Here is a 284,050-nt window from a genome sequence, read left to right as displayed (position 1 = left end):
GCGTGTGCATTGTGCATGCATGAGATGGTGCCCCTCGTGGGGGCGCTTTGCTGGCTGTTTCTTGTTTTCAGGTTTCAAATTCCGCTTCTTCTTTGCCTCATTTTTTACTGACACCCTCCGCCCCTGCCCCGCCTTTTCAGGTAAACAACTAGAGGAATCTAAGGTTGCAGATGGGACTACTTGGGGCTTCTCGTGTCTTTTCTCATCTCCATCTCAGCTGCTCAAAATAAAAGAAGTTGAGCTGGTGGCGTGCAGCCGAGCTTCTTGCCAGGGGACACCGGGGAGGAGGGGAGAGAGACTCCGGGCAGGAACGGTCCATCCCAGCTCAGCCACTGCAGGGCAGCAGCGTGGGGCAGGCAGGGCTGGAACCTGGGGGCTGCCTGGTGCCAGGTGTTGCCCGTCCCCAGCATTAACAGGAGGGGACAGGCAGCCAAAAGTGAGTGTGTGACCACTGAGTCGAGTCACAAAGAGGTCAGGAAGTGACCTCAAAGGGTGGAGGGAACTTTCTTTTCCTTTTCCTGTAGAAAGAAAGAGGAGGAGGGTGTGGAGAAAGTATGCCGTGGAAGCAAAGTGCGCCAGCCAGCACGCGCGGACCTCGCTCGCGTCCCTCACCTGTCCCCACGCCTGCACCGGCTTTCCCCTTTGACCCTCTTCCATTTGTTAGGAGCCCATGAACGTCTCTGTGCCTCTGCCCCATTCCCCCTCGGTTAAGATGGGTCTGAGGGCTGAGCCTCCTCCAATGCAAGTGCCCGTGAGGATTAAATGAGACTCACCCCACCTCACCGACCAGGGCTGGCTAGTGTTAGCATTGCCACCTAACAGGACTGCCTTGGAGAACAGGAGACCTGGGTTCAAGTCCTAGAGCTGCCTGTTCCTGGGCTATGCGGCCTGACATTGACCCTCTCTGAATGTCCTGATTGCCACCTTTGGAATAACCTGAATTGGCAAATCTGTCAACTGAGCGTAGCTGAGGTCTTGGGGAGGTGGAGGTACTGGCAGGTGGCAGCGAAGGGGCACAGGGCCTCTCTCTGGGGTGACGCAATAGCTGAACACACTGTAACTGCGGCCACTGAGTTGCGGCCTGTGAATGACAGCTCAATACAGCTGTTTAGAAGAACACCCCCACCCCCAGGTTGTTTAAGGAGTTGAGAACAGGCAGCAGGGAGCTGAGTGTGCCAACACACAGCGGCACGCAGCGCACGTCACCGTGAGACTTCATCGTGAGGCTCCTGAGAACCATTGTTTGAATGCACATGGGTTCTTCCATGCCTGGGTGTCCCAGCTGTCAAGGGCAGCGGCTGGGCTGGGGCCACCACCCTGCCCCAGGGGGCCTTGCCAGCCTGCCCCCTCCCCCACACAGACAGAAACTGCCAGAAAACCCCCAAGAGCCTCTGGGTCTGGTTTCCTTTCCTGACATTGTTCAGAGAAGCGCCCATCCCTGGGGACCAACTGGGGCCTCTCGAGGGCTGCTGGCAGCCTCGGTGAGAGGAAGCCCCGCCCAGAACAGCAGCCGCGCCCAGCTCCTGGTGCTGCCAAGACCAACGGGCATGTGGCAGGGCCTGTGGTTGCCTGTCTTCCTTAGCCTTTCTCAAGCCTGGGATCCTGGAGGACTCGTGTATCCATTCAACAAACACCGGCTGGATGCCCGTGAGGAGCTAGGCACTCCTGGGCTTCAGGGCTGTCCAGCAGCCATCGAAGTGCTAGTATAGGCGCAGTGTCCCCACAGGGGCACATGAAAGGTGCTGTGGTAGGGGCCAGGGCCGTGGCGCAGTAGGTTAATCTTCTGCCTGTGGGTCCGGCATCCCATATGGGCGCTGGTTCTAGTCCGATTGCTCCTCTTCCAATGCAGCTCTCTGCTGCGGCCCAGGAAAGCAGTAGAAGATGGCCCAAGTCCCCGGGCCCCTACACCCACATGGGAGACTGGGAAGAAGCTCCAAGCTCCTGGCTCCTGGCTCCTGGCTCCTGGCTCCTGGCTCCTGGCTTCAGATCAGCGCAGCTCCGACCGTTGCAGCCATTTGGGGAGTGAACCAGTGGATAGAAGACCTTTCTCTCTGTCTCTCCCTCTCACTGTCTGTAACTCTACCTCTCAAATAAATACATAAAATCTTTTTTAAAAAAAGAAAGGTGCGGTGGAGCCAGCCAGGTCAGGTCCATTCCCAGTCTGTGTGGCTCGGTCCAGAACTTGCGACCTCTGTAAACCTCTCTCCCTGCATGCTAAGTGGGTTTGATGTGGAGGAGTCAGCTAAGGCCCCAGTGCTGGTTAACTGGCTCCCTGGAGCTGACCCAGCAGTCACTGCACTGCCAGGGGCATCAACCCACTGACCCAGCTGGCCTGAGGGGAGGGGGCGGGGCAGAGCCGAGAGCGAGTGTGTGCGAGGCTGGAGCACGTATGTGCAGGTGTGGGTTCAGGAAGGTCTGGGATGGCGCCTTTGTCCCCCACAGCACAGTTTGTCTATCTGCGCCTCAGTGTACCCATCAGTACTGCTGATCATGAAGCCCTGGGTTCCGTGGCTGAAGGGTGCATTCAGATGCCCCACCAGTCAATACTCCCACAGTGCTAGAAGCCCGGGGCAGGTGTGGTCAGAAGTGCAAGGGTAGCAGTGGGGGAGGCACGTCTCCCGTGTCTGCCAAGACCCAAAAGAGGAAAAGCCAGGACGCAGAACCCTTTCCCCAAAGCCCCAGCGTCCCCCGCTCCTGTCCCACTGGCCACAGTGTGGTCACAAGCCTGTTCTGCCTCATTGTTCTCCAAGGAAGCAGAGCCCATGTTCAGCCAGACACCTGGGAGGGGGCAGCCTCCCCAAGCTCAGGTGAGGATGCCCGAGGGGGTGTGAGCCAACAGGGGAGCGGCGAGAAATGATGTCCCAAGGGCATCCTGAGGGTACCCGAGGCGGCCAGCACTGGCCACAGACCAGCAAGCCTTTCTAGTTCTCCCATTCACTCAGCAAACGCTGAGCCCTTCCTTACTCCACACCAGACCCCCTGTGTTAGCTTCCAAAGGCTGCCATGACAAAGGACCACACACTGGGGGCTTTAACACCAAACAGTCATCTCGCAGGCCTGGAGGCTTCAAGTCTGGCATCCAGGGGCCACCAGGACCGGCTCCCTCCAAAGACCAGGGAGGCCTCTCTGCTGTGCCTGTCTCCCAGGATCCTGCACATGAGCCAGCCTCACTCCGCTCTGCCTCCATCATCGCATGGCTCCTCCTCCGGTAAGGATGATCTCACCTAGGGGTGCTTATGCACACCTGCAAAGCCCCTCTCTCCGGGGGAGGCCACAGTCACAAACACAGGGCCTGAGACTTACACCTCTGCTGAGGGGTGAGGGCACACCATGCCCCATGTTAGTAAGCACCTCAGGCCAGCAGGAAGAGCACCCGTACCACAGGGGGCAGAGCTGTGACTGAGGAACCAGCCAAGCGGCCGAGCTTCTGCCTCCAGCAGCTGGGAAGACATCTAGAGGAGGGGATTCAGGACCGGTCTCAGAAGAGGAGCAAGAGTTCTCTGAGGGGCTGGTGCTGTGGCACAGAAGGTTAAGCCAGTGCCTGCAATGCTGGCATCCCGTATGGGCGCCAGTTTGAGTTCCGGCTGCTCCTCTTCCAATCCAGCTTCCTGCCAATGCCCCTGGGATAAGCAGCAGAGGGTGACCCAAGTGCTTGGGCTGCTGCACCCATGTGAGAGACGTGGAAGAAGTGCCTGGCTCCTGGCTTTGTCCTGGCACAACCCTAGCCATTGCAGCCATCTGGGGGAGTGAACCAGCAGATGGAAGATCTCCCCGTCTTTCCCTCTCTCTAATTCTTTCAAATAAAAATAAATAAATCATTGAAAAAACAGGATTCAGGACAGAGAAGGAATAGAGTGGAGCTGTTAAACAACAAGGTTGTGGGGGCCGGGGCTGTGGCACAGGTTCAGCCTCCACTTCCGGCACCCATCCCATTGTGGCGCCCCATTCCGGCACCAGCATCCCATATGGGCACCGGTTTGCGTCTTGGCTGCTGCTGTTCTGATCCAGCTCTCTGCTGTGGCCTTGGAAAGCAGTGGAAGATGGCCCAAGTCCCTGGGCCCCTGTACCTACATGGGAGACCTGGAAGAAGCTCCTGGCTCTGGATCAGCTCAGCTCCGGCCATTGACACCATTTGGGGAGTGAACCAGCAGATGAAACACCTTTCTCAATCTCTCCCTCTCTCTGTAACTCTACGTCTCAAATAAATAAGTAGAATCTTAAAATAAGACAAAACAAAAGTTGTGTTTGACAAACCTGACCAATGGCCTTAGAAGCCAGAATCATGGCTGTCCTTGCCGGGAGGTCCCTGGGGGTGGGTCTGGGGGTTGCGTGGTCACTTTAAGAAAATATATAGGTCTGACTTGTGCAACTTTAAGTAGGGTATTCTTCAATTAAAAAAAAAAAATGCCTGTTGAAAAGATTGGTCAATATGCCTGCGTGTTTTGGATTTCTGTCCGCCTTTACCACCTTCGTGTTTTCTAAACATCCTTTACTGAGCATGTCTTAGTTGTCACAGAAAACTAACAATGTTTCAAAAACAAGGCTGCGAGAGAGAAGAGGGGAGAGCGGTAGCCCCGGGGACCGGAGGTGAGCTCCGTGCGCCCTGAGGATCCCCGGCTCTGCTTCCCCCGGCCCGCAGCTGTGCCGGGAGCTCCTGAGAGGATTCCTGGAGCCACCCTTACACCGGTGCAATTCTCCCCACCGTGATGCATCGACACAAAGGAAAACACATAGAGTTAGCTAAAGGGGCGGGAAGGAGCATTTAAAATCTTCTTGGTCGATCAAAATCAGCAACACTTATCAAGTACCTAGCTTGTGCCAGGACCCTTCCTGCCATAAATAAACTCAGTCCTTGCAGTAAAATTGGGCACTCATTTGCTGTTTGTCCATTTTATAGATGAGAAAACTGAGTCCTGGAAGCACTAAATGACTCGTGCAGGTGGCCTGCCATTGGTGGCGGAGCTAGAGCAGGAAGTCCCGCGTCTTCCTTGAGCCTTGGAGTTATTCCCACTGCACAGAGGACTCTTGTCCCTCCTGGGGGTGCTCTCGGGGTGCTGAGGTGCAGCCAGGGCTGCCGGGCCTACGGAATCGGAAGTTCAGGGCGGGGCCTGGGGGCGTGTACTGAGTCTCCCCCACCAGCATGACTCTTTCGTACCCTCCTGAGGGCCACCAGCGCCTTGCACTGAAGACAACCGAGGGGAAGCACAGCTGAGCCTTTTCAGACCCGGAGGTCAGCCTGGGCACTCGCGGCAGATACTGAAAGGTCTTACCTGTAAGGCAGGGAGGCTCCAGAAAGACCACCTCACAGGGAGCTCCCTCTGCGGGGAGCACACCCCGCCCTGGGATCCGGGCAGACTCCCCTTCCACCCCGGCCTAGTAGACAACTCGCTCGTTCAGTGAGGAGCTTTATCCAGTCCACCCGCCATAATTCCCGAGCGCCCACAACACGCAGGTCACCACCGAGGCACTGAGGATGAGGCTAAGGGCTCGTTCTCTGCCAGGAGGCTGCAGGCTGGTGGGAGACACCCAGAGGTGACAAGACGGCCACACGCCTACTAAAACATCTAAAATGAAAACAGCTGACCATACCCAGTGCCGGTGAGGATATGAAGCAACTGATGGGAATGCAAAGTGGAAACATCCAGGCGGGTTCTTAATAAGTGACAGGGTGGCCCAGCAATCCCGCCTGTGTTTACCAAGGAGAAATGAAAGCGAAGGATGAAACAGAATCACTGATGCCCACACCCCCGGGGAAGACTCTCAGATGCGTGAGGCTGAGCTATGAAGGGTGTGAGTCCGGACACGCCACCTTCTGCAAGAGGAAAAAGTATTCGGGCAGGAAACAGCAGTGGCTGCCAAGGGCTGTGGTGGGAAGAAGCGTTGGCTATAGAAGACCGTGGCTGGGGGAGTATGTGTGTGGATGTTTGGCCTGGTGGTTAAGCCTCCAGCTGGGGTGCCCGCATCCCCTGTCAGAGTGCCTGAGTATCCAGGTGGTGACATCTGAGCATGCCTGGGGGAAGAAGAGCCGGCTACGTGAAGGTCGGAAGATGAACTTCCTGGGGAGTGGGGCTGGCAGGTGCACAGCAGGTGCAGGTTGCAAGAGCCCTAAAGCTGGAGGCCAGGTATGGGAGAGCCGTTTCCTCCGGGGTCCCCAGCCCATCAGACGAGGAGCAGAGCCTCCCCTGAAGAGCACCCGTGTCCTCTACCCCATCCTGGGTCCTCCGTGTTCTGGTGAATAACAGGTTATAGCCCAAGTGTGGGGGAACTGCCCAAGTGAAACACGGGTTTCCTCTTGGCGCTAAAGGTTGCAGTTGTTGTTGCTATAAACAGTGTCCGTGTTGACAAAATTATAGCAGCTCCAGGGGACAGGGGACTTGGGACACCTGGAAAGGCCAAGCCTGGTTTTCAAATTTCAAAAACAAAACATTAAAAAAAAGAAGACCCGAGCAAGCAAGCACACATCGGCATCTCATAACTCATCTGCCACCCGGGGCCTCGTTCTCAACACAGCCAGCTCCCGGGGTGGGGGTACAGGACCCTGTCCCTGCCTGTCATCTCCTCCAGCCACACAGCAGGGTCCACTGGGACACTCCTTCAGAGAAGGAGCCTTTACAGCAGGTGACTGAGCTGCCAAGCAGCCAGCCAGCCAGACCTCCATGCACAAGGCGTCCGAAGGCACTGGCGTGGTGCACTGGGTGCCTGGGGCTTTGTGGCAAAGACCGTACTCTCGGTCCTGTCGGCCAGCACTCTGACATCAAGGTGTTGGAGTTGGCATCATGGCACAGTGGGTTAGGTGCTGCCTGTGACACTGGCATCCCGTATGAACGCTAGTTCAACTCCCAGCTGCTCCACTTCCGATCCAGCTCCTTGCTAATGCACCCGGGAAAGTAATGGAAGATGACCCAAGTGCTTGGGTCTCTACCACCCACCTGGGAGACCTGAATGGAGTTCCAGGCTCCTGGCTTCAGCCTTGCCTACCTCCAGTCCCAGTCATGGTCATCTGGGGAGTGAACCAGCAGATGGAAGATCTCTGTGTCTGTCTCTCTCTCTCCCTCTGTAACTCTGCCTTTCAAATAAAATAAATCTTAAAAAAAAAAAAAAGGTCTTGGCACAATCACTTCCTTGTGGCAGTTCTGAAAGGGTCGGTCTCTTCCGCCCCCTCTCCTGTCAGTGGACCTCAGCTTGTAGATGCATCACTCGAGTCTCTGCCTCCATTGCCACACAGCCTCATCCTTGTGTCTCCGTGCCTTCCTGCCATACTCCCTCTGCACGGTCTCTATCCCAGTTTCCCTCTTTTTAAGGGGACACCAGTCACTGCACGTGGGGCCCACTTGACCCCATATTATGACCTCTTGATGGCATCTGCAAAGGCCCTTTTTCTAACAACGGTCACATTCTAAAGTTCTAGGGACACGAATTTCAGGACTCTACTCATCCTAGCAAACCTGGTAACGAACAAGACAGAGAAGGGTAAGGGCTGCCAGTGTGGCACAGCAGGTAACGCTGCCGCTTGCGATGCTGCCACCCCACACTGAGCAGCAGTTTCAGTCCCGGTGCTCTGCTTCCTGTCCCGCTCCATGCTGATACCCCTGGGAAAGCAGAGGAACACGGTCCAAACACTGGGTCCCTGCCACCCACGTGGGAGACCAAGATGCAGTTCTGGCTCCAGGCTTCAGCTGGGCCCAGTCTTGGAAGTTGTGGTCACTTGGGGAGTGAATCAATGGATGGAAGACTTCCCCCTCCTCTCTCTCTCTGCCTTTCAAATAAATTAATAAAGCAATCCTTTTTAGAAATTAGAGAATAGATTGGGACTGCCCAGTTCAGCTCAGACTGCCCCGGTCACCGCAGGGTGGAGAGTGAGACCATAGCCAGGCTGCCTGGGTGGGAAGGGATGCGGCTCACCTGCCTTTGGAGAGAGAGAGTCCACTCAGAAGCCAAGGTGCCTGCCCCGAGACAGGCCCCATGCCACAGGCTCCTCCCCAGTGCAACACTGACTCCCATCCATGGAGGGGGCAGGGCCTCCCCCTGACCCTGGCAGATCTGTCACTCTTTATCACTGCCTCAGTAGAATGTGGCAGAAGGAGCCGAGCCAACAGCATCCAGTTCCAGGGGGCACACACACTGGCCAAGCTGTCCGGTGGTCTTGGAAAGAGCAGCAACCTGGATTCACCGTGTTAGTGTCCACAGGGACAGGGACACTAGGGGGCCCAGCTCCTCCAACCCAACCCTGCCCGTCATCCCAGCCTGGGCTCCAGGCTCCAGACTGACAGAGCCTTTGAGATGGCCCCAGGCCAAGTCAGCTCTGCCTGCACCTGCACCAGAGACCGTGAGCCAGCACTGCCCGCCCCGCCCGAATCCCAGATGCCTAGAATCCCTGAGAGGTAGCGGATGCGAGTGCTGGTCTCAGACCCAGTTCTGGAGGTGTTGTCATGCAGCCTGAGATTACCAACATGAGGGAGCGGAGCGGGGCTTGTGAACCTGGCACAGCAACATGATCCAGGGTGGACCTACCCTCCAGTCCTCTCCTGGACCTCTTCCAAGGCCTCGTCTTCAGCCTTTCCCCTAAACTGAGTCTGAACAGGTGCAGACACGCTTCAGTTTACAATGGCGTTCCATCACCGTACGCCCCTCTAATCTTGACAATGTGATATGTGGAGAGCACAGGCGGACAGCCTTGGAAGCCACACGGAAGAGTGCCGGCTTTCCCCAGGTCGTGGCGCAGCTGACCGGGGCAGGTGACGAGCTGCACCTGTGCGACCCTAAGAGGGGGCATCCCACCACCCAGGAGAAGATCGACATTCAGAATTCCTACTGAATGTTTATCACGTTTACACCACGGCAACACTGAAAAAGTGTAAGATGACCTATCCTAAGCTGGGGTTGAAGTGTCCATTTGAAGGGAGAGTGCATGGTCAGCCAGCCTCGGGGAGCCGACAGTCCAGCAGGTGGGTCCCTTGCCGCATTCCCAATTCCACTCCTGGTTCTGCTGCCACTGCCAGAGGTCCCGGGCCTGCCTCCTTCTACCTGCTGAACTGTTTCATCCTATAGGACCCTATCCCTTGTGTTACAGGAAGGTCCAAGACAAATTTTACACGCATGATATTTAAAGGAATAGTTGAGAGTTGCTTTTAAAAAATAATCGCATTTGCCATTACTTCTCATGCATTAAAACCAAGACACAGGGCCAGAGCTGTGGCGTAGCAGGTAAAGCCGCTGCCTGCAGTGCCGGCAACACATATGGGCATCGGTTGGAGTCTCAGCTGCTCCACTTCTGGTCCAGCTCCCTGTTAACACACCTAGGACAGCAGTGGAAGATGGCCCAAGTCTTTGGGCCCCTGTACCCATGTGGGAGACCTGGAAGAAGCTCCTGGCTCCTGGCTTCAGGTCAGCCTAGCTCTGGCCATTGTGGCCATTTGGGGAGTGAACCAGCAGATGGAAGACCTCTCCTCTCTCTCTCTCTCTGTAATTTTGCCTGTTAAATGAATAAATCTTTAAAAAGAAAAAAAGAGCTAAGACACATCAACAACTGGAACAAGACACAGAGGGGTGGATAGAGACGGGATAAAACAAATACAGCCACGTTTCCAGGCTAGGGAGGCAGCCAAGTTAGAGAGACGCTTGCTGTACAAGTCTCTCAACTTTTCTGTGCATGTTCAGATTTTTAAAATAAAACACAGAGGAAATAATAAAACAACTACATACAACATGTGATAGGCAGGTACAATTCTAAACCTTATGTGTGTTAAGTGGGTCAGTCCTTAGCCCCACTCATGAGGGAGGTCCTATTACTATCCCCACCTAATTATGAGGAACCCGGGGCCTGAGGAAGTCTGAACCGTGCCTAACAGCACAAGGCTGGTGAGGGTCAGAGGTGTCACTGCAAGCCAGGCCCTCATGCCCAGAGAGCACACACTCTGAATCCCTACACATGATGCTTTTATGCTTGGAAAAAATTAAATTTAAATTATCATATATGGGGCCGGTGCTGTGGCGCAGCAGGTTAAAACCCCAGCCTGCAGCGCCGGCATCCCATATGGACGCCGGTTCGAGTCCCAGCTGCTCCACTTCCAATCCAGCTCTCTGCTATGGCCTGGGAAAGCAGTGGAAGATGGCCCAAGTCCTTGGGCCCCTGCATCCATGTGGGAGACCTGGGGGAAGCTCCTGGCTCCTGGCTTTGGATCAGCACAGCTCTGGCCATTGCAGTCATTTGGGGAGTGAACCAGCAGAATGGAAAACTTATCTCTCTCTCTGTCTCTACCTCTCTCTGTAACTCTATTTTTCAAATAAAAATTTAAAAAACTTAAAAAAAATCATATCTGCCATTAGAGCATTATGCACTGGACTCTGTCATTCTGCTGGGCTGCCCAGGGAGCCGTGTGCACCTATGAGTGTGGCAGCCCCACCTTACGAGGACACGCCTTGCCAACATGGAAGCCACATTCTTGCTTTCCCAGAATCCCCCACTGCTAGGTCCCAGGCACTCACCTGTGCCCCAGCACCAGACCTGGGGCAGATGTACAGGTGGTGGGCAGAGATGGAGGGCGTCTAGGGGCAGCAGCACCAGAGCGGGCAGCACCCTGAGCCTGGCTAAACCAGCAGTTCTCCTGGGCCATCTTGCACTTGGCTTTGCCACCTGGTGCCCTTCAACAAACTCCTGCCTTTCGCTAACACTGGAATGGCTTTCCTGCTCTGCCTTCCACAACTCCTGGACACACTGTGTCTTCAACGCAACTTTTTAAAATTAATTAATTTATTTATTTATTTGAGAGACAGAATTACAGAGAGAGGTAGAGACAAAGAGAGAGGTCTTCCATCTGCTGGTTCACTCCCCAGACGGCCACAATGGCCAGAATCGCGCCAATCCGAAGCCAGGAGCCAGGAGCTTCCTCCAGGTCTCCCAGGTGAGTGCAGGAGCCCAAGGACTTGGGCCATCCTCCACTGCTTTCCCAGGCCTTAGCGGAGAGCTGGATCGGAAGAGGAGCAGTCAGGTCTAGTACCAGCGCCTTTATGGGATGCCGGCGCCTTAGGCCAGGGCTTTAACCCATTGCGCCACAGCACCAGCCCTTCAGTGCTACTTTTTTAAAAGATTTACTTATTTTATTTGAAGGGAAGAGTTACAAGGTGTTTGTGTGGGGGGGAGAGAGAGAAAGAGAGAGGGAGAAAGAGAGAGAGGGAGATAGGATGGGAGGGAGAGAGGGAGAGTGGGGGTGGGGAGGGAGAGAGAGAGAGAGATCTTCCATTGGCTGGTTCACTCCCCAAACAGCCACAGTGGCCAGAGCTGGGCCAGGTCGAAGCCAGGAGCCAGGAGCTTCTCTCAGGTCTCCCACCTGGGTACAGGGACCCAAGCACGTGGGCCGTCCTCTGCTGCTTTCCCAGGGGCATTAGCAGGGAGCTGAATCCAAAGCAGAGCAGCTGGGGACTCAAACCAGTGCCCTTACGGGGATGCCGGAGCTGCAGGCAGCGGCTTAACTCGCTGTGCCACAGTGCCGGCCCCCACAGTGATCCTTAACTCAAAGCAGGGAAGGAGCTGAAGACCCATGCTCAGTAGGATGGATAAACTCCCACAGTTTAAGAGAAAACTGATAGGCACACTTCTACACATGCAAGCTATCATGGAAGATCATCAGTAAAGTGGTGACAGGGACTGGCATTGTGGTGTAGCAGGTGAAGGCACCACCTACAACACTGGCACCCCATAAGGGTGCCCATTCGTGTCCTGGCTGCTCCTGTTCCGATCCAGCTCTCTGCTATGGCCTGGGAAAAGCAGCAGAAGATGGCCCAAGTGTTTGGGCTCCTGCCACCCAAATGGGAGACCTGGATGAAGCTCCTGGTTCTTGGCTTCAGCCTGCCCCATCCCTGGCCATTGTAGCTATCTGGGGAGTGAACCAGCAGATAGGAGATTGTGTGTGTGTGTGTGTGTGTGTGTGTGTAATTCTGACTTTCAAATGAATAAATAAATCTTTAGGCTGGAGCCAGTTGCAGGAACTCAACCCAGGTCTCCCACGTAGGTGGCAAGAAGCCAATCACTGGTGCCACCACCTGCTGCCTCCAAGAGTGTGCATTGGCAGGATGCTGGAACCAGCCAGGCACGCAGCCAGGACTCGAACCCAGATCTCCTGCTACATGTAACACCCACACCATAAGATATAAGATTTCTGGGCTGGCACTGTGGTGCAGTGGGTTAAAGCCCTAGCCTGAAGCGCTGGCATCCATAGGGGCACCAGTTCTAGTCCCGGCTGCTTCTCTTTCAATCCAGCTCTCTAAAACTATGGCCTGGGATAGCAGTAGAAGGTGGCCCAAGTCTTTGGGCCCCTGCACCCATGTGGGAGACCCGGAAGAAGCTGTTGGCTCCTGGCTTCGGATTGGCGCGGTTCTGGCCATTGTGGCCATCTGGGGAAAAAAACAGTGGATGAAAGACCTCTCTCTCTCTCTTTCTGTCTCTACCTCTCTCTGTAACTCTGTCTTTCAAATAAACAAAATAAATATTTAAAATAAACAGATCAGATTATTTAAGCCTTTGAAGCTCTGTCACTGTGCAGATGCTGCCTGTCAAAGCCGAAAGCATCGAAAAGGCCACAGAACAAAAGGAACGTGAGTGAACACTAACGACAGTGATCTCAGGGTGGTTGTTCTACCTCTCCACACATTTCTGCATTTCTCAAACACCTTAGCATGAGGTTGTAAACTGAAATAATCATAAAAAGGATCAAGTGAAGGCAGAACTGGAATCCACAGAGTGGGAGAAGATATTTGCCAACCTTGCATCTGCTAAGGTACTTTTATCTAGAATATATTAAGAACTCTTCTTACAAGCCCATAATAAAAAGGCAACTTGGCTAATCCTCAGCCTGCGGCGCCGGCACCCTGGGTTCTAGTCCCGGTTGGGGCACCAGCTTCTGTCCCGGTTGCCCCTCTTCCAGGCCAGCTCTCTGCTGTGGCCCAGGAGTGCAGTGGAGGATGGCCCAAGTGCTTGTGCCCTGCACCCCATGGGAGAGCAGGAGGAAGCACCTAGCTCCGCTTCGGATCGGAGCAGTGCATTTCAGCTTCTTGCTGATGTGCACCCTGGGAGGCAGCAGGCGATGACGGAAGTACCTGGGTCCCTGCTGCCCACATGGGAGACCCAGACTGAGTTCGTGGCCCCTGGCTTCAATGTGGAACAGCTTCGGCTGCTGAGGGCACTGGGGGAGGGCAGTGAATCAACAGATGGGAAACCTCTCTCTTGCCCTCTGCTTTTTAAATCAAATCAAATAAATACCTTTTAAACTGGGTAAAGAATTCTGATAGAAATCTCTCCAAGGAAGATACACAAATGGTTGGCAGTGACATGTCATCTGAGAAGTGCAAATCGAAACCATAGTGCGCTATCACTTCACACCTGCTAGGACGGCTAAATTTAAAAAGACAGACAATGACACGTACGGAGGAGGATGTCGAGAAACAGGAGCCCTCAGCCCCTGCTGGCGGGAATGCACAGCGGCGCAGCTGCTCTGGAAAACCGAAGGGCAGTTCCTCAAACAGGCCGAACCTCGAGTTACAGTATGACTCAGCAATTCCGCTCCTAGGTAAGTACCCCCGAGAGACGTCTACACAAAAACGCGCACATGGACGTAAGGGCAGCAATATGCATGGTAGCCCGAAGTAGAAACAACCCAAACACTCAGAAATGATGAACGAATGGGTAAACAAAATGTGGGCGACCCGCACCATGGAATATTGTTCATCGATAAAAAGGAAGAAAGTGATGATCCAGGCTACAAAATGGGTGCACTCTGGAAACACTGAGTCAAAGACGCCAGTCAAGAAAGACACGCACTGAGTGATCCCATTTACATGAAACACCCAGGATGGGGAAATCTACAGACACAGAAGGTGTATTTCCTACTGAGAAGGACAGGGGGGAAGGTGCAATGGGGAGTGACTGTTTAATGGGAATGGAGGTTTTGTTGGCTATGATAAAAAGGTCCAAAACTGGTTGTAGTGATGGGATCACCACCCTGTAAATAGAGTTAAAAAGCACTGACTTCTACACTTTCAACGTTTGGGTAATATAGTATGTGGATGATATTTCAATAGGCTGCTTTTAAATTTAAATAAAAGAACTGGAGGGAAGTATCAGACAATGGCCTTCTTTGCTCTGAGGATTATTCTTTGGCTTTTGAGTTTTTTTGTTTTGTTTCCAGGACCTGGTAGAGAATTTGAACCCAGTAAATGCTTACAGAATAGATAGATGGACACTGCTGATGCCAAGATGGAAGGACGGATGGACTGGTGGACACATGGAGTGGGGAGGTGGATGGGTGGGTGGGTGTGTGGATGAATGTGTGTGTAGATGGACAGGTGAGTGTGTAGATGATGGGTGGCTATGCAGATGGATGGGTGGGTGTGTGGACTGGATGGGCGGGTGTGTGGACTGGATGGGTGGGTGTGTGGACTGGATGGCAGGTGTGTGGACTGGATGGGCGGGTGTGAAAAGTAAAGAAGATGCAACTACTCCAAAATGATTCTCTTTTCTAAACTCTCCATTTCAGCAGTGTTTGAGCTCAAGCAAGAAGCCATCCTCGAAGATCTGTGGTCACTACACTTCCTACCACATTTCTTCTCTTTTGCCCAAAGCAGCAGCAACTGGCTCCACCGGGATCCCGGACACAGCTTGTGGAACGTGTGTGGTGGCCAGGTGCATGTGGCCTGGGCTGGGCTCTCTGCAGGAGCAGAGACAGTTTCTCAAACAACTAAACACAGCATTGCCGTGTGAAACACCGACCCCACTTGTGGGCATGAACCCAAAAGGATTACAAGCATGGACTCAAACAGGTATTTGGACACCGCACTGCACGGGGCACTATTCACGATTACCCAAAGTGGGGAGCAACTCAAGAGTCCGTCGGCAGACTGGCTGGCTGAACACGTGTGGTTCGGAGTACCAGTACGTCACTGAAAGGAAGGAAGGAGATCCTCACACGCACTGTCACCTGGACCAACCTTGAGGCCGTATGCTAAGTGAAATAAGCCAGTCACAGAAGGACAAATGCTGAGGGGCAGGCAGTGCACGCGCACACACACACACCAACTATGACAATCAGGACAGTGTGGTACTCGGGCTGGGCCTGCTCCTGTAATGCCTAGAGGCCCACACCGTGGCTCACTAGGCTAATCCTCTGCCTGCGGCGCCGGCACACTGGGTTCTAGTCCCGGTCGGGGCGCCAGATTCTGTCCCTGTCACTCCTCTTCCTGTCCAGCTCTGCTGTGGCCCAGGAGTGCAATGGAAGATGGCCCAAGTCTTTGGGCCCTGCACCCACATGGGAGACCAGGAGAAGCACCTGGCTCCTGGCTTCGGATCAGCGCGGTGCGCCAGCCGCAGTGGCCATTGGGGGTGAACCAACAGAAAAGAAAGACCTTTCTCTCTGTCTCTCTCTCTCACTGTCCACTCTGCCTGTCAAAAAATAAAATAAAAAAAAAAAAGCTGGCTAGATGAGGCAGTGGGTCTGAAAAACTGAAGAAAGGAGGCGCTCCTTGTGCACCTGTCGTGGGTAAGCAGCTGGTGGCTACGAGGACAGCTGGAGTGGAGATGCAGACAAGGCCACGGGCCAGGGGGAGGTCTGAGCCGGGACAGAGCTGGGGCTGCCAGGACCCTCTCCCCCCAGCAGGGGCGTGGCGGGGGCATCCCAAGCAGCCTGGCCCAGTCTCAGGCCCTGCTTGGAAACAGAAAGACACTAAGCATGTGTTGCTAACCGGGCTCTGTGCGCCATGGGGTTTCCCTCTAAAAGCCCTCAAGTTTCCACGGTTTGTCTCTACTGAGGAAGCTGAGCACCAAGGAGAGAAGCAGCCTACCCCAGGCCCCAGCTGTGGAGCGTCAGAGCCAGGCCTGGGACCTGTGTTCCCTCCCCCCATGCCCCACCCTCTCCCCACACCTTCAGACATTCACTGTCGAGCACTGGGGCCCTCACCTCCCCGACAGGCATGGGCTAGAGCCATGTCCTCCACGGAAGCTGCTGGAAGCAGAAGCAGTTCAGGCTGCGCCTCACAGAAAGGCAGCGGGCCTCAGAGCTTTGGGTCTGGGTGAGGGAGGGCGCAGGGAGCCCTTCAACATCCTGCTCCTCTTGGGGCGGCAAGAATGGGAGCCAAGGCGGACAGGTGCCCCATGGCCACCCGAGCCATCCCAGCGTGCGCCCAAGGCCTCCCTTGCCACTGGCATAGCAGTTGCACAGCTGCTAACAGCCCAGGAAAAGAGGAAGTGGCCAGAATCCAACCAGAGACAACACTGAAGGCAGTGCCTGGTGTGCAGTAAGAGCTTAATACATGGCACCTGCTACTGTCTCTCAGGGGTGCTCTCAGGACCTGGAGTCCCCCGGTTCCCTCCCCCGCAGGGAGGCTGGCCTAGGCCCGGCAGCTGGTGGAGGTTGCCAGAGAAAAGCAGCCATGCATGGAGACAGAGTCGGGAAAATCCCAAGAACAAAATCGGATGAGCCGTGTTTGTGCAGAGGTCCACACTGAACGCCAGCAGCAGCACAGTCCGATCCCCGGCCACCTCCAGAGAAGCCGAAGCATGGACAGAGGGGGCCTGGGCTCTGCCGCCGGAGCTCACAGGACCCCGTCGCTGGCCCCGGGCACCACCACCGCCTTGAGCCCAGCTCTGCAGAGAGGCCGCCCACGCCCACCTGGCATCACTGTGCAGCAGCAGCCGACAGCTCTTTGCTTCCGTCAAGAAGCCGGCCGCGGGCTGGGACGGGGTGCGGTGAGGGAAGCGCCTAGGGCAGCACCCGGGCAGGGGATGCCGTCTTGGGCTTTGTCTCCCCAGATACGGCACCGCCTCATGTTTTCACTCTCAGGGGTTCACAGAGCGCCTCACTTACACTGCCCTGGTCCCGGCCTCGGCTGTCAATCGCTAGTTCCCACGATTCCTTCCTCTTGCAAGTACCCCAGCCACTCTCACTTCTGAGCCATGCCCCAAGAACCAAACAACGCGCTTTGCAAGAACACGCAGGAATGCAAAGAAGCGAAGAAAAGGGAGGGGCGTGTTCCCTCTCTTCTGAGGGCCTTCATCTCCTGCAGCCTCTGTCCCACAAGGCCGCGGGTGCACAGGCCTCTTGGCTCACACACCCTCCCGAGGCAAGCACTGGGCATCCCGACAGAAACTGTTGTCATGGGAAACTCCACCTTGGTGCACGCACGTGTGTACGTGTGTGTGTATGTGTGTGTGTGTGTGTGGTGTCCACAGCTGAAGGAGCAGCAATATTTTATCAATTTACAGCCAAAGAAACACAATTGGCTGATTAAAACGTAAAGGGGAACTTTACTAACTCAGAGAATATCTGGGGTGCCTTCTGCACCTCTCTGCTGTCCAGGCGGCTGCAGATTTTTTAAAAAGAAAGAAAAAGAAATCCAATTTTTACACCTAGTTGAATAATATCTAATGAGTCGTTTTCTACATTTGCTCAACGCTGAGTGTGTCTCGCTACCTGTGTGCCGACAGCCACTCTTCTCTCGGGAGATCGTATTGTTCTACAACTGACTTTTACCAAACAGTGCGCTGTGAAACCGAGCAGAGCCTGGCAGAATCCAGGGGTCGCTACCGATGGGCCTCAGCGCTCCACTCCATCAGCGTCACGTCTGGTGCGGGAACCTTAACGTGGGTGAGAACACCCGTGGCAACAGTCACTTGCAGGATCAGTGCTCACCCCGTACCAAATGGATGCACATCAATTATGACAGAAAGGCCAACACACCCAAACACATTACAGTCTGAACTGGTGGCAACGCCCATCTATTTCTTTAATTTTTTCTGATTATAAAGACTATTTTGCTAAAACATACAGCTTGATACAACACAATGGAGAAATTTAAAAATCTGCAGCCACCTGGACGGCAAAGATGTGCAGAAGGGACCCCATTCGGGCCCCGAGAAGAGGCTCCTGGCTGAGTTAGCGCCTGGCCCCACCTAAACTGTCAGACCAGCCATCTGCAAACATGTAAATCACAGCCGGGCTGTCCACGCCAGCGTCGGCGTGTTTCCTGCCTGCGGATGCAAAAGCGGGAAGGTGGCCGCGCCAGGCTTCTTTCAACAAGCACCAGAGGCTGGAAGGGAACTCCACACCCTGGGACCTCTCCTGCCACGCCCAGCCCTGGTGCTCCCAGAGGCCACCTGCAGGAGGGAAAGAGACAGGTTCCGTGCCAAGCAGGACTCCATTGCAATCCGAGCTCCCCCGAGCCTCAGTTTTCCTAGCTTGTAAAATGGGCCTAAGCTTCCTCGCTCACAGAGACACCATGAGGACTGGATGCGGGAATGGATGTGGAAGTCATTTTCCTTCCTTCTGCTCTGGGTTTGCTGTCGGCCCGTGGCTGGGGATCAGGGACACCCAGGCCGGGGGTAAGTGCTTCCCAGCGGCAGTCATCTTCTGCAGTTAGCTTTGTTCTCAACCTGAATGGGCTACACTGCACGTGACAAGGAACAAACCTCCCTCCCCCTCCTGATCCTCCTCCCTCCCCTCTCGGAGGCAGCCTTTGTCCCCTCCCCTTTGTGTCTCTTTCCAAGGTTGGTCTTTTATGCATTTACACCAAAATGCAGCCTTCTACACCTGCTGATCTGCATCCTGCTTTTGTAGACACTGACGGATGCAGGGCCAGCACCGTGATGCAGTGCACGAAGCCTCTGCTTGTGGTGCTGGCATCCCATATGGGCGCCAGTTCAAGTCCCACCTGCTCCACTTCCAATCCAGCTCTCTGCTATGGCCTGGGAAAGCAGTGGAAGATGGCCCAAGTCCTTGGGCCCCTGCACCCACGTGGGAGAACTGGAAGAAGCTCCTGGTTCCGGATCAGCCCAGCTCTGGCTGTTGAGGCCAATTGGGAGTGAGCCAGCAAATGGAAGATCTCTCTCTGCCTCTCTGCAACTCTGCCTTTCAAATAAACAAAAAGAAAGAAAGAAAGAAAGAAAGAAAGAAAGAAAGAAAGAAAGAAAGAAAGGAAGGAAGGAAGGAAGGAAGGAAGGAAGGAAGGAAGGAAGGAAGGAAGGAAGGAAGGAAGGAAGGAAGGAAGAAAGAGAGAGAAGGAGGGAGGGAGGGAGGGAGGGGGGGGAGGGAGGGAGGGAAGGAAGAAAGAGAAAGAGAGAACGAGAGAGAGGGAAAGAAAGAAAGAGAGAGAGAGAAAGAGAGAGGGAGGGAGGGAGGAAAGGAAGAGAGAAAGAAAGAAAGGAAGAAAGAGAGAGAAAAGAGAGGGGGGGAGAGAGAGAGGGAAAGAGAGAAATTGACGGGTGCTTCTTGAAGCTCTCTTCCCAACAATCCCTATGGAGCAGGGAACAGGTGTTTAGCCTAAGGTTAAGAGGCCCTCGTTCCACATTACCGTGCCTGGGTTCAGTCCCTGATCTAGCTCCTGACTCCAGCTTCCTGCTAAAGCAGACCTTCGGAGGAAGCGGGTTCTGGTCAAGGAATTGGAGCCCCGCCCAACAAGTGGGTTGCCCAGAGTGGTCCCCCTTAGTCACTGGAAGGATCTGGGAAATGAACCAGCGATGAGAGCACTCTCCACCCCTGCAAGCAAAACGTTTTAAAATACATGCATCTTCCGCAGTCTTTCTTCTCACTCTGAAACTTTTATACTATCAAAAAGTTGCACGACTACAGAAATGAACAGCCATCTATTTTAAAATGAATTTCACCAATTATTCATATACGCCACGCTTGCTCTTTCCTCTCTTGTCCCTAAACCAATCCTAAACACGTCAACTGCTGTCTCCAGAGAAGGGCATTCTGTTGCATAACCACCAGTGCCCAGGATCCCACTCGGGACATCAACATCGATTCAAGGTCATTGCGTAACGTACAGCCCCAAATCAATTCCCCCAGGCGTCGGATTTAAGTTATTTTTAAGAAATTCAGGTTCCAATTAAGAACCATCCACTGCAGTTAGCGGTCACGTCTTCTCTCTCTCACAGTATAGAACAGTGCCTTCATCTGTTTCGTCATCTATGACACGGACACTCGTGTGTACCCTGGCCACTTCTGCAAATTTCCCTCCAATTGATTTCCATGATTTTTCTTCCCCTCACAGTAGATTTGGATTAAGCACATTTTGGCAGGAACACCACCTCAGTGATGTTACATCTCATTATTTTAAACAGCAGTGCAGTGTTCTAGCACGCCACAGTTTATGTAACCTGTCCACGAGCTACGGAGGTCTAGCTGACTTCCATTGACTGCTAAAGGTGCTGCAATGAACAGTCTTACCTCTGTATTTGAAAGTGTCTGAAAGAGAGCTTCCTGGAGATGGATTCACTAGGCCTGTATCCAGCTGTGACACCCCAGTTAGCACTGTGTGGGGATACGCGCCCTGCAGGGCTGGGCTCCCCTCCTCGGACCATCACCTCCCCGCGCCACGACATTGTCCCCTGCAAGTCTTGGCTGGAATTTGAATGAAGTCAAGTGCAAAGCGCTCTCTCTCCGTCTTTGTGACCAAGCCCGCCTGTTTGTGTGGTGAGCTGCTGTGGTCCCAAGGGAAGAAGGACTTGAGCAAGAGCTATGCGAGCACCTGAAGCTATGCCATCCAGTGGGAATTGTTAACGTGCCCGTCTTCCAGGTGAGGAGGCAGAGGCGCAGGGAAGCGAGGCGTCAGTACTCCCAGGTGTGAGAGAGAAATGACCCCTACAGACAGGTGCACCGTCACACAGTGTCTCTAGCTCTTACCTCTGCACCCTGAGGACTGGGGAGTGGAGAGCAGGCAAAAAGTTCTACACATAAACTCCAAACCCTACAATTGTTAGTTCCCCCCTCCTGCTGCAGTGAGATCACCTTGGATCCCAAAACCTGGTTCTCCGACCCAAGGTAACTACCTCAACCAGAATGCATTGCTTTCATGGCTTTTCCGGCCCCTGCCACCACTGTGGACTACATTTCCCAAAAGGCAGTGCTGTAACAGCCGCCATGCCATTTCCGTTTCCGGTCCCTATGTTTTCCTGTATTGTGGGATCTACCCAACTGGTGGTGGAAACGCAAGGCCTGAAGACAGCGTGGTGGTCCGTGCAGGGACTTCACGTGGATAACGTGCCGTGTTTATAAACGGGAGTCCCTGGCGAGGCCTGGAAGCACTTTCTGCTCCCTTTCCCCGGGAGAGTGGTGTTGTGTGTGGGGCCACCAGCCCTCGGGAGCCGTGGGTTGAACCCTACCCTGGCTGTAGCTGCTCCCCCAGGAGCCTGGCATTCGCTTGAGTATTGGGTGTTGTGCTACCCTCTATTCTGTGACATCTCGTTACCCCAGAAGCACACCCTGCCCGGCAGTGAAGAAAAAGGAAGGAAGCGCCGTTGGATGAGCAGGCTGGCCCTCTTCCTGCAGATAGCCGGGGAGTCGTGCTAAGGGCAGGAGGCTCGGCAGTCAGGCCTCGCCACAGAAGCCAGCTTCTGATTGCATGGTGGAGAACAGAGCTTCTCCAGTGGGCCTGTTACCCCCATGTGCACGCCACCCTGGACCCACTGAGCAGAGTCTGTGCAGCCGAGGTCGGAGCCTCCTGGAAAACCTACCTTTCCTTACAGAAGTTACCAGACTGCCTGCCTTGAGAGAGGAGCTGTGCATAACTTGTCTCTATGCCCAGGCTCACCCCATGCCATCCACAATAAGGAGCAGGTTTGGGGTCGGCAGCTAGCTGGTGTTTACCATGTGGTCAGTGGGCTGTGGGCAGTGAGCTGCCCCCTGCACCCACTTGTCAGTGTCAAGCCATCTGAATAGAACCCTGAGTTGTGTTCCTGAAACCTTGACTTTAAACCCATCATGGCAACCATCAACAGCGCCCTGTTTATGTATCAAATTTCTGGCCTGCTCATCCCAGCCAATCCAGAGGCACGAGGTCATGTCCTTGTGGGCTGCCCGGCTATGCCAAAGCTGCCTCGTTATCCTGCCCCTCTTATTCTATAGCCAAGGTGGGTGCAATGTAACGACTTTCATTTTCCTTCCCTAAAATTCCCTTGCAAAAATACTCATAGCTCTAGGTCTACTGGACGTCTTTCCAACTGCCGTCTCACGCTAGGAGCTGATTATATTTCTGGTCAACATCTCTCACAGCTCAGTAAACTTTTATTTCAGAGACCCTCTGTCTCAGAGTTTTGATTGAACAGAGAATACCTTAGGTGGGAATGAGTGAGTATGGGAGACAGGAAGGGTCACTGCTGATCAGAGCAAAGACCCAGGGTGGATGAGAACTGGTGCACTTGAGGAAAACAGGAGCCCATAGGCAAAAACAAGGGGTGGGCGGTGGGTGAAACTCTGAACGTCCGCGCCAGGGCCTGACTGTTGAATGCTTCGTGCCGGTTATCCCTTCAATCCCCACTGATTTGATGAGTAAACTGAGGCCATGGACTTAGAACTCCGATGTTTCTAACTCCAGAGCCAAGTGCATGCAGCCCCCCCCCCCCGCCCCAGCAAGTAGTTTAAAGGCTGTGTTTGCTACTTGAACGTGTCTTTTAGGCCCTTCCACCGTAGGCAGTTTATCAAGGCGTTTCTCATAAACACACTTAGCCCTCTTGTCTAGGGCAGGTCTGTTAGACTGGGGCCTGTGGTTAAAGGGGACCCATGAGCTGGGATGGGGAAACACTCACCCTTATTCTCTATCCTCCAACTGAAATTAGCATTTTCTTCCATTGTGGCCACAGGCAGCAAAGCCCAGGAGTTCTGTGCAGGACCTGAAACTTCCTCACCTGTGGAAATCCCTCGTATTTTCATATCACATGACAATCATTTCACATATCTCAAAATAGCATTCACGAGCATCACTCCTTGGAAACGTCTGGTGTTAGCACACCACCTGCTGAATTTGGTTATTACACGTATGGGTAACCAGCACATGGATTATACATCACACATTTGGGGTTTATATGTTGGTAACCGTATTTCAATAGAACTGGGTTTCTTTACATGCCTTTGGATTTATTTGCTGTACTAAAAAATGTGATTTGGGGACTGGCATTGTGTGTGGCACAGCCCATATCCCCTATCAGAACACCGGTTTGAGCTCTGGCTGTTCTGCTTCCAGTCCAGCTCCTTCATAACGCACTGGGGAAGGTAGTGGAAAGTGGCCCAGGGGGGCCGCCATTGCAGTATAATGGGTTAAGTTTCTGCCTGCAATGCCGGCAACCCGTATGGGCACCAATTCCAGACCAAGGTGCCCCACTCCCCATCCAGCTCCCTGCTAATGTGTCTGGGAAAGCAACAGAGGATGGCCCAACTGCTTGGGCCCCTGCACCCATTCAGGAGGATGGGATGAAGCTCCTGGCTCCTGGCTTTGACCTTGCTCCTGGCTTTGACCTTGCCCAGCCTCGCTGTTGTGGCCATTTGGGGAGTGAACCAGTAGAGGGAAGATATCTCTCTTTGTATCTCCGTCTCTCTCTGTAACTCTTTCAAATAAAAAAATAAATCTTACAAAAAAAATGTGGGATCCCAGATGGAGCTCCAGGCTCCTGGTTTTGGTCTGGCCCAGCTGCAGTCATTGTGGCTATTTGGGGAGTAAACCAACAGATGGAAGATAGTCTGTCATTTCTTTCCCTCCCTCCCTCCCTCCCTCTCTCTCTCTGCCTTTCAAATAAAATAAAATTCTTGAAAAAAAAAATATGATTCAGGGGGCTGGTGCTGTGGCAAAGTAAGCTAAGTCTCCGCCTGCAGTGCTGGCATCCCATATGGGCGCTGGTTCGAGTCCCAGCTGCTCCACTTCCCATCCAGCTCTCTGCTGTGGCCTGGGAAAGCAGTGGAAGATGGCCCAAGTCCTTGGGCCCCTGCACCCACGTGGGAGACCTGGAAGAAGCTCCTGGCTCCTGATCAGCCCAGCTCCAACCACTGCGGCCATTTGGGGAGTGAGCCAGCAGATGGAAGACCTTTCTGTCTATCTGTCTATCTGTCTGTCTCTCTGCCCCTCAAATAAATAAATAAATTACATACATACATACATACATAAGATTCAGAGAGGAATGGCACAGGTTCCCTTGCTCAGGGGGAGCAGACTGGCCTTGTGTGCTGTGCCTTCTACAAAGACTCTGAAGGAAATGGTGAGGACATGAGAGGGAGATTTAAAGTTAAGAGCCAGCACTCCGGTGGGTTTCTCAGTCAGTGGGTCCCCACCGCTTTGTGAGGTTCCCCAGACCACAGTAACCAAGTCACTTGCCCTCCTCAATACCCACTCTTATTTATATATTTGAAAGACAGGGGGCTAGCCTGTGGCATAGTGGGTAAAGCTGCTGCCTGCAGTGCTGGCATCCCATATAGGTGCTGGTTCAAGTCCCAGCTACTCCAGTTATGATCCAGCTCCCTGCTAATGTGCCTGGGAAAGCTGTGGAGGATGGTCCAAGTCTTTGGGCCCCTGAACCCACTTGGGAGACCCAGAAAAAGCTCCTGGCTCCTGGCTTTGATCACTGCAGCCATTTGGGGAGTGAACCAGTGGTTAGAAAATCTTGCATTCTCTATCTCTCTTTGACTCTGCCTTTCAATAAATAAACAAAAATAAAAAAGACAGACAGACACCTCCACCAGTTCATTACCCAAAGGCTGCGTGCTACTGGGCCAGGCCAAATCCAGAGACCAGGAACTAAATCCAGGTCTCCCACTCAGGTGCCAGGGACCCAAGGACTTGACCCATCACCTTGCCTCCCAGGATGCGTGGTAGTGAAAAAGCTGGAATCAGGAACAGAGCTGTGACTTGGACCAGGCACTCTGATGTGGTCACGGGCAGTTTAAGCCAGATGCCCACACCAAGACAGATATTGTACTCGACACACAGTAACTGTACACACTGAGGAGTACACTGGCCTTTCAACACATCTACAAGCATGCACAGATTCCTAACATTTTTTGCCCTACACTAAACTTGTCTCTCATTCTCCAGGAGCTCTTTGAAGTGCTGTCGTACAGTGTGCAGTGAACGGCTCAGGACCCCTGGGGTAGCCACCCCTGCAGACAGGCACCATTTCTTGTTCAGAAATTCAGCTCCTGTCGGTCTCCACCTGTGCTAGGAACCCGGCAGGCTGTCCTTCCCTGCAGTGGCACCCCTGCACCTGTTAGCCATCTCTCTGGGAACCACGATTCCACTCGTGGCTGCTTCGAGATGAACTTTGTGACCTCCACCTATGGGCGAGAACCTGTGGCATCTGTTTCCGCCCCATGCCCACTCCTGCCCGCTTCCCCGAGAGGCAGGGCACTCTGTGACTGGGGCAGGCTATCCGAGTGCAATTCAGCTCCTATCACGCAGCCGGTGGACACCTTCTCCAAGCTCACCAGTGCCCTCGGGTCTCATCAGGACTCTGCCCTGGCTGCAACAGTCTCCCCGTCTGGCCCCTGCCACGCAGCCGGCCTCACTTTATTCCATTTGCCTTGTCACTCATTCCACTCCGGCCCTGCTGGCCCTGGCTGCTGTGAGGTGCTCCGCTTGCTCCAGCCTCCTGGCCCCGGCCTGAGCAGGTCCCTCTGCCTGACTGCAAGTCTGTGTTAATCCAGGGCCTGACAGGGGACATTAACAGAGAATGTGACACAAAGAACTGGGAACAAGGATCTGAGTACCAAAAGGACAAAACGGGGACACGGAGGAATCCTGGCTAACAAGGACGGAGAGAGCCCACAACCCCCAGGACTAGAGGACCAAGGGGAGGGCACAGGTGGGGCAAACTGGGAAGAGGGGAAGAGGAGGAGTTCCGAGGGGCTGGGACACAGACCCCCCGAGAAGCAGCCAGCGCACAGCTGAGGGGCAGCTTAGCCATCACTACCCAGAAAGCACTTCGGCATGCCATCATCCACATCACACCTCCTGCCCCGCAGAGCCCTGGGAGTCCTGGAGGCTCCTCACTGTCCACCCCAGTGCCCAGCACATGCTGAGCGCCCCCAGAACCTTTGGGGGCGGACGCATTTCTCGAGGACAGTGCAAGTGGCTTTCCTGCCCTGCTGGACTGAGACTCCGCCACATCGTCCCAAGGCTCCTGGATCCTGAAGCAAGGCCAGGCCAGTGCGCAGCTGTGAGCTGCACCGTCGGGAGGGGCGGCCTTGAATTCTGCACAGGATGGGACTCCAAACACGGGGGTTAATCTGCCTCCTCCCCATCCCAGCCCTGCCTCAAACCTGCCTGGCACCAGGTCGGTGTTCAAGGAATATGTGTTCAATGAATGAACCACTGGGCCTGAGCCGTAGATCCCGAGTCATCTCTTGCCGGAGGATGCACTATATGAGGGTTCTTCCAAAAGTTCGTGGGAAACAGAATTAAAAGATCAGTTTGGGCACAAAACAGTTGGAAACCCATACTAGGTTTTTCAGAATTTGCACTTTTCTTGAGCTTTTGGAAAGACCACTGATATGCATGGATTTTAAAAAATTTTTTACAACAGAATAAAACTTTTCATTTCTCTTTCTATACATTTTTAAAAAAATATTTATTTATTTGAGATGCAGAATTACATAGACAGGGAGAGGGAGAGGGAGAGGGGGAGAGGGAGAGAGAGAGAGAGAGAGAGAGAGAGAGAGAGAGAGAGAGAAATCTTTTATCTGCTGGCTCACTCCCTAAATGGCCACAGCAGCCAGGGCTGGGCCAGGCCAAAGCCTGGAGCCAGGAGCTCCGTCCTGTCCTCCCACATGGGGGCAGGAGCCCAAGCACTTGGACCATCCTCTGTCACTCTCCCAGGTGTTAGCAGGGAGCTGGACAGGGAGCTGGACTGGAAGTGGAGCAGCTGGGGCTCGAACCTGCACCCATACAGGACACTGGCAGTGACTTAACCCACCACGCCACAGTGCCGGCCCCCCTGGAAGGAATTTTTAAGGCAGTAAGAGTACTTTAAAAAAAAAGTGTGAGGGCCCTGCACTGTAGTGTAGTAGGTTAAGCCTCTGCCTGAGGCGCTGGCATCCCATATGGGCACCAGTTTGAGTCCCAGCTGCTCTGCTTCTGATCCAGCTCTAGCTTTCAAATAAAATCTTAAAAAAATAATTCCCTAGGCTGGTGCTATGGCATAGTAGGCTAAGCCTCTGCCTGCAGTGCTGGCATCCCATATGGGTGCCAGTCTGTATCCCGGCTACTCCACTTCCAATCTAGCTCTCTGCTTATGGCCCGAGAAAGCAGTGGAAATGGCCCAAGTGCTTGGGCCCCTGAAGACATGTGGGAGACCTGGAGGAGGCTCCTGGCTCTTGGCTTCAGATCAGCCCAGCTACAGCCATTGCAGCCTTTTGGAGAGTGAACCAGCAGGTGGAAGACTTCTGTCTCTCCCTCTCTCTGTAACTCTTTCAAATAAATAAGAAAATAAAAACTTAAAAAAGATAAAAAATGAATACAATTTTAAAAACTCCCCCTGGGGCAAGCACTTTGGCTCAGTGCTTTGCGCCCACATCCCATACCAGAGTGCCAGTTTGAGCCTTAGCCACCCTGTACTTCCGATCCACTAAGGCACATGGGAGGCAGCAGATGATGGCCCAAGTGCTTGGGTTCCTGTCACCCATGTGGGAGACCCAGAAGGAGTTCCTGGCTACTGCCCCCTGGCTTCTAACATCGTAACCCCTAGGCCGAGTGCCCACCCTAAACTTCCTCAGTACCCCTCCCACCCTCGAAGGTAATAAGCTCTTGGTGGGACACTCCCGCGCTTTGTACCCAGACTGCCTGTGTTCAGATGGGACTCATTCCACTTCCTGGCTGTGTGTCTTTGACAAATCACTTTACTTCTCTGAGCCAACGCATCTACAACACGACAAATCCCCAGCACGCAGTAGCTGATGCTTAATACAAATGTGTTTGCGTCCCTCCCTGGGGGTGAGCTCTCGTCCCAGGTCACACCCAGAGGACCTTCCTCCCCAAGAGAGGGTCACTGATCTGGCGTGGGTCTGGGCGCTAGGCTGCACACTGGCCAACGCCAAGGCCGAGGGCCCCGGCCCGTGGTTCAAAGAGGCTGCCCTGGGGGAATTCCTTCTGCTCTACAGGGCAAAGAGGCTACATGGGTCAGAACTCCACTCAAAATTGCTTAATGAAAATGAGGGATTCCTGGTCTCATATGAACGGAATCCCGGGGAAGATCTAGCTTCAGGCAAGGCTGGATCCGGGGATGCGGCAGATCCTCTGAGGTTGGTCTCCTTTGCCATCCCCTTGTGCCAAGGAAGTTGGGTACAACTAGGTGCCAGGCCTCTGCAGGTGAAGCAGGAAAAGGAAGCTTTGCTCACTGCTTCTCTGCACCAAGCCCTGCTACGGTCACACACTGCCCTGCCCTCCAGGGACTGGTAAGAGCAACAGGACGCAGCCCACGACAATGCCTGGGGCCAAACCCATTGGAGGAGGGCAGTGTTGGTGGCCATGATTGACAGCTCCACGGAGTCAGCTCCCCAAGGGAGAAGGGTTGAGGCTGCAGAAGGAAGACAGCCTCATTAGCTGCTCACTGCTCTAAGCACTGGCCCTGGTTAACTCGCTTCCTCCTTAGCACGGCCCTACCGAGCCAGTCATGTTCATCACCCCCATTTCACAGATGAAGAAGCTGAGGCATAGCTTGGTTGAATATCTTCCTTGTATCAGAGGGGCTCAAGCACTACCCTACCCGTTAGACAGGGGGTGGCTGAGAAGGGGCAGGATACCCCCCCACACACCCAGAGACATGTCAGGGAGCAGCAGGACCTCTGGCTGCCCGGCCTGAGTGAAGCCAGTCTTCCGGACTCTATGAAAAATGTGGAGACCCCCAAAAGACTTTCCAGAAACTGAGGACTTGGCCAGCTCCGTGCCAGGGGCAGAAATCCTGGCCTGAAGACCCAGATGCGGCTCAGCCCAGTTCACGACCGCACGTCGGCTATGCCAACGGCCAGTCACTCCACTCTGTGCGCCTTGTGTCTCTCTTGCAAATGAGCAACGTAAGGCCGCGTCCCCCATCGCTGAGGGCCCTGGGTGCTCTCTGGGGAAAAGCCACTGCTTTTGTCACGGCCAACCACAAACTGCTCTGGCCCCAGGAGCCCCAGGTGCTGGGGGAAAACATGTCCCTGCCTCCCACCCGGCCCCAGCCGCCCCAAGCACAGCTCTCAAGGGGGAGGGGGCTCCTGGCACCCTCCATCGCTGGGCTGCACGGACCCCCTGCCAGGGCTAACAAAACTCAGCGGCGCACTGGCTCACAACCCTGGTGATTCTGTCCCCCAGGGAGGGTTTCCAGGTTTAGCAAAGACCAGTGCAGTGTTGGAGCCACAGTTACCCCAAACAGATCCGTGTCATTTATCTGGAATGCAAACAGTGGATCTGGCAACCCTACCCACACCCATGGAGGATCTGCTCCTGTCAGGAGACATTTGGTTGTTGTCTCAAGTGGGGGTGCCAGTGGCATCGCCTGAGAAGGGCCCAAGGACACTGCTCAACCCCCTGGTGTTGCCCAGGAGAGGCTCAGCACAGAGAATGCCCCCAAGGTCCACCATGGCCCGAGGATAAGGAGCCCCCGCCCCAGGGCCTCCTTGCTGCTGACACACAGATTCTCATCTGACCTCAGACACCTGCTGCATGGGGCACTTACTGTCCTCAAGGGAAAGGCGGGGAGACCGAAGCGCAGGCAAATTGCCACGTTCAAGGTCAGACACTGCAGTCTTCCGTCTGCCAATGCATTCTCCTCCCTAATAAATCCACACAAAGCCAGCCAGGAAATATATGGGGGGGGGGGGTGCTCAGGCAGAGCCTTTCAGGGTGTCCCACGGGGACTAGGTCTCCTGGGCTCCTCGGTATGGGCAAGCCAGTGTCCCCAGCCTGGCAAGAGAAAGGAACCCAGATGGCAGGTGTCGCCACCAGACTGTTGTGCCACCAGGAGGCAGCAGAGACCGGGAAACAGCTTGGCAAGCTCTGGCTTCCCAGGAAGTCACTGCTAACACGGACTCCCGGGTCCCACCCCAGGGATTCTGGTTTCTTGGTCCAGGGCGAGCACCTGACGTGGGTGAGTCTGCTGTAGAGGCAAGATTATGAACCACGGAGCTGGTGTCTTGGTCGTCACCCTTGATTGCATCCTAGAGCTTCCTGGGGTTTTGAAAACTGATCCTGGGGCCAGTGCTATGGCATAGTGGGTAAAGCCACCATCTACAGCACCAGCAAACCATATAGGTGCCGGTTTCAGTCCCAACCGCTCCACTTCTGATCCAGCTCTCTGCTGTGGCCTGGGAAAGCGTAGAAGATGACCCAAGTGCTTTGGCCCCTGCACCTGCGTGAGAGACCCAGACGAAGCTCCTGGCTCCTGGCTCCTGGCTTTGCCTCGGCCCAGCTCTGGCCATTTCAGTCATCTGGAGAGTGAACCCAGCAAACAGAAGATATTCTCTGTCTGTCTGTCTGTCTCTCTCTCTCTCCCTCTCTCTCTCTCCCTCTGCCTCTCTGTAACTTTGCCTTCCAAATAAATAAATAAAAATCTTTAAAAAAAAAAAAAAGGAAAAGAAAAGAAAACTCACTGAATGGAAACAAGATGTGGCCTGCACAGACAATGGAATAGCACGCAGCCATAAAAGGCAGGTTCTGCCCCGTGCTCCATTATGGAATGGGGCAGGGCTACACAAGAAGCCTCTTACCTTACTCAGTTTTACCCACATGGAAACAGCCCAAAGCCTTTCAATGGATAAACAAAACGTGGCGACGGCTGGCGGCGGCTGGGGCGGGAACATTTGCCCTGGTGGTTGGGACGCTGGTCAGGATGCCTGCACCCCTTCCTGGGAGGCAGCAGGTGATGGCTCAAGGAGTGGGGTCCCCACCACCTATGTGGAAGACCCAGATGGTGTTCTGGCTCCTGGCTTCCTCCCAAGTCTCCCCCAGGTTACAGGCATCTAGGGAGTGAACCAGCGCATGGGAGCTCTGTTTGTCTAATAATTTTTTAAAAAGAACTTTAAACAAAATGTGATATGCAGAAAGAAGGGAATATAATTCAGCCATAAGAGACCTGCAGTTCTGGGGCCGGCGTCGTGGCACAGTGGACTAAGCTGCTGCTTCAATGAAGTCCTGCCTCTGCTTCTGGTCCAGCTTCCTGCTAACCCGCATCTCACCCTGGGAGGCAGAGATGACGGCTCAGGTACTTTGGCCCCTGCCACCCACGTGCAACACCCAGACGGAGCTCCTGGCTTCAGTCTGGCCCAGTACTGGCTGTTGAGGGTCTTTAGGGAGTAAACAGTGGATGGAAGCTCGCCCCCCCCCTTTTCCATCTCTCTCCCTCTCTGCCTTTCAAGGAAATAAAATACACTTTACACAAAAGAAAGAATTGAAATTCCGACACACACTGCAATGAGGATGGATCTTGAAGACATTAAATGAAACCAGGGTGACCCAGAGGACAGCCCATGTGCGACACCCTCACTTGAGTCCCTAGAGGGGTCAGGGGCTGGGCTGGGTTGGGGTCAGAGAGCTTTGGTTGGGGTGATGGCTCCGGGAGTCACAGTCGCACACCACGTGAGTGGTCTTAATGCTCCGACGCAACAGCCCAGAGTGGCAACAATGGGAAGTTCATGCTAAATACATGTTATCACAATAAAAATGCAACAGGAACATACATACTGCATTTCAACAATTCCCACTCAACAGTATCCCACAAAACAAAAGCACCAGTGTGCAAGTCTCTCCAGGCCAGTGAAATAAGTATGTCTAGAATCCCAGAGTCCTGATAGCTCCCGAGCGTCCCTGGGGAATGTGACACACCGTCACAGCGGAGAAGCCCTGGTCCGCAAGTGTTCTCAGACTCCCCACCCTGAAGGGACAGTGAAGGCTCCGGCCATGTGTCCAATCTCGTGCCCAATCTCGTGCCCACGGGGGCAGGTGCTGTGCTGCAGCCAGATAGGTGAGTGCGGGCCTGAGTTCCGGCTGCTACACTACCCAGCTTCCTGCAAGTGCCCCGGGGAGGTGGCACATGATGGCTCAAGAGCTTGGGCCCTCGCCATGCACGCAGAAGACCCAGATGGAGTTCCTGGCTCCTGGCTTCAGCCTGGTCCAGCCCCACCGTCATGCGCATTTGGGGAGTGAACCAGTGGATGGAAGCTCTCTCTCCTCCGCCTTCACTTTGCCTTTCAAACACCGACAATGAATAAATCTTTTAAATATAGGTCCAGAATCTTTGCTGTTCCTCCCTCAAGAGACAGAACCCAGAAGGGGGCCTCATACCGCCTGTGAAGATGTGCTACAGTTTGGTTCAGTTTTTCCGTGAATGTTTGAACTTGTAACTCCTCTCCCCTGGAGCATGGGGCTGGACTTAATGATTGGCTTCTGATGGGAAAATGAGAGCTGAAGTGCTGGTGCTGGACCCAGGGACAAGGGCCTTGGGGCACTGTGGCTTCCCTTGATCTCCTCTCTCTGATCACTCACCCTGGGGGCGCCAGCTGCCATGTCCCGAAGCCACTCAAGTAGCCTCGGGGTGGGGGGGCCCGGGGTGACAAACTGGGGCCTCCTGCCCACAGCCACGAGGGCAGTGGCTCCTGCAGCCGCCATCAAGCCTTCCACTGCGAAGGCAGCTACGTGAGAAACCCAAGCCAGTGCAGCCAGTGGCGCCACCCCCGAATGCCGGGCCCAAAAAGGGTGAGCTAACAAATGCTTGCTGTCTGAAGGCACCACGCTGGGGGATGACTCATGACACAGGAGCAGATAGCTAACAGACATCCATCTGTGAGTCAGCCACCCATCCCTCGACAACCGCCCGTTATCCATCCCTCCATCGGCCCGCCCACCTGCACACCCATTTATGTTACATCAGCTACCCACCCACCCGCCCTCCACGGTCTACACGTAGAAAGAGCCCAGTGCTCGGCAGACCATCCCGGAAGTGGATCCTCCAGCCCCAGGCAAGCCTTCTGATGAGCTCCCAGCTGAGCTAGAGCCACCAGCTGTGCCACTGCTGAATGCCCGGCCCACAGCTGGTGCCATGGGACCTCAGTGAGGGTTTGTCCGATGTGTGAACCAAGCATTTCATAAAATGTCTGCTCTATGTTTCTTCCAAGACAGGACAAGGGAGACTCAGCTGTGGCCCTTTGGGCCAGTGCCTGGTCCTGCCAGAGCAGCCGTGCCTCGCACTGCTGTTTGGTCACCTCTGGGGAGGGGCCTCCACCTGGACCCATTTGGCTTCATTCAGCCCGGCTGAGGACCACTCCCCACCCCCGCTCCCACATGCACACAAGTGCCCTGCACCTGCTGATAGGAAAAACATGGTGCTGTCACTGCATCCATCCACCCATCAGAGCAGGGGGCAGGGAAGGGCTGCCTGCCCCACAGTGGACGCTGCCACACGAAGACACGAGCTCTCTTTGAGGTTCAAGAACCTGTGCCAAACGGGGCAGCCATGTGGGGAGCAATCCGGACTGGACTGAGTTACTGGAATTAAGACTTATTCTATGCATCTGCTCTCCCACAATATGGCGCTGGGAGAGAAGTAAACAGCTTCCGCACAGCTGCCTCCAGTTCAACTAATAAACTGTAGGACCTGCTCCTGATTGGAGGAGAGCAGCGTACTCGGCGTGTGGGTAGCAGAGTTGGGATTGGTGGAAGAGGACTATAAAGGAGGAGAGAGACGGCATGCACCAGGAACATCTAAGGGAACACCTGTGCAGCCCCCAGAGAGCCGGCCGGTGGTGTGCCGCTCCCCTGCGGAAGTGGGGAATGTGGCCAGGGGGAACCGCCCTTCCACGGAGGTGGAAGGGATAGTAGCCAACCCGGGAAGAACCAGCAGCAAACCCGGGGAGGGCCGAGCAGACGAAAGAACAGTGCAGGGTCCTGTGTCGTTCCTCCACGAAGAGGGGGAGCGACATAATGGTGCCGTGACTCGGATATGAAGCCTAGGCAGGGCTTAGTGTCGTTCCTCCATGAAGAGGGGGAGCGACAAGCTGTGGGGAGCCATTGCACGGCGCCCTAAAGATGGCGCCGGCTCCTTTCCCCCGGAAGGACTGGCGAGAAACAAACATCTCCTAATAAGGAGATGTTTGAGCTCCCTTCCGGCTTCCGCGTTGCTGTACCAATCAATGCTTGCCACTTGGCCGCTTTTGATTGGTGCGCGGATGGCTATAAGAGGGAGGGGAGAAAAAAGGGCGCGGGATTCAAAGTTTGAAAGAGGTTCCTGAATAAACTGCTGGAAGAAGAGTTCGGGTCGTGTCTTCCTTGCTGGTCGAGGGACGCGACAACTGGTGGCCCGTACGGGGAACCATCTCAAACGCGAACTCAGAACTTCCTGCAGTCAGGGCAGCGCTGGTAAGTCCCCCAGGAAAATAAGGTGGGGATCCGCGATAAGAGCGGGCAGTCCTGCGACAATAGCGGGAGGATAGCTCTGCGATTAAAGCAGAGGAAGTTCTGTGACAAAAGCAGAAGGAGCTCTGACCCGTGGCCAGGGAAAGAGTAAAATTTTAGACGATGGGTAATTCACAGTCCCATCCAATTTTTCTGGCGCTGAATGCGCTGCTTTGAGAAAACGGTTTGAAACTTAAGCCTAGTACATTGCATAGGTTTTTACGTAACTGCGATACCATTGCACCCTGGTATGGGGTTTCGGGAAGCCTTACTATCCCTTCATGGGACAAACTAGGCAGGGATTTGGATTTTGCATTCAAAAAGGGTAATCTCGAAAGGGGAGTGAGACCAATATGGAAGTTAGTGCGAGCATGCCTCGAGGATGAGCAGTGTAGTGAAACTATTCTGAGCGGTCAAGCTGCCTTGGAGGAGCTTCAGGAAGAGCGCTCCGAGAGAGCTGCCAGTGAAAAAGGGAAAACTTTGAAGGAGAGTCAGAAAAGAACTAGGAAAAAACTGTACCCCGATCTTTCCGAGTTGCGCAGCCCCTCCTCAGTAAGTAGTACTAGTGCAGAAAGTAGCTCAGAAAGCAGCAGTGAGTCTGAAGAGTGTGGCGATAACAAAGAGTCTGGTATAAAGCAAGTACGGGAATTGAATCGGCAAATGAGGATTTCCAAAAATTACAGCCGCTGAGCCATTACCAGTTGTTGTCAGATTCCTTATATGTGGTGAACGCATTAAAGATATTGGAAACCGCAGGACCGATTAAACCTTCTAGCCCAATTGTATCCCTAATGTCAGGTGATTGCTCATTGTCTGGATGCATGGGCCGCCTGGGGGAAACCCCAGGTGCTAAAAACTGATAATGGCCTGGCCTATACATCTCAAACCTTTACCACCTTTTGCCAAAAAATGGAGGTTCAACTTGTCCATGGATTGCCATACAATCCTCAGGGCCAGGGCATAATTGAGCGAGCACACCGCACACTGAAAGAATATCTTTTAAAACAAAAAGGGGGACGTGACAGGCCAGGAGAAAGAGAGAGGAAAAATTCCACAGGTATCTTGACCTAGAGAAAAGTCTTAATTCGATAACCCTTTCCAACTTGATGGGTTTTTCTCTTTACAGTTAATAAAAACTTAAGCAATGGGCTCATACATTGATAATCAATTCTTTTCTGTGCTGCTGTAGCTAACTTATCTAATGAGAGTTTTCATGTGTCTTGAAGGTTTTGCATTTTTCTATTGCCAGTATGAGTCTTGATTGGAAAAACTGCACCATGAAGCTGTTTACGTTATATCTTTAATGTTTGAGTGAGTACCTAACTTTGATCAGATCTAGTCCACAGCCTTGGTTAAACGTACTAATTTTTGACTAAAATGGTTTGACTCTCTGATAGTTTAAATTCTAAACCGAGTCTTTCAACTTTGGGGCTTCCAGTCGGATCCCTGGAACTCTCAAAGGATGGGACTCTAAATTTGTTAAAGTAACAGCTGTTTGAGTCAATTCAAATTATACAAAGTGTATTAAAATGTAGTAAATGATGTCAAATCTATGTTGTATTCATGTTTTTGCTTTCCAGCTAGAGTAGTCTTATAAAAATGAGAGTAAATTCTGTGTATACAAGCCTTTATGTTGTTAACTCAAGTAAGCCAATACAGATTGGTTCAGAAAATTGGGTTAATGCAAACGCCCTTTGGTTCACTTGCTCAGTTTTACATTTACATGTCTTTGATATGCTTTAAACTTGTTTCTCTTAAGGATGAAGATCTTTTCAAAGTTGTAAATATGCACTAGTGACTGTTGCTGCCCAAGTGGTGTCATCCTTATGTTACTTAAAAGCATGGAAATGTAATTTTGACTTTTAATTCAGATAATGGTGTGGTATTCATTAATAGCTCAGTGTTTTAAGTTATCCAGGCATTGGTGCTAAGTAAAATATGGAAAATGTATTATGTGTACTTTTAACATCTTAAATTTGATAAGAGACTTTTAAGTTTGCCAGCATGTATTCTCATAGGTTGTCCATACATGATAATTCAAGACTGTAAAAGTAACTACAGGTATAAAGTTTCAGAAGGTGTGAGCAAGTCATGAAAAGTTGTAAAAAGTTTACGATTTTAAAACATTGTTTACAGAGTTTTCTATAAGTTAAATGTTAATGCCAAAATTACACTAACCTAAAGTTGAAGTCTGATCTTCTGTTATAACAATGGGATTTTTTAAAATGTGTACTAATGTTATTAATTATCTGGAAATGGTCTCAATTGTAAATCTTAAAATCTGTTGTTGCAAAAACTGTAACGTCTCTTTTTAACAGTGTCTGCTTAATCAGTTACTCTGCCATTTCTAAAGTTAGGTCGTGTAAGCTCTTTTTAACTCTGTTAAATAGTTCTGAGTTATGTGATAATTTCATGTGCTAACTCTTATGTTCAAGGTTTTTGTATTTCTGGTTTACCTAAAAATTCATGTTCTGCCAAGTAAATGTGTACTCTACTGTCTGTTAAGTTATGATTGATAAAAAGTATTAAGTCTTAAAAAGTTATGTTAAATATTATTATGATCAGATGTGGTCTAAAAGTGTTAAAATCGCCCTGACTAAATGTTAAGGAATTCTATTTTGACCAGATACTCTAAGTTCTCTTGGCACCTTTAACAGACTTTCTGAAAATCAAAGTTCTAAATTCTCTGGACTTTTGGTATCTCCAGAGGGCCCCTGGAGATGTCAAAAGATATATCTCTCATGTTGCAGAGATAATAACCAATCGGGCTGTTTAGATTAAAAGTGGTGCCAAGATGTGAAATGATGCTAAACTTCAGCTATAAACATGTTTCTTTCTAGCTGCTCCAGTCTCTGGCTCAGAAGCCAGATCCTTTAAAGAAAGACTGACAAAGTCTAAGAAGCATCCCATGGTCATGATTTGCATCACCTCAATGTCCAAACCTTAAGCTTTGGCAGATGGATGTTACCCATTTTTCTGAATTTGGTAAACTAAAATACATACATGTCTCTTTAGATGCATGTTCAGGTTTTGTTTTTGCCACCCCGCAACGCGGCGAGGCTGCCAAACATCTCTCATTGCCGTCAGGCCTTTGCTGTTCTAGGAACCCCTATACAGATAAAAACTAATAATGGCCCAGCGTATACTTCCAACTATTTTAAGCACTTCTGTACTAACTTCCACATCTCTCATCACCAGGATTCCTTATAATCCCCAGGGACAAGGTATTGTGGAACGAGCACATGCCACATTAAAAAAATTATTTACAAAAAATAAAAAAGGGGGAATACGGGACCATGGCATATTCCCCACAAAAATGGCTATCACATGCTCTTTTCATTTTAAATTTTCTAATACTGGATAATCAAGGGAAATCTGCAGCTCATCGTCACTGGCATCCTGAAACCAAAAGACAACAAGTCTATGTGAAGTGGAAAGACCCTCTAACTGCTCAATGGTATGGACCTGACCCTGTTTTAATATGGGGACGTGGACATGTTTCTATATTCTCGATGGTTACCTGAGTGACTGGTGCGGCAAACAGACAATGTCACAAAGCAGCCTCTCTATCTTCATTATAACATTGCTGATTGGGATCGTTGCTGCAGCCGTTATAACCGCCATTTCCATTGCAGCTGTGGGCGCTACAACAGCTGCTATAGCGCTCACAGGGACAGTTCAAACTGCTAATACCCTGAATAATTTGACGGCCTCCGTGGCTGCTGCTTTGGATACTCAGACATCCTTAAATGTACATATAAAGGGAGGCTTGATGATTGTTAATCAGCGTGTGGATTTGGTACAGGAGCAGGTGGATACTCTCTGGCAGCTTGCTCAGCTAGGATGTGAGTGGAAATTTTCAGGGTTGTGTGTGACCTCTGTTCAGTACGATAACATGACTCAGGCAGCAAATTACTCTAAACGTTGTCTCAGATGCTCTTGCAGAATTGGTCCGCAGAATTTGACTACACCTTGAAGCAACTGTGCCTTGCCGTGGTCACCATCAACTCCACATGTGTGGATGTCTCCTTCGCATCTGGACTGTCATCCCAGATCCAACTGTCTCCAGCCTGAAGGAGTGGGTGGGACTTGGAGCTTTGACGGGGTTGCTGTTACTTGTTGTGTTATTTTGCCTGTGGTGTTTGTGCAGGATGAGGACAGCTCATCGGCGGGAATTGGCCATGATAGCTCAAGCCTTTTATGCCCTTGAGGCTGGACAATCGCCGCAAGCATGGCTGGCCTTCCTTGAATGCTAGGCATGGGTGCAGGGTGCGAGGCAAAGCACTGCAGAGAGAACGAGCCATTACGTTCTCTGGAAGGCAAGTCTGTCTGCATGTGGGTTGGCATCCCAGATCCCACCCCCGCGAAAAGGATGCTGTTCCAGGTGGATGCCTGGCAGTGGGGGACAGACCCCTACCTTCTCCTGTAATCCTTAGATGCCTAGTTCTAAAACAAAAAGGGGGAACTGTGGGGAGCCATTGCACGGCGCCCTAAAGATGGCGCCGGCTCCTTTCCCCCGGAAGGACTGGCGAGAAACAAACATCTCCTAATAAGGAGATGTTTGAGCTCCCTTCCGGCTTCCGCGTTGCTGTACCAATCAATGCTTGCCACTTGGCCGCTTTTGATTGGTGCGCGGATGGCTATAAGAGGGAGGGGAGAAAAAAGGGCGCGGGATTCAAAGTTTGAAAGAGGTTCCTGAATAAACTGCTGGAAGAAGAGTTCGGGTCGTGTCTTCCTTGCTGGTCGAGGGACGCGACAACAAGCCACAGGGAGGCCTCCTCTCGTAGAATGTCACACAGGCCTGGAACCTCCCCCACTCCGTGTACCCTGCCCCATCCGTGAGAATCCCTGTTCTCAGCCTTCGGGGCTCACGTGCTAGGTCCTCAGTCTGCCCCTCTATGAAATGGGCAAGATGAGAATTCAGGGGCATAACACAGCGTACAAAAAGGCCCCTCAGCAAAGGACCCAAGGAGCAGCTGGTACAGCACAGGGCAGGGCTACAGCGACTCCCAAGTCCCCTTGCTTTGCGCACACAGCTCTGGCTGCTCCCTTGGCCTCGAATACTCTTCCCCTAAACACCCCCCGGCTCCTCCCTCCCCTCCTCAGGTCTTCGCTCAAATGCCACTTTCACAGGGCGGCTTCCCTGGCCACCCTCCTCCACTCTTCCTACCCCGTTTGGCTTAACATTCGTCCATCTCTTCAGGCTGCTACCTCTTTTCCTTATTTTGTCTCCTTGATTTTCATGTACTGCTTGACTGCTCCCAGAACACAGGTTCTGCAAGGGAGGGGATTGGGTCTTGTTTAGTACCAGGTCCCCAGCACCTACAGAGTGATTGGCGCACAGTAGGTGTTCAGTCAACATGGATGGATGGGTGGCTGGACAGATGGGTGGGTGGGTGGATGGAGACTGGGTGGATGGACAGATGGGTGAATGGATGCATGGACAGATGGAGGCTGGGTGGATGGGTGGATGTGTGGACAGGAGGATGGGAAGTATGAGTGGATGGGTAGATCAGTGGGTGGATGGATGGATGGATGGAGACTGGGTGAATGGGTGTATGGGTGGGTGGATGGATGGAGACTGGGTGGCTGGACAGATGGGTGGGTGGATGGATGCATGGATAGATGGAGGCTGGGTGCTTGGATGGATGGACAGATGGACAGATGGATAGATGGAGACTGGGTGGATGGATGGATGGATGGGTGGATGGATAGATGGTGGATGGATGGAGGGATGGATAGATGGAGGCTGGGTGGATGTGTGGACAGGATGGGAGGTGGGGGTGGATGGACGGATGTGTGGACAGGAGGATGGGAAGTATGAGTGGATGGGTAGATCAATGGGTGGATGGATGGATGGATGGATGGAGACTGGGTGAATGGGTGTATGGGTGGGTGGATGGATGGAGACTGGGTGGCTGGACAGATGGGTGGGTGGAGGGATGCATGGATAGATGGAGGCTGGATGGATGGACAGATGGATGGATGGATAGATGGCGGCTGGGTGGATGGATGGATGGATGGGTGGATGGATAGATGGTGGATGGATGGAGGGATGGATAGATGGAGGCTGGGTGGATGTGTGGACAGGATGGGAGGTGGGGGTGGATGGACGGATGTGTGGGTGGGAGGGTCAAGCTGGAGGAAGCTGAGGGAGACTTCTCCAGCATTCCTGACGGGAGCTCCTAAGAGTGAGCTCCCCATTCTAGAGGATGGCAGAAAATCGGGACCAGGTCCTCCAGGGCTCATTAAAAAGTAGCCACAAACGTTCTGCTCTCCCGCGATGTCATCCTGGTTCCAAGAGACTGAACACTGATGAATGGGGAGATAAAGAGAGGGGACAGCCCCCCGCGCCCCTCCCTCCCACACACAGGTCCTCCGCCCACCCTTAGCCCATCTTCACAGTGCACCTGCCTGACCCAGTGGAAAGAGGGCTGGCGAGAGGCGGCGCACAGGTGAGGAAAACTGACCAGGGCCCCAGGCCCCCCACCCAGCAGGGGTCTGGGAGTCAGGTGGGCCCTGGGGAGGAAGCAGGCCTTGGCACAGGCTCCGAGCATCTCACCCTAAAATGACGGCGAGAGCCCAGGAGGAGGCAGCTGCAGGTGCGAGGTGACCCACAGCTGGGAGATGCAGGGGAGCATGCCCCGGGGACCACCCGGCCACGCAGGGTGCTCCCAAAAGCTCACACCTGGGCCAGCATTGGAAACGAACCCCCACCCCCGGCCCCCAGTCAGCCCCGGGGCAGGAAGGCCGTGGACCCAAGGATGGGGAAGCCCTGCTGGGGTGGCAGCAGCAGCCGCCGCAGCCGAAAGGAGCCGCGTGGGGGCGGTAGGGTGGGGCCTGCAGCGGGCGGCCAGGGTCTGCTCCGCGCTGCGCCCCCAGCCCGCGGGTCTCCATGGCAATGCTGACGTCAGCGTGGGCGCTCGCGTTCGCCACCAGGGGGCTCCAGAGTCACTGCCCACCGGTTCCCGGGTTCCCCGCATCCTCAGGCCCTTTGTCCTCGCAGCTGCCAGCTGGCTCGGCCCCTCCTCCCGTCCCCCTCCCCGGGAGGGCAGCCTGGGAGGGGGGCGCTCCCTGCCTACGCTTGGGCGTCTCTCCTCTTCAAGCCAGCAAGGAACAGCTACCCCAGGCCGCCCCTCACACTCCCGGGCCGCCGACCCTGACGGCTCCGCAGTGCCCGGGACCCAGCTCTCTATGCAGCCCCGGCCCGCGCCCCACTCTTGACTCTGCCCCTCTCTGGGCATCCGCACAGGCCCTTCCCTCTGCCCGCAGGGCTGTGCGCCCTCCCGGAGGCTCCCCGGGGCTGCCTCCCGCCCACCTGCCTGCGTGTGGCCCGTGTGCGTGGAGGGTGACGTGCTCTGTGTCACCGTAAGTGCCACTGTGCTTGGCTCACATGCGTTCTCTAACAGCCTTATTGAGACAAAATCCACCCGCCGCACAAGGCACCCACGAAAAGGTGGGTTTCCTAAGCTCAGGTCCGCGCAGACCTCGCCACGTGGACTCTAGAACATTCTCATCATCCAGACGCGACCCGCACACTTGGCCATCGCCTTCCACTCTGTCTCCCCAGCAGCACTAATCCGGTCTCTGTCTCCGTTCTGACGCAGTGTGGACTTCGTGTGGCTTCCTGCACCTAGCAAAGCGATTCCAGGTTCCACATGGTGCACCGTGCTCGGTGAACAAGTGCACAAACACAGGAGCGACTGAGTGACAGGCTCTGCGAGGCAGAGAGACATCAGGTGCTGGGCACATCGGCAGGTCCACGCCCAACAAGGGGCGGAGCTCTGCCAGGGTCCACAGCCTGGCCAACCCAGCACACACCGGATGATCGATCTCCAGGCCCAGGTCAAAATCCCAAGCCCCCCACCCAGAGTACAGTGGGCTAGGTATTGCAGCGGGGGGGGGTGGGGGTGGTGGCGGGGCTGAGGTGTCCAGGAGCAGGTGCGAAAGTCAGGTTCTAAGTACGGGGCTTGAGCATTTGCAGAGTTTGCTACCCACAGGTGTTCTGGAATCAGTGCCCTTGGCTACCAAGGGCTGGCTGTACTCTTTCCAAAGTCAAAAAGAGTTGAGGGAGGGAGGGAGAAGGAGAGAGGGAGAGAGGGAGAGAGGGAGAGGAAGAGAGGGAGAGAGGGAGAGAGAGAGGGAGGGAGGGAGGGAGGGGGAGAGGGAGAGAGGGAGGGAGAACTGCTTGCTTTTGAAGGGCCTTCTGGCCGGCTCTGGGGGCCGACCTCTGCTCGCCAGTTCTGCAGAAGCTCAGGGCAGGGGCTCTGCCCTGGGCCTTTTCTTCGTGGGGTTTCCAGGCCAGCGCCCCCAGCTGCTTCAGAGCCACACAGGCTCAGTCAAGACGCTTCTGCCAGGGTGCGAGTGCTGTGTCCCGCCTGGCCCTTGGCCACTCTCCACTCCCTACCACCAGGTTCTGCCTGGCTCCTCTGCAGAAATCCTGGAGCCACGCTGCCCACATGGCAGCCGCTGGCCACGGGTGGCCACAGGGAGCACTTGCACTCTGCACTGAGCTACACACTAGCTGCCAAACACACCCCGACTTCCAGGGCTTAGCATGGCGGGTGGGGGGGACGTACACCAGCTCCTGTCGGCCTCTTATATCCATGACATGTTGAAATACTGACCTTCTGGGTCTCTGAGGCTGATGCAAATACATGATTCTACCTGTTGGTTTCTCCTTCCTAAGGTGTGGTTACTGGAAGGTTTCTTATGATGTGTGTGGCTTGTCTTCTCGGGCACAGGGTGGATCTAAGGCAGCCACCCCACAGGGGAGACGGTGCCCCAGCACCACATCTGTGATGGGCAGTGCTGGAACTCAGGCAGGGGGGTGGGGTTTGCCCTACTGCTGATTACAAACACATGCAAGGAAATCATCACACCCCCCTGCCCGCCCCCCCCGCCGCCTCTGCCCAGCAGACCCCCAAAGCCAGTGGGAGGGGGAAAGACAGCAGGCACCCTGGGCAATCCTGTCTCCAGAAAGCGACTGAGATTCCAGTACCTCATTGCCCGAACTTGCTTCCCACTGGGTCCTGCAGCCCCTCCTCCCCCGGCAGATCAGAGGGGAGCTGTGAGCTGGTTTCTGGGGGGCAATCCGTTGTTCTTACCGTCACCTTCAGAGGAGAGACCAGCAGCCAGGGGGTCTGTGGCCAGGAGCTAGGAACAGTCGCTCCCACCCTGTCCTTGTTTGGGGTCCACGGAGATCACCCCCGGTGCTCTGGGCCAGGCTTGATCCCTCAGATGGCGGTGAGGAGCAGGTGTCCATCTCTGGCCGGGCGTCTTCCTAGCAACTCCGAGGGCTGTGAGCCCAAGCCGGGTGGTCCCACACGGTCCTGCCTGGGTGAGTCTCTGCCTAGTTTATGCTCTACTGTGGCTGCCTGCAAAGCCTTGATGGCTTTTGCACAGGGAAGCTGCATTTTCGTTGTACACTGGGCCTTGTGGTTTATGCAGCCAGCTCTGAGCCCAGGGCTTCTTCAGGTTAGAGGTAGACGGGAATCACCTGAGGCTCTTGTTGGCCTAAGAGCGCTTGGGGCTTCTGGGGCCAGCCTTGAGACACAGCATTTCTAGGGAGCTCTTGGGCAAGGTGGAGCTGCCGCCGCCCAGGCTGCCTACTCCGAGCAAGGCTTCCTGACCAGGGTGGTCAAGCCAGGCTGGTATCAGAGTATTCCAGGAGCTGACGAAAGTCACACGGCCAGGCCGCACCCCAGACCACTCAGCCAGGAGCTCCTGGACGGAGCTCAGCCACCAGCAAGGTGCAGAACTCTCCAGGTGTTTGCACTGGGCAGTGAAAGGCCAGAGGGCGGTGCCTCTCCAATTCAGTGTGTAGGCGCACCACCTGGGAACCTGATGGAACACGCAGTCTGATTTGCTACGCCTGGGGTGGGGTGGGGGGCGCAGAGACTCGGCGTTGCTACAGACTCTCCCATGGCGCCAGTGCTCATGGCCTTGGGGATTATACCTGCAGTAGCAGCACCTGACTCAGTCATGGCCCTTTTCTGGTTAATTCCAGCAGCACTAGAGGGGAGCAGAAAGGACAGCCACCGGGCTTTGGGGCTTTAGCCAAACGTGGACAGAGTTCACTGAAACATACAGGCACATATCCCACCACGTGCGCACTGCTCGAGGGAGCCGCATCTGACTCCATTCACAGGATCGGTTTTAGAGTTATCGCGGCAAGTTCCAGCAGAGGGCAGTAGAGTGTTTCAAGGAAGGGACACGTTCGTCAAGAAGCTTCTTAAGGATGGACAAGTCTTCTCTGATAGGTCATGGTGATATCTCACTCCCAGATCCAGACACAGCGGAGAGAAGCGGCAGCCATCTTGGCATTGAACTCTCTCTCTCTCTCTCTCTGTCACGTCTTTTTAGTTGAGGTGAAATTCATGTAACACAGACCATTGTAACGTGTGCATCTCAGTGGCTGAATATTCATCTGGTTCCAAACCATCTCATCACCCCAATAAAGCCCCTCCCCACTAGGGAGTGCCCTACACTCCCCCGCCAGGCAGCTCCTGCAAATGGGTACCTGCTGCAGCATTTTGGATAAGCCCATTCTGCATAGTGCACACACCTGGGATCTGCAGTAGATGGTCTTTTGTTTGTAGCTTCTTTCACCCAGCATGATGTTTTCTTGTGTTTGTAAAAAAAAAAAAATTTATGCTTTTGAAAGATGGAGGGAGGGAGAGAGAGAGAGAGAAAGAGAGAGCCATCTTGATACACTGGTTTACTCCCCAAATGGCTGCAAGAGCCAGGGTTTGGCCAGACCAAAGCCAGGAGCCTGGAACACCATCCAGGTCTCCCATGTGGGTGGCAGGGACCCAGGCACTCGGGCCATCACCTGCTGCCTCCCAGGCACATGAGCAAGGAGCTGGATCCGATGTGGAGCAGCCGGGACTTTAACTAGTGCCTGTATGGGGTGCCGGGATCACAGGCATGGCTTAACCCGCTGTGTCACAGGCCAGCCCGTGGCAGGATGTTGTCGAGGTTCGTGCGTGATGCAGAATGGACCAATACTTCCTTCCTGTTCCTAGCCAAGTACTATTCCAATGCCTCTCCGCCGTGCACTTATGCACCTACTCAGTGGGTGATGGATGTTTGGGCTGTTTCCGATTTTAGAGTCGAAGTGTTAGCCAGTCACGAAGCCCCATGGATGTGGGAATGCCCGTGTGAACACAGATCGAGACGGCCGGCACTGCCTTCGCCTTGGCAAGTCCTTCCTGCCTTCCCCACCAACAGTAAGCGCTGCCGTGACCTTAGCGACCACGGATGACATGTGCCCGCTGGTGAACTTCAACAGACGCAGCCCCACAAGTACTTCCTCATTTGAGTCTGGCGCCTTCCATAAACACAGTAGCCGTCCCACTCATGCCTGACATCGTGTGTGAGGGCAGCTGCTGGCTCTTCTCCGTTCTGGAGAACTCCGTCATACGAATCGTCAATATTTATCCCTTCTGTGGACCGACGCGTGTGTGGTTCCGCCGAACGAGCCGCCCACGGTTTGTTTATTTGCTGTGCATGGACATGTGGGTCGCTTCCACTTCTCGGCCATTATAAACAACGCTGCTGTCAGCGTCCCTGTTTGTGTCTTTTGGCGGACACAGGGGCTCAGTTCTTGGGCGCACACCCAGGAGAGGAGTGGCCGGGTCATAGGGTCGGATGTTTGGAGTTGTGAGATGCGCTTTCCCAAGGGGTTCAACCAATTTATGCTGCCACCAGCTTCCAGCTCTGGCTCTGAACACCCGTGCCTGCTGACTCGCAAGGTCCAGGCAGCACAGCTCTCCCAGCCACTGGGTGTGTGTGTCTGTCTGTCCAGGCAGGTATACCAGATGGCCGTGCCGTGCCTTTGCCGGTTTTTCTTGGAACAGTCTCCCATTCACACTGCTGCCTGCCCCCTGACATGTTCAGTGTCTTAGTTTGGGCTTCCCCAGAAGCCGATACTGAGATAAAAACTTGAGCATGGGTGGCTGACTGGGGCGTGGTCTCAGGACACATCATGGGGCAATGGGAAAAGGGCGGAGGGGCAGAGAAGGGAAGGAGGTGCTCATGGAGCACCGAGGGTGACTAGAGATCCGTGCCAACAGGGATGAAGAGGGACACAGGAGTCATCCCCCGATGGGTGCTCCCCCGTCTCTGGCCTCGGCTGGGCTGCTGCAGCACAAGTGCTCAACCTGGGCCCCGCAGCCTGCCTCCGGGAACGAGCTGGGAAAACAGCAGGCCCCCTCGACTCCCCACTTACCCTCCTACACAGCCATGGCTGCCACATTCCACGATTTCACGTCATGTCGCCCTGTTCGCCAGCCGGCAGTGCACTGGGCCTTGCGCAGGTCCCCCCAGGGCCGGGGATACAGCCTGGGCCCTGTCCCCTGCTCCCCACAGGGCCAGGGATACAGCCTGGGCCCTGCACAGCTCTCCACAGGGCCGGGGGTACAGCCTTGGCCCTGCACAGGTCCCCCTGGGGCCGGGGGTACAGCCTGGGCCCTGCACAGCTCTCCATGGGGCCAGGAAATATAGCCTGGGGCCTAGACAGCTCCTCAAGGGGCCAGGGGTACAGCCTGGGCGCTGTGCCCTGCTCACCACGGGGCCCAGCCTCCCCCACCTCCTTTCCCAGCAGTCAGCAGGGGCCCTGGTGACAGCTGCAGGCTCTCTAAGAGGGCAGGCGTTCAGGTCATGAGTTCAGCAGCAGTAGGGGCTACACCTGCTTTGTTTAAAAATGAGTGAGGTAACTGTGACCTTTTTACCACCGTTCCTGTCCTGGATAAACCCGGCGTGCAGATACGACTGATGACACGGGCTTGTCTCACCTGCAACCCCCCCCCCCATAGCGAGGGGGCCCTGGGAGCCCCAGAACACACCGTGAGTGGGACCTCATGTGCAGAAAGGCCCTTGCCGATGTGGTGAGGGTTCTGGGATGAGATCACCCGCGTGGGCCCTGATCCAATGGGGAGAGGACAGGGGAGGGGCCGGAAGCCAGAGCAGAGCGGGGCGGTGCAGCAGCCAACGCGGGGCCACGAGGAGACGGCAGAGGCAGGAAGTACTCCCTGGGAGCGTGGCCTGCCCTGACTGCGGACCGCCCCAGACCGTTGGACGAAGCCCCCAGTTCACGCTCTGAACACATAGTCCAGTGGTCAACAGTGTGTGAGTCAGGGGGAGACACAAGGCCTGCACTGGAGGAGCACACCGTGGGCTCGGGAGGGGCTGTCCAGGCCCGGCCTGGGCCCGCCCCCCGGGCCCCCCAAGCCACACAGAGAGGCAGACGGTGATGAGTCACTTACAGTTTATTTTTGCCTGAAAGTATTTCACATCTCTTTGTACACAGCTACGCGACAGTAGTATTAACCACCAGGAAAAGCAACAGTGCGGGGGGAAGGTGGCATGTCTCGTTTCTTCTTTTTTTTTTTTCTTTTTTAAAGTTTTTTTTGTTGTTTTTTTTTGTTTTGTTTTTTGTTGGTTTTTTTATTTTTTATTTTTTTTTTTGCTTCTGCTTCTTCCTGCACCAGAGTGCTGTAAAGTATGGGATTGGAGGGGAAGAAAATTAAACCAAACAACGGAAAACGACAACAACGTGGAACAGAACACGGAACAGAACACACTCACACACGCACGAAATAAAATACGTCTTTTCTGGCACGGAAAATGAATTAAGACTGAAGCCCGATTTCTCTTTTTTTTCCTTTTTTAAAAAAATGAGGGCATAGTAGGGGGATAATAAAGTCTACCTAGCAAAGTATAAAACGACAGAAGCATGGTTTCCATCGAATAGGATTAAACAGTTATAAAACAATTACATCGACTGTGGGTGAAGTCTGGAGGTGCGGGGGGTGGAGTGGGGGTACGTATTTGTGCTAAACCAACAGAAAAAAGGGGCTGGGGCGGGGAGGGGGACCCCAAAGAAACCATCGAGGGGCTGTTCTGTACAGTGAGGGTTCATTAAGAAAAAGCCGACTGTTTATAAAAGAAACGGAGGTTGGCTTGTCTTGGAGCGGGCGCGGGGACAGGAGCGTCTTCGCAGCAGTGGTCACATTTATGGGGGGGCTGGGAAGTCAGGCTGGCGAGGGGGACGTTATCTCTCTTCTCCCAAGAGACCATGCAGAGAGGCGGGCATGCATGAGGGGGCCACGGGGCGCACACGATGGCGGGGGTCTTGGTCAGGGACAGGGCACGGCCAAGGCCAACAGAGATGGGCGCTCTCTGGGGGTGGGGACCGTGGAGGACGGGTTAGCACCCCACCTCCAAACCTGTAAAAGGGGCTGAGGCACAGAACCCAGCTTTGAGGAGCAGACCTGCACCGGGGGCCCAGCCTGCCCCACACCAGCGGACGCCGCACACATCCGGAAATCAGAGAAGCATGGAGGGGGCGGACAGACGCACAGACGGAGGAGAGAGCATTAGCGCACGGAATCCATTACAAAAAAGCAATTAATTGTCCAAGGAGGGTCTTTTTTTTTCTCCATTTTTTCCTCTTTTTTTGTGTGTGTCTGTTTCCTTTAAAAAAAAAATAACAGTAACACTACCACTAACCCAACAGCGGAACGGTTTGTACAGTACTACACGGGGTGGGGCGGGGCGGGGCCAAAGACTTCATAAATAAGAGGCAGGTCCCAGACCTGCAATTTGTCAACATGTCTTAAATAGGTGCATTATTTAAATCTTATGTACAACAAGAACCACTTTGCATAGCAATGGTGAGGACACAGGACGGGTGCAGTGGCGTGATGGGTCTTCTCGTCCCACGGCAGCTGGCGCTCCGCTCGGAGCCTCTGGGAAGAAAGCACCCCTGGTCCGGCCCGTGGCGGTGGCTTCGGAGGTGACTTTCCCCGCACGGCGTTCAACACAAAGGCAAAGAAAATCCACAAAGGGCCCCCCACCCCTCCCCGACCCGCTGATGCTCCTCTCGTTGCTACAAAGTCCGCTTTAGATCAGGTCAAAGGTTCCGATGAATGAAGCTAAAAGAATTCGGCGGGGGCTGGGCGTGCTTGTGGCCCCCTCCCCACCCCCACCCCCCTCTGCCCCCAGAAAGACTCCCCCATCTAGCTCGCAGCCGGGGCGCTGGGAGGGAGCCCAGGACCGGCCACGCTACGGCTACGAGTCGAGAGCTGTTTGTCGTGGTGCGAGGTCCTCCAGCCGCCGGGAGCGTCACCAGGCCTCCGTGTAGCGGACGTCCACCTCCTTCAAGTTGGGCAGCTTGGCCTGTGGGCAGCAAGAGGTGGCCTTGTCACGCAGGCTGCACTGACCTGGGCCAAAGGCCCCTGCCTCCGCCTCCACCAGGTGGTGCCCTGGGCTCCCTGGGGCTCTGGGAGGGCTGGGTGCTCAGAGCACAGCTCAGAGCAGGCGGGGTGCGCCCAGGCCCCGGAGAAAACCAGGACCAGGGTTTGAACCCAGCTCTGACACTGGTTTCTCCACGCCTCAGTTTCCCCAGTGTCGAGCGGGTCTGAGTCCAGCCCCTGGCTCCCAGGATGGCGCCATCCGCCAAGTGCACGGAGAGGGGGCCACCTACAGGGCACCTGGGCGGGTCTGGATGCTCCCCACAGGGGCTGCCCCACGGTCGGAGCCAGGGACAGGGCGGGCTTCCTCCTGCCGTCGCAGGGCGGCTCCCTGCTCCCCGAAGCTCCCTCGCCCTTGTCTCACAGACGGCCGTCTCTCTTTAACTGGTCCCATTCCCTCTCCTGCGTCCTGGGCAGGCTAAGGGGCTACTGCACTGTGACGTCCCCACCTCCAGCACGGGCCTGGCACACAGCAGGTGCGCCAGGAGCTCTGGAGGCCACAGCCCAGGCAGAGCCGGCTGCAGGGGGCCTGGCCAGGCAGCAGGTGGAGCTGGAACGGGGTTTCCCAGATTCCCCTGCTAGAGCAGGTCCCGCCAAGGGCTGCTGGAGGATTCCCTCTAAGCGGCTTCCAGGGCGCGGGGGTGCCAGAGTGGCTCACGGCGCCATCTGTGCCTTCTCGCCTTGGGCCCAGCCCTGCCCGGACACGGACTTGGCCAGCTCGCCTGCTCTCCGGGAGCAGCCAGTGCAGGTCGGGAGGGCGGCCTGGCTCGTCCCCTTCCCATACACCAAATGCCCCGTGCCCATCACCCGGACCCTCCTCTCCCAGGTCTCATCTCGCCAGCCAGGCCCGCGGCTGCGGCTGCAGCAGCCCTCCCACGGCTCTCCCTGTTGCCGCTCCTGCCCCCTGCCCCAAAACACCCATCTTCCATGCAGGGCCCAACAGGCTCTTCAAGGCTGCCCGCTCAGAGACACAGAAGGCGCAGCGCTGAGCAGGCGCAACCCCGGGCCTTCAGGGACCCCCGCCCCATGCTGAGCTGCACTTGCTGCAGGGTGGGCTTGCGCGCCACCGCGAGCCTTGTGCCCTCCGCACCCCTGTGACATCCTCTGAGTCTCAGCTGACGCGGCCTGTTTTCAAAGGAACCCTCTCTGAGCGTCCGGCTCACGGGCCCTCCGGGTCTGGGCCCTGTGGATACCCCGCTGCTCTGTGTCCGGGGCTCCCTCCCCAGCGCCAAGAGTGCCTCCCAGGGGGCTCTGGAGAGGTGGGGGGCGTTACCTTCAGGTCCTCGTAGGTGTCCGCCGAGAGCTTGGTGCTGTTCATGTTTAAGCTGCACAGACTCTTCATGGCTGGGCAAAGACAGGCAGGGCCGTTAGACAGGGACACGGTGGTGGTGGGGACGGCCAAGCTCGAGGGCCCAGGTGACAGACGGGGCGGGGGTGGGCGGTAACGCACACAGCCAGGGTGGCCTGGCTTCAGACACTTGCTGGTAGGCGCTGGCTTCCTGTTCTCTCCCAGCCCTCCAAGCCTCCCTCCGTGGTGCCCCAGCCCTGCCTGGGCCCCGTGTCCGCACAGCACGCTGGTGCTCAGACAGCGCAGGCCTGGCCCTGTCCCCGAGGGCAGCTAGAAGCTCCCCCAGTGGCTGTGGCTCCTGCCTGGCCGCTGGAGGACCTCAAGCGTGCGTCTGCACGGAAGCCACACGGGAGCTCGATCAACGCCCCCGCCCACGCCCGGGGACCTCGATGAGGGGCTGCAGCAAGGCCAGGGGATCTACATTCACCCCTCCCTTCTGGGTAGCTCCAAGGAGCAAGGCTACAGGGAGAGGGCTGCTCCATGCTTCCTCCCCTCTGCCCCACGAGCCCCGCCGCCCACCCCCCTCCCAAGCCACCAGGAAGTTGCCGACAACCTCACAGCTCCCTTCACACCTGGAACCTGAACCACCTTGGGTCCTGAGAGCTAAGCCAATGGGCCTGAGGCCACTGGAAGCTGGCCACGGGCAGATTTCCAGGCCCTGTGCCTCCGAGACCAGCATCTCTGGGCTCCCCGAGTGTCCCGGGGCTCCTCCTATCCCAGCATCGGGCACCAAAGACCTGGGCATCTGGCAAAGGCAGGTTCCAAGCCACGAAGTCCCAGGCGGGGCCTGAGAACTTGCGTTCCTGGCCAGGAGCTGCTGCTCAGGGGATGGCTGTCTGGGAGCCTGGTCGCCACACAGGCACCCGCGGGCCTGCGGAAGGCGCGGACACGCCTCAGCCGTCACTCCTAAGCTCCAGGAGGCAGGGCTAGTCCCCGCCCCCACCCCAGCACCGGCCATGGTGCCCGGCACAGGGACCCCCCCCCGCAGCACCCCGGGCACTCACAGCTGAGGGCCAGCAGGCCGGCGTCGGTGACCGGGGTCTCGCACAGGTTGAGCACCTGGAGCATGGTGAGGTGTTCCGACAGGAGCCGCAGGCCGGCGTCTCCAAACTGCGGGACACACGCGCGCTCAGCCCTCGCCAGGCCCCCCGGGAAGTGACCCTGAGGCTGGGGCCAGAGTCCCACACCGAGGCCCACGGCCTCAAGCCTCGGGATCTGAGCCGCTCTCTTCCTCCCTGACCTGGGCTGGGCATGCGAGGCGGGCCCAGTTCTGCTGCTGGGCGGGGCAGTGGCAGACGCGAGGCCCCGCAGAGAGCAGGGCAGCTCAGTGGACCTCCGGCCGGGCTCGGGGCACCGGGCATTTCTTGGGTGCTCGTCATGATGACAGAAAGGCCCTCGGGCCACACTCCCGGGCCGGGGTGGGCGAGGCAGCAGCACCTGCTCCACCGCTCAGCCCCGTGGGACGGCGGGGCCTGTCCTCACCTGGGCCTCGGCATTCCCAACTGTGAAATGGGCGTGGGGGCTTCCTGAGCTCCTCAGTGTCCTTTGGCCTGGGGCAGGGGTGCGGGAACAAGGAGGGGCCCCGGGCCGGCCTCGGCGGTACCTGAGTGGACCACAGGTTGAGCTGCTTGAGAGAAGGCAGTTTGATGAGGTGCTCCGCGCAGGCACTGGTGACGTTGGTGAAGGCCAGACTGAGGTTCTCCAGGTTGCCGAAGGAGCCGGAGCTCAGGAGACGCGCCAGGTCAGCGTCCTGCAGGTGGGCGGGCAGGGCGCTGGGGCGGTGCCGGGGCTGCGGGGGCCACAGCCCTCCCAGCCCGGGCCTCCAGAGACCAGCAGTGACCATGAAGGGCAGCTGGTTGCCTCCACGCCTGTGGACGCAGGGGCCGGCGGGGGGAGGAAGCCTCCAGGGCCGTGACTCACGCCCTGAGTCACCGAGCCGGGTGTCCTCCCACGAGCCCGTGTACCTGACCCACTGCCTTGCTCTCCCAGGCGGCAGCGTGTGCCCATTTCTCACATGAAACACCGAGGCCACCCTCAGCACTGCCGGAGGAGTCAGCGCACGCCTGAGCACTAGGCCTGAGGTCAAGGGCAGTATCTGTTCTCCTTTCCATCCAGAGTTTCAGTGGCCACCTGGCTGCCCAGAATTAAGGCTCATTTCCCATGCTCCCTAGCAGCTAAGTAGGGTCACGTGTTCATCCGTACAATGAGATATAAGCAGACATGCCTAGAGAACGTCTAGTAAAGTTTTTTCTTTTCTTTTCTTTTTTTTGACAGGCAGAGTTAGACAGTGAAAGAGAGAGAGACAGAGAGAAAGGTCTTCCTTCCATTGGTTCACTCTCCAAATGGCCGCTATGGCCAGAGCTGTGCTAATTCGAAGCCAGGAGCCAGGTGCTTCCTTCTGGTCTCCCATGTGGCTGCAGGGCCCAAGCACTTGGGCCATCCTCCACTGCACTCCCGGGCCACAGCAGAGAGCTGGACTGGAAGAGGAGCAACCGGGACTAGAACCCGATGGCCATATGGGATGCTGGCGCCACAGACGGAGGATTAACCAAGTGAGACACAGCACTGGCCCTTGTAAGGTTCTTAAAGGAAGGGGCATGTACTTCTTTGCCTTTTCTTTCTCCCTGCTGGCTGGAATGTAAACAAGATGGCTGGCGCTCGAGCAGCGTTACTGGTTCATGAGGTGGAAGACAGAGGTCAGTGACAGTGTGGCAGCAGGAGAGAAGGAAGTAACACCCCAAAGGCCTGGTAAAATGGGAATGGTGATCACACACTCCCGGGGGTGTAGAGAAGGCACAGTGAACAGTGTAGTGTCCCGCCTGTCATACCAGGCACTAGCACCACCATCACTAACAACTGGCAACTGAGACTCTTGGTCTCATCCACAATCTTCAACATAATGCTTTAATTTTGTTTGTTTTTTACCTCTCCCCAAACCCCACTACCTCCTGGAGGAGCTGCCTGTCAGTGCTGGGGTCCTAGTTCCCCTCCCCGCCAGCAGCAGTCACAATGCTGCCACCCCCCACAGGGAGGACAGACCCACCGCCCTCCACCCGGCCCTAGGGAGAACGAAAGCAACTCACTGTGGACTTGGAGGGCAGTGTTAGCCGGGTGGGCCCACCTTTCCTTTGCTGCAACAGAGATCAGGCTGGTCAAGGCGGCGGTTTGCCATCCCCACCCTGCGCTCCCCGCTCACGCCACTCCTGGGACCACTATCTTGGTGGCAACAAGGTGGCCTTGGCCTCGGGGCAGACCCTCAGACGGGGTGTGAGCTCAGGAGTGCAGCGGAGAGGCGACCACACCCGCCATGGCGGACGCCCTGAGCAGGAAGCCAGCCGTCTCCCGGGGCTGCTGGTGTAGAGCTGCCGGCAGCGAAGTCTCGGAGTTACCCCACCCGAGCGGGGCGCTGGGCTGTTCCAGCGAGGGGCGAGGGTGCCGGGTGCGTCGGTCCTGCTGGGCGTGGCCCCGTGCACGGCCGCTCAGAGCAAGCCCTTTGGCAGAGAAGCGCAGGTGCTGGCACTCAAGGCGGGGGGCCCTGTGCTCGAAGGGACGTAGGGGAGAGAGGCTGGACACAGGCAGTGAGACAGGACCCAGGCCCCCGGGTCAGTGCCTCTCTCTGATGGCCTGCACGGTGCAAGTGACAGTCCCTGGGCCCGGCCCTCCCCGCCCCGGCGCGGCCCGGGCGCGGACGCACCAGCTCCTTCAGCTCCCGCTGCCGGTCGCACAGCTGCTCGTACATGCGCTTGCCCACGTCCGTGCTCTCCAGGGTTGAGATGATCTGCAGCTGCGTGTCGTTGTTGTCAATGATGTTGTACTCCAGCATCAAGCACAGGATCTGCCACAACCACACGGTTACACCGGCCTGCGACCCTCGGCCACGCCGCTGCTCGATCGCAGGCAGCGGCGAATCCTCGGCTCGGTGCGACGGACCCCCCCCCCCGGCCCCCAGCACCGAGGTCACGTGACAAGCGCAGCGCACCGTGCACCCCCGATCAGCGCGCTGCTCCCTCTTTCTGCCCTCCCGGCTGTGTGAGCCTCCCATCTCCACAACGGGAACCCCAGCGTGTGCAGCCAGCGTGGAGCAGGCCCGCGGCAGATGCACACTGGGACTGGGCCTGCCAGGACCCCAAGGTGGGAGACCCGTCTATGTCCCGTTCTCCCCTGCGGCCTGGCCCACAGTGAGACTGGCAGGTGGAGCTGGAGCCCCGAGGCATGGCTGCACACGCCGCTAACACAGTGGGTCATGGGGCTGCACCCGCTGCCCTCCTGCCCCTGGGCAGCCCTGGCCCCCGGCAGGGGCTCGCTCGACAGGACCCAGGCACTGGGACGGGCTCCTTACCTCCACCATGGTCTGGTTCCCCCTCAGCGCCAGGAGCATGCAGGGGCCCAGCTTGTTTTCAGCCAGGGAGAGCAGGAATTTTTTGGTCTTGTAACAGGAGCCCATGAGGATGTGCACCTGTGGGTGAGGAGACCCATGTGAAGGGAGAGACTTCTAGGGCGCCCGGGGCCATGGTGCCGGCCTCCCAGAGGGTGCAGGAGGCCGCCGAGGGACCCGTCCCAAGCTGGTCGGGGGTCACCTGCTTTGCCCTGCCATGCAAGACACCCTCCGCCACGCACTGTCCAGTGTGGACACGAGCTGCTCACGGAAGAACAAACACCACATTCCCCCTCTTAAGCGGGGTGCCAGGGACAGGGACACGCCTGGACAGCACGACAGCGGCTGCCCGGGCCCCAGGGCCAGGGGACGGGAACTCGTGTTTCATCATGGATCTAAGTTAGGCTGGATGGCGACGGGCACATGGTGTGAACGTACCTAATGCCCACTGAAGATGCATGCTTGAAAAAGGCCCAACAGGAACTGCTGCTTCACCACCACTGTGAGACCCGCCCCTCCTCGGCTCCCCCGAGGGCACGGCATGGCCGGAACCAGGTGGAAATGACCAGGCCGCCCGAGGGTGTGGGGTAAGGGACGTGACACAGCCCTGCCCGGGCGCCTGGAAGCTGGGCGTGACACTTCGGGCGATGGCTCCTCCCAGGCTGCTGTGTGCAGCAGCCTTTCTTCCTGGTGTGTGGGGGGGGACCCACGGGCAGGGGTCCCCACACGACAGAGCTGGGGAGCCCCGAAAACCCCTTTGTCTCCTCCCGACCACACACAACAATCAAGGCCCTTCCAAGGCTGGAGATGGCAGCTGAATCCAGGGACCACTGCCCAGCCCCGCCTCCATGGCAACGAGGCATTTGCAGCCCAGGGGTTGCCTGCGTCCTTCCCCACCTGTCTGTCTTCGCTCCATCACTAAGGAGTCTGGTGTGCAAATGGGGTCTCTCCGCCTGGGAGGCTGCCAGCTCCTCCGATTCTCCCTCACACTGGGAGGGGCCAGTGAGCATTGCCATGGTGATGTGGTGACGTCAGAGGAAGCCCGAGAAGTGATGACAAGCAAGAGAGGCAGCACGGCCAGGCAGGGCTGGGCACGTTTCTGGAGTGCACAGAGCACTCCAAAGGGAGCCGTGTGGCAGCAGGCAGGGAGTGGCGAGGGCATGCGTAAGGACGGGGGCCTAAAAATAAGTCCCTTTCAAGTGGGCTCAGAGGCCGCACCTTGTCATCACTGCGCAACTGGCCCTGCCAGGCTCTCGGAGGTGAGCTGCTGCCCCGCTGCCTGACCGTGATGAGAACGGCCACGGCCGCCGGGGCGCCTTGCAGCTACCGTCACCGGCAATCGCCATGGAAACCGCCAGAGGCCAGAACCAGGCCCCGTTCCCAGCACAGGAGGAGGAAGCTCAGAGGGGCAAGGAACCGCGCCAGGCCAATGGCCAGCTCACACGCGGGCTCAGCTCCGAGCCCAGGCTGGGCCGGCATCCACGCTTCCTCGCCGTGTGACACGGGGACTGCAGTGACTGCGGCCGCCGGCTGCTTGGGCACAGCACCCGTCCCTGGGGCAAGAGGCAGCGGGGGCCCTCTGCTCCGGGAGGAAGGCAGCCCCCGGGCAGGAACGGCTTGGGAAGAAGCCCGGGTGACCTCAGGCTGGCCACCAAGCCTCTGTGGGCCTCTGTTTCAACACAGGTCTCAGTGGCATCGGGGCTGCGGGGAAGACGAGGGGGAAGGGCCTGTGACATGACTGACACAGCAGCCAGGGTAAGGAAGCGCCGGCAGTCACGGGGTGCGCTTCTCCGTAGGCAGGGAGGACCCCCGATCTCGACCTCATTGTGAGAATGCATGAGCCAGAGGACGTGCAGCGTGCTGGAGTTCCTGGCGCAGTAATACTGGGCACTCAACGCCCTGTACGTCAGCACTGCCACAGCTCACTCTAGCGAGCCCCTCAGTCTTTAGCTCTCTCATCTGTAAAATGGAGCCACAGCCAGTGTCCCCTCCTCCCAGAGCTGTGTGAGACTGAGCGAGTGGGGAAGGCTGAGCTCCTGGCTCAGAGCCTGAAGTGACAGCTGTGGCCACCGTCACCCTCCCCTTCTTCTGGCCTGCAACCCGCTGGACACACCATGGTGGACGGGGTGGCTGTTTTACCCGCTGGGAAACAAACGGGGGGTCATTGGAGGCTCCCGAGGAGGGCCCACGTGGCGTACCATGCTGGCGAAGAGCTCCCCGTCGTCATCACAGGCCACCCCTCCAGGGCTGTAAAGCTGGAACCAGCCGTCCTTGCCTGCCCGCACGCTCAGCAGGCACGAGTGCACCTGCGGACAGAGGGGCGCGCGCTCAGCTCCACGCGGGTCTGCTGACAACAGAGCCCTGTCCATGTACACACTCACACACACACACACACACACACACACACACACAGGCCCCGCAGAAGCCCTGCAGCTGGACAAACTGGCCCAGCAGCTCCCAGCCTCCTCTCAAACGCCATGGGACAACCTCTGGACAACGCTGGGGTCTCCCTGCACCAGGAACCATCTGCCATCAGCTCCTGGGCTGTGCCACGGCAGGGATGCCCAGAGCACCCCAGATTCAGCCCCTCCTCCCGGGGTCCCCTCCTTCTCTCCTGTCTCTAACTCCCCTCTCTTGCTGGCTGCTGCCCTTTCTCTGTGTCTCGGCCCCTCTCTCTTGGGGGCTCCACCACCCCATATCTGGCACTTTCTCTCTGCCTTCTCTCCCCAAGTTTCCTGTCCCAGCGTGCGTAGGCGCTGTCTCCCTTGCTAGGTCTCTGTCCTGCCAATCTCTGTGACTGTACTTCCTTCTCCGTGTCTGTCCAGGCATGTGTGTGTGCGCGCGCGCGCGTGTGTGCATGCATGTATATGTGTGCCAAGTTCAGGGCCCAAAGCATAGCTCTCCAATTCCCTTCCAGAGCTGTGAGGCTGTTAGTGCGTGTGCGTGCACACGTGTATGTGTGTGTCTGGAACTCCACAGCCATTCCTCAGCCTCCCCCCCACCTCGCCCCGGCACTGACTGCAGAGGGAGGGACAACGAGGGCAAGAGGAGCAGAGGCCTTGGCCTGCCTCCCCCATCCTCGGAAGAGACGAGAGGGGCCATTGCTGGTGGCGGGGGGGGGGGAGGGGAGGGGCCGTTTGCTGCCACGAGTCCCTCGCTCACAGCTACGAAGTGGATCACAACCCACACACAAGGAAAGCAACAACAACGGCGGCAGCTTCTGTTTGTCATTCCCAGCCGCGAGAACATGACGCGGTAACTCCGCCCCTTCAGATAAAACGCTACTCAATGAACACAGCGAAGAACAGAAGAGCAAGCCGCTCCGTGGGGAGAAGAGGGAGGACAGAGAAAAGTGAGCAGGGGAAGAGAAAAGTGAGTGGGAAACCAGCAGAGCAACAGAAAGGGGAGAACGGGAGAACGGGCTGCTGGGGGCGGGGCTTCCCGCCTCCGCACGGGCCACCTCACTTGGAAATCCCCTCCCAGCAGCTGGTTCTGCCTGTCCGGGCCTGCAGCAGCTGGAGCTCCGTGTATTCGCCCAGCTTGCAAGTCTGTTTGGAATCAAGGCTCCCTTTTCCAGGGGAATTCTGAGAATCCTCCTGCACACGGCTCGGAATGACGCGGGTCTGAGGACACGGACACACACGGACCCGGACCATTCAGAAGCTCCTCGCCTGCTTTCCCAGCATGCCCGAGGGTCACTTTTGGAATCAGTGCATAGAATCATGGAATTTTGGACGTCGATCTTTCTAGATCCTTCTAGAACTACATTCACAGTGTGGCCTAGAGAGCACAGAATCACTGGACGTTGGCTCTGAGTGCAGGTTCCAGCTACCCAGAGCCAGCGGAAGCCCTGTAGGGGAGCGGGGGGGGCTGCGTCTTATACAAGCTCCACTGATAATAAAGTTTGAGAACTGCTGTTTGGGACGTCCAGGCTGAGAGTGGGACACGCAGGGCCCTGGGACAGGGAGGCCGGCAGTGGTCGCACATGGTGAGGCCTGGGTGTCGATGTGCCCTAGACTCCACTCTCCTGCTCATACGTGTGCGTGTCTGGGAAACTGTCTTTTCAGGCCCACCGCACAGCTTACAGCTCAGTCCAACCAGTGCAGTGCCACCTCCTCCAGGAAGCCTCCTTGGATGGCTCCATTGAGAATGACTTGCTCGCTCCCTTGCCCATCGTCTTCCTGCTCTGCGAGTGACACAAGTGTCCAGGTCTGTCCCCGGTGGGGAGCCAGGCTTCCTGGCCCTGAATCCTGCCCCGGCACAGGGACGGTAACAGGACCTGCTGATGGGGCTGCCGTGAGCGTCAGATGAGAGCACGTATGGGCCCCACTCAGGCAGAGGCTACACGCATCTGCTGCTGCCACTCTCACTGGTGTCAATGCGAGGAGGGGAAGGTGGCGGGAGGATCCCAGCCCACGTCCTTGCTGGTGCACCCGGGCTCGGGTGAAAGCTGTGCTTCTCTGATGGGCAGTGCAGCCCCTCAGGGAGGGCCCCGGCCACCACGCCCGGGGAAATGAACACCAGCTCAGACCGCGGCTAGGGCTGCTCGCTTAGCCTGCTGACAGTGGCGCATGGCAGCCCAGCTCCAAACCAGGGCCTGGCCCAGCACGTGGAGAGCAGCGTGTGCACGCGGCCATCACAGGCCCGGAGCCTCCGCCGCCTGCTCTGGATGCTCACCTCTTGTCGCGGGTCCTCGGCGAACCTCTGAATGACGTACTTCAGCTCCCTGCAACAGAGCAGCGGGGCCGAGTCACTCTCGGGCCTGCGGGAAGGGACTGGACGGGGCGGGCGGCGCGGGCTGGGAAGGGGAGCGGGCAGAGCCCAGGGGTCAGGGCGCAGCCGGTGTCTCCGCCCTCCGTGCACGTGAGACGGGGCCAGGGCCAGGCTGGCCGTGGAGGGCTGCCCTCCGGCCAGAGCACGTCTGTGCCGGGACAAGGTGACCTGGGCGTCGCCCGAATACTCACTTGGTGAACTTCTCATGCGCGAGGGCTCTGTGACAAAAACAAAGGGAAGGGGGCAGTTAGCCGGGGCTCGGAAGCCGCACAATGTTCCCAAAGTTTCCTCTGGGGACGCCCAGACTCCGCGTCTCAGTCCAAGAATGGAGGGGAAGTTGAGAGGGAAATGCTAACGGTCTGTCCCTGCCCCAGGCTCCAAAACAAAGGCCCCCTGTGCTAGGCCACAGAGGCAGGGACGGGAGTGAGCCAGCCCCAGCCACGCAGGACCACACCGCAACAGGACCGGTGCTGCCCGGTGTGGGAGCCCGCTCGGGCGCCCCCGGGCTCCAGGGACCCAGGTGTGTTCGTTAATTGTTCCACAATTAAGGCGCGGCCGCACTAATTACTGCCACACGGCAGCACAGCCATCAGGGACCAAGCTCCAAGCGAATTGCATCATGGGCCGCTGGCAGATGCGTCCCCAGGCCTGTGGGGACGGGGCTGCGGCCAGTGACGCCACTGCTCTTGGGAGACCAGGGCGGCTCCCAGGAGTCAGACTTCTCCGGTCTCCAATGCTGAGGGCCAGCAAATGGGGCAATTACCAGGTGTAATGCCCGCCCTGGAGAGCTACGGTTCATAAACACAGGCTCCGTAATGGGCTCCTGAGAGAGCCCCCCGCACCCCTCTGACCTGGCTTCTTCAGATCCATCAAAACAGAGCCCTGGAGGCATCTGCGGGCCTGCTTATTTGGACAAAGCTCTCTCTGGGTCATTATCCACCAGACAGCTTTCTCCCCATTTCCCTGGGATAAGCTGGACCCTGGGGGACAGGTCAGCGGGACAGGGACGGAGGGGTCATTTATGGCCAGCTTCATTGTGGAGCTCCAGCTGACGACTGTCCTGGGCCTAACAGGTGCACCCAGCAAACCATGGCATGGGCTGCGAGCGGCCTCCCTCCCTGTATACCCAGAGCTCTCTGCCTCCCATCTGAGGCTAACTGGGCTGTGTACAAGGCACTGTGGGGAGGACTCGGCTCTCTGAGCTCCTGGATCTGGGGAGCTCTGCAATGCAGCCCCTGGATCACCCCAGTTTACATGGGGGGTGGGGGCTGTGCCTCTCCCAGGACTCATGACCGAGGGTGGGGTGGGTCCAGGGCCGGCATCTCCATCTGTTGGCTGTCAGTCCGCGGTGGCTCCATGGCTAGGGTTTTTCTCATAGGGGTAGGCTCAAGGACAGCGCGGGACTTACTCTTTGGGGAACGGAATGGGTTGAAGCAAGCTGGCCAGCGACGGCCTCCAGTCATCGTAGTCCGACCTAGGAGGAGAAGGGGCAGCAGTTAGGTCAGGTGTCCCGGAGGGAATGGCAGGGGCCCACGGTGCCCACTTCCCCTTCTGGGAGGCCTCTGGGGTGCATGAGCATCTGAGGCTGGCATCTCCCGGCCAGGGCCAGCCCACGGGCCTCGCTATGGTGACCGAGGTGGCAGCAGGCTCCCTGCCTGGACTTCAGACCCTCAGGCCTCTGAGCTGCTTCAGGTGGGGCCAGGACAGGATGCACTGTGTCCCCATGGATGTCGCTGCTGAAGGTCTGGCCCAGAACCCAGCATGACTGCACTTGCCTAGACTACAGTGAGGCCGTTAGGTGGGCCCTGACCTCACGGCTCCACCCTCCAGCACCGAGCAGGACACCTGCGTTTCTGGGGTACAGTCGGCAGCCCCGGCCAGCGCACCAGGGAGGTGAGCTTGGGCTGGGCCTGGAAGAGCCGCGGGAAAATAGAAGCGGCAGGATGCTGTGTCCCTGCACATCTGCTTCTCCTTTCCTTCGATTTCCGAAGCTGATGCCAATGACGGCAGTGATACCGATGATCACAGCGAGGGCAGTGAAAGACAACGGCGGCCGTGACTTCACCAGCACTGTCTACGTGAGCTGCACGATGAGAGCCACGGCTTGGTTCCCTCACTCATCTCCAGGGCACAGCGAGGAGGAGGCGATCAGCCCACTGAATGGATGTGGAAACTTGAGGCCCAGCCCCTAAGCTGACACTGCTGCAGCTGGGGAGACATCCAATCTGGGCGTGTCTGGCTCCACAGCCTTGCCTCTCACAGGCCCTGCAGACTGGGGACCTTGGGTGGGGAGAGGGGACCCACCCCAGGCACAGCAGGAGCAGACAGCGCCATACATGCAACCTTGCAGGAGGGGGCGCTCTTCCTGACTATGGGCAGAGCTGGGCTATTCAGTCCCCACACAGCCAGGCATGGGGTGAGCCAGGACTGCTGGTCAGGCCCTTGCAGCTCCGCCATCCCCCAGGTGTGAGAGTGTCACATGCCATCGGGCCCTAGGAAAGGAGCTGTCCCATACAGAAGCGCTACCACTGACGGTGGCCCCGGCTCCAGGATGCCGAGCCCCTGAGCGAGCTCCAGGGATCTGCCCCACAACCCCAGGTGAGCCCCGATCACAGATGAGAAGCCGCTGATTAAAGCCCGAGGGGTGACCTTGGGGCTGCGCCCCGAGAGGTCGCAGAAGGGAAGGACAATGCTTCAGAGGTCTGTGTGGGGTCAGCGGGCTCCATGCTCGCCACCGGCACAGCTCAGAAAGACACAGGACGCGCGGGGCCTGCCAGAGATGATGGATGGCCTGCACCGTGCGCCGAAGCACTCCCAAGCAACCCCCATTTTACAGATGAGGAAAATCAAGGATCTGAGTGCGATCTGTCACAAGATGCCAGTAGGTGGCTGAGGCTGCCCCTCGGGTGTGTCTGTATCGACTGTATTTATAACCAGTTCTCCCACCTGGGCCCCCATCTCTGGCTTTGGGCACTGCTGACAGGTGCCGTTCCAAGCTGCAGTCCCAGCTCTCTGAGGTCCCAGAGGTTAAACCCTCCCCCGGTGTGGTGGCGGCCCCTGCACGCCTTCCTGGGGGGGGGGGGGGGTTCTGGTGCAGTGCTCGTCTGGCACCCTGTCAGTCCAGGGCAGCAGCTGGGCCTCATCTCTGCAGCCCCCACCACTTGCATGGCACCGGGCCCAGCAGGTGCTTGGTGCTCACAAGAGGGCTGCTGAACCCAAGGTGACACAGCTCAGCATCTGCACTGCACTTGCAGGCAGAAAGGGTTGTTGGAGAGTCTCCGTGGGACAGCGAGTGCCCCGAGTGCCACCAGGAGCTAGGCCCCAGTGGAGGTTTCACCGAGATCCTGTCTTGGCATGAGAGTGGCCTGCAGGGGCAGTGCTGCAGTCAGACGCCCCATGGCACCTGGCACCGCCCACAGGAGAGGCTCAAGGGTGCCAGCACCCGGGCTGGGCAAAGGCACGGCCCCAGGACCCCGAGTAAGACTCCTTTCTGCTCAGAATTCAGGGTTCTGCATACTTCGTTTCCTCGTCCCTTCCCCCCAGGGAACCTTCTGGGCATTTTCCCCAACTGCTACCCCGCCCCATACACGCGGAATACCCCTGGCGGACGGCGTATCCCTTCATAAGCTGAGTCACCCCAAGACAAACGTTCCGTCGGTCACCGACAACGCATGGTTTAAGTGATCCCTAGGTGAGGGCTGTTCCGCCCCACAAAGGGGCTCCCCTGGGCCCCAGATCACACCCCAGAAGGTCCTAGGAAAGGCCCGGATGCCGGGCGCGTGGGAGGAATCTGAAAGGCCTGGAGGTCCGAGGGAAGCGGAGTGGTGACGCTGGCTGCCGTTCGCTCAGCACTTGCGGAGCCCTGCCACAGGCGTGCATCTGCCTGCACACGGACCAGGAAACCGGGCTCGGGCAGCGGGGAGACACAGAGCCGGATCTGGAGCCTGAGGCAGGTGGCCCCTGTGCAGCCGCCTGCGGGTCTCGGGGTCCAGGAGGCCCACAGCAGGAGGCAGGGGCTCCTCCACGGCCCCAGCCACTCGCTCCTCACAGGGCATCCTCTGGTGTGCGGCTGGCCCAGCCTCCCCTCTCCTCTCCCTGCCCCTCACTGACTCACTGGTATCCTGCACATCTACCTGCGGTGACAGCCACGTGCCGCCTGCTCTTCTGCACAGGTCTCCCGGCAGCCTGGTCTGTAGGTGCTCCCCATTTTACAGACGGTAAGACAGACGCAGGGAGGGCAGGCTCTGGCCCAGGAGCCCAGTTCCTGCCAAATGGCCCACGTCTCACAGGTAGGCGGCCCCGCTCCCACCCGTGGAGGAAGACTATCTCCCCGATGGAAAGGCCGTCTCTTAGCGCTTTTCTTCTTCCTATATTAAAACCTACATCCAATGTGAATATGTCAATCAACCTAAGCCCTCCAGGGAGTTTAAGTTACCCACGGGCACGGGGGACTCAGGAGGCAGGGCTGGGCTCCCTTGGGTGCCATGGGCCTCACAAGCAGGTGCCCCTGGGCTCCTGGGCAGCCATGCAGCCTGCACCCATGGACCTCTGTGGGTGCTCTGTGCCCTCTTAGCTCCCAGGGTCCAGGCTGGGCCTGGGCTGAGGCTGGGGCACAAGCCTTCTCGCCAGTCTCCTAGCCAGGGGCTCGGCTTCTGGTGGCTCCCTCATGGCAGCTCCCACAGGCCCGAGAGAGGGGTGGCAGGTGCAGAAAGCGGAAGAGGGCAAGCAGCTTCCTTCCTCACCTGGCCCAGTCCTGCCTCAAAGTCTGTGGTCAAGCTGCTGGCCCTTCTCCAGTCTGAGCTGTGTGGGTGGGACACCGTGGTACACTGGCCAGAGGCTGGGGTGGCTGGCCCCTGAGGAAGGGGACAAGGGATCCTTTGGCGGGTGGGTCTCTCCCTGACTGGCCCTGGCTCAGGCTCCGGTGGCCAGAGTACCTGCTGTGAGCATTCGGACAGCAATGCCGGCTCAAGGCAGCCAGCGCAGCTGCCTCTGCCCACCAGGCCACTCTCCCTTTTGGCTAAGGCTGGCCTGGGACAGGAGGGAGGGCAGCAGGCAGGGGTTCTGAGGGGCCTGATTGGCCCCCTGGAAGGAGACGGTGCTCCCTGGCTTGGGGAGGCATGGGCAACGGAAGGCAGGCAGGCCTGGGAGTGCCCGGGGTTCAGCCCTCTGTGTTATGGGGCCCTGCTGGGTTCAGGACCCCAATTCACAGGTGCAAAACAGAGGCCCGCAGAGGTTCAGACACCCCCAGAGGTCGCAGAGCGAATGAGGGAGAAGCTGGGCACGAGTCTCTCTCTCTGGCCAAGATTCTCACCTGGCTCGAAAGACGTGGCCAGATGCTTCCTTCTGGCCCCACCCTGGCCTCCCGACTTCCAGAATCTGCTGCAAAGCTTGGGGGGAACGCAGCTGCCTCGTGGCAGTCCATGCTCACGGAGGCATGGTGCGAGGAGGCCTGAGTTTGGGACGTGTTTCAGACCACTGTGTCCCCGCCACGCAAATCGCAGGCGAGGGATGATCAGGAAAGAGCAGAAGCGCATCCCGTGGCAAGGCGCCCCACGCTGTGCCAGAGGCTCCCTCTCTCCACCCCACGCCACTGCTCTGGGCGCCGGCAACTCTCAGACGCACAGGGACCCCGGCGTTCTGCACAGGACTCGCCCCGATGTGCATTCACTGCTGGATGGAAGAACGAATAAACAGGTGGACGAGACACGGCGCACGCAGGCACCCAGCAGGAGACCTCGGCACACCAGCAGCTCCTGTGGGCTCCAGTCCCCTGGCCTCCCGTCACACGACCCGCTGCGCCACTTGGGTGATGCTTCTCCACCTCAACCACACCCTGTGTTTGGAAGCTTTCCTTCCCCTTCCCCCTTCCCCCTTCCTCCCCTCTCCTCCCCTCTCCTCCCCTCCCCTCCCCTCCCCTCCCCTCTCCTCTCCTCTCCTCCCCTTTCCTCCCCTTTCCTCTCCTCTCCTTTTCTCTCCTCTCCTCCCCTTTCCTCCCCTCCCCTCCCCTCCCCCCTCCTCCTCTACCTCTCCTCCCCTCCCCTCCCCTCCCCTCCCCTCTCCTCTCCTTTCCTAAGGCTCCAGGGAACTTCAGTGGTGTAGACTACTTTCTAAGGCGTCCGATTCTAATGGTGCCAGGGCCTCCCTCTGGGAACACCTGGCCACACTCCAGGAACTGTGCCTTTGAGACACTGCCCTCTGCCCTGCACTGGCCGCAGGGTGGGCTGAGCCGACCTGTGCCCCCTGGCGGCAGCAGCACGCCCTCCAGAGCATGGGATGGACCAAGCTGGGCCAGGCCTCCATGACCTCCCTAGCCCCCCCAGCCCTCTGAGACTCTGCACAACATCATCTGCTTCTCTCGCCTTTATGCACAACCCCTACTTGGAGAGCCCCTCAGTAGTGCAAATGGCAGTTCACTCCGAGCAAGGACCAGCGGCTGAGCCCGCCTGGGACATCTTCCACATCCTCGGGTTCTCACAGTGCTCCTCTGAGGAAGGCAGCCATGATAGAGGCAAGGAAACCGAGGCTCGGCGCAGCCCAGCGCGCCGCCCACAGGGACACAGAGGAGCCACACGGTCACATTCCCCCAGTGTGCAGACGCAGGCTTCTCACACACCAGTGCACCTGAACGCTGCTGTTGCCCTTTTTTTCCTCTCTCAAAGCTCTCTATCAACGATGCACGCCTCTCTCAACACTATCTTTAAAAAGAGCAAACACCGTGCACCTGTAAACGGGGGTGATGCCCTCTCTCCAGGAGTCCACCTCCTGGAGGCGTCTGCTCTGGGCGGGGGGTGGGGGGGCTCACAGCCACGCCCCCTCCACCTCCCAGCATGGGAGCTGAGGCTCCGAGGGGTCATGCAGGCCCGGAACCCGGGGTGGCTGCCTCTGGACCTGGGCTTCCCCCCTGTCACATTTGAGGACTTTAGAGCTCTGGCCTGTTTGGATCCAGCATGTCTGAGGCCCCCAACGAGCCAGTGACCTAAGCAACCATCTGGGTTAGACAAGGAATGTTAGAAAAACAAAGTTATTAGGCCCAGATTGTGTTCTGAGCTCTCCCGGTGCAAAAGAGGCTTCCGGAAGTCTAGCTTGTGGAGAACTCAGCTGGGCGTGAGCTGCTGCTCTGAGCAGGAGGCTGCTGACCCCTGCCCCAGCAGGACCACCTCCCTGGGGGCCCTGGTCCCCCCACCCCCAGCCCCTGGCAGCTGGGCTGTGCGGGCAGGCAGGAGGTCTGGAAGCAGATCAGCGAGAACAGGGCCTTCATTCATGAGTGTGTTTATGAAGAAGGAAAAAACATGTGTGTCAATTGCATGATGAAACTGAAACCCCCAGCGCTTAATGAGAAATATGAGTCAGGACCCAAGACAGCAGAGGCCTGGGAATTCTCGGTGTTTGCAGAAAACAGCTGGAGCCGGGGGCCGAGGAGCAGGGCAGGGCCCGTCCTGGTGGGTCGCTGTCCCTCCCATAGTGGGGAGGCCCTCTCCAAAATCCTGGGGTAGTGTGAGACCTGCGCGCTCCGTCCTCTGTTCCTCTGAGGGCCAGGGAGCGGCCGAATGTGGTGATGCCCTCACCTGGCCTCAGCTGCTGCTGGCAGCATGGGCCGAGGCTGGTGCTATCCCTGGGGCAGCCGTGCCCTTCCCTCTCCAGGGCCCACAAGGAAGCTGGCTGGGATGCTGCCTGCTCCGTGTCCTCCTTTCAACCACAGGGAGCTGCAGTGCAATGGCGGGATGCAGGTGCATGCATGCATGGGCGTGTCCACCTTCCCCGACACCACAGGCTCTGTTGTGAGCATGGGGCACCCCGAGTACTTCCCGGCTGCTGTCACTGGCTCACTTGGCCCCAGAAGCTCCCTTCCACCCCTCGCCACGAGCAAAGCCCAGCAACAAAACGGCCATGAAAGATGGACATTGCTACCCACCGCAGCCGTGTGGTGACCACCACACAGGGACTAAGCAATCCCCCCACCTCCACCCAGCACACCCTGCCACCACTCCAGGGCTGGGCTTCCAAGTCGCCTCCCCCAGACAAAGCCCCTGGTTTTCCACAGGCTCTGGTGGAGTGAAACGTGACGGCGCAGCTCTATCCCAGTCCATCTGAGAAGTCCAGCAACCACCACCGGCCATGTCTGGACACAGAACTTCTGGCACTGGGTCTCCCCAGAGTGGGCTGAGCTCGGCTCAGCAGGGAGGGAAAGGAGGCACTGTGAGGGTCCCTAGACCTCGCTCATCCATGGGAGCTAAAACTCTGCATGGGCATGGGGAGCAGCCTACAAAACCCTCAACTTGGGGCAGTAGAGAGTGAATGATGCAGCCACATAACTGAGACTCAGGGAGGGCCAGGGCCAGGCCTCAGCACCCGGCAGAAGCGGCCTTGCCCAGGGCCCACCCGTGACCTGTCTCCTCGCTCCCTCTCCACAACTTTTCGACCAGTCCAAGTCACACCCCTGGATCCCAGCACACCCCAGAGGGGCAGTTTTCCAATTAGATAATCCCCTTAGGGAATGCTTCCACATGTGTGCACACAGATACCTGTGCATACATGCTCCACCGTCAGTAGACACACACACAATTCCCCACACCAACCCACACGTGCATGTATGGCTCACATAATGCAGAAACACATATGCTGTCTCACAGGCACATGTGCATACATGCAAAAAGAAACACACGCCCCAAATCCTGTGCATACACGGTCACACACACAAATACATGCCCACACTTATGCATGTCTCACACAGACACCAAAACATAAATACAGGTTTCTTCTGAGAGATCCACCCACAGGCCTGTGTCCAGCATCCCTGCGCTCCTGAACACTCTGGAAGTTGTGGGTAGACACCTGTGTATACACATGCTTGTTCCTGCACCTACACACGTGCCCAGGAACCAAAGCATACATGCACACAAATGACCATGCCATGTAGCCACACATGCATGCATGCATGCAACATAGGCTCACAGGGATGCAGGTGCACTCTCGTGTGCCCTTCCACACTCACACATGGGCTCACACCCCTGCATCCTGCACACACACGCTCACCGCCTTAGCTTCTGCACTTCCTCACACCCCAACTCAAGTGTGCACCTCCACACATGATCCTCATCCTGCCCACAAACACAGCTGCAAAGCTAAGCAGAGACGGGCGGTGGGCTCTTGGCGGGGGACACTCACAGCAGCTTGAGGATTTCCACGTAGCAGCCGAGTGTGCGGTCGGCCTGGGGGCCCAGCTCGATGCTCATGGTGCTGCAGGCGGGGCTGACCATGAGGCAGTCGATGAGGTTGGGCTCGCTGTCGTTGCCCGCGCTGGCCGTCAGCGCCGGCTTGGCAGTGCTGGTGCGTTCCACCTCCACGTGGATCTCGCTGGAGGCCACGACCACCGACTTGAGCCGCGCCTCGGACAGCGTGGCTTCCTGAGACACCAGGTCCGGGCTGGGGTGCAGAAGGCGCAGAGGTAAGGTGGGCTTCCGGTCACAGGGCTGCTGGCAGCCGTTCCGGATCTCCTTCAGGCTGGGGGAGTTGTCGCGGCTGCAGGAAGAGTGGGAGAGGGCCCGTGAGCACGGCACCGGCCCGCGACGCTGGCCAAGAGCTGCACCATGCACCGCCATACTGCCTCTCTGGGTTCCCGCCCCCTCCCTAGAGGTGAGGAAACAGAGGCCTGTCCTGGGTCTTGCAGACAGGAAAAGGCTGCCTGTCTGTAGAGCCCATGCTGCTGCCAGCACACTGTAGGAGCTCCGTATTTGGTGACCACGAGTGTCAATCTCTTGGCATCACCCCCACTGACTGTCTTCCGGACACACCCATGAGACCTACTAGGTGACTTCTAGTTGCTTCCTAGGGTCCCTCCACTGTTCTGCCCGGACCTTCATGTCACAGAGTCCCCTAGTGCCCAGGTCCACTTCCCTGGAGGGTGCAACAAGGCGTTAACTAAGAAGACTGGTTTATGTCGCTGGGCCCAAGACAGGATAATGAGGCCCCTTGCTGGCAGCACCTGTGGGGGCCTTGACCTGGCTAAAGCCCTCCCCTAACCAAGGGGCTCCTGGGGTCGTGCAGGCTAAGGGGCAGCAAGGCTGGAACTGGTTGCCCCTGCAGGTTCCCGGGTGCTGACACAGCCCAAGTGCTATCACACGGATTCTCCCAGGGGTTAATGACCTTCCCATGAGAGGAGGGGGCTGGGATGTCTCTTAACTGCAAAGCCTAGGCTCCTTCCCATGAGGGCAACTTCCAAGATGCTTACTCATGGTCTTTCATTTCTTCTTCTGGTCCCTAAATCCTTCTAAACCAGAGCTTCCCGCCCCTGACGGACACCAGGATCCCCTGGGGGCACTTCTAGTCACACTGAAGCCAAATCAGATCAGAATTTCCGGGGTGGGGCTGGACCTGAGCAGTCTTTAGGGCTCTCCCGTGCGAGGTCAAGGTCGAGAGCCACTGCTCTGAGCACAGTCGCATGATTACAAACAGCTGTTGCTCCAGCCCCCGCTGAATGTGCCACAGGCAGGCGCCCTGTGCCTGCAGAGATGCGGACACTCCCAGGGACCGGCCTGACCCTTGTCTCTGGCGCTTTGCAGAGCTCAGATGAGATGCATTCGTGAGGGTCCGCACTGATCTGGCGCAGGTCATGAGCCGAGCAGAGCAGAGCCCACCAAGGGTGCTTAATAAACGTTAAACTTCGCTGGCGTAAAGAAACGACCCACTGGCTACAATCCGAGAAGGCTATGGCTGATGGGAAATTGTGTGTGGTCCGGGGGAGGGGCAGCCTGACTGTCTCCTCTGGTTCAGATCTCATTTGCTCCCCAAGTTCTCAACACTCCACTTGCCTTTGTTTGCCTGTGCTGGGATTTAGGAACGGGCGCTTACAAGGCTGTTTGGCTCCGATGGGTGATTTTCCAGAGAGCCATGCTAACCTGGGTCAAGCTGTCTGTTCTCTGTAGTGTGAGTACATCCTGTGCCCACCGGAGCACCAGGGACAGCCTGGGGGACGTCACGGCCTTTATCCTGCGGGGACTGGGCGGTGGGGGCGTGAGGGACCTGGACCGGGAAACATCTTGGCAGCAGATGACACACTAGAGGAGCTCGTGGCATCAGCCGGGCCGGCTGGAGTCGGGGCCGGGGCTGTGCTGTCCTCGCCAGGCTTCCACCTAGCACCTCACTGCAGCTGCCACCTGGTAGCTGCCCCCCCAGCCACGGCAGGCTTGCCCCCAGCCCATGCTCCACCAAACAGCAACAGGGGGAGCCTGGAACTGAAATCGCATCCTGTCCCTCTTGTACCTAAAACCCACTGCAGACTCTCCTATGTTTACCAAACAAACAAAAATCCACCACTGAAACACAGGTGCAGCCCTGCTCTGCAAAGTGTGGTCCCCAGCAGGTGGCATCGGTGGGGAGCTGTCGGGATCTGTTGAATCCAAACCTGCAGATCAGCACTGCCCCCAGGAATCTCAGGCAGACGGCCCGGCCCTCTCAAGCCCTCTGCTCTGGCCACACTCAGCTTCGTTCAGATCCTCCCCTGGGAGGGCCCTCAGCTTTGGCAAGTAGCAGAATCACCTGTGCAGTCGGCAAAGAATGCAGATTCCTGGGCCCTGGCTCAGAAGCACCGCATCCAGGAATCTGCATTTCTGAGGCCGGTGTTCAGGCACCAGAGACAAAAATCTTGTGACTGGCGGTAACTCCAGCCGTCCCTGCCAGGCCCGTGTGCACCTTCTCTCTGCTTGGAGCGCCGTCTGCTGGTCTCACCTCCCTGAAGGAGCCTTCCCTAACACCCCCCCTCCCGCACCCCGCATCTTTTTCTCGTTTTCTTCTCCACGGAGCTGCAAGCTGCAATGTGCCAATAGACAGCTACCAACCACGTCTCCTGACTTTGAATGTCTGCCTGTGACCGAAGTCGGGCTACCAAGTCGGGGGGAGGTGGGCTTCCAAAGGTACGTAAGTGCTGAGCAGGCCGCGTCTCACTGTGGTGCCACTTGAATACAGTGACGCGCGTGACCCTGGGCTGGGGCATGGCAAGTGTTACAGGAACGCCAGTGCAAGAGCCCCGGGCCAGGGTGCTTCACGTGGGCGCCGTGGACGTTCTGGGTCTGGGAGTTCTCCGTGGTGGGCGGCTGTTCAGAAGCTTCCCTGCCTCCTACCCCACTGGAGGCCAGCAGTGTTGTGTGGCGACCAAAACTGTCTCCGGTCATTGCCAAATCTCCTCTGGGAGGAACGCTGGCCGTGATGGAGACATGCTGATGCACAGCAAGATGACAAACGCTTCCAGGAACCAGGAGGCCTCTCGTGGCCCTCCCCCAAGGTGGCCGCTCTTCCGGCCTCTGTCACCACAGCTGGTTTGTCCAGGCCTGAGCTTCCCTTGTGAGGAAACACAACAGCACGTATCGGCTGGCCCTGTCCGCTCAGCAGCATGGGTGTGAGACGTGCTCGTGGTTTGCTGGTTGTCCTAGCTCACTCATTCCCGCTGCCACACACGGGTGCTGGGGCAGCGTCGTGGGGTCGGCCTATTTGTGTAGGGCTCCATTTGTGCGTCCCTCCCACGGTGCTGGGAGCAACCACAGAGCGAGCAGGAATGCTGGAGCTGGGGCTTCACAGTGTGCTTTTTAAAGCTCCTCCCCAGGGCACCCCAACACGCCACCAGGGCAGACTCCTGTGTCCTACATTCTGGGTCCCTTCTCGTCACCTGGATTAAAGTGCGCAGGAGCCGCTGACTCCACCGTGCCCTCCGCCCTTGGCCCTGGGAGGGCAGGGGCGGCCCGGCGGCTTCCCCTCTGTATCTGCAGCAGCCGGCACAGCCGGGTCTCCAGCTGGGAGCAGGCAGTAAGGCCAGGGCTGCCGCCCAGGCTGTGCCATGGAGTGCGGTTCCTAGCCCTGGTCCCCTCTACCTCTGACTGCTCCGGTCTCTCTGTCCTCTGCTCCCTGCTCCTGGTCCTGGTCCTGGGAAGCTGGCGCCAGGCCCCGGGGAAGGGTCTTGGAGCCTCACAGGAGCTAGATGGCCCCCATCCCAGCTAGGGGTCCACAGAGCAGCCCAGGGAGGCAGAACAGTCACAGGAAAGGAGCCCGGCTGGGTGGGTGCCTGGTGTGTGTCTCTGTGTGTATTTTTGTCTCTGTATGTTTGTGTCTATGTGTGTGACCCAGATGCCACAGCAGAAAATTCTGGACAAACCACTGGCATCTGATCCCAGGAGTGGGCCTCGCCCAGTGAGGGGTGGGAGCTGGGAAGAGCCTATCCCAGTGTCGCAGCCTCAGGGGACAACTCCGAGTCACGGGGTCGGGGGTGGGGTTGTCCTGGGGAGCAGCAACAGCTCACCTGCTTACTAACTCACACCTTACTGCCTGTCTACCCGCCCTGTCTCCTCCGGGGCTTCCTGGGAGCTCTGACTTCCCTGGTAAGCTTCTCCACCCCAATCCTGGGCTAGAGTTTGCTTTGGGGGGACCCAAGCCCAGGCAGTGGCCCCGCCACGACCTCCTCTGGTCACGGCCTACCGACGTGACTGTTTAAACCGCGTTTCTCACCAAGCAGCATCACCTTGCGTGCCCACCTTGTGAGGGACCCCACCCATCCCCACCACGGAATTTAAGCTCCCAGAGGGCAGGAACTTGGGACTGTTCTCGCGGTACCACCAGCAACCGTGCCTGGCCACAGCCAGCTCAAAAGAGAAACACGCAAGCCATGGGCAAGATCCTGAGTTTGCAAAGGGCAAACTGTACCACCTGGCCCCTGTGCCCTACACCTTGGCAAAAGGTACATGTATATGCACGCACACACCCACCCACACGCGTGTGCCCTCACACCTTCCACACACGCACACGTGGTATGCAGAGTCTCAAGTGCAGAACATACTCCCCCAGGAGAGAACCTTCAGCACGCGGCACAGCCTCCACAGCCTTGCAGTGCTGGCGTGGCTTCAGGGTTTGCTGCTCCAGCAACAGCCCTGGGCTCTGAGGCCCACATCACGGGGCCCAGGGCAGGTGGCAAACGCGTCACGAGGCTCGCCCAGCAGAAGCCGCTCCACCGCCCCAGCCCAGCCCTTGTGGCGGCTCGTCCCCACAGTGGGGGTGGTGGCACACCCTTCCCAGGCCCTCCAAGGTAGCTGACCTGTTGATGAACTCTTCGTAGCAGGAGTAGATGGCGGCCAGGCACACAGCCACCAGGTTGGGCAGGACCCGGGGGTGGGGGCAGTGCCCGGTGGGGCCGTGCATGCTGGAAAAGAGCAGAGGCGCCAGTGAGAAGGTCCCACGGGTGGGCGGGGCAGAGGGGCTGCCCCGGGCCTCTCACAGCTCAGAGGGGCCTCAGAGCTAGGGCTGTGCAACTGTGACACCAGGGTCCCAGCTGTGCCACGTGCATGCAGCGGAGAACAAAGCTGCAGACCCAGTGTGCCTGGGCTCGAATCCAGCTGAGGGCTGGCAAGCTCGTGCCTCTCCAGCCTCAGTCGCCCTAGCTATACGGTGAGGGTGACAGCCCCTCCCCCTCCACAGGGCCACTATCCTGGGACAGTCTGGTTTACATCTGGTGGTTCTGGGATAATTATTCACGACACCCCACTGTACTCTCCAACGTTCCTTGCTTTGGAACAAAAATTATGTGGTCGTCGTAGCTCAGCACAGGGTCTGGGAGAGTCACTATGTTCTCACAGTGACCGTCGTGGGGATCCCTGAGCCTGTTTTCCATCTGTAAAATGGGTTGGCTGTGAGTGCGGGGATAAGACCACAGTCCTGGAAAATTATCATTGTGGCTGCTGTTGCCAAGACGTCTCAGCTGACAAGGCTTTGCAGATCACAGTGGGTGCTCTGAACAGACCCGAAGTCCCCAGGGCCCTGGAGCAGGGCACACTGGGTCCACAAATACTTTGTGAGTTCTGGGTGGGGGTGGGAGCTCACTTTGGAAATCTGTAGCTTTGGAACTGGTTTAAACAGGTTAGTTTGATTTTCATAAAAAAACAAGAAGAGTAGGAGTGGCAGGCCACTCTCCCATGGCAGGCTCAGCCACGTTCTCAGCCTGTGGCCTGAGCCAGTCACATCCACACTGCCTGGACGAAGGGGGAACTACAGTTCTCGTTATGCAGATGAGGGAAATGATGCACAGAGCAAGAGGTTAACAGTGAAAGCAAAGCCAAAAAACAGCCCCAAGCCCAAGTGCCGGAAGCCACTCAGAACAAAAACATTTGGCTTCATGGGGTGGGCGCTTCGCACAAAAGTTAAGTTGCCCCTTGGGACACCCACGTCCTGTATCAGAGTGCCAGGTTCAAGCCCTGCTTCCCACCTAGCTCCCTGACAGTTCGCACCCTGGGAGGCAGCAGGTGATGGCTCAAGTACCTGGGCCTCTGCCACCCTCGTGGGAGACCTGGATTGAGTTCCAGGCTCCTGGCTTCGGCCTGGCCCAGCCCCAGCTACTGGGGGGTATTTGATGGGACTTCTCGGCCCTTCATATAGAAATGAAAATACATACTACCTTAAAAAGATCTGGCTTCCTCTTAGCCAAGCTTGGGGCAGCGTTGGCAGGGGCATAGTTGTTCAGAACCCCAGGGATAACTGGGAGCACCAGGGACAGAAGCCATCCCCTAACACCTGGCACCCAAGGGCTGCAGGCACTCATGGAAGTGCTGACATCTCCTATGGCCTTTACAGCATCTCAAGTTCCTACCCTGTAGCATGCTAGAGGCTTCCTCATATAACATCTCATTTAACTGCACAAAGCCCTCCGTGGATGGCTGAGGAACAGGGACCAGGGAGGTGCAGTGACAGGCCCAACGTCACACAGAAATCGAGTGGCTTGGGCCACACTGGGGCATCCAGTGGAGTCCCATAGCAGAGGAGACGCTGGGGCCTCTGGTCAGCCCTGCGGCCCTCGCTGGTGGCTGTGGGATGCAGAGGTAGGCTGGCGCCGGGCCAGGGCAGGGAGGCGTCCGGCAGGAGACTCACCTCTGAATAAACTTCTTCACCACCTCCATCCCCGCGTTGAGCTCGTTCAAGGCAAGGATGTACTCCTGAGTAAACAGCCTCAGTCGCGGGCACTTCCCAAAGTCCTGCAGGGAGAGCACAGGACAGCAGCTGGGCAGGTGCTGGCGGGGCCAGCGCAGTGGGCACGGGGCAGAGCTGCTGGCCACAGAGCACACCGAGCACGTGTCACTGCAATGAGCCGGCACCCTCACACCCTCGCTTCCACGCTGCAGGGGCTGTCCTGGGAGGCCAGCAATGGCCTTGCACAGGAGGTCCATGGACACCCCCAAGTGTCCTCGGGAGGGTCAAGGGCAGCCTCTCTTCTGTGTGACCACGAGGGGCCTGCAGACGTCCAGCCCAGCTCCGATAACCCTTCAGGGAGCTTGAAATTCTCACGAGGCCTCGTAGAGCTGCTGGGCCTCCTGCTTCCTGCAGGCTGCGGGGTGAGGCTGGAGGGGTCCTGGCATGGGGCCACCAACACTGGGGGGCAGGGGTACGCCCGAAGCAAAGGCAGTGCTGGGGGAACAAAGCCCCAGGGCCCGACACCACTGTGCTGAGAGGAGCTGTGGTCCTTTTCCTGAGTAACGCAGGGACAGGCGGGAGGGGCCTGGGGCAGGCTTCCCGGTGCATCCTCCCCTGCCGCCCGCCTGTGAGCTCCACCTGGACACATGAGCGTGTGAGGACTGCGGGCTTTCAAATGGCATGGGAGCTACAAAAAGGCAGAGGAGACAGAAAAGCTGGACAAGGGGTGTGTGCGAGAGGCGTGGCTTGAGAGGTGGGCAAGGCGGTAAGGGCACATGTGTAAGGACTTGGTGTGTGTGTGTGTGTGTGTGTGTGTGATGGAGTGGCTGGGCATGTGAGAGGCGTGGGGGAAGGTGGGTAGAACACACACACAACGGATTCTCTGAGAGCAGGGAGAAGGCAGGAGGTGGCCACAGCTGTGGGCGGGACAACTGGTCCACCCTAAGAAACTGGCAGCCCCCAGCAGCCCAGGGAGCTGCAACTTTGGCTGAGGCTCTTTTAAAGGACATGGGGACCCCCCATGCTACAGCTGAGTGACCGCACTGGAGACCAATATGTTCTCAGACCCGTCAATAGATGAGTGACACGGCTTGGGGAAGACAGGAGAGGTGGGCCCACGACCACCTCTCAGCACAGGTGCTGGGGACTTGCCCAGAGAGCAACAGGTGATGCAGGACACAGAGGCACGGCTGGGAAAGGACCCTTCCCTTGGGGCCAGCGGCACTCACTCGACCATCATGGTTAGGGCGGGGCCAGGGAGGGGCGGGGCCTGCCAGGCCTGGAGCTCAGCCCCCTTCCAAAGCCTGTACCTGTGCCTTCTGAGTACCAGGAGTGGCGAGGTGTGACCTGGTCTTTCCCACCTGTGTCTGGGAAGCTGGTGGGTTGACCAGCAAGACGACTGATCTGTCTCCCTACCCTCCCCTACGGTGGCCACCACGCCCCTGGCCTGGTCACTCAGGAGCTTTCTTTTTTTTTTTTTTTTTTATTTTTTATTTATTTTATTTTATTTTTGACAGGCAGAGTGGACAGTGAGAGAGAGAGACAGAGAGAAAGGTCTTCCTTTGCCGCTGGTTCACCCTCCAATGGCCGCCGCTGCAGCCGGCGCACCGCGCTGATCCGATGGCAGGAGCCAGGATCCAGGTGCTTTTCCTGGTCTCCCATGGGGTGCAGGGCCCAAGCACCTGGGCCATCCTCCACTGCACTCCCTGGCCATAGCAGAGAGCTGGCCTGGAAGAGGGGCAACCAGGACAGAATCCGGCGCCCCGACCGGGACTAGAACCCGGTGTGCCGGCGCCGCAAGGTGGAGGATTAGCCTATTGAGCCACGGCGCCGGCCGACACTCAGGAGCTTTCTGGAGCCACTGCCCCAGGCTCCTTCACCCGCAGTGGAAGGCCTCGTGTTGCTCCCTGTGTGCCCGCGAGGGCTATGCCTTGCTGCAGAGGGCAGCAGAACCGCCACACGCGTGCACATGCCCCCACACACGTGCAGCACTGGGCTGCGACATCAGAAGACTGATAGTCCCGGTCTCCTGGGAAAAGGACGGAAAGCTGGGCGGTGGTCCCGGGAGGCCCCTGCTGCCACAGCTGGGGTTTTAAGAATCTAAGAAAACTGCTTCCACAGGGCTTTGTTAAAGGAAACACTGGTTACCTTTGCTAACATATTTCTGCATATTCAAGGTTGTTTCCTTGGAAATAAATACTACGGAGGAGTCTGGTCTTTGAGAAAGTCACACACGCTCCCCTGAGGACATCGGGGGTCCACGGGAGACCACAGCTGCATCTCCTGGCCTCCTCTGCCACAAAGACGTCCAACGAATGGCAGGTCGCCCCAGGGACACACGGTCACTCCGGAGGACACACCTGGAGGAGGCATCTGGATGGAATCTCCGGGAAACAAACGCCTGTGCCTCCGTGTCTGAAGCTCCACGCTGCTCCAGTGAGGAGCACGCTTGAGACTCTCTAGGCTTGGGATCGCTCCTCCACAAAATGGGGCACACAAGATACTTGCAAGAGATGCATTCAGAACAGGGGATGCCCCTCAAATTCCAGAGCACCACTGCAGGGTTTGATCTCATTTCTCGAATGTTCCTTGGAGCCGTCGCTGTCTACCCCAGCACGCACACGGCTGGCAAGAGGAGAGGCATGCTGGCTAGCCACTGACTCAGCCTGCCTGTATCAACAGAAAGGCCCAGCTCCACCACAGGGCCATCAGCCCACAGCCGGTCTCTACACCCCAGGGGACTTCTGCCAAAGCCAGGGAGTGCCCCTCCCAGCGACTATTAGAGCCCCAAGGAAGGCAGACCCCCCACTCCCCACCCCAGATGTCTTTGCTTTCTTGGAGGAAGAATCACACAGGGCATCCCTATTTCATCTTTAGAAAACAAGAAATGAGTTTACTCCAAGGCTAGGAGGCTTGCAAATCGCTCCTGGGGGAGAATGGGAAATAGAATCCATCATGGCGCCAGTGGTAGTGGCTGCCTGGATCGCTGTGTGGATGGATAGACAGCTCTGTAGGAAGAATGCTGTAGTTGATTATTGATGTCTTCCAAGAGCATGGGATGGGGAGAGAAGGGCAGGTGTCCCAAACTTCCGCTCCTCATGGGGGAAGGGGTGCAGGGTTATAGCATTCTTCAGGGCACAGTATGGAGATGGGGAAGCCACATCACGGGTGACAAGGTTTGCAGGTCATGGTCACTTTGGGGCTTGTCATGTGCCCTGGTGACTTTAAGTCTGTGTTGGGGGCTGGCTCAGGCCCACATGCAGATGGGAATGGGCCCTGGTCTCACATGCCTGTTCCCTGCTCCCCTCATGGGTACTCACAGCCACCTGTCAGACCCCACAGGACCTGCCCAGCCTTTCTGGGTCTAGGCTCCCGCTGTGGCAGGACATTCCGGGCTGGCTCTCGGGAAAATGGCCTCCCACACTCAGCATCACACTGCTCCAGGAAGGTGACAATGAGTACCCGTGAGTACGTGCTGGTTATGCGGAGTCCCAGCTGTGGCCCCTGTGGCCAGTCAGTGGAGCTTGCTCAGCCTCAGTTTCCCCATGGAGAAAACAGTGTTCACAGTTCTCGATGTGAGGAGAAAGCATGGAACTCCACGAACTGCATGTACCCAGCCGACTGGAGCTGCTGTAACTGAATTCTGTCTGCCTGCTCTTGCAAAGCTAGCTTCCCCCAGAGTCCTTCACTGTCCAAGGACACCACCCAGGATCCCACCTGGCATTTGGCCACCAGGCTTCCTCAGGCCCCTTGGGGCTGGGGCATTTTCTCAGACTTCCCTGTTTTTGATGAGCAGGGCTACTTTGAGGTGTACTTTTTTTTTTTTTTAATTTATTTACTTATTTATTTGAAAGGCAGAGTTACAGAGAAACAGAGGCAGAGACGGAGAAAGATCCTCCCACTCCCTAAATGGCCACAATGGCTGGGGCTGAGCCAGGCTGAAATCAGGAGCCCAGAGCTTCCTCCAGGTCTCCCATGTGAGTGCAGGGGCCCAAACACTTAGGTCATCTTCCACTACTTTCCCAGGCCATCAGCAGGGAGCTGAATCAGAAGTAGAGCAGCCAGGACCTGAACCAGTGTCCATGTGGCATGTTGGCACTGCAGGTGGCAGCATAAGACGCCACACCCCAATGCTGGCCGCTGCTTGGGTGTTTTGTAGACCATCCCTCTGCTGGGATATGTCCACTGGCTTTCTCAGGATTAAACTGGAGTTGTGGGTTACCAGGAGGAAGACCCTGAGTGCCACGTTTATCACGTGGCTCATCACGGTGAGGTGGCTGTGGCCACCCGGCTGGGGTGTGTCTGTCAGGTCACTCCCCGGGCAGCTCATCTCGGCTGCTCCTCTGCACTGTGCTCCTTGGGCAGCAGCTGCAGTACACAGCCCACACTGCAGGAACCACAAGTCCCACTCCATGCCCAGAGGCCGAGGATCCAGACAGGCTGGGACTCTGCACGAGACCCAGCTGCCCTCCCCCAGCCACCGGACTTTGCCATGCTGACCTACTGCGGGTGTGGCTGCATCAAACTCCCCAGACCCCAACTCACTCCACGCAGGAGGGTGAGGCGCAGTGGCCGGGCGCCGGCACTCACCATGTTGTGCTTGAGGATTCTCTGGACCACGGGGGTGAACACCTCGATGACCACCATGGACCGGGGCCGCTCCCTGCAGTGCTGGAGAGAGAGGGGAGGTCAGGGTGGGTCAGTGGCTTCCAGCAGGGCTGGGGACAACGCTGAGCTTGCTGGCAGCTGGGGCAGGGGGCTGGGCTCCTTGACGAACATAGTTACAAAGCTTTTAAAAAACAGACCGATTTATAGAGCAGTTGCAAGTCCACAGCAAGGGAGAGGGGAAGGGAGAGATTTTCTGTGTGCGCCCTGCCCCACCTCCCCAACACAGCAACAGGACGTCTGCCACACTCAGCGACTGCCACCCAGAGTCCACGGGGGATGTCAGCATTCCCTCGTGGTACTGGACAGACTTGTAACGGCATGTGTCTGCCCCTGCAGTGTCACAGGGAGTGGCTTCAGCTCCGCCTGCCACCCCTCTTCCCTCAACCCTTGGCAGCCACTGACCCTTGTTCAATTTATTTCTTCATTTAACCCTCAACAAAAGTATTTATTATCATTTTATTTGCAGAGACAGAGAGAGAAAGAGGCACGGAGATGGTATATCCACTAGTTTACTCCTCAAATGCTTACAACAGCCAGGTCTGGACCAGGCCAAAGTGAGGAGCTGAGAACCCCATCTGAGTCTCTCAAGTGGGTGGCAGTGACCCAAGAACTTGAGCCATCACCTTCTACTGCCCAGGATGCACATCGGCAGGAAGCTGGATTGGGAGCAGAGCTGGGATTTGCAGCAGGCACTCTGATGTGGGATGTTTGTGTCCCAAGGAGAGCTCAAACCACTGTGCCAAAAACATGCACCCATATTTTACTTACTTGAAAGGTAGTGAGACAAAGAAAGAGACAGACAGAATGATCTCCCATCTGCTGGTTCACACCACAAATTCTAGCCAAAGCTGAGGCTGGGCCAGGCCAAAGCAGGAGCCGTGGGCTCCAGGGGGGTCTCCCATGTGAGTGGCAGGGATCCAGGTACTCGGGCCGTCACATGCTGCCTCCCAGGGTGTGCATCAGCAGGCAGTGCAGTCAGAAGCAGCGCTGGCCATGGAACCAGTCACTTCGACAGGGAATGCAGACACCCCACCCACGCGGCCTCCTGCCCGCTGTGCCGAATGCCTGTCCCAACCACTGATCCTGTTCTGTCTCCACAGCTTTGTCTTTTCCCAGAGGTCCCGCCGTGGGAACCACACGGAAGGCAGCCTTCTCAGTCTAGCTTTTTTTCAGCAACAGGCGATGAAGGCGCCTCCTTGTCTTGAAAGATTGTTTCTTTTGAATGTGGAATCGCGTTTCATTACCCATTCACCTAAGGACAGAGATCTGGGCTGTGAATAAGGTGCTACAAACATCTGTGTGGGCTGGCGCTGTGGCACAGCGGCTTAGGCCGCCACCTGCAACACTGGAATCTTGTGCAAACGCCAGTTTGCTGGCTGCTCTACTTCCCATCCAGCTCCCTGCTACTGTGCCTGGGAAACCAGCAAGAAGATGGCCCAACTACCTGGATCCCTGCCACCCATGTGGGAGACCTGGATAGAATTCCAGGCTCCTGGCTTTGGTATGGCCCAGCCCTGGTTGTTGTGCCTATCTGCGGAGTGAATCAATGGATGGCAGATCTCTCTCTCTCGCTCGCTAACTGCCTTTCAAATAAATAAACCTAAAAAAGAAATCCGTGTGCAGGTTTCTGGGTAGATATAAGTTTGTAACTCAATTGGGTAAATACACAAAAGTACCACATTGTGGAGGGAACAGGGGGAAAGGGAGGAATAAAACAGTGGACAGGGTGGGCTATTTCACTCGCTTTTGTTAGGATCTGAAAGTTGAAGACAGTTTGCAATGGTTCACATGGGTGTCCGGTCTGACAATCCCTATCTGATTTACGATGATACATGCAGAATCGAAACGCAGCAGGCCTGGTCTGGCCGGCCTCCGATACCCAGCCTGAAAGTCCCCCGCGGCTGACAATGCCGTCTCTGACTGTCTGCGGCAGCCTGCAGGCTGAATTCAGCCTGGGTGTGCAAGGACCCACACCCTGCACCATCACACACACATTTATTACTTGCACGGCCCCTGCAGTGGGCCTGGGATGTCAGGGGTCAGGACTTTCCCAGGGAGACCCAGGTAAATAAGTGTTGTTCACATCTTGAGATTCCAGGCCCCCACAGGGAAGGCTGCCCGGTGTGCCCAGACAGCTGTCCCCAGGTGGGTCCAGAGGGAAAACGGGCTGCACACTCACAGCCCTTGACACCCATGGAGAGCCCAGCACGGACAGTTCCTTCACCTCACCCTTTCTGAAACTGCTGCCAGGACCCCTGGCCCACTGTTCCAGAACACAAGTCTGAAAATCACAAGGCGGAACCCTAAGCTGAGAGGAGGGCCCGGGCAGGTCTGGGCTACGCTGGATGGAACCCTGATGTCCTGCCCTCAGGAGCCCCAAGTCCGGGATTATCTGACTCTGGCTGCCGGGGTGGGACTTTCCTCAACGCTGGGACACAGAGGCTCCTGGTGTGTGTACACTGCACACACCACTAGGAAGGGGTCGGGGCTCCTGGCACTGAAATGTACCCCAGGTGCTCAAGCCAGTGGGTGTATGGGCTGCTGAAAGAGTCTCTTGATGCAGACAGGACCAGAGAAGCCAACAGGATCCTGTGTCTCCTTCAGAGCTCCTGTCTCCTGACCTGCACACGGCTGCGGCTGGGGTGCGGAGGGCCAGGCATCCAGTCTGTACCGTCCAAGTGAGCTCTGCCGCCCACGAGCTCGAGTCGCTGGTGGACATGGCCTGCACCTTCCACAGGACACTGAGCTACCAAGAAGCTGGGGTCTCACGTTCTCTTGCCCACGGGAGCCAGGTGGGAACAAGGCCAGGGAAGGGAATTAGGGGAAGAGGAATGGGGGGAGGGGCAGATGTAGGCTATGTGTCTTTCCAAGAATGTCAAATTAGGACAGGTAAAAACCCACACAACAAAGAACTAAACAGATTTGCTGCCTTAGGCCTCGGTCTGCTGAGATGCACCAGGGAATGGGGGCTCCTGGGGTGCCCTGGGTGTGCATGGGGTGCAGCCTGCTGTGCGGTCAGTGCTGGGTCCCTGGCAGCTAACGTTCAACTCTGCGCTCCCCCATGCTAACCTGGCCCGGCTTCCCAGCCTCCCCTGGTCAGGGAAAGCCCCATGGCTGGGCCCCAGCTGGGCCCCCACTGGGCCAGCCGGTGCTGGAGCAGCCTGGGCTAATAATAACCTAGCCTGACGTCAGAAACCCAGGAACCTGCTGCAAATGGCCTCGAAGAACAGCCACAAAGTCATTCCACAATCAAGTGGGGACCCTGGCACCCTGGATCTTTCTTAGCCTATATCTGCTAACGGGTGGCAGAGGGGGCCTGTGGTCCAGGGAGCGGATGCCCATTGTGCCCCCAGCCTGTGCCTGGGACCCTGATCTAGGGTGGTGGGGGCTGGGTTTCCCGCTGTGTGTGCACAGAGAGGCCACTGAGAACGGCCCCACTGCAGCAGTGCGTACCTTGCAGAAGAATTCACAGAGATCCGGCGGTGGATGGTTGTTCTCCAGCAACGGGGCGATCGCCTAAGACACAAGGAGCAAGTGTCAGAAGAAGCACGCGGCAGGGCCAGGGAAGGGAGCTGGGGCTGTGTCAGGGAGGGCTGGCCCTCGGGAAAACCCGGCCTTGCTGCAGGCCAAGGAGTCCACGGTGGAGCTGATCAAAGCTCCGGGCTGCCCACAAGGCAGACACCCACAAGAATGCATTTAACTCCGGGGGTCTCTGGACGTGGGGACATCCCTCCAGCTGCCCTCAGATCAGCAGCGCTGACAGGGAGCGTCCCAGGGGGCAAGGGCACAGCTGGCCCTGAAGACCTGGGAGTTCTGTATCGTGGGAGTCAAGTGCCCGCAGAGCGAAAACAACAAGCACCCCTGCCTGCAGCTGTCCTACACCTTTCCCCTTGCTGTGCCCCCCAGCCACGCCGTCAGCAGCCGTTCACCCAGGATGTGCGCGGCAGTCCGCATTCTGAGCAACCTAGAGACGCTTGAAAGGGCGGCCATGTGCGAACGCGACAGCGTTTTCTATCAAGGACCTGAGCGACTGCAAGTTCTGGTATCTGCAGGGAGGGGACACACCCCCCACGGTAACAAGGGACATGTGCACAGGTAGACGGGCAGAGGCCTGGCGCAAATCCTGATCTCGTCATCTACGAGTGGGCTGGCCAGGGTAGCGAGTCACCTCATCTCTCCTAACCCTGCCCCCACCACACACACACCTGGGCTGGCCAGGGTAGCGAGTCACCTCATCTCTCCTAACCCTGCCCCCACCACACACACACCTGGGCTGGCCAGGGTAGCGAGTCACCTCATCTCTCCTAACCCTGCCTCACACACACACACCTGGCAAAGGGTCTGCAGGGTCACAGTGAGGGGGATGTGATGGGCCTTTGTGATGGAGGCCGTCCCAGGCCCTGCAGGACATGGAGCAGTAGCTCTGGCCTCTGCTGGCCAGGTGCCAGGAGCGCCCTTGCCCTCTGTGACCGTCCACAATGTCTCCTGCCCTTCCCAGCAGGCTAAGGGAGAGCAGGACCAGTGCTCCTTGGATCCTTCCTCTCCGGGCCTTTCTAGGCCAGCCGGGTGAAGGCATGGTGGACACCATGAAGAGGGGATGCCAGTGCAGCGGTGCATGGGGCACAGCTCCAGGCAAAGTGAAGCCTTGTACACTGAGCACTGCTCCCCAGCGCCGCACCCAGGCTGCCTGCAGAGCTGCACTGTGCAACGGGGCAGCCTCAGGTGCCAGCTACAATTTTAACCTACACGAAACAGATTTTACATCAAAGAAAATGAAGCCCGCAGTTGCTCAGTCGCCCCAATCCCCCTTGCTCCCCACGTGCATGGGGGGTGCACCTACTGGGCTGCCGGGCACAGACCGGACACGGCCAACCTGGGAAGTGGGCAGCATGGGGGAGGAGCTGGGGGTGGTCCTCTAACGTCACACTTGGCCATTCTCTGTTCAAACACAAGCCATGCCAGTCACAGGGCTCCTGGCTCCCGCAAGGGGTGAGCCTGCCATCCTCACATCCCATGGCCACACGGACCAACAACCCAACAGCCACGCAGGAAACGGGACTCAGCAACAGCGTGCACACACAGTCGCACTCTGCGCAGGGCTGACGGCTCCATGTGGTGTCATCCTCACCATGTGTGGGGAGTGGGCATCGATGCCCACCTCCCCTCCAAAGGGGAAACTGAGGCCCCAGAGAGGGGCTCAGCTACTCAAGGTCGCAGTCAGAGTGTGGCAGAGCCAGGACTGGGACTCGTGCGTGGCTCCAGAGCTCTGGCTGTCCGCACGGCCAGGACACTGAGTGGCTGTGCAGTGCCACAACTACAGCTGAGGAGAAACAGGGCGATGGAAGAAGCAAAACCCCCAGGAAGCAGCCGGGCCCGGGCTGCTGTGCGGCTCTGCCGGAGCCTCACCCCGGCCCACGTGGGCCTTCTGCTTCCCTTTCCCCCGCCTGTGCAGTGAAGCGGCTCATGCCCGCCTCCCCGAGCTACCAGGCAACCTGGCGTGGACACGGTAAACACAGGAAGAGGGCAGGCCACAGGAGTGACAGGGGGATGGGGTAGCCCCTCCCTGGCTACTGGGCGCTACCTGGGTGGGCTGGCTCCGCCACCCAGACTGGACTCTGGGACCAGGTGTGGGGGAGGGGGGATCTAAGGCAAGCATAGAGCCCAGGGTGCAGCCCTTTTAATCCCTGCATGGCAGGACCCCCTTTGAAAGGGGAATGAGTCTCCAGACAGAGGGGTGGGATGAAATGGGCACCCACGGTGGGTGTCAAGGTTGTCCCGGGGACTTCATGGCTCTCGCCTCATTTCAGCTCCTGGGGAGGTGAAGAGGCAACTACTCGTGTGTACAGATGAAATCACCAAGCCCGCCTTGCTCACAGAGTGAGGACAATTTTTAATGGTAAGTAATAAAAAGAGCTCACTTGTTTTGGTGGAATCTCTCACAGACAGGCATGCTGGGGGCACGAGCTCACGTCAAACCCCACCCCGCAAGAGGCAGACTGCTACATTCATTTCACACATGAGGGCGCTGAGGCTTGACCTGCTCAAGTCAGCCGAAACACGGGCACCTGGAGCCACGTGGAAAGAACGGACGGAACAGTGCTGCTCAGGCCTGGGAGACTTTGCCTGCAGGGACTATGTGGCCTGGAGACTGCTCGGCCCCAGAGGGGTGCTGCTGGCCCCCAGCGAGCCAAGGACACACATACCGCAACACCTCAGAGAAAGCACAGGACAGCCTCACCAGCGCCTAGGGTGAGAAGCCTGCACCAGACACACCCAAGGAGATGGGAAGAATCTTCTACACCCATGGTCAACTGAAAAAGCCGACGCAGAACCATGAGTGTGAAAACCAAAATCGCAAACCACAGCCATGTCCCAGAGGCTCTGCCACCACCTGGAAACCGGAAGGGGCTGGGCAGGGAGCTGGGCCGGGCGAAATCTCCCTGCACGGGATCTGACCTAGGTCCCGGCCAACTTCAGGCTGTTTCAAACAAAATGACGAGTCCTCCTGTCACTCGCCAAGATCAAGGCTAACAGGAGTGATGTCAGCCCAGAACCTGAACCCACGAGCAGCTTTAAGTCCCAGTGCTTCCCCATCACGCTGAGACCCTGCAGTGAGTGGGACCTAGGCTGAGGTGTAGACGGGGTCTCCCCGGGATGCCTGCTCCCCATTCTGCCACCTGGCAAACACCTACTGGCCCTTCCGAGCCCAGCTCGGCCGGCACTGCCCCTGCCGAGCGCTGAGGCTCATCACCTTATCTCGGAGGGGATCACGTCTGCCTGCCGACAAACAGAGGGAAGACCCAGAGCTGTTGGGGTCACCTGCCGGGTCCAACACGCTGCCCAGGGCCTGGCGCCCCAGCGAGGCGCGTTCCAGTTGTCAAATCACCCCGAAAGGTGCTTTGCCCAGAAGATGCTGACGTCACAGCCGACTCTCAGCAAACATCAGCTCACGTTCTGCATCATGGGGAAGTAAACCCAGGTTCTATCTGTGCATTAATTAGCAGACAAGTCCTGGAGCAAAAGGGAGACCGTTTGCCTGTGCCTCTGTGCACGCAACATGGTCTCGACCGTCCCCTGCCTCCAGCTTCCTGTGGCAGACCCAGGAAGGGAAGATGATGAAGACCCACTTGCCACAGACCTCAGACACGGGCAACTGCAGCCTGCCACCCACCCCCACCCCCACCCCCACCCCCGGGGTCAGTTCGGGCTCTGAAACATGCAAAAGCAGAGAGCAAACAGTGGCCGGATGGAAAAGACAGAACTGAGCGAGCACCAGTGCCCATAGGTTACACCTGTGCTTCCTCAAGGGCCTCCCGTTGGGGAAGGGTGTGGCCCCAGGGAGGGGCAGGGAGGGGCCCCAGGGAGGGGCAGGGAGGGGCGGGGGAGCACCAGGCACTTACCACAATGATGTTTTCATGCTCCTGGGTGGTCAGATTTGTGTTCTAAAGGGGGCAAGGGAGAAGGAGGAGGAAACCAAAGAAAACACAATTCAGAAGGGCAGCACTTTGCTTCCAAGGTTCCCATGATCCAGTCGTCTCCAGCCCACGGTACCCAGTGTGGTCAGCACAGCCCTTGTCCCTGTTCCACCACCTGGGAGCGAGGAGACCTGGGATGAGGCGGCTGGGACAGGGTTGGGCCCTGGTCACAGCAAAGCTGCCTCGACTCCACACCAGGTGAGCCTTTTAGGAGCGGTGTGCACATGATGTCAGAGGCTCCCAAACTAGGTTCCCCAGGGAACACTGGTATTCCATGAGCCGGTGCAAAGCGTTTCCGCTAAATTTAAATTCTACTACTTGGCTCACAAATCCAAAACCAGGCCGAGAAGTCAATGCTTCCTTCTCCCTCCAGTCTGGGATTTTCTGAAACAACTGGCCCTTGCTACCCACCATCCTGTGGCTATGTGAATGAGGAAATGGATAAACAAGGGATGGTGGGAAAACTCAAAACGGCACTGTTTTCTTTTCTGCTGGTTTCTGGTATTTTGATGTCTGTTTTGATAGACACAGGCTTTCACTGGTGGCAACTTGCACTTCCTAACAGAGCCACACTTGCTGCTTGTGCAGCGACAGCTCACTGTAACAGCACTGGCAAGATTGACTCTTCTAGAAAGAGCCTTGGCTGCCACCACTGCAACAGGTTCACGGAAGGCACAGGTGGCTAACGTGGTCACATCAGCTAAGGCCAAAGAAAAGCTTGTGAGAAGCCAGCATTGTGGCGCAGTGGGTTAAGCCACTGTCTGCAGAGACAGCATCCCATGTGAGTGCTAGTTTGAGTCCTGGCTGCTCCACTTCTGATCCAGCTCCCTGCTAATGCACCTTGGAAAGCAGCGGAAGACGGCCCAAGTGCTTGGGTCCCTGCCACCCATGCAGAAAACCTGGACAGAGTTCCAGGCTCCTGCTTCAGCCTGGACTAGCCCTGGCTGTTGTGGCCATTTGGGGAGTGAAGTAGTAGATGGAAGATCTATCTCTCTTTCTGTCTCTCTGTAACTCTTTCAAATAAATAAAAGAGAGAGAGAGAGAACAGCTCGTGAGCCACAAGTGGCTCCCCGAAGGGTATGGGTGGGGTCAGCCCCAGGGCCAGTGTCTGGACAATTTAAGATCTGAATGAGGACTGACCCACGCCACCAAGGGTCACGTGCAAAATGCTTCTTGGACTCTAACACCCGCCCCTTTCGCGGACACTGGTGGAATGTGAACACCTGGACCAGGGACGAGGAAAGCTGACTTCGGCTTTTCCTTGTGACTCTGGCACCGACTAAGGTTCTGTTGTCTCACACCCGAGCCCTACCGCCCCACTGGCTGACAGGTGACCCGAGACACACAGGACTCAGTCGCTCACCTGGTACATGGGTAAGAGTGACACAATGGAGTCTGAACACCTGTCCATCCTGAGTCCAAAGCCTTTGTCTCCGCCCACCCAGCTGTGCACTTGCACCTGGGAGCAGCGCCGTACCTCAGGCTGCCATGTGCAGCTCTGCAGGGACCAGCCCATGCTCGCCCCACCCACGTGTTCTCCCAGGAAGTCTCCGGCGCCCAGCCACAGGGCAGCCTTCTGCAGGGAAAACCCTTCCCCCACCGGGGTGCAGCATGCTCCCCACAGCTCCTGCACTGGAGAGGAGGCTCAGAACTCGCTCTAAGACCCACGCTGTACTCTCAGCTCTGCAAAGGCCTGGAGGTCAGGCACGGCCAGCCTTGCCCTGCCAGAGGACACAGTGTGCTTTCTCAGGACCGGTCCTCCCCTGCTTCCAGAACCTGCCACCTGCCCGGTGCTTGTCATGTCTGGAGCCCCTCTGGAGATGGCCCTGGAAACCAGCTGAGGCAAGACATGGGGAGGGGCTCCAGCTCTGGGCATTCCAAACAAACACAGGCAGCACACTGGGAGGCCGTCTCGCTTTTCCAGCCTCTGGAGGCCTGGCTGAGTATGAGGAAGGCGGGGTGGGGGCCCAGATCACAACCCTTTCCTGTGACAAGGAGGAACATGGCGTCTATCAAAGGCTCTCACAAAGGCCACACAACTCCTACGTTTTTGAGCATCTGATTCCCAAGCCTGTAAAACAGGCAGTGGTAGCTCAGCCCTGATTTGCAAATGAAAACCGGGTTCAGCCAAGGCCAAGGAGCGCAGAGGGCGGGGCCAGGTGTCTGATCCCTCGGAATCTCTCTCTTAGACAGTTTCCTCTCTCCACCTGCCAGACATCTGGCCTGATCCAGGTTTAGGTCACATCTATGTCACATCTGTGTGCACCTCACAACAGGGCAGGCCTGGGTGTGCGGCCCAGCCCACCACATATCTGAATGGTCCTGGACAAGCTATTAAACTACATACATTATTACACTTGCCTGTGAGGCTCCTGGGAGGACTTTTTGCAGGTCTGGGGGCTCATCCAAGTGATTGCTGCTTGGAAAGGCAAAAAGCTGAGGCAGCCACATGCCAGCTCTCAGCAGCAGAAGGGGGCAGTAACACTGAGCCCTGGCCTGCACACAGTAGGTGCACAGCACAGGGGAGCTTCTTCCATTTGCTTCCTTTTAATGTCTTTAGCTCCACGTCCTTGAGTTTGGCGTCAGCTGACTTTAAGATCCTCGAGATCCATCTACTGCCCTGGCCACTGTCCTGATTAGTGATGGTTTAGTGGTGGCCCAGCCTGGCGGGTGGACAACATGGTCTCCAAACGAAAGAGGTAGGAGCCCCAGGGTGGAGTTCCCAGCCCACTGCAGCCCGCTCACAGGAGCCAGACAGGTCCCTGGGCATCTCTGGCCCCTGCTTCCTCAGGCGTGAAGATGGCCGTGCGTGGATCCTGGCACCTCCGGTCTCCCTCTTCTCTGGATGAGAATCTGAGGCCTGAGGCTGGACGCCAGGCACTTGGCTCTGCAACTCCCAGGTTTTGACCATGGTGCATCTCACAGCCTCCGTTTCTCCTCTTTGGAAAACGCAGCCTGTGCACCTCTGCCTGTGACTACTACTGCCAATCACTCTCCACCTCTGGCCACAGCTCCTCCTAGGAGCTGTAGGACCCTGTCCATTCAGCAGCCTTGGAGGGTCTAGGCCAAGTTCCTGGCTAACCTGGGCCTGGAGAGAGAGGACAGTGCTCTGAGTAACAGGTGCTTATGTGGAGCTGCAAGGGGGCATGCAGAAGCCACCCAGGAACTGGGGGCTTCTCTCAGGGGAGCAGGAAGAAGCACCCTCTAGCAGCTACGCCCAGTTTAAAGCAGGAGTCATCGATGCCCGTGGCTCCAGAGGCCGGGCCTGGGAATATGTGGGGGAAGCATTAATATTTGCAAAGCGCTCAGAATAGCGTCTGGAACAGAATAAACAGAAATATGCATGTTTCCGAGGCGCCTCTGGCCTTGGAACCCACCACGGGCTGGCTCACCGATGGAGCTTCCTGTTTACTGCCCGTCTCCCTGCTGGAGGGCAGGGGGCAATCTTTCTGCCAGTGCCCAGGCTGGTGCCTGGCACGCAGCACACACTCCTGCGTGGGGCGGCCCAGCAAAGCCGACGGCGCAGGCCCACCAGGGTAGTGCTCAGTGGCACTGGCTGCACATGGTGGCTCTCTTTTCTGATTATTTTTTGGTTAACTTGGATGTTCCCACTGTATTGTGGAATCTCCTGTGAGACTGAGAGGAGGTCATCTGTTGGTGGCTTAGGATGGCAGGCACCTGGACCCCCAGGGCTCAAGTGGACCAGTGCTGGGCTTGTCTGGGCGGGGGGGAGTTGGGAGGAGTCCAGATGGGGCACCTGCCCCAACCACCACAGGGCAGGAAGGAGAGGCCACCTGGGGCGTGACCCTGCGTGCTGCTCTCGGGAACGAACTGGACAGTTCCAAAGGCAGTGCTGGGATCCACAGGCACAAGACCAGTGCCTGCCATCCCCCATCCCTGCTAAGATACTGGGCAGCTCCGTGGGCAGCCTCAGGCGAGCCTCCCTCTCTGCTGGGCGGGGAACTACTCTCTTCCTCCAGCGGCAGCGAGAGCACCCCTGGTGACGGCTCCTGGGCGGGGGTCCGCACTTCGCGCACGGAGGACAGCGCAGGTATGGGGGGGCGGGGCGCGCCTCACCTCTGAGAGCAGTTTGGAGACGATTTCCAGCGGCGCCTGGTTGATGGAGTCATCCTGCAGCGGGGACGTGAGGGCCATGTCCACCAGGGTCCGGATCTCTTTCAAGACAACCTCCCAGCGGCTGGGGTTGCTGAGGACTTTCTTGTACTTGTAAATCTTTTTCTGGGAGAGACAAAGAAGACAGGCTCGATCACACCACGGAGAACACAGGAGCAGGAGCCCCGATGATCAGAGCCAGACGAGGTAGGGTGCACAGGGGCCCGAGGAACTGGCCACACGGACCCCTCCCCCGGCTGGGGAACCGACGCCGAGGCGAGCCGGAGCACTGTCCAGAGCCACCAGGCGCCGGTATGACAGCCAGGCCGGCGCACACAGGCAGAGGAACTTGGCACAGCTTCCAGGGACTTGAAAGAACTGAGACTTCTCTTCCCAAAGTGTCTTCTGTCAAGCGCCCTCCCCGAGAGGAAAGCGTCACCTGCTCACGGCCCATAAGAGGCTGTGTGTCTGCACAGGCTGAGCCCAGCAGGTCCCTGGGACTGTGGTGTTCAGCTGAGCAACGCAACAGGCAGGAGTGGGCTGGGAACCCAGCCTGCGATGGCCCCTGGGAAAGCCACGGCGGTCTCAGCATCTACCTGGCGGGGAAGACAGGCGCCTCCTCCCCTTCGCTGGGTGCCGCACTGAAAGCCAGACAGCGGACAGGCAGGGGCTGCTGCCTCCCTCCACTGAGGTCCGCCTCTCTGACATCATGGAAACCACGCTCCCTCCCGGCTCCCGCTCGGCAGCTGCTCTCTCTAGCTGGATGCACTCCTTCATTAACCGCTCTGCTCCTTAGGGAAAGCCTGATTTTGGTGACACAGTGCCAGCCTTCAGCTGGAGTGACATCTTACAATCGCTGAGCTGAAGTCTGGATGAGGGAGGAGGCAGGAGGGGGGCAGGGTGCCCTGCTGGGTGCCGAGAGGCACTGGGGTGGCACCGCTGGTGGGCGCCGGGGTCAGAGTTGGCTCGTCCTACCAAGTATCCCACCCATTGGGCCCCACCCTCCCTTTCTGTACCTGGGGCACCATGAGGCCTCACTGCCGATTTCTGTGTGAAACAGTTCCCACCCTGCACCACATGGCCAAGCTCTGAACAGAGAGCCCAGACAGAGCGGCCCCCACCAACAGACAGAGAACCCTGGCACTTTACTGGTCTCTTTAGAAAAACTCAGCACAGGATGAAATGCACAACCCACAGCATTGCAACTGGTCCCCCGTCTCCCTTCCCTCCACCTCTAACTCCCCATGCTTTTCTGGGGCTTCTTATGGCTACTTCCGCAGCTGTCACCCCTGCCTGCCCACGTGAACTCGCACTGCAGGCAGTCTCCAATGTCCCCTCTCGCCTCTCCAGGTCTTCCCCATGGTCTCGCCCTCTCGCTGGTTCATCTCCCTCCCTGCCTGTGTGGCCCTGTGAGGGCTGGCCGTGTTTTGCCCACTCCCCCGCGTTCTACATCAGGGACTAAGAAGCTAGCTGGGAAGTGCAGGCAGCAGTTTGTATCCAGCAGGAGGAAGGGGAAAACCGGACACAGTCACTGCTCGGTCATCTTAGATCCTTAAGGACCAGCAGGTCCCGTCCAGGTGGGTGTGCAGGAAATGAGGACATGTACCACGCACGATGTTGACAATGAGCACGGGTTCAACTCCTGGTTACTTTAGCGGCACAAAGCACACAGGGCACTGAAGCTACTCTGAAATTCGAACCAGCCCCTAGCCTGGTCCTCATAACTGAAGCCCCTCTCTGCCCAGTGCTGGGAGCAGGCGGCCAGTGCTGCCCGGACTGCACGCCCGTGTCCCCGCACAACACCGAGGCCCTGCCGGGACACTTCCTGCTGTGAGCACTCAGCCCTCCAGGAGGGAAAGGCTCCTTTGAGCCCTGGCGTCTGTGGTTTCAGTCTGGACCCAGGGAATTGCTTACTTTTTCAACGACCATGAAATGATCACAAAAAAGCTCATCGCATCCGACGGTCCAAAGCAAACCGCAGCGCTGCACACCCCGTCTGCGCTCAGCACACGCTAGCCTGGAGCATGCACCGAGCTGTCTGTGCCCTCTCGCATCAGCTGCGAGTTATTTACCTCCAAAAAGATAATGGCTTTGTTCTTTTGCTGGAGATGATGCACTTTCATTGTACGAAGTTTAGACCACACCGAGAAGCACAAAGAAGAGGAGAGGTTTTAAAAGGGCCTCAAGAATCCCACAACCAGAAATAGCTACCATTAATACGTGGTGAACACCATTCTGGCCAAGCCCCACTTACACTTTGCAAAATGCAACCAGCCCGTCTCCTGCTGTCCAGAGACATGATGGAGACACAGAGGTGAAGAGTCCCTATCACCCTTGTGCACCCAGTCCTGATGGTGCCCAGGGGCCCTCCGCACTGCCACTTTCCACTGGGTGCCCAAGTCCTGGCTTCAGAGGTATGCACGAGAACAGGCTCGCAGACACCACGTTCAAAGTCAGAAGGTGCCACTGGCTGTAACCAGGGTAACGTTTAATGAGCACACCCCACGCCAGGCCCTGTGCTAAGCTCGGATGAACAGGGTCTCATCCAATCCTCACAATAACTCTACGAGCTGGGGCCCTGTCACTGCTTCAACAGCCTTGACTGCAGACTCCAAGACAAAGAACAGAGCTGAGACCTGACTGTAGGAGACAACGATGGAGAGCAGGGCAGTGAGACGGGGAAGGGGAGGAGCATGATGGCGAGGCCAAGCGGTAGCTTTACCCCCTGCCAGCAATGTGGGCATGGCCCTGCGGGCACCCTCGGAGACAGTGCAGGCCCTGTCTTAGAGGACACACCCAAGGAACAAGGGAACTGGGCACCTGCCACCAATTCCCTTGAGTCTCCGAAACTTCCTGCTGCCTGTGTCCATGGTAAGAAATCCCAGAGCCAGCAACCCATGTGCTTGGGCAGTCTCGGGTGTCCACAGCCAGCAGCCCGTGGCCTCGGGTGAGGCCGCTGGGTGACTGTTAGGACTCTCTCTACCCCGGCAACTTCCACGACCCACACAGCGACATGACTTGCCCCAAGTTGGGGTCGAGGGTGGCTCTAAGCTGACTCCGAGGCTCCCCTTCTTCCCATCACACTGGTCAGGGCCAATGCAGCAGGTGGAGGGGAGGGAGAGATCTGTCAGGAGACACTGAAGAAGGCGGGGGGAGGGTCAAGAATGAACCCGTGAGGCTCTGAGAGGTCATGGATGTGGGCTGCGGAGCGGGCCACGTCGAGCCCCGGCACAGGGCACTCAGCATGGGGCCGGGGAGGCCTGCTCAGGCACACAAGGCCTGGCTGCTCCTCCTCAGGGGACAAGTTAGGGAGTCTCACGCAGGAACTCCGCCGGGCTCATCTGTGATGAATCGGGTGGGGCTGGGACTAGGACACCTCCGGAACCCCGACTCCAGGCTCGCTGGAGCCAGCCTCCAGCTGCAGTAGGATCCTCCCACTGGGTCCTCTCTGCCAGAGGGGTGGGTGGCCTAGTGGTTTGCTCCATGTGGACTCCATGGGCCACTGGATTCCTTTGAGGGGGGGTAGACAAGCTCTGGGAACTGTCTTGTGGCTGGACATGTGACTGGTGTTACTAAGAAAGGTCTTGAGACCATGAAACCAGGAACGGCCTCACATGTTTTAAGAGCTAGGATGCCTGCAAGGGTATGGAGTCACTGGCAGCCACCAGCCTGGATTCTGGGATGGCGAGCAGCTGCAGGTACTTTGGAAGATGGGTGCACAGTTTCTTGCAACGTCAGGTGTGCACTCCTCACATGACCCAGCTGTCCCGTTCCTAGAAATCTTCCACAGAAAGCAAAGCGTACTCCACACGAAGCCACGCACATGAACGCACAGAGCAGCAGCATCTGTAAGAGCCGCCAACTGGAAACAGCCCTGATGCCCACCCAGGGAGGGACGGATAAACAAGACCACATACAGTCAGACAGGCACAGTATCTGACAGCCCAGAGAACTGAGCCACACACACACAGCAGCTGGACGGACCGTTCCAGCACGCGCCCAGCAAAGAAGCCAGGCACAAGAGATGTATGGCACCGTCCAGCACAGGCAAGGCTGGGGCTGGCACTGTGGCGTAGCGGATAAAGCCGCCGCCTACAGCACTGGCTTCCCATATGGGCACTGGTTTGAGTCCTGGCTGCTCCATTTCTGATCCATCTTCCTGATAATGTGCCTGGGAAAGCAGTGGAAGATGAACTGAGTGGGAGATGTGGAAGCTGTTCTTGGCTTTCAGCTAGCCAGCTCTGGCCATTGACCATCTGGGGACTGAACCAGAGGATGTTAGATCTCTCTGTCTCTCTCCGTAACTCTGCCTTTCAAATAAAATAAATAAATCCAAGGAAAAAAAAAGAAAAAGAAAAAAAGAAAAAGCAAGGTTGCAGGGACAGGCAGTCCAAGAGTCACCGCTTGGGGCTGGGGACTGGCGACAGGAATCCGACTGCCACCAAGCACAGGCACATCTCTGGCATCAGTGACGGCTGCACAACTCAACACGCACACTTACAACAACTGAATCTTGGGGTATAAAAAGCATACTTCAGTCAAGCTGTACTTACACAATGTCATCCTAGGCAAGTGGATAGCAACAGCCATGACAAAGAGCACAGCCCAGGGGGAAGGACCCCGGATTCACATCTGCAGACTGCAGCTCAGATGGAACCGCCCCCCACACCCACCATCTCATCCATCCACCCACCCACCCCCTCCGTCTGTCCATCCGTCCCTCCCCCCAGTGACCCCACAAAGCTGACTGAGAACCATCTATGACACCGTACCACACGTGGCACTAAGTACCAGGGACCCACACGCAGTGAGCAAGGCAGACAGGCCCTGGGGCTGCTGAACTCAGAGTCTGTTCCCCGTGCCTCAGTTTCCCCACCTGCAAAGCAAGGAAGGAACCAGCACTGTCGAGGGCTGCCCGTGCCTGTTCCACGCGACAATGTGCAGAGCTGCCAGCTATACAGCAACTGGAACCATCACCTACTGAGTCCTGGGAGGCAGCGGCCGGGGCAGGCAGGCCTTGGGCGGGCTCCCGGCACCCGTGACTAAGCCCCACTGGCTACCAACCGATGGAGCCAGCAGATCTCTGCTTGCCGTCTGGCAGAACTGCCACTCCATCGCCACCCTCGCTCTCTGCTTGTCGGGGAAGGACGTTACCTGGGCAACACCCGCCATCTCTCTGGTAACCGCTCTCTCGGCAGAGGCAGGCACTGACGCCAGGCTTCTCAGGCCTCTGGGCTCCGCCATGGGAGACGAGCTGTCACCGGGAACGCGCCCCTGCGAGGAGGGGCTTGGCTCGAGAGGCTGGGCTGCCGCCTTGCTGCCCACTGCAGCCGCCGAGGCTCTCACAGCCACAGCACGCATGCTCCCCACCACCTGTCACGGAGAGCGGAGCCGCAGAGGCTGGGAGGACCCCACAGAGACAAATGGGCCCTGCAGGACGCGGAATGGCCTGGACAAGCGTGCAGCAGCAGCTCCCGGGGTGGAGCCTCCTGCTCACGCTGAACTGAATTAAAACCCAGAGCCTCGGTCATGCTCTCACGGCACCTGCCAGCGGCTGTCATACTGGTGGAACGTCTTCGTCATCGCAGAAAGTTCAAACAGCACTGCTGTCCCCTCTGTCACCTACCTCAGAGGCCCCGCAACACACTTGGCCCCTCTCCCCCAGTCACCACTTAGCACAAGGAGCTGGCTCCCACCTGCCTCTCCCACAGGAGCCCCCACCTCCCCGGGACCCCATCTCCGGCTTTGCCCCTGTGTTGGCAAAGCTGCTCACAGTGGCCGCCTGCTGACCTCGCTGGGGCCTCCCTGACCCAGGACTCGCCACGGCTGCAGGGCCCAGGACACTCGGACAGGGCGGGGACTGAGGCAGGGGTGGGGGAGGCATGGTCTCTCTAATCCTGCAGAATGGCTTCCTTATTAAACCTCTGATCACCAACCGTAGCCGTTTTGCCATCACACACGACACGGGCCTGGTGATTGTCTCGTGTCTTGCCCCTTCCCCAAACCACCTCTCCAGCCCCCAAGTCTTCATCGCCAGCCCAAGGCCAGCTCCTGAACTCCCAGGCCTTCTTTGTGACTGCACGGGAAGAGTGAAATGCAACTCCCTGCCCTGCACCTGTTGCCTCTGACCTGCACCAACTCCGCCACCAAGTCAACCTGGGGTCTTTGTCGCAGCTTCCACAGAGAAGGGGACGGCACCCCCACAGGCTGAACAATCCCAGGACCCACACGACCGGAGGGCATGCACAAGCCTACTTACGGGCTTTAAGCTCACCAAAAGATACTCAGCTTAAATAGAAACTGCACTGCGTTTAATCTTTTTTAAAGATTCAATTAATTTTTTTGAAAGGCAGAGTGAGAGGAACAGAGACAGAGAGGGAGGGAGGCAGAAAGCTCTGCCATCGCTGGTTTACTCCCTAAATGCCAGGAGCCTGGAACTCTATCCAGGTCTCCCACATGGGTGGGGCCCGGATACCTGGGCCATCGTCTGCTGCCTTTTCCAGATGCGTTAGCAGGGAGCTGGATCAGAAGTGGAGCAGCCAGGACGCAAACTGGCCCTGGGACCTGGGATGCCACAGTCACAGGCAGCGGCTTAACCTGCTGTACCACAACAGTCCCCAGCACCTGACTGTGAAAGAAATACTGTAAATGCACGTTTGCTTCTGTTACAGATCAGGACGGTGGGGCCACGAGCTTCTGGGATGGGACTGACTACTGCTTGATCCTCTTCCCAACTGGAATTCTTCCCTTGCCTCAGGCTTGCTGGGGGCAGCTCCTGAGTGCTGCTGGGAGCCACAGGGGTATCAGGGGCAACTGCCCATCACCCAGGTCTGCTCAGGGACTCCAGGCTCGACAAGCAAGCACTGCAAGGGACCAGGCTGCTGTCATTGATAAGACTCACATCCCATGGTCATTTGAAATTTGAGGCCATTTAGAAGCATTCGCAATGTGGTGCAGCAAACCCCTCTATCAAGTTCCAGAAGGCTCCTGTCACCCCAGAGGAAACCCTGGCCCGCCAAGCAGCCTCTTCCTCCCTCCCCCTCCTCAAGCCCCCAGACGCACCCATCAGCTTCCTGCCTGGCTCTGTTTTGGACATTTCATCCAAACAGAATCACACACAGAATGGGGCTTTGCGTGTCTGGCTCTCCCAGCAGGCAGCACGTTCCCAGGTCCCTCCATGTCAGTGCCACACCCTTCTGGTGACTGCACAATGATGTCGTGCATGGATGTGCCACCACCGGTCCATCTGCACACACACTGCGGGCGCCAGGGTGGGCAGCGCCGCCCTGCCTGCGCATTGCTGCTGCTTTCTGCCGACAGCAGGATGCACGCGGCCTGCACTGCATTGCCTCGGGACAACGCTGGGTTCAGTGGGTCTTTCAGGAGATCCCAGCATAGGCAAGATCAGCCCTGCGCCCTGTGACGGACAGGCGAACGCATCAGGGAAGACCCTTCGAGGGCGCCTGATTTCAGATGGGTGTAGGGATGTCCAGTAGGAAGCTAGAAACCAGCCTACGTGCGAGAGAGGGGCCCGAGGACAACAGCGCATCTGCAGGAGCTCACCGTGGACGCAGCCCGGGACTTCACACCACAGAGTCCTGCCCAGACCCTGGTCACTTTACAGGGCTCTCAGCCTGCCCCCAGGACAACCTCTCCTCAGCCCCAGATGGGTTACCCGGCCTGCTAACCCAGGGAATAAAACCTTTCCATCGTTTCTCTAGGGCAGGCACCTAGGGGAGGCGCCTCTGCCCGGGGCCAGGTGGGCTCCCCAGTCTGACAGCACCGAGCAGAGAACCTGGGGAGGAAGTTCACTACTCACACCAGCAAACGCCGCCCCGGAGGGGGAGGAGGAGATGAAGGAGAAAGGGCGGGGAGAACCAGACCTCTCTCCCCTATAAGCCCCAGTCTGTCCCCTGAGGCACCCACCAGGTGTACTCCCTCCACTACACCATGTAACCTTGCTTTCCCCAGACTGAGGGGGCACTCTCTCTCTCAGATGCTGTCCCATCCGTTTGACCTTGCTAATTTGCTTTCCACCGCTCTCTGTCTCACATCTGAATTCTTCCTTGCGCGAAGACAGGTACCTATCCCACCCATCTCCGCTAACAGGGCCGCTCATTCTGCATGGTGCATTGGCTCTACAGAGGAGCAGGGAGTAGAAGAGACAGCCCGTCTCTCTCAGGAGCCAGGCACGCCACAAATCACTCTAGAACAAAGCAGCTGGGGACGGCGACAATGCCCCCACCTGACTCCACAGCAACCACTGTGCACGATGGGTTATGACTGGTGACCTGGCAGCAGGGTAGGGACCAGTTCTGGAGGGCTCTCCATGGGCTGGGCCCTACACCACATGCTTCATATAAGATAATCTTTGTAATCCCAACAGCCATTCAGTGAGGTGAATGGTACAATCAGTCCCATTTGACAGATAAGAAAAATCAAGGCTGGAAAAGGTGAAATCACATAATTGGGGAGAGGCAGACAGAATTGGGACGCAGGTATTCTGGGTCCAGAGCCAGAACCATCACACCACTCGGAGACGAGAGTGCCTTCTGCGCCTGGCTGAGGCTGTGGCTTCCTGCCCACGGGGAGCACAGTGGTGGTCACAGACCAGTGGATGCTTAGAGGAGGAACAGGCACTCGGTCCCCTAAGTGCCCACTGCAGCCAGCCCCCCTGCACTCATCACCCGCTGTCAAGGAGACAGCGGGACTCGGGTGGGTATCCTGCTCTGGCACTCTGGGGGCATGGGCTCGTTGCCAGGGTAACTGCAGGTCTGGCTGGCGAGATGAGCTGGCCGCGGTGCCAGGCGCCCATCTGGGTGCCACACTCCCCACACCGTAGCGCTGGCTGCGCCTTGGGCTCGAGCGCATTCACGATTTGTGTGTGTGGCATTGTCTTCACTGAGCTGTGAGCTCCCTGGGGGCGGAGACCTGGCTCAGCTGTTTATCTAGTGTTTCCTGCAGTGACTGGAGCCTTGCAGGGTGTGTGGGTGGTGCTCTCGGTTTTTGTAAAAGGTGGGGGCAGGAAGACAGGAGGACAGCGGTCAGGAACAGCAGCAGCTGTGCATTAGTGCTTGGCCTGGCCCTGTACCCTCAGCCCACCCAACGCTACGGGCACTTGCCTGGGGGATTCTGATTCCCTGGAGCTGGGCAGGGCCTGGGAATATGCATAAAGCAGCCTCCAGGTAGGACTGGTGTTCCTGAGCCCTCTACACAGCAAAGCTCCGACCTGCGGGCCTGGGGACTCTGCTCTGAGGTGGCCTTGCCTGTCCTGTCTTGTTCTGGTAATGGAGAGAAGATGGTGGCAGTGAGGGATACTGCCTTGCCCAGGGTCACACAGCTGCTTTGTCAGTTGAATCTTGTCTCCCCAAAATGCCTGATCCAGTCTGAATCTCTGGCATCTGACCACGATCTCACTTGGAGACAAGGTCTCTGCAGATGTAACCGAGTCAAGATGACATCACACTGCTTTGGATGGGCCCTCATCCCACAGCAGAGTCCTGATGAGAAGGCCACGTGGACAGCCAGCATAGGGAAGCAGTGGGTTAAAAGCTGATCTGTGACACTGGCATCCCATGTCAGAGTGCTCCACTTTCAACCCAGCTCCCTGCTAGCAGGCCAGGGGACATGGCAGAAGATGGCCCAAGCCTTTGGGACCCTGCCACCCACATGGGAGACCTGGATGGAGACCTGGGCTCCTGGCTCCATGCACGCATAGTCCCAGCTCTTGCAATCATTTGGGGGAGTGAACCAGAGGATGGAAGACCTCTCTCTCTCTCTCTCTCTCTCTGTAACTCTGCTTTAAAATAAATAAAACTTCTGTTTAAAAGGGCCATGTGGAGACACACACACACATACAACACACACACATGCAGGAAAGCAAAGTGAACACAGGGACAGATGGGAGGGTGGTGTTGCCTGCAGGGAGTGAGCCAAGGAGCCCTCCCCGGCATCGCGGAGGGGACGCAGCCCTGGACACACCTGCCTGTGGGCTTCTGGCCTCCAAACTGTGAGAGAACAAACTTGTGTTGTCTGTTACTTTCTGACAGCAGCCACTGGAAACACACACAGCTGGGAAGCAGTGACAAGGACCAGGCGAGGGCCAGGCTGCTCACTGCTCTGCTGCCCGTGTCCAGACCGCTTATTTCAGGAACATGATGGGGACGGTGGGTCGGCCCTTCTGGGCTGCGGGACAGGAGCCATCAGCTCTCAGTGTAACCTGGATTTGGAATCTGTTGTGCTTTCTTCCCCTGGGGAGGAGCTAATGTCCGGTCCCTTTCTGCTCGCAGGAGACAGAAATGCCGACATTTTCCCTAACAACGCCTGCCCCAGCCTGCGCACGGATTGCATAAGCCCCTGCGCTGATTGGGAAGAGCTGGGCGAGCACGCCCGCACTCCTGCGCACCTGCATCACCCGTGATGTCAGAAGGGGCCACCTGGGGACCCAGGAGGCTGCAGAGGAACTTCCAGGAGAATTCAGGCAGGGAGGTACCCGCAGGGCTGACGTAGGGGCCTTGGCAAAGAGAAGTCGTGGGGTGGCTCTGGCCCAGAGCTTTCTCTCCAAGAGGGCCGCACAGCAGCCAACCCCGCGGCTGCCACCACCTGGGTGGCAGCCTGGGCCTCCCTCGGCTGGGCACTGTGTTCACACTCACCACAGACAACCCTGTCAGGTTCTCAGTCCTGGACATATACTCGGGCCAGCACAGGGGCTTCACAGAACCCCATGCTGGAGTCCAGTCTCGGGTTCCGTTGCACTGGCACGGGGGAGCAGGACGAAAAGAGGCACCAACACTTTAGAGAGGGGCACATTCGTACACCCATGTCCACAGTCCCATCATTCACGATGGCCAAAAGGCGGAAGCAAACCACGTCTGGTGATGGACAAAGCGTGGTGCACAGACACCACAGGGAACGTGGTCCAGCCTCCGACGGGAGGCAAATCCGACACCTGCTACAGCAAACCTGACCCTTGTGGACATCACAGTGAGCGCAATGCACTGCCATAGAGGACAAGGCCAGTACTAGTCCAGAGTAGGCCAAGTCACAGAGAGACGCGGCTGTGCGAGGGGGCACAGGAGCTGGTGTTTAATGGGGATGGAGTTTTAGTTGGGGAACGTGCAAAGGTTCTGGAGACAGACGGTGATGATGGCTAATTAGAATGTACTAAATGCCATTGCACCACCTCTCAAAGGCGGCAAACACAAGCATATTTAAATCCCCAGGGGTCTGACCGTGCGGCCAGGGATCCACAGAGGTGCCCCCTTCAATGACATAAGAACGACCATGCAGGGGGCAAAGGTGACCTGCGGGGTCAGTGCCCTTACAAAAGGGACCCAGAGAGCTACCCTGCCCCTTCTTCTACAACGGGTCTCGGTGAGAAAATGGCCATCTACGGCCCAGGAAGCAGGCCCTGGCAGAGAGCCAACCTGTCTTGGTCTTGGACTTCAGCTTCCAGATGTGTGAGAAAGACATTTATTTCTTTAGTATAAGCCCCCAGTTGAGAGCCTGAACAGACTAAGACACAGAGGAACAGCTGGAGTCACAGGAGCTGGGAGAGGCAGGGAGTGGAAGGATCTTCTCCAAGAACCCCTGGAAGAACGGGGCGGGGGTGAGTGTGTGTGCCTGGGGGTCTGCTGCACCGTCCCAGGACACTAACTCAGCGCGGACACGCCTGGCTTCCTCTGGGCCCAGGCCGCAGGCCCCACCCAGCCCTCACACCCTCCTTACTCCTCGCTCACTCGGAGCTCCGTGGGCCACCTCGCCCCAGCCTCGCAAGTCCTGGGAGCTGCTCTCCCCTTCGGCGTGTGCATTCTGACAAACTCGAGAGGGGCAGATCCAGGCGGGGATTGCTTGTCTGCTGCTTTTTTTTTTTTTTTTGCCTGCGTTGCACAGCCCCAGGCAAATTATACTCCTGCTCCCTCTCTGGTCTCAAGTTTCCTTGTCTGTAACCTCATATGAATTTCACACACAGGCTGGGGCTCTGGGAGGCACGCACCAGGGCATGGAGCTCAGCTGCATCTGAAACATGTCCAGCTGTGAAGCAACATCCATGTGCTGCACATTCAATAAGGGGGGGAACTGCCCCGAATTTCAGAAACTGAGGAGCCGGCGACGGTAAACACCTCCCACAGAATTCCCAGAGTGGCCGGAATCCCACGAGATCCTGTCATTCTGACGTTTTAGAGATCTGGCTTATCTAATGTTTGAAATAGCATGTGTTCTTTGAAAAATGACGATTGGACGGCACAGCATTCGGGGAGCGATTGAAGTGCACAAGAGCTGTGTCCTGCGGGACTGACTCTTGCCCACCACGTCCTGCTGGCCACCAGCGTGGGCACACACACCCACCCCAACGTAAAACTGACACACAAAATGAGGCCACACCACAGGTGTTGGTCTCCCCACCCTCACTCCAAATCCACCGTGAAACCAGGCTGTAGGTCAGGGCGCCAAGAACACGTTCCCAAGGAGCAGAGAACAAATACTACCCCATGCTCTGCAGGCCGCTCCACGGCCACGCTCCAAGACTTGGCTGTTGTAGCACCAACAGGCAGGGCTGAGTTCCCCATGGACAGGAAAAGGTGGCGGCCAGGTACTGTGCAGACCCCTGGTGCCTGCCATTTCATCTGTCTCCAGGGCCTGACGTACTCAAATATAAACAGACAGAGGTTGCTTTTGGTCCCCCTTTTGTCTGACAGAAGAGGCATCCCATTTTGCATACAACTGTACACCTGCCCTTTCTCCCTTAAGGTCCGGTGGGAGTCATTCCAAATCCTCTACTGTCAATTCTCCAGTGGGGGTGCAGGGCAAGGCACCCCCAAAACCACCGGGCACAGCCATGAGACGTTTCTAAACAATGGAAACAGCATTCACAGAAGCCTGCCCATCTGACTCGGCGCCGAGCACCTGTCCTCTCTGGGGTCTTCCTGGCACAGCCCCCAGTCCCGCTCAGTGACTGACTGCGGCAGCCCAAGAGCTCTCTGCACCCCACAAAGACTGTACTGCGGACCGCATTCACACGAGATGGTATTTTCTGCAAAAATACTCCTGATTAACAGCAACCCATGAAATAAATAAAAAATTGCAAATACCATACTGGAGGCTGTTCTTCCTCCGCAGCGCAGCGTGCAAGGACCCGGCCCGGCCCAGCCAGCTTCCCTGCCCGAAATCACAGGGAGCCGCCCAGGGCTGTTTCCTTTCAGCCCGATAAAGGGAGCCCTCCCTGTCCCAAATAAGGAGGTCCCTAGCTCGGCCTCCAGACAGTAGCATCTCCGCTGTGGCCCCGGCTGTTTGTTTTACTAAGAACTTTATCTAGCGCTCAGCACTTCAAAGGGCGCCTGATGTGCTCAGCCCTCTGCCTGGAGTCTCCGTTCCTGGCGTTCCTGGCTGCTGCTCCAGCTGCAGGCAGCGCTCCCACAACGCAGGGCCTGGGTTTACGAGAACCCTGGCAAAGGACCTGGTCCCCTGATGAGTTCACCCACAGTGGGTTCCCTTAGTGCCTCAAGATGAGTCAAGATGTCACACTTGCACACGGCACGCTCTATCTTCCCCAGCTGGAGGCCACAGCCTCTTCCGGGAGGAGTTGCTCAAACGGTCACACTGATAGCGCAATAGGGGTGGCTCGAGAGGAATCCTGGGAGAATGAGTTCAGTGGTGCTCATCAGAGTGAATTCCGTGTCACCTGCGCAGATGGTGGGGCCCCCCAGCAGAGCAATCCCAAAGCTGCGAGCGTATTTCGTTGCTCATGCTTGACCTCAGGCTGCAAGGGACCCAGTCCCAAGGAGGCTTCAGACCCAGAGTTTGAACTCTGGCTTGGACACGAGGGAAAATTCTCTAGTCTGAGAGTAAGTTTTCCTGTCTGTAAAATGAGGATGTAGGGGCTGGCACTGTGGCGCAGTGGGTTAAAGCCACAGCCTGCAGCACTGGCATCCCACATGGGTGTCAGAATGAGTCCTGGCTGCTCCACTTTTGATTCAGCTCCCTGCTAATGCACCTGGGGAGGCACTGAAGGATGGCCCAAGTCCCTGAGCCTCTGCACCCACGTGGGAGATCTGGAAGAAGCTCCTGGCTTTGGATCAGCCCAGCTCCATCCTTTGCAGCCATTTGGGAAGTGAACCAGCGGATGGAACTCCTCTCTCTCTCTGTCTTTACCTCTCTTTATAAATGTCTTTCAAATAAATGAAATAAACCTTTTAAAAACAAAATGAGGACGTAATACTCTCTTCTTAGGGAACCCGAGAACCAGAGCTGGATAACATGAAGAGGGTAATAAACAGTAGGTGCTCAATAAATGCTTACTGCACTCTCCTCTCTCCTCAGGCTGCTGCAGTGCTTCAGGATCACCCAGAGGCTGTGAACAGCTTGCCAGGTTTATGAGATGGGAGACCCGCATATCTGGAAAGTTCTCATATCTGGCACAAGTGCAGCTGGTCTGCAAACCCCACCTTGAAAACCACTGAGTTACTGGCTCCATATCCGGGCATGCAGAAGCCCAGAGGCTGGATAACAGGAGGGCTCCCTCGATGGAAAAACAGTGTGGACTTAGACAAGCTCCTCCAGAGCTGACCACCACGAACAGACAAGCTGCTCGGTCTGCCCCGGCGTCCTGGTGTGTTTTTTAAGGTCCTCTGTGCTCCTGGACATCTGTCCTAGATGAGGGGTCCGACTCAGCCCAGTCTTCCAGGGGCTCTCATCCATGCACCTGCCAGGCCCCCGTTTTGCCAGCCCCACTGGGCAGGAAAGTAAGCTGGCATTCTGCTGCCCCAGGCGGTGGGCTTCATTAGCAGGGACTTCCAGTGTCTCAGGGCTTCTTGCAAAACTGACGATTGGTCCTAAGGGTACGCAGAGGCTCCTCGGGGAGCAGGACGCAGGCCAAGGCCACCAGGGCCTCACGGTTCTGGCATCGTCTCCCAAACACCTTTGCTGGCTGACTCTGGGGTGAGGCGGGGGCCCCATTCCTCTGTGGGCACAGGCGCTGCTCTTTTCAGTCTCCGCGTCAACGGGCATTTGAGCAGTGGGCCACCCTTCCCTCCTGCGGGCTACGCTGCCCTGGTGCCACCCTCACGGTGGCTCCCTGGCCCTCCACTGGCTGGGCCGGGAAGGGACCGACTGCAGGTTTTTGTGGAACAACAGGTCTTGCTGGTCGAGACACTGCCTCCCATTTATGTTTAGAAAGCTTGTCTTTCAAGGGGGAGGAAAAAAAAAAAAAAAGAAAAGAAAATTCTGCCTTAAAGGGCAGAAAACTAGTTCACCCGCAAGCCGTTTACGTGAAAAACTTCCTTGTGTGGCTCAGTGACTCATCAGCCCCCATCAAAGCGTGCGCTGGATGACACATGGAAGCCTGGTGCCCACTCCATTGCCTGGAAAAAAAAACCCAACAGCCCACAAATGTGACTTCTTCCTGGCCGCTGGGAGAGCTGCTGTAGCCATTCCTGAGGCCGGAAAGGGCCAGCACATGCAAGGTGGAGGTGAAGGCGTCTTTATTTTTAACATTTAAAAATGCTCATTTTATATGAAGGGCAGCCAGAGAGACAGACACAGAGAGACCTTCCATCTGCTGTTTCACTTCCCAAACAGCTACAACAGTCAGGGCCAGGCCAGGCCCAAAGCCAGGAACCTGGAACTCAATCCGGGTCTTCCACATGGGTGGGAGGGAACCAACTAGCTGAGCCATCATCTGCTGCCCCCCAGGGCGTGCAATCCAGGAAGCTGGATCGAAGACAAAGCCTGGGCTCAAACCAGACACTCCAATAAGGAACGCAGGAGTCCCAAGCAATGTTGCCACTGCTGCACCAACGCCCACCCCTAGGGGGAGGTCTGGAAGGTTCCCAAGGCCTAACTCCAGCTCCCGGAGCACAAGGAGCCCTGGCAGGGACAGGAGGAACAAGCAGAGCCAAAGTGGCTCAGACACATGGTACAAACCAACCTCCCCCGCTACCCAGCTCTGCAAGCTGGGCAGGTCACTCCACCTGGCCCCTGGGCTCCAGCTGCTTCTCCTACGGCATGAGAACAGTGACAGGGCCCCCAGGGTAAAGGCTGGGCGGCTAAGTGCCTTGCTCTGCCTCTGGCCGCTAACAGTGAACCCTCTCTTGTTTGAGGAACTCCATTTCCCCACGTGGACAGTGTTTCACTGAAAGCTGAAGTCGCACCCAGCTTGAACCGGGTCTCAACAGAACACAGCAGTCCTCCTTATCCGCAATGCCACTTGGCACAGCCTCAGTGTCTCGTGGTCACCCGCAGTCTGAAACACAAGATCCCAGAAACACACAATTCACGCGCACCACACTGCACGGGACGAAAAAAGTTTCACACCCTCACTCTTCGTATCAACGCTCTGTCCAGTGTGTCCATGCCTTACGTGCTACCTGCCCGTTGGTCGCTCAGTAGCCATCCAGGTTATCAGACCACCTACTGCAGCATCACAGGGCCCGTGTTCAAGCCACCCTTGTTTCAGGCGTGCAACGGTGCCGGGCATGTGGGAGGAGCCACTGATGCAGTTCCCAGCATGCCCTGGGGGCCTGGGAACTGATCCCCACAGGAGAGGACAGACCACAGCACTTCGAGCTGTGACAAGCAATGCGACAAGGGGGTCTGCAGACACAGCAGCATAACTTGTGATTGAGACAGGGCAAGGAAGGAAGGCGTGGATCACAATCTGTGTGGTGCTTACAAAGGCCCTGCCAGACTCTCACCAGGGCTGCCCCAGGAACTGAACTTGAGGGAGGAGGTGCTGACACTTCACACCTGTCTCTGCTTTCAGGACTGTCATATGCAGGCACCCATTTCATTTTTCTTAGATGTCTGGCAGGGGAGACGCCGGCTGCAACGGGGGCATTTTCTGGCCTGACGAAAGCCCAGGTGTTGTTTGCTTAGATGAACACAGCAGTGGAAACTCCACACACACCACAGCAGAGCCCGGGTTTGAGTTCAGCCCTGACTCCTGACTCCAGCTTCCTGCCGGTGCAGACACCTGCCAGACCCGTCTCTCAAGTCAATCACAGAGTTTCTAAGACTTAAAACTTCTGGGGCGGGCTTCTGGCGCAGGGGTTAAGATGCCCGTGCCCTGTATCGGAGCACCTGGCTTCGCTCCTGACTCCAGCTTCCTGCTGATGTGGACTCTGGGAAGCAGCAGTGATGGCTCAAGTGACGGGGTTCCAGACACCTGCACGGAAGACCCAGATGGAGTTCTTGATTCCTGGGGCGCCTCTGCAAGTTATTTAGAAAGTGTATGTATGTATGTATGTATGTATTCTGATTAGAAAAGCAGAGGCAAGGGGAGCGCATCTTCCACCTGCTGAGTCACTCCCCGAAAGCTCACTCAGCCTCGGCTGGGCCAGGCTGCAACCAGGAGCCAAGAACTCCATGCAGGTCTCCCACGTGAGTGGCAGGGAGCTGAGGAGCCGAGCCACCGTCTGCTGCCTTCCAGGGTGCGCATCAGCAGGAGGCTGGAACTGAAAGCAGAGCCGGGGCTCAGACCCAGACACGGTGATGCGGGATGTGAGCATCCCGAGCGGCACCTTAACAGCCGCGCCCAATGGCCGCCCCAGGTAAATCTTCTAAACAGAATTTCTAGCCAAAGAGATCAGTCACAGAAGAGCTAGGATTGTATGATTTCACCGAGATAAAGCTCAAATGCAGGAGGAACGAGTCCACGCTGCCAGCAGTCGGCACACAGGAGCGGGGCTGGGGGGCCCGGGAGAGGCCCCTCCCCGCTTCTTGATCTGGTACTGGTTCGGCTTGCGAGGATTCCCGCTTCTCACTTGTGCACTCTTCTGTATGTTTATTATCCCTTTAGGGAAAGTTCTCTTTAGAAATGGACCAAGAGCGGTTTCCAAGAGCATCTGCCTGGGGACGGTGGGGGCCGTGCAGGCTCAGCGACTACCTGGCCTGCACCCCTACCTCTCCAGGGACACACCTGTACCAACTCTGAAGCCGGAAGACCCACAGGTCCCCTCAGCCAGGCAGGCTGGGGTCCCCTGCACCCCATGTTGGGGCTCCCCTCAGTGCTGGGTTCAAATCTCAGCTCTGCCTGTGTCCAGCTGAGCGACCCTCAGGTTCTGCTGCACGAGGCCCCCATCAGGGGCCTGAGACATGGTGCAGCAGGGGAAGCCACTGCCTGCAACACTGCCACCCCCACCGAAGCCCCACTCTGAGTCCCGGCTGCTCTGCTTCAGGTCCCTCTCCCTGCTAATATGCCTGGGAAGGCAATGGAAGGCGGCCTGAGGACTCAGAGCCCTGGCATCCAAGTGAGAGACCCCGTTGGAGTTTCTGGCTCCTGGCTGCAGCATGGCCCAGTGCTGGCTGCTGTGTCCATCTGGGGAATGAGCCAGCAGATAAAAGCATACATGTTCTCCCTCTCCCTCTCCCACTCTGCTTTCACATAAATAAATCTTAAAAACAAAAACAAGCGGGCCTCAGCAATTGCAGTGGTGTCACGAGATGGCGCACAGGGAAGCCCCCAGTAGGGGCCCAGCAACTGTTTCCCTCTCCGTCTACTGCAAAGAAAGCCTGGGGGAGCAGGAGCTCGCCTCCCCAGGGCCACCCAGCCCTCTGCCACTTGTTAGTTTCAATCCCCAACGCTCCACTTGTCACTAGTTACAGGATCCCCAGTGACCCAGTGAGGGGCCCAGCCTGCGGCAGGGAGACCCTGAAGACTGTGGCCTGCCCCGGGAACCAGCAGCTGGGGCCCCTGGTGACAGGGCAAGCACCCAGCTGGACCCCAACTGGGCCTGTGCTCTCTGCGTCTCAGCTGCAGCCCCTCCAGCGGCCTTGTGGGGAAGCCCCTCCTTCCCTGGCTTTCAGCGGACGCCCTCTCATCCCCCTCTTGAGAGGTCACAAAGCTGTCTTTGACTGAGTGCCAAGAATTAACCTGCACGCAATTCCTGCCCTTTCCACCGGGATGAAGAGGGCAAGCACCTGGGCCCCTAGGATGACAGAGGCCAAGTCCTGCCTGGCCTTGCCCGGCCGCCTGGCTCCAGCTTCCTTCTCAGACCATCCCACGTGGGGCACATCTCGACCCGGGGCACTGATCTGGAAGCTCCACCAAGGCTGCCACAGGGCCCAGCCAGTGGCATCGGGCCTGGATCCCTGCAACACTCGAGGACGCACAGGCCTAGGGGCCACGACAATGGGCAGTGGGGACCTGTCAAATGAGTCAGCAGAGTTCTGACACAGCAGAAGATGTGCAGTGACTGATGAGACATCTGCCATCGTCACTGTGGTTGGTGGCACATGTGCTCTATGTGTGCCTACATTTCTTTTTCTAGAAACTTCTCTTCCTTTTTTTTTAAAAAAATTATTTATTTGAAGAAGTTACACTGTGAGAGAGGGAGAGAGAGTCATCTTCCATCCACTGGTTCACTCTCCAAATGGCTGCAGTGGCCAGAGCTGGGTCAGGTGGAAGCCAGGAGCCAGGAGCTTCCTCCCAGGTCTCTCCACAGGGTCCAAGTAATTGGGCCATCTTCTGCTGCTTTCCCAGGTGCATTAGCAGGGAGCTGGGTAGGAAGTGGAGTGGTTGGGACTCAAACTGGTGCCCACATGGGATGCCAGTGACACAGGTGGTGGCTTAACTCACTGTAACACAGTGCTGGCCCCTACAGCCTTCTAAGATCCTTCTACACAAAGGATTCAGAATGAACATGTACTGAGTGGCCACCACATCGCAGATGTTGCTCTAAACTCCACAGCTATGAGCTCTCGAAGACCTAATGGGCTGGGTTTTGTTATGAACCCCTCTTATTTGGAAGAACGGTCACTAGTCCACGGTGGCGAGCCAGGACCGGAACCCAGGCAGTCTGGCCGGAGCCCTGTCCTTCAAGCAAAGAAGAATTTTCTCCTTTGGAAGCAAACTGAGCAAGAGCCACCAAAAACCCCTGCTCTCAGGCCCGCTATCCACTCTTCTGGAAATCTATCCAAAACAAGTAATTCAAAAGTAAAAGCTTAGCTAGGGGATCCTCAACGGCATTATGCATAACCGCGGAACACGGTGGAACACCTCCACCATCGGGTGGCAGAGGCAGCCATGAGCACATGCACCATGGATACCTGCTGGAAGCTCACACTGGAAGGCTCAGTGCTAACGCGAGGTGGAAGCTGCCGAGACTGTCCACGCCTGGCCACAGCTGCCGAAACGCCCATGTCCAGCAGGGCGGAGGCTGCCGTGGGGCGTGCGGGGGTCAGGAGTTGCTGTCCTTGCTACGGCTGCAGCAAGGTAAGAGACGGGCTGAGGGCCAAGGAGACAGACGGTGGTCCTGAAGTGGTTAAGACATAGGGCATCCTGGACCAGAGGGGACAAGCCCAGCCAGCAGGGTTGGGGGCCAGGAGCGAGGCAGGACTGGGCACTCAGCACCCAGAGTGTGGAGCCCAGGGGTGCTGTGCCTGGGGCTGACGTGGAAGTGGCTGGGTCCTGGGCTTGACCTTCTGGCCAGGGAGAGGTGTCTGACGGTAGCTGGGCTGGGCTGTGCTGACGGAGCAGGACGGGATACACCACCAGCCCCTACCCGTGAGAAAGGGGGCCTTGCCAAGTCAGAGGTTAATTCACATAATCCTCACGGTGACGTCCGTGAGACTTAGGGAAAAATGTAAAGCTGTCAGGCGATGCCTCACGGGACAAAACCCCAGGCCTGCCAGCCGGTTGGTCACGAGTTCAGAGACTGCTGAGGTGTGAGACCTGCTTGAGGGTGGAGTGTGGCCACGCGCCTATGCCCACGGGTCTGGCCTGGCAGCCGCAGCCCACGGGCTTGAAGGCCCACACTGTGGACTCAGACTGCTGCTCACATCCTAGCTCTGCTGTTTAAGGACTGTGTGGCCTCAAGCGAGTGCTGTAACCTCCTAGCCTCAGCTTCCACGCTGTAAAATAGGAAAATAAGAGGACCTGCCCTTCCTCCCAGTTGTGTGGCTGCACTGAGGTGAAGCGAGGTGCAGGGACCCACCTGGCACAAGAGTGAGCACCTTATGACTGGGGTGAGGACCACCTGCTGCTCTGTGCTGGGGGCCAGGGCTGGGGCAAGAGCTGGGGAGAGGATTGGTAGACATGAGTCTTGGCAGTGGCTCTTCCCCAGGAAGGCCCCAGGCCTGGGAAAGGAGGAGGTGGGTGAGAGCCAGGGGACGGCACCCACTGGAGGGTCTTTTCCTGGGCTGCAGGCTCACTCCTCCCCCACCAACCGCTTCATGCACGGCCCTTGGCAAGGGTAACAAGAGGGCATCAGCTCGGGGCTCTTGGTCACTCTGATCTGGTCCCCTGGGAACCTCAGCCCAAGCAGGTGCCCTCCTCCCCGCAAGGGGTGAGCAGGAAGGGTCTTGCTTTCCCAAGGGCACGGCCAGGCAGGGAAGAGAGAACCTGGGCACCATCCCCGGCCCCCATGTGGAGACCGACCCCCCCCCCACAGTGGGCTGTTCCTCAGTGGTGCCTCCGAACAAGCTATGAGTGCCTCAGTTGACTGGGTGGAACAGAAGCCGTGATCTTGCAGGAGCCGGTGCCCTTGGCAATGTCCTTAATCCCCTTGGTGCCAGCTTCCTCACTGTAAGAGGGGCAGTGGTGGGGAAATGGCAGCTAGGAGGCTTGAGGGCGCACATGCGCACACAGTGCACGGGGCCTTTCCTGGGGTGGGGGGCTTCCCTCCTCGGCTCTCCCAGACCTGGAGTCCGCAGGGGCCTTCCGGCTGGGGCTGCGACAGGGCCATGAGAGGGAGGGGGGCTTGAGCCGGCTGTGCTCGCCGCCTCGGACTCCCCACTTCCCCAAGGCCCCGGCTCCTTCCAGGATCCCTCCTTGCCTCCTCCACAAACAGCATAGCATGGCTCTGGACCTCACAAGGACTCGGTGAGGGAGGGGTGACCATCGTGCCCATTCCACAGATGAGAACACTGAAGCCCAGGTAAACCTGTACACTACAGCCACCACCCAGCACTCACCCTCATGCTCGCCACTTGAACACACACACTCTCACACTCACCCTTACACACACGCAACACAAACCGCACACATTCACACACACTCACACATTCATACACTCACATACATTCGTATTCTCACACACACAGTCACACTCACATTCTCTCACACACGTAACTCACATGTTCTTTCTGACACACTCATTCACTCACATACATTCTCACACACACAGTCACACATTCTCACACACGTAACTCATGCACTCACGCTCACATATGCACACGTTCCTTCTCACACACACTCACACATTCATGCACTCACATACATTCTCACACACATTCTCTCTCATGCACAAACTCACATGCACTCACACATTCTCACACACTCACACTCATACATTCTCACACACATGTTCTCTCATGCACACACAACTCACACCCACATGTGTACATGTTCTTTCTCACACACACTCTCACACATGCCCACGACTCACACACCCTTCCCCACTGGTCACTAGAAAGACAGAAGCCTACACAGGGTGACCATGAGGCTGCAGTCGCCCCAGAGGGTTGGGAAACCCTGCTGGGGAGTGGGCGGCAGCAGAACTGGGGCGGACAGCCAGCAGGGACACCAGATGGGTGGGGACTCTCCCAAAGCCAAGCGCATGCCTCGGCCCCATCAGCCCAGAGGCAGGAAGGCAAGCCAGCGCCTTGGCCCACGACAGGCTGCTCCTGCCCCAGCATCCCCAGGGATGAAATCGCTTGGCTTCCAAGACTTCCGTCAGCAGCCCAAGGAGCCCCTCTCAGGCAGCAAATGGGCACAGGTACCAGAAGCTCCGCACGGCAGAGCAGGGGTCTCTGGCATCTCGGGGCTACAGTGGGAGCCTATGCCAGCTTCCTCAGCCCAGGACTCAGAGCCTGGGGGCCGGGGCTGCTGGCGCAAGCGGGCCTGTCCCTCACAGTGGGTGGCACTCGGGCCTCTTACCTCAGGCACAGACACAGGGCAGTGTCCTCAGGGCTTTGTGCACATGCACACACACACACACAGCCCCTCAGCCTGCAGCATGCTCCCGGCCTCGTCACACTACCTGGGCTGTCCCTTCACAGCCCCGCACACATGCAGAGGCCTGTCTCCACGGCCTCTGTGCACCTGTGCCGAGGGAGGAACCAGGCCTCATTAGTGCAGTGCAACTCGTTGTGTTCTGGGTCCTCCTGGAATTTGCCTCTAGGGCTGAACCCCTCAAAGCAAACAGGGCAGCCTCCCCAGGGAGCCCTCAGGACCTGGGGCTCTGCTGCGGTGGATGCTGGGAGGCTTAGCTCTGCCTGTCCTGGCTGCCCATAGCAACTCCACAGCCTCCTTCCTGGGGCCGGAGATGCCAGCCCTCCTTCTACAGGCATCCAGGGCATCCTTGAACCTCCTAACCACCATTTGCTGAGCTCAGGAGGGGCAGGTGCTACGGCACAGTGGACTAAGCCGCCACCTGAGATGCCAGCATCCTGTATTAGAATGCCAGTTCAAGCCCTGGCTGTCCCACTTCTGATTCAGTTCCCTGCTAATGTGCTTGGGAAAGCAGTGGAAGGAGGACCAAGTACTATCTGCAGACCCAAACGCTCCTGGCTTCAGCCTGGCCCAGCCTAGGCTGCTGGGGCCATTTGGGGAGTGAATCAGGTGAATCATTGCATGAAGATCTCTCTCTGCCTTTCAAATAAATGAAATACATCTTTAAAAAAAAAAAAAAAAAAGGCCAGGAGGAAGCACAGCAGCAGGGCCGTGGTGGTCACATTCCTCCCCATTCCTGGTGGCCTTGGGCAAGTGACTCACACGCACTGAGCTCAGATTTTCCCCTCTGCAGATGTCGATAATGGCAGCGTCTGCTCAGGGAGACAAGGTCACCCACAAACTACAGTGGCCAGGGAGCCACGGGGACACACGGACACGACGCAGCTCCGAGCAGAGGCCACTGAACAGCGCGCCCCGACATGTGGATGCAGGCAGGAACACGGCGTGGCAACGCCATAGATGCTCTGCCTCGTGCCACCAGGCGACCTGAGGCCCTCATGTCGACAGCACCTCCCCACCATCCCTTTCTGGAAGCTTCTCAGACACGCTTCCCCGTGTGCCTGCCTGGCCTCCCTGCATGACCAACACCAGGAACACCACTGCTGAGCAGGGCTAGCTCCACAGGCCTCAGACTGAGGTGGTAACCGAGATCTCTAAAGCCCCAGACAGCCTGCACTGGCTGCCTTGCGGGCCACGCTGCCCCCATGGGCAAGGCCCCAGGGATCCCAGCACAAGTCAGCAGATCGAGACAGCGGGAGCACCGTGCTGGAGGCGTGATGATTCCCAACCCGAAGAGCATATCCTGTGTGTGTCCCGCACCCGCAGCTGCAACAGGCCAACGTCTACTGGTGCAGGGGAAAAAAGCCAAGAGCAACATCTGGGGAATTTAAAAACTCAGGCTGAGGGTGAGGGCTATTTAAATATCCTTAATTCTGATCTTCTACTGAGTTTTTCTCAGATACAAATAGACAAGAAACAAGGAAAGGAGAAGGACAAACCCCAATGACAACAGAGGAGGGGAGAGAGCGGCCGCGGCCGTGTCCCGAGTGCTGAGCTGAAGAGTCCCAGTGTAACAGGCAGGCATGGTTTGACCAACAAGGAAGCAAGATGGCTCCACAGAGCTGGACTGCTATCTACTACGCACCTGTGAGACAATCACTTGCCTTCTCTGAACCCTGATTTCCTTATTTGCTGGATGACAAAGGATCAGAAAGCCCCTCGCCAGGCCTGGCACATCACAGGGACTCCATACTAGTTTTTTGTTTGTTAACAGGCAGAGTCAGACAGTGAGAGAGAGACAGAGAGAAAAGTCCTCCTTTTTCTGTTGGTTCAACCCCCATGGCTGGCGCTGCGCCGATCGGAAGCCAGGAGCCAGGTGTTTCCTCCTGGTCTCCCATGCAGGTGCAGGGGCCCAAGCACCTGGGCCATCCTCCACTGCCTTCCCGGGCCACAGCAGAGAGCTGGACTGGAAGAGGAGCAACTGGGACAGAACCGGCACCCCGACCGGGACTAGAACCCGAGGTGCCAGCGCCGCAGGCAGAGGATTAGCCTAGTGAGCCGCAGCGCCGGCCAGGACTCCATTCTTATACCCAAATTAAATGAGCACTTGCTGGACCAGTAAGCAACAGAATCAGGATTCAAATCCAGCTTCCCCAGCTCACCCACCTAGGCAGCAGAGCTTCGTGTTTCTCTGCCATTGTAACAGGAAAGAGAGCGTGGCAAAGGGTCAGAGGACTCATCAGGGTACAATACTGAGATACCACTGCCACCTGGTGGCAGCACACCTAAGTTATTGCAGGGGCAGGGGGCAACTGTAAGGGGTAAAGTGTCTTGTGTCCAGTGTCTTGTGTGTGCCTAAGACACAAGGCCATGCTTATACAGTGACCATGCAGCTAGCCTCCCTCCACCTGGCCAAAGGGCTGGCACGCCGCCAGGCAGCTGCCGGCGCCTGGACACCCCCGACTTAGGTTTCCTGGATGTTTTTTTAATTTAACTGATTAAATTTACCAACCACAAACAAACCGGATGCTGTCATAATTAAGTGCAGACATCCAGGTTTGCGTGAGACCTGCTGGAGACACAGGGATCCCGGATCCATTAGTTGCTGCAATCCCACAGGCTGTCTTGGACATCTGATGGTCATGAGCCTGGGCTTTTCAACCCAGTCAGAGTCCCTGAAATGCTGCCTTCTGTGCCCTGCTCTGAGCCATCCCTTGCAGCCGGGTTCACAGTCAGAGATTCCACAGATGCTGCCCGCTGGCTAGCGCTCCGTGGATGCCACTGAAGACAGCCTCCTCCACTGGTCTTGCAGTTTTAAATGGGGCATTCTCTCCAAGCCTGCTGTGTCGGGAGTGTGTCTGCCAGTCCAGCCCACGCCATCCTGAGCTAAGGAAGTCAGGCTGTCACTGACAGAGGACCCACACGGGGACACCACGGCAAACAGAAGATGCTCTAACTGAGCCCTGAAGGTCAGGTGACTCCCCTCCCCCCGCCACCAACGCCAGTGACATTCCTCGTTCTTGACTGCTCTGGTACCTAACTGATAGACGGCCCCAGCAGGTCCTGACGAGTGCCTGCCTGTCCCGTGGGCACCCTTGTACCTGGGCACGCCGAGAACCAGGCACCAGGGATGCTCCCCCCCCACCCCCGACAATGAACTCTTGGCAGCAGCTCTTGGTGCATCAGCAGGTGTGTGCCCCTTACCTTCTTAGCTGCCCCCTGGTGCCTTCCCACTCTGCTATATCCAGAAACAGGTACTTGAAGACCAGTGTGAACCCCGCCTTGATCCTTACTAATAAAAGGCCCTTGGACTCCACTTGCTTCACCTTTCCCATTTGTAAAATGGGAGCAATGGTGATGATGGCACTCATGAAGTTGTAAAGTGGGTGAGATGGACACGAGGCGCCTGGCACACACCCTGGCACGCAGCAGGGGCTCAGGACGTGCTAGTTTCTTCCCCTTTGCAGCCCCAAATTGGAGATGCCTGCTCTGCTTCTGGGACTCTGCCCAACAGACTCAAAGTGAGAACACGGGCTGCTGACCAGGAAGGCGTGGAGTGCCCCTTGGCAGGCCCAGGGAGACAGATTTCCAGGGTTGTCCTTCCACCCTCCGTCTGTTGTGGCAAGGGCCCCTGCAGAGGCACGAGGGGAATGCCGAGCCCCATGCGGGCCAGCCGGCCACCCCCCTCGGCTCTCCAGCTCCCTGTGAGGATGACAGCTCTGGACAGCCACCTGTCATTCCAGCCACTCCCTGCTGGCTTCACGGAGCCAGAGCCTGTCACAGCTTGTTTGGACCCATCAGAGGGCGGGAGTGACAGGCAGACAGGACGAGGACGCGCAGCTCGCCATGTGGGCTCCATGCTCCGGGCCCAAGGTCAGGGCCTAACACCAGGGCCCCGGAGCAGCACTCAACTCCCAGGGGTGCTCAGGGCCCCTGCCTGGGAAATTTCCCCCAGGTCTTGAAAGTCACTGGCAGGAGACTAACTCCCTCCCCGTGCCAGGTAACTCTGAACCATCCAGCACAGAGTTGGAACGGAGGAATGAGGCCAGAGAGCCAGACAACTGGAAAGAAGCAGACTATGGAACAAGGGCTGGGGTTTTGAATCTCAGGCCAGCTGACACTTGCTGTAGTCTTCCCAAGTTCAGGCAAGCCAGCATCTTGAGCCCCTGAAGTCCGGGCTCTCCAGCTCCTCAGGTCACCTCATTCCAGGAAGGAAAAGTTGCACGATCCTTTGGAAAGCAGGGAAACAGCTGGATGGCTCCCAGCTGGGCAGGAACGCCCGGTCAGCAGGCAGGGGACCGGGACCTGAGCTCTCCCCTTCCCAGCCCTGGGTAACACGAGCCTGACTCTCATGGCTGTGCTGCAGCTGAGCGGTAGAGTCAGGACTTACCTTCCACTGCAGGGAATGGAACCACTGGTCTCGCAGGTAGCTGTTCGCAGCCTGCAACGACAAGAACAGGACAGCAACGTGGTCACCAGCTTGCAGCAACTCCGAGCATCTCACAGGTCCAGCAAGCAAGCCCCAGCCTGCACACAGCCCCAGTTGGCTGGACAGCACTAACCGTGCACACATATCTTGACTTGCCCGGCATGGGCAAGGGCCGGGATGAAATGGCTGGGAGCAGGGCGCAGGTGACGTTGGAAGCTGGGGGGGTCTCCTTTGCGCCAGGCCTGCCCTAGCTCCCAGCCTTTGTTATCTGCCTATGCTCTCATCAGTTCTTTAGACACAGCCTTGTCACGGGCTTCCGTGACTATGCCCACTTCACAGAGAGACAAAGCAAGATCCCAAGACCTCACAACTAAGTGCAATACAATCCAAGGTGGGCTGGCTTCCAAGCTTGTGTGTTTCACCACGACAGGGTCCTGACAACCGCAGAAGTCAGCGGAGGAAGACAGGCCTTTGCTCAGGTGGACCCTGGTGAAAACCCACAGGATGGCAGTGACACCTGATCCTCCCTGCACCTTGGGCAACTCAGCCTAGGCTCTCCCGTCCGTAAGATGGGGACGACGACCTTGATCTTGCAGGGAGGCTGCGGACAATTCCTGTAGCAGATGTGGAGCGGTGCTGGGCAGCCTCCGTCGTTACTGTCCTCATCAAGCCCACTCGCCACCACGCGGCTTGAGGGAGCCACGGCCAGCCTGGTGCCTGCCACTGCTGCTCTCACCTTCCTCTCTAGCAGCCCTGCTAATGGCAACGGCGATGCTGTGTCTGTGGGTGCGTCAGACGCAGTGCCCGGCCCCGTGTGTGGCCTGGCTTGTGCAGTCCTTGCAGGGCAGCCCTGAGAAGTGGCAGGTGCAGCAGAGACTCACTTCAAACCCTACAGATTCGCCCAAGATTCCCAGTGAGCCTCACTGGGACACAAGCTCTGCAGCCACAGCTGAGCCTCCAACAGGTGTGGGTTCAAAGGCCTTCGACTACCCAAGCCTAGGACACCTGTCCAGGCCACAGAGGCTGAAGAGGGGAAGCAGCCCCAGGTGGGGCCTGACTCCTGGGCTTTCGCCCATTAGCACCGACCTAGCGTGGCGCCTGGCACGTGCAAATGTTCCATCAAAAGCGGCGTCAGTGGCAGCCGCAGCCGGTGTATACTGACCAGTGCTTGACAACAGTGTGCACCAGTTCCCTGGGTGTCCCCGAGCCAGAGCTGGGAGGCGATGTAAGGGCCTTTGCCCACAGCTGGCTGGCTCCAGTACCCCAGCCCTCAATCGCCTCTCCGCTTCTCACCAGCATGGTGGCTGGGGCAGTGGGGCAGGGGAGAACAAGCCATCCACATCTTAGTCGGCTGTGGTTAGGTTTCCTGGCATGGCAGAGACTGCAGAGGTGGGATTGAGCTGGGGCTCTTTATGGGTAGCTTGCTTGGATCATCCAGGGGCCCAATACAATCACAAGGGTCCCTGTCAGAGGTGGGCAGGAGGTCAGAGCCAGAGGCAAGCAGAGGGGATGAGCCAAGGAGTGGATGCAGCTGCAGAAGCTGAGTGGCAAGGAGAGGTCCTCTCCCAGAGCTTCCAGAAGGAGCCAGCCCTGCCAATGCCTTGGCTTCAGCCAGGCAGGACACGTGCTAGACTCTGGACCGCCACGACTGTGCTCTGTGTGGTTTTGAGTCAGTGGTCCTCTATCCCAGCAGCAATACGAGGTACTCAGGAGGTACAGCCAGGTGTACAGTGCGGACGTGAGCCATCCCCTTGACCCTGGGGGCGCAGAGTGGGCCTGGGCGGTGCCTGTCGGGTGACCCTTGTGGGACCCAACAGCCAATCAGGACAGAAAGGAAGAGGGAGGCAGAGGAGACCCATGCCCCTCCCTCTTCTGTATCCACGGACCCCACACACGGCCCGGAAAATATGTGCCTGTGGGACCCCACACCACAGGGGAGGGGACCAAGCACATTCTGCCTGTCGCTGTCCACCCTGGGCCTGAAGGAATGAACAAGTGAGTGGGTGGGCTCTGAGCCCCTCGAGGGCTGATGAGGTAGGGGACCCGGGAACCGAGGAAACACAGAGTAAGAAGCAGAAAAGCCACGTGGACCGGGCAGCAGGCGCTGACGGAGACTCCCAGCCCCGCCTGGGCAGCCAGATCCACGCAGACCTGCCCTCCCGCATGGCTGAGCCCTGCCCTTCCCAGTCCTGGGTCTCCCAACTTCCGAGTCTTCACCGGGCCTTGCAGCCTGCACCCAGCAGACAGCGTGTGACAGGTCACCAGGGCTGGGTCAGGGGCTTTGGCTCTTGAGCAAGTGATGTGCAGATGGGCCAGGACTAGGTACTACCCCACTCCCAGCTACCGTGGCACCAGTCCATCACCCAGGTCCCGCCTCCAGGCCCCTCCCATCTTCCCAGTGCATTCTTCTCCCCATGCACACCTAGGGCACCTGGCCCTGCCTCGCCCACAAGCTGACCCTCTCCCGATCCCCATCTCCTCTAGTCCCACAGCTTCTCAGAGCCCCTGTTCTACAGCCCGCAGAGACCACCCACAGGCCTGGCAGTGTGCAGGCAGAATCCACACAGGTCTCAGTGTACCTGCCAGAAACCCAGGGAGCTGAGTGAGCCCCCTACACGTGCGGCAGGCCACACAGATGTTGGCCACAGAGAGGGCCTGGCGTGAGCCCTCCTGTACCTGTCCCCAGGTGTGCAAGCTCAGCAGGGTCAGAGGGTCCTTCCTCCTCCCCGACGGGCAGACGCCCCGGCCAGGTCTGTCCACAGCAACGCATCCGAGACACGGAGGGGCTGTAAGGATCTTCCCGCCCAAGGGCTCAGTCTCTCAGTTTACAGAGCTGAGAACCTGACAAGCTACAGATTCACACCCAAGCAATGTGCACATTTGTGCAGACACCACACACACAGATTCTTACACCCGCAGACACTCACATACTCCACACAGATCCCCACGTAGCCAGATTCACACTCATGTTCCACACAGACCCACATGTACACACTCACACCCCTACACACACACATACACAGAGACCCATACATACCCACAGACTCCACACAGACCCACATGCACACACTCACATCCCTACACACACACACAGACCCATACACACCCACAGACACTCACATACTCCACACAGATCCCCACGTAGCCAGATTCACACACATGTTCCACACAGACCCACATGTACACACTCACACCCCTACACACACACACACAGATACACAGAGACCCATACACACCCATAGACACACACATACTCCACACAGACCCACATACACACTCATACCCCTACACACACACACAGATACACAGAGACCCATACACACCCACAGACTCACACACACACTCCACACAGATCCCCACGTAGCCAGACTCACACACACACTCCACATAGACCCACATCCACACACTCACCTCCATACACACACACACAGGGATCCATACACACCCAGACTCACACACAGACTCCACACAGACCCACATGCACACACTCACACCCCTACACACACACACACACACAGAGATCCATACACACCCACAGACATTCACATACTCTACACAGATCCCCACATAGCCAGACTCACACACGCTCCACACAGACCCACATCCACACACTCACACCCATACACATACTCCACACGCACACTCCACAGACCCACACACAGACTCATAGCTCCCCAGATCTACATGCACACACAGACTCACCCCTAAACACAGAATCACACATACCCCCAACACAATCCACACACGACGACACCTCCAAACACACACACACACACATGCACACACACTACACAGCCACTGTGCAGGCAGCTGTGGACTCTACTAGCTGTGCAGGCCTGGGCGTACCGGCAACACTCTGCCTTCACCCCACCGACCAGGGCCTACCCACGTCCCACAGGCCAACCCCGCAGCCCCACCTGAAGCACCACCTCACCAGAGTGACTCCTTGCAGGTGCCTTCCCCTCTCCCTGCCACAAACCTCACCTCTCATCTCCCAGCCTGGACTTGCCTGTCTCGTCGTCCTCCTCACTGACTATGAGCCCTGGAAGGCAAGGATCACACGGGACTTTTGCACACTGAGTCCATGAAACCGGCGAGCCTGGCTGACGTGTTCAACAAATGAATGACGGGCAGCATGGACACAAGGGTGACAGATCCACCGATGCAAGATGGGTAGATGGATGGACAGATAAGACCAAAGGACAAACAGACAGTGGAGGACCGTATATCCATTCTGCTCCCTGAGGTAGGGCTTCAGAGGAACTGTGCATCCCCGACGCCCTCTCTCCCCCAGCCTAAATCTAAGGCTCCAGACACAGGCATGGCCACGCTCTCCCGGACACCTATCATGCAGCAGGCATGGTGCCACGTGTTGACATAGATTCTCATCCAATGAGACAAGTATTGGGTTTAGTTCACCAAGAAAGCAAATGAGGCCCAGGGCCAGCGAGAGCTACAGCAGGTTAAGCCACCACCTGTGACACCAGCATCCCATGTCGGCGCTGGTTCAAGTCCCGGCTGCTCTGCTTCCAATCCAGCTCCCTGCTGATGCACCTGGGAAGGCAGTGGAGCATGGCCCAAGTGCTTGGGCCCCTGTCACCCACGTGGGATACCTGGATGGAGTTCTAGGCCCCTGGCATTGTGAACATTTGGGGAGTAAACCAGCAAACAGAAGATCTCTCTGTCTCCCTCTCTGTTGCTCTGCCTTTCAAATCAATCACTCTTTTTAAAAAGAAAAGAACATGAGACTCATGGAAGTTCTTCCCGCTGCCTAGGGTGACTCAGCCATGGTGGTGTCTTCGAGGTACGTGTAGATTCAGGCTGGAACCCAGACCAGTCTGGCCCCCAGGCTGCTCCCTGCACTGCCCACTCTGGGACACGGCCAGTGAACCTGAGCTCCCCTGGATGCCCATGACCAGGGCTGGGAACCAGACGGCATTATGACCACACTGTCCCTGCAAGGTGGCGGCCCTGACAGGAAGCAGGGGAGGAGGGACTTGGCCCCCTTCTGTGAAAATGAGAGGGTGGGACTGAGCGCTCCTCCAGACGAAGGGGCTGCCGCTGCTGCAGCCAGACTGCGACCAGGCGGCCAGGCGGCCGTTTCTCCCTCCAGCTGGCCTGGTCTCTAAGGAGAGAGGATGCGGGCAGGATGCTCTGCGGGCAGGCACCTCAGAGCGGCTTCCAGCAGTGGGCGGCCCCGGCAGGGACAGGATGCTTCCGTCTCCGCACCACCCTGCTGGCGGCTGAGCCAGGGCAAGCCAGCGCGGCAGAAACAGCAGGCACAGCAGTGCCCCGAGGTCACTTCGAGGAGGACCGCCTCATCCCCAGTGCCCATACTAGCACAAGCGTCAGGCCTGCTCGGACCTCCTCCCCACTGCTCCTGGCGATCGGTCTCTCACAGTGAGGGCCTGTTTGCAGGCAAATCTGCCTCATTTCCTCTTTGAAAGTTGCCAAGTTCTCTCTCATTGTTGCATTGTGTGGGGAAGTGAGGAAAACAGCCCAGGGAGCACTGGGGGGCACCGTCCCCAAGTCCCCTTCCCCGGTCCAGCTTCGCAGGGAGGCACAGCGCGTGCTGGCAGACCGGAAAGGTCTTTCTGCACGGCTTCCAGTAAGAAAGGAACCCACCCAGTCCCCGCCTTGCTGCCAACACTCGGGGTACAAAGTTGCCTGGCCAGCCTCCCGCGGGGTTTTTGGAAACACGGCTGCCGAGCAGGGCCGGGTCTCTGGACCGGTCCCAGAAAACAGCAGGTGCCCCTGGGAAAGACGGGGTCTCATAATCCCATCTCGCCTGAGCCCTTGTTGGAGGAGTAGTAGGCTCTGTCCATCACCGCCAAACCCAGTGCTAAGAAGACGGATGGATGCGCTGCCTGCTCCCCTGCCCCTGGGGCCTGCAGGAAGCGCCCCCCAGGACGCCTCCCTGATGCCGTTTCCGTTCTCGAAGTACAACGAAGACGCTCGCACAAAGGGCATCAGGGAGGAAAGAAGCAGGACCTTACTGCCGCCAGAGATTCCAATGACATGGCATTAAGGGGAACTCCTGCTGAAAACACAAAGCTTCTAGAAACAGCGGCTGGATCCGCGGGGGAGGGCTGGCGCCTCTGCCCGCGACTGGACCTGCAGGCAGACTGCTCGGGGTCTCCTAGCGGGGAGAAGGCGCGAGTGCCTGAAACCCTCTTGGGACCTCCCTTGAACCATTGGGTCAGGTCTCCAGGAGGCACTGGTTCAAGTTCTAGCCAAGCAGGGGCTTTGTAAGGGGGTCCCTGGGAGACACAGAGGACAAGGTGGAGGAGGGTAGGGAGGGAGCGAGCAAGAAAGGGAACTGGTGATGCTCTGGCGTGGAGAGACACACGGGGAGAAGCCTGCGGAGGACACTGGGCAAAAGAGAAAGAAAAGCAGACAGACGGCAAAGGAGAAAGAGAGAGGACAGGAGATGGGATGAGAGAGAGAAAGAGAGAGAGAGAGAGATGGAGGAAAGTGTCAGAGATGCAGGGGGTGACAGGAAAAGAGCAGGCAGGCTGGGCCAGGGAAGGGACACCGGGCCCCTGGAGCCCCCTGCCATCGCCCCAGGTAGAGAACTCTGCCCACCCGCAGGATGGACACCTGTGGCGAAGCTGAGAAGCCCAGAGAGGGAGCTGGAGCCCCAGGCCAGGGTGTGAGACCCACAGGAGAAGGCCAGCGCCGCCCAGCGAAATCTTCTGTACTGGACATGTCCTTCCCCTACTCTGTCCACACAGCCGCCAGCGACACGTGCTCCCAAGCACCTGAGACTGGCCAGTGGTTTCAGGAAGTACCCTCTTAACTGGACTGCACAGGACTGCATTGGTCAGGGCATCTGAATTCCAGGGACACGCCGGTGACAGGCCTTGAGCCCCGGCACCCCTGGCTGCTCTCAGTCCCCTCCTGTCCTGGCCAGGACCTGGACTGCTCTGACATCACGGCTCCAGGTCCCAGCACAGCAGGCCCTAGGCCAAGCAAGACGAAGCAAAGACCACACCTCTGTCCCAACAGCATGTGGGCCTTACCAGCACCGAGCAGAGCTCTGCCCAGCACCCCTGGGGCACCAGGTGCCTCTCTATTCACCCACAGCGACCTCCCGGCCTGGAGCCCACCACCAGGGCAGCTCGGAGCCCTGAACAGGACAGGACAGCTGCACGGCACCCAAGAATCATGGGGAGGGGGGGCAGGAGAGAGGCAAATGAGGACAAGGAAGCAAGGCAGCAGCCGACCCGCACCGACCACCCAGCCCGATGACAATGACCACCAGAGAGAGCCCCGATGGCCAGCAGGGGCTGCACCCACCTGGACGCAGCGTCTGCTCCCTTTGCTCTGAGTGCAGCCCTGGGTCTGAGGAGCTGCTGGCTGCCGCTGCCTCCACCTCCTCCTCCTCCTCCTCCTCCTCTCCTGTTCCTGTTTCTGGCTGTGCCAACCACTGGAGCCAGGGGACAGTGAGCCCGCCCGCCCGGTGCGTCAGCACCGCAGGGGGAGCTCTGACGCGGAGCCACTGCTGGCCACAGCCGGCCAAGCCTGGCCGAACAAGTTATCACCGCAGGGCTTGCAACCGCGGCTCCGGTTAACAAGATCCCTCACGCCCAGCAGGGAAGCAAGTAACACTCTGGCCTTCTCTGGGGGCAGGGCTGCCTTCTCTGCCCACCAGAGCTCCTGCCAGAGCTGTGACCATCACGCCCGGGGAGGAGCTCAGGGCTGCCCCGGTGCTGCGGCCTGTGTCTCCTTGTCACTCACACGTCTAGAGTCCCTTCCATCCCTTAACAGCTTTCAGAGGCTCCCTACTACCCTCAGATTATGGTCCGAGGCTTCAGCAAACAGCGTGCAAGACCTAGCAGCCCTGACAGCCCTAGCTGTGCACGCAGCCTCAAATCCATCCCCCACCCTGGCACTGCAGCTACAGCAAACTCCTACACACTCAGGCTCGGCTCCCACAACCCCCTGCCCAGGGCATTCCCTCCACCCCCACACATAACTCCTACACACCCCTACAAGCCCAACACTAATGCCCATCCCAGGGCAGCCTGCTCTGGCATCCCAGGCCCTGGCAGCCAGTCCCTCCTCTGGGCTCCCAGTCCTCAGAGACAGACCTGTGTCCCAGTTGGTGTTTCGGGGATCACTTGTTTACGGGGATGTCTCCTCAGAGGGTGGGGGAGCTCTTCTAGGAGTGCCCACTCCCGTCCCCCCAGCACAGGGCCGAGGCTGGCTCCCAGCACTGCAGGAATGCCACGCACCCCTCACTCTCTCGCTCGCTGGCCAGGGATGCCTTGGTGGCCCACCCAGTCTCCCACCCAGGGGGCTGCCCTGGCCATAGCCATCAGACTGCGCTGTAGCCTGCGGCGGGGAGGCTTAGGGGGAGGGGGACCAAGTGGACCCTGCACTAAACAAAGTGGGAGACAGAGAAGACAGAGGAGGCAGGCACGGCTTCTGGCGTCCTCCACGAGCTGCTGGCAAAGACCGGGGCTTTTCTGAGTGCCGCTTAGTGGGTTCCCAGGGCCACGGAGCTGAGCCCCGCTCAGAGGCAGAGCCGGTACCACCACACCACCCAGGGCCACTTCGGAAGTAGGTCTGGGGGCATCTCTTTGGGCCAAGAGCAAACCAGTGTCCCTGGAGAGACACAGGGCTAGGAAGAAAATGCTCCTCCGAGTCAGGCAGAGGCAGATCTTTCTGCCGCCAGCAGGTGGGCAGGCTTTCCTGGACGAGGAGTCTCCGACTCGGGGTTCCTGACTGCTCCCTGATGCGACCGGCTGCGTGTCCCAGGAGGCGCTGCGGGAGCGCCCAGACCACGTGTCCCAGGAGGTACTGCGAGAGCCCCTGTATTTCGCCTGCCACTTCTTGCTGGCTCTGCCCCCGGGCTCCGCGTGGTCCTGGTAGGGCAATCAGTCTGAGCACATGTGGCCTGGGTGGTCACTTCTGAGATTTTCTAGGAGGTACTGGAGGAAAAGGGACCACTCTCTTTAAGGCTGCGAGCTCTGAGATGGCGCGTTAAGGCTGCTGTGCTGAGATTCTCCCTGACACAGAAGCGGAGCCAGGGAATGGAGGTGCTGCGTGAGAATGCAATGATTTGACCACGGACCCAGCTCCGCCTGAAGCCGTGGCTCGGACCTCCCAGTTGTTTCAACGGTCATGCCACGGCACGCTGTTTCAGCTTCCCTGCCTTGAGTAATGCTCGTGTCACTTCCAGCCACATGTCCTGACCAGACCACGCACACACAGGATGTGCGTCTGTTTCTGAGAAGACGGCGTACAGTTCCCTCAGTCTCCAAACACTGAGCTCAACGAGAAGGAAGAGACCTTCTCACTCAGCGCAAAGCCAAGGGCAGCCTCAGTTGCCCATGTGCTTTTCATGGCCTTCTGAGGCCAAGCAACCTGCCTGTGTGCCTCAGTTTCCCGATATGAAACACGGAGACCATCTACATGCTTCCCAGGACTATTATGGGAACTCAACGAGGACACATAAAGCTCCTAGACTGTGGCAGGCATGCACCAGGCGCTCAATTCATGCACAGTCCCTCTTTTTTGTCTCCAGCTGATGGCCTCTTCTCCTTGGGGAATAAAACGCGCTAGGCTCAACCCCCGCTCCTGCTGACAACTGGCCGCATCTCTCGGAGGGCGGGAGGAGGGCGCTGGCGGGGGAGGAAGCCGGGGAAAGTGCGTGTTCATGCTCACGTTCTGGGGCCTACCTGCAGTAGGACTGTTCCCCCGGGGATCGTGAGCTGTAAACAGTACTTCGGAGCATTCTCCCAGGACAGCAGCTGCACGTCCTCGATGGCGCTGTAGGAGACGGAGTTTTCCATGTACCCGGTTGGCTGCAGCAAGAAAAGAAAGAGACCCACATGGTTAGGAGGGCAGGTGTACGTCCAGGGCTCGAAGGGGGTCCCGTGAGTGTCCCCACTCTGGCGACAAGATGACAGGGCTGGCATGGAAACTCGGCCAACCCAGGGGACCAGGGAAAGCCTGGGGCTCCAGACTGGCAGCGGCCAGCTGCAGATGAAGGTGTTTCTCACGCACAAGACTGGAGGGGCAGTGGCAGGAATGGCTGGGCTGGAGGGAACATGGAGCAGGGGCTGAGGACCAGTCACAGGGCACAGCAGGCAGCCCAGCGGCTACCACCCACGCCCACCCAGAAAGCAGCAGGAGTGCACCCAGAGGGCTCCCTCCTTCCTCTGTCTCCAGATACACATTCCCCACTCAGCACGCAGAGCCGTGTTCCCAGAAGACAACTCCACGCTCCCACTCCCATGCAGAACATCCTCCAGGGGCTCCCAGAGGCCCAGCTGCAAAATCCACACGTGTGCTCCCCACACCAGCGGGCTGACAGCGCCTCAAACTCAAGAGCTCTTGGTCCAAATGGCCACGGCCCCACACCGGCTTAACAGCACCCCCGTCATGGGGAGCCCACGTCCTCCAGACCCCAGCACTCAGCCGGGTACAGCCTCCCTTTGGTGCTCACCATGCCCTGCTTGGTTACCTGGAGACTCGCACGCAGGACTACCTGTCCAGCTCTACCTCCTGGCCAGGCTGCAAGCTCTGGGTGGCCACTGCGCTGACCCAGAGCCTGGCCTATGGCAAGGACTCGACAGTGAAGGGTGGGAAGAAGGAGAAAAGCTATGACCAGTCAACACTGGGGCAGGGGTAGTGAGAGGGGGGCTGCGGGATACCTAGGCCACCAGGTCCCAGCAGCGTCCCTGTCCCTCTGTGCCCAAAAATCCAGACCTGAGACTCCGAGACACACCGACTACCATGTCCCAGGCCCTCCAGTGTGCCAAGCGCTGCCCTGGGCACTCGGTAAGCAGCGTTTCTCCTAATTCTCACCATGCTCTTGGGGAGCAGGTGCTGGGGCCACTCACACCGCAGATGAGGCCAAGGTTCAGGAGGTCAGCAAGCTGGGAGCGGCCTGGCCAGGACCGGGCACAGCCCTCCGACTGCAGCACCAGTGCCCTGCCCGCTACACTGAGCGGCAGGCAGGAGGACCATGCTGTCTGAAGTCCACGGACCAACACGTGAATTTCACCCTGCGACTGAGGGCCCCCGTGGGGACTTTCCACTCCAGTATCCAGCTGCCGAAGTAGAAAGGCGCAGGTGCAGCGCTGATGGTTTAAGCTACATCAGTTGCCTTTCTCTGATCGGGCACCAGGCTCAAGGAGTAAGAGTGACAGAGCAACTGATTTTTTTCCCTTCATCCCTTTTTTCGCTCATTCACTTGGTAGGTATTTACTGAGTGTCTACTGCATTCCAGGGGGCCTTTCTGGGGGAGCAGCAGTAAGACAAGACCCCAAACACCCACAGCAATAAACTTACACAGAGTGGCAAGTGCTGTGCAAAGAATCGATACAGGGTGTGGCGCCAGGTGGCTGATAGCAGCGGCCTCCAGGGAAAGGTGGAGGGAGCCTACTCCAGAGCCCCGTGCAAAGGCCTAGGGGCGCGACAGCTGGGAACGTTTGGGGAGCTGGCTAAGAGACACCATGGGGAGGCAGGCAGGCCCATGGCGGAGGGGCCTGCAGTTCCAGCTGGGGTCCAGATGTCACGGTCCCGGGGTGGAGTGTCGCAGGGCCTTCTGCCAAGTTTAACGCCATCCCTGGGACTGATGTGGGAGAACAGACCCAGGAGAAGGGTGGCAGAAGGAAGATGGCTCCAGGGGACTTGGTGGTGGGTGGGAGGAGGCAGCAGCCAAGCTCATCCCACCCTTCTCCCCAGGGTGTCGCTGACCCCTCGGCAAGGCCCCCAGGCTGCCAGTGCAGGTGGCTGCTGTGACCTGTGACACAGTGCACCCTGAAGTCGAGCTCAAGGGCCCGCCCTTCCCCTTCCTGCCCATCCCAGCAGCCCATGCACTGCCACGTTGTCAGCTCTCTGCAATCAATGACTCAGCGCTAACGGCACATCTTGTCCCAAGCACTATCAGTGAAAACCGGGGCTCGCTGGTTGGCTCCACGCTCATGTTCCTAACAACCACGTTCAAATATTGATCGTCTGTCTCCCCTGCTAGTGTCTCAGCGCTGCGGGAGCAGGGACGTGCACCTGCCCTGTTCCCTGTGCCTGCACGGCTGGCGCCTGTCACTTATTTTCTTAACAAATCCACGAACGTCGCACTAACCTAAGGAAAGTGGGCATCTCTGGATTACATATAACCAACCAGTGCCAAAGCACTCTCAGGAAGCCGCTTTCTTTGCTATTTTCAAAGATCAAAGTTAAAGGGGCCAACATTGTAGATCAGCAAGCTAAGCTTCTGCCTGTAACACCAGCATCCCGTATCTGAGAACTGCTTCGAATCCCGGCTGCTCCACTTCGGATTCAGCTTGCTGCCAAAATGCCTGGCAAAGCAGCAGAGGGTGGCTCCAGTGCTTGGACCCCTGCACCCACGTGGGAGATCTGGATGGATTTCTGGGGTCCTGGCTTCAGCCGGACCAGCCCCAGCTGTGGCAGGCGTTTGGGGAGTGAACCAGATGATGAAAGAGATCTCTCTCTCTCTCTCTCTCTCTCTCCTCTTCAAATAAATAATCTATCTTTAAAAATGTAAAGGCAAAATCCTATTTCAGGAAGCAGTGGCAGCTGCCCAGGGCCCCAGCAAGGCACCAAAGGCCTTGCCTTGGTGACTCCCATCAGCCAGTGGACAGGGGCTGAGATGTGGCTGCTAGCAGGTGTGGCAAAAAATCATCGCTGGACCACTAAGACACAGATATAAAAATTCATGCCCAGTCCCAGCAGTCGGGAGCGCGGCCGCAGCACTGCAGAGCGCAGGACAACCACGGGGCATGCGCTGGGTTACCCAGCCCGTGAGGCTGCTGGTCTCAGTCCTTCAGAGTTCCACCCTGGGCACCGCGCAGTGCCTTAAGGCTCTTACTGGCCACACGGCCTCCTGGGAGATATGGAGACATTTGAGGCTGCACACACCAACCCATGGCCACACAGCTGGTGACGTGAACACTGCCTACAGTTGCGTGTGCTGAGATGCTGCTCGGGAGGGAGCCCCAGGCCACCTCCCGAGCCTGCTTCTTTCTCGTGACCCTGCCTGAACTGCAACCAAGGCTTTTCGGGAAAAGGCTGGGTTACAAATAAATACACACTGCTTCAAAAGCGGCTTTCCCACTGCTGGAACAGTGTCTGGTCACAAATAGAGCTTTATGAAGGTCCAATAAGACCCGTGTTTGGGTCAAGTGCTGTGTGCCCTTAGGCAAGTCCTGCACCTCTCTGAGCCGCCTTCCCCCAACCGTAAAACGAGAATTTATTTAACTGACAGATTTATTGGGAGCACTAAAGGACATGCAATTTGTCAAGGGCTTGGTCCACCTTGTACACTGCTGCGTTCAATAAAAAAAGCAACTGTGAAAAAGACCAAGTTTCGTCTCTGGGGCCTTCCTCTTATTCATGCCCCCCAAAAAATCAAACCCCAGCTGTGGGTCCTCCCTCCAGACCCACCTGACCTGTGCTTGGCAAAAACAAGGCAAATCCAAGCCACCGTCCCCACCAATGAGTGAGGGAGACGGGACTGGCTGGGCCCTGGGACCCCAGGTGGGAGACTGGGACAGGAAAGGGACACGAGGTAACCCCCAGGGAAATCAAAAGCAGCCCTGACTTCAGTGACAACGGCTCAGTCCAGGCTCGCGGGCAGCACCCGAAGCAGCAGCCTGGGGGAGGGGTGTGCCACAGAGCAAAGTGTGCGTACCTGGGGACTCCACCCCAACTTCCTCACTTCTCCCCACACCCGAAACTACTCCACAGTAAAATGTTTATTAGGAAAAATTAACTGCTGCTGCCGCCACCGCCCTCAGCCTTCTCACTGGGCAGGAACACAGGAGCTTGCAGGAACACAGGGTGGTCCGGGGGTCAAGGTCCCTGAACCTGGCTGCTCTCTGGAGCAGGTGCGGCCAGCATGGAGCAAGGAGCCCGGCCGTCCTAGGTGCTTTCACGCTGTGGGGACAATTTGACAGGCTTATCCATCGATAAGCCCCAGGTCATCTGATCACGGCCACTGGAGCTGCAGTGGGAGATTCTTGCGTGGAGTAGGAGGTTCAGTTAGAGAGACTGAAAAGTTAATATTCTCCTCCACGAGGGAAGCTAGGAATCCCAGGGTGTTATCTACAGGGTGTGTCTCAGAGAACAATAAACAGATTAAAACCCTTTTCTAAATACAAGAGCAGCTCAAGACACACTGGATGCTTCCATTTATAGGACATCCAGGAATAAGCAAAATATATAAGGGTACTTCAAAAAGTCCACAGAGGGCCAGGTATTGTGGTGTCCCAGGTCACGCCACTGGATGAGATGCCGGCATGCCATACTGGAGTGCCTGGGACCCAGTCCCACCTCCACTTCTGATCCAGTTTCCTGCTAATGCACCTGGGAGACAGCACATGACAGCTCAAGTATTTGGGTCCATACCACCCACATGGCAACCTAGCCTGAGTTCCTGGCTTCTGGCTTTGATCTGGCCCAGCTCCGGCTGTTGCAGGCATTTAGGAATAAGCAGCACGTAGGAATCAACCAATCAATCGATCAATACCTCTCTCTCTGGCTGTCTTCATCTCTTCCTGGCACTCTGCCCTTCAAATAAATAAATAAGTCACTTAAAAAAAAAAGTCCATGGAAAAGGAATTAAAAGATAAGCTTATTTTGGTGCCAAAACCATCTGAAATGTGTGCACATGAGGTATTCTCCAAAAAGCCTTGGAAAATGTGCACTGTAATAAAACTACAAACAGAGGCTGGCACTCTGACACAGCAGGTTAAGCCACTACTTGCAATGCTGGCATCCCATAGAGTACAGGTTCAAGTCCTGGCTGCCCTACTTCGGTTCAAGCTCCCTGCTAATGTGCCTGGGAAGGCAGAAGAAGATGGCCGAGCACTTGGATCCCAGCCACCACAGGGAGACCCAGATTCAGTTGCAAGCTCCTGGATTCAGTCTGGCTCAGCTCTTGGAGGCATCTGGGTAGTGAATCAGTGGATGGAAGCTCTCTCTGTGTGTCTCTCCCTTTCCCTTTGCCTTTCAAACAAATAAAATAAATCTTTAAAAACAAAGAAAGAAACTACATGTAGATTTTTTTTTACACTCAAATAAAATTATCGCTAAATTCCACTTTTCCACAAGCTTTTTGCAGTATCTCCATATCTACAAGAATAAAGACATTAAAAACATGTTTAATGGAACTGGCATTGTGATGCAGCGAGTTAACCCACCACCCATGACACCAGCTTCCAGTACAAACATCAGTTCAAGTCCTGGCTGCTCCACTTCCAACCCAGCTCCCTGCTAACACACCTGGGAAAGCACTAGGTGATGGCCCAAGTCCTTGGGCCCCTGCCACCTACGCAGGAGACCTGGAAGAAGCTCCTGGCTCTTGGCTTTGGCCTTGCCTAGCTACAGCCACAGTGGCCATTTGAGTGAACCAGTGGATGGAAGATTCTCTCTCTCTCTCTCTCTCTGCCTTTTCCTCCTCTCTATATCTCTGCTTTCAAATAAAATAAATAAATAAATCTTTAAAACATCTTTTTCTAAACACTGGAGCAGGACACGACCTACCGTGTGGCTATGTTTATAGGATGCTGTGGGACATGCAAACCACAGGGGCTGAAGTGAAACAGCCAGTTGCCCACAAAGGGGGTGGGGGAGGGGCCCAGTGGGGGTGATGCATTCTCTGTCTTGCCTGTGGACTGGGGCTCAGCCGTCCACACCTTTCCTAACGCCCAGATCTGCGCACCTTTAAAAGGGAGAATCCCTTGCAAGCCACGACCCAGACCTGACTGTGAAGGGCAATGATGCTGAACTGTGTTAAATCTTCCATACAAAGCCCACCAGGACCACTCCCGGGCGCGTCTGTGATTGCCCTGTTGACCATTCTCATGCGTTTTTACAGCGGCAATGTCACACGTGCGTATGCTTTCATGAAGCCTTTCTTCCCATTGCATCTCACGCCGCCCCGTCCGCCAGCAGTGACCTGCACTGGTGGGCATCGCTGCAGCAGCTGGCGACCGCAATGCCAGCACCTGTCTTCTCTCTGCTCCTGCCCGTCCCCCAGTGGACAGCACTGGCGTTTCAGCTCTCGCTACTATAAACAACTCCACGGTGAACATCCCGGTGAAGCATGTTTTTCTGCCCTATATTTAGGATTATTTCCTTAGGCTAGATTCCCAGAAGTAGAATTAGTGGGACAAAGGCTAAGAGCATATTTTACGCTGTTGCCAAATTGCCCTCATTAGAGACATGTTAAGGAGAACTGGGGGGAGTCCTGGGGCGGGGAGGGCTGCGTCTCGGGCCACAAGCTGGACTGGAATGTTCTAACCCAAGCGAGTTCAGTGTGACTGCTCAGTAGCCAGGTGCCCACTGTGGGGTGCTGGAGGCCACAAAGTCTAGCGGTCAGGGTGCTCTTGGCTTTGGGGACACTGCCTTCCCGTGGGAGTCACAACACAGATCAGTGAACCGTGCTTCTCCTTTTGTTTCAGGGACTGATGTGGTTTTGGGGTCTTGGGTTTGCCAGACTAAGAGAGCAGTGCCCCCACCTTTGTTGCTGCAGTGAGCTCCTGGCCCATTAACCCTAAAACTTGGGGCTACAGGGGCCTTGTGGAGCTCCCAGATGCCTTCAGATCTGACATTCCCAACTGTGCCCCTCTGCTGGCTTCCCACTCAAACAGGGCTGGGATGGGGTGATCACCCCCTCCCCCCACCAAACAGCTCCCCATGGAGGCCCTGATGCTGGCACGAGGCCCTCAGCTTGCCCTCCCCCTTTCTGGGGAGCTGGCTCCCTCTGTCTCGTACTGCCTGCTGGTTCCCATGGGGATTTCTCCAGAAGCCACTGTGAATCATGGCTCTGCAGCCCCTAAAAACAGAAGCGCTCTAGAAAATCTCTCCGTGGCCTTGGATGTGGTCGCCACAGAAGCCTCACCCAGCAGCACAGCCGGGAAGAGCAGGGGCAGTCACAGGTGTGCGCGCCCCAGCAGCAAGAACAGCCCAGGGGACACCCACGTGGTGCAGTGGCCCCAAGGACAAGCAGTCCGATGGCGGGGGCCTTTTCAGCCTCACCTTGCCATCAGCTACTCCGACGGTGCTAACAGGAATGGAGACTCCATTACCTCGTACTCAGAGAGGGACCATGGACCCGGCCTAGAGGGGAGTGGGCCCAAGTCTTCCTTTCCTCCTGCTGAGTTCTTTTTTTTGACAGGCAGAGTGGACAGTGAGAGAGAGAGACAGAGAGAAAGGTCTTTCTTTGCCGCTGGTTCACCCTCCAATGGCCACCACGGCGGGCGCACTGCAGCTGGCGCACCACACTGATCCGAAGGCAGGAGCCAGGTGCTTCTCCTGGTCTCCCATGTGGGTGCAGGGCCCAAGCACCATCCTCCACTGCACTCCCGGGCCATAGCAGAGAGCTGGCCTGAAAGAGGGGCAACTGGGACAGAATCCGGCGCCCTGACCAGGACTAGAACCCGGTGTGCCGGCGCCGCACGGCAGAGGATTAGCCTAGTGAGCCACAGCGCCAGGCCCTCCTGCTGAGTTCTAACAAGGTAGAGGTAGAAATTCACGTAACACAACATCGATCACTAGCCATTGTTCAGTGGTATATGGCACATTCATGGCACTGTTTCCAGCACCCCAAAGGAAGCCCACACCCAGTCTCTCCCTGCCCAGCCAGCCCTGGCCACCGCAAGTCTGCTCTGTCTCTGCAGACTCGCATGCGCATGCGTTTTGCAGACTGGACATCTGGCTCCTCCCACTTAATGGGTTTTTTAAAAATTAATTTTATTTATTTAAAAGGCAGAGAAAAAAGGAGGACAGAGAGAACTCTCATTGGCTGGTTTAATTCCTAAATGCCTGCAACAACCAGGAGCCAGGGACTCCATCTGTGGGTGGCAGGGACCCAAGTACTTGGGCCATCACCTGCTGCCTCCAGGGTGTGCCATCAGCAGGAAGCTGGAGCCAGCAGCAGAGCCGTGGAGCGGGCGTTCTGAGTGGCCTCTTAACTGCTGCACCCAAGGCCCTGCCCTTGCGTAGTGTTTTTGAGATTGCTGCAAGCTGTAGCAGGAATCAGAACGTCACTCCTTAGGGTAGCAGAATAAACGCCACCTATGGAGAGGCTGTGTTTTGTTTATCCCTCCACGGATGCCTGGGTTGTGTGCCTGCCTTCAGGCTACAGCGACACTCGGAAGAGCCCACCACACCTCTATCCTCACCAAGTCCCACCCACTCAGCAATACACAGGTGCCCAAACCATGGAGGAAGCCGCTCCTGGTGGAGCTAAGAGCCTGCATGGATGGCTTCCTTTAGCTTCACGGTGAGGCTGGGGGCGGGGGATGGGACAGGTCTGTAGGTCTGTATTCTCCCCCGTCTATTTACATGTTGGAGAAGGAACGGAGGGGCAGAGAGGGGATGGCATCTCAGAGGCACCTTGCTTTAAAGGCATAGACCCTGGATTCAGCGACACGGCCCCCAAGACTGTGACCTGCGAATTCTTCCAGCCAGAGGCCGACTCCGGCCCGTGTACCCGTGTGCACATGCACCTCCCATGCACAGCGCTCAGCAAGGAGCTGGGACTGGCACGGCGGTACCTCACAACCTGCCTTGCCACAGCCACCCAGCCAGATGGATCCACACGACAGCTCGGACAACGCAGCGCAGCCTCGGGGGCAGGAGCCCACAGGGCGCATCTGGAAAGGCAATGACCTTCTTCTGAGTCCCACAAAGGGAAAGATGGACAGCCAGAGCCAAGCGGCGAGTGGCAGTCTGCCGCTGGTCACGCCAGCCTGGGCCCCGGTCCCAGAGGAGATCTCTTCACAGGCCGTGCACACTACCCCCTTCGCAAACCAGATGATAACCGTGCCGTAGCCTTCCATGGCTGCCCCAGGGCCGCTGGTGTCACCGACATCCGTGACACTCTGTGTCCCAACCAGCAATGGCCCCGGTGCCCAGTGCAGCCAGCTGCTGCCATGACGCCTCGGCCCTGAGTGGAGACATCCTGACTTGGGCAGCTTCTCCAGCCGCCCTCCTGCTAACCAGTGGCTGCTTCCTTTCGCTATGGCTGCCAGCCTGCCTGCCCCGTGCCCTGCCTCCCAACAGCTGCTGCTCTGTGAACCTGGAGCGGCGAGCTGGTCAGTGATATGCACAGGAAAAGAAAAATCTCTTGTCAACAAAAACACAGCCCTCTTGCATTTTATCAGACCTCATTTGCTTGGTGATGACTCCAGAGTTCTCTGCAGCACAGGGAAGCTGGCACAGCACAGCAAAACGAAAGGCCCTGTGTGTGCACGGCCCGGGGCAGCAGTGCCTGGCACCACAATGAGCTTTGTGCAGCAGGAGGCCTGGATTACAACTAGGACTGGGTTTTCATTCACCTAACTGTGACAAGCCACGTGCAAGCAGGAGCTACCTGCCTGGACGGCTCAGCCCTGGACACCACCCTGCGCTGGCCCACGGCGCGTCAGCTTTACAAACACCCTCACTGACAGATGCGTTCCTCCTCACAGCCAGTCCCGGGGCCGCTCGCAGCTGCACAGAGGAGAGAACCGAGGTTCTAGAACTAGAGGGGACATTTATCTTTTGCCCCTCCAGGGCCCTCTATGGGCAAGAGCTGTCTGTCACCTCAGGACTGCAGTCATGTATTAACTCAACAAGCAAAGGCCTGTGTGTGACCCTAAGCCCGAGGCCTGGGGGCAGAGCAGTGACAAAGGGACAGGCCCTGCAATCACACAGGCGATGAGTGGCAGAAGAGAAAGATGAACCATGAGGATGGGGGCTCATGCGGGCAGGCACCAGAGTCCTGGGGAAAGGCCACTCTGCATCTGTGCTGTGGCTCACAGCTGAGCAACACTGACCCAGGAGGGACTTGGGAAGGCTGCCTGAGGGTGGGGGGACAAAAGGCCGGGCCCCTACTCCAGCCCCTGGGTGCTGCCAGTAGCACGGGCACCAGGCACCCCTTCCCCTGCCCTGGTGCCAGCCCTTCCCAGGCTGGGAGCACAGAGCAGCCCCGGCTGTTCTCCTCACTCAACTCCCACGTCTGCACAGCGGTTCCCCCTCTCCACTAGCCCTCCAGACCCTACTACCACCTCGGGAGGCAGGTACTGCCATTGTCCTCAAAACAAACCAGAAATGGAAGCTCTGAGCAGGTGCGCGACCTGGAAAACCACACGCGGCTGTTTGAGAGAGAGCTGGGAAGAGAACATAAACCTTCTGAACTCACATGCTGCCTTTGTCTAAACAGCCTAGTGGGTTAACACTCAGGGGTCTGCCAGAGCAGGACGCCCCCTCCATAACCTTCCAGCAAAGTGCTCCCAGGGAAGGCAGTGACACGCGCCGCCGTGGGTCCCCAACACCCAGAACACTCCCAAACTGCTGGTGCACTGAGTTCCTTACACCTCTTCAGCAAACTGTGCAATGGCGCCTGCCGAGGGTGTCCACACAGGTGGACAGTGGCTCCCCTCTCACGCAGAGATGCCTGTGTGCCTACTCCCAAGACCTGCGGCCCCTACTCCCCAAGCATCCATAACAAGAAAACAGAGAAACTGGGGTAGGCGCACCCAGCGGACACGCACACTGATGGGCGCGATGACCACGCATGGCACACAGCACACGGATGACCTGCATAGACCAACATCTGGCTGATGCAGCTGCACACGGAGGAAGCTGCTGCCCACTTTCCCTCCCACCAAGTTCAGAAACAGGAAACTCCCTGCGCTGGGAGAGCCCGTGCCCTGGTTGTCAGGGTGACCATCATCCGGTCTCCCTGGGACTGAGGGGTCCGTGGGACGTCAGATGTTCAGTCTCACAGCTGGGGAAAGTCAGGAAAATTGAGATGAGTCGGGCAGGACTAGAACAGGGCCAAGCGGGCGCTCTGTGGTTCCCACTCGGGCTGGCAGTGACCTGGGGCACGCTCTTTGTGAAAATCCATCAACAGATGGGTGGATTAACGAAACAGGTTCTGTCCGCAAGGTGGAACAGTATTCAGCCATGAACAGGAGTGAAGCATCCACACCTGCTACGACACAGGTGAACCCTCCAAACACGATGCTGAGTGAAGGAAGTGAGACACACGAGGTCATGCATGTGTGACTCCATTCATACCCAATGTCCAGACCAGGCAAGCCCCTGAGTGGCTGCCAGGGCTGGACGTAGGGATGGGAAGGGACAGCTGATGGGTAAGCAGTCAGTTGGTGACAACTAGTGGTGACAGTTGAACAACTTTGTGGATATAGTGAAAACCACTGAGTTGTACACCTTCACACGGGAGTGTTATGGTAGGCAGGTCACATCACAACTGAAAAAAGGCAAGAGCGGAGCACAACTAACTAGGACACTGTTCATACGGCACGTCCAGTGCTCCCCGAGTACTTGAGAGTATCGCTATGACGGTGCTGTCACCTGGGCACCCCAACAGGGTGTCACACGGAGTGGCCTTGAGAAAGCAGGCACATGGGACACAGCGAGGGGTGGCTTATTTATCCAAAGTCCAGTGAGTTCAAGGCCCGGCACTGGGCCAGGTGCTCAGCAGGAAGTCACCAAGGGGAGGCGATTCTTGTTAAGTTTCCTGAGAAAGAAGAGGGGGGCGCTTGGCTCAAAGGCTCACCGAGTTCCTCCGTCAAGCGTGGTTATTCCAAAGGCTGGCACGGGGGCACACTCCAGCTCGGTGTCTTCCCCGTGCACAGGGGCGACCACCCGGCTCTGCTGACAGCATGCAGGAGGCGCTGCCGATGGCCGGGGGCCAGACCTCTGACAGCACTGCAGGAGCCCGAGCGGGACAGCCCTGACACAGCCCCCAGGCTCTCCCACCTCAACCAAGCCCCCCAAACCAGTGCCCTCCTCCCTGGAGACTGTGGAACCACCTGGATGGCAGGAAGATCTCCCCTCCGCAGGCTGCCCTGCTGCCCAGACCTCAGCACAGCGGGGGCCCGTCCCAGGCTCCATGGAGAGGGCAGAGGCACGTTGTGGGCTCATTAATCATGGGTTCAGCTGTAACAGCTCCCCCCCTTTTATGGGCAAATGGCGCAAGAGGTTTAATAATAGAACCAAGGACCGATATTTCCATGTCAGATGCTTCCACCCCCAGCCATCTTCACGGGCATGAGAAGAAAGATGGACCCTGGGTCCCCTGGGTGTGACGTGTGACTCTCTGGCAGTGGGCTCCTTTGCCACCAGAGCAGTTGACTGATACAAAGCCGCCCTGTGTCGGCACCTGCTCCATGCTGAGGGCACATGTTTCTAAGGATGATGGCAACCAGGCTGCAGGGTGCGGATCCCACGGGCCAGGTCCTCAGTCTCACGGATGCTCCACAGGCACTCCAGGGAGGGACTGCCAGGACCCCCCTGTACAGGGGGGAACGGAGACTCAGGCTGGGGCACGGCTGGTCAGTGGAAAGGCCACACAGAAGCTGGGACTGTTGACTCAAGGCCACGTCTTTGGCCACTGAACCATGTCCCTGCCCGCTCTGCCAAGCACAGGACTGTGGGCCCCTGGACAGGAAGGGCATGAGGGAGGGGGCTTTGTTATTGGGACAGGAAGGCAGACGTGCACGGAGGAAATGAGAGCGTAGGCAATGAGCACTGCCCCCATGGAGCGTGCACAGAGCAAAAGGCAAGGAGGAGGGGGATAAAACTCTGTAAACACCACGGAAGCCCCAGAGGTCAGCTTTTAGAACGGGGGGCCACAGCTGTGGGATCCCGGCCTGCTGCACAGATGGCCCAGGAAGGTGCCTGGGGTGAGCCACAGACGAGGCCCAGCCCTCTACTGCCCAAATTCTCAAATTTCTGAATTCTCTCGTTCTTTTCTTTCGTCTCCCTCTCCTCTCTTTTTTAAAAAAGATTTATTTGTTTATTTGAAAGTCAGAATTACAGAGAGAGAGGAAAGGCAGAGAGAAAGAGAGAGAGAGAGAAAGAGAGTCTTCCACCTGATGGTTCACTCCCCAATTGGCCGCAACGGCCAGAGCTGTGCCGACCCGAAGCCAGGAGCTTCTTCCGGGTCTCCCACACAGGTGCAGGGGCCCAAGGATTTGGGCCATCTTCTACTGCCATCCCAGGCCATAGCTGGATCAGAAGTAGAGTAACCAAGTAGCAAACCGGTGCCCTTACGGATGCTGGCACTTCAGGCCAGAGCGTTAACCTACTGTGCTACAGTACCGGCCTCTCTGCTCTCTTTTTAAAACAACGTGTGAAGAGGAAAGCTCCTAAGACGGTGGTGTGCACGTACACCCCAGGGTGCTGCTGGACCTGCTGTCACACTTGCACTCCACAGTGCAGCCTTCAGGAACCCCCAGATCCCTGGAACCCCCCCGCACACACACACACAGGAGGCGGGCCAGGCCCCTGGAGCTTGGTGCATTCTGGAACCTTCTTGCAACCGGCCTCACACAGCAGCTGCGCCTTTGTGTCTGGCTTCCTCGGTGCAGCATCCCCTCTGCAAAGCAGCCCTGATGCTGTGCGAAGCCACAACCCATTCTCCTCACTGCCAAGCGGCTCACCCTCCTGTGTACCTTGCGTGCGAGCAGGCCCGCAGGCTGCTTCCAATCTGGGATGCTGGGCACGTTGAGTGTAGTACCTGGGAGCGGGAATCCTGGGTCACAGGCCAAAATGCTTGAACGTAAGCCCAGAAACACGCATTGGTAGGGAAGTTAATTAAAAAACAAGCCCCTGAGGCAGGATTTGGTGCAGCGGTTCAGTCACCAGCTGCGAGGCCTGCAGAGTGTATCAGAGGGCCCGTGTTCAGGGCCTGGCTCCACTTCCCACCCCAGTTGCCTGCTGATGCGCTCCCTGGGAGGCAGCAGGTGATGGCTCAACAACTTGGGCCCCTGCCACCCACGTGGCTTTGCCCTGGTCCAGCCCTGGCTGTTGTAGGCATTTGGGAAATGAACCCGTAGATGGAAGATCTGTCACTCTACCTTTCAAATAAAAGGAAAACAAACACATTTACAAATAACAAAACCCGCAAGCTCCTCTGCAGAGCTGCCCCTCCTTAGGTATTTAAGTAAGCCTTGGAGAAGATGAGGATTCTTACTATGGGGGATACAAGCAGCCCCGGGCCCTGGAGGAGGCGGTGGCAAGCGAGGGACTTGCTGCTATGGACCTGGCCACATGCTGACGTGGCTTTAGCAAGGGGCCACTTCTCACGCTTCGTCCTCGGTCTCCCACCATGTGTGGCCCATGTGGAAAGGAAAGGGCGAGTGAGCTCCCACGATGGCAGCTCTGGGTGGGGGCTGGGGCCAGCAGCTGCATTTTTCCAACATCACGATGAAATAATCAACTCCAAAACCATGTGCCAGTGTTGCCGCAGGCCCGTGGCCATCTGGCGTCCTTGGAGCAAGGGTACCAGGATCGGGATGGTGAGCCTGCAGAAGACGCCCTTCTACCCGATGCCAGCTGACCGTGTGATTCAGTGGGGAGACGCGGCTGCTGGCAGGGGCACCCTGCCTCTGGGCCTCCCGACTCCAGCTGGCTGTGGGGCCACGGCTCCTGGGGACAGGGGCCTGCCTTTCAACCCATACCAGCAAGGCAAAACTGCAGTGCGGACTCCCGGGCACCAGACATCGTCCACCCGGCTTCTCAGAATAACCCATGTGGTGGAGACCATCATGATCCCATTTCACAGCTGAGAAACCTGAGGCCTAGAGAATGAGGATGTCCCCTGGGCCATGCTTCAGACGTGCGAGCGTTTCTGGACAGGGCTGGAGCACACTCTTAGGCTTTGTGGACCACACGGTCTCTGCCACTACCAACAGTGCTGAAGACGCCATGGCATTCTAATAAAATTTTATTTACAAAGACACGTGGCAGGCCATGTTGGGCCCGTGGGCCACAGTTTGCCAACACGGGATCTCAGTCATTCAAGAGGGAGTGCAAACATGTGACGGGTGAGTGGGACACGCGCACTCTCCCAACTTTCCTCCCAGGAGCACCGCGAGATGCTCCAGTGCGTGCGTGGGTGGACTTGCTATTTTGCTGCATCCACCAGGATGAGTGCCCGGGCGCTCCGTTTCCAGCAATGCTCCTTCTAAGGACTGGCCGCATCCCTAACCCCACATTCTGTGGAAAATGCAGGCAAGTTCTGCTGAAATCCCCCAAGGGACAAACTTGGGGACAAAACCCTCAGGCCCATCTGTGAAAGAAACCACATGGCCCAGAAGCCAGAGGACGTGGGACTCTCTCCCCAAGCTGCCATGTCCACTTGGGAAGTGAGACTAGAGGAGGGGCCAGAACGAGCTGCCAAGACCCCGGCGGGGGGTGAGGGGGTGACCCACGTCTTTTTCTTGTACCCGAAGTGATGGGAACGAGCCAGCACAGGGACGCTTCACCCAGAGGCCCCTGGCAGAGTAAAGCAGGCAGGGAAACAGAGCCTTCCAGAAAGTACTGGGAGAAGGAAGAACAGGAAGGAATGGGGAGGGAAGGAAAGCATCAGAGTGATGCCTGAGTTTACCCTGTGGGAAGAAACTGGGCTCAGGAAGGCACGGCAACTCCCTAGGACCACCCAGCTCAAGGGGCGGAGCTGACAGACGGGGGCTGCCTCTCCTAAGTCCTGCTGTCACGCCCTGAGGCCCCCAAGCTGGCCTGGGTGGGGAGTGAACAGAAACATCAGGGTCATGGGTGCTGGCCTTACCCCGAACCTGCCCACGGACCCACCAGCAAGATCCGCCCCTTTTCAGATCACAGGAGTCAGGGCAGGTGCCAGCCAGCTGTCACACGTGCCATCACGGGAGGGCCTGACAGCTGGGTGCTTTTCTGCAGGCACTGCACACAGCTTAACACCACGTCTTCTTTGAAAAGACTGTGGAACTGGCTTCGTGGTGGATCTGTGGACACGGTCCACAGCAGGGGCTGGTGGGCTTGCTTTGACATCTCTCACCATGTGCACCTGCACCAGAGAGAACCCACCTGGACCAGCACATGCCAGGCTCTGGGGACTACGGCAAGCCCCTGCCCACAAGCACTGCCTCGCAGAATAAAATACCAGAACCCCTCTGCGGTGTTTGTTTATCTTTCTTGAATCGCAGGGGTGAAGATATATACAGGTTTGAGATTCAGAAAACCCACTGCCCTGCCTCATCCAGGCTGAGGGCCCTGGGCTACACAGCGAGTTCATCTTCTGGAAACTCAGTTTCCTGGTCTGTGGAATGGGATGAGAACGGAGTCACCGTGAGGACTGCGGAGGAGGATACGTGGAGTCCACTCGGTGCAGGGTCTGATGCACAGTAAGAGCTCAAAAACCTGGGACGGGCAGCTCTGAGGACCTACTGTGTGCCGTGACCAACAGCACCAGCGTTCTCACGGACTTTCCCCCACAGGGCGGACACCCAGGAAAGAGGAGGAAGTCAAATACTCAGGACGGCTGGCACACAGGGAAGTCGCAGGGGCCGCTGGGGCTGGGCAGCGACAGGACAGTCTGCAGCCCACTGTGAGGAGTACCGGAGTCACCACAAAGAGGCTGCCAGGGGGGCCGGGGGCGGCCCTGGCCTGAAACCTTGCACCAGGAGGGGACCGGGAAGCCGTCTGCCCTTCCAGGGGGCGCTGCAGGGCACAGTCTACGCAACCACTCTGCAGAGGGTTCACCTGTGGCTGGAGAAGAGAGTGAGAAGAGAAAGGCGCCCATGCTGGAAGGTGGACGTACGTGCTTCTCCTGGCCGGAAGACAAACACAGCGTCGTAAACCGTCCCCACTTTGCCACCTCAACATGGACCGCCTGCCCACGGCATGGGACGCCGGCCGTCTGAGGAACTCAGGCTCGCCCTCTGCACCATTCTCTCCGGCTCACTTCCTGCCGCCACATCCCAGCTCCGCAGAGCCTGGCCCCCGGGCTGCAGGCAGCGACGACCTCAGCTGGGCGAACACGACAGCTGCTGGCAAAGCCAGGGCTGCGGCCTTGCACAGTGCATCTCAAGTCCGTGGGAAACCCCGGGGCTCTGCTCGCAGGTCTGGTCCCGGGGGGCTGCAGGGCCTGAGGGTTTCCTGGACATGTGACAAGGGACTTGGAGTCATCTGCAAACACACGGCCACTTGCATGCAGACCTGGTGCTCTCTCTCCACATGGCAGCCGGCGCACCAGGGCCACAGACGTCTCCTGCCTGGGGCTGCCACGCTCTCACTCAGTACCCCACAGGGGTCAATGCGCACTTTCCCTAATCACCCAAAACAGCTGCTCCCAGAGGCACCAGAGGAGGCAGGGACAGGCTCTGCAGTGTCAGGAAGCCAGGCGTGGTGGAGGAAGGTTCTGGAATCTGGGATCAGGCTGCCTGGCTTCCCCAGCTCACCCTGTGGCTCACCTGCTGGGTGACCCCCAGCAACCACTCCCACTTTGTTACTGGTGTAACAGGGATGAGAAAGAATAGTGCTTGTGTCAAGGAGTTGTCAGGACATGATGGTGTCACTGTGATGGCCAGGATGACCCGTGTCCACCTTGGGAAGTGACCGGGGTCTCACTGCACAGAGGCGCAGGCTCCCACAACAGAATACAGACACACTGACCACCTCATCAACACAGCCCACTGGCGTGTCAGCGGTGACCGGGAAAATGTCTAACCCAAGGCACAGCAAAGGGGTGGACCAGCCAGAGTGCACACCTGGCGGTCAAACCCTGTCCTGCCTCCCACCGGCCCTGGCCCAGGGTAACGAGCCACACATGTTCCTGTGGGCATGTGCCAGAGACCCTCCACTGCCACTGATTAGCGTTCCAGATCAACGTCATGGAACTGGCATTACTCAGTCACACTGAGTGTGTTGTATCCAAAAGCAAACCAACCAAACCACAAAGATCGAGTCCCCCTGGCCCGTTCTCTTCACTTTCCAAAATCTGCACGCAGCTTCGGGGTCCCGGCAGATGTGCGTGGATACCATGAATGCTGGAAGCTGAGCCAGGAGCCAGCCAGCTCGCCTCTGTGTCCTCTGCCTTCTTGTCTTTCTTACCCAGCTTGGCACAGCCACACACACACACACACACACACACACACACGTACCTCCACACGCACTTTTCAAACATTTGCATCCAGAAAAAACGTGGTCTGGAATCAGGTTCCCTTAAGGGCTGTGCAGTGGAGTGGGAGTCGGCTGCGTCTCCAGGTTATTAGAACTCTGTGCGTGATTCCTGCACACAAGGAGGCAGCTGGGGGAGGAGGGGACTGGCCCTCCTGTGGGGTCATTCAGAAAGCCTTCCCCTCCTGTGGGGTCATTCAGAAAGCCTTCAGAGAACAGATCCTGTTTGAGCTGGGTTTTGAAGGGTGAAGAGCAGCTTCACAGGCACAGAAGCAGAGTGAGGGAGAGGAATCAGAAAGGCCCAGCGTGCGGACAGGATGAACGGCAGGTGCAGTGGCTGGGCGTCCTGGGGAAACTCACAGGGATCCAATTCCCCTAGTGCAAGAGACATACAGGGCAGAAGCCAGCGCACGCGAGCCAGCCTCCCGCACAGCGGACGTGTGACATCACGGGGGCTGCGTGTGAGCCTTGAACTCTCTCTTATCGATGCTAAAGCCAAAACAGTAACCAGCACTCATCACTGGGCTCCAGGGACAGCAGAGACACGCTGTGCTTTCCACTGGGCCTCCCTCTCGGGGACATGAGCCAAGGCATGATTTTTACTACGTCCATAAAAAGCATGGTTCAGCCTTGTGTTACTGACAAGGTGGCATAAAACTTGCTTTGGGCACCCCGCCAGTGGGCCCCCAAATCCCACCTCTGACGGGCCTGGAGTACATGGGCCCTGGGGGCCCAAGCACACCCTAAACCCTTTCTAGGAAAAATATGGGGGGATGAGTAAATGCCAGCCTGACCAATCACAGCGACTCAGGCGTGAGACTGCCACTCGCTTGTTTACTGCGTCACTGATTCACTCCAACCTTCACTGGCAGTGCAAACAGGGCTGGGATTAGCGTACGCGGCACAGGTGCTAAGAGCAGGGCGCTGACTCCTCAGGTGATGAAGAAGGGGACAAGACCACTATGGCGCTGCTCATGGCTGCATCTTGAGAAATGAGTAGGAGTTTGCTGGGCCAGGGAGATAGAAGGGCACTGGGGCAGGAGGACAAGCACGTGTGGGCCATGGCGGGAAGGGAGGTGCATTCTGCAGCGTGGTGCACAGGAGGCCAAGGGCTGAGCAACCAGAGCAGAGGTCCAGGCTGGGTTGGAAAGGGGTGGACAGGCCAAGCTCCAAGAGTGGCTTTGTCCCACAGCTGTGTCCAGGCCAAGATGTCGGCCAGGTGACCGGGAAGCAGGACGAGGGCGGGCCTTCCTGCAGCCCAGGCCTCTTGCAGATGCACAGGAACATCCTGGGTTCAGGGAGCAGGGCTGACCCAGGGATGCCGCGGTGTCGAAAGAGCTTCTGTGCAAAATGACGCACAAAACGGTGCAGATGAAATGCAAAGACGTGAGGCTCGGCAGTCAGCCACAAAGGCTTCCTGGAGCAACCCTGTTTCGGGGAAGTTCCTGGAAACAGAGGGCAGACGGATGGCAGGCAGAGGGCTGGCAGGAGGGGGACACAGTGGCTGCTGATGGGCACAGGGTTCCCCGTGCGGGTCAGAGAATATTTTGGAACAACTCCACAGAGGTGGTGGTGGTTGAGCCCATCGTGAATTCCCTAACTGCCACTGAACTGTACACTTCCATGTGCTTTGTGCAATACATGAATTTCACATCAATTTAAAAACTGTTCGCAAGGAATGCAATGACTCTGAAAATGTCGCAAACTCCAGGGGGCTGGCAACGCTGCCGGCTCCAAGCCTCTGTTGTTTGTGACTAATGAAGGGCACCATCAGAGAAGGCAGCATCCAGGCCCAGGGGCTCTGCCACCACCACCAGCCCTCTGCCCTCCTTTTCCTAGACGGAGCCAAGGGGAGAGCCAGGGCCTCAGGTGACACCTCAAAGGCGACTCCAAGAAGGAAGCAGCCCCAGCACCTGACCCTGAGTTGGCAGTTCTGCGCAGCTGCGGGGTCAGTCGCACAGGAGCATGGATCTCTGTTGCACGAGGAACCGATCGGTCCACGTGGATAGGCTCCCGGCACCACCTGCGGCCTCATCAACTTCTAGAGAACGCGATAGCCACTCCAGGTAAAGACAGCCATTCCATGGGAAGGCGCTGGCTCTGTTCGTGTTTATAAACACAGGGCCTCACCACCGGCCGCACCTGGATCACGGAGTAGCAGGAGCAAAACCCTGCTGCCTTAGCCTGGGGCACACGGCAGATTCACTGGTCAAATATTTACCGAGTGCTTCCTACGGGACATGAAAGTGCTGGGGATTCACCAACAAACCAAACAGGCTGAGGCCTGCCTGTGTGGGGCCGGCATCGTAGCAGGCGCTGTGCACGCCGAGCCACCAAGCCCTGGCCCAGACCCAGTTTGTGTGGCAATGGCGTGCTACACGCAGGCTGCGTGGCTCAGTGTGCTCAACGTGCCAACGCTGGAGTCTAGCTGGTCACGGGGTTGGATCCCGCTCCTTCTTGCCCTCTTCTAGCTCTGGCTCCTTTCATTTTTCTTCTGGAATCCTGCCAGTGCTTCCAGTCTGACCCTCTCCACCCCTCTCTTCCCAAACCATCATCACTGGAGGTGGAGGTTTCTTCCTGAAACGCACCCCGGTTGTATCTGTTCTCCAGCGCCATGTTTTAAACAGCTCTGCTTTGCCTGCCCAGCAAACCCAGCAGGCTTCTTAGGCATTCTTAGCCTTCGTAGAGTGCTGCTGATAAGGGGGTACACCAAAGCCCTCCGCAGAGACAGACAGGAGAGAGGAGTCTGGATCCAAAACAGTACCTCCCAAAGCGTCAGCTGGGGGTGACAGTGACAAGACCGATGCTCCTTAGGCGCCTGGCCCTGCCCCTCTAGATCTCTGCCCACTGGAAGGAATGCGACTGGCCCTGCCATGGACGGCTAGGCACTTTCTCCACCCAGGGACATGGACTGCCAGTGACTTATTTTTGACAAGCAAAGTCGGGCACGAAATCAGAACAAATAACAAGAATAGACGGGTGGCTGAGCCCATCCAGAGGTAAAGAACAGAGCTTCCTTTGCTGCCAGCGGGACCCCAGCTGTAGGAGGGGCCACGGCCTAACCTCGGCGGGGCGGCCACAGACGTGAGGCCAGGACTTTCCCAACGCGGCTGCTGTCCACGGGCAGACAAAGGGCAGCCCAGATGTTGGCAGGGGCCCGTCTGCAGCCCTGGGAACAATTCCCTCTTTCACTGCCTGGTCAGGCAGCCAAGGTCAGAGGCAATGCCAGCCAGAGCTTACCCTCTCAGTGCCAGGACCCTTTAAAATTTTTTAATAATTTTAGATAGAAATGGCCCTTTTCCTACTGCTTTGAACGGACCGCACAGCACGGCCTTCGACCTTTCCCTGCTGACATGAGGCTCCCGGGAGCATCCACTGCTGCACCTGCGACCACCAGGAGCTCCGGATGCACTGCGAAGCGCTGGGGGCACGCCTGTCATCTCTGCCCCTCCCCTGAGACAGCAAGGCCGCGGAGGACGACGTGCAGCTCATCAAAGTCCCCCTGCCTCACCCTAGTTTGCTGCTTCCTGTTCCACGGTCTTGGAACCCCAAGCAATACACCTGTCAAGGCTGTGCCCAGTGCAGAGTGAGGGCTGGGGTGGAGGCTGGGAGCACAGTACGTGCCAGCTTCTATCCGCTAGGGACCCCTCTCCCTGGGCTTCCGGGCTGGGTCTGGGACTGGCGTGTTGTTTGGAAAGTGGCCTCGGAACCAGTGGGTGTCCCTGTTGACTGGCAGGAGTTCCCCGACACTGGACAGCTGCCCCGGGGGACACCAGGCACGCAGGCCTCCCGTTCCTCTGCTCTTCAGGGTCCCGGCTGCTAAGTGGCTTTAAAAGCTCCGTCCTCCCTTCCAGTTGTTGTTGTTGTCTGCTTGCTTGTATTGCTGACCTTCATTCTTTATTAAAAACATCGTCCTGACCCATCAGGCTCTGCAAGACCAGGACACCCAGCCAGTTGGCCAGGGCGCATCCAGGCAGCAGTGTCCAGGGCCCCGTGCTGTCCCTGTGAGGGGCAAGAGAGCTCCTCTGAGCAGCACGTTCCGGGCCCTCCGGGGAGCAGGCTCTCTGGGTTCCAAGCCCAGCTCTGCCACTTCTGAGGTGTCTCAATGAGGTGAGTGGTTTGTTCCATCACATGGTGCCTCGGTTTCCCCACCTGCATCCACCTCGGGTGTTAGTGCAAGGATGACAGGAGACACTGCTGCTCAAGTGTGAAGCCCAGCAACTTCCCTCCTGGCTGGACACGCACAGAGCCGAGGACAGAGACCGAGCAGATACCCGGGCGAGGCTGCTCACGGCAGCTCCTTCTCAACAGCAAAGAGGTGGGAAAGACCCAGGCGTCCCCTGCACACGACTGGATAAAAAGCATAAACGGGGGCCAGCACTGTGGTGTAGCAGGTAAAGCTGCCGCCTGTAGTGCCAACATCACATACGGGCACCGGTTCGGGTCCCAGCTGCGCTACTTCCAATCCTGCTCTCTGCTGTGGGCTGAGAAGGCAGTGGAGGGTGGCCCAAGAACTTGGGCCCCTGCACCCCTGTGGGAAATCTGGAAGAAGCTCATGGCTTTGGATTGGCCCAGCGCCAGCCGTTGTGACCATTTGGTGAGTGAACAAGCGGATGGAAGACCTCTCTCTTTCTTTCTCTCTCCCTATCTCCCTCTCTCCCTCTCTCTCTCCCTTTCTCTCCCTCTTTCTCTCGCCTCTGCCTCTACATTTCAAATAAATAAATAAATCTTAAAAAAAATATGCATACCATGCAAAGCCATCCAGCCGTGGCAAGGAATGAAACACTGTCCCATGCCACGTGGGGCAACCAGGGTATGGCAAGCGACTGTTCACAGCTTCGGGGCTTCCCGTGGGGAAACAGTCCTGGAACTCCAGGTGCACAGCACTTACAGAGGTTCTCACTCAATGCCAACCAAGCGCTCACTGCAACACGAGCACCTTCTTAGAAGTTCACCTTTCCTCAATGAAAAGCAACAGACACCTTGACTGAGTACCCAGCCAATAGGTCCCTAGGGCCTGGGCAGGCTCAAGAGCAGGAGACCCCAGCACTTCCCTCTCTGATTTCTCCGCCATCACACACATCTGATCATGACCCTGCCTTGGCTGGGCTGTGAAGGCGGAAACTAGGTGTGGCAGCTGATAAAGCAGGTGTGTCCCAAGGCAGGCACAGAGGGCAGGAGCCCCTGCCTGCCCTGTCCTTCCCAAGGCAAGCACAAACACAGGAACCCACAGATGGACTCCAGCCCCTGCAAGTGCCCGGTCTTCAGAGACTGCTGTGTGGCACCCACCCAAGCGCAACACACTGCAGGCCTGTGCTGCCACTCTGCTGAACGGGGGGACACCTTTCCCGCAGGTCTTAGCCTGGAGTCCTGCTGGACAGAGTGCTGGTCTCCCACTCAGTCCACCCCGAAGGCAGTCACCTCCCACCCACCCCATCCCCACCCCCGTGCACGGCAGTGGTGAGGACACCAGGCCCCGTCACAGGCGTTTCACGTTCAAACCCCAGCTCTGCTGCTGGCAGGCTTGGCTGTGTGTCCTGGGGCAACTTCCTGTACCTCTCTGTGGCCTGACTTCGTCATCTGTAAAATGCACATCACACTGTATTCCAATTCCAAGATGCACAGTTGACTCTCTCTTAAAACTGGCGCATGATAAAGCCCTGGCTGCTCCTTGCTTTTTAGAGGGACAAGAGAAGGGACTAACTCACCAGCACTCTCAGTCTGCTGGCCAAGGGCAGCACTCACCCCACGGGGCCGCCGCGGGGGTTCGACGGGGTAATACAGAGTCAGCGCCCCCAACAGTGCCAGGCCCAACATATTTATAGTAAGAACTTGCTCTCAGAGAAGCTTGAGAGTTCAGCCAGACTACACAACGCAGTCAAATGCTCAGACTTGCAGCCAAGCCCTGTGTCGGAAAATGCCCCCCGCCCCAGACGGTCACGGACCCCACCCATTCACTTCCCTGGCAGACCCATGCAGCTAGGTCTCGGTGCTGCCCAGCACACGGCAGGAATCCACGTGTCCCCAGGGAAACCACTGTGGTACAGAGGAGCAGGGGGGAGCCTCCCCAGGGCCCGTGCTGTTTACTCTGCGCTAATGGATGAAGTCAATCTCCGCGTGGGACTGACCCTCCTGGGGCCCGCATCATCGCCCTGGAGAGCCACCAGCTCCACTCGGGCAGCATTTTCCACTCCCTGCAGCCCTGTCCGCCCTCCCCCCATCCCCCTGGGCCTGTCGGAGAAGCTGCGGGGCTTGGGGGCCCACTCAGCATGGCGGGTGCAGTTGAGGGGTCACTACAAGGTCACTTAGGTCCAAACTGGCCACTCAGGAATGATCTGGGCCTGGTGCAGCTCAGAGGTGCCCCAGGCATTTCCATTCCACCACCGTGTGGCCTGGGCTGCTGAGCGAGCACCTGTCTGCCTTGGTTTCCACCTGTGAATCAGGGGTGAGATGAAGAGGATGCCTGGTGGGCTTGCTGCGAAAGTCGAAGGTCGAAGCCCAGCACTCGGCACGCGGCCGGCCCACAGCAGGTGCTCAGTGAGTCTCAGTCCCACACCACGGGGCCACGCTTCTTGGGCCATGCCAGCAGCAGCAGGGCACGCCCCTTACAGCTCACTGTGTCTACCAGCCAGCCAGAGAAATGAACATCCCCACGGGGAGGACAGCACGAAACAGAAACAGATGGTGTCCTGGACACACTTTCTTCAGCAACACTGGGCAAGCACCTACTGTGCACAGGGCTCGGGGTCCCCGGGGAGCGACTCGGTCCTGGCCTGCGTGATCTCTAGCGCTCAGCGCTGGCGGGTCTCCCAGGTGATCCACCTGCTGTCTCCCCTGCAGGTGTGCAGAACTGGGTCCCCTGCAGCAGCCCAGAGCCCGGCACAGCAACTCTGCTTACACAGCGTTGAGCAAACCAGGGGACGGACAGGGATTCTCCACGCATTTCAGGCCCAAATCATAGCTTCCTTCGCACAGAAGTACCAAGTCTTCTTCTCTCCCTTGCCAGCTCAGTCCACTTCGGAAGCCTCCAGCAGCTCCCCAGTTTTCGCCAAACCACCATTCCCCAAAGCCACGCAGGCACCATGAGCCCGAGGCAGGACCTTGCAGAGCTGGGATCATGGGCTTTGCCCAGTCCACTGAGCCAACAGTGCCCTCTGCCAAGCCTGGCACCCCCGCCACGGACTCCTGCCAGCAGCGAGAGGACTCCTGGGGCTGCGAGGTTGTCAGTGCCAGGCTACAGGCAGTCCAGGATGAGCCAAGAGGTGGGAAGAGAAAGGGCAGGAGCCGGATGACGGCACCAGGGGTACTAGGAAGCCCATGACATGCAACAGGCCTGGAGGGCGGAGACAGCAACAGGCTCTTAGCTGAGCATCCCAGGCAATTCTGACCTCCAACACCAACGCTGCCTAACAGAACTTTCCACCAGGGTGGAAATGCCGACAAGTGGGAGCAACCGTGAGCTCAATTCTTCAGTTTACTTGACTGGAGTATACAAGCTACGTGTACTCCTCCTGCTGTGGCACAGGCTCATGCTCTGGATCATTTGGGGTTAACTGTCCCCCAGGAAGCCAGCAGAGGAAGGACAGCAGGTGGAGCAAGGCCTTTGGGTCCCCAGAGTGCTAACAGCTCAAAGCCAGGAATCGGGAATCTCGGCCCCACCCCTTGCATATGTTAACTCTGAACTGGTACAAACCACTCACCACAACGCCCATCTTACAGAAGAGCAGGCTGACTTTGGAAAATCTCTGACCTGCGCTATGGTGCCCCATTCCTGTCCCCACCACCACTGCCACTTCCGAGAGGTGGGGGCTGTGTCCCCAGTTTCCTCACCAGAAATGGAGATGGGGGTTCTAGGGGAGGGGACAGGAACCCAAGGCCTCCAGGGAGATATACCGCTCCTCCTCCAGGCTGGCCCATGGCTCAATTCCTCAGCAGGAAATGGAAGCCTTTGCCAAAATAATAAAGGAATTAGCCATTCAATCCCTTTGGCTCCTTTCAGTAAACAAAGCAGATTTGTGACTGTTCACCCTCCTGCAGCTACGAGCTGCGGCTGGGTTGGTCACCTCCTGCCTAAGGAAGCCGGGCCTCTGCAGGGTGCCACCTGTAGGGAGGCCCTGCCGGCCAGTCCCCTGCACCTGCTACCGCACACACAGTTGAGCTGCTCTTTTCAGTTGTGACATTTGAGCCTTGGCTGCCCAGTCTTCCCCGCAAGGCAATGGTCCAATTCCCTCCAGGTCTGCCCTACACCCTGAACGCTGAATGCCTGTCTGTCTGTCCATCTGTTACAGCTCCACTTAAATCCTGGCAGTTCCTTCTGCGATGTGCTCATCCCTCCACATTTATGGCTTCTGTAACAAAGGTCAGAGGTCATCTCACGTTATTATCTTTGATTTCTATTTCTGTCTCCATCTGAATGCCCCAGCACTCAGAGGGACCTGGCTGCAAGGCCGGGGGCCAAGCACACTGGTTTGCTGGGAATGGAGCTGGTTTCCCGGAAGTGTACCTGCAGTGCTAATGGGGTAGTCCCAGGCCCTGGGGCAGGGCTGGCAGCTGACCTTGATCACGAGAGGCCTGCCACTCTCCACTGGAAGCATCAGGTCTGTTTCAAAACCACCCCCAGGAACGCTGGTCACTGCTGATTTTGGAACTGTGGGCCACAAGGCAAGGAGGCTGTGAAACAAGACCAGACAGGGCGCAGGGTCCCGCTCAACATGCACGGCCCGGGCACCCTGAGCAAGCCGCTTCTCAGAGCGCGATTCCTGTGCATGGGGCAAGGGTGCTGAGGCCCACCCCTAAGGCTGTGGTGGGGGCAAGGAAATGAAAGCACGGGCTCCTCTGGCTCTCACTCACGACCACCGAAGGCCAAAGGCAGAGCGGGCCACGCTTCTGAGTACTACAGGCAAGCATTCCTGGCCCCGCCCAGCACGGGCGGGAAATCTGCAAGGGACAGAGGCCTCCTTCGAAGGCTGAGCAGGTTCGTGGACACAGCAGGAGAGCAGGAGGACAAGGGCTGCTCCCAGCAGGTCCCGGGCAAACATCATTGCTGAGCGGGGGCTGACGCTGTGGACACGCGTCACCACTCTGGAGGCCCAAGAGAGAGGCTTCTTCAGATGGGCGTTCACGAGGCGGTGAGGTCAACGTCTCTGAGGCCTTGTGAGCCACATGAGGGGAAAAACCCACAGGCCTAGGAAGAGGGCAGCAGCCAAGGCCCGGCCAGAGCACTCCATCAGGGCCAGCGCCGGGGCCAAGGACGCCCTGAGAGAGGCCCCCAACAGGGTGATGGTGCAATGTTCTCCCCTGCCACCCTTCCTCCCACGGGATCAGGGTGAGGGGCAGGGCCAGAGTGGGGTGAATCAGAGGGGATGCAGTCAAGCACAGGTGTAAGAAGAGCAGCAATTTTCTCAGGCATCTAGAGAGAGGGGCTCCTGGCTGAGGGCCGGGTCCCCGTGCACGGGCAGATGGCGGCTCCGGCGGGCTGGATGTGACAGCCACCCGCGCTCACTAAGCCATGGGCTGCGGCTCAGCGAGGATGGGCACCACCCATCCCACACCTTCGGGGAATGCCTTGTTTGCTTCAGCGTATCTTATTTTTCAGAAGAGTTTCAGATTGAAAGAGAAAGTGGGAAGATGGTATAGAATTCCCATATGCACGTCCACACCCAGCTGCCCAGCCAGCCAGCCACTCACAGCTGTCGTCAATACGGCGCACTGGCGAGCCCCAAGAAATAAAATCAGGATGCTGGGCAGTGCTGTGGTGCAGTAGGTTACTCCACACCCTTGACACGGGCATCCTATATAAGCAACGGTTTGCATCTCAGCTGCTCCACTTCCCAGCCAGCTCCGTACTAACGTACCAGGCAAAGCAGCGGACGACGGCCCAAGTGCTGGGGTCCCTGCACCTCTGTGGGAGACCTGGATGGAGTTCCAGGCTCCTGGCTTCGGCAGGGCCCAGCCTTGGCTGTGTGGCTATTTGGGGAATAAACTAGCTGATGGAAAATCTCCCTCCCTCTCTGTGGATTACTCAGCCTTTCAAATAAATAAATAAATCCTTTAAAAAAAATCAATGCATATTATGACTACAGCCCCCGCTGTACAGGATTTCCTGTGCTTTTCCTTAACAACCCTTTGCTCTCCCAGGATGCTTCCTCGTCACATCCCCCCGGCTCCTCCTGACTGTTTGTTTCCCTGACTTTCTAATTCTACGCAGACTTGTTGGTCAGGCATGTTACAGAATGGCCCTCACTCGGGACGTGCCCGATGTTTGTCTCATGACTGTCTGGGTTTCTGGGCTCTGAGATTGGGGCGAGGTGAGGGGAGACCCCAAAGGTAGGGCGCTCTTTCCATCACATCTGCCTGGGGTGCACACTGCCAGTCTCGTCCCCTGGCTGAGGCTGTATCTGCAAGGCCCCCACACTGTGACGTTACTGTTCCTGCCACACAGCTCTGTGCAAGGAAGCCACCAAGGCAGAACCTCCTTCCATGCAGCCAGGATAGTCCTCCTGCCCCAACAAGGCTCTGAGGCCGTGTTAACAGTCAGCTGGGAGGATAGAAAATGCAGAGCCTGCCACATACATGAGGCAATTCACTTTGTGGCTCTGAGCGAAGCCCACGGTTTTTCCACCCCTGCTTCAGCGCCCACCCCAGGTGAACCTTAAGAACCACATGGCAGGGCGGTCCCGAGGACCACCAGTCATCCATAAGCACCTGGCACGTGGGAGGGACGGGGAGGCGCGGTGCTGAACACTGGTGGCCATGGTGGGACACTGATGACCTCATCGCTTACAGATGGCACTGAAAGGGGGCCAGGCACCAGGGACCGCAGGAGACACAGGCCGGGTCTCCTCTCAGTCTAGGCTTCAGAGAGGCCTGCTCAAACACCACCAGGCTTTCTCCAGGGAATCCCACCCCTGTTCTCCTCCCAGGGCCTCCAGAGCGTAGCAGAAGAAGGTCATGGTGGAAGGTCTTAACATCCAAGAGGTTAGGGCTGGGCGCCATGGCCTGATGCAGTGGAGTCTAACAAGTCACTGCGACCCCAAAGCCAATGAGAAAGGGCCCCTAGGCCTTGGCCCCTTCCAAATCGACTCTCCTGTATCACCTGGGAGGAGACTGCAGCTGGCACACATTACAGTACAGAAAGCAGGGCTCAGGGCCAGGCAGCGTCACCCAGGGCCAATCACCCAGCACTGCCAGAGCTCCTGCACTCAGCACAGTGGCCCCAAGAAAGCCGCACCTGAAGTAACCAGGTAACTTCCTCCACACTGACACTGGGGGGCACTAGGATAGGCAGTCAGAAGGCAGGAGACACATGGCATCGCACAGCCAGCCACCGAGCGTGGGCCTTTTCCACACAAAGCCAGGCAGCCACACAAGTTGCCATCTCCCAGATGAGAAACTATGGGTGCCCTTGGCTCGATTGCGGCAACTGGGGATCCAGCCAAAGCCCTCTACAGAAGGGCTGCATGGTGGGTTCGTCTCCCCTCTGCCCAGCCCCCACAGGAGATGCTAAGCAGGCCCGGGGCACAGACACATGCTGCAAGGCTAAGGCAGGAGTGAGGTACACTGAATGGACGGGCGGGCGGGTGGACGGACAGACGGACAGAAGGCCAGACAGATGGGAGGACGGGTGGTTGCGGGGTGGGGGGGGAAGCTGAATGTACACAATCACGAAAGCTTAGAGCATCTACTACGTGCAGGCGCTCAGCGCACGGCGCCCACGTAACCCTCACAAACTCACTATAAATATGACTCCCAATGCAGGCATGTGGCACAGCGCTTAGGAGACCAGCTGGGAAGCCCACATCCCATGTCAGGGCACTGGGTTCTGATTCTGCCCCAAACTCCAGCTTCCTGCTAACGCACACCCTGGGAGGCAGTGGGTGACGGCTCAAAGTAGCTGGGTCTCGCCGGCTATGGGGGAGACCTGGATCAAGTTCCTGGCTTCCAGGCATTTGGGGACTGAGCCAGCAGAAAGGAGGGCTCAGTCTCTCTCCTTAACCACTCCCCCTCAATAAAATAAGTGAATTTAAATGTTACTCCCACTTGTCTCAAAGACATTAAACGGCCTAGCCCAGGTCTGGTCTCCAGTGGGGAGTGGTGCAGCTGGGGCTGTGTGCAAAGCCAGCCCTCACAGGCTCTCCAGAGGCAACTGTGCCCACTCTGCCAGACTCCATGTCCAGGGGTCTCACTCTGGCCACAGTGGAATACACTGCAGCTCTGAGTGTGGGTCTGTGAGTACTCGGGGTGTGTGGCTCAGGCTCTGCCCTGCAGGCCTCCATCACCCTCCCACACTGAGGGTTCGAACACATACAGGACCACGTGCCCCTGGGAGTGACAACAGCACTGCTCCTCTGCAGCCCCCATGGTTCCGGCAGGACTGTCCCCTCGCATCAGCCCCTGCAGGAGCAAACTGAAGACAGGATGCCAGGATCACCTGAGGCTCCAGCAGGGCCACCTCTCCCAGAGACAGCGGTAGGAGATCGAGGGGCTTCAGCTGCTTACCTACAGGTGCTGCCGCAGCTTCACTACTGACTATGGGACTCAACCAAGCCGTTCTGCCATTCTGAGCCCGTCTTCCCATCTGCAAAGAATGAGCCATCAGCACAGAATGGCTGGTGCACAGCAGGTGCTCACAGTGAACACACAGCAGGGGTGAGGGACAAGAGGGGGAGTCACGGGAGGGAAGGTGCCCCAAGGTGGCTGAGGCAGGGCCCCCGTCCCTCACTCAGCCACGTTCCAGTAAAAGACTGTATTACGTTCCCTCAGCGACTGCCCACCGCATTTCTTTCTTTCCTTCTTTCTTTTTAAAGATTTATTTATTTTTACTTGAAAGAGTTACATAGAGAAAACGAGAGACAGAGAGAGACAAAGAGGTCTTCCATCCGCTGGTTCACTCCCCAATTGGCTGGAGCTGGCCAATCTGAAGCCAGGAGCCAGGAGCTTCCTCTGGGTCTCCTATGGGGGTACAGGGGCCCAAAGACTTGGGCCATCTTCTACTGCCTTCCCAGGCCATAGCAGAGAGCTGGAAGTGAAGCAACCGGGACTCGAATCCGTGCCCGTATAGGATGCCGGCACTGCAGGCCGTGGCTTTACCCACTACGCCACAGCGCCAGCCCCTGCATTTCTTTCTGTTCTCTGCTTTTAACTTGTGGTGGTCACAGTCCCTTATTGACTCACATCTGCTTTTACATAGGAAGGGCATCTAATCCTTCACCTGCCAGCTGGGCCTCGACTGCCCCCCTCAGGCATCAGCCATGGCTCAGACTGGTTTACAGAGAGGCTGGCTCGCCGCTCTGCTTCTCAGTGATGTCGCCAAAGCCAGCACTCCTTTCCTCTCCTCCTCAGACAGAAGGCACCAGCGTTCGGGGCCACGTGTGTCCGCGAGGTCATCTCCTGCTACTTGGCTTGAAAAAGTGAGAAAAAAAAATGTAAGAGTCCCCTTGTCCTCCAGCCCCCTGCTCTCTGCCAGGCTTTACTCTGTGGGGTCACTCCTGTCCCCTGCTGCCCCTGCCTGGCACACAGAGAGAGTGACTCACTCCTGAGGCACGGTGCCCTTGCCCCGGGCCCCGGCCACACGCAGAACAGAGATGCACGGCCCAGGGGCTGTGGGTGCAGCTCTCCATGATGTCCCCAGTTCCTGTGGGTGGAGGGCAGGCACGCAGCCAGGACAGCAGGCAGCGGCAGCCACAGCCCCATGTGAGGACCTGGGTGAGGTCACAGGTTCCCTCTCCCTCCCTGGAGTTGGAAGAAAAGGCAGGGGGACCTCAGCCTCAAGCCTGTGGGTTGTCCCCAGAAAGCTGCCCCAGGACCTCTGGGCTCCGGGCCCCTCTGGGCCTCTTCTCCGTTTCAGCAAAACGGGGCCCTGTCTGGGTGGTTACCGTCTCCAGCTCTGCACAACTCATTGGTCACTAAGCGCACAGTGTCCAGCATCCTTAAGCCCTGGAGGCCTGCATTCCACCTACAAGGAGGCCAGGAGCACTCAATGGTCGAGAGAGTCCCCTAGCGGCCGCTAACCAGCCTGTGCTCCACCACAGGAAGGACTACATGCAAAGTGCCTACTACGTGCCACGGGCAGCAAACAGCCAACAACCCAGGCCTCCAGGGAGTGGCAGGGGCATGGGGTGTGAGCAAAGTGTGACCCAGCAGGAGGCGACCAAAGCCAGGTCGCTGACATGGCAGAGCAGGCCGGCCCAGGAGAAGGCGGGGAGGGACACAGAGCACGGCAGATTTGCTTGGGCCAGGCAAGGCGCTGGCCTTTCACACGTGGTCTCTTGGGCAACGTGCACGCACCCCATCTGAGCCCTGGCCCCTGCAGCAGCAAGAACAGAGGCCCGGAGAGGTGCGGCAAAGGGGGCGTGCAGAGCCATTCTGCTTCCTTCCAGACCATGCTATTTTCCTGAGGCCGCAGTCCGGCCTAGCTCAGATGGCCCAGGCCCAGGCAAGGTAAACATGTGGCTGGGCCCCCACCCAGCAGCCACAGATGCCACACGCGAGGGTGGAAAGCGGTGCCACTGCCAGCCATGACGTACCGCTGGGCTGGGCACGTCCCTACAAGGGCTCTGTGGCTGCCTGAGCGTGGCCCAGGCTCCCACGGTGCTTCCCTGGCAGGGTCTTCCACCTGGCAAAGCCCCGGACTTTTCTTGTGGAACTCCCTACCCCCAGCCTGGCATGCGGTTCTGAGGACCCTTCTCTGCGGGGCAGGAGGGTGTCAGGAGTTACCTGTGCTGCCTTCACCATGGCATGGCCTCCAAAGAGGCATACAGGGCTGACCTATGTGTGTGACCACCACCTAGCACCTCTTATGCCCTGCCCAGCAATTCTCCCAAGAAGTGGCTACCACTGTGACATCTACCGCCATGGGCTACTCTTGCCTGCCCCTAAACTCCATGTGCACAGAATCACACAGTATGTCCGTATTCATCGTATGCTGCTCAACATATGGTCTGTGAAGTTCACCCAGCTGTCTATTGTTTTCTTTGCTGTATAGTATTCCACTGTACGATTATGCCACAATTTATTTACATTTTACCACTGATGGGTATGTTGACTGTTTCTAGTCTTAGGCCGGCATTGCTAAGGGTGCTCCCAACACTCTCTTTCACGCCTTCTGACGGACACAAGTACTCAATTCTCTTGGCAGTGTAAGTGGAAGCAGACAAAGAATGATGCATTAGATCCTTGCCGAGACCTGGGATACGGACAGGATAATCTTACTTGCGTTTGAGGAGACAGAGAGGTCTGGCAGCAGGCTCAGGTCACACAGCAAGGCTGTGGTCCCCATACCCAGCTGTGCATGGCCCCAGCTCCACGTCCTCCTCACCCGCTGGTGCAGGTGGCCACCATGAGTGGGACTGGCTGAGAACAAGGAGGGGTGGCGGGGGCAGTGAATGCTCCCTCGCTGCCTGGAAGCACAGCAAGGCCCCGATCTGTCCCCAGGAGGCAGGACGCCAGGGACAGACCTGGCAGGCTGAGCAAACAGAGATGCATGAATGAGGCCTAAGTCCACCCAAACCCCAAGCACATAATTTTATCTGAAAGCGAAGCTCCGCCCGGCCGGCGCGCCCTCCCTCGAGGAGTGGGCAGCCTCCGATCTGAAGCGCCTTTGTCTCGCGGAGACTGTCCGGGCCGGAGCGGCAGAAGCCTCCTTGTCCAAACAAATGACAGGCGACGGCCCCCCAGGTCCCCGGCAGCCTGGTGTCAGCCTCAAAGAACCAACTATCAGCCTGTGTGCAGGGCTGTCGCCTGAAGCTCCCTGACGGGCGGCGAGCGTCCACAGGGGCTCTCCAGTTCTGGTCCTGAGGCCAGGAGCGGGTGAGGTGACACGTCCCTGCAGGACAGAGGCTGGAGTGGATGGGTGAGAGCCAGCACGTCCGAGGATGCTCCCACTCTGCTCCCTGGGAAGCCACACAACAGACTGCCAGGGGCTGCAGGGCAGGCCCGGGAGGGAGGGGACAGGTCTTTCTGTCACTGGTCCCCTTAGAAAGCATCCCTCTGAGTCCCCATGACCCCCACCCTGGATTGAGGTGGGTGCTGTGGGACACGTGGCCTACCCAGTGGCCGCACTGACAGCTCTAGGAGTCAGCATCCGTCCCCAGCCCTAGAATGGGCCCTCCCTTGGGATCTGGACATGGAGAGTGAGCCGAGCAGGGGGCCCCTTCCAGCACTGAGCACTTTGGAGGCCTTGGTTGGGCAGGAGGCAGCTCTCCCACAGTCAGACCCTACACGGGGAGCTGGGAACTGCACCCGCAGGCTGCACTTCCTGGAGGACGCGTGGGTGTGCACAGATAGGCAGGCCCCTCCCCCTGGGGAAGCCTCTGGAGAATGGAAGGTCACCCACAATGCCTGTGGGCATCCCTCCATGCCCATTAGGGCCCAGGCCCAGTCCTGCCCTGTCCTTGGGGCTCATGCTTCTCTTGGCCCAAGAGCGACTTCTGTCAATGCCAAGGGAACCGTCCCATCTCATCCTCACTTCTGTAATCAGCCAAACATCTTGAGCTCCCCACTAACGTGCCCTAGTCCTTTGCCGGGCAACCCAGAGCACCCGCCCGTCACTAATCCATTCTGGAGACCCTGTTCCGTCCCTTCTTGTCCAGGGAACACCGAGCCCTTGAGTGCATTCGTCCAACCCGCGCTCACGACTTTGGGGCGCTTTCCCTCCAGACGCGCTCACTTGTGCCATCACTGTCCACCTCTGACCTGCCCAGCCGGCCGGTCCCACCCCTGTGCCCAACTTCTAAACACACGACCCGTGAGTCACCAGCTTCAGGCCTGCCTGGGCTTGCCCACTCGCGATCCTGAGCAGCCGACAGGCTCCCTTGCTGCTGGCGCACACCGAGCCTAAAAAGTGCTGGCCCAGAGAGCTGCCGGCGCCGGCCCGGCTCCTTCCCAGTCTCGTCCTCGCCTGCGGGACTCGGGGAGGAGCTCAGAAGAGCAGTAAGAAAGACCAGAATACCGACAGCCTGCTCGTTTCATTTCTGCTCCGAGGACTTTAAATATGTAACAAACACGTGCAGGGACACACACACACACTTTTAAATCGGGTCTCTGGAGGTCTTCACAAGTGCAGCTTAGGGAAGTGCCACCAAGCAAGCTGACGGAAGCGCAGCCGGGGGCGGGGCGAGGATGATGGAGAAGCCCAGGCACTACCCCCAGTGGCCCCACCTCCACGGCTGGTCAAGGGCTCTGATCGTCCCTCCCCTGGGAGACAGACGTGACCCATGAAACTCTGGGCTCCTACTCAATGTAACAGCGCCTGCTCCCCTCCTGTGCTCCCGTCCACCCCGGGGGCGTTCTCAGACCACATGTATCCTCCTGTCCTATAGCTGCAAGGCAGAAAGAGGGCCAGGGCAATCAAGCAGCCCCCACCGGCCTGGCCTCAGGCACTGTGGCTCAGAGGCCAGGCCGCAGGCGCTGGAGACGGCTGGGCTGCAGCACAGGGCTGGGCTCCAGCTTGCAGGCAGCAAGGGAAGCTGACTCTCTCCAGGTGTGTAAGTGGGCCCGGCAGTACCAGCCCGCCTTGGAAGCAGGGCTGAAGGGCCGGAGCCTCTGTCCTGCAGCACCGCGAAGGCCCAGAGGACAGGGCTCAGAAGCAGCGGGAGAGAAAGCGAGGACGCGCACACTCGGAACGCCGCAGTGCCGGCGAGGCTGCGGTGCTGCGCTCAGTGTGGACCCGGCGCCACCCTGTTTAGTCTACACCAGCGCTTCTCATCTTCCTGTGTGTGAGTCACCTGGGGTGTTCTGCGAAAAGGCAGATGGTAACGCAGTGTGTGGGGGTGGCGCCTGAGACTCTGCATTCTGACACGCTCCCAGGTGGACTGACGCCGCTGGTGGGCGGACCACGCCTGGGTGGAAGGAAGTTACTACTGTCCTCATTCCCATTTTTAAGGTTCATTTATTTGAAAGGCAGAGTTACAGAAAGAAGAAACAGAGAGAGAGGCAGGGAAGGAGGAAGGGGATCTTCCATCTACTGCTCACTCCTCAAACACACGAAATAGCCTGGGCCGAGCCAGGCTGAAGCCAGGAGACTGGCACTCCATCCAGATCTCCCACATGCGTGCAGAGACACGAGTACTTGAGCTGCTTCCCAAGGGTGCAGGTTAGCAAGAGACTGCATTCACAAGTGAAGTCAGCACTCAAACCCAGGTCCTCTGACCCGGAATGCAGGAATTCCAAGTGGCATTTTCAATGCTGTGCCAAATGTGGGGACAGAAGGGTTACTACTGCCTGCCGATGTGGCATCCCTGGTGAACAGGGCGCTCGTCAGAGCCAGGAAGATAGGGATTCCAATCCTGGCATTCCGAACCATGAGCTGGGTAGGCGGGGCCAGGCCATGGCCACCGTGGAGCTTGAGCCCACTCCCCTGCACGGTGGCGGCTAAACACCCCGGAGAGCCAGGCTCAGCACTTGGTCCACGCCTGGCCCAGACCTCATTTTCAACTGATGTGAGATACAACTGTCTTGGTCTCACAGGTGGCCCCCCGGCCTCCCTGAGCTCCATCCAATTTCAAACAACCCCCGGCTTCCCTCCCTGGCACAACCATGTCCAGCCTGCAAACAAATCTTCTTTTTTTAAAGATTTATTTATTTGAAACACAGTAGGGTGGGGGTGGGGGTGGGGGAGAAAGATAAGTTTTCTCCACTGGTTCACTCCCCCAAATGGCTGCCAACAGCTGAGGCTGGGTCAGGCTGAAGCCAGGAGCTAGGAGTTTCACCAGAGTCTCCCACGTGGGTGCAGGGGCCCAAGCACTTGGGCCATCCTCTGCTGCTTTCCCAGGTCGTAAGCAGAGAGCTGGATCAGAATTAGAGCAGCCGGGACTCAAGGCAGCACCCACAAAGGATGCCAGTGTCACAGGCGGTGGTCCAATCCACTGCACCACACACCAGCCCCTCATGAACATGTCTTACCATCATTTCCCTCCAGCAGGCCCTGTGTCTGACCACTTGGCACAGCCCCACCAATGCCACCATGGTCACCAAGGACCAGCATCTCCTCTGGCCTGGACACAGCCCCAGCAGGTGCCACGGCTTCCACTCTCACCCTCACTGGGACCACACTATGCAGGAGGACTCTGGGAAGGCAGGAACGCGCCACACCTGGGCTGGCCGCTGGGCACTTGAACTGCGGCTGCTGACTGAGGAACTGAACTTCTTTCTTTTTGGCTAAAGAAATGGCCACACAGGCTGCGGGCTGCTGGGTCCTCAGGTTATTCTCCAGTACAAGAGATGATGGGTGATTTTTTCAAGCTGAAGTCAGATCATGTCCCCTCTCTGCTCACAACAGCTCCTCTCTCAGAAGAAAGCCAACCCAGAATGAGGCCCTCCATGCTCCAGCCACCTCCACCCTCTTCCTCACGCTGTCCCCGGCCCACTGGCTTCCTCGAGGTTCCTCAACCCGCCCAGCACACTGCTGCCAGAGCCTTGGGAAGTGCCACGCGCAGCTCGCCCATCAGTCCTCCCTCCAGCACTCACACACCCCCTAGGTGTCTGCACAGCAGGCTCCTTTAATTCAACCTCCATTCCAGAGTCACCCTTGCCCCAGGAGGTGACACCCCAGGTCCCCACAGGCCACCCTCTCTCTTATTTTGTCAAAACACCTTTGATCCTTGAAAGTACAGTTTCTTCTCTCCATCCTCACCAGAATGCAGGACTCACACATTTTGCCTGTGGTGCCGAGAAGAAATGGAACTAGAATAAAACACTCGGCGCCCAATAGGTGCTCAATAAGGGACGACTGCTGTGGCTGCAGTAAGAAGTCATCGTCACCACTCTCTCCTGACTCCGCTGGGGCCACGGTCAGGGGCTACTGTGGCCGCCCTGGGCGGCGCAGCCAGGCCTGCCATCCTCCTTGAGGTAAACAGCAGGGGAACGACCCCACTGCCTCTGCCCAGCACCCTTGCCGGTGGTGCCAGGAAGCTGGAAGCTGCACACAGAAGGAGGAAGTCCCGGCATGCTGGCGCGCAGGAGGGGCTCATGGCGCGGTTGCCGGGTAACCCCTGATTATTCACAAACATGGGGTGACTCGGCTCCACCAGGAGGCCCTGTGTTGACACGGCCGCCTTATCTGCCGGGCTCCACGGCCAGTGCCTATGGCAAAGTGCTGGGGGGCAGGGGAGCAAACAGCACAGGACCCCGGCACCATGTCTGCAGGTGGGAGCGGGGCAAGCTTGCCCCCTGCAGTGATGGGCAGACACATTTATTAATTTGAGGGACAGAGACCACAGCACGCTCCTATTCTCTGAGTTACTCTCCAAGCACCCACCAAGGCCAGGGTTGGGCCAGGTCTTCAGCTGGGAATTCACTCCCAGCCTCCCATGTGGGTGGCAGGGCCCCAACTGCTTCAGCCAGGGCTGCTGTCTCCCAGGGTCCACATTAGCAGGAAGCCGGATCAGAAGCAAAGGCGAGACTCGGTCCCAGGCGCTCCAACACGGGACGTACACGTCCTCACTGGCAGCTCAACCACCAGACCGAACGCCCGCCTGGGTGAGGGTCTAAAGGAAACCAGGCAAGAAAGGTGCTTCCTGTGATGTGGGCTGCTGGAGAAACCTCCGGAAACAGGAGCCCAGCCGCGGCCACTCCTGTCACTCTTGTCACTCGGGGCCGTGCTCAGGACAGCTGCACAGCAGGCTCCCTGGTGGGACTGCTCCACCAGCAACCTCACTCCACGTCTCGCCCTCTGCCCCACTTCCCCAACCCAAGGGGCCCCGGCTCGGCACTGCGGACACGTGGGTCTGGGTCATTTCGCAGCGGGGGGCGGAGTGGTGAGGCAGCACCCCTGGTCTCCACCCACAGCCAGCGGGAATATAAAACCATGTAGGCTGCGTGGAAAATGGTGTGGATGGAGTTCCTCAAAGACTGAGCACAGAGTTGCCTGCGAATCTGCAATGCCACTCCCGGGAACAAGCCGTAAGGGAAGGCGGGGCCTCCATGAGGTATCTGTACACCCAGGCACATGGCAGCTTCATCCCTAAGAGCCGAAAGCTGGACGATCGGCACACTGCAGCCTGCATGGGATGCAGCTTTATGCAGCCTGGGAAAGCACGGAAGTGCTGGCCCGCGGACCACGGACGGACCCTGAGCACATCACACTGCGGAGTGCCACGGGCCAGCCAGAGGGGCAGACGCTGCACCATGCACTCAGAGTCCAATTCACGGAGACCCAAGACGCAGTGGTGGTCGCCAGGACCAGCGCGACAACCGGCAGCGGGTGTTACTGTGGCAAGCAGAGTTCTGAGGTTGGGCGCTGGTGCTGGCTGCACAAACTGGGAGTGGGCTTCATGCCACAGCCCCGCGGGGGTAAAACGCAATGATTTGGTAAAAATTCACCGTTACAGGCGTTGTTTCTGAATATTTATTTATTTATTTATTTATTTATTTTTGACAGGCAGAGTGGACAGTGAGAGAGACAGAGAGAAAGGTCTTCCTTTTCAGTCACTGTCCATCCACGGCTGATGAAGCTCACAGCTCTACACCCACCCCTCCCCCAGGGAGTATTTCCCTGGTCTGGGGCCCCCGCCCAGCCCGGTGCCAGGCAGGCCGCCCACTGACCATCCTGTGCCAGCCCAGAAGTCACTGTCAGGGGAACAGCTCACCCTCAGAGAGCCGAGCAGGAGCCGCCCCCTGGACACGCCCCTGCACACCACTCCATGGTCATCGCGTGCATCCCAGGGCCCCCAGTCGGTCCTCTCTCTGGGCTGTAGGATGCCAGGCGCTCCCCACTTGCCTTCTTCTGCTCTGTCCCCTACACGCAGGGTTTCTGTTTCCTTTTTCCCCCCTAGGAAAGTTTAAAATTGTACAATAAAGACATTCCACTCACAAAGCTAAAAGTTAACATTCAGAGCAGCAGCTTTCAGAGGCCAAGGAGCAGGGTGTGAGCACTGGACAACGTACAGAAAACCAGCTGCGGGCACCGAGAATATTCCCTCGGGTGGAGCTGTAATGGAGGCATCAGGGATTCATTCTGGGCACGGTCTTAAGTACACCAAGTCGGTAACAAACTCTGAGCCGCCGCACCTGCTATTCCTCCTACCCAGCACACTCTTCCCTCCCTCCCCACTGCACTCACAAGGCCTCCACTGCCCATCAAGCCTCAGATTAACCACTTCCTCCCGGAAGCCTTCCCTGACCACTTCCACCTAGATCAGGCTCTTCCCTGTTTTCTTTTTATGAAAAAAAAAAAAAAAAAACTTATTTTAAAGTAGTATTTAGATTTACAGAAAAGTTGCAAAGACAGCAAAGAGAATTCTAGCACCGCTGACACAGAGTTCCCACTAGCGTGAATGGCATGTGTAACCAAGGAGCACCTGTCACAACCAAGAACCCAGCACCACACAGCCACCCACACGAGAGCCCGTTCATCTTCCCTGACCCCGTCCCCTGCCTGTGGTCTCCACAACTGTGCCTTCTGCTCCTTGAATGCAAATCAAAACCAGCACAAGGCAGCTTGGCACAGCCATGGGACAGCCACCCTCAAACAGAGAGCAGTAAGCGCTGACAAAGACGTGGCAGTGGGAGCCCTCGCACCCGGCGTGGGGAAGTGGAACGGTGCAGCCGCCACGGAAAGTTCGTGGCTTCTCCAAAGAAATGAGACACACGGTCACCATGTGACCCAGCAAGTCCACTCCTAGGTACAAACTAGCGAAAGGCGATGGCAGGGACTGGGAGGGTGCATGTGCACCTGTGTTCAGAGCAGTACTCAACGCAGCCACAGGACGAAGCCCCCACGCGTCCAGCAGCCCCCCTGACCACAGGCATTCCCTTCTAATGGCCAGCTCAGCCCTGCCGTGGGCCACAGAAGGGGTTCTGCGACAAGGAACAGAGGCGACCTGCAGCCGAGGAGTGGCCTGCCCTCCCCTTGGGGTCTCTGGCCGAGCAGCCAGCTCATCAGTGGGCTGCACTTCTCAGGGCAAGGACAGCTCCAGACAGCGAAGACAGGGGGGCGATTTGCCAGGCGCGCCTATTTATTAAGCACTTGCTGTATGCCAAGCCCTGGCCCCCTCGCAGGCTCCCCCACAGGTAACTAGGATTTCCGACACATTTTGGAGATGAGGAAATCCAGGTTCAGGAAGCACAGTCACGGGACAGGCACTGGGCTCCCCAATTCAGGACCATGTGTGCACCGGGGACACCTGCCTCCGAAACAGCCTGGCAAGCTGTGGGCAAAGCCACTGCAAGCCACGCGAGGGCCCAGAGCCTTGTTCCAGCTTGGCACCGGCTCGGCCCACTCTCTGTCCAGCAAGCCCTTTCCATCGGGCTGTCTGAGACACGAAGGGTCCCCCCCAGATCTGTCTGGGACCTCACTCCCAAGGAAGGCCTGACAGGGACACTAGCAAGTCTGTGGAGCCACCTGGCCAGGCAGTGGGCCGTCATCTCCCTGGGTCCCCCATCAAGGTGCAGTCTGCCCCAGAACCAAACCAGGAGGAGAAAGGGTCCCCACCTAGGAGGGGGCAGGGTGCTTGCTTTCCACACGGCTTAGCCCCATTTCTCCTCCCTGATGAAGCCTCCTGCTTGTTAGAACCACAACAACAGTGGAAACGTTTCTTGTGGGTTCCCTTCTGCTCCTTGCAGGGAAGGGACAGGCTCTCCCCTCCTCTGGCTTTGCATGGATGCTGCACACCTGAGATGAGGCTGGTGTTCGAAGGGGGTGGCCCCTGTGGCTGGAAGGACTAAGCACAGGGCTGACGCACCCAGGTGAGAAGGGGGCGCCCTCCCCACTGCAGGGCTGTGTTGACAAGGCCTCGCCAGGGACCAGGAATGACCCCTGCCTCTGGGGCTGAAGAACACCAGGAAGTGAAGTGACGGTCCCAAGCCAGGCAGCAGTAATCTGGAGATCAAGATGAGTCTGACGTTCCCCAGCCTGGGATTTGGCAAACCTCTCAAGGGCCTGGGAGTGGCTTCTAGGAGATGTGTCGTGAAGGATTCTGCAGGGCATCTGGGCTCCACAGGGAAAAGTGGTGATTGATTATTGATGTCTGTCCTGGGTACCATCATGGGCAGAGTAGAACAGATTCTACATTCATCATCACACATCACTCTATATCCTTGAAGAATTAATATCTCTTGTGCAATTCCACAAGGGAAGGATATTTCCAGATATTTCTCGAAATCTTCCTGCTTCCATAGCTTCTTCCCTTCACATCAAATGAGCTGAGATACAGAGTAATAGGTAGAAATGACTCCTGAAGAGAACATTTTCTCTGAACACCCAGTTACACAGCTGACATTTGTGAATTCAGAGATAGAACCCAACTCTTACAGGAAAGCTAGTCTTCACTGATACACACTTATTAGGTGCTGACTGTGTACTAAGCTCTAAATCCTTGCCTGGAAAGCAGAGGCGCCTCCGTTACACATGCCGCAGGGCAGCCTGGCTGCAAGCTGAGGGGCAGGTTCCAATGTGGAAAACGACCGTGTGCCTACAGCCCACTGGAAGTACATGTGCGCGGGATCTGACCCCCCCAGAGGGCGCTGGACGGCTGGGGAGCATGGGCACGTGACACAGACGGTGCTACGGGCAGTCGCTCACAGGCCCCCGTCTTTGCTAATTACAAACTCTTGCTCCTGCCTTAACTTTTCCACCCCCACACATGAGTCCTGCCCATGCTGCCTATGGCCTTTGGTGAGGGCCAGGCCCGGCGCCCCCGCGGGGCTGTGGGAGGCGCGTCTGAGGCCGGCTGGCCAGCTCTCCTCTCAGGGCCCCGGCAACCTCAGCCACCACTGGCGCGTCACAGTCACCTCCCCTGTTGGCAGCTGGCACTGGGACAGGCGGTGGGGTCTGCTGGGGAGATGTGTTCCCCATCGGAGACATCTGGAACAACCAGGCTTTCTGGCCCAGGGAGAGGTAGGCATCTGGGGCCAGCGCTGCCCCCAGTGCAAACAGCCGACCAGGCCTGCCCAGGCTGGCTTTCAACTCCAATGCTTTTGCAAATACGGCCCTGGGTCCTATTTCCCACATCCCTGCGGCCAAGTCCCAACGGCCTCCTGAAGGCCTGGCCCGCCCCAGCGCCCAGACCAGGACACAGAGGAAACCACCGTCCAGAAAAGCAGCAAGTAGGGGAGGGGCAGAGAAGTGGCACGGGCCACCCCCAGGGTAGACAAGAACAGGAGAGACCAAATCCAGGGGGAGGCTGGGTGTCAGGTGCTGGGACCCACATGGCCACACAGCTGATCTGTGTAATTTATTCCCCAGCTCCCTGGCCTGACCCTTCGTCCCTCGGTCTGTGGCTGAAAACACCATGCTTGTCCCCAAGGGAGACCGGGCCTCCTGACAAACGCTCCCAGACACGCGCCTTCAGCACGGCTGCAGGGGTCAGTCTCCCCGAGGGACACGCCAACAGTTCCAGGAGGGCGACATCCTGGCTCCCTTTCACACTCCACCTCCAGGGCCACGGCGGCAGGAGCAAGGGACAGGGAGGGGTGATGAGACCCCAAAGCCAGCCTGGCAGGAAGGGCTCTGCAGACGCGATCAGGGAAGGAGCCCAAGGCAGGGTGGCCCTGGATCATGCAGGTGGGCCCAGAGTCAGCTCAGGGTCCGACGAGCGGCGGGCAGGGGCTCAAAGCCGGAAGGCAGCCAGGGCCTCAGAGGCAGAGGGCAGAAGGGGATGCAGAGATGGAGGGCACGTGGCCGCAGGACCCCAGAGCTGAGGAAGATGGGAAGGCAGGAAACAGCCCCCCCTGGAGCCCCAGGAGGAATGCAGTCTGCCGACACCTGGGCTTAGTCCATGAGGGCCTCTGCCGGCCTGCTGGCCTCCGGAACTGAGCAATGATAAACATGCTCAGCTCGAAGCCACTGACTTGGTGGGAATTTGTCATGGCAGCGGAGGGAAAGAAACCCACCCACTGCATCCAGGATGCTCTTGGGACCCCCACCAGTCATTATCAGCCACTGGAGCCTACCGCGGGGACACAGCCACCAAGTTCCGGCTTCTGATTCCAAGAACACGAAAGAGGAAGATTTTGACCCCCAAGGCTTGGCCACAGCCACACCACTGCTTCTGGCCAACACGGCATGGGAAGAATGACAGGAATCACTTGCAAGGCCAGAGAATCGAGGCAGCCAGCTCAGCTTCCCAACCCTCTTGGCCATGCTGCAAGGAGAACCCTGCCCACCTGGCCAGCCCTGGGCAGTGCCCACCTGGCACTGACTCTGCTGACCAAGCCAAGAAGGAACTTACAGCCCTTGGACTAGGGACTTCGTGCCGGCAGCAGAACCTCCCATGTCCCACAGATACCCACGGGGGCCTGGCCATGGAAGCAGCAGCGTGACCCACACATCTACACATGGCACCCTGGCCATGGACCCCTAGGGTCCCCAGGGTCCCCTGAGAACTTCTGCCTCAAGTGCAGGAAGTGCACCTTAGTCACTGAATGACCACGAAATGAAACACTGCTTCCAGACAGCGTGGAAGGAAACAGGGTGAGGAGCAGCTCCCATGCTGCCACCTCCCACGCTCTGGGCCACGTGTGGCCGTGAGACAGACACCCCTCATGCCAGGTGTCACTGGGTCCTCTGTGCCTCCGTCCTCGGGCCCCCCACGTCCTTCCACTCCCCTGCTTCTCAGCTCCGTCTCCCAGGTCTGTGGCCAAGATTGTAGGAAGTCATGGATTTTTTCAGAACTTTATTGTCCCATTTGCCACTGGCTAATTAGCTAGGAGTGACTAATCAGAAAACAGTGGAGAGGCAGAGAAAAAAACTCCCTCTCCTTGGCTCTGGGTTGCCCATGGTTACTGCAGCTGACGGGGCTGGGACAGGGACACCTGCTGCCACTTCAGCACGACAGCACGGTGGTCACTAGGCCAAACCAGGGCCGCTGGAGTCCTGGTGCAGCCTCCTAGTGCTTTCCATCTCTGATCCGCTGAGCTACAAAAGCACGAACAACCCCGCTAGCTTCTGGTCTCTCCTGGCGACAGTGGCCTTGTACCCTTGAGGGTGGAGGCATGTGGACACCAGTAGATGGGATGAGACCCATCTACCATCCTACCAGAGGCTGCCAAGACTTCAGAGCTAAGAGCAGGAGGGGGGAGCAGCAGCAGGAAGCAACTAACCCCGGCTGCCTCCCTGCCCCTCCAATGGGACAAGCTCCCCACCCCAAAGTTGGAGGACGTGCCAGTTACCACAGCCTCTTCAAAGCCCCGTAACACGTACTTCTGACCCAGGATCATCATCGCAACTGCTGGTGCTATTCTCCCATTTCACAGAGGAGAACACTGATACTCAGAAAGCATGCATGGCCACCACCCTCAGGGCACACAACTAGTAATCAGCAAAGCCGAGTGACACATCGGGTCTCTGCAGCCATCGTGCAGGGGATTAAGGACAGCCAACACTGGCCCAGGCTGGGCAGTCTGCCAGGGGTGGGGTGCAATCACAGGACACACTCACGCACATGGGCACACCTGGTCAGGGTTTTGCAGGTGTGTGTGCCGGGGGGTGGGGTGTTGGATTAAATCAGTGGTCTCAAGCAGTCAGAACACCCGAGCGCACAGCATGGACTATGCACACGCATGTGCACACGTGCACGTCAGGGGGCACATCACTCGCTTTCTCAACACAAACAGAAAGGGGTACATGCAGTCGCCTTCCGGGGAGCAGCCAGCACCCTGCACCCCAAGGGGCAGCCAGGCCCTGCTGCGGGCTCTGCCTGGCCAGCCAGTCCTTGCCGCCTCTGCCCTCTGGGGTGGTTTCATCACTGATGGTGCAATTTCTAGAGGCAAATACACAAATAGGAGGTTCCAGCCCTCTGCCCTATCAGGACCACTTGGGTTTCACTCAGCTGCTTCTCCAATACCCCACCCCACCCCCGACCCCCCGCAAAGCCCAGCCCTAGCAGATCCCCTACACGGCAGTTTTGGCGGGTGGGGGGGTGGGGCCGCACAGTGCACTGGGCTGGCCAGGAAAAGCAGGAGGCCATGCCCAAGAAGAATTGCCCAACCCTGGCTCCTGACCTCGCCGGTAATAAAAGTGCGATGAAGAAAGAGCAGCTGCGGGGCCAGCACCAGCATCTGCAAGGCTGGCGTTTCCAGGGTAAAGCTCTGCCTCTCCGTGACCGAGCAGGCACAAGTGGCTGCCACCAGCCGCGGGTGGTCACCTGGGTGCTGCTACAGGGAGAGCAGGTCAGGGACCAGCTCGCAAGGCAGGGCCCACGCCCTGCCCTGCCCCAGACCCCTGCGCGGAGGGTCCAGTTTGGTGAGTGAATAAGCCATGCCCGATCACCCAGAAAGTCCCCTTTCCCTGACCACCCACCCCTCCACCAAGGCCAAGAGTAAGCAGAGTTCACAGCAGAGGGCAGGGCCCACGCACACAGACCTGAGTTCAAATCCCACGCCGAGGTAGAAGTTCTACCACCAGCTGCCTCCTTGCCTGCAGCTGGTTTGCTGTGAGAACGAACGGGTCAGTGTGTGTAAGGCAATGGCTCTCCACAGGAGGGATCTGGCAGTGAACAGACACACCTGTGGCTGTCACACTGGGCAGAAGGGGCCGCTGGGCCCCACGACGCACGGGACAGCCCCAGCACAGCAACCCGGCCTCGGCCGTCAGCAGCGTGGGATTGAGAAAGCTGGGGGGTGTGGGGCGACGCCTGGCTGGGTTAAGTGCTCGTCGGCTGCTCTGTCTTGAAAGGGTCCCAACAGCCCTCCAACACGACACTGCTGTCTGCGCACTGCAGAGCAGGCTGGGATCAGACAGGATGCAGCCCGCACTGGTGGCAGAGGGAAGAGCAGAACAAAAGGGCTTTCCCATCTCCTGACATTTCTTTGTGCCCATGGCACCTGGCCCCAGGGCACAGGTAGCCCCAGGCCCAGGTCCCTACTGCCCACAGAAACCCCGAGTGCCCCTTGCTGTCCCAGGACTGCAATCAGGGCCATTCCCAGGGAGGTCTGCTGCACATGCATGGGTGCCTGGACCCTGCCGACCACTTCCTTCCTCCCCCTCCTCCCCCTCTTGCCCCATCTGCCACCTCCAGCTTCTGCCCACAACAGTAAGCCTGGCTCCAAGGGCAGCTTCCCACTTGCAGCAAGATGTCTCGCCCTGGCCCTGCGACCCAGACTCTCCTCCCGCTGCCTGTCCCTTTGAGACCTCCCAGCCCAGTACAGCCAGGGCTGGAGATGGTCCTCAAACACCATTTGACCACAAAGGCCTCTGGTAGGTCTGGAGCCTGGCCTTGGCCTCCCCCGGCCATGTCCTTCACCACCCACAGCCCCTGCCCCCAGTCACATCAACACACATGTTGTCTATGAAGCAGCTCTGTGAACCCACTTGTCTCTCCAGCTCTTCTACGAGACCAGGCCCAGACACGTATCTCCCCAACCCAGGATGCTGTCCTTCCTCCTCTGCCGGGACCCTCTTCACCTGAGTCTGACTGCACCAGTCCTGCCCTGCCCCCAGGAGCCGGGGTGCCCGTGCCGTCAGGGAGTACGTGCCGGTCTCCATTCAACCCTATGGGACCATGAGGTCCCTGGGCCCGGAGGCCTCTCAGCCCAGCGCCAGGTCAGCAAGCTTCTCACCTGAGCTGGTGGACATGGCAGTTGCTAGACAGGTGCGACAAGGGAGTGCCTGAAACGTAACATCTGAAATTTAAGTGCAGAGAGGCACACGTGGCCAGTGGCTACCGCACCGGACAACACAGGCAGAACAATGCCCAGCTCTCACAGGAAGCTCAATACCCACTGGGTGAAGGAACCGATGCTCTTGCCTTCCTTTTTACCTCCATCCACCCCACAACCCATTCCACCATCTGACAGAGATCTCGCCTGCTGGTCTGGAAGCTCCCCAGGCAGGACACACACAGCCGGCGTGGCTCATCTGCGTTCCTGGGGAACAGACGCATGCACGTCGGAGTAAATGGACGGATGGCATCTTTCCCTTCCCCACCCAGCCTGGGGAAACCACAAGGAAAAGGAAAACAGCCACTCTGGGTCCACTGGGTGCACCTGCAGCCCACACCTGCCCCTGCTCCCGCCCCTGCCGAGCCCACCCTGCACCCCTGCACCCCGGGGAGCTCGGGCGGCCCACCCGCCAGGCCTCCTCCTCTGCACGTGCTTCCGTCTCCCTGAGCTGCCCCGCGAGCGGCAGGGCAAGTCTGTCTGCCCTTGACTCTGAGCAAAGGCTCTAGGCCTCTCGCTGCTCCGGCTAGGGTGCCAGGGCCCCTCCGGGCGTCTTCAGGAGAATTCAGAACTCCTAAGAAGGAGGGCGAACCGGCGTCTGTTATAAACCAGATGCTTCTTGTGCCCGGCTGTTGGCTGTGAGGCTCCGTGACGCTGGCATTCACAGCGAGCAGCGTCAGTGCCCCTCCCACACGCAGCCCGGCCCACTTCCTTGCAATGTAGGTCACAGCGGTGTCTCCGGCTTTTTCACCAGATGCGCCTCCGGCGAGGGCGCTGACGCTGCGGGAGGCAAGTTCAGGAACTGTCTCGAGTGCACAGGGACCCTGTACTCTCTCATGCAGCCAAGATGCAAACTTGCAACCACATGCAGAATTCTGTGCAAAGATCCTGGGGCACATCTCCTGTGCCCAAGAGAGCAGATGTTGAGAGCCTGAGAGCCGCCATCGCATGGGAATGGCACCAGGAGGGTTTGGTTTCTGGAACAGAAGCAGGGCACCACGGGGTGGCCTGGCCTCGTTTCACGGGGAGCATCACAGACCCCCCCCCAAAACACTGTGAGACAGAGAGCAAGTCCTCCTCTCAGCTGTGACTGCCCACATGCAAGTGCAGGGCTGCCAGTGCCTGCCTCAGAGCGCTGCATGGACTCAATGCCTTCATAAAGGGAAGTGCTCAGCACAGGGCCAGGCCCAGAGCAGGCACTCCACAAACCTGACTACTGATGCTGCAGTCGCTGTCTGCAGAATTCCCTTCCCACACAAGCACTTACTGCGGCACCTTCACTCTGATCAGCTCCAGCGGCCCTGCACTGGGCACTGCTGATAAAGCCAGGTCAGTCTGCAGCCACTTTCAAGCATCAGGGCATCTGTGGGCTGACGCACATGCTGAATCAGACACAAGAGTGTGTGTGACAAACGCATCTCAAAGGATGGAAGAGGTAAGGGGCCCAGCAGGGAGGACCGGGTCCGGGCACCCCCGGAGGGTCTCCTACCCACCTAAACTGGGCCAGGAGACAGGAGAGAAGGGATCCCTGGCCCAGGCCCCACTCTTCAGAGGTTTAGGGGTGCACATGATGTTGGGCATTTGGGGCCACAGCAAACAGTGGTGTGCGGCCGGAGCACAGCATGCTTGGGAAGGAACTGGCAGGAGATGGAAATGGAAAGGCTGAGTGGGGGCCACACTGGGCCTGCGCTGCCAGGAAGATGGGGAGCTGAACTCTGGCCTGCAGATGACAGGAGGACCCTAAGTCCCACTCACAAAGTCACTCAGGTCTGCAGAGCGGGAGCACATCCCTCCATGCACACATGGGTGCACACACTTGGCACATGTATGCATTTGCACACGGCACACAACCGTGCACACATACACGCCTTCGGTACCCTGCAATGAACTCAGAATGGAAATGGGAGTCCTGGGTGCCAAGAAACAGCAAACTCAGAAGGCGCCCTGGCAGCCAGGTGGAGGCCAGGAGGCCAGGCTCAGCCATGTGGAACAGGAAACGTTTATAAACAAGGGGCTTCTGTGTTCTGCATGCACGTGCATGTGTGTGCACACACATACACACACACAAATACACGCTCACCCCTGGAAGACAGCAAAGCCCCCTGAGTAACCTAAGTGCTAAACTGCAGCTGCACGTTAGGTCCACCACACGGAGTACCAAAGGGACATGGCCAACGCAACCCAATCTTTCTCCCTCACACGACATTCCTCTCCTCTCCATCACCCACACTTCAGAGCAAGGTGTGTGCACAGAATTTGGGGTCTGTCCACAAACTCAGACCCACCGCACAGGAGGAGGACGTGGGTCAGGAACGCTGGTGGGAGCCACCCCACCATGTGCAAGGCCTGCACTTCACCCCCTCTCCTCCTCTCCCTCTCTCCTGGGCGGGGTCTGAAGTTTTCTAAGGCCAGAGAGGCTTATTCACAGTGAGCATTTTTTGGGCCAGGGGGATGCAAATAAAAATGTGCTAAAGCACCTCAAAACAGCTGCATTCTACCAAGCAGGACAAACTCCTTCCCCGCAGTGCTGCCCAGCCCAGCACAGAGCTCAGTAAACCCTCTTCTCAGGGAGGAAGCAGGGCGAAGGGAGGGGCTTCAGGGCCCACCACTGCCAGGCCGGGGGCCAACTTTTCAAACTAGGAGCAAACGGAGTTACTTCCTTGGGAGAAACCACTGCGTGGGACAAGTAAGAGTCTCTGCTTGTTCCAGAGAATTAAACCCTAACTTCGGCCTGAGATGGAGACCTGGCACTGTCCTGTCGCTTGCTGTGTCTTCACCTGAACTGTAGGTGGGGAAACCGAGGCACAGAGAAGCAACTTGCCCCAGGCCACAGAGTGCAAGTGAGGACTAGAGCACAGCTCATCTGGCCCCCAGGGTCAGATTCTTACCCCCAACCCTTTCTTCCCACCCCCTCTGCACGCCCTATCCTACCGCTCTGTCGAGAGTGAGCAGGGCCCAGGAGGACACATGGCCACCCCACGGCTGAGCAGCAGGCAGCAGCCCGTGGGGCCACCTGACGGTTTCCAAATGTTCTCGTGGGGCAGCGAGGAGGGCTCTCTGGCTGCCACGGCATGGATGTGACCACAGAGGGGAGGGCATCCTCCGACTCACGGCAAAGGTGGCCACAAGGCCTGGCACGGATGCCACTCTCTGACCTCACTTCCTTCTACTCCCCGTCAGAGAGCTCAGCAGAGAGAAGCGACTTCTCCCACGTCGCATGGCAGCCATCGGCAGGACCAGGGGTGGCACACAGAAGCCAGGACACCACAGGTGCACCCCCACCGTCTTACAGGTTCCACTGGGGTTGGGGAGGTCAGACCACTGCTCTCTGCAAGGGACCCCTGAACTCGGCTCTCACTAGGTTTGGGACAAAGAACTCACAATCCCCTAAGGAATGAAGCCACAATCAACATATACACCCCGCCCCTGTGGAACATTCCTCCTCTCTGCTCCTCCACGATGGTAAAATTCCTATGTGGATGCCCTAACCCCAAACATGACAGTGTCCGGAGGTCCATAACCATGAGAACATCCACGCCTGCTCCTGATGCTACCCGGCCCACGGTCTCTCACAAAGATGAGGACTAAGATCCAATTCTACCCACCCCCAAGCTATGAACCTCCCACCCCCAGTCCAGCACAGTGCCAGGCTTGCACTGGGGCTCTCGAAATGCTGGCTGAACCAACAGACATCAGCAGTTGAGGTGCCAGCCAGCCCCTACCTCAGCCCTCATGTACAGGAGGAAGAAGCCTTACCTCCTCCTGTCCCCACAGAGGCTTTTTTATCTGTTCTGTTCAGTTTACATAAAAAACAGCTCTTCCTGGGCCAGTACTGTGACATAGCTGCTGGCTGTGAGGCTGGCATCCCATATGGGTGCCACTTTGTGCCCTGTCTGCTCCACTTCTGATCTAGCTCCCTGCTAATGGGCTTGGGAAAGCAGTGGAGGAGAGTCCAACTGCTTGGGCCCCTGCCATTCACATGGGAGACCTGGAAGAAGCTCCTGGCTTTTGATCAGCCCAGCTCCACCGTTGTGGCCATTTGGGGAGTGAACCACCAGAGGGATCTCTCGGCCCCTCTCTCTGTAAGTCTACCTTTCAAATAAAATAAATACATCTTTAAGAATAAAAGAAGCCCTTCTCTTTTTACACTTGTATTTCATAAGTTTGTGTCATGTGCACGTAAACTGTGTAACTGCGGTAACACCTCTCTTTGGCATAATAGGGTCTGGAAACTCCGGTAGACCAGTCAGCTCCCGCCACGCATTCGCCATGAGCATCCCGTCGGCCTCGGGCCAGGGCAGGTGGAGGACAGGGCTGTCCCAGCTGGCCCACTGAGCAACAGTGACAGGGGTGAGTACACAGGGGCAACACACACGGCCTGACCCCAGAAAGAGACACACTGCACAGTTCCTTTTATGTTTAAATAAAGAAACACACATAAAGCTATGCCAGATACTGGTTTTAAAAAAAATTGTTTTATTTGAAAGTCAGAATTAGAGAGAGGGAAAGACAGAAAGAGAGAAATCTTCCCTCCACGGGATCACTCTCCAGAAGGCCACGATGGCCAGGGCTGAGCCAGGCAGAAGCCAAGAGCCAGAAGTTTTAATCTGAGTCTCCCATGAGGGTGGCAGGGGCCCAAATATTTGGGCCATTTTCCACTGCTTCTCTCAGGCACATTACCAGGGAGCTAGATTGGAAGCGGAGCAGCTGGGACATGAACCGATGACCATATGTGATGCCATGTGACAGGCAGCGGCTTTACCCACCACACTACAATGCCATGCCTTGCCATATTTTCTACAGAACCTCTGTTTAAGAGTAAATATAAAGAAAAGAGGCTAGAAGGCTGGGACGTGGTGTAGGAACAAGCTTACTGGAGGAGCAAGGGGAACGTGAGACTTTTCTATACCTTTTTTCCAAAAAGAATATAAATATTACATATATTTTCTTATCAGTAAGACCTACCAGGGGAGTTAGCACCAAAAACAAACAAGCCCAAGACCTGATAAATATGCAGCTTAACAGAGATGGCGGGGGGGGGGGGTATTAAAATAACAGCCAAAAGAAGAAACTTCTAAGAGACGGCAACAGCACCTGCCCTGGCAGTTAGATGCCTGCATCCTGGGCTGACATTGTGGTGTAGTGGATAAAGCTGCCACCTAAAATCCTGGCATCTCATATGGGCACCAGTTCAAGTCCCAGCTGATCCAGTTCTGATTCAGCTCCTTGCTAATGATCCAGAAAAGCAGTGGAAGATGGCCCAAGTGTTTGAATTTTTGCACCCACACAGGAGACCCAGAAGAAGCTCCTGGCTGGCTTTGGCTGGCTCAGCCCTGGCTGTTGTGGCCATTTGTGGATGAGCAGATGGAAGGTCTCTCTCTCTCTGTCTCTCTCTCTCTCTGTAACTCTTTCAAATGAACAAGTAAATCTTTAAAAAAAAAAAAAATGCCCGCATCCCACATCAGATCGCCTAAGTCCAATTCCCAGCTCCAGCTCTCTGGCAGTGCAGACCCTGAGAGGTAGCAGGGATGGCTCAAGTAGTCAGGTCCCTGTCATCCACTTGGGTCACAAAGACTGAGTTCCCACCTCCTGGGTCATGGCAGCCTTTGGGGAATGAACCAGGGGATGACAGCTCTGTCCTTCTCCCTCTCTCTCTCCCTCTCAAATAAGTAGTAAATGAGTATTTTAAAATACCACCTGCTTCCCCTCAGTGAGGGTGAGCAAGAGGACACCACAGGGCTGAGGGACCTGTGGGCTCAAGTTCTTCGGTGCACAGCCTCGGATGTTGTGCGTGGATACAGGGTGGAGAACCTCGCCTCCAGGCTGCTGTGGGGACCAGGGACCTGGGGCCCTTGCCCTGTTCCTCCACCCAGCCAGATAAGGGACACTCATGACAAATTCCCCAGGAAGTAACACACACCCTGCACATCAGAACGGTGTGCATCCTCATCCTCTGTAGGCATCTGCTTCCTTCACTCACTCCACAGTAACAGGCGGGTCCCTCCTTCAGCCTGGCGTCAGGCTCAGAGCTGGGGGCGGAGCTGATCCAGCAGACAGACACAAAGCAACAAAGAACAGACCCGGGTTTCAGAGCATTGTGCCTGTGCTATGAATAACCTGGGGCCGGCATGTGACACAGAGGGTTAAGTCACTGCCTGTGATGCCAGCATCCCATATGCACACCAGTTTGGCTAGTGTATCTGGGAGAGTAGGGGACAGTGGCCTTTGTGTTTGGGTCCCTGCCATCCATATGGGAGGCCTGGGTGGAATTTCAGGCTCTTGGCGTCAGCCTGGTCCAGCCCAGGCCACTCTAGCTACATGGGAAGTGAACCAGCAGATAGGAGATCTATTTCTCTCCCTCTCCCTCCACTTCTCCCTTTGCAACTCTATCAAATAAATAAATAACTTTTTTAAAAAAAGTGAACTGCCATCCCAGGTAGGGGAAGGCATCATGCAGGGTGGCTGCAGGCTGAGCAGCAGAGAGGGTCGGCAAGTGGGGAAGGAAGGTGGGAGAGGAAGCACCTGCTCTGGGGCAGCTACAGCCCTGGTCCAGCTGCATGAAGGAAAAGGAGCTGGGGAGGGGGTGGGGGTGGGGGTGGGGGCTCAGTGGCACAGGAAGGGGCAGCAGGCCGGTCCATAGGGACCCACTCTTGCCCCACAGCCCAGCCTGAGACTGGAAATGTTTCCTGAACGCAGCGGGGCCCCTGATCAGACTGGGTCCATGGTTTTGTTTTATTTCATGATTTATTTCTTTACTTGAAAGGCAAAGTGATGGAGGAAGGGGGCAGGGTGGGGAGGCAAAGAGAAAGATAGAATCCTCTACCTATAACCCAAATGGTTGCAACAGCAGCGGGTGAGCCAGGCTGAAGCCAGGAGCCAGAAACTCCATCCAGGTCTCCTTTGTGGGTGGCAGGGGCCCAAGTACTTGGCCCATCACCCACTGCTTCCCAGACACTTTATCAGGAAGCTGGACTGGAAGAGGAGTAGGAGGAGCCAGAACTTGAACCTGCACTCTGATTAGGATGCAGGTGTCCCAAGCAGCGGCTTAACCCCCTGTGCCACAACACCTGCCCCCAACAAGACTCTTTTTGTTGTTGTTGTTTGTTTGTTTTGTCAGGCAGAGTGGACAGTGAGAGAGAGACAGAGAGAAAGGTCTTCCTTTTTGCCGTTGGTTCACCCTCCAATGGCTGCCGCGGCCGCACGCTGCGACCAGCGCACCGCGCTGATCTGATGGCAGGAGCCAGGTGCTTCTCCTGGTCTTCCATGCGGGTGCAGGGCTCAAGCACCTGGGCCATCCTCCACTGCACTCCCGGGCCACAGCAGAGAGCTGGCCTGGAAGAGGGGCAACCGGGACAGAATCCGGCACCCCAACCGGGACTAGAACCCGGTGTGCCGGTGCTGAAAGGCGGAGGATTAGCCTAGTGAGCCGCGGTGCCGGCCCCCGATAAGACTCTTCAGCGGAGGCCTGGGGTCTTCCTGAGTGCCTGCCTTTCTCTCATTCCCAGCCAAAATCAGTGCTTTGGCAGCCTGGGCTTCTGAAACAGCCCCCGAGTGCAGCTCTCCCAAGCCTCCAAGACCAGACAGGCACCCTGCAGCCGCCGCCCCACCTCCACCCCTGCCCCTGCCACCCTGCGAAGCCTCCGCGGCTGGGCGGAGGGGGCATTGCCAGGACACTCACCTGAGCAGTGCAGATGCTGCCCAGGGGGCTCTGGCTGCCTGCCTGCCTTCTCCTGGGCGGCTGCACCCAGCCACTCTGCAGCAAGACTCTGTGTCACAGGAGGAATACCCCCGGCTCCTACGACACCTGGACACGGGGACTCTGGGCTGCCCAGATCCAGAGCAATCCAGGTTCCCCGGCATTATCTCATTGAATTTCTTGTGTGTATGAATATAAACACTGTTGTGTGACCCATGATGAACTTGCAAACAGCCTGATTACATCAGCTTTCATAGATTAGGGGTTCACAAACAGATGGACACTGTTACTTTTATTTTAATTTAAAATGGACACAATTTCCAGTAGATGCAGATAAAATTAATGACCTTAGGAGGAATCAACTTTTTCCTGTGAAAAAAATCAGATAATCACATTACTGGCTGAGATGATAAGAGCCTTGGTTTGAGCTGTCACGTGCCGTTTTGTCCTCAATGGTTCTTCTGTTTTGGGAATGAAGCTAACGTAACACATTCTTTTGGGTGGGCCGAACGCTAGTGGGACTTGGCTTCAATGGTAGGGGGTGGATCACCACAGCCAAAGCCAGTCTCTTAAATTGCAGATAGTAACTTACTCCACTCATGAGACCATGGAGACTCTGGCCAGCCCCAAGCAAACTGCAGGGTGGACAGAGGACAATGGAGCCCTGCAGGCCGACCCTCACCTCTCCCCAGCAACGCCCCGTGGTCAGAAATGGTGGGCAGGGCTCACCAGGGAGCCCCTGCTCTCAGGGACTGCAGCACCCCATGTGGGCCCGAGTGTGCCCTGCAGGCCGGTTCCTGCTCCCGGGCACGTCCCGGGCAGCCTGTGGCTGGCTGCATCCCGCGGCCAGGGCTTTCAGGAATGCACCCCCTTGGCCGCACAGGCAAGGGCCCAGAGGCCCATCGAGGGTACTCTGAGCTCTGGAAAGCGTGTGAACCTGGCCCAGTGGCCCTCGGCTGGGATGTGTTCACCCAGTCTCTCTCTCGCGCCTCCTGGGGGCCTCCACTCAGCAAGTCTCCATGCGCCGGCCACAGCCAAGGCAGTTACAAGTGTCATTCTGAGAAGGCCTTAGCCCCGGCCTCGTCCCAGCGCCTTCTTGGGCGAGTCATTTCCCCTGCCTGAGCCTCGGTCCTCCCACCCACAAAAGGGCACAGTGAAAGCGCCTACCTCTCAGGGAGACCGAGCACGGTGACCAGCACACAGCAAGCCCTGGCAGGCATCGTTAACTGTACGGTTCTGTCTAGAACACCTGTTCTCTCCCCACTCCACCCACCCTGCCTGCCACACATGTCCCACGCTTGTGTGTACAACCTGGGGCTCCGCCCCCCCACCATAACCTCTGGCTTGTGCCCTCGGCTGGCCCTTGCCCTGTGCTCTGAGAATAGCAGTATTTTATACCAGTGGAAAAGCAGGGCACTCAGTGAACTATGCCAAGCATCCGGAGCAAAGGAGCATCATTACCCCTACCTCACACCTTTTATCAAACACCAATTCCATATAATTTTCCAGTTCTGTGTTTTTTAAAATTGGGAAATGCTTATTCAAGCAACCTGAAGATACACAAGACACCTCAGTGAGAAGTCACTAATTAACACACCCTAGTCTTAACCACAGAAAAATGTAAACCTTCTCTTAATAAACCCTTCCAACGAAAATTCAGAGGCTGGAGGGAAAAAGCAGTTGGGGGAGGTGACAATTCCCCATACACGATCCGAAAGAGGATTAGGTCTTCATATACAAAAAAGGAGATTCTTCCTTTTAAAAAAGGCATGTACTCCAATTAAAAATAAAACACACGGAGACTCTCACCAACTTGAAAAGGCAATGTGAATGGTAACAAAACTCTAAGAGAGAGAGACTGGGTGAACACACCCCAGCAGAGGGCCACTGGGCCAGGTTCACACGCTTTCCAGAGCTCAGAGTGCCCTTGATGGGCCTCTGGGCCCTTGCCTGTGCAGCCAAGGGGGTGCATTCCTGAAAGCCCTGGCCGCGGGATGCAGCCAGCCACAGGCTGCCCGGGACGTGCCCGGGAGCAGGAACCGGCCTGCAGGGCACACTCGGGCCCACATGGGGTGCTGCAGTCCCTGAGAGCAGGGGCTCCCTGGTGGGCCCTCTCCTGCCCTGCCTGTGGTCAGAAGCCAGCAGGAGAAACACTCTTCTCCAGGCCTTCACTGACCACTCGCAGCCTCCCTGGCTGTCACAGTCCACTGAAGGTGATCCCAGGGGAGCCAAGGGGAGGGGCTCTGCCCCACCCCTCCCCCTCCTGCAGACTGGCACACCCTGCAGCCTGCACTGATGGCCCCAGTCATACTCTGCAACCTTCTGATGCAACCCCTTTATTCTAAAAACGAAGCCCACACTGACAACATGAATAATAACACAAGTAGTCAATGCACAGGGAGCAAAGATACTTCCTAGGCAAACTTGACTCCAAAGAGCAAAGTGAGGCTCGGAGGTTCTCATTCGTCCACTCAGTCATTCATCCATTCACTCACTTCACTCAAAAACTACTTATGAAGCCCCTCACACCTGCCAGGCCTGCTCTGTGGGCACAGGAGCGAGGGGAAAATAAAGAAACCTCTGCCGGTACAGCAGGAAGAGACAGAGACAAAAAGGAACACACACTCTGTTAGCTTAGGATGTGCTAAGGAGAAAACAGGCAGGAACAAGCAAGCAAAGACCTGGGGACGGGCATGTGGCCGAGCAGTGGAGACACGGGTTGGAGAGAGTGTGGGCTGCAGCCCAGCTCCACTCCCGACTCCAGCTTCTGCAGACGCTCAGGCTGAGACGCAGCAGTGACGGCTCAAGTTGGGGAGGCCCCTGCCCCCCACACGGACGACACCATTGAGTTCCTAGCTCGCGGCCTTGGCCTGGCTCAGTCGCGGCTGTTGTGGGCATTCGGGGAGTGAACAAGCAGAGAGTGCGCTTGCTCTCCCTTTCAAATAAACAAACACTCAAAATAAAATATTTGAGTGGGGGCAGGGGTCAACACGTTAGATGGGACAGCCAAGAAGACGTGAGAAGGCAGCTTCTGAGAGAGACCGGAAGGGAGTCGGGGGTCCTCAGGCAAAGGAACGGAGAGGGGCAGGCAAAGGCAAGCTTCGCAGACCTAGGAGGACACCCAGGTCACACCATCAGGAGGTGCATAGTGAGCTTCCACTTCCCACACAAGGCTGGCCCAAGGTCACACGGTTAATCATTGAGAGACCAGCCAGGCATCGCACGATGCAGAAAGGGCACAGAGTAGCACCCTGGGGACAATCACCCATCGGCAGCCCCAGTGCCACAAGTCCACACCGCTGCCCTCCTCAGGGGGCTTGTGAAGAAACAGCTGGGCCAGCAGTACCTCCCTGGTACCAGGTGGACACCAGTGACCCACTACTAGGGATCAGTCCCCAGGCCCCATCACCTGCTTCATCAGGCCCAAGGAAGGTTCTCCCACCTTGGTCATGGGACAAGCCGAGGGCCTCCTGAGCCCACAGGAGTGAGATGAGGGCAGCCAGCTTCTCCCTGGAGAACCTCGGGCTATTTGCAGCATTTAAAAGGCACTGCGATTAGGCCCACTGATGTATCTGTTGGGCTCAATTTGTCCGCTTGGCAGGAGAGATCATTCAGAAAGTTTTTCAAATTGTGATGGACAACGTCCTGGAAGACAACTACACATAAGAACGTGCATATGTAGCCTGCACACACATGTGGGACACGCACACATGCATGCACACTTCTACCAAACGCATGTAAAAGTGTGGACACCGCATGTGCTCTACTCTGCTTGCAGTAGGCGAGAGGACAGCAGCGCAGCACGGACCCCTGAGTGCCCGGCCCGCAGTCTCAGCACCAGCCCAAACTCTGCGAGCCGAGACCTTGCGCATCCAACTTCCTTAGTGGTCCTTGGCCTCGGTCTCCTTACCTGTAAAATGGCACCAGCGGGTTACTGCGAAAATTACAGAGAAGACATACGGCACCAACTCAGTCCCTGGCACAAGGCAGGAATGCCATGAAACAGAGGCATCGAATCCCAAAATGGCCTCCCAAGCCGTATGCAGGGCGACCGCCAGACCCACGCAGGCAAATTTATGTGCCATTTCCAAGTACGGAAGGCAACCAAGGCGAGATAATCAACAACCAGCCCCAACTAGCGATTTGCAACGGAATGAACGTTTCTTTGGCAGTCATTCTTTCTCTCCTTCCCCGCGGCAGCACGCCGGTTTGCCTCGGCCAGTCTGGGTTTGCCCCTTTGGAGGAGGTTCATGGGGAAGACCGGGGAGTGAGTCCTGGACCCGGTGAACCCAGCTCTCCAGGCAGAGGCCGGGTCGCCAGCCTGGGCTTGCTCTTCGTCGTGTAGCCCACGCCTCTTCTAACTCTTGGCACTCCCCGCAGAGCTGCCCCGACACGGCCCTACTCCTACAACTGCTTTGTGAGCAGTAACAGTGCGGGAAGGGACACTGGTGCCCAGGATGCAAGGGCAGAACTGGGCAGAGTCGCAGACTTGCGACCAGGTACGTGCATTTATGTCATGGGGCCACCATTAATGGCATCACAAACAGGACAGCTTGAAACGACAGCAACCTGTTCTCTCCCAGCGCCGCAGGCCCCAGGTCCCAGATCAGGGTGTGGGCAAGGCTGGCTCCTCCTGTGGGATCTGGGGGCAGAACCCGCCCCATGCCCCTCTCCTAGCTTCTGATGGCTGCTGGTGATCACTGGGGGCCTGGGGCCTGCAGGTGCCTCTGTCTGCACTGTCCTGGGGCATGCTTCCCTGTGTTCCATGTCTCTCTCCTGTGTCAAGTGCCCTTCATCCTACAAGGATACAAGTCACAGACCAGGGCCCACCCCAAGTCAACTGATGACATCTGCAAAGACCTTTTTCCAAAGACGGTCACGTTCGCAAGCACAGAGGTCAGGACTTGAACAGCCCCTCTGGGGGCAGCACTGAGCCCCTGTAGCCACCCTGATCTCAGAAGAACAAGCTAAGGCAAGCCAGTGACCAAGGAGCCCAGCAGCCAGTGCAGTAGGCACTGGCTACTGAGGTAGCTTTTCCAGTGGTGCACGCTAGGACGGTAGAGAAATTTGTTTTTCACGCAGAAGGGGGTGTTCCTATCAAATAAGATAATGTGCGTAGGGCACCTGTCTAGCAAGCAAGTGCCACTTAGGGATGCCCCCACGGCTGGCATCCGGAGGAGGCTCCCACTTCACCGTGACACAGAAGCCGTGGGGGGAGCAGGCACGAAGGCCCCCAGCTGAGAGGGAGCAGTGGGAGGGGGGCGGGAGAGGCTGCGCTCAGCCTGGGGGTGGGGAGCTGAATAATGGGGCAGGCTCCCTGGAGCAGGAAGCCAGAGAGGCAGAGAAGCTGTCAGGATGTCAGCTGCCAAGGGTGCTGGGTGAGTCATGAGTCAGACGGGCTGCGCGGATCCCACAAAAGACGAATCCTCCCACCAAGAGAAATCTGTTTGACTTCAGAAAAGTACAGGTTACAGTGATACTCGCTAAACACCCCACCTTCCTGCTCAACAGACGGGAATGAGAACGCGAAATCCACCGAGGTCCCAGAGAGATCCACTCCCTCTACAGGCTTATTTTTCCCAAAGCAGGTCCCTGTTACTATGACAGTCACCTGGGGTGATGGGTCACACACAGCTCCCTGGGAAGAACGGGGCAGAATCTGTGTTTTTATGTGACCTTAAATCAGGCTGAGTTTTGCTCCCTGGCCAAATGTTAATTTATCCACAAAGGAAGCCATTTACCCCTGCCTGATTGGAAGGTGAACTTTTTAAGGTTTTAGGTAACCGTGAGGGTCGCACTGTCCCTGCCCACAAAGCCGCATCCTCCCACGAAGGTTTCAGCTGACTCCAAGCCTGCACGGGTATTGCTTTCCTGTAGCTGCCGGTAACAACCGGATGTGACCTCAGAGGCCTGTTCTCTTACTGTGCTGGAGGCCAGGTGTCCAAAACGGCTCTGGCTATGCTCACGTCAAGGTGTGGGCAACGCTGGCTCCTCCCGGACGCTCCAGGGCAGAATCTGCTTCTGTTCCCTCCAGCTTCCAGAAACGCCCACATCCCTGGGCTGGCGGCCCCGCCTCATCTTCAAAGCCAGCAGCCACACCTCTCCTGCCTCTGCTTTCCCATCACCCCTCCTCTCTTTCTGATTCTCTTTCTGATTCTCTGGCCTCCCACTTTCTCTGAAAAGGCCCCCTTGAGCCACTGACCCCGCTCAGGACCCCGTCCCGCCTCCAGACGCGGACAGAACTCAGTCACAGCGGCACAACCCTGCTGCCACGTCAGTCCCTGGAGATTAGGACGCGGAAACTTTGGGGGGAGGCTCTGTGTACCCTACTCCTACGTGTCCCACAGTTTCAGAGCCCACACTCCCTAGAAAGCCAAGAGCCCTGCCGAATCTCCCCAAGGCCCCTCACACTGGGTGACTGGAGGCTCACGGAGTGTCCCAGGTGCTGCTCACCTGTGTGCCCCTCGATCAGAGACGTCACGCAGCCTCTCACCCCTGGCCCGCCCCAACAACGGGCCCTTCCCAAGATGGTCTCAAGACGCCACATCAACAGCAAAACCTCCTGGAAGTTCCTCCTGATCTGCGCAGCCTTCTCTTGTCCCCTGTGCCCGTCATCTGGGTCGCAATGACTTGTTCCCAAGAGCTCTTTAATCACTTCTCCCTTCCAAAGGGGAGCGCAGGGAAGGGCCTCAGCGACAAGGGCCGCAGCGCGTTCGTCTGTGGTCAGTCCCAGGGCCGGCCTTAGAAGGGCGCTCGGTCAGAGTGGATGGAAGGAGCGATGCTGCTTTGGCATGAACGAGATGTGGCTCTGGAACTCAAGAAGACATTTATTCCCCCAAATCACATTAATGGGGGGGGGGGGTGTGAAAACGTAATCCAATCAGCAGCAGGAGGGCCTAGTGGGAGGTCGTCAGGTCACTGGGGGTATGGGCTAGGCAGGCAATTTGCCAGAGGGCTCGTTCTAAGAGCATTAAGCCACCACTTGGGAAGCCCACATCCCACATCAGAGTGGCTGGTTCAAGTCCCAGCTCCTCCACTTCCAATCCAGCTTCCTACTAATGAGCCTGAGAGGCAGCAGGTGATGGCCCAACTACCTGGGCCCTGCCACTGCATGCAAGGCAGGGATGGATTCCGGGCTCCTAGCTTCAGCAGCTCTGGCTCTTGCAAGCATTTCAGCAGTGAGCAAGGAGATGGAGTCTCTCTCCACCTGACTCTCTCTTCCTTTAAGATAAAAATGAAAATGAAAAGAAGGAATTTTTTTCCTTTTTAATAAATAAAAGCCTGAGTCAGGCCCAGCCAAGTCTTCTGTCTCCTGGCTCACCATAGCACTGTCCCTCCGCCCCACTGCTATCCTCTGGCCTCACCAGAGAGCAGAACCCACAGGAACCAACCAATCCAGGATCGTGAACCTCCAACACCATGGGTCAAAATGAACCTCTCTCCTTCACAAGCAACTTCTCTCAGGAGTTTTGCTATAATGGTGAAAAGCTGACCAATATGGATGGACGGGTAGACTGATGGATGGATGGAAGGAAGGAAAAGAGAAAGGGAGATGGAGAACAAGTGAGTGCCTGACACGAAAGTCTGTGCCACACAATGTCTGTTGAGTAAACGGAAGAAGGGAGGAGCCAGCATGGAGTAGGGCCAACATCTATGTGGGGGGAACTCAGCTAACCGGTGGCCAACATGAGGAAGAAGCGCGTGACTGGGGCAGTGTGCTACGTCAGAGGGAGGCCCCAGCTAGCAGGCAGCTGTGATCTCCAAGAAGTGGCAGGGAGAATCCTGGGAATAGGTACATGGTCAACTGGAATTAGCCAAGAGTCAGTGGATTATTCTGATTTCCCAGGCTGACTCAAACATCTCTCTGGAAACAAGGAGTGTCAGAGCTTCCTCAAGGCCAGGAACCAGCTCCCAGCACCCCCCCCCCCCCCGCTGTGTCCTGATAACAGCTTATGAGCACAGCACTGGTGGCACCCTGGGAACCACAAGAGCATGGGGGTGGGGCTGGCCTTGGAGCTGTCCTGGGCGAAGAGACAGGTCATCACGCTTAGGCCAGCAAGGGTCCATTTCAACTGTTTCCTTAAAAATGCTATTTTTTCTTTGAAGTTGTCACATGCGTGTGGGTGATCGATTTTCCAACATTTTATTATGAGAAATTTCAACATATAGAAAAGCTGAACATTGCTATGCACCCACCAATAGGGCTAGGATTAAAGACTGGCAATGATGGACTCTGGCTTGGGTGCGAGGCCATAAGAAGTCTCACCTGCTGCTCCTGGGAGTGCACACTGGTGTGACCACTTTGGAAAACTGGCCCACCTTGGCAGGACAGTATATTCTCAAGATAAAATCTCATCTAGCAGCAAAAACACGTAACCTTCAGCCATCAACAGAATATGGACGAAGCTCACAGAGGGAACACTGAACCAAGAAAGCCAGAGATGTGAAAGAACAGACATAAGTTCACTGTCTGCAAAGCGGAACTTAAGAAAACTAAGCAAACTGCGACTCACTTCATGACCAGAAGAGTTCGCTTTGCCAAGCAGCAGAAGAGGTGGCTGTTGGGAGGGGCCAGGAGAGGGGGCACCAGAGAGCAAGCTGTGTCCCACCTGATGGGCTGGGCTCTAGGTACACGGGATAGGAGACTTCCTTGGGTTTCCCATTTCAGTTGGGTACTTTCTAAGACAACTAATATTTCAAAAGAAAGATGGAAGGGAAAGCGGTTGACAAGAATCTTACAGTGAATACCCATATAGCCCTCACTTAGAGTATACAATGAACACTTCACTGCTCTGGCTTTTTCTTCGATCTGTCCACAACTTCATTCATTCATACAGCACTATTGTTAACACGGATGATAAATGATGTTTTTGACAGGCAGGCCATGAGACCAGCATTTCTCAGGCAACCTCCACTCACCCAGACCCACAGGTTCTTTGCAACCACAGTCACCCTCAAACCCAAATCCCACCGTCACTTCTTCCCCGCATGCCCTTTTTAAGTCATACGTTGAGCAGTTCAGTCGGAGCACAGAGAGATTCTGATGTAGGCAAAAACCAAGAAAACACATTCCTTCTCCAGTCCAGACGTGCCTGGCGCACACGTGCCGTCTGGGCTGCAGCGTCAGCCCATGCGTTGTGCGTGTAGCTTCCTCCCGAGCACCAGGCCCTGACTGCAAAGCTCACGCCCCAGTATGCTTACTCCAGGGAATCCAGACTCAAAACATGCCCAGAGCCATCCCAGGGACTGAGAGAAGATCCCAGTAATTATAAGTGAAGGCTCTCTTCTCATTTTGTAGTAGGTAGAGGAGGTGCAGGGCTCCCTCCTAAAAACCCTGACTATCCTCTCTGGACCTGACCCCTGGTGGGTTGGCCCTGCACTGCCACCCTCCCAGGGACACATCTCAGGGATGAAAGTGGCTTCTTCAGCTTTCTGTGCCTTGGACCCACTGGCAATCTGGTAAGGCCTCCAGACCCCTTCTCAGAACAATCTTCTCAAGTAGAAACAAAAAGTAATACGAAACTGCAAATGAAACCAATTACACTGAAATATAGTCCTTAGTATCTTTTCAAATCTATGATACAGGGCCAGCCTTGTGGCATAGTGAGCTAAACCGCTGCTTACAATGCTGGTAGAGCACGGCTTCAAGCCCCACCTCCTCCACTTCCCATCCAGCTTCCTGCTAAGGAGTCTGGGAAGGCAGGCCCAAGTACTTGGGCCCCTGACACCCCTGTGGGAGACCAGGATGGAGTTCCTGCCTCCTGGATTCAGCCTGGCCCAGCCCTGGCTGTTGTGGGTCTGCAGAAAACCAGTGGATAGAAGGTATCTCTCTCTCTGTGTCGCTCTGCATTTCAAATGTATAAGTAAATCTTTTCAAATGTGTATGATACAGCAATAGATATCTCGTCTATTAATTCATTAAAGAATAAGACCTAGCTACAGGTCTGAAAACTGCTGAACCGGATGACCTTTGGAGACACCTGTGATTTCTGCTGGTACTGGCCACAAGTGTTATGGAAGAAAACACCAAATTTCAGTTACAGGTTAGTGATGCACACACACACACGGAGTAGTCTTCAGCCTTAAAAAAGGAAATTCTGATACACACTACCACACGTCTATACCTTGAGGACATTCATGCCAAGTGCAATGAGCTAGTCACGAAAGAATTCCACTCCTCGGAGGTCCCCAGGGTGGATAAATCCACAGGCAGAGATGAAGGGGTGTCCAGGTCTGTGATGAGTGGGGCAGGGACGGAGAGTCAGCATTTACTAGGTACAGAGTTTTAGCTCAGGAAGAAGACAACATCCTGGAAATGGATGGTGGTGATGGTTGTACAATAAGGTGAGTGTACCAAATGAGCAGTGCATGTAAAAGCGGTAACCTTCCACATTATGTATATTTGATCACAATTTAAAAAAATGTTCCCCACAGGAGCTGGTGTTGTGGCATAGTGGGTAAAGCCACCACTTGTGATGCCACCATCCTGTATGCGCAGCAGTTCCCGGCTGCTCCACTTTCAACCAAGCTCCCTGCTAATGGCCTGGGAGAGCAGTGGAAGAGGGCCCAAGCCACCTACATGGGAAACCCAGTGAAGCTACTGGCTCTTAGCCTGGCCAGCCCTGACTGTTTCAGCCATTTGGGGAGTGAACCAGCAGATGGAAGATTTGTGTGTGTGTGTGTGTGTCTGATATGTCTCTCTCCCTCTCCCTATAGCTTTTTTAGATGAAAAAATAAATCTTTTTTTTAAGTTCCCCACAAAGAAGCGAAGAGGAGGAGCAGCTTCCTGTGTGGCGCAGGGCAGTCACCTGTGGCTCTGAGCATGGCCTGGGCCACCACGCAGAAGAGCCACTGCTCCCCTGACAGCTGAGCTGCCTCGGGCAAGGGACATGACCTCTCTGACCTCCACTGTGCCTCTGAGAACACCACCAGCACGGTGAGAAGACACGCTCTCCGAGTCGCCCTGACTACTGGGAGGTGGGAGGCACTGTGGCTGCTGTGTTACAGATTATTTGGCTAACGGATCCAAGGTCACCAGGCTAGGACAGGGCACAGCACAGCTGGCTGAGGCACTGCACTCACGGTTCTCCCTGCATGTCCGCCATTGCTTCCTGTCTCCATGCCTCCACGCTGGAGCAGGACAGGCACCACCTCTGCCTCCTGCTCCCACGTGACCTCCTTGCCTACCACGGCGGCAGTGCTCAGGGACAGCTCAGAGTTTCAAAGAATCAAGCTGTGTGACGCCAGCGCAGGCTCCCTGTATAGGCAAGGCCTCGCGGCAGTTCAGGCCTGCTCTCCCACTCCAGATGTGTGCTGCCAGAAGCCCGGCATGTCACAGGTCACAGTGTTCCCCACGGGGCCTCTGACAGAAGTGGGGGCACAGGGGAGCCAAGTTAAATGGACAGAGAACCAAGTCTCTTCCCTAGATGTCCATGAAATGCCCCATATGTGGCCACAGGCACACACCTGGCCAAACACCTATGACTTGGGAACTCAGAGCTGTGTGCAATGGTTTGCTTTTGGAGAGAGCTGGGACTCCCTGGTGGAGGCAGTTGTGCCGAGCGAAAGGTCAGGGTTCCTGATGGTGACTCAGCTTGGGGCAGGGAGCTGGGCTGCGCAACTGCTCCCTCAACCTCCTCCCGGGGGCTCCTCCAAGGAATGGGCCCCGCATTCTCCGCCCAGGAAGCCCCGTCCTCTCGTTTCTTTTCCAGATGGGTTCCAAGGCCACCATGCCCTTTTGGAGAAGGGGGTTTGGCAGTGACCTAAATGAGGCAAACAGGGCTGGGCTGGGCGACTGGTGAACTTGGATTCATCAGACTGGCTTAGTCAGTGGCTTGGCCAGGGCCCAGGTAAGCTGCAGATGTCGCAAAGGGAGCCTCCCTCCCGTTCAGAGGATGGGGAGGTTACCAAGCCCACCTGTGGCCATGCAGAGGCTCTGGCCCCCAGCCAGGGGCAGCACTTGGATGCAGCAAGGTGGCAAAACAGTTCCTCGGCAGCAATGGAAACAAAGGAACCAGATCTGCACAGGTCCACAGAGCGCTCGCAAGCTCTGAGCATCGCCAGCAGAGACAAAAGGGGCAGCCTGTCAGGACATTTTAAACACATACATGAAGCAATGCTACACATCGCTCACAGCTGCATGTGTGTGTGTGCACACGCCAAGTATACGAAATGCAGCAGACAGATGCACACAAAGTTATAACAAGGGCACCTGGAGGGGATGATGACTAACTGGAGGTGAAAGTCAAGATAACTGCATCTTCTCCAACCATGTCTTTCTTCTACTTAAAAGGCAACACAAAGAAGGCAGAAGACCAGCAAGGCAAGTCTGGGAGGCTGGAAGGGATTCTGACCCAAGTCTGCTGTTTTTGCTTTCTGTCTGTCCACTTGCTCCTCCGGTTTGTCAGCAAACCCAGAAGCCCCCCAACATCAGTCTGTGGGCACCTTAAACTGTGTATTTACTCCTGATCATTTTATTCAAAATTCAAAAAGCAGGCAGTGCTCACTAAATGCTACCCTCCTCATGAGAACCCAGGGGCTGGGTGCCCCTGTTCTGCTAGGACGAGTGCCTCTGGGAACCCAAACAGAAAGTGCCCTGCATGACTGACAGAGGTGCTGTCCAGACCAGCAGAGAGGCCAGCATCCAAGAGGTTCTCCATCCCTCGTGTTTCAATCCAGGAATGGCCACCCAGGCTGAGGGCTCTGATGACACAGTCCAGTTCACCAATCACGTGCCAGGAAACCCAGTGACGTCATCGATCACCAATCAGAGCTCCCGATCAGCATGAGCAAGCCGGTGTTGCCACACTGGGTTGATGGGATTCACCTGACAGCCGCCTCCTCCTCAGTAGCCTTAACAATTCCAACTACACTGGCAGCAGCCAGCAGCCGCGCCCTCCCACAAAGAGCTCCTTCTCTTCAGGCCCCTGTGGTCCTGCAATACACTGGCCTCCTCCCTTTTCAGATAAGTTAGAAACACAGTGTCTCATTGTATCAGACACTCACCTTCCTAAGGAGAAGATACCCAGAGGAAAAGACACATTCCGGATACTCTTTCCTTCTCCCCGATCTCAGGCAACCCCAAGCGCAGAGACCCATCCGGTGCTGCGGAGAAGGGCCCTGGGCACCCTGACTGGGGCCACTGTGAAATCCGGACACAAGCTTCTAAACATGTTTGGTTTCTCCTGTAGCTCATCACCCATATCTGCATGCAAATAAACCCCCCATACACTCAGCCTGCTGGGTGTGGGGTCCATATAAGCATTGCCACCCCCAGCTAAAGTGGCCATGGAGACATTCAGCCCCCTCCTCTTCCAGGGGTGGAAGGGTTCCTGCAACACTCAGTCCTTCCAAGAACCGGCATTAGCATTTCAGGGAGGTGGTGACCTTGGCGGTCACCATTTTACAGAGCAGAGCGACAGTGGGGGCAGCTTGTGTTTGCTGTTTCAGGGGGCGGTGAGCGCAGCCACCAGATAACTCAAACCTCTGCTGTCTTCCTGCCGCTGCCGACCATCACCATAGGAACCACATCCTGCTGCTGCCATGGCAACCATGCAGTACCATTCGCTCAGCAAGCAAAGCTGCCGAGGCCACTCATCGAGGTTTGCTGCAAGGCCGTGGGGCTGGGGAGGAACTGCGGTCCCCAGTCACGGGGACCAGGGAGTGACAGAGCAAGCCTGTGAAGCAATTCTTCTTCCTTTTTTTTTTTTTGAAAAGCTATCCTCCTGTTCCCCAAGAATGACTTTACCCCCAAATTAAATATATTCTCAGATCTCTAGGACAAAATGTGCTAGGTAAGAGCCCCAAGAAACTCCTCTGGACAAAGCCACAGCTGAAATGGAGAGGCCATGGAGCCCAACACAGAGGCTTCTCCACCAAGGGCCACAGGCTCACGACAGCAGCCAGGCACCAGGGTTAGGCCCTTCCAGAAGCAGCACCACATTCCAACTCACAACCCTGCTGGGAAAACTAATGTCCCAGAGGAATGTGGCTCAGAGAGGTGAAGTGACTTGTCCAAGGTCACAGAGCAAACCACCAGGGCTATCTGAATATCTGACTCACACGCCCAAAGAAATCCTGGTCAACTTAATTACACCCAGGACAGAGTTCCATGGACCATTTATTAACAACAGTTCATGCTGACCTTTAATAAATATTTTGAATAAATATTCACAGTTACTCCATAGAGACTGTTTATTTTGTGGTGGGCATTCTGTAGCACCTTGACAGGGGGCGTCTGTGTGTCCCAGAGCCAGTGAGACGGCAACTGCCACCCATGAGGAGACTGAGGCACACAGAAGCCCACAGCAGGCCTGGGCTTCAGAGCCTGGACTCCTGGCCACCTTCCTGTATTCCTGACCACCAGGGCAGCGGAAACACCAAGTCCCAGCCCCACCCACCAAGCATTGCCTCCCAGGCCTCTGGGCTGCTCCTGTCACCCCCTGAGGCCGTTTGAGATGACCTGGCTCCGCTCATATGCACAGGAGCAGCTGCGTCACAACCCACTGCTGCATCCCACAGTCCTGGCCACAAAGCCAGTGTAATGACAGCCTTGGATCACGGCCGTGGCCGCACAGGCGGGACCCTCCTAGGCAGTCGCGACGGCCATGCGCCCTCTGTCCCTACAGGTTGATTTCACAACCCCCTTCCATCCACTTCAGTCCAGGACGCGACAGCCCACAACACTGAGGGCCTGCCGCAAGGAGAAGGAGGTGTGATGAGAATTCAGCATGCTGGATACCCCACAAGGGTGTGCCTGTGGTGGGTACGTGTGGCTGGGCCACGGGACACTGCCACTCTGCAGGCCGAGAGTGGCCAAAGGGTGGCACTCGCACGTGGCTTACCCTCTCGCCTTAGCCTCGAAACAACCCCACTGCACAGACGAGGACACTGAAGCTCAGAGCTCAAAGGAGGGCCTGTGGTCACACAGAGAGGAAGCAGGAGCCCTAAGATTCAAGCCCAGGTCTGTGTCCCCCAGCCAGGCACATGCTCTTTCCTACCTGCCCAGGCCCCAGGATGCCCGGCCAGGGCACTCCTCAGTGGAAAAGCAGACCAGAGAGCCCACTCGCTCTGCTGGACACTCTTGGGGCAGCCCAGGCACAGAAAGCAGGTACGTTTTGTTTTCTGTTTAGTACTCAACACAGACAGACACCGAACACAGGCAGCAGGGAGGCAGTGACTTCCCTGAGCTGGGCCGCAGCTGGCTGGTGCGAAGGGTAGGCTAACGCCAACGGCATGGGGCCAGGTGCGCAGCCAGATCAGCCAGGAGCCCAGCCCCACGCCTGCCTCCCAGGCGGTCCTCGACACACGCTCCCCTCCCGTGCCCGCGGCTGGGCAGCAACAGCCCTCTGCCAACCTGGCGGTGGGCAACCCCAGTCCCTCTGTTTTTCCAGACAGGGCAGGGCCGTCTGTGCTCTGCCCACCACAGAGGCCACTGTCATTACTCACTGTCCCACACCTCTCCCCGCTTCCTGAAGCCAGGCGTCAACATGCCCGGGGGGCCAGGTAAACTCGCCCCTGGCAGGTGGCAGGCCACGCTCTCAAAGGGAAGATGGCTTTTCTGAGCTCAGCTGTCTGCTGAGCAAGAGTGGCCCTGCAGCAAGTGTACGCTGAGATAATCCCCAGACGAGGCCGTGGGCACTCCGGGCCGCCCGGGGGGACAGCATCCAGGTGACTCCAACCTTCCCAAGAGTCCTCAAACAGTACGTCACCCACCCCTCCTCCAGGCCAATGCACATGCAGTTAGCCACGGTGCTCACGGTGGGGGGGAGGGGGGACCACAAAGGGACCTTGGTTTACTTTTCAATTCCACAGATCCACTGGCACTCATTTTCCTAGAAATTCCTCCCACTAAGAGAGGCCCCCATTGCTGGGGAGGTCAATGCTGGAAACAGATGTTTTAAGTCACTGCCAGCTTCGTGCCACAGCTGGATCTTCCAGGCCTCCAGAGAACAGTGAATTCCAAAGAGGGCACGCCCAGGGGATGGGCTCCTTCCCGACACACCCCTCAGAGAGCAGTGCTGCTCCACAGTCCTGGAGAAGATGCCTCCTGCCCCGGAGTCAGCGCGGGTTCCTGGGACAGGCAGGCTCAAACGTGGGGCTCTGCTGTCCCTTACGGCCTGTTAGCTACTCCCAGTCCCCAAGCTAACACTTAGACACAGCCCTGTCGCTCAGCTCAAACAACCCAGAGCTCCAAAGAGGGGGGAACAACAGAAGCCCCTTCCCCGGGACTACGGCTGCCTCTGTCACTCTCTCTCCCAGGGAATCCCTGTTGCCAGCGTGTGGCATCTTCTGGACTCACTGTTCCAGGCACTCACAGATGCATTACGAACACTTTGGTTTTATGCTTTTGTGTAGCAAGGAATCTGGACCAACAACACATCCTCGACGTCACTCACGGCAAAGCATCTGACATTTAACTCATTCTTTTTTCATTGCTGCGTCATACTCCACGGAACAAAAAGTGTACGAAAACATTCTGACCCATCCTTCCGTGTGCTGCCTTTTGGTCCCTGGGCGTGTCTACACACACATCTAGGAGGCTTCCTGGACAACGGACGCCTGGATGCTCTGGTACTCACTGCCAGGCACCTGGACACAACCAGGAGCAAGCCAGACTGGCCCCAGCCCCACTGCAGCCCAGAGTGGCAGGATCCCAGCAGTTACCACGCGAGATGCCTACGCGTGCCTGACAGGCTCCCAGGCCAGGAAGGCAGGAGCAGCGTCCTCTAAAGGGGACGTCTGAGCTGGGTCCTGAAGGCGGAGCTGGCCAGGAGAATGGGGCGGGTGTTCAGAGTGCCTGGCAAGGGAGCCCCGGGACAGGCTGCCAAGCCGGGAACAGAGCAAGCGCTGCAAACAGTAAGAAGCGAGCAAAGCACGGCTCTTTTAGCAAAGCAGAGTTCGGGGCTGCCTGCCGTGCTACTGGGAGGACACTGGGGAGCCCCAAGAAGATTCAACGCAGGTCGAGCAGGACTCGCTCTGCACTTCAGAAAGCACTTGGGGAGCACAGAGGAGAACACGGGCCACACTCGACGGCAGCAGCAGGGCCGTGACCCAGGGGGAGGGAAGGAGAAGCTGGGAGTCTCCATGTGCGGACAACCGCAGAGGCTGAAAGAACGCGTGGCCTAGCTGAAGTCAGGCGACTGGACGAGCAGTCACGCAAAAGCTGGGACCGTGTCCCCTTTGCTTCCTGGATCAGCCACCGTCTAACCAGGAGACAGAAGCACTGGAGCTTGAACAGAGGGCCCTCAACTCCGGGAAACGGTCACACATGGGTGAGGCAGGAGGCACCAGATGGGGCAATGGAGCAGCGTGCTGATGAACAGCACCGAAGCAGCCGCCACCCTCAGACCGGAAGGACTGGGACTGCTGGCACAAGAAAAGACCACAGGGTCTACCCAGTGGCCGCTGCTGCCAGACAGACTTCCAGAGACAGCAGGGGAGCAACGCCCTGGCTTCTCCCTTCTCCCTGCCTGCCAGCCTCCTGGAAACCAGGGCCTGGGTCACACAGAGGGTCCTCCCCAGCCACACTCAGACCAGAGGAAGGACAAGGACGGCACCCAAGGTCAAACAGCCACCAACCTCCAGCACTGTTCTACAGCAGCACCTGTGCAGAGCACACACCGACTCAAAGCATCAACAAAGCAGGTGACACTTGCTTTCAGAGCGTCCCAAGCCTGCGACTCTCAGTGGCCACCAACACCATTCTAAGACCGACAAAAATGCGCGTCTCCTCTCCCAGAACCCGAAACCTAGCCCTTTAGTCTCCGGCACTGCAATGCATCGTGTGCTCTCGGAAACAGCCCAGGGGGCCACCCACACACTCTCAAAGTCGAGGCCAGATGCGCCTCTTCCCATGCCTTCCCATCCCCACGCCACCCAAGACAGTCCCTGGGTTTCCAAATTTTGAGGCAGGACAGACCCCACGGGTTCACAGACAGGAGCCAGAAGACCGCGGTGCTCCTCTGAGCTATGAGTCACTTGGAGGCCTCCAAGCAGAGGTGGGCGGATCCCGTTCCCCTCAGACCCCAGGCACGCCCTCAGCACAGTGTGCGGGATCAGGGCTACATCCTGCACTCTCTCTGCGAGAGTGCAGCTTCCACTCAAACTAACTCGGGCAAAAACACGGAGGCCTCCGGGATGGTCCAGCCCTGCCTCGGGCTCTGAACACTGAGGGGGAGGTGGCCCCTCCAGGGCTGCTGGGGAGATGCGACGCCCCAGTGCCTGGGCGCAGCAGGTCCTCCCCAGCAAAGATGCTGCGGGGAGCTGCCCACAGCCTCTTCTGCCCCCAGAGCAGAGAGCCCCGTCCTGGGCATGGGCTAGCCTTCTTGGACAGATGGCAGTGCTGCTAATAACTGCAAGGGCCACAACGCCGGCACGGGCAGAGCACAGACATGTAGCAGGCATCATCCTGAAGAGTTTGTATCTATCCTGTTACTTCATCTTTACAGCAACTCTGGGAGGTAGGGAATACTATCATGTCCATTGTACAGATGAAGAAACTGAGGCACACAGATGTTTGCCAATGAACCCACAGTCACACAGAGTCACACGTCACTGCTGGGCTCTATGGCTCCAGAGCCCGCCTCACTGACCACTGCCTGGGACACCCGGTACAGAGTGCCCGTCAGGTGCCAGGCGCTACGCTGATGCTCCCCGCAAGCCCCTGCTTTGTGGAGGAGGAAACAGAAGCTCAGTGAGGCCAAGCAACTTGTCCAGGGTCTCAGAGCGACGAGTGGCCACGTGGGTTAGGACCTGGGTGGTCCCGATCCCACACTGACACACACGCACCAGGGTCAGCCATGTTCCTAGAGCTGCTCTTTCCTCCCTCCCTGTGCCATTTCTGGAAGCTTCCCTCCCCTCCGGAGGTGGTCACCCCTGCCCCAGAGCCACCTTCCTCCCCAGGCCTTGCCCCCACCCCCAGCTGCAGGGCTGCAACACCTGCGCTCTTTGCACAAAACCAGAGACAGGCGAATCCTTCCTGCAACAGACCACGGTGCCGTCGGGTTCCAGCTCTTACGCAGTAAACGCATGAAGTCAGTATCCATAAACACACACACAATTTCGGGGACGAAGACTCTGGACATCAACAAAGCTGGCAGCAGCTTTTTAATTCTGTCTTTTTTTTCTTTTCTTTTTTTAACTGCCAGCAGCAACCACAACAGAAACCCCGCGCTCCCTACGAGGGCCAAAACTCAAAGTGTCCCCTTGGCCCCAGAGCTGCGCTGGGTGCTGGGGACAAGAACATCCCGCCAGGGCTAGGGAAGCAGAGCAAATCCTGTTTGGGCAGACAACAGTGCAAAAGTTGCAAGTCAGTGGAGTGAAAACCAACCCCGGAGGTTCAGAGAGCTGGAATCTGAGCAATTCACGCCAGGAAGCAGTCACTCTTGTGTCAGAAGCCAGCGCAAGCGGTGCCTCTGTCATCTGCAGAACAAGTGGGGAGTGACCAAGGCTGCCCTCGCCTGTGCCCACAGGTCAGCACAGCGGCCCGGCCCAATGGACACCGGGTAGCCCCGGTCAGCACCGCCAGCACGCTCGGGCCTGGGACGGTGTCCTGGGGACCATGGAGACTCAACGGCTGGCCCTGTTTGCGAGCTGGCCTCCCTGGAGAATCCGAGTGGAAGGGGCCCAATCCGGCCAGGTGGTGTGGCAGATCAGCTTTCAGTCCCTTCGTTCACTCAACAGCTGTTTCCGGAACACCTACTACGCATGGGGCCCGAGCCAGCCGTGCTGGCCGGCTCCTCAGCTCCAGCTTCTGGCAGGGACCTCAGCAGCACTGCCCAGGTGGGGGAGGGGGGTGACTGGGTCTGGTGAGCAGCGAACAAAGCGGGCAGGCCCCAGCCTGTGAAGCCGCCATGCAGAGCAAGGGCCATCTCCCCACCAGCAAAGAGGAGGCAAGGACTCGGGAGATTCACACAAGGCCCAGGAGTCACCGTCAAGGCCGAGCGCTCCCATTTGGCCAAAGAGAGGGCAACTGCAGCATCCAAACAAAATCCTCACTGCAACAGACGGAAACTCACCAAAGCTCAGTCCTAAACCGGCACTCAGTTCCCACAACCGAGCCTCTGGTGGAGGACACCCTCTGAGGGTGAGGGAGACTCCACGTGCCATCCTCAAGGAAGTAACACTTCTGGGCCACGGCCGCTGATGGACGCAGAAACCTCGCCCAAGAGGAGCCAGTGAGGACAGTGGCCTTGGACAGGCCAGGGTCACCAGTCACATCCAGACACCCCCTTCCCCACACCTGGAACATGAGGGGCCCTGGAATAAGGCAACACCTAGACTGGACCTGTGCTGAAAAATTTAAACCAAATCTCCAGCTGAGTGCTCTCCAATAAAAATACAATGCCAGCCACACATGTAAATTTAAATTTTCTGGGAACCACATTTGTAAGAAGTCAAATAAACAGGGTAAAAACGGTGGGAAAACATTTTTTAACTTGCTATAGCCAACATGTTATCGTTTCAATTTGCAATCAATATAAATCATTCTTTTTCTAAAACTAACTCTTCTATCGATACTTGGACCACGCACGTTTCAAGTGCTGGTGGCTGCAGCATTTTACAGCACAGGCCTGAAACGAGCTGGAAGCTCAGAGAACGCGCAGGAAATCCACAGGAAACACAAGGCCCCGAGGAACGTGTGAATGACACCATGAGGAAACATCAGTGGAGCAGGGGACATGGGAACCTCTGCCAGACAGAAGCCCGCTCGCAAAACCAGAGTAAAGACCCTTCAGAGACAAATTCAGCAAACGCAGTGTGTACACTCTATCGGGATTCCTGTTTGAACAAATCAATGGCAAAAATCATGATGAGACAATTGGAGAAATGTGAATACTGGCTGCACGTTCGAGATCAAGGAACTGGATTCTGATGCTGACATTCGTTTATGCATATTAGAGACGACTAATGAAATGAGACAGTGCTGGGGATCTGCATTAAAACCCTTCAGTGGTCATGGGGGAGGGGAGGATATGGAGGCCGCTGTGTCACAGGCCAAGTGATATGCACACCAGGGTTCATTTTATTCTTCTGGGTTCTCAGCATATGCCCCCAGATCCCCAAAATAAAGCTTCATAGTTTTAAACTGAAAAACCAACCAAGGCCCAAGGCCAATCTGATGCTACCCAAGAACGGTGAGGATGGGGCGGGGCTCTGAGGAGACTTCGCCCTGGAACTGCTTCTGGACCCAGGAGGTAAGTCCTGGGCTTGTCCTGGCCAGTTGGGCCACTCTCTGCAGGTCCTTTTGGCTGCCAAGTGGAGCTATGGTAACAGCTTCCTCACAAGACTGTCATGGGATTACATAAAACAATCCAAGCCAACTGCCTGGCCAAGGGCACATGCTAACATCAAGAGGCACTAATGCTATAGTTACTGTCACTGTCACCATCACCACCAGAAAAACCACCAGTGATGAGGATGTCAGTCACAGCCTCGCCCAGGGACTCACATTACCAACCCTCGGCCCCAGGGACACGAAGGCCCTGACAGCCGGTGCTGGGAGTCCACCGGCTCCGAGTCCGCAGTCAGACCTGAGAACTGAAGCCAGCAGAGGCGGCAGGGCGGTGGTAGGACACAGCGCCTCCTTGGCAGGGCGCTCACGGGGTAGAGTCCAGGCCGAGCGAGCAGGGCCTTCGCAAATCTCCACCAGAGAACCGAGAAAAGAGCCCCCTCCCGGAAGTACTCTGCAGGTCTATCAGAAGAGGGTCAAGGGGCCAGCCAGAGCGGAGTGAGGCTTGGCTCTCATGGGCAGGCATCGTGTGGAGAGGTCGACACTGGGAGTTCCCAACCAACGGACCCTCCTCCCGCCCACGGTCTCAGATCAATCCCTCCCTTCTGGTCAGGACAGACACAGACAGGAGTCTGGGGCCTGCACAGGGATGTGTGGCTGGGGCAGCTGGGGCAGCTGGGGCAGCTGGGGCAGCCCCTGCCCCTGAGTAGCCAAGGCAGCACTCCCGAGCACCCATGACATCAAGGCTTGCACCCGCACCCCAGTCACCAGCGGAGCACTGCCTGTGGCCATACCAGCTCAACCTGCTCAGGGTGACCAGAGAAAGTCCGCCAGACCTGGGCACTCCTCGTCATCAGGTACCATGGTAAAAGCCACTCCCACTTTAAAAAAAATTGATTGATTGATCTGAAAGATGGAATTAGAGAAAAAGGAAGAGGGAGAGAAACACAGAGTAAAATCTTCCATCCACTAGTTCACTCCCCAAATGATTCCAATGGCCAGGGCTGGGCCAGGCTGAAGCCAGGAGACCTGGTCTCCCACATAGATGCCAGGGGCCCAAGTACTTGGGCCATCCATCTTCCACTGCCTTCCCAGGTGCATTAACAGGGAGCTGGATCGGAAGTGGAGGCGGGACTCAAACTGGTGCTCACATGGGATGCCTGCATTGCAAGCAGCAGCTTAACCCACTGTGCCACGACGCTGGCCGCACCAGAGGGGGCACTGGCGCTGCCCCACGATGCTGAGTGCCCATCTCCGCAGGCTGCTCCCTCAGCTCTTGGGCACAGGCACAGCTTGTGCCACTCCTGTGCGGTGCCCGGCTGGGTGACTCTGCCCAGCCCCTTCTCTCTGCACCCAGCTATCCCTGGGGGATGGAGCTAAGGGAAGCCCACCTGCTGGCACGTTCCTCACGGAAGAGCAGGGTCTTTATTTGCAGAGCAGTAGGGATTCCCCTCCCGACATGAAAGCCGTGGCTCCAGACAAGCGAGAGGACCCTGAGCCATAGCTACGAAGGGGCGCGCCACGCTGAACAAGAAGGGGCCTCCGCAGCCCAAACGCCCATTGCTGCTTCTTCCAAACAAATGTTCCGTGCACTTAAACTGGCCAGCAAGGCTGAGGGAGGCCACTCTGGGCCGTGACACCTGCTCCCCTGAGCATTTCCCAAATGGCGCCGCATAGCTGACGAGGCACATGTCTGAGGAGCCCCGGGCGTGACGAGGTTCCCAGGCAGCTACCTGCTCCCATCCCTCGGACGGATCTGAGCGTTCCGCACACCGCCTCAGGCCCACACGTGCATCCTGAGCCCTTTCCCACGGCACACCCTGTTGGGGCAGAGGGAGGATGTTCAAAGTCCCTGTGGATATTCCGAGGGCGTACAAACTCTGCCTCAGCTATTCCATGTCTGGGAATTTCTCTCTGAGATGCTCTTGGGTTTGACTCAAAGATGCATGTGCACAGGTGATCACAGCAGCTGTGCTCAAAAGACCAGAGGGCTGGAAAGACCCCTGCCCGTGAGCAAATAGCTGTTCCACACCTACAGCGCAGTCACGGCGTCCACACACACAGAGATCGGGGAAGCTGCACCGGGACAGACAACAGCATCCTGGGGCCGGCGCTGTGGCAAAGCGGGTAAAGCCGCCGCCTGCAGTGCCAGCATCCCATATGGGCACTGATTTGAGCCCCAGCTGCTCCACTTCTGATCCAGCTCTGCTATGGCCTGGGAAAGTAGTAGAAGATGGCCCAAGTCCTGGGGCCCCTGCACTCACGTGGGAGACCTGGAAGAAGCTCTTGGCTTTGGATCAGCTTAGCTCCGGCCATTGCAGCCAGCTGGGGAGTGAACCAGTGGATGGAAGACCTCTCTCTCTCTCTCTCTCTCTCTCTCTCTCTCTCTCTAGCTCTGCCTTTCAAATAAATAAGTAAATCTTAAAAAATTTTAAAAATAAATAAACAGCGTCCTGAGCCTGAGATGTTGCCATTTGTTTAAACAAACAAAAAAGAGATAATAAAAAATAAGCATGCAGTTGCTTGTGTGTTCCTGGAATCGCTCTGCCAGAAGATGACCCAAAACAAGAGCTACCTTTGCCTGGGGAGGGGCTGGGGGGGGGTTTTCCATGCACTTCCTTATCTGCTCGCCGAGATGGCATCAGATGAAAGCACTCTCTAGTCAGAAAGAACAGCATGAACTCAGTATTTCCAAAGAGTATGAAACCGAGGTCGTAGCACTCACTTTGCCTCTGGAACAGGGCGAGGGAGCCCCTGCTCTGTTCTTCGCTGCTTCCATCACCTGAGTCTTCCCTACAGCATCAGGTGTGGGGGCTGACAGGACCCGGCCGGCGCTTCCTTGAAGGCTCGGGAAAGTACGTCAAGAAAGGTGCAAGTCACCAGGACAGGCTGGGCAGAGGCCCTGGCAGAACGGTGGCCACTCCTACCCCAGGACCCCAGTCCTCCTGTCCCTCTGAGAACCCCGAGCGCACAGCACGGCCGACACTGAGTGACCCGCAGCCACCCGACCAGCTGTTGCAGTTCTTCGTCACAAGCCTCGTGAACTTCCCTCTCTGTTCCTGTGCCTGCCTTAACAGCAAAGTAATTTCTCAGAGGGCTCCCTCATTCACAGCTTAACCTTTCTCCTCTCACCGGATCTTCTAAAGTGGATGCTTCCACAAAGCCGCCCCGTGTTTTAAATTACACGCAAGGCAAATTACTTAACCTTTCCACCTTTAAGTAAGACGTGCATCCCAAGAAGATGAGCCATGTCCTCAATTACATGACAGTAAAATTGCTTAACCTTCTCTCTCCGAATCAGAAACTCAAATGGCCACAGAGGGGAAGTACTTCCAATGCTACCCACGGCTTCTGGACCTCCTGGTGCTCCCGTGGGTTACAGACACCCCCATTTGAGCAGAGTAGTTTTAGTTCACCGTTAGCAACAGCAGAGGGAGGGTACTCGAGCCCCCAGGAAGCCAGGGCTGAGCAAACATTCTTCAGAGAACATTCAGGAACAAGACTTTGTACCACTTCGACCCACTGTATTTTCTCCCCATACAGATTCTTCATATGTGAAAGATCATCACCCCCAACACTACTGCGCTTAAGCCATCGCTGGTTTTTGGTGCCACTTTGCATAGCAATGTCCATTTCATTAAAAGGATGAATCACAAGACTAGTAATGAGCAGGTCCCCCGGGGAATGAGACAACTGACCACGCCCAAGCCAGGTCAACCACCAAGGGGAAGGGTCTGGTCCTCACTAGGCTTTTGAAAGAGCTGGCCATTTCTCCCAGCCCCACCCCCAATCCACAGGCCCCTATGCAGTCAGGACTGGGTAAGTCCCATCACAGCAGTCCAAGGCGCAAGCGCTGAATCCCACAGGCCGAGGCCCAATCCAGCTCCCCCTGTCTCCAGCTGGGGGACCTGCAGGTTTCTCAACATCTCTGAGCCCACCTGCCGGGGCTGTGGGAGGAGAGGGTGGGGATGTAACCAGCAGATTTAAATCACCCCTGTCCCTCAAAGGCGGGAGGTCTGGAAGGGGTCCAGGTGGGCCAAAGCTTCTGAGCGGAGCTTCCTGACGCTTCTCAGAACTTCCTCATACACACGGCATGGCGCCAACAGACAAGACTTTCAGCTCCCAGAGCGAGACAGCACCGACACCATCCTGTGCCAGGGACCAAGAGCCCGGCGAGCTGGGCCAGCTGGGTTGGGAGCTCACAGACCCTACTGCCTTCAGAATTCAGCACACACCAGCCCAATGAAGCCAACAGTCATCTAGGCCGTGGGGCAGGGGGCCGTCCTGGCCCAGAGAACCACGCCCAAGCAGAAGCAGGGGACAGTATAACCATTCCCCGACAAGCTCTGGCCGGGCCCACGACAGAAGTCTGCCTTCTCAGCCCACCCTTGGGAACAACAGGTGTGGCCACGTGACCTGCGAGAAGCTAAGGGTGACACTGGCAGGCCCAGGTCCAAGTAGCCACAGCCCCTGTTCTGCCACCAGATGATGGAAGCGAGGTTGAGATGGGAGCTTCACCAGCCTGGGTCCCTCAGTGACGCATGAGCAAGGCCCCTGGCTGATGTGCCCTGGAGATCCCCAGGGAAGGAGAGAGCACCCTGGCCTGCATGAGGCTCCCGAGGGACAGCTGTAGCTGCACACAGGCTTGGAGGCGTGCTGTGTGGCCGCAACTCCCAAACTATCTGTGCGGAGGGTCCCATTTTTACTTTATTTCCAACCTACTGCAGAAGGAGCACTATTGAAAAATACAAAAATGCCACGGCTATGTCAACTTGCTAGAAGTTTCTGCGTGTTTCCTCTTGCTCTTGCACTCATCTCTTCAGACTCATAACAAGCAGTCTGCAGACTGGCCCTGGGCGTGGCCCCGCCTCACAGCACAAGACGGGCTCAAGCCCCAGCCTGTCCTTTGCCAGCGCTGGGGAAACGAGAACCTTCCCGAGCCTCTGTGATGTGTTCGTAAAGTGAAGGTGAGCAGCAGGCTTGTGGCAGAGCCGTTCAGATGCTCCTGCGGTGCCCACAGCCCACAGTGAGACTCCTGAGTTCAAGTCCTGGCTCTGCCACTTCCAACCCAGCTTCCTGCTCACCTGCAACTGCCTCGAGTACTTGGGTCCCTGCCCCCCACATGGGAGACTCATACTGAGTTTGCAGCTCCTGGCGTTGGCCTGGCTCCGCTCTGGCTGTTGTGGGCACTTGGGGAGTGAACCAGCAGATGGAAGATCTCCTATGTCTGTGTCTGAGTCTGTGTCTTTTTCTGTCTCTCTGGGTCCCAAATTAAAAAACAAAAACAAAAACAAAAGTTACAAAAAGTTGCAAAATAAATAAAATAAAGGTGAAAACTTTCAGGTGGGGATTTAAATATAAAGCACATAAAACATAAGGCCAGGTACGAAGGGGAGCTCAGTAAGTGTCAGCCGGTCACCCTCCACTGTCCTGTTCCCAGGTGACAACGTCCATGTCACGGGCAAGCCTGGCCCCGGCTCTGGAACCCAGAACAGGGCCTTGGACTTCAGGTGATCCCCAAGGGCAGGAGAGCGGGCTGAGATTCGGGATCTGCTTACAGACATCCACTCTGAGGTAAGGAGACAAGAACTGCTCCTGTCTGGGTCTTAGCAGACGGACTGGCGGGCCAATGAGATCACAGGACAACACCTGTTGCCTGCTCACATGGGGAAACTTCCAAGAAAACTCCCAGTGCTCACCTCCCCTCATCAACGAGTGCTGTTCACAGTGGCCACGCGAAACAGGAACCATTAGGCCCATTTTGCAGGAGAGGAAGTTGAGACTGAGTGCATGGGAAACAGACTGGCCATCACACAGCAGGGCCAAGCCGTGCACCGTGACCCAGGGTTGCATTCCCCGCAGAGCAAGGGGACAGAACATCCTGGTACTTCTGGGACAGACACTTTCACTTTCATAACGGACAGGCACTGTGTAAACCGGGACAAGCTGGTCCCCCTACTGCAGAGGCTGTGCTCTGTAGCCCGTGTGCTGAGCTGAGGCCAGGTCTTTAATAAAACATCAGCCGAGAGGCCGAGCAGATCTCCCACTACTGAACAGACTGCCAGGGAAAGCCGCCTCTCACAGCATCCCGAGAACTCATGCCAGGGCACACAGGGTGCGCACCGCAGATCAACCAAGGACTCCACGTCTAGGAACAGCACGGGCTCCTCTACCACCCGCCAGGGAGTGGCCCACCTCGAGGAAGGCACAGGGATGGAAACTTCTACGCCCTGCTCACAGCGCCAGGCACCTTTCTCTTAGTTGATCCTTTTTCACTTTTTAAATTCAAACAATAGGCAATGAGAATGTGCCTGGGTGATGGCCATGTTGTCAGGACCTGCCAAACAAAGCAATGGGAATGTGATCTTAGCCCTCATGCTTTGCATTGCTCGGAAGGGCAGGTCTTGGATGTGACGGATGTGACTTCATTTCCCAGAGCTGCTGGCCATGTCTTCTCTGGGTCTCCCCTTCTCGTCCTCCACCTCCTCCCCCAGCACAACGCCCAAGTTGCTGACATGGGCGAGAAGCCCCTGGATGGCCTGGTGAATGAGTTAACGAATGGACACTGCCACTCTGCAGATAAATCCAGCACACCCAGAAGAGGTGGACTGGGTGCTCTCTGGCCATGTCACCACCCTCCATCCCTCATGTGGACCCACAGCCACCATGTCCCTGGGAGTGTCCCTAGCCCAGCCACAGGCTGACCATGTAAACTATCCCCGGTGCAGTGGGATCCCCAGCACTACAGATGCAAAGTGGGGCTGTCCCAGGCCAAACGGGACAAACAGCCACCCAGCAGTATCCCATCACTCCTACCAAGAGAGCAGTGCAGCTCCGTGGGAGCCAGATGAGGCCTGAAGTCCAGCCCCGCCATCTGGGGGAGTTACTTAACCTCTCTGGCCTCAGTTTCTTCACCTGTACAATGGAGCTAGGCAGCAGCTGCCTCACATGAGCTTATACCATTTAATGGCTAAAAGGCTGACAAGAGGGCCAAGCAAACAGTAGGTGCTGCATGTGTGTTTACTGAATGACAAAGTCCTCCTGCAGCCCCTGCCAGGGAGCTCTCTGGTCGCTAATGCTTCAAGAGACTTTGGGAGCCTGCCCTTTAAGCAGGTTCAGACCCGAGACTTGGAGCCATCCATACCTACCCAGCCTGGGCCCGGCAGACGTCACCAGCCGCAGCCCCTTCTCCCCATTCAGAAAAAGAGGACGCACGTCACATGACAGAAGCAGAGAGTCCTGGTGCACACATGGCCAGGGACACTGCCAGAGCTCCCCTGGGACCCGAGCGGCTGACTCAAAGGGGATGCTCGGGTCCCCTGGGCTGCGGGGCACATGCAAACCAGGAGGCCCTGGCCCCAAAACAGGAAGGGCATCGGCAGCCTGTGCGTCACAGCCTGAAGTTCCCCTTCTCGTGTCCTGCCAGATTACTCGAGCTCAGAAATCCCTTTGCAAGACAAGAACGAAGTGCAATCTTCAGCCCCACTGGGCCTTCCAAGTGGTGCGACTCCACCGATGCCAATGCCCAGCTCTTCAGGAAAACGGAGGGCTTTGTGTGCAGGTTCGGGGTTTTGGTAGCTCTTAGAAAGCTCGGCGCTGCAGAGGCTCCTGGGAGCAGCAGGAAGTGGTCTCCTCTGCTTGTTTTCCAAAGGGTAACCACCAGATTTTCTGGTAAAAACTTTCTGACCAACTGGCAGAGGGCACCTGCGCAACCCTCAGATTTCTCACGCCCTGGAGTTTTCCTTCGTTTGTTCCGTTCCTTTGTGGGGCCTTCAAAGAAGCTCACGCTCAGGGCTTGGCCCAAGGGAGGGGAGGGAGGAATGGAGGAAGGAAGGACCTTCTGATGAGAATCGAAATTCACCAAGAGAAAAGTCAGATCACAGCCCATGGCCTCAAATCCAACAGTGCTCAGGGAAACAGCACTGAGGGCAGCTCCAAGGGGTCGGGGCTGCAGGGAGGACAGGCGAGAAGCAGAGAAGAAGGGGGGCTGCAGAAGACCCAGGCCTCCCTGGAGGCTGGGAAGGCTTCAGCAAGAGAGAACAGGCAGGTAAAGCCAAGGACCGCCAGGGCACAGGAATCTGGATGCTTCCGACATGGCCAAAATAGAAGAGTCACCGGACTGGCAGGCCCGGACTCGACTCTGACATCAACAGGCGGCGGCAAGTGTGGCTGCCGGGCTGCCCTGGGCTGGGCGGGCTGGAAGGGAGGCGGCGGGCACAGAGGGCTACCAGGACACAAGCGACTGGCAGGAGGTGCAAGCTTCCCACCACCACCTCACGGGCATCGCTTTCTGCTCCTGAGACAAGGCCATGTGCCCAGCCCCATCCACCATGGATAGTGACCCTTGGAGGGTATCCGTAGGGGCCGGGGTCCCGGGCCAGCCAAGATGCTGGATGAGAAGGAAGCCAAGTGCAGACTCTGGCCCAGGAAAGAGCCAGCGGGCACTGGGCAGGCAGACATGGAGGTGAGGCGAGGTGAGGACCAGCCTGGTCAGGGCTGCTTCCCACGCTGAGGTCACCAGCCGGGGAGAGGGTGAGTCTTGGTGAGCAGGGTGGGCAAGTCCAAACCTGCAGAATCACTTCCCTCCCTGAGTAGGAGAAAACAGAGAACAATCTAGAAGGAACTCTGAAAGGGAGCCGGAGGTTGAGGCAAGGCCTGGGGCACATATGAGTATGGGCCTGTGTATCAGGAGATAAGTATGTTCCCAAGCGCATGTGCCAGGCATCTCTCCAGGGATGCATGTGAGGTGTGTACCTCCATGACCTTGAGATCAAGCATTCTGTGTGTGTCTGTGTGAGGTGAGTCAGGCCATGCCCATACATGTTTACAAGTACGTGCATCTTCATGGGCAAATGGCACTGTGTCAAGGTCAGGAGCCTGGACTGGAGCCACACCGGGAAGGAACCCTGGCCCTTCCCTGTGCTAGCCCAGGACCTTGAGCAAGCGACTCAACTTCCTTATACTTCAGCTTCCTCATCTGTTAAAACATGGCTAGTAAAAACTACCCAGTGCTGTTAGGGGGTTACAGAGACTGTAAAGCACTTAGCTTGGCCCCCAGGAAACAGGGCCCCGCTGCTTGCCTGTGGTAAGAGACTAAAGGAGGGCGTCCACACGCAGGGGCAGGAAGCCTGGGCCACGAGTGCAAGTGACATGCATCTGCGTCTTTGCAATCGTGTGTGCTGTGCAGCCACCATGTGCGTGCCAGGGACTAAGACCTTCGCCCGTGGGCTAGCTGGGCATGTGAACACGTATGTGTATGTGTAGGCTGTGCAAACACAGACAGGTGTGTTATGGCAAAGTGTGTGCATGTGGACATGAACTGAGTGGAAGCCCTAACTCAAAGCGAATCAGGGTGTGACCAGAGGCAGAGTGACCCCTGCAGAGCTGGGGCAACCCAGGGAGACTGTGAGTGCAGGGCATGAAAACCTTGGCCAGGCAGCCTGGGGGAAGAGGCTCGTCTGACTCAACCCCGCACCCAGCCCCTGGCACTGCTCCCCACACAGGAAGTCTGATAGGAAGGAAGGAAAGAGGGAGAGAGGGTGACTGAAGGAGCGACGTGGATACACACAAGGACCATCCACAGACCAGTCCTGTGCAGGGCTCCCCAGACGTTATCTCATTTAACCCTTGAGTGGCCCTGGAGGGAGAATCACCCTCAAACATGCAGACGAGGAAACAGAGCGCTGAGAAATCAGAGGTCTCCCCAGAGACCTGCTGGTGGGCATTGCATGCCAGCCCAGCCATGGGCGACACTGGCATCTCGCCTCTCGGCTGCCAAGACTCATTCAACTAGCACATGCGAGCATGAGTGAATGAAAAAATGGCAATGAAAAGGAAACCAAACCTTGGTGCCCAGAAAGAAATAAAACAAGGGAAGCAGTGGAGAGGGTGCAGACGCTGCCTCCGAGACGCCTCACAGCGCAGTGTACCCACTCCCTGCATGAGCCGGGGCTGGAGCAGCAGGAGCAAGAGTCTTCCACGTGCCCCCAGGGTCCCCATGGGGGTCACACTGCAGCAGCATGAGCCAGGTAGCTCCACAGTGGGGCCCAACCTCTCCAGCCTTCCATGTCGACTGAGAAACCTGGCCTCACAAGCGCACCTGGAGTCCCGGGGGCTTTCAAAAGAACAAGACCTCAGCTGTCAAGGCCTGGACACCCACAGAGAGCCAGGCTGCTGAGGCCAGGGTGCCACCAGCAGTGTAAGCTATTACTGCGACTTCTCAAAGCCAGCTGTGCCGTAAGGCCCTGTGCGGCTCAAGCCCACGAACAGAGAGGAGCCCCATGCCTCCGGCAGAGCTTTGCAGGAGCACCAGCCAGGCCCCCGGGCCCTCTGCACATGGCTGGTGCCTCAGACTGCTGTGCACGGCAGTCCTGGATGCCAGCTCCGCAGTGTGGCGTGGGCTTGGGAAAGCGGCTCAAACGTGCCGAGCCCCCAGTTCTTCCCAGAGCTAGGACTGGCCCTAACGTAGAGTTACTGGTGGAGAAGACCCATGAGGAGCTTCAAAAACAAGTTTCCTAGGACACCTAGTAGGGTTTCCCAAATGACAGCTGTTCTTACAAATGGCTGTCATGGGGGCTAGTGCTGTGGCACAGTAGGTTAAGCCGCTGCCTGCAGTGCTGGCATCCCAAATGGGCACTGGTTCAAGTCCTGGCTGCTCCACTCCCAATCCAGCTCTCTGCTAATGTGCCTGGGAAAGCAGCGGAAGATGGTCCAAATGCTTGGACCCCTGCCACCGACACGGGAGACCCGGAAAAGTTCCTGCCTCCTGGCTTCAGATCAGCGCAGCTCCAGCCATTGAGAACATCTGAGAAATAAGCCAGTGGACAGAAGATTCCTCTCTTTCTCTCTCTCTGTAACTCTGCTTTTCAAATAAATAAAATAAATCTAAAAAAAAAAAAAAAATGTCGCCGGCGCCGTGGCTCAATAGGCTAATCCTCCACCTTGCGGCGCCGGCACACCGGGTTCTAGTCCCGGTTGGGGCGCCGGATTCTGTCCCGGTTGCCCCTCTTCCAGGCCAGCTCTCTGCTATGGCCAGGGAGTGCAGTGGAGGATGGCCCAGGTGCTTGGGCCCTGCACCCCATGGGAGACCAGGAAAAGCACCTGGATCCTGGCTCCTGCCATCGGATCAGCGCGGTGCGCCGGCTGCAGCGGCGGCCATTGGAGGGTGATCCAACGGCAAAAAGGAAGACCTTTCTCTCTCTGTCTCTCTCTCTCTCACTGTCCACTCTGCCTGTCAAAAATAAAAAAAAAAAAAAAAAAAAAATGGCAGTCACCAAGGGGCCTGGATTGACCTGGATTTCCCAGAACCCCACGCTGCTGGGATGCCTCGTGCACAGGAGGCTGCCGTATGGACTGGAGGGACAGACCTCAGTCACGTCCTTCACCTGGCTGGGCAGCCCAGGCCCCAGCACTCCCTGGAGACCTTCCATGCCCCGATGCCACTCAGGCCCAGCACCGGAGCCGCTCTGTAACCCACTTTCACAGCTCTTGGCAGCTGTTGAATTCACCAATGAATGTGGCCGGGAGCCCCAGGCCTGGCCTTCTAACCAGAGCCACTGTCCGTTCTTGAACTTGCCCACTGCCCCATGCTGCTGGACAGACTATCCCTCAGAGACCCTGATCGTTTAGCCTGGCAGAAGCCCGGGAATGGGGCATCGCGTTTCAAACTGTGCCCCAGGAGTCCCCAGATGTGCTCCCCAAATGCTGCCCTGCCCCACCTGGAACAGGATGCTCTTCCTGACATTGTCGGAGGAGCCACGGCTGACGCTCACCCGACCTGAAGTCGCAGCCCTTCCTCACTCTGCTGCCCATGTCCCCTCGAAGCTGCCAAGCCCAGTCTACACACTCTAGGTCACAGTCACTTGTTTCCTACCCATCTCCCCTGATCAGAAAGGGGGCCGTTGGCCTGTTCGCTGCCATGCCCAACATACCACGGGCATAACGGTCAAGTCCATATTCACCTTAATTACATAAATGAAATAATTACAACTACACACTCACTACAGGCCAGGTCCTGGCCATCTGGTCAACTCATCCTCCCTCTGTAGCAACTCCCACCGTTACTCCATTTGACAGATGTGAAAATGGAGGCACCACTGAGCTTACGACCCTAAGGGTATAGCGTGTGCAAAGCCCAGCCCTTGGTCACTAGACCCTTACCAGCTTCATCACCTCTATCCTCACCCCAGCAAGGCTCTGAGCTTGGGAGTCAGGCGATTGTCCCCGCGACATGCACACGGTAGACAGGAGGATGAGGACTTAGAGTGTCCTATCTGGTCGGAGCCACGAAACAACAGCCAACAGCCAAGCAGTTGCGGGAGACTCTGTGGGAGATGGTGGCTGCAGCTGCCCACAGGCAGGGGGTGTCCAGTGTGATCTCGGCCACCCTTCCATAAACAGGAGCTGGGGCCCCACATAGCTTAGATCAGGGGATACACCTGCCCACCCTCCAACAAGCGACTGTGGCTGGCAGCAGCATGCAGGGCTCCAGGCACAGCCCCAGGTGGCACACAGCCACCGTGGGCAGCCCTCTAGGTCCTCTCCTGGTACAACCACACCCTAGCAGCCACCCCATCCTTCCCCGGATGCCAGGGCAGAAATCTGTAACGTCCCTCCTTGCAGAAAGTAGAATGGCAGCGGCCGGGGTGGTTTGCTCCCACGCGTCCATGCCTGGAACGCCTGGCCCTTCCAAGGAGCCCCGCTTACACTCCAGCTTCTCCACTTCCCCAGGGCCAGGAGCTCCCACTCTGCCCGTGGTGTCTGTTGCTCGTGAGTGCCCGGGTGTGGTCGTAACAACCATGAGGATAATGAGAGCTGACACCAAGCGAGCGCTAACCCCAAGCTGGGCACTTCACAGTTGTTAATTCACAAAAGCAAATCACATGATTCACAAAATCCCTGGGGAATACGATTAGGCCAGTGGTACAGAGGAGGTAAAGCGGGTTCAGAGAGGTCACCCAACTGGCCCCAAGCTGTCCAGTACCTGAGGACAACGCCCCAGCAGTCAGCACTGGGCAGAATTTCCCTCTCTGACACCAGCTCTAGGGTCTGGGCTGATCATGTAACCGCCCTGGGCCTCAATGTCCCAGCTATCAAATGAGATCACGGTGCCCAACACCAGGCTCTCAATAACTGGCAGCTGTTATTTTTTTCTTACCAATAATATTCCCAAGAAAACAGATGCAGTGCTGTTTGAAACATGAGAGCCAGGTGCCCAGTGACAGCACTGGGAGTCTGAGAGATGCAGGATGTGGAGTCGGCTGCACCAGACCTAATCCCGACCACCGCCTCCTGCCATGTGACCTTGGGTACAAGGTGGAGCAACCCTGGGAGGCTCCCTCACCCACAAGAGTCCCCACAATGTGGGTCTCCAGCACGGGAGCCCCTCTTTTGAAGTCGAGCTTCCTCCCCAAGGCGGGAGGAGGCCAGCTCTGGAGAAGGCTAGAGCCCTGCAGCTGCTCTCTTCTCAGCTTGCATCTGCACACCCGGCACTGGGCTAGGGACAGAGAGAAGGACATCACAGACAAGTCTGAAATCAGAGCCAGTGTGGGCTAGGAGGGGCCAACCTAACCCTGCCCCTGCCTCCCCAGGTGACAGCTCAGCAGACGAGGGCCACACCTGGAGAGAAGTTTCTGGAACATTCCCCGCCCAGGTGGATGCGGCTGTTAACTTTGAGCCAAGGACTCTGGCTTTGACCTCCCAGATCACACGCTGAATCACGTTTCCAAACACGCAGACGTTTTTAAGTGACTAGATGAAAAAACAGCTCATAAATAAGTCATCTTCCCTAAGATTTTCTGAGAAGCACCTGTCCACGGGCGAGGCCTGAAAACTGACCAGAAGGCCACGTGAGACGGGCTGGCTCAGGAGAGCTGGGGACACACTTCAGCCCGGTCTGTCCCTTTGCTGCAAGTCAATCTGGAGGTGACCGCACCTCTGAGTGCAGAGTCCTTGTCTGTCCATTCTACTGCTCTGAGGACCACAAGTGTCTAACGCTTTGGGCGCCCGGGCCGGGCTGCCGCCGTTCTTCTTGCTTTCCCTATCACTAGACTGACGCTCTGACTCCCAGCTATCCCGTAGGTCAGGTGGCACCACTGGACCAAATCCATCACACTTCGAGAAGGTTCCATGAGGCAGGTGGGACCACTGGACCAAATCCATCACACTGCAAGAAGGTTCCAGGCTCACAAGTGGGCTGCCACACCGCTGCCACTGTATTTGGCACAAGCCACACTGCATGTCTACCACGTGCCAGGTGCCACACCAGGAGCTTTGTACAGCTCACCCATGTCATCTTCATGACTGTCCGAGGAGGTGGGTGAACAGCCCCCAGGGCCCCCAATCCTGAGTACCAACTGGTACTGGCAGAAGCCAGCACCACAGCCCATTTTTCCTCAGCGCCCTCACTTCCCTCCCCCTCCCACCACCTCCTCCCCAGGAACCTGTGTTCCCGACCCTTGCAGGTGGCTGCAGCTCACCCTGGCCGCCATGACTGCCCCCACGGCCATGCCCTTTGCTTCACTCTTCACCCTCCGTGCCACAGCCAGGGCAGGAAGGGGCCCTTGGCTCACCCTGGCTAACAGCCATGCTGACAGCTGAGTGACAAGGGACAGAGCAGAGGACACACCAAGAGCTAAAGACACCAGGGCATGTGTCGAGGCCAGATGCTGACTAACGACACTGAAAGCAGCACTATTTTCAAGCCACCAAGCTAATTTAAGAAAAACTGAGCCACAATGATACCCAAAGCTGGCTGCACAGCATTGAGAGGAGGCTCTGCCTGCCCCTCTGGAGAGCACCACAGTCCTACCCCTAGCAAACCCCTCTAATCGCTCCGCTCCCTGCACCATTCTTCTTCTTCACCATCACCATCACCTTCAATTCATCACCATCATCTTCATCATCATCATCATCACCATCACCTTCACCCTCACCATCATCACCATCACCTTCACCTTCACCATCATCACCATCACCTTTACCATCACCATCACCTTCACCCTCACCATCATCACCATTATCATCACCCTCACCCTCACCATCATCACCATCATCATCACCCTCACCATCATCACCATCATCATCACCCTCACCATCATCACCATCATCATCACCCTCACCATCACCTTTACCATCACCATCACCTTCACCCTCACCATCATCACCATCATCACCATTATCATCACCCTCACCCTCACCATCATCACCATCATCATCACCCTCACCATCATCACCAACATCACCATTATCATCACCCTCACCCTCACCATCATCACCATCACCTTTACCATCACCATCACCTTCACCCTCACCATCATCACCATCACCTTTACCATCACCATCACCTTTACCATCACCATCATCACCATCATCATCACCCTCACCCTCACCATCTTCACCTTCACCTTCACCATCACCATCACCATCACCTTCACCATCACCATCACCCTCACCCTCACCATCTTCACCTTCACCTTCACCATCACCATCACCATCACCATCACCATCACCATCAGGGAGGGCACAAGCGCGTGGAGCACTCAGGCTTCCCTGTGGCACGTGCTGCTGTGGCCACACCTGGAGAGACAGTCCCCAGGACATGCACACCCCAAAGGCTCGCAGGTGGCCCAAGAAAGGCGACAGGGAAGACTGCAGAGCAGAGGCTCGCTGAGGAGAGGCAGGAATGAGGAAAAACCAGCGTGAGCCGCACAGACCCCCACGCAGGGGAGGCTCCTGAGATCACACAGCAATGGAGGCCACCGCTGCAGGCCGCTTTGGTTCAGAGGTTGGGAGAGCCGGGAGCAAGAGGCCGCCAGGGAGGAGCTGTGGGGAATCCGCGGATCTGCTGCGGGAGGCGGCAGATCCTAAGGGCAGGTTCTGTCTCTTCTTTGAAACTCCTTCTAATGTTCCTTTGATACTGTTTTTGCAATTAAATAAAAGAAAAAACAGTTCTCCCACCCAGGGCTTAGGGCTAACAATGAGCTTTCTCTGCTGTAATCTCACTTGATCTCTGCAAAAGCTCTGGAGGGGAGGCAGGGCAGGGAGTTCCCCCAAACCTGCTTCTACCGAGAGGAAAACCCGGATCAGAGAGGGTGCGCCGTCCACAGCCACACACCCACGCGGCTGCGGAGTGGGAACTCAGACAGAAGGCAAGGACAGGCCACTGCTGGGCCATGTGGCCCCATCCTCACTGAGCCAGATGCCAGAGCTCCAAGCCCTGGACACACTCCCATGACACACGAGGCCCCACACCTGCCTCACGAGTCTGGCTGGTGACAGCGTGAACTGGGCTCCTGCACTCCACAGGGTGACACGCTGCCAAAGGCTCCAGGCGCAGGGAAGCTCTCAGCATGGGGTCTCACAAACGAGACCTCCGCTGCCGGTCTCTCACCTAAGACCCTGCCACGCAGTGCGCACCTCACTCCGGGGAAGAAGAGAGCACAGCCTGCTCAGGGCTGGATGCAGGTGAGGTGCCGTCTCCAGCCAGCCAGGCCCAGCTCCTCTCCTGGGGACTGTGCAGGTGGTACCTCCTAAGGGAAGCCTTCCCTGACCCCACAAGTCAGCCTCGGAGAGCCCCATCAGCACCCACAAAGGCACACCATGCGGCGCCCACCGGCTGGGACAGAGACCGACCCCCGCAACACCTTGAGATAGGTGGGCCTTACACACAGCTGAGAGCATGACCAGGGCGTGGTGAAAAAACGAATGAATAATGAAAGAATGAGTGAAATACAAAGAGGACAGCAAATAGTGAACACCGAAATGTGCATGAAACACCAAAGGACAACAAGGACCGAAGGGCTGGTCCTCTCTCAGAGCCCACTCTGGTCGACGTCCAGCGGCTGGGGTGTGCCGGGACCGCACAGCGGCACCCGCACGGCCAGGCTGGTGCATCCTCTGTGCCAAGCCTCCACATCGCACTGGGGACACAGGACCACAGGCTTCAGAGGCTAAAGGAGCCCCTCCGGGACTGGGCAGCTGAGGACCAGCCAGGAGGGCCAAGGAGAAGCAGCAGGCCACAGAGAGGGGGCGGGGCAACAGTTGGCGTATCCACCTCGTGGCAGTGTCCAGAGACCAGCACCACCCCACTGTGGAGCAAAGAACCAGAAATGGCTGAGGCCACGGTTGCGACTGTCGCCAGGATGGGTGAGTGATAGGGGTAGTGATAGCCTGTGCTCTCTGTGCGCTATCCTGCTGCACACGCTGCCTCCTTCAACCCTCCCAAGAGCCCAGGAGGGTGGCAGGACTGTCTCCGGGACTGAGAAACTGACGTCCGGCAGCACCCTGCTAACGTGACACACACCGGTGCGTGCAGGAAGGAGAATCTGAAGCCCATGCAGACAGCTCCAGAACTTGAGCTCTCCATGCCCGCGGTCACGGTCTCTCACCTTCTGTGCACTAAGATCGCAGAGCCATTATTAACAACAGCACTAACAATAACAACACGCTCATCTGCAGTGCGCCAAGGTCACAGAACCAATCAAAAATAATAACAGAGTCAGGAGTTGGCTCAACAGTGGAGACACAGCCTGGGTCTGAGTCCTGGCTCAGCTCCCTGCTCACTCTGGGAGGCAGCAGGTGCTAGCTCAAGTCCTAGGGTTCCTAACACCCACATGAAGACCCAAACTGAGTTCACAGCTCTTGGCTTCGTCCCGGCCCAGCCCTGACTGTGTCTGTCTGTCCTGTCCTGTCCACTTCTCTCTCTCTCTCTCTCTCTGCCTTCCAAATAAATAAAAATTAATTAATTTTCAAAAATGGTAACATGGGGCCGGCTCTGTGACGTAGTAAGATAAACCTCTGCCTGAGGTGCCAGCATCCCATATCGGCGCCAGTTCATGTCCCAGCTACTCCTCTTCCAATCCAGCTCTCTGCTGATGGCCTGGGAAAACAGCAGAAGATACCCGAGTGCTAGGACCTCTGCACCACCGTGGGAGACCTAGAGGAAGCTCCTGGCTTCAGACTGGCCCAGTTCTGGCTGTTGTGGTCATTTAGGGAGTGAACCTGCAGATGAAAGACCCCTCTGTCTTTCCCTCCGTCTGTAACTCTGCCTCTCACATAAATAAATAAATCTCAAAAACAAAAAAAAAAACAAAAAAGTAACGCTACTCTCAGCTTAATGTGCAAAGGTCACACAGCCAGTACCAGCACCATGAACAGGGCGTCCCCATGGCCCCTCCAGAAAGCACAGCATCAGGGCAGGCAGGGCCATCAGCAGGTGTCAGGGCCAGCACCCCTTCTCTGCTGGGATTGCATGTCTATGGGCGGGGGGGGGGGGGGGGGATGGCGCTCACACCCCAGAGCTATTTTGCCCTTCCCCCATGCTGGGCTCTGCACTTGACAATGTCCGTAGGCTTCTCACTGGTCTCAAAAACTCACTAAAGGCGGCGCAAGGATGCCCCAGACGGCGGGGAAAGCCAGCTGACGCTTGGCCAGGTTACACGAGCTGCCCGGTATCTCACAGCCCAGAGCAGCATGTGAGCCCCACCTCTCACCGCCTAAAGTCCAACCCCTTGCGTTCTGGCTCCAGCTTCCTTTAGCTTCAGAGGGCAGAAGCCCCAGAGCCCAGCAGGGCTGCCCAGACTGGCCAACGCCGCCAGGTTGGCTCCGTCAGCCACCAGCCCCTCACTTCAAAGTGACTCGCCCTCGAGACGCCTGTGTGGTTGGGTCCGAGGCCAAGCTCATCCCAACCACCGGACCTGACCTGGGTCCCCCAGGACCTCAGGAGTCCACCGCCAGCTGCAGGCGACCACCCAGCAGGAGACGCCCCCTTAGCAGGACACCGCCGGGGCTCCCAGTGGGCTCCAAGAGGCTCAGGGGACAAGGAGTGTCCCACATCACCCCCAGCAGCCGGCCCGTCCTGCCTCTGTTCCCACCAGGCCTGAACCCCCAAGGACCGCAGCCCAGCAGGCGGCCCCCTCTATGTCTCCACGGACTGGTGACCAGAGGAATCCAGTTGTCTCAGCTGCTCCTGCCCCGTGTCCCACGCTCCCTCCGGAACGCTGCCCCTGTCCAAATCACACCCGAACACAGCTATCTCCCGCCCTGTGCCTTTGAACCCCGGTTGGGGGGGGTGCCGCTGGAATGTGCGAGGCCTGAGGTCAGAGCCCCGGTCTGACTGGAGCTGCGTTGAGATGAGGGGAAAATGGCCAAGAACAACTCGCTCATTTACTTCATTTCCAGACTTGGCGGCCGCCTCGGCCAGGCTCCCAAACCAAGCTGCATGGGCCAGGACGTGTGCGGCAGTGCCGGCCGCAAGGCACATCTGGATTCGCTTAGGGAGTTCAGAGCCATCAAGTTCTCTTAAGAAATTAGTTCCTGGGGAGCCAGGTCTCTCTGGGGACTGGGCGAGAGGCCCGCCTGCTCCAGCTTCACCTCCTTGGGCTAAGGACACTGGGAAACTGCCTGGGGACGGAGGGGACCATGTGCGCTCCAGTGCAAGATGGCTTGGGAGGGCACACAGGCCTGGCCCTGGCACTGCTCCCCATCTCTGGGGTACCCCTCTCAACTGAGCTCCCGAGAGAGACAAACGCAATGCCCCGCTTTGCCGCTGTGTCTCAGGCCCCGCTGAGGTGAGTGAAAGAAGGAACCCAGAAATGAACAGACGAACCTCAGTGTCCAGATCTATCAAATGGGATGACAGGCTCCGCCTCCCAGAGCTGCTCCGAACTGGAGGAGGAGCTGGCAGAATGGATGAGGCCCTGGCACACCGTATATGCACACTACCCTTCAAGTTTTTCTAAATTCTGCCTTCGACTCATTTTTACTGACACACAATAATTGCACATACTGTGGGGGACAGTGTGGTGAGCAATACATGTATATATCGCATCAGGAAGAAAATGGGGTGCTTCGCACATTCCCCAAGCTCGCCCTGGGAATGAGAGCTGTCAAAACCCTCTAGCTAGGGGCCGGCGCCGTGGCTCACTTGGTTAATCCTCCGCCTGTGGTGCCGGCATCCCATATGGGCACCGGGTTCTGGTCCCGGCTGCTCCTCTTCCAGTCCAGCTCTCTGCTGTGGCCCGGGAAAGCAGTGGAGGGATGGCCAAGTACTTGGGCCCCTGCACCCGCATGGGAGACCAGGAAGAAGCACCTGGCTCCTGGCTTCGGATCAGTGCAGCGCCAGCCGTGGCGGCCATTTGGGGGTTAAGCCAACAGAAGGAAAACCTTTCTCTCTGTCTCTCTCTCTCTCTGTCTATAACTCTGTCAAATAAAAATTAAAAAAAAAAAAATTCTAGCTACTGAACTCATCTCTTCGTTTCTAAGTCCATCAACCTGAGACCTCGCAACCCAGGCCCTAGGAACCTCAACTTCCCCAAGAGCCCTCGCTGCTACAGACCGGCGCCTTCCTCCCCAACCCTGCTCCCATGAGATCCCCACGCCAGCTCACTCTGGCCAAGCCGGCAGCAGGCATGCAAATCACCCTGCAAAGGCCAGGGGGCCAGCTGTGAGGGTGGCCTTTGCGGGCCCCTCTCCGCCTGCCAGGCAGTCACCGGCACCCACGCTCAGCAGCAGCTCAGTGACTGGCTCCAGGAGAGGCAGAAGCGCGGTGTGTGCAGCGGCACCAGCCTGTCTCGGAGCTCAACCCAGCTCTGCCATCCTGCAGCAACACTACCTCCAGGGACAGCTCAGCCTCACCTTCCGGATCCGGATCAGACAGGAGTACTCAGCTCACAACTAGCCTGTTCCCCGCCTATGCAAAAAGGTGCTCACTGTGTTAACCACATGGTGGGTGATCCCAGCAGTTAGCCTGAGCCCAGGCACATTTCTCCCACCTCTGCATTCTGCTCCTGGGAGTGGCCCAGGCCCACCTGGAAAGCTCCCTCGGCTGACTGGAGAGGCGTATTGGTGCCAGTGTCGGTCCTGTCCTACAGTTACACCCCTTTCCCCTGACCTTTAAAGGCGTACGTGGCTGTGAATAAAGTCAGACGTGTTCACCAAAACCTGTCTCCAGCGCTCCTTGGGGGAAGGACACTGTCACTCTGCCCTCCCCGACAGTGTGGCTTTGCAGAACAAGGTGCACCAAATGAGACTTAAACTTCTCCAAAAAAGCACCTAGCACAAAAGCTCAACAAATGTTAGCTCACCATTACCCCACTGGCTGTCTAAACACGGGGCTAAACAAATAGGCCACAGGCTGCCCCTGAGACCAGAGGGGGCACAGGCAGGGTGGGAACAGAATTCACCCCAGTGCTCAGCCCGGCTGCCCCTGACAATCACGGGGCAGGGAGGGGGGTTGAGGGAGGGGAGGGCATCGCCCTCCACATGCCAATGGCAAAACTTGGGTTTGCACTCCTATACGCAAGAACCTTTTGCGTTCCTATCAGCTTGCTACAGTAAGAGTTGTAAAACAGCTCAAAGACAATGAGAGGTAGAAATAGCTCAGACGGGTGAGCCAGACGAGACACCCCGTAATCTTTTTCCAACCATCTCAGAGTCATTTGTAATATTCCTTGACAGACATGAGCTCACAAAAAGATGGATACAGACGCATTATAGTAGTAGGAAAATTTAGCAACAGCTGAAGTGTCTACCAACAGGAAGCAGGCTTAATCAATTCTGCATATGCAGGCAATAGGATACTAAAACAGACGCGATCAGCCCCTCCCCCGCCACACATCAAAGGAACCCCAGCCCCTGGGGCGGCGCCCAGGCAGCAGGATGTTTCCAAGCTCCGGCAGAAGAACTCTGATGTGCAGCCCACGGTGGGAAGTGGTACCCCAAGGCCTCTGAGAGTCCCTGAGAAAGCTCTGGACAGAACAACAAGGCGTGGGTTTCCAAGGCTGCCTGGAGGCAGGAGGGAGGGGTGGAAGAGGTAGCCGGGAGGCGGACAGGCATGGAGGACTAAGGAAGCCAGGCGCCAGCCCTGGCAGGCAGAGGATGAGAAGGAAAGGAAATCCCACACGTGTTCCAGAAGCCGCCTGGCACCTTGCAGGCCCGCCAGGGCTGCTGAGGATCAGATCTGCCCAGGCTTTCCCGTCACTCACTCGTCAACAGAAGTCTGATCACGGCCCGGACTCGGGGGTCTGTGCATGCAAACTGAAGCGGCCAGCCAGACGTGGTGGCCCGACACCACCCCCCAGAAAGCCCCACCTGCCTCACATTCCTCCCTCACTCCTCACAAAGAGGGGCCCTGGGCGGGTGCTGCATTGGCGTCAAGATGGAGCTCAAACTGCAACATCCTGCAGGCACCTAGGGGAGGCAGGTTGCCATGGCAACAGCAAACCCAAAACCAGAGCCAGAGCCGGGGCTCAGGAGCATCTCCGAGGGTCCTGCACGAGCCGGTGTTGCTTCTGGGGCCTCCCAGACCTGGTCCCTGGGCCGCAGAGCGAAAGTCCACCAGGCTGCTATGCCTCGCTCACCAAAACTGACTCTGCCAGCAGGGACAGGTCAGGCAGGGTCCACCAGGGAAGGAAGACCTCTGCCTGGGGCCTCCCGAGACGGTGGGAAAGGATGCGGTCGCAGCACATGGTGGGTGTGCACGCAATGGTACAGAGCTCATTCACTTTGAGATCCCAGTGGGAATCAAAAGTTGAGGAAGAAAACATCAAATGCAGACAATTCTATCTGATGTCATCCTTTCTGCCCTCTGATTGCGGATAAAGATCATCATTATTCTCCCAGAGAGATAACACACTGCAGGGTAGACTGTCAAATTCTAGAAGCAGAGTTTATAAACCACTGTGCTATATAAATAGCAAAAGCCACGAGTGACCAACGAGAACAGCTGGAGGAGGAGATGGCCAAGCAAGTCCCCAGACAGGACTGCAGACACGGTAGGCATGAATGCAGCAGGCCCTGACAGCTACGACCACACCCAGCCACGGTGGGCAGTGAAGGGAGGGAGGGGAGAGGGAAGGAGGCAAGTCAACAGGTGCTGCGTGTGCCGCTGTGCTGATGCCCACTCTGACACAGCTCCCTTCTCCCTTGGCCAAAGCCAGTTCCCACCAAGCCCCTCACCACCCGAACCCCCACTGACTCACTGCCCTCACTCCCTACCACCCTCCTCAAGGCTCACTGGCTCCAATCACAGTCATCTCCTGGCAGTCTGTGGAGTGTGGAGAGGCCCGGGGCCTTTGCACATGTTGTGGATGGCTTCTTTACCGCGTCCCAGATCCTCCACACATGCGCTCCTTTGCCTCCCTCACCTCCCTCATCGCTCCACTTAAGCGTCACCTCCCTGTCTAAATATTCCCTGCCACTCTATGCAAAGGGTACCACTCTGACAAAGCTCCCTCCAGTTTACTCCACTGCTCATCCACCTCACCCTGCTCCATCTTCCTCCTTGGCGTTCATGCGGATAACAGCCGACCACAGTCTGCATTTCCTTGCTCGTTTTCTCCTTCCCATGTGGAATGGGGCCTCCAAGAGGGCCAGGACTTTGTCTGCTACCTCCATGCCTAGAATGGTGCTGGCGCCCAGTGGACACCCCATCGACACCTGCTGCGGGGAGGAGAGTGGCAGCCGAGTCACCTGCGGACTCCTGAGATTCCCACTGACCCTGTGGGGTGGGTGCGGTCTGATCCCATCTCCAGTGAGAAGTGGCTCAATGTAGAACATGGAGCGGCCGGGACTCAAGGCCAGACCAGAACTCCAGAGGCCTGCGTGTGCTACCTCCCAGGGGGGCTCCCAGTGCTTGTCCCTGCCCCAGGGGAAGAGGAGGAGAAGGCTCCTGAGTGGGTGGGGACAAGGGCTTCTCCACCATGCTCCAGCCTCCGGGGACACACATGTGCCCTGGGCCCTGGAAGCGGCAGTACTCTGCCCAGACACCACTAGCAGGTGCGCAACGCCCTGCCTGTCCCCTGGCACACGAGGTCCCCCCCATCCCCAGGCCCCACCTCACCACCAGCCCTCCAAGTGCCAACAGCCTTGCTGTCTCACCTGAGAGCCTGACTCACTGCCCGCCAGCCCCCTCTCTCCCCAGCTCTGGCAGGCATGGCAACAGCCCCCAAGGCTGCCTCTGTCCTAACCCCTCGGACCTGGGGATACGCGACCTGATGCAACAGAAAGGACTCGCAGAGCGGCAGAAGCTCAGGACCTTGAGCGGAGCTGACCCTGCATTAGCGTCATCACAGGGTCTTTGCAGGTGGGAGGTTGATGCAACGAAGATGTGAGGGTGGAGGCGCGGTGGGAGCGTCGCTGTCAGGAGTGAAGGAATTCAGGTGGCCCCTGGACACCGGGCACGCTTCCTTCCTAGAACACACGGGAGCAAGGCACCGTCTGGATTTTAGCCCTTGAAACCCACCTGGACTTCTGCCAAGTGCACTGCGCAAGCCCAGCAGCCACAGGAAACCCGCTGCTGAAAAGGCCCGTGCCCCCGGCCCCCGGGAGCCTCCCCACCAGGGCCCCATCCCACACGGATGCTCCCTGCACCGCCTTTCAAGATTCTCTCCTGGGCGGTGGTGGTTATGGTTGAGCTCCAAAGCCTGCGTCCCACGCTCAGTCCCTGTGTGCATACCCTGACAGGCTGACCTCGGAAGCTTCCCCGCCTGCCTGAGCCCCCTCCTCACCTGGGACCAGGGGCCACCCTGCACAGCCGCTGTGATGCAGGAACAGGGTGACCCAGATGACCTGGCTTGTGGGAGTAAGGTGGCCACCAGGAACTGGGGCCGGGAGGGTGAGGAAGAGACTGTGCCTGTGCCGACCATGGCATGTCCCCGGAGCCCCAGACAGCGCTGGGCTAGCAGTGTGCACTGAAGGAGTAAATGAGCCCTACGGCATCATTAACTCGCAAACACAAACGTGAGGGGCAACCCCCCGGGGCCTACAGGACGACCAGCCAGCGCAAGTCCTCATGCATGCACTGCTTCCCCCAGCTGTACCCCAGGGGACCCAGAGGTTCCTAACTGGACAGAGAGGGTAGCGGCCACTGCCAAGGCCTTCCCACAAAAACGCTGTGTCCAGGTTCACCCGTGAGCCTCTGACAGACGCCACACTGGCCTCTTCCGTCTGCAACAGTTGACTCTCCCTCACATCAGGACCGTGGAAGACCTCCCTGTTTTTCCCCCAAGGTCTGGGGAAGCTTAGGACTTTTTTCTTTTTTTTTTTGTAAGATTTATTTATTGGGGCTGGCGTTGTGGCATAGCAGGTAAGGCCACTGCCTGCAGTGCTGGCAACCCACATGGACACCAGTTCGAGTCCTGGCTGCTCCACTTCCGATCCAGTTCCCTGCTAATGAGCCTGGAAAAGCCACAGAAAATGGCCCAAGTCCTTAGGCCTCTGCACCCACATAGGAGACCCAGAAGAGGCTCCAGGCTCCTGGCTTTGGATCAGTGCAACTCCAGCTATTACACCCATTTGAGAAGTGAAGCAGCGAACGGAAAATCTCTCGCTCCTCCTCCTCCTCCATCCCTCCCTCCCTCCCTCTGTTTCTCTGTAACTCCCACATGAGTACAGAGGTCCAAGCACTTGGGCCATCTTCTGCTTTCCCAGGCACATTAGCAGGAAGCTGGAACAGAAGCGAAGCAGACAGGACGTGAACTGGCGCCCCTGTGGTATGCCACCATCACAGGTAGTGGCTCTACCCACTACACTAGGCCCAGAAACGTAGTTCTCATAATAATCTAGCACAGGGTTCCTAGAGAGGCAAACTGAGACAATGTGAATCAGGTACAAACGAGGGGGTTTCAAGTCCATGGAAAATGGCACTCAAAAATAACTTTATTTTGGTGCCAAAAAAGGCTAAACCCATGTACAGTTCTTTCCTAGTACACACTGTTTCCATGAGCCTTCCGAAGAGCCTTAACATGCATGGGTTTCAGAGAATTTCTGCTCTGAAATCAACTCGTCTTTTACTTCCACTTCCCACAACCCTGCAAGTGCCCGCACGTGCCTGGCATACAGCAAGTGCTCCCTAAGTGCCTATTAGATAGTGTGAAACTATTTTACCCCAAAGCACACATTTTACCAGCAATAGGTCCCCCTTTCCAAATCACATACTGAAGAATTAAGTGAGGGACAGCGGGACCAGAGCTCTGGACTCAGGCGAAGACGTGAAGCTGTGTGAGGTTGGGTAAGTTACTCAACCTCTCCAAACCCATTTCCCTATCTATAAAATGGAGATAATATTACCTATCATGAAAGCCTACAACACAACAAGACCATGCCTATCAGGCACTGGCATGCTGGAAGGCCCAGGGTCCCCCAGGCCAAAGCAATCAGCATCTGGAGGGTGGGGGGTGGGGGTGTCAGGGTTACAAAGACCACCCCCAGTGATTCCATCCATCAGGCAGCCAGGGCTGGGACGCAGGGATGCCAGCAGGGACCCGGCACATGGCACGTGCTCGCCAGGTGCCCGGGAAATCCAAGCTTTTGCCCCAACAGTCTCCCTCGTTCATTCAGATACATCTGTAGAGGCCGCCTATGGAACACGGCACAGCTGCAAGCCCTGATGCGGGCTAAGAGCTGGGGAGGGCGAGTGGAAGCGACCATCCAGGGGCGCGGAGTTCCCTCGTTGGGTAATGCAGACATGAAAATGCTTTTTTAAGTAGGCAGAGGCGGCGGGCGGCGCCGCGGTGTCCACAGTGCGACGGCTGCTTTTACGTTCAGAGCAGCTCACCTCATTCAAAACAAACCACCACCACACGGCCCAGACACAAAAGACAGCTCCTGGGCGGCTCCCCCGCAAGTCAAAGTCACGGATGGGAGCGCGGGGCAGCAGCTGCCCGGGCAGGAGGCAGGAGCAGGCCAGGCTGTCACTGGGAGTCTCAGCGGCGAAGACGGGAAAGTTCTGGCGACGGACGGACGTCGGCGACGGCTGCACAAGCCTGAACTCCACGAACCGCAGGCTTACACATGGTTGCCACGGGCCATTTACGTGACAAGGAGAAGAAGGTCAGGGGCAGACGGTGCAAAGACACGCACCAGCACAATACACCGAGGGGCCTGGGGCCCCTCTCGCAGCTACCAGAGGTGCTGACCCCGCCCCAGTTTTTCCAGGCCAGCAGCTTGGAATAACTGAACACCCTCTTGACAAACAGGATGGCCGCCATGCATTTGTTTTCTCTGTGGGGCAAGGCCAGGTTAAGTAAAGAAAACACAGCCATGCCTCCCCTCCCCCCAGGAAAAACCCTGACCGGTCAATAGCAGAACCGAGGGCTGCCGCACACTTTCACTTCCCGCTGCCCAGCGCCCTCGGCTGCTGCTGGGTGTCCAGCAGGGCCCGGACGGGAGGCGGCAGGTGCTGCACGCACACCCTTCTCCAGGTGACGAGCTGCCTCCTCGAGAGCCAGCCACCAGCTGCGGCAGCACCAGCTCCAGGGGCCGACGGCGGGGACCCAGGAGGGGCCTGGATCGTGGGGCCCTGAGTGTTCCCCTCCCCTCGCCGTGCGCCTCTGGGCCTGTCACCACCGCTGTGGCCTTTAACATCCTCACCTGTAAAAGTGAGGACCAGACTCACGCAGGAAAGGTGAGTGAGTTTATCTCAGACACCAACTTCTCTCGGGGGCGGGGCAGGGCAGCCACTCGGCCGGAGGGACCAGCGCTGGCCGCCACTGGCCAGGCAGGGGCAGAGGTGTGACCACCTAAGGTCGCTGCCTTTTGCTGTCCCGGGTGAGATCCGCACAGCTTCCCTCCGTGATGGGCTCAGTGCCCATTCTGGATCTGCGGTGCACCTGGCGGCCACCCTGACCAGCCAACACTCACCCCGCCCGACAGGACAAGCGAAAGCCTGTGCCCCACGACCCTTTCTCAGAGGTCACAGGCGCCACTGAGAGCAGCCGGTTCTCTACCCTCCCCCACCACCGCCCGCTCTGCTGGCTCCAGGGGAGGCGTTCGGCCCGTGGCGGTCACTCTTCAGGCTCTCGGTTAGGATCCTGATTCCCCTTTCCCGTCAATGTGCGCCCTAGGGGGCCACAGGTGATGGCCCAGGTGCTTGAATTCCTGCCACTCACATGGGAGACCCAGACTGAGTTCCAGGAATTCGGTAATGAACCCCCGGATGGAAGATCTCTGTCGCTTTGACTGTCTGTCTGCCTTTCAAATAAATAAAATTCAATATAAAAGCCTCAGTTCCTTCTCCTATTGTGCACACGAGTAGATTTCCAAGGGCAGGCCAGGCCCTGGGACTCCAAGTAAGGGTCTGACAAGGGTTTCAAGTGGCTTTTCCTTCCTCTGCCCCTTCGCAGCCAAAGAGCTGAGTTTGTTAGCAGGTGCGCTGCTCCCACAGAAAGGTCTCCATTTCCCAGACTCCCTTGCAGCTGAGGCTGCCATGTGACCCAGTGCTCGATGAGATGAAAGCAGAAGTCCTTCTCCACTTTCTCACTCCTACTTCCTGTTAACTAGCATGTAGATATGACGTGAAAGTGAGAGCCCACTTGCCACAACTGGAAGGATGCTAAAACGGCAGGAACCGGAGCAGCTATCTTGCACCACGAGACGAGGTGTTAAGAGCAGCCGAGCAGTGGAAGGCCTTTAGGTCCAGGAGGCACAGTGACCAACCTACCATGAAGGCCCCACTACAGTTCCTTCCATGCGAGAGAGAAGAGAAAGAGCTTCTGCTGTACGCAAGCTGCCAGATCTGCTTCTGTTCTATGAGCCCTGAACCTGAATGCAGCTTCAATTCAATCCGAGCGGAGACAACGGGAGCCTGACAGTTCTCACACAGAGCACCCCGTCATCTCCACTGGGACAGGAGCCCTGGGGGGGCCAACACAGCCCATTCCACACCCCGAACCGCCCCTCACAAACCAGGGCCAACGCTTTCTCACCATCAGTGCGTGGCTGCGCTGGACCAGTGGGCGATGCTACGACCAGCTACCGTCCGCCAAGCACCTACCATGTGCCACAGCTGCTCAGGTCAGCCTTCTGCGTGAATTATCCACACAAGATCCAGCAGTCCTCTCACACTTGAGGCCAAAGAGGGCCACCACGATGGGGCTGACACAAGGGCTCTCTCTGCCCTCCATCCTTCCCTGAAGATTCCGAGGCGGCTCAAGGGGCTGAGCTTGGCCGTTCCCAGAAGTGAGGGCAGAGAGAGGAGGAGAGAGAGAGGAGTTGGGGGAGGGGGAGAAGTTCTTGCCCTCCTGCAAAGGGGGCCGGACACGAAGATGTTCACTATGCTGTTGTTTACAGCACCAAACTCCCGGAAACAACGCCCAGGGCCATCCGCAGAGTACATAAGCACTCCTCGGCTGGTCCACACCACCGCGCGCTCCACGGCAGGGCAGGCAGAGGAGCCAGAGGCACTTGCGGCTTCCTGCGCGGATCTCGCACATGCGAAGGTAAGCAAACAAACCAAAAGGCAAGTTGCACAGGGTGCCCAAGTTACGACGCTATTTATACAAAGCTTTCAAACCTGAGAAGCATACCGGGTGTCCTATAACAACAGTATATAGTAGTAAAAGTACAAAAAAATGAAAAAGACGGATAAGCACCAACTTCAAGGCAGAGAGAAAGGGAGCGGGAAAGGCGGAGAAGGGTGAAGTGCGGCTGGAATGGTTGGCTTCCGACCCTTGGCTGTGCCGTTTCCGTACCGCACACACTGCTTTGGATGGTTCTCATGCTCCCACTTGAATTTCTTGCTCAATGTATTTATTTGAGAGGCAGAGAGACAAAGAGGTAAGATGGAGCTCCCACCTACGGGTTCACTCCAGAAATGGCCACCATGGCCTAAGCCGGCCTGGGGCTGAAGCAAGGGCTCAGGAACTCAATCCAGGTCTCCCCCTTGGATGACAGGGGCCCACGCACTTGAGCCAACACCACTGCCTCCCACAACCGTCATTAGTGGGAGCTGGAGTCAGGGGCCATAGCCCAGCAGTGAACCCAGTTGCGAAGCCAGGTGGGAGGGCGGGAGGGAAAGCCAGTGGCAAGGGGCTCAATACAAGCAGCAGCAGCCTGCTGCCCTGCCGGCCACCGGCCTTGACCTCTGCAGGCTCGGAGGGGGCAAAGTCCACGCCCACAGGCCGGATGCAGCCAGTGAACCTGAGCTCAGTGGGCCGGGCAAGGCTGCAGTCAAGAGCGGGGCAGATGCCCCACCTGGCAGGAACCGGGGTGCGGGCCCAGCACACCCACCACGGTCTGCCTGTTTCCCCAGCTGCAGAATGGCAGTAGTAACAGAAGTCCCCACCCCCACCCCACCCCGCCCTGGAAGTGTCCGGAGCATGCGAGGAGCATGCAGCTGGGGCCACTGAGGACAGCGCCAGGCAGGCTGTAAGTGACCAGCAGCGCTGGTCTCTGACGTTATTAGAGAATGGAACTCTGGACTCTTGGAGGGGAACTCTCCTAATTTTTAAACACAGACAACTTGCTGCAGCTTTTTTTTTTTTTAACACAACAAAACACAACACTGTGCAGGCCAAAGAAAATACACGGGCAGACTGGACTTGGCTCGTGGGTCGCCGGCTCGCAGCCTCTGCTCGGCGTGTTCCCGGCCTCCCGACAGGCACCGCGAATCCTACGCAAGACTGGAGATCACCCCACTTCCAACGCCAGCTCCCAAGCCCGAGGACCACTTAATGGGAAATAAATGTCTCAACCAACCCCCTCCAACTCCTAGCCCAAAAGGACAGGAACTGCTAATTCTCACCCACCACATCTAAGTCACCAGTTTTATTTCATAGGAGGGAGGAAAAGACCCATTAAAAAAAAAAAAAAAAAGAAAAAGAAGAAAGAAGCAGCCAACCAAGGCAGGCTAGAAAACGCACCGCTATTGACTTGGGCGGCAGCCCTCGCTGGTCAGAGGCAAACAGCTCAGCCCTGACACCCGTCCCAGACACGAAAATTACAGAGCAGCACCGGGCACCCCTGCCCGCTCCGTGTCACTCACTGGGGAGGAATGCACTTCCACGCCCTCCCATGACAAACAAGAAAGAAGACACGTCAGTGACGGCCGCAGCCAGTTCATGTCGTACAGCCGCTGGCGCTCGGGAGTCCATGGCCGGCTCTGCCAAGGTCACGGGGGAGCAGGAGCCACAGGGCATGGTGGTGGCATGGCTAAGCGCTCCCAAGTTCATGTCACCTTACAGATCGGGACCCCAAGGGTATGGTACAAGGAGAGCCATGTAACCCAGGACCCCCTGATCCAAGGCAAAGGGGTTGGCCTGGCCAGGGTTCAGGCAAGCAGGGCAACAGACATGCCCCTCAAACGCTCACTGGGCAGCAACTGTACAGCCAAGTTCAACACAGCCCCTCAGGGACAAACGAAGGCACTGGAAGCAGAGTCCCATCGGCCGCCCCTGCCACGTTCAGCCCTGGAGCCTGCCACCTCAGGGCCTTTGGCCCTGCTGTCCTCACAACCAGAAGTACCCCGCTCCAGATGCGCACAGCCCTTGGCTACTGTTTTGGGGTACCCCCTCAGGGGACCCAACTTGACTGCACTCGTAATGTATGCCCCTACCCTGTCTCTCTCCACCACTTCACTGCTCACCCAGCACTACCCGGCTAGTGGCCTTGGTGACTAGTGCTGGTACTCTGTGGTGTGGAATGAACTCTGGAATGGAGCCCTCCACCTACTCAACCCAAGACAACCACAGCAGAGAGGGGCCAAACCTCCACCAAGCCCGGAGGAACACCAAGAGGCAGCCCAAAGAGACGCCAGGAGGAACAGTGCGTTCTGGGCCTCCTCCTAGGCTTGTTCCGTTCCTATCCCTGAATCCCGACAACAATCCAGGTCGTAAACATTGCTACTGGGGCCAGTGCTGTGGGGTAGCAGGTAAAGCCGCTGCCTGTAACACTGGTATCCCATGTGGGTGCCACTTCTAGTCCCGCTGCTCCACTTCCAACCCAGCTCCCTGCTAATGTACCTGAGAAAGCGGAGGAGGGTGGCCCAAATGCTTGAGCCCCTGCACTCATGTGGGCGACCCAGAAGAAGCTCCAGGTTCCAAGCTTCAGTCTGGCCCAGCCCCAACTGTTAGAACTATTTGAGGAGTAAACCAGCAGGTGGGCGATGTCTCTCTCTGTGTCTTTCCTTCTCTCTTTCTGCAATTGCCTTTCAAAGAAATAAATAAATCCTCTTTAAAAAAAAAGAAAAAGAAAAAGTTGCTACTAACCTCACTGTATTGATGAGGAAGCCAAGGCACAGAGCTTACGAAACTTGCTCAAAGTCACACATGCACCTGGTAGATAGGACTGCAATGAGCACAATGCTAGAGATGGCCTTCGAAGCTGCACGTGTGTGTGTGTGTGTGTGTGCACGCATAGGTGTAGGCAAGGGTGTTCCATGTTACATGTATGTGAGCATACTGTGTGCATATACCAATGGGTTATATATATACATGGCTACTGTGTGTGTGTGTGTAAGTGTGTAAATGTACTACATGCTTTGTGGAAGTGTATGCATATACATCCATAGGATACAGATGTGCGTGTTTATGTGTTCACTTACGTGTAGGTGTGTGTGCACAGGCGTGTGCTGTGCACCTCCACCTATGGAAGCAGCAGAGGCCAGAGGCCCCTTTATTTACACGAAGCTTTCAGGCCTCTTTCTCTACAAATTCTCTTTAAACTGCAACTGTCACAAGCGGTGCCTGGTGGCTGTGGAGGAAGTGGTTTGTCCTTCCCCCGCTCATGATTTCTGCAAAGATAACGCAGTTTGCTGCACTCAGACGAGGCCAGCGCTCCTGACGGGGCCTTGAGAAAGCTCGAGCAATAACCCAGGCCTGCTGCTCACCTGCTGCCTTGAGGGCGGGGTCAGCACTCGGACAGAAGGAGCTCAACAGAAGCCCAAAGGCGGCCAGGAAATGTCACTCAAACGGGAAGCTTTGCACCCCACACCAACCTGGGAGTTGTACATTATTATCCCATCTCCCAGGTCGAGTAACTAAGGCAACCAGGCTGTAAATAACACACTCAATGTCAATAACTTGCCCATGTCACATGCAGCTAGACCCTGGCGGAGCCTGAACTTGGGAGTGTCTGATCCCAAAGCCGGATGCCACCTGGGAAGCCCTCTCTGGCCCCTCCCTCCCTTGGTTGGGGCAGGCCCCCTCTGTAATTTTGGTGGTAACAGTAGCAACAGTGGTGTAAAACCCTCTCTCTGTGTCTTGTGCACTTTCTCTATCCCAGACACAGCGCCAACACTGGACATGCGCAATCTCACCAGGTCCTTTCCAGAAGCCCATCACAAGGACACCACTACCCACCCACCGCACTGATGAGAAACAAAGGCCCAGAGAGGTAACATTCCTTGCCCAAGTCACACAGCAGGCAAGTGGCAGAGCCCGGCGTGGAATTCCCAGCTCATTGCTCTGACCCCGGGCCAGGGCTCCTCCCATTTCCAATACCACAGAGTGGTGGCACTTCGAGCCTGTAAGTTTCTCTGCCAGACAGACCTCAAGGGCTGGCCACTTGGGTTTCACCACCAACCCCAAAGGGAGAGGGAGCAAGGCCATTTCCTCACTGACCACGCACCGAGCCCCCTTTCCGGGATGGCTCTCTCAGCCTGGCCTCAAGATCTTCAAGGCTGAGTAGGGGCCAGCAGTGTGGCACAGGGGGTTAAGCCACTGCCTGTGATGCCAGCCTCCCATATGGGTGCAGGTTCAAATTCTGGCTGCTCCGCTTCTGATCCAGCCCCCTGCTAATGAGGCCGGGAAAGCAGAAGATGGCCCAAGTACCTGCACCTCTGCCACCCACACAGGAGACCTGGATGGAGTTCCAGGCTCCTGGCTTCAGCCTGTCCCAGTCCTGGCCATTGCAGACATTTGCAGAGTGAACCAACGGATAGGTATCTGTCTGTCTGTCTCTCTCTCTCTCCCTTTCAAATAAATAAAATAAATCTTAAAAAGAACGAGAAGGAAGAAACAAGAAGTTTAGGAGCATTCCAGGGGCTCAGCTTCCACAATGAAGTCCCAAGTCCTGAGGCCAGCAGCAGGCAGCTCTCGAGGCCCACCCTCCGTAGCACCATCTACCCCCACCCACTCCAGGCCTGGGAGGCAGATGGGCTGTGCTCCCCCGGGGCTGGGCCAACACCACTCTCCGCCTGGAAGGCATCTCTCTGCTTCTCTAACTGACCCAAGCCAACCACGCTCACTCAGCAGCCTTCTCGGGCACCTCGGCGCTTCCCACGAGCTCCTGCCGTGAGCCACCCCTCTTCGTGCTGCAATCGCACGGGGCATGGGCTTGACTGTGCACAGCTCCTCGCAGGCTGTCTCCACAACCCTAAACCTTAGCACATCGCCTGGTGCCCAGTAAGTGCCCTGTAAGCCAAGGCAGAAAACGCCCAGCACACGTGCAGACGCAGCAGGCACAGGCCCTCAGCCAGAGGCCTTGCACGTCTCTGCATTTCACTCCCACCCACCTCGTGCAGGAGGTCCCGTCCTTGGCCTCCACTTCGCCTGTCAGGATACAGAGGCTCACAGAGTCAAAGCAACGGCCCACGTCACATAATCCGGGCAGCGGGGCTGGGATGGGAATGTGGGCCTTCCTGAGTTTGCGCCTTGCTTCCCGGACATGGCCACTGGACTGGATGTGAGCAGGGCGGGGAGGTAAACCAGCAAGCCCACTTCACAGGAAGAGACTGGGTGGTAAGCAGACCCTGCGCAGCGGTGCACTGTGCATCCTGCCTCTGCCTGCCGTCCCGGGCCCGCTGACGCCAGCTCCAGCTCGGTCTCATTCACCTGGGATCAGAATCGCACATCGAAAAACAGGAAGCAAAAGGGAAGAGGCCAGGAAAAATAAACACCATATTCCGTTTCTTTCCAGACTTGAACATGGGGGATAGCGGGATGTTGGGGGTGGTGAGGGGTCGCCCTCCCGCCTCCTCCTGGCAGGCTTCTTTGGAGGAAGAGAGCCTGGGGGAGGCGAGGCGCCCTCGTGGCGAAGGCCCCGTTGCTGGGGAAGAGGGTGCCCGCTGAAGCTGCTCTGCGATCAGCCCCTGCCTCAGAAATACTTTCTCCAACCCCCTGACAGCTCCCCATGAGGCCAGAGCCCCCGGACCAGCTGAGGGACCGGCTGGGGTGCCACCGAGTGGCAGGGACAGGTGGCAGGTACAGGTTCAAGTCTGACACCCACTCTGGGACTGGGCCCGCACAGGCTGGGCAGGCCTCGGGCAGCCTCTCCAAGCCCCTGCCTGGCAACAGGGACCCACTGCTGGGCCTCCAAGAGTTGCTTAATTGAGAGCACTCAACAGGGCAGTGCGGCGGTTGCTATTTGTTTATTTGCCTGCATGTTCTGCTCCTTTCCATCGTGGAACCAGAAGGACTGGCCCAAAATGGAGCACAGGAAAGGAGGAGAAAGGGTGGCCCTGCCATAGACCTCCTGGAACCAGCTGCAGAGGCTGCCTTGGGCTTTCCTGGCACAAGGAAGTGCTCAAGCTCCCCAAGAATGTCAAATTCCATTCAGCAAAGCACCCCAGGGAAGCCACGCCCCCTGCCCCAGTCCCTGCCCAAACTGACCCTCCCCAGGTAGCCTGGGTGGAGGGTCCACTGGAATGGGCTGGTTTTGTGACTTTAAAACCACGCGGCCCTCGGGTTTACTGTTCAGTGCTGGCCTGCAACAAGAGTAGTAAGAGTTAACAGCCAACACTGCCGAGAAGGGAGACCCAGGGCACTGCGCTGCACGCCTCCATCCCACCTGCCTTGCTCAGTAACCCTGGGAAGCACACTCATCCTCACCGTCCATCACACACAAGGACATCGGAGCTTGCAAATCCTAGGGGCATTGCCAACATCGTCATCAGGAAGTGGTGGAGTCAGGATTCGAACCCAGGAACCGCACAGCCCTGGCCTCTAACCAATCAAGACCCAGCCAACTGGACTGGTTTTTTTTTCTGCTTGTTTGTTTGCTTGTTTTGCTTTGTTTTTAAAGGGAAACACACTAAAAAAGACAGAAGAAGAGGAAAAGGAGAGAGGCTGTAGCTCCTGGCACCACACTCACTGCTCTCCACGGTTACCCGTTCTTTTGTGCAAGGACTCTCTCTCTATCCAGAATAGAAAGTGCTCACACACAGCCCAGCTCCAGCAAAGCCTGACACCCAGGACGCTCTCAGCAAACACCTCTCGCGAGGGGGAATTCATGGCCTGGACCCGCGTCTGAAGCCTGCTGCCCAGGCTCAGCCCCCGCAGTGAGGACCATACCAGTGGCACTCGGCTGCCTGGCTCAGCAAACTCCACTGAGCCAGCGGCAGGCACCAGAAAGAGCGGTGGGCTCAAGGAGGACCCCACGTGACACAGCGGAGCCACGCCCTCATCAGCTGCTGGTAAAATGCACATTCATTCATTCGATCATTTCACTCATTCATTCAACAAATATTTATGACACGCTGACTATGGCCAGGCACTGCAATACGTGGCCTTTGCGGGTCTTGCGTGGTCAACCAGGAGACAGATACAGGAAGAGGGAATGATCAAACCAGGCCACAGCAGTCAGATGGGGGGTGTACCCAACACCACAGTGGTATGAGTCCAAGGACCGAAGGGCGTCCTTCTCCCTCCACCCCCGTGCCTCTCACTAAGTGAAGATCCATCCACCTCACCACCCGGCCCCACCTCCTCGGAGACTTCTCTCTGTGCCCACGCGCGACTTCTCCCCCAGCAGCCCCGGGCATCCTCCAGCCAAGGCGGCCGGGGAGCTGCAGGTCTCTGGGTGCGCATGGTCCAGCTCCCCAGGGCCTTCTTCCCTGTTTGTCTCCAGTCTGCCCACCACTGCTGCCACTCCTGCTGCCCGCTAAGTGAAGTGCTTCACTAAGTGAAGATCCATCGCACACCACCAGGAGGGACAGAAAACCAGCTCAGGCAGAGGAACACCCTACAAACACGTTCACTACCACTTCTGCTGTCACCACCCCGCCAGACTTTTGTTCTCTGCCTCTGTTTGTATGGCCTAATTATTCTAAGATAAGCCTGAGTTATTTACATAATGGGGTGGGAGCGTCCACTCCCAGATACAGAGCTGAGAACGGGTACTGGTACCAGAGTTCCTGGTGACATTATTCACAGTAGCCAAAGTTTCAGAGAAACAACACAAGTATCCACCCAGAGAAGAACAGATTGCTGAAATGTGCTGCATCAGGGTCAGCGTGTGGAGCACGTGTGGAGCAGTAGGTAAAGCTGCAGCCTGGGATGGCCACATCCCATGCTGGACTGCTGGCTTGAGTCCCGGCCACTCCACACTTCTGATGGAGCTTCCTGCTAATGCGGCTGGAAGGTAATGGATGATGGCCCGAGTACCCCAGGTCCTGCCACCCACATGAGAGGTCTGAATGGAGCCCCAGGCTCCCGACCACAGGCTGGCCTGGCCCCGGCTGCTGCAGGCATTTGAAAACGAACCAGCAGATGGAACAGTTCTCTCTCCTCTGTCTCGCCCCTTTACTCTGTTAGTCAGCTTTTAAATACATTCATGTTTTTCAAGAATGCGAGAATATACACACAGTAGAATACAATTCAGCCTTAAAAAGGAAGGAAAATTGGGGCCGACGCTGTGGTGTAGCGGGTAAAGCCGCCACCTACAGTGTCAGCATCCCTTGTGGGCACAGGTTCTAGTCCCGGCTACTCCACTTCCAATCCAGCTCTCTGCTATGGCCTGGGAAAGCAGTAGAAGATGGCCCAAGTCCATCGGCCCCTGGCCCTGCGTGGGAGACCAGGAAGAAGCTCCTGGCTCCTGGCTTTGGATCGGCCTAGCTCCAGCCATTGCAGCCATCTGGGAAGTAAACCAGCAGAGAGAAGAACTTTCTGTCTCTGTTTGCTTCTCCTTCTCTCTCTGTGTAACTTTCACTTTCAAATAAATAAATAAATCTTAAAAAAAAAAAAAGGGAAGGAAAATTGTGACACATGCGTGGATGGAACTTGAGAACATCAAGCTAAGTGACACAAGCCAGACACTGAAGGCCAAGCCTGTGCAGCTCTACTTATACAAGGCTCCCAGAATGGGCAAACACAGATCCAGCAAGCAGAACAGTAGCTGTCAGTCAGTGGTCGGGAGAAGGGGAGAAAGGGAATGGTTAATGGGTATGGGGTACTGGGGCCGGAGTTGGGGCGCAGCAGGTCAGGACACCGCCTGCAACACTGGGATCCCTTATGAGCTGCTCCACTTCTGAACCAGCTCCCTGCTAATGTGCCTGGGAAAGAAGCCAATGTGGGCCAAGTGCTTGAGCCCCTGCCACCCACGTGGGGAAGTCAGATGGAGTTCTTGGCTGCTGGCTTCAGCCTGTCACAGCCCCAGCTGTTGCAGCCATTTTAGGAGTGAACCAGTGGATGGAAGATATCTCTCTCTTTCTCTCTCTCTCTCTCTCTCTCTGCATATAACTGCTCTTCAAGTAAAATCTTAAAAAAGAAAAAGAAAATGGGGGGGGGGGTACAGACAGTGGCAATGGATTTCATGCCACTGAATTGTACACTTACCAGTGATCAAAGCAAGCATTCTACAGATACTTCACCATAATTAAAAAAAGAAATCCTCAGAACCACAAACAGCAAATAAATGAACAAATGAATGAATGAACCAGACCCTCCTTGGTCCCCGATCAAGGCTCTGTCAATGCCACACGTCAGATCCAGTGAGAACAAGAAGCTGCGACGTGCAGGTATGATGCCTGGGACGGCCTCCCTTCAGCCTCCCGAAATGTAGACACCAGACGAGAGAGGAGCCATGGCCAGTCCTGACTTTCGGCACCTTAGCATCAGAGCTAACCCAGACACAGGTCTCCAGCCCAGGTAAAGGCCCCCCCCCATCACACCCAAGCACACCTGTCCCCAGGAGCTGTGCACTCGCACCTGTGAAGTACAGCACCTGATGACAAAGCTACCTTCTCAGCACCCCTCCTTCCTTCCTGATGGGCACTCTCCAGCAAGGTCACAAAGGTAAGGCCCGGGAGCCCCAGCTGCACGCCACTGACAGCTGCACAGAGTCACCCCGGCCGGCAACACACTCAGGTCTGGGACGATCGTGGCCATACGCGAGCTTGGCCGGGGGCTGAGAAATGAGGCAGAACCTTCCCAGGCCACCCCTGTTGTGCAACCAGTGCCCGCTTCATTTTCCCTTAAGCAGAAGTTCACAAGGGTGGGGACGTGAAGGACACTAGGAAGTCCCTTGACGTTCCAGGAGAAGCAGTGGGCTCGGGTCAGCCGGACCTGGGCTGGCACTAAAGCCATACCCTCACATCCATGTGACTGTGCAGGCCAGGGCCTCTCAGAGCCTGCCAGGAGGGTGCTCGGATGAGGTGCACACACAGCACCTGGCACGCAGTAGGTGCTCAAGAAATGGTGGATTCCACTATCTCACCGAGCCCAGCCCTTGGTGATCAGCACCCAGCTGGGCAGACAGCTGGCTCCGTTGGATCGCCCTAAACATGCCCGGTGCAGAGCACACCTGAAGCAAAAAAACAACCACCCTCCAGCCAGACCACCAAATGTGGTGGAGTCATACAAAGGGGAAAGTTCACCAAACGCAACATTCAACAGCAGGGAGACCTTCCCGTGGAACCCTTGTTCTCTCCAGGGTGTGGCCAAAGATTGGGTGCCGGGTAACAGAGGAACACCAAAAGATGATACAAAACTCCTGGACCCCGGGCCTCTTTCAAGGATGCTCAGCAGGCCTCGTGAAGCCCCAGCACCCGGGACGGAGCCGCGCATGCATGTGCCAGGCAGCCTTCCCAACAGAGGCTCAGCAAGAACGGGGCCCTTTCACAACAGGATGTGTCCATGCTTCCGAGTCAAATTCTAGGAGTTCAGATGCAAAACCTGCCACCTCGCATAGATGTTCTCCGGGCAGACCTTTGCACACTTCCTGTTCTTTAAGCCTTGTCCATCAGGAGTCTGTGGTCATCCTGTCCCTTGGCTTGATGGGTCAGAGAGGTGAGGTGGCCAGGGAACACGCTGTGTGGGGCTGAGCGGCCAGCTGCTGCCTGACTGCAGAAGGAACCTCCACACAACCACGCAGCATCTTCAGAGATGCCCTGGTCTTATTGAGGAGGAGAGAACTCGTCTACGACGTAAAGTAAACATCATGGGGCAGAAAGTACCAACCTTGAACCCCAGACTAGGATAAAAGAAAAAAAAATTCAGCACAGCCAAGACTAAACAGCTCATGCAGTACAGAAAATGCTGTACAGACAAACCCTACTCCTGGCCAGAGGAACAGACAGACAGAATAAAAGCCTGGACCTTGCACACTTTTCCTCATTTGCGTGCCCATTTGCATGCCGAGGGGGAAGCTGGGGAATCTGCAGGAATATTTAGGCAGATGATAAACCCATGCTACCTCTGCAAAGCCTGCACCTTAGCAGCAGGCCAGCAGAAGGACCAAGAGCTGTCAGATTTTCAGAGCGCCACTCACAGAAGTCTAAGTCTGGACCCAGCACCCAGCTCATTCAGTGGGAGAGAGACCACCGTTCCCATTTTTCTGCGACTGAGAAACGCTCAGTGACCATGCGCCCTGATGTAAGGATGGAAAGGAGACCAGGAATGAAAGAAAAACAGAAATCGTGCCCCACGGTAAGTCACGTGACGCCTACATAGGCCAACATGTAAGTGGACACAACGGAGGTGATGATGGCAACAGGGTCTCAGAGCCCTCCGGGAAGGAGAGAGGAAGTCCCGCCTACGAGGGCGTCAAGCTCCACAAGGACAGCCCTGCGTCTACACGGCCTGCTGCCACACGCAAGGCCTGGATCAGTGCCCGGCTCACACTCAGCACTCATCAAACATCTGCTGAATGTGGAATTAACACACCATGCCACTTACTCCTCACAATTCTGGGATTAGGGATGGCAATTTCCAGTTTCACACAGGGCCACACGATCTGAGCAAGGGTACAACCACAAGGGGAAGAGCTAGGGCGTGACCCGGATCCACACCCTGCTGCACAAAACCCAGGTCCTTTCCTCTACATCACACTGCGTATAGATGCCAGCCTTTGAACCCAAAGTCATCTCTTAACAGCATGCACCCCGATGTGGAGAAGGAGCCCCCCAAGGGTCGTTTACCCACTCTGGGACTTGGGTTCCTAGTCTATACAGAGGGAGAAGCTGGGCCACGGGCGGGTTTCACACTGCATGCCAACAATTGATTAGTAGAGGCTGTCTTTGGGCTCACTGGGAAGGCTGATGCACTGGGATCGATTAGCCATGTCTACCACAGGCCAGGCAATAAGGAGAGCCGCATGTGTGTCATATATTTACCACCCAGAACTACACGACCTGCAGATTCTCTTCCAACTCTGGCTGGCTCTGATTCTAATTATAAAAACAAAAAAGGGGGAAGGGACAAATGGAAAAGGAAAATCAGACTAACATTTTCCAACAAGGACCGTATCCGAACTTGGATAAGACAAAGCTGGCCGCCTGGCTCCGCGCACACAGCCTGCTGCGTGAAGTGGAAAACATCAGATCCCCTGCCTGCACCCCCAATAAGACACCCTGTCCCGTACGTCCCAGCCAGGAGCTGCAGGAGTGTGCGCTTTGTCTGGCTTGGCCGTGCTGGAACAACACCTCATCAGCGAGTGTGCTAACCTCACAGGGGTTTCATCTGGATTCAAACCCCGGCCGGATCGCTTGCCCACTCTGGGTCTTGGCAAATGACTTCCCCTCGCTAAGCCTCAGTTTCCCTCACCCGAGGAAACCTGCACAGGCGGGTCACAATGATGCAACACGACAGTCCTCGGCGGCAAGCCCCCAGGACGGGGGCCGACGCAGCCACGTGGCCAGCAGCAGCAGCAGCGTGTTTCTCTGGCGAGAGCCCGAGCACCAAGATGCGCCGCTCTGCCGGTGCTCAACACCACGCCCACTTGGCCACCACAAATGCGAAGGAAGGGCCTCGGCAAAAACAACGCCATCCCCCCACGCTCCCAGGGCTCAGCCTGGGCCCGGGAGGAAGGAGACAGCAGACGCGAAATGGTGTAATTTGAGGAAATTTCAACACAAGGACAATTATACCGAGGTGTGGGCGGACTACAGAGGAAGCACAGGAGACAGTATTCTACCTAGGGTGACCAACGGGGCCGGTGTTCCTGGGCCCAGGGCCGCTCCGAGCCCACCAGGGCAAGTGCTCAGTCCATCTCCAGGCCAGGCTCCTCACCTGGGCTCCCAGGACAGGGGAAGGGGCAGTCCCAGAAAGCTGGGTGCTGGGGGTCACAGCATGGCGGTGGGGGGCTGGAGGGAGGCTGCTGAGCGCCACCTCCCTGCCAAGGCAGCCAGGGAACACCACCCTGTCACTCTCCTTCCTCCGCGGCCCTCCAAGCTCCCCACAGGCCAGGCCCACCCTGGGCTGGTGGGGAGCGGGGGGAGGGGCTCAGAAACCCGTGCAGCCCAGAGGGTGGGGTTTCCACCTCAAACTCAGGAAAGGAAGAGATGTGGGACCTGCGCTAACCAGGGGGCAGCCAGGGAGCCAGCCCCGCCTCTTGGAAGGCTCCCAAGTGGGGCCCAGCGGGAACTCATCCAACAGGAAGGAAGGGAACTGCCTGCCTAGCTGGGAGCAGGCATGAGGATGGAGCCAGAGGATGGGACTCCGAGCAACACGGAGCCACCGTGTCCCAGAGGTTCCTTCTGCAGGGTTCAAACACGGGCCAGGCAGGGCTGGGGGGCTGAGAAACCTCCCCACGTCACATCCAGCAGCGGGCCATACAAGGCCACCTGTGGCCGGGACAGAGCGAGGGTGGCTGGCTGCCTGGGCTCTATCTACGGCAGGTGCTCGGGTAGTGGCAGACGCAAAATGGCGGGGAGGGGGTCAACGGTGGGAAGCTGGCCCTGGGATGGGAGGAGGGGGTCCAGAGAGGTCCGGGAGCCGGTCTCCCCCACCAGCCCGCTCAGACCAAGGCCACCGTGCACCTCCACAGCAAGTGTCAGGGGCAATATCGTTTAGAAAACAAGAGCGACTTTCAATTCTGTTTTTAAATCATATTTTCTGAGATCAAAATCTTATTTCCCAAGTACTGCTGCTGAAAGCTGAAGTGAAATCACCCATAATATCTTAATCCTCACAGTGGCCAGTTTCTATCCACTGCAGTCGGGGCTGGGGGCTGGAGGCTGGGGCCAAAGCAGCAGCTGAAGGCCCCTGGCAGATTTGGGGGCCAGGAGTCATAGCACAGGGTCACAGCACTCCAAGGTCACCCACCAGGGTAGGGGTTTCCGAGAAAACCAGGAGACTCCTCTGTCCCGGCACAGCCAGGGACCCAGGCTCCCTCCATCGGGCTGCACTATCCATTCAGAGGCCTGTACTGACAGCGGCCACCCTGCCTTCAGGTTGACGATCCTGCAGGAAGCAGGCACGAGGCTGGGCAATTCTAACAAGGCAGAGTGGTAGCCATGACAACGATGGTGCTGATGCTGCCGGAAGCAGCACACGCTCACGGAGCACTTACTGTGCGAGGATACTTCCAAAAGCTCAAGAAAACAATTAAAAACAGGTTGATCTTGGTGCAAAAAATGCTGACATCCATACCTATAAGGGGTCTTTAAAAAGTCCAAGGAAAATGTGTATTATGAAAAAAAACACTAGACATGGGTTACAAGATGTTTTTGCGCCACAATGAACTTATCTTTCATTCTGTTTTCCATGAACTTTGTGCAGTTCCCTCGCACATTAATCCATTAACACTCTGCTCAGCACTTCCGTGATCCCTCCTTTATTCTCAAGACAGCCTGGGAAGGGGGTCCAGTGCACAGAGGGAACAGCAGGATCACACCACAGCTATATAGCCTAACCCGCAACATCTGAGCCCAAAACAGACTGGCTAACACTCCCGCCCCGTGCAGGTCCCCCTTTAGAGAAGGACTGTCCAGCTGGGGTCTGTGGTGCCTCTGCCTCCCTCAACAAATCAATGTTCTACGTCAAAGCTGGGGGACACGTGTCCTCTGCCCCCAGTCCACAGGGCAGACCCCCTGCAGGCAAGGCCATCTAGAATGGCCAGGCAGGATGGACCCTCACAGAAACAGTGAGCAGTGGGGCCAGGGTTGGCAGCCACACCTGAAGGGCTCAGCCATGGCCCCGACAGGGACTGCATCAGCCCAGAGGGGGCCCTGCCTACCCAGGGTACCTGAGAAAGAGCCCCTGATCCCCCTCTTTGCAATGCCCCCTGCACGACCTGCACATAGCTCCAGTACCTTCCATCTCACAACTCTGCTGGAGATGGGGTTCAACTGGCCCCAAAGACAGCAGAGGAACTCAGTGCCAGCCTGGGGGACTTGGGACTCTAGAGGAGCCAAGTGTCTTGGCCACCAACCCCCAGCACTCCCCTCCACCCTGCCCCTCATCCCCCCAACACCCTGCTACAACTCAGACAGGAGGCAAGAGGCAGGTTTAAAGTCCTCCTCCTTACACCACAGCTTCCTAATGCTCACTCTTCTCTCTTTTTTTCTTTTTTTTATTGGCATGATGCAATTCCCTTGTTCACCAACCCAGATCTCAGAAGTCCTGAGTCATCAGGGTGAAGGCAGGGACAGCAGGGAGGGATCAAAGGTGGGGGGGGTGGGGCGCTGGCTAGAAGGAAGTGCCGGCACCCTGGGCCTACCTGGCTTTGGGCCCCACCTCGGGCCAGACACAGGACAAAGGCGCTGTGCAACACCCCGCCCCGGGCCGGTTCTTCGTCACTCCTTCCAAGGCCAGGGCTCCTGGCTCCGGCAGGTGCCAGGCTGGGCGGCCAGTACCTGCTCCGGAAAACGGGACCTCACGGGGTAGGTGTGACAAGATTAAATGAGTAAATAAGTGGCTCTCAACCAGGAGTGCTGTGGGCCCCAGAGGAACATGTGGCAACATCTCCTGAGAGTTTTGGTTGTTATAATGGTGGGGGGCAGCATTTACTGGCATCCAGGGGGTCGAGGCCAGGCACGTGCTCAGCATCCTAGGATGAGCAGAACAGCTGCACCTCAAAGAATGCCCTGGCCCTGATGCCAAGCGCGACTGACTCTATTCACCGTAGCCCAGACATGGAGCCAACCTAGGGGCTGTCGATGGATGAATGGATAAATCCTCAAGGCGCCCCTGCGAGGTGATGCTGCTGCCCCCATTTTGTAAATGAGCAAACTGGGGCTCAGAGAAACAAGGTCACCACCACCCAGCTCATAACAGTGGAGCCAGGATATGAACTTAGGCTTTCTGTCTACAAAATGTATGTGTGTGCCTGGTAACCGGAGTTCCCGGGCTCAAGAGCGGAGTGTCGGGGCTGGTGCTGTGGCATAATGAGTTAAGCTGATGCCTTGCGAGGCCAGCATCCCATGTGGGCACCAGTTTGAGTCTTGGCTGCTCCACTTCCAATCCAGCTCCCTGCTAATGTGCCCGGAAAGCAGCAAAAGATGGCCCGAGTGCTTGGGCCCCTGCACCCCCGAGGGAGACCTGGATAAAGCTCCAGGCTCCTGGCTTCAGCCTGGACCAGCCCTGGTGGTTGCAGCCATTTGGGAAGTAAACTTGCTGGTGAAAGATCTCTCTCTATCTTTCAAATAAGACAGATAAAAAAATTTTATTGAAAATTGAATTTTTCAAAAAGAGCAGAGAGGATTTCCAATGTTCCCAAGACAACAGTGTCTGGAAGACAGACAATGCCAGTTAGCATGACCTGCTACACACTGATGACATGGATGGAAACATCACACTGGACTCCACAAATACATACAATTGCTATGTCTCAACTAAAAACATGTGTGTATTTTTTAAAAGATTTATTTATTTATTTATTTATTTGAAAGTCAGAGTTATACACAGTGAGGAGGAGAGGCAGAGAGAGAGAGAGAGAGAGGTCCTCTATCCACTGGTTCACTCCCCAGTTGGCTGCCAACGGCCGGAGCTGCACCGATCCGAAGCCAGGAGCCTCTTATGGGTCTCCCATGAGGGTGCAGGGGCCCAAGAACTGGGCCATCCTCCAGTGCTTTCCCAGGCCACAGCAGAGAGCTGGATCAGAAGTGGAGCAGCTGAGACTCAAACCGGCACCTATATGGGATGCCAGCACTGCAGGCGGCGGCCTTACTCACCATACCACAGCACCAGCCCACATTTTTAAAGTGTCAAAGTTGAGACACCTGGAGGCAAAGCATGACACCTATTTAGAGTGGGACACACTCAGTAAGGGGATTCACTGTTGGACACACCAAGACACCTGCACCCACACCACGCTCAGTGCACGTGGGTGACAGGCGTGCTCATGCAGACAGTTCCACCCCAACATGAGCATATGGCTGATTTCTGGATGGTGGGACTATGGAAGAACTTTATCTTATAAGGTCATCACCAGCCAGTGTAAGCTGACTTTGTGTTTGCAGAGCGGAGATGAGCTGCTTGTTAGTGGGCAGACCCCCACACACACACAACCCAACAGGGGAAGGTGGTCCTTGAAGGCCATCCAGGCAGGAGACAGGTAATCCAAGCAGGTGGACAAGGTGTGTGCCAAAGCTCAGAGGCGTGGGAGGGCTGAGGCTAGGGCCAGGCGCCTGTGGACTTTGGACTTCATGTTCCGGGTGACCAAGTCATCGGAACAGGCTGGAGCAGTCTCCCCAGGGTCAGGCCATCTCAGGCTGGGAAACAGGCTCGGAGGCCAAGGGGACCAGCCCGAGATCAAGGAGGGGCAGGGGAGGAGCAAATCTGCACAGTAGGCAGAAAGAGGCTGAGCCCCAACCACGCAGCTCCCAGTGAGTGACCCGCTCCTCCTGGGTGCCACCTTCTGTTCTGCCCACATGCTCCCGCTTCTGTGAGACGCTCTGACCAGCACACAGCCAGCCCCGGTCACTCTGGTCACTCTTGGCCTTTGTGACACTCTGCTCTTGAGCACTAACCCTGCTCACCAATCACACCCACGTAATTACACTCTGCAGCCAGAGAACCAGGGTTCAAATCCCAGCTTCCCCACTACAAGCTGGGTTGCGTGGGTGACTTCACTTCTCTAGGCCTCAGTTTGTTCATCTACAAAATGGGGATGACAGCTGCACCTCACAACAGCTCTGCACGGAGCCTGGCATGCAGTGAGTGCTATGCAAGAATTGGCTCTGCTCGCTGCCTTGCTTGGGACGCGGGCCTTGTTGCCAGAGTTGCTGTGGAGTCGCAGGGGCAACAGGAGGCCGCTGGCTCCGGACCCGGGCTGTGGACATCACACTGTGCCCTCCTGCCCCGCGGGGCTAATGTGAGGGCTACCTGCAGAAACACATCTCAGGTTCTCAGCTGGAGGTGACCATCACTGTCCCGGGGTCACCTCTGCTCCATGCTGGACACACACACGACTGGACTCTGGGCTCTCTCTGGCCTCACAGGGATCCCCCAGCCCAGCAGCCATCTCTGGCATTTCCCCATCCCTGAGGCAAGCCTCAGTCACAGGGTCATGAAACATCAACCAGCCGCAGGGACAGACAGATGTCAACAAGTCACTGTTCCCCTTTCTAACAGGCAGCCCAGGCCCTGCCACCCCCACTGCCTGCAGGCCACGAACTTGCTGCAGACACAAAGCAGGTGCCCAGCCAGCCCCTGGCCCCAGCTGCAGCCTGCCACCGGGACCACCTCCCGTCTCTCCTGTCTCCAGCCCAGGAGCCTCGGGCTGGGCGCGGCCTCCCCATAAGCCCCAGGCAACAGAAGGTTCAAGAGGGGGTGCTGGGAGCTGCAGCTTCAAGCAGAGGGCAGCAGGGGCTGCTCTGCAGAGCCCACCCGAGCTCACCAGGCCCAGCCCCAGCGGCCTGGCATCACCCTGCCACTCTTCACGGGCCATGGCAGCAGGCCAGGAATCCCCGGGCCTGTGTCCACAGCGAGGCTGGCCGCGTGCACCAAGAGGTGGGCAGAGTCAGGTGCACTCTACACAGGCTCTGCTTCGATCAGGCAGCGCCAGGAGTGAGGGAGGCAGTGACGGCCAGAGGGACCCGGGGCTGCAAGGCGCACAGGGAAAGAGCTGAACACGCTCCCCTCTCCGCACCCCTCCTCCTTTCCAGCAGGAAGGACCTCCGCCCAGGCAGCTGCAGCAGCCTCACCTGGTCACTCATTCACCCAAGAATGTCTGCCGGGAGGCTCTGCCTCAGTTTCCCCGTCTGGGACACAGAAACTGACAGCACCTGACAGGGTCTCGGGGACGGCCCGCATGGGCCTCCTGCACAGCCTGGCCGAAGGACGCATTCCCCGTGCGTGAGGGCGGCTGCACGGGCCTTGCTGTGACTAACGCCGGGCCCTGCTGACTCACAGATCCCTCACTCCTGCAGCTTCCAGCCAGGGGCACACTGGGCTCGCAGCAGGCCGGCCAGGCCTCAGTCTCTCTGAGCCGCAAGCCGCCACACGCCCCACCAGTGGCTGATCAGGACCCTCCTGGTTGGCTGCATCCCGGGGAAGGCAGCACACTCTGTTCCAGGGGCAGTCCTTCCTCTGTGGTTAACGCCCACACTCTCCTGGAGGGTCCACCACTCGAGAGCCACAAGACTCCCCCCAGCACCTCACAGCTACTGTGGCCTCTGTCCCTTTGCTCACAGCTCCCTGTCCCCACCAATCTCAGTCTGGTCTCCATGCATCCAGACATGCCTCTCTACCAAGTCTTCCCGAAACCACCCACCCTCTTCACTGCAAGACCCCCTTCCCCAAACACTAGACAAGAAGTGCTCCTCTCTGAGGACACACTCTTTGCCCTACGGTGTGTCATAATCCGAAACTGTGGGCCCTTTGGGAGGGAAGATTATGTCTACCTTGCCAGTGCAATACCTGGAAGTACTCACGTAGCAAGCCCAGTACCTGGGAGCACTCACTTAGCAAGCCCAGTACCTGGGGGCACTCACGTAGCAAGCCCAGTATCTGGGACCACTCACGTAGCAAGCCCAGTATCTGGGAGCACTCACTTAGCAAGCCCAGTACCTGGGACCACTCGCGTAGCAAGCCCAGTATCTGGGAGCACTCACTTAGCAAGCCCAGTACCTGGGAGCACTCGCATAGCAAGCCCAGTACCTGGGAGCACTCACTTAGCAAGCCCAGTACCTGGGAGCACTCACTTAGCAAGCCCAGCACCTGGGGACACTCACTTACTTAGCAAGCCCAGTACCTGGGAGCACTCGCATAGCAAGCCCAGTACCTGGGGGCACTTGCATAGCAAGTCCAGTACATGGGACCACTTGCGTAGCAAGCCCAGTACCTGGGGGCACTCGCATGGCAAGCCCAGTCCCTGGGGGCACTTGTTTTGCACACAGAGTGTGTGGTACTCCTCAGTAAACTCAGTGGCTGAGGCTCACCCTTAAGAAAAACGTGGCACTCCCTTTCCGACACTGGTTCTCTGAACTCACCTGACAAACGCTCAGAGCAACGTCTGCCAAATGCTAACCCAACAAGTCCCTTATTTTCAACCATGATGCTCCGCAGGAGACGGAAATGAGGTCATAAATTTCCAGCAGACACACACACTCCTGGACGTCCACACACACGGGCAAGGGTCTGTACCTGGCTCTGACCCTCAACTCCACGTCCTGCCGACTCTCCTTACCTGAGTGTCCGCTGTAGCGTCTCTAAAATGGGAGTAGTACCACCTAACCCCAGCATTGCTCTGAAAACCACATGAGCGCTGAGCTGTTCAGGTGTACAACCAAAACGACAAGCACACACACACAACTCCACCTTTGCTTCCCGACTTCATCCGCCACCACAGGAACCGCTTGCTTTCCCAACCTGCCACCAAGCTCGACCCCGGGAACCAAAGACCACATGCTTGGATTTCCCTTCCAGGGACACAGCTCTGCCACTGGTACCTTGAGGAGCTAAAGGCTCCCAGGGCCCAGCAGTGAGAGTAACCATGACCTCCTCGGCTGCCTCTTCCTCCTGGACACACACCTAAACCACATTTCCCAGCCCTGGTGACCAGCAGCAGGGCCCGGCCCGCACATGGCCCAGCTGAGGCCTTAGTCCTAGACCTCTCTCCCCAGGCCCAGCCAGCTCGTGGAGGACCTAAAGGAGGGCAAAGTCATCAACGCAGTACCAAGGAGTCCAGGCACCCACGTAACCAAATGGGCCAGAACCCTCTGGAGCCTCCCACCGGTCTGTGATGTGAGCAAGAGGGGAGCTGCACCACTCAAGGCCTCCCAGAGGAGGGCTGGCCTGCCCTAGCCAACACAAAGGCCATCTGGATCCATGGCTCCAGGTCCCCGCGCTGCCCCACACCTGTGCACGTGCCAGTGAGCAGATTCACCTGCGCTGCACAGAGACCCGAAGTGGAGGCAGGAAAGCCACGCCTGGGCTCACCAGACTGTGCGCTGCTCAACCTCGCTAAGGGGTCTGGGACTGGTGGGGACAAGCAACGGGACTGACAGAAGTTCCGGCACTGTCATCTCTCTTCAGATGACCCTAGCTGGACCCGCCAGCCCCAGGCTGGGAAAGCCTCACTACCCTGCCTGACTCCTGCGCACCTGCCCAACGGCGACGGGGAATCCAGCTCCTCTGCTTCCCTCCAGAAAGAGCCCCCCCAGCTCATCTCGGCCACGTCACTTCTGTGAGCAGCCTGCAGGGAGGGGCGTGCTGGGAGGCAGAGGTCCGGGGTCTCTGGGCATCACACTTCTGCTCTTGCCTTCCTGCCCCTCCCACCGCCGTGGCAGAGCGACAGGTGCATTTCATTCTAGACCCTACAGTCCCTGGAACATAGTTAGGGACAAAGGAAGCTAGTTTCAAGTTTTTCTGGGCTTTGGCATTTAGCAGTCTCCTAAGGCACGACTACAGAAGTTCTTTGCTATTTATTTGGATGGAGCAGAGCCTTCAAAAAGAACGAGAGGCCAGTGTTGTGCCATAGCAGGTAAAGCCACCGCCTGTGACACCGGCATCCTATGTGGGTGCTGGTTCAAGTCCTGGCTGTTCTACTTCCAATCTAGCTCCCTGCTAATGGCCTGGGAAAAGCGGCAGAAGATGGCTCAAGCGTTTGAGCCCCTGCTACCCACATGAGAGACCCAGACGAAGGTCCTGGCTCCTGGCTTCAGCCTGGCCCAGCCCTGCCTGTTGCGACATCTGAGGAGTGAACCAGCGGATGGAAGATAGTCTCTCTCTCTCTCTCTCTCTCTCCACACACACACACACGTACACACGTACACACACAAATCCTGTAGTTCTTTCAAACAAATAATCTTAAAAAAAAAAAAAGGTAAGGGAGGGAGGGACACACAACAGAAGCACTAGAATGGATGTGCTTCCCCAGCCGTTGCTGCCATTTGGGGAGTGAATCAGTGGACGGAAGACCCTTCTCTCTCTCTCTGTCTCTCTCTGTCTCTCTCTGTAACTCTACCTCTCAAATAAATAAACAAAAATTAAAGAAAAAAAGAAAAAAGAAGAGAGGGAAGGAGCGAGGGAGGGAGGGAGGAAGCTAGCTTGCTTCCTGAGGGCAAGGAGCTACCTGCACACTGAGCATCTGGCCCATTCCAGGTGCTGGCGAATTGTTTTAAGAACAGCCGCTGGAGGATGGAGGGATTGAGCTTCAGGACCTTGAAGCCTGTCACTCCCTCTACCTGGACTGCTCTCCTCCCAGACAGCATCAGGGTCACCTCCTGCCCTGACCACCTTGTAGGAGACAGCGACACCCACCGCCTGCCCGATCTGTTTCCTCCACGGTCCCAACTGCCAGATTTCATATTTACTCACTTAGCTGTTCACCATACGTCACACGCCCCCACCAACACAGAAGGGCAGGATCCTGCTTTCTCCCAAGTGCCTAGAACAGTGATATGTATCTGCAGGCAGAATTTGTGAATGACCTGCCTTGCCCTAGCTCCCTTAACCCTGCCATCAATGCTAAAAGGAAGCCTCTGTAATCCTCACTGTCGATAAGGACAGAGGTTAGGTGACCTGCCCAAGGTCGCCCGCTAGGAAGCTGCAGGCACACGATTCAGGCTCACCTGTCAGACTCAAAGTCTGTGTGCTGGCTGCAGCCCTGGCTGGGCCCACTGTGTTCTCCTTCCTCTACCTCACGGCCATTGTGGACATCGACCTAAACACTCTGCAAGTGCTAGGGTCAAGAAATGGCTCCTGAACACAGTGACCAATTTCAGCACCAACGATAATTCTGTCCCCACCCCTGCCTCAATCCACGCAGTAGGCACCCCCCCATGCACATGCATGCACACACACGTGTGCACATGTCAGCACGCTGCTGACGTCAAAGAAGCTCCTGTTCAAATCACACCAGTCTCCTTCAGCACCCACCACACACACTAGGCGCTCACCCACAGCCAAGGGCGAGGAGGAGCAAGGACTACTTCCTCCCTCTCTGCCAGCGGACCCGGCAGCCTGGCTTCCGTGCCAGGGGCAGCAGGAAGTCTGGGGACAAAATCGGAGGCTCTCGGGTGGGCTCACTGAGACCTCCGTCCTGGGATAGGAGGCAGCGCATCCTTGTCGGAGTCCCAGGTTCGTTCAGAATGCTCCTCATGGACCGAGCTGCCAAACCACCCAAAGGACCAGGCCAGGACAGTGAGATCACCCAGATGGAAGCACAGCTCCAGGCGGCGCTGCCTTCCCTTCTCTCCAGGAGAAAAGGAAAATCAAGCTGTCCAATAAAAACCGCAGTGAAGAAAAATGCAAAGTGTTTTGTTTGAAATAAAAGACCGACTGGAACTAAGGTAACTGTCCATCAGCAGGGGATGGCTGACACACATTATCATGGTGCCCCTCGAAAGGAATGCTAGACAACAGTGAAAAAGAACAGGCAGCTGTGTACGCATGGATCTAGAATGGTCTCCAAACTACACTGTCCAGTGAACAACAACAGTGTGAACTAGGGGTACAGACCCGCAACAGGCAGGGAGGTCACACAGGAAATGGGCAACAGGTGCAGGCAGTTGGCCGAGTAGCTGTCAGCAAGACACCCATGGGCCGTATCAGAGTGCCAGGGTTTGACATCCAGCTCTGGCTCCTGACTCCAGCTTTGTGAGAATGCAGACCCTGGGAGGCGGCAGCGGTGACGGCGCAAGTGACTGGGTCTCCACGACCCCCGTGGGAGACCCGGACTGAGTCCCCAGCTCCAGGTTTCAGCCCTGGTCCAGCCTCGGCCCCTGCAGGAACATGGGGAGTGAACCAGCAGATGGGAGCTCGGGCTGTGTGTGTGTGTGTGTGTGTGTGGACATCTATGTGTGTGCACACCTCCTGAATAAATGAAAAGCACTAAATCCTAAAAAAAGAAAAGAAAAGAAAAAAAGAGAAGCAACGGCTAACAGCGTTTGCCTCCGGAGAGCGGAGCCAGGGGCTGCGGGGGCTGGAGTAGAACCAAACTCCATCTTCCTCACCTGCCTGGTGCAACTACTTGAATACATGTGGCGCGCGGTGACCGCTTCAAGTTTCTTAAAAGTCCATCTTTCTCTATTCAGAAACCAGACTCTGCCCCCTGAAGAACCTTCCCTGAACTCCTGTGACGATTCCCCTGCCTCATACACTGCTTAGCTCCGGGTCTCCGCAGAGCTGCCCGTGGTCACACAGCAAGGATCCCTTCCATCTGCACAGACCCCCATGGGCGCTCTCTCAGGGAAATGAGGAAAACAGGAATTGGAATGCCAGTCGCTCGGCATAGCCCCACCGTGTGCAGGCTGACTTCCTAAGTGCGCAACTGAACTATATCTCCAGGCTCAGGGCAGCCCTATAAATGAGGTACAACCATCTACCCTACACGCAGGAAAAACAAGCCCAGAAAGGGAAAGCAACACACCAAAAGTCACACAGCCAGGAAGCTGCAACCTCAGAATCCAGACCCAGCCCATGGGATGCCAAACCCAAGCCTGCGGTGCCCCACAGGACAGACACCCTGTCCCCGGCTGCTTCACTTAATCCTTTCATCAAGAACCTTTGAAAACATTCATTTTGACAAAACACCAGGCGAGTACTCTTTGCAAGTGTCCGGTCTTTGCTGGCCCCCGGAGAGAAGGCCAGGCTGCTGTCCCAAAACCAGCCGGGAGGTGCCCTGAGATGGCTTTATCTTCAGTATGATGTGCAACCGCCAGGCTCCCTAGAGCCTTGCCCGGGACAGTACCCCAGAAATGCCTTCTCGCACTGCCAGGTAAGGTGCCGAGGCACGGGCAGGCCCACAAGGCACCTGTGGGTGAGGAGCCGGCCAGCAGCAGGGCCAGCTAGGGGGACATGCAAGTCAGGCACTGGGCAGGACCCTGTACCTGGGCTGGCCCAAGTCTGCAGCAACACACACTCCCTCCACAGCTGCGCCTACTTGCTGCAGCCTGGGGCGGGCAGACGGCGCATGCTGATGACAGGACTCCGATCCTCCCTCCACCCCTCCCCTCCACCACCTCCACCAGACAAAGTGATCTAGGAAACAAATCTGATAGACTCCAAAAGCTTCTCGTGACAAATGGCATCGGGAGAAAACACTTCTCTGTGTGCACTGCCACAGAAACCATCAAAGAAAGCCAACGGGAGGATGGGAGTGCTGGGGAGGGCTGGGGGTGGGGCAAAAGTGAACCAATATGAACACACGCGCGCGTGCACACACACAGGTGAATACCCATGGGGCGTGCAATTCCTCTGGAGGACACAAATTTGAATTCGCAAGGAGAAAACACACCATGCTGGCACGGAGCTCTCAGCCCTGCACACGGCACACAGTAGGTAGCCAGGACTTGTTAAACAAAGTCCAAGCTCAGAAGGCCAGAGACTATGGAAACCCGTGAGAAGCATGGGGGCTTCTCTTCTCTGATTTCTGATCAGACACCTGGAGCCATTGCAACCAAGCAGCAGAGGAGTGAAAACCTACAGAGGAGCCACTGAGGAATTACGGCTTCTGAATGAAGACTGCTGCTGTCACCCGCGCCCCAGCCCCTACCCAGCGAATGAAGGCAGCACAGCTCTGAGATACCCGTGCCACATGGGAAAGAGGCAGACACAGTCAGAGGCAGGCAGCTTATTTGTACTTCCTTGGTGCGGAGCAAACAAAGCCTGCAGACAAAGCCCTCCGCTAGCCGACAAACACGTCTAGCAGGTGCTCGGATTCAGCCCAGGGACAAGAAAGGCAACATGGATTCTGGTCTTGCCGAACCCGGCTGCGTATGCAGAAGCCCTGGCTGCAGGGTACAACCCACGCCGAGGTTCTACAGCCCGAAAGGTCCGCGGAGGCCCAGGACTGGGAAGTTTGGATGCAAAAGGGGAAGGAGACACCACCTCCAGGCCACAGCCTGGGCAGGCAGGCCCTTCCCCCAGAGGTGTGGTCCTCGTCCCCCAGGGAGGAGGCCAGTGCCTCTCCACCTCCCCTCCCACGGCAGCCTGCGTGCTTCCTCCTTTGTTTACGAGCCTTCTGGATCCAAAGTCTCCAAGCACAGAGTGCATCAAACCTGGCTGGCTGTCACAAGCCATGTCAAGCACACTGTTGGCTCTGCAAGGATTTAATCAGTAACCGGCCCAGGAGACAAGGCACAGGGCAGGCTCCGAACAAGCCGCACAGAGGGCAAAGTTTGTAGCCAGGCCAGGGCCCGGACAACAGGGAGTGGTCAGCTCCCATGGCACCAGACCCCTGTTGGCGTCTCCCTGGCAGGGATCAGAGAGAGGTTCAGACCAAGGGGCGTACCCAGCTGGAGCCGCCCGCCAGGTGGGACTGGGAGCCCCCATATGCTCGCATCCCGGCTTGATGCAGCTGGTTCTGAGAGTCTGGTCTGTATCGTTCATGATTCAGTTAATTGGATCAGTGTAGACAGACTCTGCAGACGGTTTGGGCAAAAGCGTGTATTTGGTTTGTTTATTGGTTTGAATCCAGATCAATCATTCTGGGTCTTGTTCCTGAAACCCACACAATTAACCGGATAATTACCAGATGGTTCCGAGCCGACTTAAAATAAGAACGATATGCATTTCGTGGAAGGCTATGACCCTACACAAAACAGCCCTGACACGTGGGCAGCCGGAGCCTGGTCCCGGAGAAGGCGCACACCACAGGGCTGCGCGGGGTCTGTGTAGCAGCGAGCTGCACTCGAAGGCACCTTTGTTTCATTCGGGCTGGAATTTCTCAACGGAGTGCCTAGGCCACACTATAAAATGCAGACAGATTACATAACGACCAGGCCTCAGGGAAAGCCCACAGGGGCTCCTCTGCCTCCCAGGGAGCCTGGACACCAACCAGGTGTCTCGTGATGGGACATGGTCCCAGGTGGCAGTTCCAACCCCATCTCTGCCCTGAAGGCCCTGGCTCCAGCTGGGCCTGTCCTCAGCCGCCCCACCTTCATGTTAACAGGCCCTGGCAGGGGGGAGCATGGCCACGACCGGAGTCCACCACAGAGCAAGGGCTGTATTTAGGGACACCCCCCTCCATACGGGGCTTGATGTCGCAAGGCAGTAGAGAGAGGATCACGACGACACTTCCTCCTTGCACACTTCTTAACGCCCTCTGCCAAGACGGATCTGGTTCCGAGGACAACCCTCGGTGCCAATACTGGACATCACAGGTCTTCTGCCAGAGACCCACGCGACACTCCAGTGGGCCGGGGCCCAGTGGACAAGGGCCTCTGGAGCCCCTTCGGGAACCAGTGTGTGATTTCAGCCTCTTCCTTCCCTCCCTCCCTCCCTCCCTCTCTCCCTCCCTCCCTCGCAGACACACCTCTTGAGCAACCAGAAGGCTAAGTCAGGGCCTCTGGCCTCCCCCAAACGGACACACGGGCAGCAGGGCACTCCTGGCTCCTCCCAGGGGGAGCAGTGGCCCAACCTGTCCTTCCTAGGCAGGTCACTGTCCATCCCAGCCATTCTCCTCTGTCCCCACTCCCCCTCATTGCAGGGGAGGCAGAAAAAAAGAATAAAGTTGGATGGAACTACCCCCCCCCAAGCCAGCTGAGAATTCTGAAGCCAGATCTGGGGGCTCCAGATCCCAAGGGGGAGGTGCCAAGGTCACTGGGTCCTCCCCTCTGTGTCAGCAAATCCCCGGAGGTTCTTGCTCCAGCAGGTGAAAGCCCAGCGCTGAGGCTGGGGGCTCGGTCAGGTTTAAGAACATGCACCAGCCTGAGCCCGGAACGCCCTCGAGCTCCCTGAGCAAGGAGTCCTTGCAGACAGACACAGCACCAACGCACCCAGGAAAAGAAAAACGAGGGCTCGGAGTACCTCGGGCTCAAAATTCAGATTAAAAGTCTTCGGGTGCCTCACTGCATCGGGGCTCAGGGAGAGCTGGGAGCGAGGAGTAGGATTCCGCAACTAACTTTTCCCCCCTCCCCATTCCTTGCAGCATGTGTCACGGCCTGTGACACACCGCCAAGGGAACATGGATGCCGGGGAAGTGTCTCCACACGCTACACGCTTGTGACATGCCGTGTAAAGCGATACCCTGTTTCCTGGCTGGGTTTTCTTGGCACAGGTGTGGGCAGGCGGTGGAGGATTCTGCCCCCTCCCACTGGGCTTAGTAAACAGGTTCACCGTGGGGGGTGTCGCGAGCCTTCCCAGGAAGACCCAGCCCCCTCCCCAAAGAGGATGGGACCCCCACTGGCAGGCTCAGGGCCAAGCCCCAGCCCCAGCCCAGCTGGTATTTGAAACTGTCCTTGTTTCAAAACACAAAGCATCCCGTTCAGGCTCCTGCCCGCCACCCCCACCCCCACCGCCCTCGACCCCACCACAGCTGTCTCTCCACGTAGGAAGGAGGCCACCATTTGCGGACTTGATTTCAGAAACAGATCAATGGTTTCCGGTCTCCACCTCTGCCAGCTGACCCAGTCCCGGCCATACAGTCAATCAAAAACAACATGAAGCCTCCGGCAACAAAACACACGACGCACGCACGCGCTCGCGGACCCGCGTCCGCCCCCCCGGGCCGGGGGCGCTCCGGGACCCCGGCCCTCAGCCCTCCGTCTGCACCCTCCCACCCTCCCACCGTGCCGGGGAGAACCTCAGGACCGGGGGCGCCCGGTGTCGCCCGCCAGCCAGGGCCGCAGAAAAGAATAAAGGACGCGCAGAGCAAAGAAAGAGCTGGCTTCTGGAAATCGTCTGGGTTTGGGGGTTTTGAGGTTTCCATTTTTTTTTCTTTCGCCCACTGGCTGTGTTTTGTTGTTTCCCTGCAGCTCGGAGCCAGACGCGCCACCGGCTGCCAGAAAGGGAACCCCCGCCGCCCTCAGGGCCCGGCCCCGGGTCGATCCCACGGTCCCGACCGTCAGGGACGCGGCCGCCGCGGGCAGGCGGTCCCCAGGCACCCGGCCCGGGCCGGGACCCCGCGCCGGGCCTCGGAGTCCGCGAAGCCGGCAGCGGGGCGCCCCCACGGCCGCCACACAGGCCCGGGGCCCCGGGTGCCGCGCGGGGGGCGCCCCGGCCCCTCAGGACGGCGCGGCGCGGGCGACTCACCGTGGCGGACGCCAGGCTGTTGTCGGCCAGCGTTAGGTGGTGCGGCTCCCAGCGCCTCAGGAATTTCGAGGTGAGGATCTTGCTGAGAAAGGTCCGCGGGTGCCGGATGACACAGACCTGGATGTCGCCCTCCTGCAGCAGTTTGTACCTCATGCCGTTGCACAGCAGCAGGGCCCGGCGGCACGGCACGGCGCCCATCTTCGTGCCCTCGGGGGCCGACACGTCGCCCCCCAGCAGCGGCTTGGTCTCCTCGATCTGCCGGGGGTCGCCGCCGCCGCCCGAGCTGCTCGTCAGATCCATGGCCGCGCCGGGCCTGGGGGGCTGTCCTGGGCTTCTGGGGCGGCGGGGCCCCCGGATCCGGCGGCCCGCACCCCCCCACCCCCCGGGAAGGTGGGGGGGTGTGGGGCTGGGGGCGCCCGCAGAGGAGGGGGCGCTGCCCGCGGCGGGGGGGGCGGGGGGCGGCGCGTCCGGCGGGCTGGGCCGGCGCTCGGCGCTTCCTGCGGGGCTGCCGGCTTCCTCCTAGCTCGTCGGGTGCATGCTCGCCGCGCTGGACCGGGCTCGGCGGGCGGCGCGGGGAGGAGCGGGCAGGGGGAGGGCCGAGGGCGGGCGCGGGGCGGGGGCGGGGGCGGCGGGCGGGCCGCGGGCGTGTCTCGGGGGGCCCCGCGCCGCCGCGCGTGGGGACGGCGCGAGGGTCCTCGCGTCCGTCCGGCGAGGGCGTCTGCGGGCGGGGGCCGCGGGCCGCGCTACCGGGGCGATTGCGGGAGCCGCGGCGCCCGCGCGATTGGTCCCCGCGGGGTCATGTGCCCGCCCCTCTGACGTCAATGGCGGCAACGGCGCGGCCGCCGCGGCTTCGGCCGCTCGCGGGCGGAGTCGGCGGGCCCGGGCGGGGACGGGCTGGGGGCGGCCGCGGCCCGACGGCAGGGGCGGCCCCTGGGGAGGGGGCCGGGGCGGGCGCGCCCCGACCGGCCAGACCCGCCCCGCCCGGAATGTGGGGGAGTGGGCGGGGGCCGCGGGGGCGGGGCGCGTGACGTCACGGCAGCCGCGCCCCCGCCGGTGCCCAGGCGGGAGCCGGGGCCGGAGGGGTCGCGGCGGCTGCGGAGACGGCCGGGTGGTGACTGTGGGCCCGGGCCCTGGGCTGGGCAGCTGGGGAGGGGCTGGGCCGCGCCGCGGGACCCCCGACGCCCCTGCGTGGGCTAGCGGCGGCAGAAGACAGTGCGATGTCCTCGAATTGAGACTGTGCCCCGCAGCGCCCGGCCGTGGGCCCTGGCTTCGGGGGTGGGGGCGGGCTCCCAGACTTGCTTCTGCCCCTAGAAACAGAACCCCCTTGAGGAGCCCCGATAACAAAGCCTCACCCCCGCCCCAAAGCTTCCCAGCCTCCCCTCCCCCAACCTCCCACCCCGCGCCAGCCCAGGACTGGACTCTGCGAGATGAACCACAGTTCGCCGACGCCAACCTGGACGCGAGCGAGCGACCACCAGGGCCACCGGGCAGCTTCCTCACCCCCGCACGCCCCCGCGGCGGGCCCCCTGCAGGTGCCTGTGTGAGCACGTGCGTGTGTGCGGGCCGTGTTGCGTGGCGTGGCGAATGACCCCAGAACAGACCACCTGGCAAGGGGCTGCGGGGCAGCGGGTGGAAGGCAGATCCCACCCTTCATTCCACCGCGGACAAAGCGCTTGCAGGCCGCCCAGGGAGTGGCCCAAGCTGTTCCTGGTGCCCCCTGGGAAGGCTCTGGTTAGAAAACTAGAAATTCTGGTATGTCCCCACGACTGGCTGGTGTTTCCTTCAAGTTCTGAGCTTGAGAAAACCACTGAAGAAGGAAGGGAGGCCGAGGCCCCACCTGGTGATACAGATGTGGGTGTAGGGGGTGGTTGTGTCGAGAAGTCCCCCGTCCGTCAGGGGTGGGGTTGGGTCATTTGTTCAGACCTTTGAGCTCCTGCTGTCTGCTGGTGGCTCACCAGAAGCGGGGCTGTGATGGTTATTACTGTAATAGCCGCAGTGGCTGGAGACTTCCTATATGCTGAGGACCTTGCCTGCCTGCCTGCCGCCCTGTGACATGTGTTGTCATCCTGCCGGCGAGGCTAGGTGACTTGCCCAGGCTCACTCAGCCGGGCAGGATTCTGCCGAGGGTTCTCCGACTCCCGAGCCCGCATCTTAACCACAGAGCAAGGAGCTCTGGGTCTGGGACCGTATGGAAGCAGACAGTACCCACACTGTGCCCGGGGCTTCAGGAAGAGAGAAGGGATGCCTGGACCAGCCAAGCGGGGTGGGGTGAGGAGCTGGTGCCGGGGCCCTGTCTTGATTCCAAGCGATCTCCAGGATTAGATGAACACGGGGACAGGAGCTGCAGGGAGGAGGAATGGTCCACACAAAGGCACAGACTTGGTAGGACGCTTGACCTGCCAGGTGAATTGCACTCTGGGGGGGTCCAGAGCAGCGGGGAGCTGTCGTGTGGTCTGTGCATGGTGGTGACTTCCACATGGCATCTTGGAAGGGTCACTGGCTGCAGCACGACGTGGCCGAGGAGTGCCTGGAGGTGGGAAAGCCGGGGAAGAACCTGTCACAGGTGCCCAGGAGGAAGGAGATGGCGGTCAGCTGGAAGTCGCTGCCAGGGGAGGCTGCTGTCCACTTCAGAGACATCCAGGCACCCTCCTCTGGCCATGCAGGGCACCAGCCTACAGCAGACCCAGGCGAGTTTCCAGGAGGCAGAGGAGCCACCCCACACATCCTCAGCACTGCCAGGTGCAGTGGGTGAGTGGCAGATGCGATGTGGGAACGTCGGGGAAGGAAGGACCAGCACCCAATGCCAGGGACTGTTGCAGGGGTGGGGGTGTGCATTGGTTCTCACTTCTTCCTCCAGTCTGCCCGGGAGGCAGAACTTGACATTGTCCCTCAGCTGACAGGTGAGGAATTGAGGCTCAGAGGGGGCATCCCCCTGACTTTAAATTCCTCGTCTTTCCCACCTCTCCGGGGACTTTGGAAGACGTTCCATCTGTCTTTCTCTGTAACGTCTTCCTGAATGAAATCGATGTCATCTCTACATGATAGTGCCTCTTGATTTCAGAAACCAGACTTTGAAATCAGAGAAACAGAGCTGCCATGAACACTGCGAGAAGAAAAGTGCCTGTGTGCACGTGGCGTCGCTGAACACGAGTGCAGTGACTGTCAGACGCTCCCTGGCATTTCAGAAAGTGCCAGTGTGAGATCCGTGCAGTAAGTCGGCAGGGTGAGACGGGAAGGCGTTGATAGTGACGGTCAGGTCCCCAATCTCCTAGACTGGGACCTGGATAACGCTGCAGAGCCCCTCCCCTCCCGCCATCCCAGATTTCTGCCCTGGAAAGGAGTCTGCATCCAGCCATCACATCCCATCAGCAGCCCTGTTGCTCCCCAGCCTCTGAAGGAGGCGTAAGCTGATCTACCAGGCACCCAAGTCCCCCTCAAAGCCAGGGAATCCAGACTCTCCAAAGGACTGGTCCAGGACCTTGAGAGTCCACCCCCTCCAACACTGAACCTGAGATGTTTGCAGAGCAACAGGAAGACAGCGAAGACATGAGCCCTTTCCTCTCCTGTTAGAGAATCTGGTAAAGGAACGTCGTGGCCGTTGGAAGGAGAGCAGTGGCCCCGGGAGAGGGAGAGCCGAGCCCTCCTTCCAGCGGGCAAGCTGTGGTGGATGTCCTCAGGGTGGTCTCCCTCCCGGCAAGCCCACTGTGAAGGGGTATACACACCCTAGCGCATTCCAGGCAGACAGAGTTCTTTCTTTGTACCCATTGGAGCACTGGTGGAGATTTAACAGGTTACCAAAGAAAGATAAGCCCTAATTTATAGAATTTGACAACCTCCCTGGTGTAAACGCTCCTACCGTGGCCAATTACAAGCTACCAATACGCATCATAGACCCTGGAGGGAGAACGTGCTGCCCCCCCCCCCCGCCCCCGCCACATGCTCAGAGGGCCTGGCTCCGAATGCTGGCTGCACTCCTATTCCTGCTACCTGATGACGTGCACCCTGCCTGGCAGCAAGCGATGGCTCGGGTGATTGGGTTCCTGCCACTCATGGGGAAGACCTGGATTGAGTCCCTGGTTCCTGGCTTCAGCCTGGCCCAGCCTTAGCTCTTATGGGCATTTGGGGAATGAATTAGCTAATGGGAAGCGCTCTCTCTGCCTTTCAAATGGAGAAGTATTTTTTAAAAGATTTATTTCATTTTATTTGAAAGGCAGAGAGAGAGATTGAGCTCCCTTCGCTGTTTCACTCAAATGGCCACAGCAACTGGAGCAGGGCCAGACCAAAGCCAGGAGCCAGGAGCTCCATCCAGGTCTCCCACACGGGTGCAGGGGCCCAAGCACTTGGGCCATCTTCTGCTGCTTTCCCAGGCCGTTAGCAGGGAGCCAGATCAGAAGTGGAGCAGCCAACACTTGAACAGGCACCCATATGGGATGCCGTAGGTGCAGGCAGCAGCTTTACCCGCTGTGCCATAACATCACCTGCAAGAAATAATTTATCTCAACAGAGGATTTCTGCAATCCAGATACAAAAGGCCAGGGGTCAGTGAAGTACAGCCAAGGGGCCAGATTCAGCGCATGGACTGCAAAGCCTGAAACATTTATCATCTGACCCATTTACTAAAAAAGTTTGAGGGCTGGTGCTGTGGCATAGCAGGTAATGCAGCAAGTGCTGGCATCCCATATGGGCACTGGTTTCAGTCATGGCTCCTCTACTTCTGATCCAGCTCCCTGCTAGCGTGCCTGGGAAACCAGTGGGAGATGACCCAAGTCCTTAGGCTCCTGGACCCATGTGGGAGACCTAGAAGATGCTTCTGGCTCCTGGCTTTGGATCAGCCCAACTCTGGCTGTAGTGGTCATTTGGGGAGTAAACCAATGGATGGAAGATCTCTCTCTCTCTCTGTGCCTCTGCCTCTCTGTAACTCTGCCTTTCAGATGAAAAATAAATAAAAATGTTTGGTGACCCCTAAGGAAGATCTGCTAATTGCAAGAACAGAGCCACCAGCAAAACGTAGTACAATTAGGAAATGATGAGTTGTATTACCTTTTTAAAATGTAATTTTTTTAATTGTGACTTTATACAACTGAATGGTGTTCATGGCTTTTTGAGAACCAGCTTACAAAATTCCTGAAACATGAACCACCACCTGTCATGAGCCAACATAGGTCGGTTCCAGCACATCACTGTCTCACGAGGGCTTGTGTGGCTGTGTATCTAACTGCAACGCCAGTGCTGTGGCCCCTGAGCTACACTACCTGCCTCACTCATGCAATTCCATTAAACACATTTTTTAAGACATTTATTTGAAAGTTGAATCAGAGATATGGAGCGCTGGCTCACTCCACAAATAGCCGTGACAGCCAGGACTGAGCTAAGCGGAAACCAGCAGCCAGGAGCTTCATCCAGGTCTCCCACCTGGGTGGCAGGGGCCCAAGCACATGGGCCATCTTCACTGCTTTTCTCAGGCCATCAGCGGAGAGCTGGATCGGAAGTGGAACAGCCGGGATAGGAAGCAGCGCCCATATGGGATGCTGGCATGGCAAGGGGCAGCTTGACCTGCTATGCCACAACACCTGCCACAGACATTTATTTCTTACCACGTACCTGAGAATCCAGGACTTGGTCAGGTACTCCAGAGTCAACTCACTCAAGGTGTTGCCTTTGTGCAGCTCACAGCCAACTGGGAAAGCCAAACAGCACCCCAAAATCACCACCCTCCCCAAAAATATGCCAAGAAAGAAAGCACGCTCCTTCCTCTCCCCTTTGCCTGCTGGCGTATCTCTGTTGGTTTTCTGTAAAGAGTAAACCACACAGTGCCTTCCTCCTGGGTCACACAAATTCAGCGAGCGTCAGGGTCAAGCTCACAGCATTTTCAGCAAGTGTGAGTTATCTCACGCCGCCACTGTTACGCTAGAGCACTTGTTGACACAGTTCTGAGGATGAGCCCTCTACCTGGGCCATGCCTCTCAATCTTTCCCACTTGCCCAATACCTGAGCAGTGGCTAAGTTCTAGACACTTTAGACATCAGGGTGTTTCAAAAAGCACCCTGAAAAGAAAAGATAAATGAAGAGATAAGTTTAACAAGGGGCTGTAGCCTAGTGGTTAAGACACCCACATCCTCATTGGAGTATCTAGATTTGATCGTCGGCTCTGGCTCCTGACTGCAGCTTCCTTGTCATGTAAACCCAGAGAGGCAGCGGTAATGGCTCAAGTTACCAGGTTCCTGCCTAGCATGTGGAAGGTCTCATTGAGTTCCAGGTTCCCAGCTTCTGCTTTGTCCAGCTCCACTGGTTTGAAGCATATGCAAAGTAAACAGGCAGATGAGAGCTTTTTCCTCCATCTATCTGTCTACCTATATGTTTCTCTGTGTGTGTACCTCCGCCTCACAAAGACAATTGTTTAAAAAGATAAGCTTATTTCAGTGTAAATTTTTGAAACCCATACAATGTGCATTTTTATAAACTTTTTGAAGGCTGCTTGTGTGCCTAGATTTCAAAAAATTCGCATCAAAATAAGCTGATTTTTTAACACCATTTTCCATTGAGCATCTTGTGGTGCCCTGGCATAGCGCCCCCTGCAGGGGTAAAAGGTATGGACATTAGCAGCTGTGGGCTGGATCACCCTGGGTGATGGGCAGCTGGCCTGCACACAACAGAATGCTTCCCAGCGTACTGGCCTGTGCCTGCTAGGTGCTAGGAGCCATCCCTGAGTCATGACAGTCAACAATGTCACCAGACATTGCCGAGGGTCACCTGGGAGGCCATGTCCCCCATGGTTGAGAACCCACGGTTTCAAGGCAGCTGCTGTCCCCTCCCCATCAACTGGAAGAGGCTGCTGTGTGCCCACACCATCAGTGGGGTCTGGGAGAAAAGACCTCACAGCCAGCATCAGCAGACTGTCAGGGAATAAGGTGCAGCCTGTTTGAAGTCGTGTTTTACAGCCTATGGGATGGCACAAGGCCAAGTGTGCAATAAAATGCCAAGCACCAAAAGCAGGCAACAACAATGTTCCCAAGTGGTCCCAACTGCACAGCTGCCCATGGCACTGCTACTTTGGGGGAGCTCTCCGGGAGCCTCGTCATTTGATGTCTCCAAGTGACATCAGCCAGGAGAGCATTCTCGAACCTATTTTTAACAGGCATCAGACACCAACATAACGGAACACACACTCTGTACCGATGGCATTTAATGTGCTGATCAAATAATAAAATGTGCTTATTTATTCTTCTGCTAGAAGGAAAGGTGTCCTGTTTTCTTCCCTCTGCTCCCAGCCTGATGGGAGCCAGCTCAGTTTCTAGGGCCCAGGGTGAGGAGGGTAGAGGGGGAAGGAGGAGGGATCTGGACTTGGTCTCTAGCAGCCTGTTATAGGCTGGGCGGGGAGGAGTCTGGCCAACAGCTCTATAACTCGTGTCACCCCCCACCTGGGTTTTTGGAGACAGCACCGGGCAAGGGAACACCTAGTGCTATGCTTCTCACTTCCACCACATGATTAAGTCTGAGGCTAATAAAAAAACATTACAGAGGGCTGAACGTTTTTCTGCAACTAATACGTATTTTCACAATCCATCATTCAACTGACTTACACACACACCGGAAGCTCGGTAGTGATGACGCGACGGTCGCTGGAAGGTTGGACTCCTCTGCAAACTGCTGTCATGGAGATAGAATCTGTAGGTCATAAAGTGCGCGCATTGCACGACAGGGTGGTATGGTCGCGACGAAGGTGAGCACCCATGAATCCCCGCCTCATCAGACGTGGGTTCACAACACCCCACAACCAGACAAGGCTTCTCTGTGCCTCTTGCAGTGGCCCCTGCCACCCACCTGGCCCTGGACAATCCTGAGGCCTCTTCTGCCACTAGAGATAGTTTCTCCAGCCCGATCATCCAACAGACAGAACAAAAGCTGGGTCCTTTCTTCCTGTTGTCACCCCTAACAGTTCTGAGATTTCTCCCACGCTGGCGCTCGTGTCCTTGTCTGCTTCTTTTGGTTGCTGATTATCCATGGGTATCCCACTTGTGGGTAAAATTTGCTTGTTATTTATTTTAATTAAAGAAAGAGACAAATGCCTTGTCTTTTTCATTCACGAGGACTTCATGAACAGTCCTACTGGTGGGACTGGATGCCTGGCGCAGCCCCACAGAGCATGCAAGGCCAGGGAGCATGTTATTAACAATGAAACAATGGCATTTTCAGATGTTTTTTGAAGATTTTATTTTATTTGAAAGGCAGAGAGAGAGAGAGAGAGCTCTTCCATCTACTGATTCACTCCCCAGATGGCCTCAACGGCCAGAGCTGCGCTGATCCAAAGCCAGGAGGCTGCAGATTCTTCCAGGTCCTCCACTGGGTGCAGGGGCCTAAGGACTTGGGCCATCTTCCACTGCTTTCCCAGGCCATTGCAGAGAGCTGGATGGGAAGTGGAGCAGCCAGGACTCGAACCGGTGCCCATATAGGATGCCAGCACTGCAGGCGGCAGTTTTACCCACTACACCACAGCCCCAGCCCCTGCATTTTCAGATTAAATTGCACCTCTCTCCCACATCCGCTTTTGCAGCAAACCTGCTGTAACTGACCAGTGTAAGTGTGACCTCCTTTCTTTCCACCTCCATCCACTGTGCACGGGTTGCTAAGAAGCAATGAAAGGAAGCTGCTCTTCCAAAACACACCCTCCCAGGGCTTGTGTTGGCCTTCCGGACACTTTTCAGATGGGCCAGGAAGGTCCCACCCCATTTTGCAAAATTAGGGAGCTAGGGCAACATCAAACATTTTTCTAAGACCCCACAGCAGGAGACTAGCGGCATGCCAGCCAAAGGCTCCAGGTAGGGTGCCCAAGGCATTTCAAGCCCAAACCTTGGATTTGCATCCCACCTCTCCATCCTCCTTAGCTGGATTCTGCTACCAAATCTCTTCATCTCTCTACACCTCAGTGTCTTGTCTGTAAAGTAGAGACCCAACCGGGAAGCTCACAACTGAGCAAAGAGATCATTCAGGGACAAGCTCAGGCCAGGCACACAGAGAAGTCGGCGAGAGGGCGAGGATGGTTTCTCAGCCTCTGGTCTGCTCCTTCCTCCAGTGAGGGCAGGAACCAGGCACTGCCCCATTCCCCCGGGCTGAGGGCAAGGAGTGCACAGTTTCTCGTAGCTCCGGGGAGCAGGGTCTCGCAGGTGCAGAGATGTGAGGGAAAGGCAGCTGGACGCACTGAGGTACCTCAGATGCAACAGAAACCAAGCAGAGTGGAGTGGACGTGGGTTACAAGGAGTCCAGGGTGCCTCACCGGACCCCAGTGGTATAAAAGCAACAGAGACCAAGGCCCCACGGCCTTCTCTCTGCTTCGGGTTTCTGCCTCTCTGTATGTCACAGCGACTCTCTGCTGCGTAGCTTCTGTGTGACAGAAGGCAGCACGTGCAGAGCCCAGCCCGGGCTGCCCCGTGAGCTCCTTGGCCAGTACCAAGGGAAGGCCTCGGTTGGCCCAGCTTTCATTAGATGCCTACCCCAGCTAGTGCGCAAGCCAAGCTGTGCAAATATGGTTGCAGCTGACCCACCTGTAGAGGTGGAAAAGAGGGTCAGGCGGGTCGTTGTCAGCCGAGCAGGCTCCCCAAGAAGTGTTTCATTTCCAATAGGAATCACTTCCTCCCTGTGCACCCCATCTTATGAATCTGTTCTTGTCATTAATGCCAGTAGCTGAACACTTTGCACATATTGATGCATTTAAAGTCACCCCTACAACAATTCAGTGAGTTTATTGAACCCATTGTTCAGATGAGGAAACTGAAGCACAGAGAAGGGAATACAACTTGCCCAAGATCATGCCTAAACGGGGCCACCCTGGGGCCAGCGTTGTGGCATAGTGGGTAAAGCCACCAGTGTCACTGCTAGCATCCCATATGGGTGCCAGTTCTTGTCCTGGCTGCTCCACTTCCCATTCAGCTTCCTGCGAATGGTCTGGGAAGAGCAGCGGAAGATGACCCGATTGCTTGAACCCCTGCCACCCACATGGGAGATCCTGAAAAAGCTCCTGGCTTTGGCCTGGCCCAGCATGGTCATTTTGATCACCTGGGGAATGAAGCAGTAGATAGAAGATCCCTTTCTCTCTCTGACTTGTCCTCTAACTCTGACTTTCAAAATAAATAAATGTTTAAAATAAACAAAAACAGGCCGGCGCCGAGGCTCAATAGGCTAATCCTCCGCCTGCAGCACCAGCACCCCGGGTTCTAGTCCCGAGCAGGGTGCCGGATTCTGTCCCAGTTGCTCCTCTTCCAGGCCAGCTCTCTGCTGTGGCCCAGGAGTGCAGTGGAGGATGGCCCAAGTGCTTGGGCCCTGCACCTCATGGGAGACCAGGAGAAGCACCTGGCTCCTGGCTTCAGATCAGCATGGTGCACAGGACACAGCGGCCATTGGGGGGGTGAACCAATGGAAAAGGAAGACCTTTCTGTCTCTGTCCACTCTGCCTGTCAAAAACAAACAAACAAACAAACAAACAAAACCTGGGCCACTCTGATGTCAGACCTGTTCTCTCTCTTTTTTTTTTTTTTTTTTTTTTTGACAGGCAGAGTGGACAGCGAGAGACAGAGAGAAAGGTCTTCCTTTATGCTGTTGGTTCACCCTCCCATGGCTGCCGCGGCTGGCGCACCGCGCTGATCCGACGGCAGGAGCCAGGTACTTATCCTGGTCTCCCATGGGGTGCAGGGCCCAAGCACTTGGGCCATCCTCCACTGCACTCCCTGGCCACAGCAGAGAGCTGGCCCGGAAGAGGGGCAAGCGGGACAGAATCCAGTGCCCCGACCGGGACTAGAACCTGGTGTGCCGGCGCCACTAGGCGGAGGATTAGCCTAGTGAGCCGCGGCGCCGGCCTGAGACCTGTTCTCTTAACAACCATTCAAGGTTGCCTATTTTATCTTCAGTCATATATTTTTAAATGTTTTCTATACTCATACCATTAAATTTTATGGTTATTTGAAAGGCAGAGAAACAAATAGACAGTCATAGACAGAGACAGACCTTCTATCTACAGGTTCACTCCCCAAATGCCCACAAGAGCTGTGTCTGTGGCAGGCTGAAGCCAGAAGCCTGGAGCTCCATCTCAGTGTCCCACATGGGTGGCAGGGACCCAAGCACTTGAGCCATCACCTGCTGCCTCCCACAATGTGCGTTAGCAGGAAGCTGGATCAGAAGCAGAGCCGCAGGGACTTAAACCAGCCACACTGATGTGGGATGCGGGCATCCCAAACCGTGTCTTCATCACTGCACCACCTCTTCATTCACAGTTTTAGAATTCACCCACCGGTCTGTGTCTCTCAAAATGGGGGGGAAATGAGGAAGTATAAGACTTTGAGATCTGTCATTTCACAAAAGCATCTAACAAGGAACAGTTCAAAATGCTGGAATTCTGCCAGCCATCTTCACTGTTATTTAAAAAAAAAAAAAAGGAAAATTTGTTTTTAATGTGAAAGAGGCAGAGAGGGAGAGGGAGGGGGGAGAGGGAGGGAGGGAGGGAGAGAGAGAGGTGGGGGGGAGAGGGGGAAAGGGAGAAGGAGAGGGAGAGGGAGAGGGAGAGGGAGAGGGAGAGGGAGAGGGAGAGGGAGAGGGAGAGGGAGAGGGAGAGGGAGTGAGAGATATTTTCCATCAGCTGGGTCACTCCTCAAATGGCCACAACAGCCAGGGCTGGGACAGGCCAATGCCAGGAGCCTCAAACTCCATCTGGGTCTCCCACATGGGTGGCAGGGGCCCTACTTCTCTGCTCATCTTCCATTGCATTCCCAGGCACATCAGCAGGGAGCTGGATTGGAAGCAGAGTAGCATTCTGATGATGGGATGCCAGTATCCTAAATGGCAGGCTAACCCACCGTACCACAACACCTATCCCCAGGATGACCTCAGCTTATCACATCTGTAACAACCCTATTTCTAAAGGAAGTCACATTCTGAAGTTCTGGGGGGACACGGTTCACCCCTTAACAGAGCCCAAAGCCCACCCACTGCACAAGCAACACTACTTCTGCCTCAGCCCGTCCTCCCACAAGGCACCTTACACCCCAGGCCTCCTCTCGTCCTTGGGGATATGGCTCACCCCGGGTCGTCGGGGACAAGCATGGACGCCGTCTGCCCACTGTCCTAACTCACACTGCAGCACCAGCGGGGTGTCGCCCTAATTCACAAGGCTCCATGACAGGCGCCCCGGATGGAAGCATTCCCCTCTGGTTAAGCGTGGAGGAAGCTGCTTTCACACAGCACCCCGCTGTCCACACCGTGCACAGTGCTTCCGTTTCACTGACAGTTTAAGGCACATTGAACCTGAGCATCTGAGGCCAGCATTGTGGCGTAGCAGGTAAAGCCACTGCCTGCAACACCAGCATACTGTATGGGCGTCGGTTCATGTCCTGGCTGCCCCACTTCCAATCCAGGTCCCTGCTAATGCACCTGGGAAGGAGCTGAAGAAAGCCCAAGTGCTTGGGCCCCTGCCACCCACAAGGGACACCCAGAAGAAGCTCCTGGCTCCAGCTTCAGTCTGGCCCAGTGCTGGCCATTTGGCCATTGCAGCCATTTGAGGAGTAAACCAGCACATGGAAGCTCACTCGCTCGCTCACTCTCTCTCTCTCTCTCTCTCTGCCTTTCAAATAAATAAAAATCTTTAAAAATAAAATAAAATAAACCTGAGCAGCCCAGAACGGACCGGTGAATCTCTTTCTGCGTGGACCAGTGTCCCCTCTGGCCCTGTGCTTTCCCAGCAGCTAGGGGTTCCGGCAAATGGTTTATTTCCGCATTGACTCATTTGTTCATTTTGTGTGCCTGATAATCCTAAGCAGATTTTACTTCGAGGTTACCCAACTGGATCTAGCACACGTGTAATTGCATTTTGGAAGCTTTCCCCGGGTTCAGGTGGGAAGACACTCTGCCCATCTCTTCATCATTAACAGGCATTACCAGGTGACTGGAGACTCAACTCCTAGGATCACAGGCCAGGAGTCTAGTGTCACGGCGCAGTGGGGTAAGCCACGGCTTCCAATGCAGGCATCCTTTGTGGGGGTGCCAGTTCAAGTCCTGGCTCCTCCACTTCTGACCCAGCTCCCCGCTAATGCACTGGGTTGGCAGCAGAAGATGGTCCAAGCACCTGGACCCTTGCCACCCACAGGGGAGACCCCCATGAAGTTCCTGGCTTTGGCCTGGCCCAGACCCAGCTGTGCCAGCCATTTGAGTAGTAATCTAACAGAAGATATTCCCTCCCTCCCTCCCTCCCTCTCTCCCTCTGCCTATCAAATCCATAGTAAATATTGAAAAAATATCTCGGGCCCGTAACCGGCAGAGTGTACACTGGAGCCGTGTTCATTTCGTGCTTTGATTTGGTCACTCACAGTCTTGCGTGTGTACCTGGTGCTGCCCTCTTAAAAGGACAGGGCTGAGGGGCCGCTGACCCACCCAAATCCCAGCAGCCATGCCCCCAGCTCCTTCCCAGGAGCGGTCACCACGGGGGCTTCTGGTCCACACCTCTCATCGTGTAAGAGGAGAACGGAGGCACGCACAGGGGAGAAGGGGCTGATGTAACACCACCCGGAGGGCGGGAGACACAGCCAGGCTTAGAGCCCCGGCTGCCCAGCCTGGGGCAGAGCGCCCCCACCATCTCCTCCCCAGGAGAGCGTATGCCAGAGACTGTGTATTTCTCACCTGTCTGCTTGTCACCAGAGTTTATGGTGACAAACCCCTGGGGAGGCTCATCTTCCTCTGGCTCCATCTGCCCCGGCCCCTCGAAACCCAGCTGCGGGCTCCCTCCTGCTCCCTAATGATGTGAGCTGTGGCTTCTACCACCTCGTGGGATTTCTGCCGCTTTCCACGCCTTCCTGTGTGCTTCCGCTGGGCCTCCCTCCAGGTGTCACCACCATGGGCCCCAGAGAGGCTCCCAGCCTTGTCTCTTGCTCTGGCTCCACCCCAGCCTGGTTACAAAGCAGTGTGGCTGTGCAAAGTCCAAGAGGAACAGAGAGATAAAAAAGCGAATGATAATGAGTATTAATCAGGTATCTGCCATACTCTCAGAGGTAGGGAATCTTTTTTCTTATAAGGGCCATTTGAACATTTATAACACTATTCATGGGCCATACAAAATTGGCAACTTAAAAATTAGCCTGCTATATAGATTTGAACTTCTTTAAAAAAAGATTTATTATTTAAAAAGCAGAGCAAGAGAGAGAGAGAGAGAGAGAATCTTCCATCCGCTGGTTCACTCCCCTGATGGCCACAACGGCCAGGGCTGAGCCAGGCCAAATTCAGGAGCCAGGAGCTTCATCCGGATCTCCCATGCAGGTGCAGGGGACCCAAACACTTGGGCCATCTTCCGCTGCTTTTCCCAGGCCTGCAGCAGGGAGCTGGATCAGAAGTGAAGCCATCAGGACACGAACCGCAGCCCATACAGGATGTCAGCTTCCAAGACAAAGACTACTGCCACACTACTACGCAACCCCAGATGTACGAATTTAGAGTCCCAGCTGCAGTTGCCTTGGCAAGGCCACACTGAGATTTCACAGGCCTCGTGTGGCCCATGGGCCGGCTATCCCCAGCCCTGTTCTAGGCACTGTACTTATATTAGTTCATTTGATCCACAAAACAATTTAAGAGCCATGGGGCCAGTGCTGTGGCATAGCGGGTAAAGCCACTGCCTGCAGTGCCGGCATCCCATATGGGCGCCGGTTCAAGTCCCGGCTGCTCCACTTCCGATCCCACTCTCTGCTATGGCCTGGGAAAGCAGAAGAAGATGGCCCAAATCCTTGGGCCCCTGCGCCCACGTGGGAGACCCAGAAGTTCCTAGCTCCTGGCTTTGGACTGGCACAGCTCGGGCTGTTGCAACCAATTGGGGAGTGAACCAGTGGATGGAAGACCTCACTTTCAATGCTTCTTCTCTCTCTATGTAACTCTGACTTTCAAATAAATCTTTTAAGAAAAATAAAAACAAAAACAATCTAAGAGCCATTCTATAGGACAAATGATAGAATTTCTCCAGTAAATACATGACCAAGAGAAAAAACCTTGAAAGAGGGATATAACTTCAGATGAAATGAGACTTAAAATCTTACAGTATACAGGCAGACATGGTGAAGCAGGTGGTAGCACCTCAGTGGTTGGATCTGGGGTTCTACAGGTGCTCACTGTCAAATTCTTTCACCTTTCCTGCATGTGTGAAAATTGTCTCATAAAACGCAGGGCACTGGGTGGGGGGTAGAATCTATGAGGCAAACGTAATGCGTGGGCTTGGTGGATCTTGTTTCAAACAAATCAATTCTAAAGACAGACTTGTGAGATAATCACAATGAATAAATGCTGATTTGATATTAGATGATATTAATTTGTTTTCTAAAATTTTAGGTGCACAAATGATATCGTGGTGATTTTCTTTTCTCACAGAGTCTGTAGGTTTGGGGTTAGGTTTGAAACAATAAGCAGGGATGCGGGCAGGTAGAGATGATGCAAGATTGACAGTTATGCAAAAGCGATGATGGGTGACTTGCCTATCATACTATTCCTTCTTCTCTTGGAGGGGGACCCATTAGGTGGGCACGATTATTTTGCAGTTCAGAAAGCTGAATCAAGGTTTAGAGATATTGGGTAATTGCTCAAGTTCCCCCAGCCAGGATATCCCTGAATATGGGCTTTTAAGGGGCTGGGTTGTGGCTCAGTGGCTTCAGTCACCACCTGCAGTGCCGGCATCCCATGGGGAACTGCTCCAAGTCCCAGCTACCGCACTTCCAATCCAGCTCCCTGCTCCTGGGTAAGCAGTGAGAGATGGCCCAAGTACTTGGGCCCCTGAACCCACATGGGAGACTTAGATGAAGCTTCCTGCTCCTGGCATTGGCCTGGCCTACCCTGGCCATCGTGGCCATCTGGGGATTGAACCAGCAGGTGGAAGATCTCTTTCTTGCTCTTCTTCTCTCTCTGTTACTGTGCCTTTCAAATAAATAAATATTTTTTAAATGTTCTACCTGTAATTCCATCACCCATCCTTAACAGCTTGGTGGATATCTTTGACTCTTCCATACATTAAAAAGAACTTTCCTTTTGAACAGCTGAAAACTGCATACCTGAGGTGGATGTGTGGCCTAGTGGTCCAGGTTCTGGCTGGGATGCCCACAACGCATATCAGAGTGCCCAAGTTCCAGGTGTGTTCCCATTTCCAGCTCCCTGCTAAAGCACACCCTTGGAGGCAGCAGCGATGACTCAAGTAGTTGGGAGACCTGGATTCTGTTCCTGGATCCTGGCTTCAGTTTGGTCAGGCATTTGGGGAGGGAGTCAAGAGTTGCCTTTCAAATAAATACATAAACCTTCTTTTAAAAGTGTGGCAAAACTGACCAGTTTAACATGTTGGAGCCCAGAGTACATTCATGTGGTTTTGTGACCATCAGCACCATCCGTCGCCTGCCCCGTTTCCTTCTTGCAAACTGACAAAATGCCTGTTTGTGCTCTACACTCAGCCTCCTGCAGCCCCCATTGTACTCTCTGAGTAGGACTACTCCAACTCCAGCGTGTAAATGCAATCATGCCACACGTGGCTCTGGTGACTAGTGTATTTCAGTTTGCATCTGTGTTCCAGCATGTGTCAGAATTCCTTTCCTATTTGAGGCAGAACAACATTCTATTGTGTAGCTAAACCATTCATCAATGGGTGGACATTTGGGCTGTTTCCCCTTTATTGTGAACACCACTCTTGTGCACATGGGTGCAAAATACCTCACACACACCTGCTTTCAATTCTTGCTCGTGCAAACCTAGCCACTGGATTGCTGGCTCGTAAGGCCTTTCTATTTTTCTAGGCACGTTGTGGAATCAATTTGCATCCTCTATCTGTTACCCAACCATAAGCTTTTCTGTGTGCCCGTGTTTTTGTCATCATAATGGCCACACGTGGCCCCCAGGAGGTGGAGGGGCTCCTACCATCTTTGTGGGTCAGAGAGCTCCTCCCTGTCTGTGCCTGCTCACTATTCTGGCTTCAGGGATTCATCTGGCACTAGCTTAGGGCCTGGACAACAGCTCAGATTTCCCTTCACTCCCTAATCTGCATTGTGTGATCGTTAGGGTCCTTGTGTGCTAAGTCCTCTCTCATGTGGGAACAGCAACTTCTATCTCTTTGCTCTCTCCCTTCTCTTTCCACCTTGCTGTCCCTGCCTGAGCCCTGGTTATTGGAATAATTCCATAATTACCTCTCCTCCTGGGAGATGTTTCTAACATTCTATATAAATAACGGTGCAACAACAGAGAGGTTTCCTGCCCCCTAGGCTGATGAATCATTTCCTTAAGATGAATTTCCAGAAGTGGGATAATGCACCACTGGATTTGCAGATGGAGGGGGAGGAAGTTAAAGAAAGTGGTGGGTTGAGTGGTAGCCCTGGCAAAATACGTTCACCCAGAATCGGGGAAAGGGCCCTCATTTGGAAAAAGGGTCTTGGCAGGTGTAAGCAAGTTAAGGATCTCAAGCTGAGACAGCCCTGGAGCAGACAGACCCTAAGTCCAATGTCAAGTTCTCAGAAGAGAAGAGGAAGGGAAAGGACCCAGAGAGGCAGGTGCTGGGGAGAGGCAGCTGCAAGCCGAGGGAGGCCAGCGGCTGCCAGAAGAAGGGCCTGGGAGGGAACCTCCCTCAGAGCCCACAGAAGGAGCCAACCCTGCCAACAACTTGACTTTGACCTTGCAGCCTCCCGAAATGAGAGAGGACACGTCTGTTACGCTAAGGCACCAAGTCTGTCGTGAGGAGATAGACAATCCCCTCTGTGCAGCCCCTCCCAGAAGAATGCAGGGGGTTCATCTTGGGGGAGGCAGAAGTGTCGTTGGGTTGAGTGTCCAACCCTTCAGAGAGGGCATATTGGGGTTTACGGTGGGAACTGGGGGGTTGAGAACAAGGGGTCTGGGGGCAGAGCATGAAGTGGGATGGGGAGCTGCTGCCAATGCATATGTCTCTTTCTTTTTAAATGTGCATGTGTGTACACCACACACACACACACACACACAGATTCCAGGACTGAAGCCAAAGTGTGAGAAAGCAAACTTGAAAATACTTAGTAGAAAAAAAAATAAGAGGGTATTTCCATAGCCTTGGTGTAGCAAACACTTTCTTAAGCAAGATAAGCCTTGATGCTTGAAGCATTTGACTACATTAACAGAGACCTTTGTATACCCAAGAGCACCACAAACAAGCAGAGACAAGCTGAGGGCCAGCAGGAGGCCCGGTGATGGGGGTTAGTGTCTAGGATTTACAAGGAACTCGTATGAAACAACATGGAAGATCAACTCTCAACTCCAACTACAAAACAGGTCAAACAGGTCAAGGTATGAAGAGGGAGTCCCCCAAAGCGGAAGCAACATGACAAGATTCTCAATCCCACAGAAAAATCTGGGAAGGACGAATCAATTAACAGTGACACAGTCATCAAATTGGCAGAAAATGAAAATGTGTGATGTGGCCAAAGACGCCAAAGACGCCTAAGGATGTGCAGGGCGGGAGGGCAGGTCCCTGTGGCCGATGGACGTTGGTGTGACCAGGCTGCAGAGCTTGTGCCTCCCCACCCCCGGCCCCCACCTACTCACCCCCAAATGCACTTGTTAAGGTTCTCACCCTCAGTACCACAATGTGACTGGGTCTGGAAGTAGGATATTGAAGACGTTTTGAAGGTACATTGTGGTCATATGTGGACCCTAATCCAACAGGACTTAGAAGAATTGGGGCACTTATAAGAACAGATTAGGATCAAGACATCCATGGAGCAAAGATCATGTGAGCACATGGAGGGAAGACAGTGCCTTCGAGAGAAGCCTCGGAAAAAACCAACCCTGGCCACGCCCTGGTCCGATGGTGAAGCTGCCCAGTCTGTGGTATTTTGTGGTAGCAGCCCAGGCAGACTGATGCACCTGGTAGGGGTCAAGGTGCTCCTGGTGGCAGGTGCGGTGGGTTAAGCCAATGCTTGAGGTGAAGTCCTATCTTCACTTCCAATCCAGCTCTGTGCTAATGTGCCTGGGAGGCTGTAGATAATGGCCCAAAGACTTAGGTTCCTACAACTCGCATGGGAGCCCTGATGGAGTTTCTGGCTCCTAGTTCTGGCCTGGCCCAGCCCTGGCTATTGCAGGCATTTGGGAGGTGAACCAGAAGATGGAAGACCTCTCTCTCTCTCACTCTCTTTCTCTCTTTCAAATTAATAAACAAATCACTTTTTAAAAAATATATCAGGAGTGAGGTGATTCATCCCTGGTGAGCAGAGAGAAGACGTGGGTACAAAGGAATCCTGCTGAACTTGGGGTCTTCTGCCGTGCCCGCAGTGCCGTGCTTCTTAAACAGCGTGCATAGAAATAAGGTATAGGGGCTGGTGCTGTGGTGCAGCAGGTAAAGCTGCCATCTGCAGTGTTGGCATCCCACATGGGTGCCGGTTCAAGACCCGGCTGCTCCACTTCTGATCCAGCTCTCTGCTATAGCCTGGGAAAGTAGTTGAAGATGGTCCAAGTCCTTGGGTCCCCGCACCCACATAAGAGACTTGGAAGAAGCTCCTGGATCCTGGCTTCAGATTGGCATAGCTGTGGCCATTGTGGCCAATTGGGGAGTGAACCAACAGATGAAATACCCCCCTTCCCCCCTCCCTCCCTCCCTCTCTCTCTGCTACTCCTCTCTCTGTGTAACTCTGACTTTCGAATAAATAAATAAATCTTAAAAAAAAAAGTAAGGTATAATCCACTCCATTACCATATTTCAAGTGCCAGCTAGGTGAAGAGCAGAACTGGACTGCGGCAAAACTGCACCCCCAAGTCCAGGAAATGCTTCTCACTTCACCATCCTCCTCTGGGGGTACATCACCCCCCCCACTAACCACCGTAAGTGAATCTCCGTACACTAGGTGAGTTTCAGACAGCAGCTGTCTACCCACACTGGCGAGCGTGTGCGCACACACAGACTTCAGAAAGAACACGACATAGCAATTTTCTCTCCCTACTTTTTTTTTATAAAGAAACAGAAAATTCAGATCCATCTTTCACATTGTAGCAATAGAAAGGAACACAAATTGCCAACAAAGAAGCTGACAGCAAAACA

General features: G+C 57.0%; 2 protein-coding genes across 4 annotated transcripts; one reads left to right on the top strand and one right to left on the bottom strand.

Annotated features, from left to right (window-relative positions):
• Window positions 1-47,420: 47,420 nt before the first annotated feature.
• On the bottom strand, window positions 47,421-264,460 carry CMIP (c-Maf inducing protein). Its single transcript, XM_051847041.3, has 21 exons — window positions 264,010-264,460; window positions 129,176-129,301; window positions 119,451-119,501; window positions 92,077-92,238; window positions 87,925-87,966; window positions 83,978-84,040; window positions 80,447-80,527; window positions 75,818-75,921; window positions 73,995-74,099; window positions 69,086-69,439; window positions 61,329-61,394; window positions 60,112-60,138; window positions 59,825-59,873; window positions 57,346-57,453; window positions 55,112-55,228; window positions 54,467-54,607; window positions 53,856-53,903; window positions 52,376-52,522; window positions 51,777-51,882; window positions 50,698-50,768; window positions 47,421-49,350 (listed from the first exon to the last, which is right to left on the bottom strand). The coding sequence occupies exons 1-21, from the start codon at window positions 264,307-264,309 to the stop codon at window positions 49,297-49,299; spliced, it is 2,322 nt and encodes a 773-aa protein (XP_051703001.1). The 5' UTR covers window positions 264,310-264,460; the 3' UTR covers window positions 47,421-49,296.
• A 65-nt stretch (window positions 264,461-264,525) lies between these two features.
• Window positions 264,526-268,862, top strand: LOC103348532 (uncharacterized). 3 transcript variants are annotated; one of them, XR_016224705.1, is made up of 4 exons: window positions 264,526-265,541; window positions 266,501-266,757; window positions 267,071-267,219; window positions 268,733-268,862. XR_016224705.1 is itself a non-coding variant. In XM_070062559.2 (3 exons), the coding sequence occupies exons 1-3, from the start codon at window positions 264,545-264,547 to the stop codon at window positions 267,107-267,109; spliced, it is 1,293 nt and encodes a 430-aa protein (XP_069918660.2). In that variant the 5' UTR covers window positions 264,526-264,544; the 3' UTR covers window positions 267,110-267,240. The 3 variants fall into 3 exon arrangements, 2 of the variants coding, with proteins under 2 accessions (XP_069918660.2, XP_089175248.1); XM_070062559.2 differs by lacking the exon at window positions 268,733-268,862 and having other exon boundaries at window positions 267,071-267,240; XM_089319122.1 differs by lacking the exons at window positions 267,071-267,219; window positions 268,733-268,862 and having other exon boundaries at window positions 266,501-266,986.
• Window positions 268,863-284,050: the final 15,188 nt, after the last annotated feature.

This window comes from Oryctolagus cuniculus, chromosome 18 (assembly GCF_051225735.1).
Source record: "Oryctolagus cuniculus isolate XC-2025 breed Fujian yellow rabbit chromosome 18, ASM5122573v1, whole genome shotgun sequence".
Taxonomy (NCBI): domain Eukaryota; kingdom Metazoa; phylum Chordata; class Mammalia; order Lagomorpha; family Leporidae; genus Oryctolagus; species Oryctolagus cuniculus.
This window is presented reverse-complemented; position numbering and strand designations above follow the sequence as displayed.

What these genes read in the sequence shown, in the direction of transcription:
- CMIP (XM_051847041.3), bottom strand. Translation starts at nt 264,309, where the DNA reads ATGGATCTGACGAGCAGCTCGGGCGGCGGCGGCGACCCCCGGCAGATC. An exon ending in ACAGCCTGGCGTCCGCCACG is followed by an intron (nt 129,302 to 264,009) that starts GTGAGTCGCCCG and finishes TTCTTGCTGCAG; the next exon opens with CCAACCGGGTACATGGAAAA. An exon ending in TACGAAGAGTTCATCAACAG is followed by an intron (nt 69,440 to 73,994) that starts GTCAGCTACCTT and finishes CTCTTCCTGCAG; the next exon opens with CCGCGACAACTCCCCCAGCC.
- LOC103348532 (XM_089319122.1), top strand. Translation starts at nt 264,545, where the DNA reads ATGCTCGCCGCGCTGGACCGGGCTCGGCGGGCGGCGCGGGGAGGAGCG. An exon ending in CCGCGGCGGGCCCCCTGCAG is followed by an intron (nt 265,542 to 266,500) that starts GTGCCTGTGTGA and finishes GCATCTTGGAAG; the next exon opens with GGTCACTGGCTGCAGCACGA.